Source organism: Aedes aegypti, chromosome 2, assembly GCF_002204515.2.
Source record: "Aedes aegypti strain LVP_AGWG chromosome 2, AaegL5.0 Primary Assembly, whole genome shotgun sequence".
NCBI lineage: Eukaryota > Metazoa > Arthropoda > Insecta > Diptera > Culicidae > Aedes > Aedes aegypti.
Window position 1 is genome coordinate 464,480,696 of NC_035108.1, and position 288,358 is coordinate 464,769,053.

At 37.5% G+C, this 288,358-nt stretch overlaps 6 protein-coding genes and 1 long non-coding RNA gene across 19 annotated transcripts; 4 read left to right on the forward strand and 3 right to left on the reverse strand.

Annotated features, from left to right (window-relative positions):
• Positions 1-9,875: 9,875 nt before the first annotated feature.
• Positions 9,876-109,429, reverse strand: LOC5579519 (blastoderm-specific protein 25D). Of its 4 annotated transcripts, none has more exons than XM_021848238.1 (8): positions 109,153-109,429; positions 97,928-98,783; positions 47,313-48,482; positions 39,414-39,616; positions 32,161-33,602; positions 19,435-19,857; positions 19,088-19,368; positions 9,876-11,500 (listed from the first exon to the last, which is right to left on the reverse strand). In XM_021848238.1, exons 2-8 carry the CDS (start codon positions 98,250-98,252, stop codon positions 11,229-11,231), a joined length of 4,116 nt encoding a protein of 1,371 aa, XP_021703930.1. In that variant the 5' UTR covers positions 98,253-98,783; positions 109,153-109,429; the 3' UTR covers positions 9,876-11,228. The 4 variants fall into 4 exon arrangements, with proteins under 4 accessions (XP_021703930.1, XP_021703931.1, XP_021703932.1 ...); XM_021848239.1 differs by having other exon boundaries at positions 108,933-109,429; XM_021848240.1 differs by lacking the exon at positions 109,153-109,429 and adding an exon at positions 108,838-108,857.
• A 380-nt stretch (positions 109,430-109,809) lies between these two features.
• On the reverse strand, positions 109,810-115,601 carry LOC5564527 (coiled-coil domain-containing protein 130 homolog). The gene is made up of 4 exons (XM_001648820.2): positions 115,494-115,601; positions 110,727-110,967; positions 110,322-110,664; positions 109,810-110,263 (listed from the first exon to the last, which is right to left on the reverse strand). The coding sequence occupies exons 2-4, from the start codon at positions 110,954-110,956 to the stop codon at positions 109,844-109,846; spliced, it is 993 nt and encodes a 330-aa protein (XP_001648870.2). The 5' UTR covers positions 110,957-110,967; positions 115,494-115,601; the 3' UTR covers positions 109,810-109,843.
• A 122-nt stretch (positions 115,602-115,723) lies between these two features.
• LOC5565077 (methionine--tRNA ligase, cytoplasmic) lies at positions 115,724-139,889 on the forward strand. Its single transcript, XM_001649368.2, has 2 exons — positions 115,724-115,982; positions 136,835-139,889. The coding sequence occupies exons 1-2, from the start codon at positions 115,880-115,882 to the stop codon at positions 139,630-139,632; spliced, it is 2,901 nt and encodes a 966-aa protein (XP_001649418.2). The 5' UTR covers positions 115,724-115,879; the 3' UTR covers positions 139,633-139,889.
• Positions 139,890-146,151: 6,262 nt separating this feature from the next.
• LOC5564524 (paired amphipathic helix protein Sin3a) lies at positions 146,152-216,380 on the forward strand. 8 transcript variants are annotated; one of them, XR_002501035.1, is made up of 12 exons: positions 163,288-163,521; positions 184,562-185,030; positions 194,975-197,457; positions 202,906-203,064; positions 203,129-203,369; positions 206,064-206,590; positions 207,045-207,374; positions 207,448-207,654; positions 207,728-207,946; positions 213,300-213,752; positions 215,065-215,466; positions 215,561-216,380. XR_002501035.1 is itself a non-coding variant. In XM_021848243.1 (11 exons), exons 2-11 carry the CDS (start codon positions 184,718-184,720, stop codon positions 215,293-215,295), a joined length of 5,163 nt encoding a protein of 1,720 aa, XP_021703935.1. In that variant the 5' UTR covers positions 146,152-146,520; positions 184,562-184,717; the 3' UTR covers positions 215,296-216,380. The 8 variants fall into 8 exon arrangements, 7 of the variants coding, with proteins under 7 accessions (XP_021703935.1, XP_021703934.1, XP_021703939.1 ...); XM_021848243.1 differs by lacking the exon at positions 163,288-163,521 and adding an exon at positions 146,152-146,520 and having other exon boundaries at positions 215,065-216,380; XM_021848242.1 differs by having other exon boundaries at positions 215,065-216,380.
• Positions 216,381-233,839: 17,459 nt separating this feature from the next.
• LOC5564525 (cytochrome c oxidase protein 20 homolog) lies at positions 233,840-234,592 on the forward strand. 3 transcript variants are annotated; one of them, XM_021848250.1, is made up of 4 exons: positions 233,840-233,918; positions 233,998-234,091; positions 234,157-234,344; positions 234,413-234,592. In XM_021848250.1, the coding sequence occupies exons 2-4, from the start codon at positions 234,026-234,028 to the stop codon at positions 234,531-234,533; spliced, it is 375 nt and encodes a 124-aa protein (XP_021703942.1). In that variant the 5' UTR covers positions 233,840-233,918; positions 233,998-234,025; the 3' UTR covers positions 234,534-234,592. The 3 variants fall into 3 exon arrangements, with proteins under 3 accessions (XP_021703942.1, XP_021703941.1, XP_001648865.1); XM_021848249.1 differs by having other exon boundaries at positions 233,853-233,946; XM_001648815.2 differs by having other exon boundaries at positions 233,859-234,091.
• Positions 234,593-235,509: 917 nt separating this feature from the next.
• Positions 235,510-243,293, reverse strand: LOC5564522. Its single transcript, XM_001648814.2, has 3 exons — positions 242,640-243,293; positions 241,151-242,500; positions 235,510-235,987 (listed from the first exon to the last, which is right to left on the reverse strand). Exons 1-3 carry the CDS (start codon positions 243,170-243,172, stop codon positions 235,567-235,569), a joined length of 2,304 nt encoding a protein of 767 aa, XP_001648864.1. The 5' UTR covers positions 243,173-243,293; the 3' UTR covers positions 235,510-235,566.
• Positions 243,294-249,833: 6,540 nt separating this feature from the next.
• On the forward strand, positions 249,834-250,201 carry LOC110676116. The gene is made up of 2 exons (XR_002500083.1): positions 249,834-250,013; positions 250,073-250,201. It is a non-coding gene; the product is annotated as an uncharacterized LOC110676116 (long non-coding RNA).
• The last annotated feature ends 38,157 nt before the right edge of the window (positions 250,202-288,358 follow it).

Sequence of the window (288,358 nt, forward strand, 5' to 3'; positions counted from 1 at the left end):
GCTACCTATGTTGTCAGGTGATGAAATGCTGATGCTAGACTACTGTTTCCGTTCTACTAGCTGGGCTATCGTCGTCGGTGTGGTGGACGTCGTCGTTGTTGGTGTTGTTGCCGGGAATGATGAAAATGATGATACACCAATAAAGCGATTGGTGTATGGATGATTGTTGAGGATCGGTAAGGGTTCGATCTTAACTTATTTACAGCAAATGAATTTTTGGAATCGATTCCAGCCAGACTAGAGGGTCTTGTCCCGGGAATCCCGGGACAAAAATCCCGGGAAATCCTGGGATCCAAAATATCCCGAATCCCGGGATATTTTCCAAATCCCGGGATTACCCAAAATTGCAGGTTGAACTAGAAAATACTGTTGTATTATTTTCTAATGATAGCACAAAACAAGCTGCATGTTTTTATGGTGACTGTTGATACAAGAATGTATTTTAGCTATTGTATTTAGCTTACTCAATAAGCGTTTTTATTGAGGTTTAAGGCCACGTATGCTTATACTTTTTTCTGGTATGCTAGTAACATTATTTCCAATAAACTATAGCAGGTTTATCTAAGGTTTTTTTTTACCGTTTTTCAAAAAATGCTTTGGTGGTTGAATTTTTCATCATCTTAAAATTTTATAATTTAATTACTGAATAAAATCTAAGATAGCATTGTTTTTGTCTATTTTAATATGACTTAACCTTAAAAAGGCTCGATTATAATGAAACTGCTCTATAAAACTAAATGTTACTTCAATACCCGCTCCGGCCATTCTATAGTCCACGCTTTGTCTAAATCAGCAGATTATGCAAATCAAATGTAGGGTAGGTGTACCAATTATGGATGCAATATGTCAACAGTAGTGATAAAAATCAAGTTTTCACCGCGTTTCTAAAACGTAAGCATGACTTGTTGGTGTCAATTACTAGTTTAAAACCTTGCGAATCTGTTGATTTAAACAGTTTTAGTACTAAATTGACTTTGAGCTGCTAAAAATTGATTTTAAAAAAGCGTTGTCTTTGTACCAATTATGGCAATAGCGTTCCTAGCATTCGACATAAAAGTGTACCAATTTTGGACTATCGAATATTTGCACGAAATAGGCCTTTTCATGTGACAGATCCGTCTATGCATTTGTTTACATCGGTGGAGGACCGGTGCTAACACGGGCCTGTCAGTTTCATAGAAGAAATGTCAAAGTGCTTCCTGATCAGCTGATTTGAGACGTCATTTGAATAGGCCTATGAATTCAAACGCCATCCAGAGCGAATGATAATGCAACGCTAATATGTAATGAAGTGATTGCTCATAAAACTTTCCAAAAATTTTGTGTTAAATAGATTTTAAATCAATTTATTGCAATGGGTTCATGGGAGAAAATTAATTTTCGAAAAGGAGTCGAAATGTAGTGTAAATGCAAATTATGATACAAAACAGCATTAATGATCTCACATTACCTTTCCAGTGCCTAATTTTAACGAAAAAAAGAGGAAAAATTCAAAAATCGAGTGTCGCTGAAAACCCTTCTATACCATGAAATTAGCATCTTCCGCTTGCGAACGTTTTCGAACGTGTGATTGAAAAATCTTAGTAATTGGGTACAAAACACGCAGATAATGCCTTACCAAACCGTCCCGTCGTGGAAGTAACCCGTGAAATAGCTTTACTTTTTTTATTTCACTGATCAAAAAATGTAAACAAACCGCCTCCAGAGTATTGCCATAATTGGGCTCTCATACACTCTTTGTACCATTTATCGACATAGTGGAAATAACACGATTTCCAACTTAAACCAGAAGATTTGTTTGCACACCAGCTACATTTATTCATCTGTTCTCACTAGGCATCATACATTCATCGGTTGAAGCAGTTTTTCCGGATGAAAACATACATTTCGTAACGGGTGTCCCTTAGCAAACTGCTAAATGTGAGGTAAAATTTTCAAATGTTCATTTTTCGAAGCTTATTGCACGAATGTTCTTTTCAAGGTTTAGTTACCATCAAAAACAAATAGTTTTATCATTTCTGTGAATATTAGCCGTTATATTATATTGAAACATTAATAAAAATCTCTTTTTGTTCCCACTATTGCCATGATTGGTGCTATAGCCATAATTGGTACTTCTACCCTGCCTCGGATTTTTTTCCGCTAGAGTTCAGTATTTGGGTTATATTTTCATAATCGGAAGGATTTAACACTTCAGTCCGCGCGACGACTGGAAGGTTAAAATATTCCATCGGCGAAATTTTGATTTTTTCCACTCGGATTGTTATTTTTATAAAAATATAAATAAAGACTATGAAAATCAATGAAAATCACGTTTTCCTACACATTTCAGCCCATACAAGATGTATGGGGAAAATTTCACCGATCGAATATTTTGAAACCTCGTTTTGGAAGCATTTGATTTTTGTCCCGGGAATTTTTGAAGGAATCCCTGGGAGGTGTAGTGACTGGATGAGACCATAGAAAAAAATCTAAAAAACTTCCTGAAAAAATATCAATAGGAATATCCAAAGAATTTCTTTAAAATAATTGAAAGAGTACCTAGAGAACAACATGTAGGAATTTCTGGTGCAATCCCTAAAGGAATCTCAAGAAAAGTTTTTGAAAAAAAAACTGTAGACCAACTTGCTGTAGAGGGGGCAACGTGGCGTAGTTGGCTACACGTTCGCTTTATAAGCGGATGGTCATGGGTTTGATTCCCTCTCAACCTCTGAAATTAATACTACACGGGAAAATTTGTGTGGTAAAAATAACTATTCTAGCTGACTAGGATAATTTTTAAATCGAAAATAGAATTTTAAATAAAATTACTATGTTTGTAGTACATACGAAACGGATAGGAATCAGAATCGAAAAACAAGATTATGACTCATGATATCATGATTCCAGAGTGATTTCAGTGCACCCCGTTTAGTGTTGTCCGTCTGGATGTTACGCTTATGAGGAATCATGATTATGACTCCAGGAACCATAATTTGTGGTCCTGATATCATGACCCAACCAAATTATGATTTTCATGACTTGTAAATCAATGTTTTTGCGTGTAGAGAAATGCCTGTGGTAAGCTTTGTGAAATATTTTAAAATCTCGCGATAGGGCAAATGTACCATTAGTGGTGCACCTAAGGGAAAACTGCTAAAACATGGTGATAAAATCATGTAATGAAATGATGATTTTAACATATCAGTCGATAGATTTCAAACCATTCTATCATTCAAACCATTCTATCATTAAAAAAAACACGTTTTATTTGAAATTTCCCTGCAAAAAGTCTTGCAACAATAATAGGAACACTGTTCCTTTAGTGGAGGTATGTTTTAAGAAAAAAAATACTGATGCACCACTATAGGTGCAAAGGAGCAAAATTTTTAAGCAAAGTAATTGTTTCAACTAGTTTTATGATCACATTCAATGGGTATAATTTTTTGCATCGTGCATCCTAGAAACATATCATATAGTCATTTTTATGTGCCAAACATGTCAAAACATACTACCTCCACTAAGAGAGCGTTTGCCCTATAAACCTATATAAGAGTCCCTTGATGAGTTCCTGGTGAAATATCTGGAGCAATTTCTGGATGAATTCTTTCAGTAAAATTATGAAGTGAAATATTGTTTGTAGGATTGACGCGGTTGATGTTCTAATCGCTACTGCTTCATAAGCAGAAGGTCATGGGTTCAATCAAAGTACTTTTTAGTTGTATCTTCCACATGCCTTTATTTTCCACTCTTAATCTATCACATTAATATCATCCGTTCATAGCAATTGCTAGAATCAGAGAAGGGACAAGAAACAGTTTCCCTAAGCTTTCTGCTAACCAAAAAGCAAGCCTCTCTGCCATAAAAAATACCTTACCCCTATGTGTTCCCGTATGAACTGGCGTAGATGAAGGGGTACCGTTTACTGTGGGCCAGTTTTAAGGTGATTATAGAACGAAGCCACACCTCAAATTTTCAAGAGCACAAGTCTTGAGAACCAAACAGCGCTCCGCTTTTTTATATGTTGGTAGCCGTACAGTGAATACCGTCCGAAGCTCTAAACTAGACAACAATTTAGAATCTAGGGTGACTTGGCCAGATGGGTAACAATCACCTCTTTTCCCTGGGCCGACTCTTAACTTTTTCACTGATCAGGGAACAAAGTAACACAATGACACTGTTAACTTTTATACAGATTTATTACCTTCTTTTTGTGACGTGTGTGAGGTGTAGTGTATGCTGACCAGCTATGACGGGATCGTCGGGGCGATACGGATTGGTGGGCGGTTCGGCGTGGGATGATGCTGTCGCGTGGTCTCCAGACCAAGATGGCGGGTTGGTCGGTTATGCCTATTGTCTAACCGGCGGCTATGCCGATCTACTTGGTGGCTTTTTGTTGTAGAACTTTTAGCCGGGAATCAATGGGTCCTAATGGGGCACGGAGGAGGAATATCTGAGGATTAGGTCTCTCTACTAAAGGTAGTTCGGAGATCATACCTGTCTCAACTTTTCTTAATGCACAAGATTCACTATTTCTCACTTGGCTTATTGGCAATTGACTTAACTTGTTTCTTTACGATGTGATCACTTTGGAAGTTCAAGATGAAAAGACCGATCTTGTGCTCTGAACATATTTGCTGACCACTTCTCCGAGCCCTCACTGTTCAACAAACCCTTTCCCCATATCTTTTTCTTAATTTCAACGCCCACATAATCCTTATGTCATCCCGCTGTTAGTGTTGTCATGTAAAATGTTGAATATGTTGGGTGTACTAATAATTGACTTACTGGAAGTGGCTTACCTATATATTTGAATTTTATAACTTTTATACACTGCCGTTATACGCATAATTGTCCCATGTTACTTTTTGTGCATTTTGACTTTTTGTCATCAAACAGTTTATTTTTAAGTATAGTTAAGAAAACACTTATCAAAAATTAACTTTGTTCGGAAAATCAATGAAAGGCAAGCCAAGTCAATTTGTCCCATTGTTGAATTTCCACGCATATTATATTGTATAGTTATAACTGTCCCTCTACTGTATTTCTACGCATAACTGTCACACTATACAATTCGCTGCGCTAATCTTGAACAAAATATTCAGTTGTGAGTTTTGAATTAGCTTCTTCTTCTTCTTTCTGGCGTTACGTCCCCACTGGGACAGAGCCTGCTTCTCAGCTTAGTGTTCTTATGAGCACTTCCACAGTTATCAACTGAGAGCTTACTATGCCAATGACGATTTTTGCATGTGTATATCGTGTGGCAGGTACGAAGATACTCTATGCCCTGGGAAGTCGAGAAAATTTCCAACCCGAAAAGATCCTCGACCGGTGGGATTCGAACCCACGACCCTCAGCTTGGTCTTGCTGAATAGCTGCGCGTTTACCGCTACGGCTATCTGGGCCCCGAATTAAATTTTGAATTAGCTGGTGTTTGTAAAAATCGTTACGTTGACTTTACATCCCATGTGGAACACATTCTTCTTACGTTGACTTTACATCCCATGTGGAACACAACCCGTTTTATGTGTTTGTATTATCGGGATCCATTCGTCATTCATGCGAATCTGAAGTCTAATTTGATTGAAATTTTTAATTTAATAATATTATTTCCCATCGGTTTTTCAATGAATTTCAGTTGAATTTTCAGGGTCAATCACAATTTTTTTCAATTATTTTGAACCGCCGTCATCGATTAGAAATTCACCGTAATTTTGGATTCATCACGAGGAATAATTTAGCAAACCAAGTCCAAATAAAAATAGTTCGACCATTTTTGGATGACTTGGCCATATGCTGGGTTGTTCCGAATACCGGTTCACTGGTGGAAGTGGCCATTATATTGGCGAATCTGAGACCTGGCTCACGACATTTCAATTTTCATGAATTTGCAAATTAGGTCTACAGGTGGTTCAAATGTATTTGAATGACTTGACCACATGTCGGATTGTTCTGAATTCCCGGTTTCCTGGGGGAAATGGCCTCTAAACTGTCGGTTCTGAAACCTAGCTGGCAACATCAAACTTCATAAATTCACAAATTAAGGCTAAAAAAGGGTAATTCAAAGGTTCCTGGATGACTTGATAACATGCCAGGTTGTTTTGGATACCCTGTTCCCCAGAGGAAGTAGCCATTATATTGGCGGTCTTGAGACCTATCTTGCGACATATCAAACTTGATGAAGTCATAGTCAAGTCAAAAAAAGAATAGGATGACCTGGCCACATACTGGGTTATTCCGCATAGTTGGCTCTTCGGTGCAAGTTGCAAAGATGTTGGTGGTTCTAAAACTTAATTTGCGATGTATCAAAAATATCATGATATGTATTGGAAACAAAGTCCAAAGAAATGTCAAATCGTGTGAAGATTTGTGTCGTGAATTTTGAGTTAAATATTTACTCGGCAGATTTACCTTGAATTCGCAGATGAGTTTCTGTCAAGCCTGCAGCTGGAAGAGTCGATTTAAGAATTTATTACATCTTATAAACTCTCTTACTTACTCATCCACTCTTTCTTTCACTAACTCATACATTTTCTCACTATCACACATACAGAAAACTTTGCTTTCCATCCCAAATTTGGAAACTATAAAATCGTTTTTTTTTTCACTTCTCCACACGTGGCTCCGTATGGCACATGTCACTTGAGCCTTCATTAGGTGCCTTAACATAGTCTTGAGGATATACGTCCTCTACATTCGGTACAATCTATACGTAAGAACGGTCATCCACAGCAGTATGTTTAGCACATAATTGGTCACTACTCTCAGTGGGACTGTTATGTGTAGAAATTCACCAAAAACCCCGTATTTCTAGGCATAACAGTCCCACTTTGAATTTCGTAGCTAAATTTACTTTATTCCCATAATACAAACTCTTGACTCTAATAAACACGCTATTCTTTATACTATTGTGAAGATTTCAATTCAATTTACCACACACCTGGTCAATACGAGGCCTATATGTGTTAAAATCTTTAAACGCGTTTTTCTCGATTGCATATTTTGGAACATGGGACAATTATGCGTATAACGGCAGTACATATGTTTCCTATATCTGATTCATTGCGAATTCTAGTATGGCAAAACAAATATTTTCTCTCCTACTGTTTCTCTAGCTCAGGATTAATGTTATAGGGTAAACGTACCAGAATGGTAACAAGATAGGGAAGAGGACGTAATCACATGTTTAAAACATAATGTCAAAACTTGTCGAGTCGAGTCTAGTACTGAAGACGGCCTTACAGTTGAGGTCGAAATACGCGTATCTGTCAAAGGATACAAACTCTAGTGGAATTAAATGGTATAGTACTAAATTCGGGTTTTTCATCTACTTATAGGTATTCTACTAAACAGCTCGAAGATTTATTTTCATCAAAGTGTTTAAGTTTGAAACACTTCTGACTCCCATCACCAATAGCACCACTAGTGTGCATCTTTCTCTTCAGAGTAAAGATACATTTAAGCCCCAGGACCTGACAGCAATCAAGCTGATCACAAGGTTGTGCCTATGTCCAAGGAGAACCAAACAGCGTTGGAAATTTATCCCATTGGTCACCACCAGCAAGCAAGCAATTTGATCGATTTTCAACGCGAACTGTTGTTAGATTCTCTAGTCTTGTGCACTTGAAAATTAAAAGTTTGGCTTCGTTTTATAATCACCTTAAATGCACCATCAATTGGTCTGCATTCTGACCTTCTGTGCCTATGTTCCCTGCGCCATTCAAGTGTTCATCGTAGTGCTGCATCCACCTTTCAATCACCTCGCGTCCGTCCGTCAAGATGCTCCCATCCTTATCCCGGCACATTTCAGCTCGCCTTTGCGGGATGTGTTGAGCTTCTAATAGAACTTCCGCGTTTCTTGAGACCAGCAACTCCATCTCTTGGCATTATACCTCTTCCAGGCGGCGCTTTTTGTCTCGGAATAGGTGAGTACCAAGCAAGCTCGCCCTCATCCGGCAACGCTGCCTCGAGATGTTGCGCGTACGTATTGGCGACATCCGATTGTTTCAGTCACGCTGATGACGGATAGTTTTGGGCGCAGTTTCACCATCACCAGGTAGTGGTGGGAGTCAATGTTAGCGCCACGATAGGTTCTGACGTCGGTTATGTCGGAGGAGTGCCGTCCATCAATCAGAACATGGTTGATTTTTGAATCTGTCTGCTGTGGTGATCTCCAGGTGTATCGGTTGGCTAAGTTGTTGCTCTAGAACAGGCCTGCCCAACCTTTTTGAACCGCGGGCCAAATCGCAGAAACAATTTTGTGTCGTGGGCCACAAAAGTTAGTAAATGAAGTTCACATAATCTGTCAAAAATCAGAGAATAAAGTAAATTTAATTTGAAGAAATCGAAAAAAAAAGATAATTGCTGCAAAGCATTCTGATGAATATTGTGAAAGTCCTTTACACAAATTTTGGAAATCTAATCCAGAATATTGAATCTACCCCAGAAGCATGGTACCTGTGAGAATAACCAGGATTTTATAAAAATCCTAATCCGAATTCTGCTAGAATCCAACCTAGTGTTGTTAGCATGACCCGGGATGGGCTGAAATCCTGATCAAGTTTTCACAATATCTTGGTCAGAAGTCCAGGATTTCACAAGAATCGTGGTTAGGACTCCTTCAAAATCTCACTCAATAGTCATTTTGAAATGCATTCTTGAAATCTTTGAGAATGCTAAAAAAGTATTTCAAAAGAAATTTTTTTCAAAATTTTATTGCAAGTTCATTAAGATTCTGGCAAAATATAACACAGCAAAATATTGTAATCTTGCCCAAAATTTTTGAAAATTATGTTTTGAATGCGATGAAAATTCTGGCGAAAAGTCTACAGACTCTTAAACAAAATTCAGTGAGAATCTTGCCAATTTTATCCATGAAAGTCGTTTGCAGAGTTTCAAACAAATCCCGTTCAAAATTTTGTTAAAAGCATGTTTTTTTTTTATAATCCTGTCAATAATTCGGTGTGAATTACGTGAATTTATTTTCAATAATCTGTGAGAATACTAGCCTTTAATTCAGTGAAATTATGTATCAAAATTTAGCCTTTAGTTTTTAGTCCATAATTTTTGTTCAGGCTGCATGTTTTTGTATGTTGATGGAAGTCATGGTAGAAACATTGTCCAAACACCCAGAGTTTGAGATTTAGAATTTGAATCGTTCATAAAATTAAGTATCTCAAAGATTTAATAAAAAAAAGCAAAGCAGTTTAAATAATTACCATGCTAAATATAAGGCTGAAACTAAATTGAAAATTAAATAGTCTTGGTATGTTCTAACTTTGGATTGGTACAATAGTCAAAGGGCCAAATATGAGAAGAATCTTCGAGCCCTCTGCGGGCCGTACAAAATTAGCCCGCGGGCCGTACGTTGGGCAGCCCTGCTATAGAAGAATATAAAAATCGAGTGTACATCGGATATTTTCTCGCTAGAGATTCAGCTAATATTTTCATAATCATAAGGTTTTAAAATACTCTGCCGAGGAAATTTCGATTTTTCACCACTTTTTAGCTATTTTCAATACTAAAATCCATAGAAATTCCGTTTTGTGACCCATTTTGGAGCATATAAGATGAATGTACAAAATTTCGCGGATAGAACATTTTGAAACCATCCGATTATGAAAATATAGGTCGAATACTGATCTTTTGCAAGAAAAAAATCGATGTACATTCGAGTTTTATAATCTTCTGTTTCAGACATAGCGTGCGATACCTTCCTAACTCGATGGTCCGTTCAATATCGAGTTATGGAGAGTTGACTGTTTAAAATGTATGAACAAATATACATCATACAGAAATGGCCTTCAATCTCGCTGAAAATCTCTTGGAACCCAATCTATAACAAGCAAGAACGAAACGAATAACGAAAAGTTCTCATTCGAATAAAACTTCTCTGATTTTCAGATCATTTAAAGGCAATATTTTATTAAATGACATATTTCCTTCTTTTTACAATTATACCTAATTTACAAACCTACATAGATTGCGAACAAAAATGTCTTCTATCTCTTGGTAGATCTCTCGGTAAGTTCACACACACTGTGAACCTTATCTTCTGACACGAATGTTCTGCCGATTGAGGAGTGTTTTCCGAGTTTCAAACTGTGAAACGACGCAAATAAGTCCTGTTCTCTGTATTTTTTTTTTCTTCTGCATGCTATTCTACGTAATATTGTAAATAATCATATCATTTCTGTTCATAAACCAATCCTGTTCTGTTTCTTAGTGCGCGTTGTTTTCTTGTTTAGGATTCATTCCGCAGATAGGTCGTTTCTCTGTTCGAGTGTAAGTTTGTTTTAGGAATGGTGTTAGGAACCGTGTTAGTTGGAGGAAAGGTGTAAGACAATAGTTAACGCGTTTCACAGTTAAGGCCAGTGCTCTTCTAATCATCGAGTTTCTATATTTACTTCTTGGACAACAGCGATATACTCTACACATCTAAAAGTGATATTTTGCTGCAACTATACCTATGTCTTTTAATATCGATCATGTATTTCTACACTGAAAAGCGCTCCGATTTGCGATGCGGGTATCGAAAGATTGTAAAAAATATCAACCACATATCAATTCGCAATGATAAGTAAAAACAAATGTCTTTTTTCGGTTCTATTTTCAGACTAATAGAAAATAGTTTCAGTCCATGTTGCACACGTTAGTAGGTACAGAAGGCAAAAGTTGGTTTGATTCGAACGAAAGAGGAGAAAATACGCTCGGAAAAGTGCTTGGTCAGCTTCGAAAGGTCTATTGATACCTAAGTGGTGCAATAACAAAAAAAGTGCAGCACTAGATGAGTTTAAGACGAAGCCTACGATCAGATTTATAAGAAATCGAGTATAAATGTGACGAGTGTTTGCTTTTCTAGAGACCTACGTTGCTTTTGCTTGGCATTTAGGTTTTTCCTAATATAGTTTGAATAGCTGGAATTGATTCTATCTAATCAGGTAAAATAAATATTTGCGAATATATTATTACAATACGAATTGCTGAATTGTTGTACAATTCGGACCAGACTCGTTTCATTCCCACGAAGAAACAATCCGTCTCATCGATAAATAAATTTCTAAGTTATCATAATCAATCAAACTATACTCTCCTCCTCTGGTTTTGGTTTCTGGTGCGTAATGTTGCATGCTTTCCCTCTACAGATCAACAGGTAAATTGTGGTTCACGCTCGTTAGTAAAAAAAACGCAATCGATTATGACACATTAAAACACTCTCGCCCTACGCCAATGATGGGCAACCGCTGGCGCTAGGGCATCCCAGGTACGAATCCGCTCAGCTGGCCCGCATGGCAGTGGCCACCGGCGGAAGTGGCCTGCGAAAGCTGCAGCATGGTAGCCCGGGCCTTTTGCTGTTCCAGGCGTTGGACCTGCGCCACTAGTCGGCCATTTTCCACGTACAGTTCCCGCACCAGCTGGTCGTTGTTGGCCAGTCGGGACGCTTGGTCGGCGATTATCATGTTCTGGGCGTCGAGTTGATTGCGCAGCTCGGCGATCTCGCTGCGCTGTTGGATCCAGATTCCTGTAGAGCAAAAAAGAAGGAAAGTAATTGTTGAATGGAGGGTATATTTCTTTTAATGCGTTAATGAACAAGGGTTCTGATTTGATTTTTTTATATAGTTAACCAGGGCCATATATCTTTGATGAAAAAAAAAAATCTGCTCCACTTTACCAAGGGATGAAAACTTTCTACAAAAGCATGAGCATGAGCATGAGCATGATTGACGACCGCCCGCAGTTGCTACTCCTGTAAGCCAGTATAAGTCTAAATGAGGCCTGTAGAGACTATATTCTGGTTGTAGTAATTATTTTGCACATCCCTAGACTGGCTAATCGAGTCTGTAGTCTGTGTGTTAAGTCATCGCTCAGTCTACTACCACTCTTGGATAAAATACGGGGCAGTTAGTCGTTATTCGGTTGCCTGTCATTCAAGTCGTGGTTGGAAAAGGCTGGGGCTCGATTAGTTTGGTTTGTCATGGTTAGAGGTTCACATTTCAGAAGTGGGATTCGATTCGCACGATCATTTTGCGAATTACATAGGAAAGTGTAATTGTAAGTATGATATATGTTGCAGAAGTGGAAGGTTTATGACTAGATCGAGTTTACACGCTACATATTGGATTACAATCGGCACGCCATTCATTATGGGATTGTATTGTATGGGTAAGAAAAATGTGCAAATAATTGCGCATGTGTTGACTTCCGGTGAATCTGATAAGAGAAAATTCATAAACTATCACATGTGTTCATCGTGTTTTAATTGTCATTTATTTGTTTGTTGAAAAGTATGTGTGTTTGTGTATGTGGCGGCCGCCCATGGATGTAATGAGACTATGGAGGAATGTGTGTGATGCAAAAACGTTAAGCGATGATGTATTGGTGAAATTTATCGAGTACGTTAGTTCGAAAATGCAAAAAGACGCCATTGCTAAAATATTTCGTCAGTCGATCGGACGCTTCGCGATTACTGTGCAAAATTAAATTGATAAAAAGTAGAGCTAGCAAAGAATACTCTTGTGTAGTGAACAAGATTTCTTCCGAAGAAAATTATTGTAAGTGTTTTATGAATTCGCCTCAGAACAAATCGCTTAAAGATAAATTCACTTCGATTGTTTTAGCCTGTCATCGGCCATTGTTAGCCAAAGCTTCTTGTTTTCTACGTATACGACAAATCAGTTACAGCTACTGGTAAGTCCTGAAAAATGATTTTGCTTGGTTACCGTTAATAATCAATTATTTAAATAGTCAACATGAACCGTGTGCGTGTTGATTATGATCGTCATCCGAGACGAGTTAACCATCGAGACGAACAAGATGGAGGCCTCGCGATGCGCTCAAACGAGGTGGAGGCGATCATATCCGAATTTGATCCAGACACGAATCGTGGTCAATCCGCAGAAGAGTGGCTCAACGAAGTAGATTCCATGGCAGAGATCTTCGGATGGGACCCGAGACGGACACTATTGTATGCCTGCATGCGCCTCAAAGGGCCAGCAAAGTTTTGTTTTGATGGCTGTAAGCAAGAGCTTCGCACTTGGGAGCTCTTCAGAATGAGGTTATTGTAAAATTTCCCCACTGTCGTTGACACGGCTGGAATTCACAAAAAACTTCTCAGTTTGAAACGAAAGCCAGACCAATCAGTGGAATCTTATTTTCACGAAACAGTCGCCTTGGGTCGGAAGATAAGACTGTCGGATGATTTGATCAAACACTATTTGATTAAAGGCCTTCCGTATGCTTCGACTCGTGCCGTCATGGCGCAGGATCCAGCCGTTACTCTGCCGCAGTTCCTGAATGCATTGATCCGGGTAGAACGAGCGACGAAGGATGGAGAAAGGCGAGATGCTGCTAACGCTGGACGATTTGGGATGAACAAGACAATCGGTCGAAAATCAATGGACGCCAGAATGCGGATAACAGTCGTGTTGACACTGTTAACCAAAACAAGACTCCAGCCAGCACTGATCCGCAGCCAGGTTCGTCGAGGAAGCTGACACAAACTCCGACAAGTCAGAAAAGACAGTGCTTTATTTGCCGATCTGAGGACCATCTCGCGCGCAAATGCCCTCAACGCAAGGATTTTCGTTCCGAGGTGGTACAGAACCGCGCCACCATGTAAACAATGTGGTTTACACAAAAAATCGCTATCATCAAAGGATTTCAGCTTACTGCCTTCATTGACTTAGGTAGTGAGAGAACGCTTATGAAAGTACATATTGCGAGGACACTGGCGATTAATGTTGAATATGAGAGGTCACTGCTCAAAGGATTTGCTGGTGGTGTGTGCGTAACAGTTGGAGCTGTAACGGAAAATATCGAAATAGATGGAATCGTGAATGAACTGAGGATTCTAGTTGTTCCAGATGATGTAATGCAGTATGACATCCTAGTAGGGGATGATTTCTTCCGTAAAGCAGGCGTAAGTGTGTTGAAGACAGCAGATACACTGACCATCCAATGTGAGAAATCATCGATCGTTGAGAAAGTGAAATCCGGGAATACTGTTCGACCACCACTGGCAATCGACGATCTGAATGTTGAACCGGCTTCACCCGAAAACGTAAAGTTACAACTGGTTGAACTGGTTAATCGTTATCGTAATTGTTTCGCATTGGACCTCAAGGAAATCGGTTACACGGATATCGAAACAATGCGCATCTCACTCAAGGAAGATAAGGTGGTAAGACATGTTCCCTATAGGGTTGCATACGGTCAGCGCAAATACTTGCAGAACGAAATAAAAGACCTTCTCGAGAACGACATTATAGAGGAGTCAACGTCTGAGTTTGCCAGCCCAGTAGTAATCGTACCAAAACGCACTGGTGGATATCGGATGTGCGTGGATTACCGTATGCTTAATGCCATCATCGTAAAGGAATATTTTCCCAGCAATCTCGTAGAAGAAGAGATCAACAATTTGAGCGGCAAACGTGTGTTCACATTGTTGGATATGATGAATGGTTACCTTCAAATCGGCGTTGCTGAGGACTCCCGCAAATACACCGCCTTCGTTACACCGGATGGTCAATATCAATTCAAGCGTGTGCCATTTGGTCTTTCCAACTCCGTCAGTGTATTTTGCCGAACGATGAGCAAAATCATTGAGCCATTGAAAGAAGAGGGTATTTCATTCTATTTCGACGACGTCCTGATTGCCACCAAGACGGAGGAAGAAAATTTGGCACTACTTGAACGCTTTCTTATCGAGGTTTCAAAATCAGGTATGACGCTTAAGGTGAGTAAATGCGAATTCTTCAAAACATCGTTAGAATATCTGGGACATGTCGTCACGGAGGGATGTGTATGTCCTGGAGAAACTAAAACTGAAGCCGTTGAGAAGTTTCCTGTTCCTGTTGATCCAAGAGGCGTTAGACAGTTTTTGGGTCTCACAGGATATTTTCGTCGCTTCGTACAAAATTACGGTCAAATAGCAGCTCTGCTCACAAGGCTTACTGGTAAGGTTCCCTTTGTTTGGGGTGAAGTGGAGGAGAATGCATTCCAGAATCTGAAATTTGCATTAACTAGGCGGCCGGTTCTGGCTTTGTACAATCCCAGTCTTGAACATGAAGTTCATTGCGACGCGAGTAGCTTTGGGTTAGCAGGAATTCTCATACAGGTCAATGAGAAACACGAAGCTCAACCAGTAATGTATTTCAGTAGAGCTACAACCGATCCAGAATCCCGATATCACAGCTATGAATTAGAAGTTTTGGCCGTAGTTGAAAGTTTGAAAAAATGTCGTTACTACTTGCTTAACAAACACTTCACCGTTTACACAGACTGCCAGTCGCTAGCTTTAACGCGAGCTAAGAAAGAACTCAATCCTCGTATAGCTCGATGGTGGTTAACAATTCAAGAGTTCTCTTTTGATTTGAAATTTCGATCTGGACGGCAAATGAACCATGTTGATAGTCTCAGCCGAAATGTAGTAGGGTCAGGCGGGGCAAGATGAGCACCCTAAGGATAAGTGCGATTTAAGTCTATTTAAACGTTCTTATTTTGGTAAAATTGGCAGCCATCCTTACCTTTTACATTATTACTTTGACCTCCAACCATAAAAAGTTCTAAAAAGTGATAAATAGTTTTGCAAATAACACTTTAAAAAATAGCTTTTTTATCATCGGTCAAAAAAACTCCGGGGCAAGATGGGCACCCCCATAAAAAGATTAAATTTACTAAAGAAAACTATTATTTATCAATGCTTGCAATATCCGAGGATGTTATCTTCAATTTCTGATGGTATTTATCTTTAACTAGCTTATTTTTTTAAGCTTTTATCAGAAAATAAATAATTTTTAATAAATTGCCAAGATTTTACTTAAAAATCGATTAAACTATTTGTTAGTTAACATATTTTTTTTAGAAAAATAGTTTTGACAAAGCGGATACCATAAGTCAAGCCCACAGCTACATGTGGTTCTATAATTTCACACTTTTACTTTATTTTGAACATGGTGCTCATCTTGCCCCTAAGGGTGCAAACTTATTAATATAATCAAAACAATTGAAATATGTTTTTAAATTTGATAAAAATCTGCTCCAGATTATCTACAGAAGATTGTTCTATAACTATACGGCAAAAACGTCTGAATGAATTTGTTTACGCAACAAAAATATAACTATTAAATGATCAAATCTTATATGAAGAGGTAAATGTTTGGACTACTATGTATTTTTGAAAATATTTACGTTGTGTTGTTGATTTTTTAGTTGAAATTTATGGTCAGCATATCAATTTGATGATATTGATCAGGACCCCTAATAATTTGTTGAAAAATTTTGGTTAGAATGGCACAAACAAGGGGTGCTCATCTTGCCCCGGGTGCTCATCTTGCCCCACGTTCCCCTACGACCTACTGAAGAAACTGAACGAGTCATGGCGATAAATGTGGATAGCTTCGATTGGGTTGCTGCACTTCAACTACAAGATGGAAAAATCTGCAAGGTAAAAAAAATGTTAGAGGGATTGTTGATACCCGAGAAGGATATCGTCAAGAACTATGAAGAGGTTAACGGTCGCATTTTTCGTATAACTCCAAATGGATTGAAATTTGTTGTGCCAACGAAAGTACGCTTCCATGTTGTGAAGTCGTTGCACGATGATATGGGGCATCCGGGTATAGAGAAAACGACCGAGTTGGTGAATCAGGACTTCTGGTTCGAAAATATGAATGCTTTCATAAGACAGTACGTAAAATGTTGCATTGAGTGCGCAGCGAACAAGCGGGGACTTGACGAAACGCGGATTACTATTCATACTCACCTGAAGCAACCTATTCCTTTCTGGGTAATCCATGCTGACTATTGTGGCCCTTTTCCTAAAAGTAAACGACAGAATACTCAGGTCCTCGGTATCATCGATGCCTTCACAAGATTCATTATTTTGCGCCCCACTAAAACTTGCAATACAACTGGAGTGATTTCAGTACTGAAGGAAATTTCACAGTATTTTGGCACACCCAAGATTCTTGTGACGGACAGAGGAGTCGCATTCATGGCAAAGACGTTCGCCGAATTCTGTGAGGAACGAGATATTAAACATTCACCAGTAGCAGCGAAAACACCTAGAGGGAATGGACAAATAGAGAGGTGTTTCCAGTACGTAACTAATGCGTTGAAATGCTTTTCTACGGACACGGACGAACGTGATTGGGATTTGAATCTACCTGCTGTTCAATGGGCTATGAATACTATGAAAAATCGAACCACGGAGAGAGTCCGCAAGTCTTACTGCTTGGTTACCGTCCACGAAATATATTCAGCAATAAGCTGCTTAATGCATTACGGGATGAATCCGATATCGTTGAGGATAACGAGCTGCTTCCAGAAATAAGACAAAAGGCTCTTGAAAGAATGACTCGCAACTCTAAACAACAAGCTGAACGGTATAACGCTTCTCACAAAGCTCCTCAGTCGTATAAAGAAGGTGATTTGGTTCTTCTGCGTTATGAGCCTCCAGCTGACGGTGGATCTCGGAAATTGATGCCACGATACCGTGGCCCTTACGTGATCGATAAAGTTCTTGATGCCGACCGATATGTAGTCAAGGATACTCCTGCTACACAAGTAACGCAGAAACCATTTGAATCGGTGTATGCAGCGGACAAGATCAAGTTGTGGGGTCATCCGCCAGAAGATGATTTTCCAGAAGTCTGTGAGGAAGACAACAGCGAAATCAACGGGGATTGAACCAGGTACAAACCTGCAGATAGTCAAAAGTATATGATTATTAATTATTATTTGATAAACTTTATTCACAGCCACGAAGTAACAAGGATGCTAAAAGGTGTTGGAGAGTTCAACATAATTAAACGATTAATTTGTTATCGATCTGTTTTGAATTTAATAAAAAAAACTGTTTTTGTTCAAACGTTGGTTGCTTAGATTGAAAAAAAAATAATGCGGAAAGAACACGCTTGCTATACACAGGAGTGGTATCTTGAGTTATGTGAAGAGTAGTTTTAGTTGGTGATGTCTTACCACGTGACATTTTGGAGGCCAAAGGCAACGGCTGATCAGTAACGGTTCTTTGTGAGTTGCTGTTAATTGGCTGTACTTCTATAAAATTATACATAGTAACGGATCTTGTGAGTTACTAAGCATTGACAATGGAACGTGAAGAATTGTCAATACGATACAGAACAACTTTTAGGCAATAATCCGTAGAGCGTATCTCCGAGACGGAGATAAGCAGGATGGCCGAATGTAAGCCAGTATAAGTCTAAATGAGGCCTGTAGAGACTATATTCTGGTTGTAGTAATTATTTTGCACATCCCTAGACTGGCTAATCGAGTCTGTAGTCTATGTGTTAAGTCATCGCTCAGTCTACTACCACTCTTGGATAAAATACGGGGCAGTTAGTCGTTATTCGGTTGCCTGTCATTCAAGTCGTGGTTGGAAAAGGCTGGGGCTCGATTAGTTTGGTTTGTCATGGTTAGAGGTTCACACTCCGTTATTGCAAGAACAGCTGTACTTACACAAGGAACCAACAGACGCTACTCGGGATGAGTAGCATCCTCAATGTGTGAGTACTGGTGCTCTCATTATAATAAACAATAACGGCGCCGGCTGCGTCCGAATGCAGGTCAATTTGGGGATGGGAGGGAAATGTTGACGTGTTACTTGCTTTATGGAAGCCGAGGAGTCCTCTGCACTTCCACAAGTAAACACTGGGAGTTTGGATATGGGAGAGGGCTTCGTTATGGTAAACGATAAATATATAATTTGAAATGAATGCGCTTAACCGGATTCGCGATATTACTCGATAAACGCATTGAACGCCGATCAAGTGTTCGTCACTCGCCCCATAGGAGCAAGCGACAAGATCAAAGGATCAAACACTACTAACGCGTTCTGCGACCCGCGACACTATTCCTTCTTGCCACGCGAGCGGCGTGCAACACGATTGATCCTACCCTCATCACTCGCCCCCGTAGGAGCAAGCGTCAAGGTCGAAGGATCAAACAGAACTGGCGGACCGATTCACTTTTTCACTTTTTTCCGACCGACGCGCGACATGTTCGATCCTGCCCTCGTAGGAGCAAGCGTCAAGGTCGAAGGATCAAACAGAACAAGGGATGAAAACTTTCTACAAAAAAAAGTACTCACGTTCCAGAATCTGCTCCGAGTGGTGCTGCTGTTGTTTCATCATCGCATGCAGCTGCCGGTTCTTCTGCTCCAGGTGCTGAACCTTCTGCGTGAGGTTTGGATGAGCCGCCGTTTTGGAGTAGCTCCGCGCCAATATCGGCTTCACTTCGTTCAACTGCTGGAACTCCATCTTCAGACAGTCTCGCTGGTGGGTCAGCTCTTTGATCTCGTCCTGCAGCTCCAGCAGTTTCAACTGCTCCTGGTTGATCGAGGCGACGTCCGTTTGTGAAACGGATTTGTGACTAAACATGGGGAGAAAAACGTGAAACATTAGATTTTCATTGTGTTTAAGATATCTCAGAACTTACATGCTATGCGTGGAGGCTAAACTGTGAGTGCTTCGAGCTGATTTTACCGAGCACACGTCGGAACAATCCACCAGTTCTTGACTTTCAGCTGCTGCTGCTGTTGCAACACAAGGCGTAGATGTGGCCATAAGTTCTTTCGAGATAGGTTTCTGAATTGGGGATATCGTACGATCGAATGCGGAGTCGTCGGCATCGCCTTTCAGTTCTTCAGCCATTTTGGATTGAGGTAACGATTCGTTCACATCGTTATTAACAAGATTCGTTTCAAGCGGAATACTGCTCGCTTTCAGTGGCTTGCACCAGTTCGGATTCTGGTAGTCCCGTGTGGCTGGAGCTTGGATGGTGCTCTGATTCCATAGATAGCTGATTGGTGAACTGGCGGGGCTCTCCATTTCAGGCGTATCAACACGTGGTGGCGTAGCTCTGGAAACATGTTGAAACGTTAAACATTCAGTTATAACTAGCGGAACATTTGAAAGGGGCCTAACTGCCGGGCAGGTAGCGTCTGAGTGTCTTGAAAATAGAGACCTCTTGTCTGAATAAAGAGACCAAACAGTAACCGAGAAGAGACAAAACAAGAACCAAAAACAGATCGTCAGTAAACACCAAACAGGAATCGAGAAAACAAAACCCAATACGAACCAGCAGATAAAAGTTTGATTCCTAAAAGAATAAAGTCAGACAATTTTCTACAGAAATTTCAACAGAAATGTTTACCAAAGTTTCAGATATTACTCCGAAGATTTAAAGAGTTCATTGAATGATTATATCCCATGGAATTCTTAAAAAAAAATGTTTGGATGTCTGTAAAATATAAGCTGAACTTTTTCAAGGATAGGTACATTGAGATGTCAGTGCTTGCTTTTCCCATTGTAACTCCCATACAAACTTTGTAAGGGCTGTGCATTCTCAGTTTTCGTCCAAATGAGCTCAAATTTTGGGAGGATACTTAGAATCGAATGAGCGGGTCCACAATGATTTTTTGAACCACCCTCTTAGTGATGCACCCTTCTTTCAATCTTATCATATTGACGATATAGACTTGTTCCGTAGGGAGACCATATTGCAAGAAGTCAAGCAAGCAGTATGTAAGGGTTGCCATTTTCATTCAACGCAGTAGGGATTGTAGCACTTGTGCTTAACATTGAAGAAGCACTTTCAAGGACCGTATGCTTCCGTTAGGTTATTGTACTAGGCGAACATAACTACATGAAAGTACTCCTAGCAAGCGCATGTGACGAGCCTCACGAGATGTCTCTCGAGACTCGCTCCTAGTTACTTATTTTACCTATATCCTAGTTATATTTTGTACGTACCATCAGTGTACCAGTATCCGCTCATGCCCCTATTTCCGCTCACTAGTGTAAACACTGATTTTTCGTGTCAAAACCAACATTTTTCGCTCGGATATATTCTAGCAATATTAACAACTTTTAAATGAAGTCGTCTGACATTATTTTCATTTGATAATATAATTCTTTCACAAGATCTCGTGAGCGGTTATTGGACCACTAGGTATTTTTGTGTGTTCCAATAACCGCTCATGCAAAAAATTAAACAAATTTTCAAAGAAATGTCGATTTTAGTATACAGCCTTCTTTATTTTTTAGTAGTAGCTATGGTTTGACCATAAAACATATCAGGATAAATAACGAAATTCGAAATAATGTATTTTTTAGTAAGTTCGTCCCGAAACCTGTTTACCGTGAGCGGAAATAGGAACACTTAGATGCAGTAACAAATGCAATTTAATATTTTTTTTTATGAAAGTTTTTCAAATTCTTTTTATTTTGCCGCTGATTACCAATACTTGGAGCTACATTATGACATGAAAAATGTTTTGATCGACACAATAGTTATTTTATAATAAACATTTGGACACATAACTTCCCTTAAATGAGCGTATTCTGGTGCACTGATGGTATCTGCTTCTCGAACCTCAAATTATCTGTGGGATACGATATGAGATTCTACTCCATTACCCCGGATCCCATTGCCCCGAATGCCATCAACCCGAACGCCGTTACCCCGAATTCCAAAACCCCGAACGACCCATCACCCCGAATGACATTACCCAGAATTCCAAAATCGTAAGGAAATGTCATCAATATCATCATGTCAAGATAATTGTAAATTCGGGGAAGTTGCATTCGGAGTGATGGAATTCGGGGTAATGGTACATTCGGGGTAATGGAATTCGGGGTGATGGCATTTTGGAAATGGCATTCGGGGTAATGGGGTAGAATCCGATATGAAATATCGCATGGCACACTAGCTCATTTAGATATACCGTAAAACGGGGTGAATAGAAGAAGTGGGGCGAATAGAATCAAAGTGACCTTCAGTTAAAAATGCGACTATTGTGTAAGGATAAACTTTAAAAACCTACTGAAATATATTTTTTTTCCATTAGTTCAATAACAACAGAGTATCGCTAGACTATTTTCAAATTAAAAATTTTGCTACATATTTCATCAAAAAAATAAGTAGAAAATATTGAAATCTCAATCATTTTTGATAGCATGAAACATCCGCCATTTTGGGTGATTTCAAAAATGATCGAAAATTTAACTTGGTTTTAAAAAAAATGATTTTTTTTTTCTTCACTAAGTAAATACATGTTGATATTTCTTCAAGATGCACTTGAAAATGTGTTAATTTTTCCATTAAATGGAAAAAGTGTTGATATTTACTGAACAGTGTTTCCATTCGCCCCATTGCGGGGTGAGTAGAAACATATAACATTTTCATAAATCTTTGTACGATATAATTTTTATTTTTAACAGTAATTTAGGTCTTAGCAAAGGAAGACGCTTAAGGCTTATAAAATTAGTTTTTATCTACACGGTTTAAGTTGTACACATTCAAACATGTCAAAAAAGTGTTTCTTTTCGCCCCATTTTACGGTACATGAGATATACGACACTCTGATTCTCACTATACATAATTACATCACATTTTTCAGAATAGATTATTTTTTTATTGGTACCCAAGTAACCAGATAGCACTTTAATTCGCCCTCTAAGCTCATAAAGGGCTATTATAGAGCTTACAAGCTTTATATTAGCCGTATAACAACTCTATAAGGCCAAAAAGCGAATTATTTATTTATTTATTTATTTATTCAGTATTATTCATGTAACATAAGGCTACGGCCTTTTTTATCGTTACACCCAGTGATTCAATTGCTTTAATTATGCTTTCATATTTATTGAGCTATCCCACAATTTTACCAATTTATAATGTCAAATACTGCATGAGGTCTCTTTTAAAGCTAGATATGGACAAACTAGATTTAATACTAAGGGGTAATTGGTTCCAATACGCAACGCCTCGTGCAAACAGCGATTGGCTATAATAGGCAGACTGATGTTGAGGTATAAGAAAATTTCTATTTCTGTCACTTCGCATTGGTTGTAACTTAACAACTAAATAATCTGGTTTTTTTCCAACTTCATTAATTTGAACAGTGTAATGTATGATTTATACCTATAAAAATTAGAAAAATTACAACCAATTAATTCTTTATGTAAATGAGATACTCTGCAAAATCTTGTTAGGTTAAAAATATACCGAACGCATGCGTTCAAAGCAAGTCGCAACTTATCGACTGAAGACCATGAAGCATTTGAATAAATAAAATTACCATAGATAAAATGAGGAAAGATTAAAGCCTTAAATAGTTTCAGTTTGGTCGATTTATGGAAATGTTTGGTTGTCAAAGACAATGTTTTCAAACTACCATAAATTTTTCTACATTGAGCACATATTTGATCATCCCAATTTAAATTCGAATTGAATATTATGCCCAGATTATTCACACTTTCAACATAACTTAATTTTTCACCATTAAGATATAAATCAGGCATAGTATTCAAGCTTCTTCCCCTGCTTATCAAAATGGCTTTCGTTTTCGATGAATTTATAGGCAGCAGATTCCGTGTGGACCAATGATAAAGATTGTGAAGATCATGATTTATTTTATTGGCTAAATTGCAGAAATTCGAACTGTCGCGTTCGCATAAATAGATTTGGACATCATCTGCGAACAGATGTATGGAGCAATATTTCAATGTCGACGGCAAGTCATTTATAAATAATGAGAACAAAAGGGGCCCTAGAATTGACCCTTGGGGCATACCAGATATTCGCTTAGCTTCAGCAAAAGCCTTCGATGAGATACGCGGTCAAATGCTTTCGCGAAATCTATAAGCAATAGAATTGCTATGCCCCTTTTGTCTATCACTGAAGAAATGTCGTCATGAACTTTAAGAAGTGCAGTATTTGTACCATGATTCTGATGAAATCCTGATTGCAAGGGATGAAGGAAATTCATGGTATCAATAAAAGAAGATATTTGAACTTTTAACAATTTTTCTAATACTTTGAAAAGCGCACACAGAATACTGATAGGTCTGAGGTTATTAATTTTGTCATTATTAGCTTTTTTCGGATAGGAATTATTTTAACCGTTTTCCATCCACGAGGAAATTTTGATGAAGAAATTATAATATTAAATAAATGCTTAATATATGGTAAAATAAGGGGCAACATAATCTTAATGAATATATTCATTTTCATTTTGCAGCGTTTGGTGGGGCAATGAGAGCGCAAGTCAGTCCAAAGCCGGGGTAAGGGATAGGTAATGGCCGTAATAGTCTATGCGGACCACTTGAACACCATCGGAAAGGATAAGAAGGGTTGGGGTAGGGTATAGGGAATGGAGAAGACTTGACGCAGTAATGCGATTAATGCTGCAAAATGTAAATGTGCTGAAAGCAATTTAATTTGAGTTTTGAAGTTTGATTTGACTTATTAAAATTCCAAATAGATCGGCCATTGTACAAGTAAGAAGGAATATGCTGATCGCTTTCTAGAAATTTTATAAACAACAAAATAACAACAATATGAGAGTGATGCTAAGGGCTGCTGATGGCACAATGCGACGCTTTAGGAGATTTTGATACTGAATGAACATTACTATACAGAGCGCAATTTAATCGATGGTGATAACTTTACAAACTTTATCTGTTTTTACACTGATTGACGATGCTGATTTATATAAAAAAAATTTAAAAAATATTTGATATTAGTTCATTTGTTTGTGTGATCTAGGTGTTAATAATGGAAAAATTTTACATACCCTTGATGAAATACTTCCCTGACCAGAAATATTATATTTTGAGCGCCCTTTTCGAAGCTATTCTATCCAGGTATCCATGTACTGCTTTCAATCCTGAAATTATTCTTATTGTGCATGCTCATGCATTATATTAGTGACGCTCATAATCATGCAACAGATAAGAAGGAGAGAAAAAGAGAATATATGAACAGTGATTAGTAATGAGTTAATTATGTAGTTTTGTTAGAATTATAAACAATTAAACAGCAGTAATGAATAACTTATAAAATTACTTTGCAGCATAGCTGAGCCTTTCGAAACGTAAGACCGATGTATAAAAATAATTTGTTTCGAAATTGTCCGCGTGGTCTTCTAGTGCCCCTATTAGATCAGAATCAGTCATAGACATACATATCGAATGCTCGCCATGACCCTATGACCAACATTTGTATATGTATAGACTTAGCTGATGTGGCTTTTCTAATAGGTAGTTCTTTCACTCATTGATTGTCTTCAAAACCTTGTCAAGTATAGAAAATTGATTTTATTTCATTTATTACTACATTAAAGCTACATTGTACTTATTAAGTATTAGGTATTATTTTATGTTTTTATCACTATTGATATTATCAAGGCCAGAATTCCCAGTGAGTGAAGAATTTTATAGTACTAGAACACCATAGAAGATCGCTTAACATTACCTAATCATGGAACGGCTTTTTGCTCTATTATTTTAGGTAGATGCTATTGATCTCCCTTTGCTCCTATCCGCAACCCGGTGCACGCGCCCTGTTGGTTTTCGAAAACCTCGTAGAAGATTACAAACCGTCAATGGCATTCCCAATTACTACCCCACATTGCACATTCAAGGGTCTGATTGTGCTCCTATCCCACCCTCAGTCTGTAATCTTCTCGCCAGTTTGAAATTATATTTTCCCGAAGTGAAAGTAATTTTGATGAGTGATAGCGTAGTGCAGCCCAACTGCATAGTACAGTAGTTTAACCAGAATCTTTAGGTCAGAAGATAAAATCTAAATTTTGTAATAAAAAGGTTGCCATTGCTTTGAAATTTACCCAACATCTAATCAAAACTACTAACAACAGCGATCAATTATCAAAATTCATCGCTCCCTGGAAAATATAATCCCAAACCCAGGGCAACATAATCTTAATGAATATAATAGGAATATCATCTAAACCGGTAGCATTCGACTTGATCTCATGTACAGCATTAATAATTTCAAATTCTTCAACCGGACGGAAAGAAAACCCATGTGATCTAGTCTGATAGTGAATAAAAGGTCTAGGAGCATCATCGACTGTGAAATTTTCAGAAAAATATTTGTTGATATCATTCTCATTGTAGCCCAAACTACAATCGAATGAACGAGGCTTGGAAATTCCTAGTTTTTTATATTGGCCCAGAGATGCTTACTAGGTAAGTTTGAATTAGCGGGCTAGTGGTTACTTGGGTAACCCACTTACCCCATCATGGTGGGGCAAATAGATAATTACGTGCAAATTTTCAAGTCCCTCATACTCAATTCATAACAATCAGAAATATCGAAACAAATAACGTTTTGAAGTAGTTAGTCTCTCATTTGTTCATTTGTTATCCACAGCAAAAAAATAGAATTACATTATTCACGTTCGCTGAACATAAAGATGAAGTATATTATTATTATAAAGGTGTGCGCCGAAACATATTTTACGGCAGCGGCTTTTGCAATCGTTTTAGCTGGCGGCGTTGATTCCTTAAATATGTTTGAAAACCACAAATTTGTCTTCCGATTAGTTTTGTTTTGCTGTATTGGACTTTTAGTCATGAATACCATATTATTTAAACGCGATATCTTTGGCGTTTTGTGAAAGAGAACAACGGGAAATTTACGTGTAGGTGATTTGCAGCAACAAGTTACTTGAAGTCTTCTTGACGATATTTTTGAAGATTATTATTGTGCTCGTTGAAATTTTCTTGGTAAGGATCCATAGTAAGTTCTATGACAATGTCAAAGATTTACCCAGCAGTTCGTCAATATTCTTTCAATATATCCAACAACGATTTGAAAAGGAACAATTTATAAATATTTGCTAAGAAGTCAAGTGAATGCCTGGCAAAAATCTGTGACTGTAGAATAACTTGTCAGTTTTGCAAGATAAACTCAGAGCCAATATCTAAGAAAGCATATACATACAGTCTCAACACACATGAGTTAGCAGATTACCATAGCAATATGCTTTGGATCTCGGAAGAATTAATCATCAAATTTGGCTCTCAAAGCATTCCCTTAAAATTGTTAGTGTAAACTGTCAATAAATATTCTTACCTACGGCTAATGATTTCTTCAAAGTTGATTGTTTATAAATAGATAAGAATTAGCTTATAATTTCTGGAGAAATTATCAACTAACTTACCACGAATACGTCATGGAGTTGACTAGAAATTTATCAAAAAATATCCCATAAGATTCCTATATCTGATATCTGAGGATCTGAGAATTCTGAGAAGATCTGAAGGAGCTGAGGAATCTGCTTAAGATTTAGCATTCGATTCAGGACTTGGCATAATCGAAAAACATTCCCCATAAAAAAAACTTTCCCGGCTGAGGCGGAAAACGAACCTTCCCTACATTGCGGATAAATACCCAGTGACCTTAGGCGTAGCCAGAACTAACGAAAAGCATCGTATAAGGGAACGTTCATAAATTACCTATCCCACACAGAAAGTTTCTGCATAAGGGAACGTCCATATATTGCGCCAAGTAAAATGTTGCCATTGAACCCCCTTCTTCCTATAACACACTTTTTGTATAAATTTTATACTGCGATGGATTGTATGGATTATCACGTTTCCATGGAATCCTTCGCCTCCCGATAAGTGATGCGATTTGATTTATTGATGACCCCTTAGATAAACAGAGCTGGTAAAGTGTAAGTAATTTTTTAACTGTACCTAACATGGTTATTTTTTATGCGGGTCAACATTTTTTCTCTCTCAAAACCCCTTTTCTCCTTAGAAACAACTTCTGGCTACGTTACTGCATAATACAAGTAGAATAACTTAAAAACATGAGTTTTGAGTTCTTTTATTACAAATTTCATTTTTTTTTTCCTAGTCGCTGAAAAAAATCGATGCTCGATAATCGAGTCCGATCAGTACTTCTCAAGGAATTCTGCAAATATTTCCAGGCATTTCCCCAGGAGTTTTCCATGCATGTCTCCAGGAAAATTTCAATGAAACTTGTATAAGCTCTAAGGCCACTTTTGCTGTATAAGGATTTGAAAGAACTCATGATAGTGCTAGTAGTTTTCTTAGATAAATTGCTAAAGAATTGGGTAGAAAAATAAGCAAAGTGATAAAAGATTGCTTTAGTGTGGTAAGTGGTGAAAGATTGCTGTAGTGTTAACTGGTGTGCATCCTTGAATAGAGTTTTGAAGATTTCACGGGAGAAATGTTGATGATGATGATAATAAATCATAGGCTCTATTTTTCTAAGAATTTTTGTGAAACTTCTTAAAAGATATTCTCGAATAATTCCTCGAGGAATTCTTGGAGCAATTATTGGGAGTAACCGTAGATGAAATGGCATAGGAATTCTTGTAGGACTTCTTCGAAAAAAAATCCTTTGCGGATTTTCTTGGAAGAATTGCTGTAAGAATCTTTGGAAGTTCTTCTAAAGTAACAACTGGAAAATTCAGTTGAACGATTAGTGGAACAATCTTCTTCTTATTGTTGGCATTGACGTCAATGAGCACTTCCACAGTTATTTACTGAGAGCTTTCTTTGCCAAAGTTGCCATTTTCGCATTCGTATATCGTGTGGCAGGTACGATGGTACTCTATGCCCAGGGAAGTCAAGGAAATTTCCATTACGAAAAGATCCTGGACCGACCGGGAATCGAACCTAGACACCTTCAGCATGGCATTGCAAAGTATGTAATACCTGAGCTATTTACTGGAGCCAAATTCAGGGGAAATTCCTGTAAGTATCCAGAAGATCTTCTGGAATCATTTGTAGAGGAAGCTCTAGAACATTTACTGAAGTCCATGAAAGAATTCCAATTGAAATATCTGGAGAAATCATTAGGCAAATTTCTGAAGCTTTTCTTCGAGGATTCTGGGAAGAAAGTCTTGAAGAAACAGTTGAAAAGTCACTTAATAAAAGACGTACTACCAGCCCTGTAAATACAATACGTAAACAAAATCTTTCATATCAATATCAACGTGAATTGCCCGTACATACTCTCTCTAACAAAAAAAACGCTTTTTAAGGTTTGTTTTAGTTAAAATTTTAAAAGGGTTTGATAATGGGACAGCTGAAAGGGCCATATTGCAAATTTCCATCAAAATCAGATTGGCCTTTTTGTGCTTTTTTATTTCTTTTCGGAATTTTGTCATTTTGTTTTTTTCTCATAATTGTTTGGTATTGTCCAATAACCAATACAATTAAAAACAAAAATGCTAAACGGCATAACTGGAACTATGTTCATCCAAAGTGCCAAACTGGAGGGTCTTAACTGAAGCCATGTTTGAACTCTTGAATTTGATTTAATAAAAAAGTTATTATGTTATTTGAGATTCATATTACTGTGGCCTATGGGCAACACAAAAGGCAAAAATCGTCATATAATGTTCTACGGTATTTCTTATATTGAAAATAAAAACGAAGCATAAATTTAATTCTTCAGTTGATTTATCTGTTTAATCTGTTTAGACTGTTTACTGTTCACCATTTTGGATATAATTTGTATCTGTCACTTTCCCTTTGAAGAGAAGAATTTGGAAGCATATCTTCTGACAATAAATCTTCAAGCTGTTTAGTGGAATACCTATAAGTATTTTTTTATTTTTATTTGTGTGAATTTAGTCTATAAGTCAATGAAAAAACCGTATTTAGTACAATATCAATTAATTCTACTAGAGTTTGTATCCTTTGACAGATACGCATATTTCGACCTCAACTGTAAGGACGTCTTCAGTGGTGTGTACTAGATTCGACTTAGTCGGGACTCGAGTCTAGTACACAACACTGAAGACAGCCTTACAGTTGGTTTTACGATATTTCACTAAACAGCTCGAAGATTTATTAGCATTTGTGATGAAAGCCTAGGATAGATTCTTCACTGGCATTGTCTGGATCATTCGCTCATGTCAAATATTAGAAGGAATCTAGTTAAGAACTGCGATTGAGGTATTATATAAGTATGATATGCGACTGTGTCTTGCTGAAAAACTATGAGCCGATGTTCTTCCTCGAAAAATTCGTTTTATTGTCTATTAATCTTTGATGAATAATGAAAGCAAATCAAATATTCATTATTACACCCTAAGGGATGCGGACTCGAACATTTAGGTTGTTCAAATTGAACACGAACTTTTCCACAAGTGCTAACCGTTGTTTGTTTGGTTGTCTCGCAGGAAACCACAGTAAAATTGCAAGCTTGAAATACTTTACACAAATCTTCAACATTTCGGTGTAGGCAATTAACCCAATAAATATACCAAATCAGAAACCTGCTAGCCGTATGTTAGTTAGAAACATATTTTAGAAAAGTTGTAAAATATTCATGCATAATTTAGAGCAAGTACAACTTTTCCTAACAGTTGGTGGTCTTCGTGTTATATAAATTATATAACATTTTTTAACGTAGCGAAATCATGACCGTACATTTCTAGGCACGAAACCGTACATTTCTAGTTTTACGAAAATTTAAAATTGACAGCAGCCTGGCTGCTTGTTGATTTCCAATTACACCAACTATTAAATGGGGGATTACACCAACTATTAAATGCGAATTTTGAAGTCCTTACGCCCGGTTAGAATGGGAAAAGAATCATATTGTTTAAAAATTGTTGCTTCTAAAGACTGCATCTCCACAATCACCATCGGAAGGGTGTTCATTAGTGAGAAAAGAAAGAAATCTGGAAATCACCTTTGGTCGGTGATGCGATGCCTGGGATAAGGAGGAATAATACGACTACTACTTTAAACTAGTTTTACTTTTTTGTCACACGGTGAAAGAAATTAAAAAAATAACATTTATAACATTTATAATGTCGAACTATCCAAAGGTTATTTTTAGTATTGACCAAACATTTAAAGGTATAAGTATATTAAAACTGTCTAAAACAGGAATAATGGTTTTATGTGGTGCACACTTGTAGTGATCAGCAATCCAAAGTTTATTTGAAAATTACATAAATGTAACATTGTCACGAAAAAAATTTATTATCATAAGCATGAAACGAGTTCATCAGTTGGTAATCCATCCCAAACTGTCATTGAAGCAGAAGACAACAAACAACAGAACAAGCGCTCTCATAATACATTGTCTTAACTTTTGTAGATTGAGGTAGGGTTTTGTTCTTCTTCGTCGTAAGCGCTACTATTCGTCGTATCAAACTTTAAATGTTCCACTACGGCGGATATTCAAACTTACCTGCAACATAGATTCAATATCCAAGTGTAATTTTGTGAAAGCTGTTATGGTTTGTACACTTGTACACCAAAAATGCAATAAAACTACTGTATTTTGGTAAATAACTTCAGTTCAATCATCCACTTTGCACTTTTTCACCGAAATCGCATGGACGAACACGATTTGAGAGAAATGCTTAGCGATCGACTGAGCCACACCACTTTCCAACACAAGTTTCTTCCCGCCCCCGTGGGTGACTTACTTCGCCGGGCACTTATTTTCACTATGGAAAACCTTCGTACTTCTTCACTGAAGGATTTCATTCCAATCACACGCCGTAAAACTTCAATAAATCACCAAATTTTACGAAATTTCCTCAACCGCCGCGTATAATTGAGAATGTAAACAAAGTTCAATCCGTCGTACTGAGAAAAAAAAGCTTGTGCGCATCAATGTGTGCGCGACGCTCGATGTAAAAATACGATTCCTTTGATTGTGTTGTTTTCGCTGTACTGTGAGCAAATGCCATAATTGTACGGTCAAAAGGAATTGTGTTCATATGTTCGGGCTGAATTTTGATGACGAACAATTAATTTTAAAGGAAATTAGTATATTCCATCATGCTGAAGGAATGGAGGGAGATGCCCGTAGATCTATATATTCTAGTAAAACATTTTATTATAGCGTTGATATGTTGTGTTTTAACCACTCAATACACACAGTGAGCCGTAAGTTGTGAGACGAATCTGGAAACTGATTGCGATGGAGTTGAAAACGATACGACGGATTGAGAATACGGTAAGATGCATTTTCTTTGCATTATTTCCAAAAAGAGATCAAGATTTATCAAAACGTTATTGTACAATGCTAAAGCTGTTTTGAGAAAGAATTGTTTGGCATCGGTTTGTATCAACATCATTAACTGCAATACTGGGAAAATTGCAATTCTCACTGATCGATCCTTAATACGATGGATACTAGCACATCACCCTACAATCTCAAGAAAAAAAAATGATTTGTGAGTGTCAAACACAACAAGGTATAAAACTTGTGAGAAAGTGATTGGATCTGAAATAGGACCAATCAATATGGTGCTGAATCTAAGATCGAGAATTTCTCAAGTTTACGTTTTGCAGATACGCCCTTTTCAAATGTTACGATAGATAAAACTTTACTGATACTTACAATAACGCCTCCGATGGATATTTGACGAGTTGTTCTAGCTCCAGGATCCTGCCCCGCAGCTTTTCCAGTTCATGCGTCTTTTCTTGCAGCATAGTCTGCACCTGTTGGAATTCCACCTCCAAATCCAGATACTGCTGCTCCAGGACATCTTTCTCCTCGATAGGTGATAGTCGGCCATCATCATTTTTATTACCACCTTGGCCGGCAAACTGCTCCTCGTATTCGGCCACCTTTTTACACAGCTCGTTCAGTTTTTCGTCGGCAATTCGCTGTTCCTCTTCATACAGCAATCTTTCTTCGTTCACCTTACTCTGCCAGTAGTCTTCACAAGCTTCGTATTCTTTGCTCAATTGTTCTAAACTTGCTTCCAACTCCTCGCAACGTGCCTTCACTTTCGCCATTTCGGACTGTGTTGTATCACTACCATCGGACACTTTCTCCAAATCACTCTTTTCAAAACCAGTACTCTCTTCCTCTTTCTTCTTATTCAACTCCTCTAGTTCAGCAACTTTCGCCTTTAGTTGCTGTATTTCTTCTGCCTGTGTTTTTTCTACACTAATACCTGAGGTAGCTTCCACTTTCAGTGCAAGCTCGGAATGCAGAGCCATCCAATCCCCACTCGAATCGGACTCATTCTCCACATCGTTGCTGCACTTCCTGAATTTTCCCAACCGGGGACTTTCATCTGAGAGTCTCGCCTTGCTTGGGGAATCTCCTTGACGCTTTCTAGCAGCACTTGTATTCTCTTCGCACCCAGTCGATTCGACCATCACCGGCGACACATCCAACGAGCTTGTCCTGCTAACACCACTTCGCTTCAATTTGAACTTCGCCAGCTCGGCATTCAACATTTCAATCTCCACACTCAACTCATCATTCTTATCTTTCAGTTCTTTATTTTTATCTTGCAACAGAGAATTCTTCTCGATCAACTCCAAAACTTCCAGGTCGTTCTTCCCGGCATATTCATCATCGAAGTCGTTGCGATTGTTTTCCTCCAGCTCGGCAATATCTTTATTGAGCTTGATATTCTTCTCTAGAATATCCGTCAGCTCCTTGGTGAGGTTCTCCTGCTCAGCCCTCAAACCCTCGTTCTCCTCCAGCAGCGAGTTCATCTCCGCTTTCACCTTGCTCTCGTCCTGTTCCAGGCTTTGGATCCGTTTCTCCAAGGTGGCATTCGCACAGGACAATTGCTCCCTCTCAAACGCCAGTTGCGACGTCAGCTCTTTCACCGTTTCATGGTGACGCTGCTCCAGGAGACGGATTTTGTCCCGGGTGGCACTTTCCAACGAGTTGTGCCGCTCGTCCACCTCCTGAAGCAGCAGTTGGGCGCGTTGATTGGCTTCTTTGTTGTCGGAGTAGAGTTTCTTGTTTTCTTCCATCAGCTGAAGGAACGCCTGTCGCAGGGCACTGACTTCCGCCTTGTGAAGCGCCAGCGATGCCTGGTTGTAGGGATAGAAGAGACGGAAAAGAGGTCATTGATGCAAGATTATATCGTTATACTAATAAATATCCCAATTGTTGCTACGAGATTTAATCGGAAACTTCCGCACGGATTGCCTAATCCCTTTAGAAATTGTATAAATGATCTCTGGAGCAATTCATGTAAGAATTCGGATAGGAAGAATTCAGAAAGAAATCTTAAAATCAAGGTTGGCGAAGTTCAAGGTCGATTCCTAGAGGGTCTCATAAATGAATCTTTAGAGCAAATATTAGAGAAATCTCTTCAAGAATTCACAGATGAAATCTTTAAAGGGAGAAATTAAAATAAAACAATATCTAACGAATCCTTTCAAAAATTTACTAGGGATTTTTTCCAAGAAATCGTTAATAATTATTTTTAGAAACTATTTCATTAATTTCTAGGTAATCCAGGTATTTTAAAAGAAATCCTAAGGTAATCTCGGATGAAAGTTCTAAAGAGATTTTCAATGAACTCCTGCAAGGATCTCTGACAGAACTTTTGTTTTTCTGAATAAGTTTTATTTTATATTTTATATACAAATTCCTGCAGGATTTTCTGATGGAATTCCGTGCAAAAAGGACGGAATAAAAATGGATATGGGAATGATTGAATTCTTGGAATAATTACTGAATGGGATGTGATTGGTATGTGAAAAAATACGTGGATCATTCCGCATTCTTTTCGCCTCCTATTCACCTGACTAAGGTGATAATTACCAGAGCATATATGAACACTAGATGGAGACCAATCACATTTACGTGAAAATCACGTGGGTACTTAAATTCATTTGGTCATCGCGTTCATTCTCTGTTGAGCTCAAATATCAAAATGGTGGCCGATATTTTTTCAAGAAGCAACTGCTGCTGGACTACAACATATTTTTAGGAACAATTTCAAGGTAAATATTTGTTAAAATCTGTAGAATCCCAAATTAATTAACACTTTATACCTTATTTCATATCAATTTACAGAACGTTGATTGTTTTGAACGGAAATGGCACTGGACAAATTTGCGAAGAACGAGCGTCCTGGACCATTCGGACCAAGGATACCACGATGGTGATCATTCAGTGTTTTGAAACCTTTAATAAAGCATAAAAATTAATCCTTTAGTTATCCTTCATTCAAATTGAAAATAAAAAGAAAGCTTATGCAAAACATGATTGATTTCTATGAACTAATTCCGATAACTTTTAATGAAAGTTTCCCTGTGTTCTATTGAAACGCTTCGTAAATGCTACGTGAAAATTCATGTAGCTGTTACGTGAAACTTCGATGGAACTGGTGAGGTTCATTAGTTCATGCGTTCATTCGGTGATACCTATGATCCACGTAAGCGCTACGTGAAAAGTGCGATGGAAAAAAACACGTATGTTTTCACGTAACAACGACGTGTGGATTGTTTTGAGTGTAAGAAATTTTTGTAAGGTGCTCTGAAAAATCCCGAAACGAATTTCTACAAAAAACTGTAAAAAAAGGTGCTGCTTTTTAACGAATGTCGTTTTCCCTAATGCCAGTTCCTCGGAAAGTGATGCAGTTCGAAAATATACAAGAATATATTCAGTGTTATGGTGGCAAACTAGAAAGAACGTTAAACAATCAAAAGAAGGAGATATTTGGTCATTCTCTACTAAACACGTATTGCCAAAGTAACCGAGGACGGTGAAACTCGAAATAATCGCCAAAAAAATTAGCAAAGGATAATCGATTCATTAATTATCTGATTCATCATTATCTGATTGTTTCAGTAATTATTTTATAAACGTTGGCAAAATGTGTGCACCTCAGAGAACTTCATATGCATTCCATTCTTTTATGCCCCAAGCAGTTGAGTATACATTCAATTTCGTTAGAGTTGAAGAGAATAGTATCATAAAAGTAGTTGAATCTCTCAATTCCAGTGCTGCTAGTGGACTCGATAGAATTTCCGTAAAGCTTATACAAAAGTGCAGAGGTTATCTAATCGGCAAAATAACAGAGCTAGTAAATGAAGCGATTCATACTTGCGTATTTGATGACACCTTAAAAATAGCAAAAATTATCCCTGTATATAAAACAGGCAGTAAATATGATAAAACTAATTACCGTCCTATCTCTGTTTTACCTACGCTGTCGAAAATAGTGGAAAAGGTTCTGACTCAACAACTTTCCAATTACATATTTCAAAATAATCTAGTCCACACTAATCAGTTTGGTTTTGTACCGAAATCAAGCACTGAATCAGCAACTCTAGAACTTATAAACTTTGTAGTGAAAGGACTAGACGATGGTCAATTTGTGGCGTGCATATTTATAGACCTAAAAAAGCGTTTGATTGCATTCCTCATGAAATCTTGCTAGAAAAATTGAAATATTATGGTTTGAGTGTTTCAGCTATTCAACTTATGACATCATACTTCTCGAATCGTCAACAAATATGCTGTGTGCATGGAATATTAAGTGATGCCAAAGTCATTTGTACTGGAGTGCCCCAAGGCTCAGTTATGGGACCTTTACTATTCAACCTTTTTATTAATGATTTACTGCAGTTACCATTGAAAGGCTTACTTCAATGTTACGCTGATGATGCTGTTAGTAAATATAGAGCAAATAATTTGAATTTACTCCAAGAAATGATGCAACACGATTTGGAGTTAATGCACCAATGGTTTTCTGCCAACAAAATGTCTATGAACACAGAAAAGACCAATTTCATATTATTTACAACATCCTTTTATACTCCCAGTTTAACCCTTTCTATAAATAATGAGCCACTGCGACAAGTACAGGAAACAAATTATCTTGGATTGATTATTGACAATCGCCTGAAATGGAATAATCACATTAACAAGGTAAAGAAAAAAATTGTGCCCTACATTTTTGCTATGGAAAAAGTTCGTAAATGTCTTGGAGTACAAATTTGTTGGCAAATATACAGTTCTTATATCCTTTCTCAATTGACATATTTGGTTTGCATATGGGGTTCCGCAGCAAGCACACATCTGAATGTATTGAAAGTTCTTCAAAATCGAGCCATAAAATCTATAAGAAGGTTACCCACACTATTTCCCACTATTGCACTTTATACCTATAAATATTTATCTTTGAGTGATCTGTACAGATTTAGTTTGATTTTCACTATTTATAAGATCAAAAATGGAATTATTAAAAGCAATATTGAAATCATACCAACAACTAATATACATTCACATGCTACCAGGAATCGGGATAGGTTTTATACCAATAGATCTCGTACTGAATTAGCTTCAAGACACATTTTTTATGCAGGAATAGTGAATTACAACTTATTACCCAACAACATTAGAAATGAAACAATTGCACTGAATTTCAAAAGAAAACTAATATTGTTGAAAACATGTAAATAAAATTCATTGATGAATAGAATTAAGATATTAGAGTAAGTTAAATTATAAGATGCTCACATCGCCTAATTATATTTCCCAGCTAAGTAGCTGCGCACAGTTTGTACAAACTTTTCAGCTATGTATTGAAATAAAGCAAAAAAAAATACCCTAAAGTGGATGAGGTTATAACAATTATGAATGCTAAAAACTTTTCAAGGAACCGGCGTTCGGGGAAACGACATTCGGAGAAAAGTAGCATAATAACCATATAGAAACCAAAAATATATAATCAGAAATCAGGATCTTAGAGTTTCCATAAGATTTTTTTCAGAGACTTTGTCAAAATGTTCTTCAGTAATTTCATCAGGTATTTGCCCGAACTTTCCTTCAGGTATTACTCCGAAGATTTCTACAGGAAATCATTTATTAATTCTTTTCTTCTCAAGGAATTTCTCCATACATTCAGTTCAAGATGTTTTCAGAAATTCAAACCCCAAACACTGAATTACTTAAAGAATTTCTCAAATAATGTGTTTCTTAGAATTTCCTCTAGAACTGTCATACAGTTTTTCTTCAAGATTTCAACCAAGAATTGTTTTCTCAAATTACTCCAGTGATTCCTCGAATGACTTTTTCAGAAAGACCTCCAAAAAAATTTATAAGAAGTTTTCAAAGAAAATTTTCAAAAAAATTGTCCAAAAATGTCTCCAGAGAATTTACCTACAATGATTTTTTTTGTAATTATTAAAATATAACCCTGAAAATGCCCTGGAAGAATTTTGATGCAAGACATGGTGGGTAAATCTCTGAAAAAAAAGCTTTCAATAGTATTTTGTAAAAAAAAAAATGCAGGATGAATAATTAGGTCACATGACGCTTCGGCAATCAAATCATAATTCATTGCAAGAAGAAGGAAAATAGAGACCTCCTAGACAACCAGAATGTACATATAACGAAATCACCTTCTGCGTTATGCGATGATTATATGTTCAAAAAATCCTTATAAGATGTCGTCAAAAGGCCTTATGCGTACAAAAGTGGAGGCAATATATGTGCATAATTTTTATTATGAATATTGACATGCAATGCGAGTGGACAGATTTTATTACGAATTAATTTGTAACCTTATACGACTTAGTTTATGAAAACAAAGTTGATTTGGCAGCTGCTACGGATTGATTCGACTTCCTTTGACATTTATACGGAACGAAACAAAATGCACTGACGAAATCAGAAAATAACGTTCTACGCAAGGAAATTTATCAACAAAACGATTACATTCACAATTTTGTCCGGGTGTGATGTAATTCGTACAGGTAAACAATTTTTTACGTAAATTTCTATGCGACTTCTGGTTGTCATTCGGGTTAAAAAAGAGGTATCCAAAGTCTAAAATCTTCAATTAAAAATAGAGACTTTATAAAGACTTGCATTAAAATAGAGACCAAGTCTCAAAAGACAGACTTGCTATCAGCCCTGTATAAGAGACCTACCATTGAAAATACAGACTTGCGTTTAAAAAGAAACCTGCAACCAGTTCAGCAACAATGAAGAAAAAAATGGTCTTTGTGTTTGAGTTAATTTACCAATTTTTATTCAAATTTCCAATTTCTTTCTTGGCAAAAGTTAGTAACCAAAAGCTGCTTATCCATACAAAATGCCCATGTTTGGGGCTCTATATCTCAACTTCTAATAGGCGAATTCGGCTGAAATTTGAATGACGAACTACAAAATAACGTGAAGTTTTGTCTGTAGTGTATTCATTATATTGCAGTCATTTCCTAAAGAGTTTCTGAGGGTCGTTCAAAGACAGATTATATAATTCAATTCAAAAACGATAAGTGTTGGGTGATAGGTGTTTTCTGCCAATTTGCGTAGCTTTTGAAAGAGAATAAGTTTGCCAAACAAACCACCCATCTAAAGCTTACCGTTTTTAAATGAAATATAAACGTCTCTTGATTACTTACTTATGTTTTTAAACAACCCTCTAAAACTCTTTGGATAATGTCTGCAATATAATAAATTCACTACAGACATAACTTCGAGTTATTTGTAGTTCGTCATTCAAATTTCAGCCAAATCCCTCTACTAGAAGTTGAGATACAGAACCTCAACCTAGGGCATTTTAAATAGAAAAACAGCATTTGGTTACTAACTTTTGTCACAGACTGTATATATCTCAAACAAGTTCAGTACAAATCTAAAAGTAACGAAAAGATCTCCGCTTGCGATCACATCAGCTTGCAAACTGTACCAAATTGGCTTGATTGATTTAGTAGAAATCTACCCGATAAATGTCCAAATTCCAACACAACTCTCGACCGCCTCGATGTCAGTAAATCGTCATTACCAATGCAAATTTTGCACGTCTCGTCGAGCATGTGGGCAATCCGCTACCCAGCCCCCCAAAAGCACACCAAACCAAGAAAACAAATCCAACTCACCCTCACCACCACAGAGGTGTCGTTGCCATCGCCGAGCCGTTGCTGTTCGTCCTCCAGTGCTGCGATTAGCTCCGTTACCTGCACCTCCAGCCCGTAGAAGCCGAGATCCTGCAGCAAAGCTCGCGGCTCGCTGATTCCGGCCGACTCCCACATGTCGATGATGATGGCCGTCGAGAGTGATCCGATCTCGGTTGTCCACTCGGCTGTAATCGATTTAATATTTAAATATACAGTAAGCGAAATTAAAATAGCACCACTCTGTCCGTTTTTCCGCTGCTACGAAAAAACTATTTGTCAAATAATGTTGTTTTCCACTATGAAATGAGCACACCTACCTACCTAAATGAGCACACATTATGCCCTATACTATAACTAGAACAATATTGGATTGATTTGTAAAGACTATCTACATTTCAGTATGCAATAAAAAAAAATGTTATATTTTGAAATTCAATTTAAAATTTAGTTCGATATTATACTTTAACCATTTATTATTTACTCTCTTGTGAGTGTTCGTGTTGAGGTGAACAATAGAAGGCTTTAGGGTTAAATAAGAAAAAAAATTTTTTTTTCAATTATGACATTTTTTCCTAAACCAATAAAATCAAAATAGTGTCAAATTTCGTGATTCAAACTAAATTTAAACCAATAATAGTCAATCATTTATAACATCAAAGTAGTCCACATTGAGTGTTGGACAGAGGTGCGTCGGCGTCCACGTTCTAATCCATGGGTAGGACAAACGTTGGCCAATATTTTGTACAGAGTGAAGCTAAGAAAAACTTTAACCCTATGGAATTCTAGACTGGAAATTGAAGGTTACTGTATTTGAAGGGTTCATATGCAAAGGGGTGTACGTAAAATTTTGATCGGCATTGAGTGGAGTTGAGTTGAGGGAGTTTTACTGTTTTCAAGCGTTCTAACGATATTTCCAGGGGATTTTTCCGCTCATCAAAACAAATAACATAATTCTTAGAAGAATAGAATGAAAAATTTATGAAAGAACTTCAAAGTATATTAACTCTAACAAACCAAGAAAGCAAAACGAAACCTAATAGGAGCCAGGAGATAAGAGTTTGATTCTTTATAGCAACAAAGCAGACAATTGTCTAAAATCTAAGCTTTTTTTGAGAATTCCTCATGACATTACGACAAGTATTATTGAATGTGTTTTTTTTTAATAATTTTCTCTATAAACTTACTCGAGTATTCGCTCAAATTTACAGATATTCCTCCGAAAACTTCTAAAGGAATTCATTTAGTGATTATTTCCCAAGGAATTTCTCCACGAATTTTACTAGGGAATTTTTCTAAGAATTTAAAGCCTGTCCACGATAAATTTCGGACACTAATGGCGGGTGTACCACAGAAAGTTCGAGAATTTTACAGAAAGAAGGATTAACATCCTTGTCAACTGTTTATTTTGTAGATATAACTCTTTTATTCTGAAATAAACAATTGTTTTTGTTGAATTATGAGTAACTTTTTTTTGCTGCCATTATTTGGGTGTCCGAAATTTAACGTGGACAGGCTTTAGTATCCCTCAAGAATTCAACCTGGATAAAAAAATCCTAAGAAAACCTCTGATGAAACTCGTGTAAGTTTTAAAGTCACGCTTAATGAACTCTGAAAAAACTCAAGGACTATTGAGGAAGTATAAAAAGATTTTGTAGATCATATGCTAAGATAATCGAGAAAAAATCAATCGAATCTCGGGATAGTATTCCACAGGATGTACTGAAGAAATTTTTCGAAAAAAATTGGACAAAATCTCTACAGAAATTTATGTAGGAATGATCGGAGAGATTGTTGAAAAAAAAAAATGCTGTCATATATCCTGATGTGAGAACTCAAATGAACTTTTGACGATTGCATGGAATTTTACGAGAAGCTTTTTAAAAAATGTTTGGAAAAACTGTAAGAGTAGTATTTGGATGAAATGCTGTAGAAATTTTTTGAAAACATAATAGATTTGCTTGACGAACCCCTCAAGGAATTTTGGATTTCTGGGAGGAAACGTGAATGAACTCTTATCGGAGTCCACATTAACTGGAGGAGGAAAAGGAATAGGAATTCTTGCAGGGTTTCTTGAAAAAAAGCCCTTCAGCATGATCCTTTGTGTATTTCCTTGGAAAAAAATTGTCCTCGTAGACTTACTGTACTGTACTGTTGTTACTGTAACAACTGAAGAATTCGGTTGAAGCATAAGTGAAACAATATCTGGAGGAAATTCTAGGATAGTACAGAAAAAAAAACAAAGTAATATCGAAGGAAATTACTGGAGGTAGTAGCTTTGGAGTTTCAAGGGTTTTCTGGAGCAAATTATGGATAATTCTAAGCATCCTTTGAAACCCGCTGGAAAAAAAAAATGTGGAGGACTTGGTAGAGGCCCTGAAAGTACTCTGAATAAAATCACTACGATAATTCCTGAAGCTTTTTTTGGAGGGATCGGAGACGCAATTCTTGAAGAATCTATTGTCCCTAAAGGTTTCTTTGGAGCCTGTACACTTTAGCATCAGGATTCAATGCAAGCAGAATAAAGAAAAAAGAGACTTTAGATGCAATATATACTTTAGAGAACTTCCATTTAAAATAGAGATGATCTAGAGACTTACATTAAAATAGAGACCATGTCATTTGATCATTTTGTGTTATCATTCATGTTAAAAAATATGACTGTCCTTTACATTTATATCTTTTCAAATCACTATTAATCATCACTACCACTTATTCAACAAATTTAACAAAAATACACTAAACTGCTTGTTCTTACAACCAAGGAGGTGGTAATCCATCATCTATTTCTAGATAACAAATAGATGAGCACCATGGTCTCAAAGTTTTCAGGAGAAATTGAAGATACATGAAAAATGTTACAACGCGCAGAAACTCCATCAAATATTTCGCTGGAATTTCTTCAACAATTCTGCAAAAAAAATCTTTCAGATAATCGTCATAATCTGCTCTAAATATTTTTGAATGATGCCACAAAATATCAGTAGGAATTTGATTAAATCATTTTTGAGGAATTAACTAAGAGCTACTTCCAGAAATGTCTACGGCAATTCTCAATCAGCCAAGAACTTGTAGAGAGTGTGCTGTGGTAGTTCTATAGGAATTGCTCTGAAAATCGTCAAGAAAATCATACCAAGAGTGATCGCATGTTCATAAATCGCTAGCACCATCATACTCGTGCTGTGCTGTATCACGCTGTACTAGTTTAATTTATTTTTCAAGCTTTCTACTAATCTTGTTTATTTTTTTTTGAATTTTGGGTAGGACAATCCTTCGACTGTCCTACCCAGGTGTTTATGTGCGTAGTACATGTCCTACCTGTCCTCCCCTTTTCCCGCGCCACTGTTGTTGGATAACACTCATAATTTACCTTTAAATTTCCTCTACACTTTTTAATTTTTAATGGATTATTAGAGCATGTTTAAGAAAACCACCAATTGAACTAGTAACTTTTGGATGTATCCACATGTCAAACGCTATCATACAATTTAACATCAATATTTCAAATATTTTCTGAGATATCTCAATTTTTGTTTTGATTCATTCTCAATCCTTTCACCCATTGTCACCCCCATCGACGGTAGCATTATTTAGGATGCGGACCATTTGTCACAACCATAATTATATCCCTTCTTTCAAAATATGGCTTTTATTATGAGAAAATGTTATACTAAATGACCAGTGCTTTGCTTGATTTAAGTTATTTTACAAAATGGGGTAAGATGAGCATCCCTTATGGAAAACAGATTTTCTTTTTCGAAATCATTCAAACACGCTTAGCAAATACTTGTACTACATGCTTCTGTTGGTTAGCTTGTATTTATGAAAATATACAGTCGTTTCTCATCGTTTCCTACCATTTCAAGCAAAATAAAATAGGTAATCCATTAAAATCTTCAAATTGTGAAATGATTTAAGAATATGCTGCTTAAAGAAAATTTGAAGTTTATAGCTTGATGCAAAATACACAATACGTATCAATGTGGAACCATTAATAATTTAAAAAAGTGTAATTAAGGGACTGCCCTTCTTGCCCCGCGTATTTAAGCCAACTGAAAAAGATCTCTCTTATTTAGTCATTTTTGTTCAATGAAATTTTTATTTTTTTTTTTGAACATGCTATGTTTATGGTTGAAAGAAAACATGTCGTGTAAACGGTTCCATGTTATTTTTAATTTAAATATCACATTCAGTAAAATTCGGTCTATCCTTAGAGTGCTCATCGTACCCCGCCCTAAGTGCAAAGGACTTCTTCTACAAGTGGTATTCAATGCAGAAAGAAATTTGTATTCATTTTAAAACAGCAATTTCAAAAATTTGTGGTGTTATGGCCACCTGTGAAATGGAATTTTTATCAATCAATATGGTTTGAAATAAACATCTAATTCGTCTTTATTTGGTCTAAATTCATTCTAGCATTTCATTTTTTTTTTTCAAAACTCAAGATTTACTCTAAATACTTTTTAATCTATTCTCAATTTATTTTCAAAAACTCACAACTTATTCTGAAAACTACTATAGAGTTTGTCTCTTTCTGATTTAATTTCGAATCACTCTTAATTTTCTTCGACTGATTTATTCTGATCTTAGTCGGGATCCACCTTTCACTAACTTATTTTCGATGAAATTTGACACAGAGAAAATATATTCTGTATCATTATAACAATACATCTGTATTACCTTGCGGCTTATAATTGCCTTTCAATGTTTCAATAGCAACTCTGAAGCTCACCGTAAATTATACTTAAATTTCAATTAATTTATTTTTGACCAACGAAACCTAATTTCGATAAATTTTTAACTTTGCACACTATGCACATCTTTGATTTCTTTATGATACTCCGCTAGCTCAGCGTTGAAACTTCTTTGGAAAACTTAGTACACGTGTAGAATCAAGATTATGCAGAAACAGAGATGCATTCTTTGTTGCGTTGGGGTTGTATTGCCAAGAACAAAAACAGTTCATCAGAACTGCAGTTAATTTTTGTCTAGTAGTTAACAACTTTCAGCCAAAAATTAAAATGCCGTTCTTTACTATTTCTTTAAAACTAGAGGCAACTCGTAATCATACTTTTTACCTACATACGACACATAAGACACTAGAAAATGATATTTTGGCTCTTCAAGAGTCTCTTCAAGATCTTTAAAACAATTGGAAATGACTGCTCTATCTTCATTTATATATAATGTGATAATGCTGATTAAGACTAGTATACATTTACATAGTTCTCACTTATCAATCAGTGTGAAAAGGAACTTGAAGTGTAGATATGTTATTATCAGTGCATTATCAGTATGAAGTACGTCATGCATATTGGTAAAATTTGTGGAAAAGTTGAGACAATTCCTGAATTTATGTTGACAGAATCTGTTGGAAGAATTCCAAAAGATGTGGAATGGATCGTCAATCTTTTTTGTTTTAATTTTAAAAACATCCAGAAATTAAAAAAAAAATGCTAGATGCCGTCGGATTTGTACAGAATTTAAGCAGGATTGTTAGGTATTATTGGACGGTATTCCCAAGAAATCTCGTACTGATTTTTCGATGAATCTCATCCAAAATGTTGAAGATCCTGAACGCAGCTATCTCGAACAGGATTCTCATAGCATTTCATTTCTTTGAAATGAGAACATTAATGAAATTTAATGAAATTAGTTATTATCTATAACAATACAGCAATACTTGTTTGTTTCTCCAAAGAGGCCTGCCCGACCTTTTTGGCTCTTTTTCGACATAAATTGTTGGTGCGTTCGCAAGAAAGACCGATATGAACAAAATAAGTCTTAAATAAAAGCTTTGTAATATATATATATATATATAAATTTGTGGTGTTATATATATATAATCCATACTGAAAATTTTAAATTTATATCAAACTTTTCGCTAGCGATGCAAGCAGAGGTAAAAATCAATCCAAGGTATAATCACCTTAACTGCACCGGTAACAACCGGGTAGAAGCACCGGTTTTGGCCATACACCAGTTGTAGTTCATTATCCTTATAATTTTTATTCTCATACACTTAATTTGGCCAGGGTACTCCTAATTTGGTCACTCTCATAAGAAATCAATGTGATTGGCCAATTAAGGAATAGAAGTCAAGTCTGTGACCAAAACTGGTTCTGGTGGCCTATATTGACCAACGTTATTTTCGAAGCGAAACGATGGTTTTAGCTCAGATTCGATATTTACACACATAATATGGATTGAATGCTTACATTCGACATATTTGTAGTAGAAATACGGCTTCCCATATAATTTTTATTGACATTTTCCCTTAGACTGCCCAAAACTGGCGCTTTTACCCTAGTACTAAGCTTTCATTTGAGACTTTGTTCATATCGGTTAATTCTTGTGAACGCACCAACAATTTATGTCGAAAAACAGCCAAAAAGGTTGGGCAGGCCTGCTCTAAAAGAATGTTCTAAACTAACTCCTTTTTCAATGTTACACTATGTTGTATTTAAAAAAAATACATACTTTAATCCAAACTTTCTCAATTTGTTTAATGGTATTATTTAACCATTTATTGCATGCGTGCAAGTTCTCCACAATAGATTCTCTTTGAAGTTATTTAAGCTGTTGGATAACTTAAGATTTCTTGACAGTTTGTTCCAAAGCGGAATGCCTCTCATCAAATTTTAATTATCGTAGTATGTTTTTGAATTAGAAGGAAGGATTGTTCCTTGAAAATCCGTGCAGAATTTTTCGTAACATTACAAAAAGGTTGATTATTTATTGTTATATTATTTAATTCTATGCTATTGTTTTCAATGAAGCTTATAGGGGGTATCATGGGTAATTTTCGTCCCGGAAAATAGAACTGTTTCTACACAAATTCTTTTGGCTACAAACATTTCTGAAACTCTTGTGTTATTTGGTACAAAAATATGCCAAAAAATCTTATTTATTGAAGGAATTGCTAAAAAAAACTCTTAAAAGATATTGAGTCTAAATTTCATTGGAGAGATTAACTGAAATCTTTTTTTGAAATAATCGACAAATGTATTGAAAAGCTATGCAAAAATAAATGCTTCACCAGCTACTTCAATTATTCTTTCAAGCATTGACATTTCACTAAAGTTTTAATACAGGTTCTGGTATAGAAATCCAGTAGTTTTTTTTGCGAATTTACCTCTGGTCATATAAGCATAAACTGTGTATTTTTTATGAAATATCTTCAAGAAAGGCTCCGGGCTATTAGACAGTTTACTTTAAAAGGAGATTTGGAATATTTTATGTACTTTTTGCAGAAATCTTGCCTGTATTTAAATGTGCTTATAATTGAGCATTATCATGACACTTTTTAAGAAATTGGATGGGTAATTTATACAAAAGTTACCTAGGATTTTCAAAGAAAAATTGTTGATATTTTTCTGGAATGATCAAAGTAAACTTGTACAACGAAAATAAAAAAGCTGAACAATGAATAAAGAACAATCAAATATTGGTTCGCCAAGGGCACCATAGGGACACGCTACGGATCTGGTTATTATATGCTATTTTGTCCAGAAAATGTGATAACCCTGCAGCTGTGCAGTTTAACAACACTAACGCATACAGTAAAGCATAATATATTTGATGAATTGTATCGATTTCAATCAATTCTTGAAATGAAACTCGAGTAGAAGTATTTTTATTTTGCACCCTTTTTCTTCATGAATCTGTGCCGAAACGTACATGGTTCTCAAAATACAACACAACTATGCTCTAATCTAGCAAACATACAAAAATATGCGCTCATTTCACAGCAGACATCAGAAAGATAAGTGAAACAGTTTTTTGCAAAACTTCAGAAAAGCAGGGGTGGCACTATTTTAAATTCGCCGAGTGTTATAAAACAAGCTTCACGCGGAGACATTTCGATCAAACTGCGACACTTACCTGGCATTCGCACGGTGAAGCCAACCGTTTCCTCCACGCTGTCGCGATCCAGTTCCTGAACCTTGAAGCTGTCGCTCTCGTCGAACAATCGCAATCGCTGAACGCCATTATCACCGCCACCTGTCGGGTCCTTTTCGCCGCCGCCGCCGCCGCCAATGGCAAGAATATCCGAATCGCTTTGCAGCAGCGAAATAAAATCATCGTAGCTGATTCCCTCGATCGATTGGAGAGACAATTTCGCGAAAACTTCCCGAGCGGCCAGCTTGGCGGGTAGTTTTTGTAGACCTACTCGTTCACAGACGACCTCCAGCTGTGATTGATTAAGTAGATCTCCGTGGCCGCTTCCCACTAGAGTATCCCAAATGTCCCGCAAATTCTCCGAAAGTTTCATGAAGTTGATCTTCTTGTCGATGATCTTATCATCCATGTTGAGCTTATCGCGTACGTTCTTCGAGTTCAGTTTGCCTAGATCCGGTCGCTGTCGATGCGTAGGTAGCGATGCGCAACGCTTAAGCCTGCTTCCGCTCATAGGCCGCCGTCGCTTTGAGCCATGAATGTCACTCTGCGAGGCGGATCGTTGCACTTTGGAGGAGGAGTTTTTACTTGAGGAGTTGTCTGCTTCCGCTGAGGAGGGTGGAACCGTTTGCTGAAGCTGACGTTGTTGTTGGGGGACCGATTCGTTGTCCGAGTTGCTGAAATCCGATGAAGTGTCCAGTCCGTTGCAGTCCTCGCGGGGACGTGACCGACGACCGTACTTTTTCGATCCGACTACAAACTTGGGCGACACTTCCCGATCGGATGACTCATTTTCGTTATCATACAATGTGGTGGTAGGGGTTGCAGGGCCGGTCGTTGTCTGTACGAGATCGTCCTCACTCTCACCCGATGGCACTTGGCGGCTGGTATTGTTATTGCTACTGCTGCAGCCGATTATCTTGACGACTGATGGCTGCAGAGATGTGATGTCTTCGCTCTCGCCCGCAATTGACTGGTCGTTTTCTCGGCGGTAGGTAAATTTGTGAGGACGTTTCGATGTGTTGGACATTATGCTACCCGAGGGTGTCGTCGTCTCTTGCGATGGCGACCCGACTCTGCTGGTGTTGGAGACTGCACTCGGAGATGCAACTGTAGGTAAACCTGTAGCCACATCATTCTGTCCCTCGGATGAATCTGTTGGAACGTGATAGAGAAAGAACAAATGGGCGGTATATTAGCTAATTGGAAAGCGATAACGTGCGGCGGTGGCTTACAAAGAATGATTATCATTATGATGACGAAACACCTGCGAGTGGCCTTTAGAGTCGGGCCAAGAAGCGCTGAATGCAACTTCGTCTATTCGTGACTGCTCTCTCAAACGATTCGTTCGAACAAAATACCTAATCTAGCGGTACATCTAGGTATCAGGTAGGTGCAAAAAATAAAGCGCACATCACATTGTGCTACCGACCAATCGGCCAACCACCGACTAAACTACATGTGCTAGACTAGACTAGGTATTATTGGTCGGTGGCAATGAGCACAAAAATGTAACGAAAACTAACTGAAACAACAAACGGAGAGCAAACAACGAGCAGCGCAAAACTCAGTCACGTACATTAAATCAGAGCACACTCGAACTAAAAGGAAGGTGCGTTTTCGCGCCTCCAACGCGAACTTAAACTATGCAGGGCTGGTAGCGACTAAGTGCCTTCAAAACAAAGGCGCAATCACATTCAAAACCATGGGTACACTGAGGCAAACAAACTTAATAATTTCTTAAGGAATTATTATGATCTGGCGCCACAACGATTATTGTTCAAATGTTTAAGTTTTACTTATGATTTTGGTGAAGAATTTCATTACTAAATTTAATAAGTCAATCAATGAAAATCAGTAACAAACTCAATGGAAAGTTCTTAAATAAATTTATCAAATATTAATAATGTTTGCCTTTCATTTCAGACGTGCTCAAAAATTGACATGTTTTGATAACATGTGACCTACTTTGGATTACCCAACATCGAGAGCGGGGCAGTTCTTCTAGTGATTGCTAGAAAAAATATTTCAAGTGATGGCCTTTAAATAATTCAAAACTCTCACTTCTGAAACTTATGATCCCATTTTCAAATCATAATTTAGCTGGTGCTTAAGTCATGATTTATGGAAAACCTAAGTATTTTGCCTCAGTGTAGGACAAACGGTTTAAAAACATTCAAAATTTTGTTTTGAATGTTTCGAAAAGACTAGTTTCTTTGATTCTTTCGAAATATATTTCAATATTTCACACATTCACTAAAGAGTTTAACTACTTAGGTACGCTAAATGGTCTAATTAAGTTCATATTCTACCCACACATTTTGACGATTTCGTTGTTTAACATACAAATTTCCTATTTCAATGATTACATGATTAGCGTCCCTTTACATTACAAAGATTACCATGACTGCTCACGGAAAATCTTAACAAAATACTCCGTAGAATCTATGGAGCACTTCCTTAACCCCTCTACCAGAAACCTCCATAGTTTACCATACAAAAAAAAAGTATAAAATTATTATAACTTTTTTATTTATTAATATGTTTGCACCATGTTTTCACAAGGTCACAAAACACTCTTCTATTTTCAGAATCAGCGTCAATATTGATTATTGGTCATCTGATTTTGAAGATATTCCGATGTTCCTTGGGGGGACTGACATTCTTCATATAAAATGTCTTTCACCACCATATTTTTCCTAGTCAATTTATCATAAAACATAAAATATTTGTTATACAATGTTAGGTAAAAAGGAGCACCTCTGAAAAAAATCATACGACAACTCAGCCGTGTCGCCAAGAAATCTTAAAATTACAATATGATATTTTTTCGAGATTTCAAGATCTTCCTACGGCCAGAGTGGTACCATAAACATAAATGCACAAATCTCAAAAACGGTTGCACCAAATCGCTTCCTTTTTGCACAACAGATTCTCATAAACATATTGTTTCAAAAAAACGAACACGAGAAAAAAATCTCTAGCGTAAGATATTAACCTTTGCGTTCTTAAGCCATTTTTACAAATAAATTTTCATGATTTTTTGGGCCTAGTTTCCATAATTTTCAACCGTTTTCAATAAAATGTTGACACAACACTATCCAATTTTCTCGACCCAGTCGGACGATTAGTTTCAAATTTATTAGGATGTTCCGTGGAATTGAAAAAACAGTGTTTATTACTGAATCATAAACCATTAGTATATTCCGACTCCTTCGACTCATTTGGAATAATTCTGGCCGGTTCCGGATTCCTTGGAACTGATTCCTGGGACATCAGAATATCATAACATCCCAGAAGTACTTATAAATGTCAAAATTTCATTGGGATCGGCTAAAAATTATGGAAATTAGCGCCAAAAATCACGTAAATTTGGTTGAAAACATAGGTCAGAGACGCAAAGGTTCAAGTGGATTATGGTCCCAAAGGAATTTCGAAATATTTTCGAATCCAGACGACCACTGAATAAAATCGGTATAGATTCTAAAAGTAAAAGAGTTTCATGAGAACTTTAAAAAAAATGGTGCAAAAATATTGAAAAAAAAATTCTACTAGTAGAAGATGGAATATTTTTTTTCTCTAAAGATTTGTTACCGTTGGAGCATAAGATCTTTATTAAGTTTTCCAAGAATAAACGTATTAAAATAGTCCGTAAAAATTGTAACGTTCTAGAGTGTTATTTGTTATTAAAATACTATGTACAAAACATTTACCTAAACATTATTAAAATAATTAGCTAGGAATAAAATATGAGCATGCACACAGAATAAATTAAATAAAACCCAATTTCTTCAAAATGTAATATTAAGAACAAAGTTTGTAAAACACAATTAGTACACAACACAGAACATATTAAAAGCTGCTGGATGGTTGCGTTAGGAGGTATTGTCGCGAGTTTCATAAAGGACGGCTAAAAGGGGATGGAAAAAGGGAATATCACACAAAAGTGTAGGCTACTGGGTACATTGGACAGAAGACTCGCTCTCTTTCATACAGTGACCGCCAAAGAAGGAAGTTAGCTCTTAGCGCAAAAATCCAGAGATCCACTTCGTATATACTAGTTCGCCCATTAAGTCTCGGTGAAGTTAAAAAGTTTTAGTGGCGGTTTGTCCATTCAAATAAGCCGTTAAGTTTGCGAATCAGGTATGATGTTTAATGTCCATGTACATGTGCCCTATCATGTTTGCCCAGTAGCACCCGTAAATCTAACCTCCAAATGATGTCCCTTTGTGTGACCTTAAAGCCTGGTCCGTGGACCGCAACCTACTCTGGTCCAGAGCAGGGCTGTAAAGCGGGAAAGTCTACCAGATTGAACATCGGATCCCCTTCCAACGTCGGACGAGGTTATTCCCGACAGGAACCTCAGCCTATAGCCCAGATTCAGGCCTTGTACCTCCACGCTGGATAGAACCCTAATGGATTACGGTTTACAAGCCCATTAGCACGTCCTCAAGCACCGAATTTGCCATCCTGACCAGTAGCAGCCGTATAGAAGCCGGCCGGCCAAACACCTGTACCCACACAAATCCGCAGAAATATAGTGAGTAATTCTAATAAAGCTGTGTAAAACTAGTTTAGAGTGTTTTGCCATTTATTGAGCCTTGATTAGCCTCTCGTATAAAGCCGACCCTGCGAGCGAAAAGCTCATACTCTAGCTTACGGGTATTCGAACGCTATAAAGGGGTTATCCGACTCCCAAGTAACAGATTTGTATGAATATTTATACAATATTTAAGCAAATTGTTGGAAGATCAATTCTGGTGTCACTCATCAATTTGTACGGGAAAAGGATCCCTTGGAAATTAGTTACAATTTCTAAAGGGATGCCTCAGGATCGAAGTCCACGACTCCGTTCCGTTCCAACTAAAGCGCAGATAATCCGTAAAGAACAGCCAAAATGGCGGCAATTTGATTTTTTTTTCATTCACTAGAACTGTCCGCTTCTTAGGATCCTTATTTATTTTCAATTATGAATTTTCAATTTATTCGCCAAAAAATATTTTATATTTTAAATATTCTGCTTCAAAATAACCCAATAGAATAAAATATTGGAGAAATGATACCCACAGCTCTATTTTGTTATATTTTTAAACAAAATACTTGTTATGACAACTACATCTGCTGCAAAAATTAATTCGTTTAGTATATAAATTGAAATGCACCATTGTTCAACAAATATTTTAACAACTTTTGTTTAGTTCCTTCGGTCCTTTGATCGTCCTAGCCAGGTAATTTTGTGTGTCATACCTGTCCTTCCCACTCATCGCACCACTGCTTTAAAATATGAACTTTAGATACATTGTGCTTGAAAAATAGAGGCTAAAATAGACCGAAAATTAAAATAAATTAAAGAGAGAATGCACGAGAACCAAAAGGAGACTATACACGAACTAATAATCCAGAAAACACTCCTGAGACACCACCATGAATATCCTCAGAGATTATCCAAATATTCTTTCACAAAATTTCTAAAAAAAAACCTGGATCTCATCCAGTGATTGTTCAATCGATTTCGCTAGGATTTCTCGTAGGATACTTTCAAGAGCCCAAGCAATAATTCCTTAAATCCTCCATTGTTGATGTAGAATTGTCCTAGATTTGAACTAAGAATTCCTCTAAGGATACCTTTAGACATTTCTCCAGAGATGCCTCCTATGATTTCCTCAGAAAGTCCAGTAGAAATTCTTTGAGAAATTTTCCAAGCAATTTCTCAAATAATTTATTTGGGCTTTTTCCAGGGATAATTTTTAATATACTCCGAAAAATCTGCTAACAAAAAAATATCTGATCAATAAATGCTAACAAAAAGAATATCAACGATCAAAAAAACGATCAACGATCAACTGATGGAACATACACTTCGTAGTTGCTACTCCGTGATCAATCAGGATAGTGATATTGCACAGAGAACTACACAGATGAAGCTTGGGTTTTAGCTGTTTTTACCATCTTAAATGTACAATCACACTACCCTGGACATTTCTAGATTGATAACGGCGCCGGCCACGCCCTTATGTCCATCGGGGAGAGGAAGGATTGTTAATTAGATAGCCGCTGTTACTAGAAAACCGGAAAATCTTCTGCATTTCCCACAGCTACCTTGGGAGTAGGAGTGTTCTGTTAGTGATGGATGAGGTATTCGACCGTATGGATACCACTGTGGTAAGCGGTTAAGTCGATAAATTCAATTCTAGCGATAGATAGAACTGATGATGTTTGCGTCATAATGACGCAGAGATAGAGAAAGACAGCTATTAGGAATAATGTTACAAATATGTGAAAGGGACGGGGCTGGGATTAAACCCACGACCTCCTGCTTGCAAAGCAGAAGCGATAGCCATTAGACCACCAGCCCCGTAAAAAAATATCTGATGAAATATTTGTAGAAATTCCTAGTTTACTCTAGCAAGGATCTCTGAAAACTCACTAACTTCTGAGGAAGTATTGGATCATTTTGCAGCGTTTGGTTGGGCAATAAGAACGCAAGTCAGTTCAGAGCCGAGACCTATGTGAGGCAATATTTTGTGGAGGGATTCCTGCAAAAGCTTTGAACAGAATCCCCGAAGAAACTTGTGTGAAGAAATGGTGGAAATAATAGGGTCCTGAAGTCCTGTCCTATTTTTTTATCAAACACATAGGGGAAGTGGTGGTAAAATGAACAGGGGTGGTAAAATGAACACCGTGCCTTTTACCGAGAAAAAACAAATTTCGATGAATTTTCATCACGCACGGACGATTTAGAGCATAAATCTGAGTGTTCGAGTTGATACGTAGGTCAATTGAAGTAAAAATTTCAACGAAAACTAGGATTTTAGAAAACCACGTTTGAAAATTAGAACTGACGTAACTTTTAGCTCGGAAGACTTGAGATTTTTCAGTGAGGTGAATATCGTTATGATATGATGTCAAATCTGATACCTTTATAATTATTTTTGAATGGGTTACAATTATTGATGGATGTATTTTCGGTGGGGCAATGAAAATTTTCAGAAATATTTGTTTTGCTCACGTTTTTTGCATGGTGTTCGTTTTATCACCAATCGCTGTTCATTTTACCCACATAGTGCAGGTAAAATGAACATTTGCATCGCTTTCTGATAGCGATGAAAATATGTGAAAATTTAGCTATTTTAGTCTGAATCCATGTCGCTGCTATAGATTACATCTCTATTGTTGATGTTATGCGATAGAACTATACAAATTTCTTGTTTTTCTATCAGAAACAAGATGATTTCCTTAAGGTGTTCATTTTACCACCCCTTCCCCTAAGTTCAAACGCATTTTTTCGGTTTTCAGGTTTTTTCACACCGTTCGGAGTGATTTATTTTTTCCTTGTTCCTTCTGTAATGCTAGATAGAAACAACTCCAGTGTTAAAAAGCAAAACCACTTGGCCGTTTTTTCGATGAAGTGAGCGTCAAACATGATCAAAAGTGTCAAGGTTGGAATTTCGACCAATTTTTAAAACTAAAGTTTAAATATGATAAGGCCGTTATTTGGGCGGACAAATTTGACAAAATAGTAGCAAGAACAAGCTGTATCGAACGATTTAAATGAAAAAAGATTTTGGTAAAAACTATATAGACCTCTATTGTTGTAGTATTTGCTGGTGTGAAACCTCTAATGAAATTTTACTTAAAAAATGACTGGAAAATTGTTTGGAAGAACTATAGGAGTAATATGTGGATGGAATGCTGGATACATTTCTGAATAATTTCTGGGGGAATTGGTCGAATTTATTGAGGAATCCCCCGAACAGATCTCTGAATTAATTTTAGAGCAATTTCTGAGATATGAATTCACAAAGGAATCAATGTACAAATTGCTGGATATATAACTGAAAAAGTCGGCGACAATTCTTGTTCAAAAAACTACAAAATAAACTCTTAAATTTTTATAAGAACTTTTGGTTGAATCTAGGTCTGCTAAAGTAACTACTGGAAAAATAGATTGAAAACTGAAGTTGGAGAAGGAAAACAGAGATTAGAGATAAAAAAAGATAATAAATCTTCGAGCTATTTAGTAGAATACCTATGAGTAGATGAAAAAACCGATACAAACTCTAGTGGAATTAAATGGTATAATAAAAAAAGGCTTTAGAGACCTTCCATTACATATACAGACTTTTCAGAGACTTGCATTAAAATAGCAACCAAGTCTCTAAAAAGAGACCTGCTACCAGCCCTGGGCATGCCGACAGTTTTGTTCGGTGGTGCAGCACTCGCGTAGTCACATTGCATGGTGCTGCTGATACTAGGCTGGGAAAATTCTCAACCGTTGGGCGTCGAATGATTGTATGAGTGATACCATCATCGTGCGCTCGGTGAAATGGAAAGTCTGACAGGTCACGTGCCATGGCTGTATGTTGGCAAAGACCAATAGACGGATAACTAGCACGAACGATGTTCATGTGAATGTTGGGGGAGGTCACTTATATCGCGACGATCAATATATTCTCGATTTCGATGAAATTCGTAGAAAAGATAGTTTTGTTTTACATTGAGTTCAACATATATGGTATGGTATGGTAGTAATCGCTGTACTTATGTCATTCTTTTTTGTTCAAAATTTATGGTTATATCTCAGCACCAACACCACTTAGGCTTCCTTCTATCTCCACATGCAACCATGTATAGTAGAGGGGTTCGTTTCTAGCTCGAATTCTGAGTGTCCAAAAAAAAGCTCTTTTGGATTAAACCTCAGTCTGTACAAGCCGTTCAAAGTTTTCATGGGAATTACTATGGGAAAAGCAAGCAAATGACTCATTTTGTAATGTTGTTTTAAAAACCAATAATTGAAAAATAAAATTAAAATAATGGGTTCCAATTTTGGTACGGTTCTCACTGTATTTAGCTTAATATGGGATTATAGACCTGCAAAGATGTACAAAAACACCGAACAAAATTAGCTCAAAATGGATCTGTTTTTTAGCATTAAGGTTTACAGAATGAGTTTTAAATATGGGATGATAAGTTTCTACTTACATTGTAGTACTAGCGTGATTGGAACATTTCTGACCAGCCTGGTTTTCGTCTACAAAGAACTTCTCGAGCGGTCTCTGTCTGTGAAACAGGACTGACAAAAGCATTTTGTACACTCAGGCAAATGGACTATCGATAAACATAGGAACCCCTTATGAAAATTCGCCACAAGGAATCGGGTTGAAATTCATAACTTTGCCTTATGAAACCGAAATTTGAAAACAAAAATAGTTTTCGCGGCAACCTGGAATCGAACCAAGGACCTTGCTATCGATAGACTCGTACGTACACCCCGCGCCTATCGACGCCTTGGTGTGGATTGATGCTAAAACGATACATAAAGCGTTCGTATTGCGATAATCGTTCCATCTTTCATAAGGCAAAAAGTATGAATTTCGATAGTCCAGTTCGCTGCGTGTACGCCGAATACGGCAAGCTAACCCCTCCCAGCAGCCTTATAGTTTATGGATCCACAGTTCTTCTTCTTTCTTGGCATTACGTTCCCACTGGGACAGACTCTGCTTCTCAGCTTAGTGTTCAATAAACACTTTCACAGTTATGAACTGAGAGCTTTCTTTGCCAAAGTTGCCATTTTCGCATTCGATTTTCGCAGGTACGATGATACTTTGTGCCCAGGGAAGTCAAGCAAATTTCCATTACGAAAAGATCCTGGACCGACAAGGAATCGAACCCTTCAGTATGGCTTTGCTTTGTAGTCGCGGACTCTAACCACTCGGCTAAGGAAGGCCCCGTGGATCCAAAGTTATATATTTTAATCCCTGACAATTTTCAAGACATTTTTAAAAAAGATATCATAGTAAGACAAAACTTTCAGTGGGGTTTTTGGTGGATTCGCAGATTTGTCTTGATATTCTTAGCAGATTCATCCCGAAGTCTTCGTCTCGATCTGGAAAGAATGCAAATTGGCGCGTATTGGTATAAATATCGCCAAATTATGTATTAGATATAGCCTATGTATAATTTGATCAACACTTCAAAATAATTTCCCGACCTAAACAAACAAACAGTTTGAAATACACCTTCTAATTGCTCGCCTCTTCACAACTTCATTATGGCCAAGCAGCCGAGCAGCGCTTGTACTTGCAATCGAGCAATTTTACACAAAGTAGGCGTCATAAGTTCACCGCGCTGCCAGCCCAGCCATAAAACTTAACAGCACACTGCAGCAGTTTTGATTTATTATGAACACAAACAACAACGCGAGCCTACTACGACCAATTTAAAACTTCTAATCAAAAATTCATACAACCCACGGCTGTTTACTACTTGTGCGGCTTGACACCAGACGATTAGCGAGATGACACCATGCTCCGATAGAAGAGGTACGATGAGACCCTCGCCTACTTATTATCGAATTATGTACACACGAAACCGACCTGTCCAAATTGAAGTGAAGTGCGTCGAGAAAAACCTACAAATCTTGTAAAGTCCATCAAAGAAGACCGGATAACGCGAGATCACTGTTGAAAGCCACACTCCGAATTGGGTGCGATGGCGATGATGGAGATAATTATGATCACCTCTAACCGAAAAACAGCGTGAAAATTTATCGATTTTTTACTTTGGACAATCATAAATTGAGAAATGGGCTCACAGTTTTTTTTTCTAGGGGGCAATTGTTTGATAGACTGTAATAGCTGTAAAATGAAGTTATGCCACTGGTAGTGTGCGCATAACGTGTAACATTGGGCTCCAATTACTGGTTGCTTTATCCTATAATGATCACTGTGTAACTTGGGATGCACACATTTCTCGATTAGGGTAATTCGCTAATTGTTGAACTGCTTAAAATCTCAACAATCGTCAAACGCCCCGTAAAGAAAAGGCAGACCGTTCAACAATTGGCAAGATTTTAGACCGCCCAACAGTTGGCAAATTACCCTAGGCTTTTTTTTCTATATTGATTATTAGGTTGTCCATCCACTCTCTCATATATGCTGATTGTTTATTATGATGTTAAATTTTGGTTTGATTGCACAGCTTAATCTGCGTATACACCCAAAATAAGACCTCATACAAAATCTTTATACACTAAAGTTTTTTTACACGGATTTTTTGCACGTTTTTTTACATGGCTTATTTTGCACGCCTTTCGGAATTTACACGGTACTTTTTGTGCATGGTTTTTACACTTTTTTTTACTTATTTACACGGATTTCAGAATTAACACGGTTTATTGTCACACGGATTCCGGAATCAGCACGGTTTTTTTGCGCGGAATTTTTTTGCACGGCACGGCGGACCGTGTAAAAATAAAACCTTAGTGTACAGGTAGTCCGCAAATTATCCATACAAACTTTGAAGACATAGCTCTATACAATCAAGCATAATAAATGCAATATTCTAGCATGGTTTTAAACATTGGCTTATTATATTCTTAAGAAGTAAGTTTAACACATTTCCGATTTCAAATAATTGCTAAACCAACCCAAATGTATTGAGGTGTCTTAATGGGAGCTGTTTTCCGAGCTTTATGACGGAAGAGAAATGTCCATAGAACTCACTGGATTTGAACCGTACAATTTTCTATTTCCAGTCTAACTTGAAGCCACTAACTTGTAGATTACTTCAAATAATTTAGATTCGTCTCTTTTAGGTTTTAGGGATAACACATCTCCAGTATGACTAGCGGCCCTCAGGAAAAACGTCTTCTAAAAATTTCAATTTGCTTATCTCAACAATCATTTCGAATTTTTTTAAAGTTGTATTTTGTGTTAACATATAGATGTATTATAAAAGGAACAAGAACATTGATTTTTCAGTGTTTTCAATGCGAGATCATCTTTCCAATATTTTGATGTTAGGATAATTTGCGGACACCCTGTATAGGGCTAGGTCATTAGATCAAAGTATGCGTGGCCGAAGTATGAATCGTTGAGCCGGATGAGTTAATAAAAAAGAAAGAAGAAACGTAGAAAGAAGAGCCCTCAACAGAAGAAGTAAATATTAAGTCGAGTCTAGTACACGACACTGAAGACGGCCTTACAGTTGAGGTCGAAATACGCGTATCTGTCAAAGGATACAAACTCTAGTGGAATTAAATGGTATAGTACTAAATTCGGGTTTTCATCTACTTACAAATACTACTAGTTTCTGCTAAGTTTTGAAAGTTTCGACCTTACGAACTCTATCCTACAAACCCATTCAACCTAACGTACATCGGCCCAACGTACTACGTCCCAATGACCTGACGTCCTTTATTAGGAGCCTAGATAACCGTAGCGGTAAATGCGCAGCTATTCAGACCAAGCTGAGGGTTGTGGATTCAAGTCGCAACGGTCGAGGATCTCTACGTAATGGATTTTATTTTCTACTCCCCAGGGCATCATAGTAGAGTATATTCTTGCTTGCCACACGATATGTACGAATGCAAAAAATGATTGATAGGCAAAAACAAGTCTCAGTTAACAACAACTATGGAAGTGCCGATAACAACATAAGACTAGTCATGCTGCATGCTCTGTCCAATTTGTGACGTATGGTTGTAATGCGTTTTCAGTTGAGCTGTCGATGAGTGCACACGTCTTTTTCGGTCGCTGCTGTGTGTTGGGCCCTTTTTGTCCGTATTGTCTTTTTAAGCAATCGCGTGTGTTTTCTCATCTTGTTCTATGCCGAGCACTACAAGAAATCAGTCGAAAAAACGAGTGGATATTAGCCCAACTGAAGGTGATAAGAGCAAGGAATAAACGTCATCTGAGAATCCAGCGAAGCGTCATTGGAAGAACCATAACGTCACCATGAGTAAGGACATGACTCTTATGGACTTATACAAGTTGCTCAAAAGTGAAATACAATCTTCCAAGGAAGAGATTCAGAGCAGCATAATGGATATGAAAGGGGAAATCAGGAAACTTAGTTCAGAAGTTGATGAAGTTAGGCAATCCCAAAGCTTCATTAACGCGGAGTTTGAACATTTCAAGAACGGTCTGAGTAAAATCACGGACGAAATGAAAAAGACCACCTCTGATGTCGCGCTTCTGAAAAGCGGGCATGCGGAGCTCTCATCACAGCTGGCTACAATGGAACATGACCTCAATTTTGTTCAGCAAGGTCAATTATCAAACAACCTGCTGATTTCCAACGTAATAAAAACCGCCGACGAAGATCTCTGTGCAATCTTATGCAAAATCTGTGAGGTTCTCGAGGTTGAATTGTTCGAGCGCGAAGTTCTGGTCATCACCCGATTAGCAACGAGGAACACAAAGCAAATTGAACCGATTCTGGTGCAGTTTGCCAACAGATTTGTAAAGGATAGGATCATTTCAGCAGCAAAAAATACCACACTATCATGCCAAAATATCGGGTTCACAATCGACCAACGCATCTACTTCAACCATCACTTGACACCACATATCCAAGCATTGCTCCAGATGGCGAGAGCCTACAAAAGGAAGCACGGCTATAGGTTCGCGTGGTTCAGTAAGGGTCACATCTACATCAAGCGGGACGAAAACTCTACGGCTGTTCGTATTACTTCAAGTGCTGATTTACCTTCGGAAATTGATGAGTGATGCCACCTCCGTAGCTCCACCTCTACAAACATACCAATATCGATTTCGTGATGGAGCACCTGAGTGACCATTTGACGAGTATGGACATCGAACATCGTTTAAATTCGGTATCGGTCTCTTCATCTACATTAAACTTTCTTCATCTCAACACGAGGAGCTGCCGAGGCAAAATGAATGACTTGGTTCAACTGATCGATCAGTTGCGACACGTGCATGTAGTAGTGTTTAGTGAAACGTGGCTTTATCAGAACGAAATTTGTAATATGATTAACTACGATGTGTACCACTCATGTAGACCAACTAGAGGCGGTGGAGTTTCAATGTTCATTCTTTCGTCATTCAAACATCGCAAGATATACGAACTTGTAGATGATATGAACAATATTCTGATAATTGAATTGATGGAATATAATTTGAAAGTTTTTGGTGTATATACTCCGGGGAGGAATGTAGATTATTTCCTTCAAAAGTTTGAAGAGACTCTTAGTAATTTCAAAAGAATGGTCGTAATGGGAGATATGAACATTAATCTGTTAGATGATAGTAACCCTATTGTGAATAATTACATATGTAGCCTAAATGCAAATGGTTTTGTTGTATTGAACAAAATGAATAGTGCACATGCCACTAGAACATCGAATACCATATCAACGATCATTGATCATGTAATTACGGATATTCTGGATCGAAAAATGGTTCTGGTAATCAATGACACCGAAGCCCATGTTTCCGATCACAAAACGTTGGTATTTTCAATACAACATAATATACAATCTAAAAGAAGGATATATGAGAAACATGTAATTCATTATGAAAACATATTACATGAAAATTTTAGGGCTGAATTAGATGAAGTTCAAAATTACGATGAATTTGAAAGCCTCTGCAATCATAAGATAAACACGAACAGATCCATATACACAGTAGTTGATGACAGAAAACCATTGCAACCTTACATTGATAGAAATTTATACGCAGAAATAAGAAAGAAACACAAATTATTCAAACTTTCGAAAGCGAATCCAAATAATGATGCATTGAAGAGAAACTATCTGTTACTTAGAAATTTCATTAGAAATAAAACAAAATTAGCAAAATCAAGGTACTATAACGCAAAATTTGAAAATTGTGTTGGTGATCCTAAAAAGATGTGGGCCACGATAAATGAAGCAAGATAATCAGATCAATTTAGTAGAAAATGGAAAGAAAATATTGTGTCCAAACGAAAATGTACAAATATTCAATGAATATTTTCTTAGTATAGGCTCTCAAAATACGTCAAATACGAATGCGAATCTCGAGCAGAATGATAATCCGGAATTATTCGATTTTTTACAAGTAACAGGAAGAGATGTTGAACAAACGATAAAAAAAAATTAAACCGCACTGCGGCAGTAGGTAAAGATGGAATATCTGTTAAGTTTCTGAATCGTACAAAAAGTTTTATAACACCTAAATTAACTGATTTGATCAATGATGTAATTGCAACAGGTAGTTTTCCAGATAAGTTGAAGATGTCGAAAGTGATCCCATTGTTCAAATCTGGGGATTGTACCTTAAAAACATGTTTTCACCCAATATCAATACTTCCAGCTACATCTAAGGTTTTTGAATCAGTTCTAGAAAACCAAATGAGGTCGTATCTGCTTAATAATAATATTATAAATAGAAATCAGTATGGATTCCAAAAAAAGTCAAATACAGTGGCGGCGTCCGCTGATATGATGAATTACATATATCGCGCCAAAGACAGAGGTTTAAAAGTTATTTGTGTATTTTTAGATTTAAGCAAAGCGTTTGATTGTATCTCACACACAAGACTATTAGGCAAAGTTCAAAAGTATGGATTTTCAGAACACGCTGTCAAGCTTCTTAGATCGTATTTGGATAACCGACTGCAATACACTTTCGTCAATAATTGTTATAGCGCCCCAGGAATTGTAAAGTCAGGTATTCCACAAGGGTCAATACTAGGACCCCTTTTGTTTATAATATATGTGAACGATATGTGGAATTTACCCTTAAGAGGACGCTTTCAGCTATATGCAGACGACGCCTGCCTTGTATACGAAGCTAGTACAACGGAAGAATTGGAATTTGATATTCAACATGATATGAATCTGTTGTTGAGGTGGTTATCAGAAAATGGTTTAAAGCTAAACGTTGAAAAGTCCTCCTACATAGCACTGAATAACAACTTATCAGTTGATATACATGTAGACTGATACATCTAGTTTTCTTGGTCAAATATTAGATACTAATTTGTCGTGGAAGGCTCATATTGAAAAAGTAATCCAAAAAGTTACCCCTTATGTTTTTGCCATGAGAAAAGCTAGGAAATTCATCTCAATGGATACATGTTGGAAGCTGTATAATTCATTTATCTTGCCTCACTTTACATACATGAGCTGCTTGTGGGAATGTGCAGCTAGTACATATTTGAAACCCCTAGAAATAATTCAGAACAAAGTAGTTAAAATTATAAGAAATCTACCTATACGCTTTCCTTCAGTCGATCTTTACAACGAATCTACTTTGTCTATACGATCACTCTGCAAATATAACATGATGATTCATATTTATAAGGTCCGTAACAATTTGATAAAAACAAATGTCGTACTGTTTAATGTATCAGATGTACACTCACATAATACAAGACAGCAAAATTCGATCTTTGTAAACTGTCCTAGGACCCAATATGGATGGAAAAATCTTTTTTATCAGGGAATTATAATGTATAACTCGCTGCCAAATGAAATGAAATCTCTTAATCTTAGGTTGTTTAAGCGTAGTTTAAAACAATATTTAAGTAACAAGTAATTTATAGTTAGAACAGCCAACTGAATAAGTAGAATCGCTATTAGAGTAGCTGATAACAGTTTGTTATAAACTTTTAGCTACAAATTATATTAATAAATTAAAAAAAAAAATAAGGTTTGAATACAAAAACTGTAGAGCCTTAGAGTTCTGATACTTGTGAAGACATTTATAAGATTTTCATGTAGAATGGCCTTCCTTAGCCGAGTGGTTAGAGTCCGCGGCTACAAAGCGAAGCCATGCTGAAGGTGCCTGGGTTCGATTCCCGGTCGGTCCAGGATCTTTTCGTAATGGAAATTTCCTTGACTTCTCTGGGCATATCATTGTACCTGCCACACGATATACGAATGCGAAAGTGGCAACAATTGGCAAAGCAAGCTCTCAGTTAATAACTAAGGAAGTGCTCATAAGAACACTAAGCTGAAAATCAGGCTCTGTCCCAGTGAGGACGTAATACCAAGAAGAAGAAGAATGTAGAATTGCATTCAAATGACATATTCGCTAGTTTAGGATACATATTGATTCCTTTCTATCTTGTTTTGTTTTCCTCTTTAATACAGTTTTTATTCAGTATACATGGGGGTGGGACATTTCGCCATAAATACGTTTCGTATAAGGACGTTTGGCATAATGAGATTTATATGCCTACTTTTAAATGCTACCTGTTCTTGAATGGAACTGCTTTATGCGTAACGTGCATTATGCCAAACGTCCGTATGCGAAAATTTTCTATTTTTTTTAATAAGGTCAAGTATTTCTTACTGCTAGTATGCATTTTTGAATTTTCCAGAAGTCTCATCAGAAAGTAATTCAAGAATTTTCCCCAAGTTTCGTTCACTACTGTAAACATTGCTTCATTCTTCTTCTTCTTGGCATTCACGTCCTCACTGGGACAAAGCCTGCTTCTCAGCTTAGTGTTCTAATGAGCACTTCCACAGTTAATTACTGAGAGCTTGCTTTGCCAAAGTTGCAATTTTCGCATTCGTATATCGTGTGGCAGGTACGATTATATCCTATGCCCAGGGAAGTCAAGGAAATTTCCATTACGAAAAGTTCTTGAATCGACCGGGAATCGAACCCAGACACCTTCAGCATGGCTTTGCTTAGTAGCCGTGGACCATCTGTGCTGAAACTGATAATTGGAATTTCTGAGAGCTCTTTCATTCTGAAAGCAATAGAATTCTGTGAAAATGCACCAAATATGATAGCTTGTGTCAGTGTTGCATTTGAACGCGTTCAGTTCGCGTTCCAGTTCAAATTTTTGAACGAAAGATCAAGTAGGCTTGAACATTGAGCAGTTCAAAAGTTTGAACGCAAAAGAGCAGAAAAATGAACGCGAAAGGAAAATTGTTTTCATGGCAGATTAAAACAAATTTAACAACAGAAATATTTACTAGAGATGTCAAGGAACATGAAAGGTTCCATACATTGTACGGGATACGAACTCAGTGCAGTTCAAAGTAGTACTTTTTAAGTTTTGTGCTTCAGTGTGCATTTTAAAGTGAACGGGCCGTTCGTGAGCAGCGTCAGAAACTTGCACGAGAGTTCAATGTTTACTGCGTTCACGTGCAAAATTAGAACGCGTTCAGTTCATTTTTGGCTCGCGTTCAGTTTAAAATGCATCACTGGCTTGTGTTTTAATACGAGTCCAAATGAGTCTCTTAACAATACCACAATCGTCAAACATCGACTGAAGATGAAGATGTTGGGATACGGAATGAAACGCATTTCAAACATTCTTTGTGGCCGAAGTTCATTTCTAAACAATAAAATTCAACATGAATTTCGGGATTTATTAGGGTAGCTTTTTCTTATTCGAAATATCATTGAAAACAATGAAGATCGTGCTCGACAGTCTTCGATTTTAGGGGCCCAGATAGCCGTAGCGGTAAACGCACAGCTATTCAGCATGACCATGCTGAGGGTCGTGGGTTAGAATCCCGCTGGTCGAGGATCTTTTCGTAATGGAAATTTTCTCGATTCCCAGGGCATAGAGTATCTTCGTATCTGCCACACGATATACACATGCAAAAATGGTCAATCGAAGAATAAAGAAGAAGAAGTCTTCGATTTTAATCAAATTGTGCACATATTTTTTGTATGATACAATAAGTCTTTTCCATAAAAAAATCTATCATTTGACTCGAGAATAACTTTTGAAAATGGCCAATAAATGTTTGCATGCAACTTATTTGAAAAATTCTAACTCCGAAACTGTTGATTTAAGAGAAAAAATTTCTACGAAGAAGTTGTAGTGAACTGTATGGCCTACAAGAAAAAAGTACACACTAAAAAAATATTTTATGGTTTTTTCATGAAAAATTCAAAAATTAAACTTTAATTTTAAATTACACAAAATCAGAAATTTAATATTTTTTTAATTTTTGCCATAGAATCTTGATAGTAAACTGATGTTTGGGACAAAATTTTATGATGGAGAAATTTTTAATAAAAAAAGTTTTTCTAAGAGCAACTTTTGGAGTATTTTCAAAATTTTGTTTTTTTTTTGTCAAAATAAATACGCTCTAATGATACAATAAGAATCTTGAAATTATTCTGAACCATAACGATTATATGGATAATTTCTCTAGATGTAGCCATTTTCAAATTATAACGAGTTTAATGCAAAAAATATCATTTTAATATTAAAATAAGCCATTTTTATTAGTTATTCGCGATTCTCCATCAAGAAAAACAAGTAAGTGGAAATAAATATGGTCTTCATTCTCAAAAATATATTATTATTTTATTTTATTTATTTATTTCTTTTATATTTATTTATTTTATAGAATTTTTCAAATGAGATGCATGCAAAAATTTTAGGCCATTTTCAAAAGTTATTTTCGAGTCAAAATGATAGATTTTTTTTATGGAAAAGGTTTATTGTATCATACAAAAATATGTGCAAAATTTACTGCAAATCAAAGATGGTCGAGTTCTGTGACTGATCGATTTGACATGGAATTCGTCAGGACAAATCTTAAAATTGGAAAAGTAAATCAGGACGCCTCAAAAGAATCTCAAAATCAGGACATTTTCTGCTAAATCAGGACGGACCCGAATGCCATGACCTCGAATTTCATTACACTGAATGCGCAATCACCCTGAATGTTATTATTCAGGATTGTGGAATTTGGGATAAAGATAGATTCGGTGTAATGTGACAGAATCTTCCGGGAATAATCCTTGAGAAATTCCTGAAACAAACTGCAAAGGAGTATATATGAAAATGTTTGGAAGAACAACTTGAAACATCGGTGTATTGCGAAATTCTTTTACAGTATGAAGGAAAAATCTCTTAACGAATTTCTTCAAAAATGGTGTAATAAAACTTTGAGGATTTCCTACAAGGAATCTTTGGAAGATCTGCTAGAACAGTGGAAGAATTTGTGGGAAAAATTATGAAGCAAATCAAGAAATAGTACGCGGGATACTTTTCAGCATTACCCCAGCGGAAATTTTTTTGAGGAAGTTTCATTGGATTTCCTGTAGCAAATTTAGGAGAAATTTCGTTAAACACGTATTGTAAAATCTTTGGAAGATTTTTTGGATAAACTCCTGGGAGAATTTGTGGGAAATATTTATACAATTATATTTCTTGAGCGTCCCTAAAAGTATTCCAGAAGAAATCTGTGGAGAAATCACTAAAAGTTTTACTAAAGCTATTTTTCAAGGAATTTGAGAAGAAATTCCTGGAGAATAATCGCGTTTTAGTCTCTGAATGATTCACTTCAAGGAAAAAAGGAACTATTTTGTTCCAGAATACGTAAACTCTACAGGGTGTCCGCAAATTATTCGTACAAACTTTGAAAGCATGGCTCTATGCAATTGAGCGGAACATACTCAGCATGGTTTAATGTCTTGACCTATTATATACTTAAGCAATAAGTTTGACACATTTCCGATTTCAAATATTTGTGAAACCAATCTAAATGTGCTGAGCGGTCTCAGCAAACGCTGTTTTTTTAGTTCTATGACGGAAGATAAATGTCCGTCGAACTCACTGGTTTTAAACTACATAATTTTCTATTTCCAGCCTATCTTCAAGCCAATAAATTTAATTACTTCAAATAATAATAGGAAATTTAGATTCTAGAGTGAAAACATCTCCAGATTGTCTAGCGGACCTCCGATAAATCGTCTCTGAGAGATTTTAATTTTCCTATCTCAATACAAAGCAATCATTTAGAAATGATTGAACATTGAATTATGTGTCAAAATAAAGATGCATTGAAAAAAGGTACATGGGCATTGACTTTTTTATTGTTTTCAATGTGCGATAATCTTTCCCATATTTTGCTGTTCGGACGTAGAGACCTTTTAGGTACTTGTATTGAAAATATGTTCAGAAAAAAGACCTGCCTGATAATGTTATGTTTCTAACTATCATTGGTGTAATGAAAGGTGAAATGTCACACAACTGTGAACGAATAAAGTTGCGTTGAGCTGTTTGGTCAAATTACAGTTGAAAAACAAACACAAGAAGAATAACACTGTGAAAGAGCTGAATATCTCCAGGAAATTCAAAACGCAAAAACACCTACCAGTTCGTAACATCCGTTTCATGCATAAGAATAATATTCAATATTGATCACTGACAACGAGCTTTCCGCTTCACTGACGTTTCCTCAGTACGGTTCTTGGTCCGCTTTGTGCAGCACCTTCGATCAACTCATTAGAATCTGACTCAACAAGTGTAAAACAAGTCAGTTGGATAGTTTTCCCCCTTTAATTCTACAGCAGTTTCAGTACATGCAATTGAAATTATCTGCCTTTTTTTACGGCGGAGTAAAGCTCGAACGCAGACACAGTGACGACCTACCGAACCGAAAGTCGTCTTCGTCGTCGTATGCAATTGCATTGCACATTGGGCCAGATCGCAAAATTAGGAGGAAAAAAATAGTTTGACTATAAATATGTTTTTCTTTTTTTGCCGACAACTAGAGCAAATTTGCAACAACTAGAGTTGAATTTCAACAACTTTGCCGAAGACACCAATTTTCTAAGTTTTTTTTAACTTTTGCTTTCATTGAAATGTGTATTTTTCTATATGATTTTATTTCAATTTCTAAGTTAAGTATTTTAATTGATACGCGTATTTTTGCGAAAAAGTAAAGTGAATTCGTCGATTATTTTTTAAGACATGACCATGTCTCTTAAAAAATACTTTATATATGACAATATCTTAGAAAGACGGGAAATGGAGATGCGAAATACGCAGGATCTGAAAGGTGCCACTTAGAGGATTTTATGGCATATTGTACTTCTGAGGGGTGGTATGTATTTACTCTATCATATATCTATGAAACAAGCATTTGCTGAAAATTTGTGAAAACCCCACTATTTTTCAGAAATACAATATACCATAAAACTACCGTTTATTTGCACGATGCCTCATCCAAACCAGTGCACTGAAAACATTCTACAAGCTCAATCAATGTGTTTCACACGTGAATTTTCACTAATTGTAAAACACATCAATCGATGGTGTAAAACCAGTCGCTATCGGCAATCCGAATTCACATGTAAAACACGTTAATTTACAAGTTTTCCAAAAGTTGGCTGAAGAATTTATTAGGGATTTCTTGATTTTCTGATACCAGGCACCCATTACGGGCGCACGGTTTCCCAAAAAAATAAACATGCCAATAAACATTTTACGCGTGGATGGCAAATGTAAGTCCTTGTCATGTTTGGCAAACTAGTTCTACTAGTGATTGATATCGCAATTGTAAAACACGTTGAAATTGTATGTAAAAGCCTTTGCTATCGAACCAAAGTCAAACATGCAGGATTACAAGTTTTACACGTTATTTCACCTTGCCATTTGACACGACAGATCCACGTTGAAAATAATATGGATCGAACGTGTGGATTATTTTCAGTGTGGGGTTCATTTTTATTTTGAGCTTCTAGTTACCCTGCCAACAGCAGAAAATTCTATTCTATTTTTGAATATTTGAATATTTCTGAATTTCTAAATTTATGAATTCTTTGGCTGTTTTGGCTTTTCTGAATCAACAATAGACTAAGGTGTCTTTGGCAAAGTTGTTCAAAATTAAACCAACAACTACATTCTATAATGTGCCGAATAACTCTAAAGTCACAAATATGTTGTCCCCCTAATTTTGCAATCTGACCCTATGTGCATCGGTATAGCGAACCCTTTTCGACGATTGTAGATATACCTAGATAAACTTGCCGAGTGCGGCATCGCATTTCAAATATACTGCATAGGACTGCTGAATGATGGCGTGTTCCGCCGCCTCGTCAGAAAGTTATTGAATTGTTTTGTTTGGACATGGCAGCAGTACTTGGTTGGGTATTGAATTATTACGGCTGGGAAAACGCAATTGTTTTTTTTTTTTTTTGCTTTTGGCAGATACAGTTCTAGTCGTTTCAGTTCAAGCTGAGCGATTGATTACCTCATTTGGTAGTACGATTACCTCTTGACTGCATTTTGCTGGAATAAATCGATAACGATGACCTTGAGAATGATATTGAAATGGAACCCAAAATGCTCGCCTATTGTTGAAAAGTCGAGATTTCAAGCCGTTCATTTTTTTGCTGTAAATTGTATTCGACCATTTTTTTCGTTTGTTCAATTACGTAACTACATCAATTGAGTTGATTCAATTTTTGATTGTATCTGTTCAACCATAAAATTGGAGCTGAATCCTATTCTTCTTTACTTCTACCGCAATGTTAATACATTTCGTAATGTAGGTATCCCTCCAGAGCTACAACCGCATTAGGAAAAGGAGATCAACTCTCCCCTAATGCTAACTTTATTACACCGTTTGTTAACCAGGACTGTCAACATTAACTTCGAGCTGTTTAGTAGAATACCTATAAATAATCGAAAAACCGAATTTAATACTATACCATTTAATTCCGCTAGAGTTTGTATCCTTTGATAGATAAGCGTATTTCGACATCAACTGTAAGACCGTCTTCAGTGTCGGGTACTAGACTCGATGCTTGCATAGTACTAAATTCGGTTTTTTGTTTAGGTTAAGGTGAAGATTAATCGAAGCCAAACCTAAAATATACAAGAAAACAAATCTAGAGAACCAGACTGAAGCTGAAAACTTCATCAAATGGTCACTTGCTGAGTTTTGGCTTCTATTAATCTTCATCTTAAATTGATAAAATATCCTGAACAGTAAACATTCACAAAAGGTTGTCAAATTTGGTTCGTATATAAAAAGGTTTGTAGGGTGAAGGCGACCACTTTTTTGAACATTGAACATTCGGTTGAAAAAAACAACGATTAACAGAGGCGACTCAAAAGCAGTAAAAACTACTACGGCTATTATTCTTTATGGTACTTCACCGAGCACTATATGATTGCATTTTACCCACAAGCAAATGAATAATGGTGAGTGAGCGACGTTCTGGGTGCGACACCATCGCGTGAGTTTCCACAGCTTTCAATAAACACCTTCTGCAGCTACATTTAGTTCTGACTGAGGGTGGCATCCATTGAACACGTAACTTGAAGTTAAGCATTTGCTCTCCACTTTAAATTTAATTTTGTGGTGCGAAACAATGAACCTTTGTCAACAATGAACGTCGTTTTTGGGCGAAACAAAAGCTTGGGCGATTGCTGACTGACTGACTGACGAATTGCGATTGGGAAATGACCATCAGTCGCAAACGACGACGACGGCTATTGACTGTAAACACGGAAAGCCACGTTTGATTCTTATCGCACTTAAGTTTCCACTGTTTCCCTCCCTACCTAATTCTGCTTTCCATTCGGTTGATTGTTGATATCTATAAAGGCGAGGGACGATTGCCTCGGTCGGATCGGACAAACAGAAAAAAAAGAGTTTTGAATGGCTGAAATCGATCGAAACAGGTGCACAACGAAGCATTCAATTTGATGACCCATTTTCGGCATTTTCGGAACACGAGCAAGCTACTGGGAAGCTGATTTTGAGCAATGTTATGTATTCGGCACGGTTGCGTAGTCAGGAAATCGTTATGCAGATAGATGAAGGGTTTTATTTATCACAGTTACATCAACATGATTTGATGAGTTCTTACTTTGGATTAGCTCTACAGTCTCTAGAACTATGCTTTGAAGCAGGGATTGAATCCTGAGAAAATTGAGAGAATCTCTCACGTATCGCTCTCTGTAACCATCATAACATGCAGCACATTTTGAGAGACTGTTTATCATATAGTGCTACAACTTTGATCAGATCGGGGGATAGCAGTGCATGATAAAACCCCTCTAAACAAGCTCCAAACCAGGGGAACAATATTGCTATCGGAAGTTCGGGAATTGTTTATCGTACCAGTAAAGTAAAACATCTACCCCCAACAGTAAACAAGTGAGAAAAATGGATTTATCATCAAGTAGATGAAAAAACCGAATTTAGTACTATACCATTTAATTCCACTAGAGTTTGTATCCTTTGACAGATACGCGTATTTCGACCTCAACTATAAGGCCGTCTTCAGTGTCGTGTACTAGACTCTTACTTATAGGTATTCTACTAAACAGCTCGAAGATTTATTATGGATTTATCATCGCTCTCTCTTATCAGACTAGGGTAGGTGTACCAGTTATGGCCATAGTGGTTCCCTATTTCGCCACTGGTACACTTTCCCTATTTATCAGACTTGTTACAACTTGCGATACTTTGTCGATCATAAACCGAACATACGGGATGTTTTCCTTCGCTTGCTTTGATAGTGCTTCAAAATCAAATGAGAGCGAGTTCTGCAATGCCTGATTTGAAGTAAAATTCGTTAATTTTGAACATCATATCTCTTTTGTGAAAATAATCATTAACAGCTCGTTGTAGAATGAACATCATAAGCAATTTTCATGTTTTCTTGCTTAGGGAGCTGTCAGATTATTCCTAAATTGCTCAGAATTGAAGAAGGATGTGTAGACAATGCAACAAGATGAAATATTGTGATGGAAATACAATTTTATCAACATTATTATTATATTGAAAATTTCGTTCCACAGAGTTAATGTTTCAAACATGTGGGTCAAATAAATATGTAACGATGGTAATATGAACATACACTCGGGAGTAAGTTTAATATAATGGGGTAATAATGGGGGTAATATTAACATATACGAGGTGTAAAATGAACAGATGCTGGGGGTAAAATGAACATGAAGTGTGGGTAGAATGGTAAAATGAGCACCATTGAAATTGAACGGGTTGTGGTATGATTTTCGGAATCTATTAAATGCTAAATGAAGAATTAGCTGCGGCCATTTGGATGGCTACCATGGTTTCAGTCATAAAAACCTTAAATTCCACGAGTGAAAATTTACATCATATGAGAAGACCTTTTTTCAGGTGAAACAATAATGTTTAATGAAGTGCAGTTTTCGCTATGATCGATAGGATGAGCTAGACTTCCTGTAAATGGGATTTTCCAAGCGGAAGTTCATGTCTGGACATGTATTTCAACCGAAAATGAGTATTACATTTTTTACAACTTTGGCAATGAAACAAACCAATATTTAACAATAGGTTCTGGCCATTGGGAAAACCAATTTTGGCCATTGATTGGCAATTGCGTCAAGGAATCATCTCAGACACCCAATGCAAGACTGCCTTAGACATCAACTTATCCCAATTATTCATGGCAAAAAAGATCGTAAATGTTTATTTCAAAAAAATATTTTACTGCAATGATAGATTTTTATGAACATCACTTCTATTTTTAGCGAACGAATTGATTTAAAAGTCAGAGACTAAATGTGCAAAAGTCCATTGAAATTCTTCAGTTATACAGTTGACTTTATACATCTCGATATCGAAGGGACCATCGAGATAGGGAGAGATCGAGGCATAGAACAAATTTTTGATGTATACTAGATTGAAAATCACTCCGTTACCTGGAAAATTGAAAACAAACAGACGTCATTTCGCCTGCGCAAATTGTTTTGAATCGCTAAAATCTAGTCTAGTAACCTTTGATAATGAACATATCGACATACAGAGAGAAAATCGGAAATGAAAATCACATCGAGATAGGAAGATATCGAGATAAGGAGGATATCGAGATATGGAGAGTGAAAATGTATGCAGAATGAAGGGACCGACTAAAACATCGACATACGGAGATATATCGAGATGTAGAACATCCGGATGTGGAAAGTTGACAGTATGAAGTTATGAGGAAGCAAAATCATGTTCGTAATCGACTTGACCCCATCCCTTATTCCATGTCCCTTTAATCGATCCATTCACAAAAATAAACAAATTTGGAATTTATCTGCAATTTAGTACAGAAATGTTAGCGATTTGTTTAGGCAGGGGTTGAAAGGATCAATAACTATTAAAAGCGAGTCTAGTACACGACACTGAAGACGGCCTTACAGTTGAGGTCGAAATACGCGTATCTGTCAAAGGATACAAACTCTAGTGGAATTAAATGGTATAGTACTAAATTCGGTTATTTCATCTACTTAAAAATATTATCAATAAGTTTTTGTGTAGTTGACATATACACCATGTAGCCACCAAATATCCATTTTGGTTTTTATTTGACCGCCTCAAACGCAAAATAGTGACTCTTTGGACGATTTTTCAGTTGTGTATATATACAAACGTTTGTATGTATACAAACGAAATATATTTCAAGGTTTTAACGGTATTTTAAGGTGATTTTTCGTCCAATATAAAACAAATAATATTATTCGTAGAAGATTGGCTTGTTTTATTGGCTGTCATGCAATGAAAGAGGAATGAAAAATAGCTGAAAAAACTTAAAAAAAACGATTATCTCTAAACAAGGTTTTAGTCACTTACAGTATTGGGCAAAACATTTGTAACTTTTTCGATTTTCCATACAAAATGTTCAACTTTGGTAGGCTAGATCTCAGTTGTTTATAGACTGATTTGAATAATAACATATTTTTTTATACATATTTCTGAACGATTTTACCAATAACGAGTTCAAAACCAGTAACGGTCTGTTTAAAGTAATTTTTTTTTACATATTTTGATAATTTACGTAACTCAAAAAGTTGAAGGAACAGCTTTATATTATCTGCAACAAAATTGTTTATTTAGACGATATGAATAAGTTTGCCGATGATAGTTTTTGTGTGGGGCTTTCCTATTTTCAGATAAATTGTTTACAATTTTTCATCAAAAAATTCACTTTAGTCAAATCGTTATTGCTTATGAACTCGTGATTGGAAAAATCGCTCGAAAATATATGTTAAAATTCAAGTTATATCTGAAGTGATGTGAAAATTTAATTCAAATAGGTCTATAAACAACTGAGTTGACCATTTTGTATGGAAAATCGAAAAAGTTGCAAATGTTTTGTCGAATACTATACATCCCTTTGCTTCAAACCCCCTTAATTGTGCCAAAGCGACGATTTATATTCATGACACTTTTGACTCACCTATATTTATCAACAACTTTGTGTTGCCCAGAAGGCCGTAGAGGCTTTGAAAAAAAAATCACGAAGTTTATGTCAAATTTGCATGTCCCGTTTCCTCAAAGATTTTCAAAAATATGATTCCACTCAAACACGTCGGAGCCTTTGAGGAAAACAAAAGTGAAAGAATTGTTCAGATCGGTCGTCCTGTTTTCAAGCCAACTCGTGACATACAAACACCATTCCATTTTCATGTATATAGATATGCCCAGTGGCGACTTGTAACCTCACTTTCTACCTGTTCTACGACTCTAAAAATGACTATTTCGGCAAATTCAGATTATAAATCAAAAAGATAATTATTGAATTTCTAACAAATCTCTATTCATTACATGCCAATTTGTTGCTGAAATTCAAGAATTTCTATTCGTGGAACAGGTAGATTTGAGGTTAGGGAATCGCCACTGGCTATGCCATTTACTACCCTATTTGAAAGTATATCAACTCTCACTCTTTCGATTTTTTTTTCATCATATACAGTATTGAACAAACATTTGCAACTTTTTCGATTTTTCATACAAAATGACCAACTTTGGTGAGCTAGATCTCAGTTATTTATGGACCGATTCGAATGAAACTTTCACAGAACATCAGATATAACTTGATTTTTAACATATATTTTCGAATATTTTTTCCAATCACAAGTTAATAAAGAATAACGGTTTGACTACAGTGTAATTTTCGACGAAAAATTCAAAACTTTTTATCTCAAAATCTGATAGCCCTACACAGAAACTGTCTTCAGCAAACTTATTCATCTCGCCAAAATCTACAACTTTGCTGAAGATATCATTAAGCTATTCCTTCAATATGTTTAGTCAGAGGCGTCGCGTGGCCTAATTATCAACCTGTGCACTTTTAATTTATGTCGAATTCGTTTTTGAACCTAGGTTGGAACTGGCGCAACTTGTTCTGAACCACAGTTTCAACCCCAACCCGATTCAAGTTCGACCGAACTACAATTTGCTTGACGTTGGTTTATTTATGTGCTGATAACCGATCCAGTTCCTAAAAACGGAAACAACATTAGTGCCATTTTATATATGTCATTATTAGGTACACCTTGGATTCAAACCATTTTTTTCTAAGGTAATAAAATTTATAATCAATCTTTACTAACCTTCGTTTTCAAATATAATTTTTTTCTAGTCTTTCAGTTGATTAAAAATATTTATGATTGCAGATGCTGATCGGGTTGTTTAGTTTTATTGTTTCACTTTTTCAATTTTAACGATTACTCATCATTATGGGGAAATTGTAAAATTGCATATGAAAATAATTCAAATTATGCGGGTCATCAGTTTCGATTTATAAAGCACTGGATTCTAACTAATGATTCTACCCCATTACCCCGAATCCCATTACCCCGAATGCCATTAACCCGAACGCCATTACCCCGAATTCCAAAACCCCGAACGACCCATCACCCCGAATGACAGTACCCCGAATTTCAAAATCATTGGGAAATGTCATCAATATCATCATGTGAAGATAATTGTGAATTCGGGGAAATAGCATTCGGGGTGATGGAATTCGGGGTAATAATGCATTCGGGGTAATGGAATTTGGGGTGATGGGATTCGGGGAAATGGCATTCGGGGTAATGGGGTAGAATCCTGTACGCTGGAAGCGAGGTTCTCAACCAGTATTGTACAAAAAAAAACGCGCGGGCCCTGAGTCTCAAACTTACAGAAACTTCTTACCGTCAGCCGTCTAAAAAATCACGACAGTACTCCACACCACAAGCGTGGTGATGTTGAAAGCGTGAAGGAAAAAAGAGAGCAAGCAAAATGGATCTCTCTCGTGGATTGATTTGTCTCTTGTCTCCTCACCGCACGCTCACACAGATTGATGTGGCAAGACTGTGCACCGCACTATGGGCCAGAAATAAAAATTTCGCGACAAAAGTCCAAAAACCTTTTTTCAATAAAATGAATTATTGAGATGAATTTCTCATTAATGAGAACATGTGTGATTGTTTACCAACTGTCTTATTTGATTAATTACATTATTTTATTGCACTTTATGAGGCTCAATATTGTCTAAACTGTAAAACTTGAATTTCACCCTATCTTAAGAAAATATGGTTTGAGGGGAAAAATGGCTAGAAAAATTATTGTGAGCACATTTTTGGAAAGCAAATAAAGTGCATTTTACATGTCTGGTATAAAAATAAAGTTCATTTTAAATTTTAGCACTGATTTTACAATGAACCAGTAATATTCACTATATTTTTACTATTTCACCTTAAAAGTTAAGGTATTCCACCGTATTCGGCTTACAACCAGTATGAGGTGGAAGCCTAGACTCCAGTCTTTCATGTGCTACCAAAAGTTTTTGCATATATTTGCGGATGGCCGAGATACATCGGTTTAAGTACATGCGATAATTTAGTCAATTTTTTAACCCCATATTTTTAACTTCGATGCTGTTCATACAATCACAAATTAAATAAGTTTGGTTGGTATAAAATAACTAAAGCAATCATAATCCACTACTTTTGAGCAAGTTTCCGTTCATAAGCTAGGTGACATCCAGAAATCTGGGTTGAGTCGGTTGAAAAATTACAAAATTTAATAATTTTGCTAATTTTCTCTGAGGCTATGATTTGTACGATATGATAAGACCACAACTGAGGAATCTGTTTGAGGATCGCGATATAGGGACTAATGCTTAGTTTCTGGACAACATCCATGTAAAAATAACAGCTCGAAGATTTATTAAAAAAAAAAAACAGATTTTTGAAGAAATATGGAACGGCTGAGATTGTTATGTGTCTATGTTTTTTTTGTTCAAATCGAAGTGGCTTCAATATAATATAGACATTTAGTGGAAATTTTCTGAAAAATATCAAACTCTGTTGGTTATTTTTCAACCAGGATTAAATCATTGGTATAATATTTTACAAAATTTATAAAAAATATAAGTAGAAACATCGAAAATTTGCCCGTTTCTAAGTTTGATGGTTCACATAGAGTGAATTGATTTTCCCTTATAGATTATAAAATAATTAGGCAACCTCCTGTACTATCTTCCTAAACTACGTTGAAATATCAAAAAAAAAACAGTATAAACGATTGAAAAAAAATAAAAATAAAAAAGACAGCACCATATAGCCAGGTCAATGGCCATCAACGAAGAACGTCAAACAAATCGTTTGAATCCTTTTAAATTCCTGCCAGAAATTTAAGCGACTATTTAAGCGTAATGTTGTCGGGAGAATGTTACTAGTTTAATCAGATGAACTTTTCATTTGTACATGAAACAATCATCTTATTCCGGCGAAAAGAAATGAAGATTTTTAATTCTACTTGATTTATTTCAATTTAAAATCAATTTAATACGAGATCTGGACAACAATTCACGTTTCTTATATAAGAAATTGCTCCACGTAATCATACAATGGATTTCATAAGCTTGGGTTAACCAGATGTTCTGATGTTTTAACATATCAAGTTAGGCCTCCATTACAGCAAAAATATTTCTGACAATAATGTTTCTAAAGTGATTTTGATTGAAACGCTTCAAACAATTTGAAGTATCACATTTTAAAACAGCATATCATATACAAATATGTGATTCATATTATCTTGTTAAATTTTGGACCATATCTATATAACTTTCTGATGATTGTAAGGCTTTTCCATAGGTAATGCACAGTAACAATATAGCGTTATAAAACTTTAATAGTGTATTACATACAAATGTACGGTGAAAGACCAATAAATACATCAAATAAACAGTTGCCAATGCATTCCAAACAACTATGATAACTATGATCACATTTTGCATACAATTTTAACATTTATGAGAAACTTAACAGTGTATCTTCAAAATACTTTGAAATGTTTGAAACATATCTTTGAAAATGTACTATATATTTTGTTAAATGATGTATGAGCGAATTTGAATTAATAATGCCTTAATTAACATATTTTCCCAAATACTCTCAATCCTCATAAATATTCTCAATTCAATTCAAAATGCATCTAAGTCATCTCAAACATGACATTTTCATGCTTCCTCAAGTTTGTATTACTCTTAGGTTCATTTTTGTCCATTTTGTAGGTGTTTGGAATTTGGTCGCGAAATTTTGTTTTCTGGCCCATAGTGCACCGGCCAGAGTTGACGCTTTGGCTAGTTACACACTGGCATTTGTAGTGCAAAAAACATTCTACCACATATACAGGATTGTGTGTACGACGAAAGGCAACGCGTCTCCCGATGAGAGTGCACACGTTGGGTTTCATCGTCACAGCAGCAACGTGTAGCGTGGAACTAAGTGTTGCGTAGCATGCATCGCACTGAGCGCGTAGGGAAAATTAGGGCACAGATCTCGCGCCGCACCAAACAGCTTTTGCATTTAAATTGAATAGCAAAAATATAACAACAAATATTTTGAAAGGTGAAAATTGCGATAATCAATGATAAAGATAATTGAAATAGGCTAAACTTTATTGAGAGAATTAAAGAATCGTACTTCAATAATAGTAGAAATTGTAGGTTGTTATGATGAACGATTTGCCACCTGTGCAGTGCACATGTTGCACATGTGGACGCGACGCCTCTGTGTTTAGTTATGTCAATTATAAAAAATCGGCAAAAAATTCACTTTAGTTAAACCGTTACTGCTTTTCAACTTGTGATTGGAAAAATCACTCAAAAATATATGTTCAAATTCAAGTTATGTCTGATATTCTGTGAAAATTTCATTCAAATCGGTCCATAAATAACTGAGATATAGTTTATCAAAGGAGGTCATTTTGTATGGAAAATCGAAATGTTTTGTCCAATACTGTAAATGAAGATTTCACGTAAACAAATAAGTTTGAGGTATGAATGAAACAAAGCCACCATGTTGAAGCATGGATCTCACCTTACTTATTATATTTCTAGTCGATTTAATAACTAAGGATACAATAGAAGCTCTCATAAATAAAGCATTGTTATCAAGCATATTTGGGTTTTTTTATTTATTGTTCATAACCTAAAGAAAATTATGAATCCAATATGTTTGAGTGCTTAAACTTTCTGCAACAAATTTTTAAACTCTGATTCAAAACTTTGAGTCTGATTCTTCTTCTTTCTGGCGTTACGTCCCTACTGGGATAGAGCCTGCTTCTCAGCTTAGTGTTCTTATGAGCACTTCCACAGTTATTAACTGAGAGCTTACTATGCCAATGACCATTTTTGCATGCGTATATCGTGTGGCGGGTACGAAGATACTCTATGCCCTGGGAAGTCGAGAAAATTTCCAACCCGAAAAGATCCTCGACCGGTGGGATTCGAACCCACGACCCTCAGCTTGGTCTTGCTGAATAGCTGCGCGTTTACCGCTACGGCTATCTGGGCCCCATCGTCTGATAAGTTAGAGAAAAATTCAAGTCCTGGTAGTGATGGAAAAAAAAAATATTTCGAAACAATGCCAACTAATGAGAAAAGTGAAACATTTCTAAGAAGTATAGTGTAGCAAAGTAGACTATTCCTTCAAGAAGTTAAATCATTAATGTTAAAGTGCTATTTGCCCAAGATTAAAAAATGCTTGATGGCAACATCATTAACTTTATACACATTTTTTTTGGTGGTTTGTCGATTTAGAGCTTAAAGATGTTCGTTCAAAATTATTTTTCCAGTGATCATCTCAAATTCCCGTTTTTTTTTTCATCTTTTTTCCGAGGGATTCAAATTCCCGTCTTTTTGCCGCTCTTCCCGGCCACCCTGCATATAGGGCAAGTGTACCATTATTGGATCACCTATGGAAAAACAGTGTTAATATGCTGATAAATTCATGAAATATGTGATGTTATCATATCAGTAGAAATATTTTGAATCCTTCTATCATTTAAATATTTCAAAATCACAATTATAGAAATTTTCTACGAAAATCCTTGAATCAATAATAGGAACACTGTTTCTCCAGTGGAGGTATGTTTTCAGCATGGTTCCTTTAAAGCCCGTAGCCCGTCATTCATTTTGACAGCCATGATGAAATTGCAGCTCGTAAAGTGTCACTGCATTCATTCACATGCCAAAAATATGTTGATACTTTTTCAGCAATGGCTGTGCAAAATCAACTGATTTATATTATTTTGAAATTGTGGGATGACTAAGCAACGTTCATCAATGTCGCGTACAAAGTTCAATGACGGCCTACTTCACTGATGGAATTCATTAAATTCTTATGGGGCTTTCCACAATGAATACTGAGCTGAATCACTACAATAGGTACAAATAAGCAAAATTTGTAAACAAAATAATTGTTTTGAATAGCTTTACGATCAAATTTCATATTTTTTTAAATTATTTTCGCATGATACATCATACAAAAATATAACACAGTCATTTGTTAGCTCAAAAGAAGGCAGAACCCTCCACCTCTACAAAGGGAGTGTTTACTCTAATGCCATAAAGAAAACGATGACATCGACCATTCGTGAATTAGATCATAAATTTTAGACTTTATCAGCTTCTATCCACTGAAGTTTCTATAGGATAGGATTCTATAGAATTGTGCTTTATCAATCAATCAATATTGATAAAGCACAATTCAAAACAATCGCTCTATTTTCCTGCTCAGGTAAACAATACAGAATTGATATTTATTTCGGGATGTGATAGCAACCAGGTCCCACTGACTCGTGCAACAGTTTTGGGCTACTGTCGGAAATTACTGCACTTTTACCCAACTCAACCGTCAGCTCCAGCCGGCATGACCATTGTTGGTGCTGATTAGATAATGGGCAATTTCCTACGAATGCAAAAAACGACCATTCCAATTCACATTCGAGCCACACCTGGGCTGGGACGTTTTAGCAATTCCATCCTATTCGCAAAACTTTGTTTTTTTTTAGTTCGTTTTCCTATACTTTCTTTAAATTACCTATTGAACAAGAAAACCGATTCGATTTCAGCTCATACGAATGACCTCTAAACTTAGCTGCATCATTATTTTTTGAACAAAGCATCCCGAGCAGACGCAAAAAGCTAAACAAGATCAAAATTTATTGTTCACAAGTTAATTACTGAAAATTATAATCAGCTATTAGTTTGTTGGAGATAAGAGATATAGGTCATGAATAATATCAAAAATGAGAATGGAAAAGTATTCAACAATAACGAAGAATATAAAAACATAGAAACTGTCCTGAGATGTCACATTAAACACGCCAATGTGTTTTGTTTCGGTTCTAAGAACAAATTTAGATCTTGTGTACATAACTTCAGCTGTGAGATTTACCAAACTGTTGAATATTTTTTCAATATCAGATTGAAATGAGATCAAAATTTGTTCGATTCGAGATATTTGTTTTGATATTTTCGTCTGCCCGGGATAGTTAGCTAAATACGTCGAAAATCATCATTCAGTAACCGCTTGGGAAAGCAACTTTGCGAAAAGCTGGACAGCATGGCCGCACAAATCAATCAATTTTTCATGAAAATTATACTTTTCGGGAATCTTATTGACTGAGCAATGATCAGAAAGCATCGGTGGTTAGTGTTTGGCCGTCCAAATTGGCTGTTTGGCTCAGTTAGGGAGCTGCTATTTTCTTCATTTAGGTCTTTAATTATATCGATCATTTTACTCTACTCACTCTCTTGTTTCAGGTTTTTGTTTTTGTGTTGCTTTCACGTTCATCGATACATGTAGGTTTTTGGGTGAAACAATGCGATTGTTTACTGAACATGGTTGGGAGCTTTGTGTTCGCGTATGTAATGACAAAATCGCAAACTATCTGTGAGAGCCATACTGTCTGACTGGTATTGTTCGAAACATAATGGAACGATATAAGTATCTGTCCATAAGCCATTGGAAAATAATTCAATTAGGATTGTCGTCTCAATTATGTGGCTGAGGATAATTATTCTGGTGTGTAGGTAATATCTACAATTGTTTATATCAACTAGTGTTCATATTGACATAAAATAGAAGCATTTTACTCGCTCCCAACTAAAGTTGGTCAAAAAAATAGAAATATTTATTGTTCAAATTGTTTAAACAATTAATTGCCCAGACAACCAGAAATCGCATAAAAGTTCACGTAATAACTCGTTTATTCATACAAATTATTACATGGATAAAATCGTCAGATTCATGAGTTTCCTCGCATAAAATGCTTTTTTTCTGAGTTTATTAGTACATTATGTTTCGTTCCGTACACTCGTACAAAGTAAGTCGAATCAATCCGAGGCAGCTGTCAGATCAACATTTGTTATCATAAGTCAAGTCGCATAAGATCACAGGTTAGTTTGGTAGAAAATTTATACACTCGCATTGTATGCTATTATTCATCACATAATATAAGCACAATGCACGTATATCGCCTCCACTTTTGTACGTAGAAGGCGACATCTTATAAGTGAAATGTTGCACATGCAAAGCCTCCAGGCGATTTCGTTATACGTACATTTTGGTTGTCTGGGTGATTCAGTATGATTTTTAAGGGTTGTTCTATATAAATTGACAATTTCGATATATTGCAGAATCGGTTCAGGAATGCATATTTCGATTAGTTTATAAAAGAATGTTAACATCAAATTTTATTGAAAGGTAATTTTACACTTTCTCCAAAAGTTTGGGCTTACCTCCTAAAAAACATACAACATAGGTATTTTGACAAAAACATTTTTTGAATTTTTCTTACTAAATTTTACCTTGAATATGTAACATTTTTCAGAAATACCGTCAGACGGGGCTACTTTGGACACTCACGTTTTGAATGTATTTGCAGCATAAATATTAATCTGAGCAATTTTGTATATTCAACACTTTTGCTAATCAATGTATGCTCTACCACTAGGCATGGATTTTTTTTCGGAACAACATCAACAATAACAAGATACACAAGAAAACGTTTCAAAAAAGACCGAAAAATTATTCACAAGATATAAATAATTAGCTATGCAAACATTGTTTGAATTTTTCCTAAGTCGTGGAAAGTTATTGGGAACATCACAAAACTATCGAATCGTCATGTTTCATAAAAATGTTTGATGGTGTTTTGCCTAAAATTGATGTTTTATTAAAATTATTGACAAAAGCTATTATTTTTACGATTTTTATTTTATTACAATGTTTAAGTTTTTATATTTTACAACATTGGATAATTAAAATTAATATTTGGAAGGCAAGTTCACAATATAATCTCTAAAAAAATATGTTACGTCATATTTTACATGAATTTGCAGTACAAAACAATTGCATCCTTTAATTGCCAAAATAAACTAGTCTTAAATCAGCTCTAAACTGCTAAGAAACTAAAAGCATGTTACAAAAGCAAACTTTTACTTCCTTACGATCCTGCAAAACTGTACTTCATAGATTGCGTTTTAAATGAAAATTACTTTTAAGTTACAGATATTAATGTGAACCTTCTATATATCGTTTATATAACAGTTAGGATAGAAAAGACAGTTTTTGTACATAACTCTTTAATCATCGCAGTATCTAGTAGTTACATCGTTCGTTTGTGTCAACTTAAAAATCAAGCATTTGATTGATTCGATGATAGTTCCATATAAGAGGAAGTTGAAAGTTTATGTTTCTAACTGCAAACTGAAAATAGAGAATAGCATGTTTCCCTGAAATTTGTTTATATGTGTAATTGTTTCGAGTTTTGCAATTTTCTAAATTATGTTTATCAATGAAAAAAACGTACGAAATCATCACAATAGACGATAACTATAGAATCAGTTTGAAATTTATAAGAAAAAAAAGCATTTTATTATCAAATTGTGAAAATTCCTGAAAATGTCCGAAGTAGCCCCTTTTTTGTGTTGAAGGACACACTTTTTTCGCTATTCCAGTTTTTCTTTTTTTTTTTTAATGGGTTTGCCTCATATTTTGCACATTTGCTACGAACATTATTTTATTTATTTAGTTGGTATTACATCAATTAATTTGATAAAACCTCGTTAACGATGTTACGCCAATTTACTCGGTCCAAGGCTGTGTCTCTCCAACCTCGATTTTGGCCCACGTTCTCCTGATCTTGTTGCACCTGATCAAGCCACCTCGCTCGCTGTGCTCCCCGCCTTCTTGTGCCAACCGGATGCGACGCGAACACCATCTTTGCAGGATTGTTGTCCGGTAGTCTTGCAACATGCCCTGCCCAGCGCACCCTTTCGGCTTTTGCAACCTTCTGGATACTTGGTTCGCCGTAGAGCCTAGCGAGCTCGTGGTTCATTCTCCGCCGCCACACACCGTTCTCCTGCACTCCGCCAAAGATCGTCCTAAGCACCCTTCGTTCGAACACTCCAAGTGCTTGCAGGTCCTCTTCCAGCATGGTGCATGCTTCATGTCCATAGAGGACCACCGGTCTTATAAGCGTTTTGTACATGGTACATTTGGTGCGGGGGTGAATCTTTCTCGACCGCAGCTTCTTCTGGAGCCCATAGTAGGCGCGACTTCCACTGATGATGCGTCTCCGTATTTCACGACTAACGTTGTTATCAGCCGTTAACAAGGATCCGAGGTAGACGAACTCATCAACCACCTCAAAAGTATCCCCGTCTATCGTAACACTGCTTCCCAGGCGGGCTCTGTCGCGCTCGGTTCCGCCTATCAGCATGTACTTTGTTTTTGACGCATTCACCACCAGGCCGACTTTTGTTGCTTCACGTTTCAGGCGGGTGTAGAGGTCTGCCACCGTTCCAAATGTTCTGCCGACAATATCCATATCATCCGCGAAGCAAACAAATTGGCTGGATCTTGTGAAAATCGTACCTCGGTTATTGAACCCGGCTCTCCGCATGATACCTTCTAGCGCGATGTTGAACAGCAGGCACGAAAGTCCATCACCCTGTCGAAGACCCCGGCGGGATTCGAACGAACTGGAATGTTCGCCCGAAATCTTCACGCTATTCTGCACACCGTCCATCGTTGCTCTTATTAGTCTTGTGAGCTTCCCGGGAAAGCTGTACTCGTCCATGATTTTCCATAGCTCTTCGCGGTCGATGCTATCATAAGCCGCTTTGAAATCGATGAACAGGTGATGCGTTGGGACTTGGTATTCACGGCATTTCTGGAGGATTTGCCGTACAGTGAAGATTTGGTCCATTGTCGAGCGGCCGTTGATGAAACCAGCTTGATAACTTCCCACAAACTCATTTGTTATTGGTGATAGACGACGGAAAATAATCTGGGATAGCACTTTGTAGGCGGCATTCAGGATAGTGATCGCACGATAGTTTTCACATTCCAGTTTGTCGCCCTTCTTGTAGATGGGGCATATGACCCCTTGCTTCCACTCCTCCGGCAGCTGTTCGGTTTCCCAGATTCTGACAATCAGCCGGTGCAGACAGGCGGCCAACCTCTCCGGGCCCATTTTGATGAGTTCAGCTCCAATACCATCTTTACCAGCGGCCTTATTATTCTTGAGCTGGCTGATGGCATCCTTAACTTCCCTCAATGTGGGGGCAGGTTGGTTTCCTTCATCCGCCGTGCTGACGTAGTCACTTCCTCCGCTGTCATGACCCTCGTCGCCTGTGTTCTCCGTGCCATTCAGGTGTTCATCGTAGTGCTGCTTCCACCTTTCAATCACCTCACGTCCGTCCGTCAAGATGCTTCCGTCCTTATCCCTACACATTTCGGCTCGCGGCACGAAGCCTTTTCGGGATGCGTTGAGCTTCTCGTAGAACTTTCGCGTTTCTTGAGAACGATGCAGCTGTTCCATTTCTTCACATTCCGCTTCTTCCAGGCGGCGCTTTTTGTCCCGGAATAGGCGGGTTTGCTGCTTCCGTTTTCTTTTATATCGCTCCACGTTTTGTCGCGTTCCTTGCTGCAGCATTGCAGCCCGCGCTGCATCCTTCTCCTCTAAAACCTGCCTGCATTCTTCGTCGAACCAATCGTTACATGTCCTCCTTTCCACGTACCCGACGATGCTCTCGGTTGCGTTGTTGATGGCTGCTTTTATGTTGCTCCAGCAGTCCTCAAGAGGGGCTTCGTCAAGCTCGCCCTCTTCCGGCAACGCTACCTCAAGATGCTGCGCGTATGCGGCAGCGACGTTCGGTTGGGCCAGTCGCGCTAGGTTATACCGAGGCGGGCGTCGATACCGTACATTGTTGATGACGGATAGTTTTTGGCGCAGTTTCACCATCACTAGATAGTGATCAGAGTCGATGTTAGCGCCACGATAGGTTCTGACGTCGTTAATATCGGAGAAGTGCCGTCCATCGATCAAAACGTGGTCGATTTGTGATTCCGTCTGCAGTGGTGATCTCCAGGTGTATCGATACGGGAGGCTGTGCTGGAAGTAGGTGCTGCGAATGGCCATGTTCTTGGAGGCGGCAAAATCTATCAGTCGTAGGCCGTTCTCGTTCGTCAGCCGGTGGGCGCTGAACCTTCCAATCGTCGGTCTGAACTCCTCCTCCTGGCCAACCTGAGCGTTCAAATCACCTATGATGATCTTGACGTCGTGGCTTGGGCAGCGATCGTACTCGCGTTCGAGCTGCGCGTAAAATGCGTCCTTGTCATCATCAGTGCTTCCGGAGTGAGGGCTATGCACGTTTATGATGCTGAAGTTGAAGAACCGGCCTTTGAGCCTCAACTTGCACATTCTTTCGTTGATCGGCCACCACCCGATCACACGCCTTTGCATATCACCCATCACTATAAAAGCTGTTCCCAGCTCACGTGTGTTGCCGCAGCTCTGGTAGATGGTATGATTACCTCTAAACGTTCGCACCATCGAACCTGTCCAGCACACCTCCTGCAGCGCTACGATGTCGAAACCGCGGATCTTCAGTACATCGGAGAGTATGCGTGTGCTTCCGATGAAGTTGAGAGATTTGCAGTTCCACGTACCGAGTTTCCAATCGCTAGTCCATTTCCGTCGCTGTGGTCTTTGCCGATTGTTCCGGTCCGTATTCTCTCGTTGACGTTCCTGTGCTGATGTGTTTTTACGGCTGGCTTGCAGGGCCTGACACCAACCCCCTAGATTTCCGGAGGACCATTCCCCCTAAATGTTCGGAGGACCATAGTGCACAGTTTAGCTTAGAGTCCTTCTCTGGCACTCGGACGATGATCAGCCGCCCCTGACATGGGGAACAGACGCTGTTGTGAGCCGCTCCTAACATGGAGTACAGACGCTCAAGGTTTGCAGAAGCAAAAGCAAAAGCAACTGTTACGAACATATACAACTTAAATATATGCAAGAATTATCAATATCTATCCATAATTATAAAACTTACGAATCCTCAAAGTTGAAGAATGTGGAAATAATGTCAAAAGAAGCCCGGTTTGACGGTAACACAAATTTTGGCAGAAAAAACTGAAAACTATTCAAAATTATCCAAGTCATCGTGCAGTAGTTTGGATTCACAAGAACTTACTTAACCTTAGTAAGGACCCTGGGTCTTTTTCGACCCATTTTAAAATTCAAATCAATGTAACTTTTGTTTGGATTAGCCTAGAAATTAAAACAATTTTTTTTGTGGGAAATTTTATTTTTGCGTAAACAAATGTTTTGAATGACCACTTCCATAAAAAAGTTACAAATTGTGACTTAGGATCGTTTTCGACCCAAAAATACAAACAGCTCGAAAAAAAAACGAATTTAGTTGTTGGGATTTAAATAAAAGGCACACATGTCTAGTTACAGAAACCCTCCCGGAGATCCGGATTTGGTCACTGTGGCCACCAGGAACCAGTGTTGATAGACTCACACTCAAAATCTCAATCAATACGCTCTCCCGTGAGAGCAAACTCATTAGAGATCTGCTTCGCAAATCTCACGCTTGAGATTTTGACGCAAAATCAACTCAATCAACTCAAACCGTAAAAAATGATTCAGTCGCAAAACCCGGCAAAAACTCGTGAAACCCGAATGTTGTTGTTTACGTTAGAAAGGATTAACATAATTTTACCAGACTAACAAGAAATTATTGCCGTATGTGAGTAAACTGTGGAAATACGAGACAATGAGTTAAAAAGGTGAGCCAACTCATCCAGGATTTTTTGACTGCTGAGTTGCATGATTGACAACTCACGCATGAAAAATCTCAAGCGTGAGTTGTGAGAAATTGAGTTTTTCACAACACTGCCAGGAACCTACTAAATCTGAAAAATGTCCCTTTGGAGATCCTTACTTTGACAACCTGTAGTTTTTCAACCAAACATGTAATCTGAATCGTTCATGTATGGTTGAATAGGTATTCACGTGGACTGTGAGTAGAGATTCTCAAATCACTTAGTTATTCCTTGTTCCAGAAACCCGGAACATCCGAAAAGTAAGTTTCCATCGCAGTATTGTATATATAATTCACATCGCTACTATTCGGTTAATGGATGAAAAATTCGGTGTAGTATGGTCCATGCGGAACCGATTCCTGGAGTCCCGGAAGGTGGTCAATCTGTACAGTTCGATGAAATGACACGGATTTATGCCCCAAAACCAATAGAATAGTGTTCAATTCTTTCCGATGTTCGGATGCATTTTGACAAAAGAATGCATGGTTATTCTGGTCATTTTAGAGCACCGAGAAACCTGTAATATGGGACCACTAAGTTTTAGCCCAAAAGCCCGGATCCAGGTGCACGTTTTACGTCAATTTGAATTCTCTTACCCTGAACACAGCAGTACACCAGGAATGAACACTTAAGAAACCCGCATTGTAAAACATTTCCGTTTTCGAACCAAAACTAAGCATTCGACAGCTCAATCCCCCTGTTTTTTGAGCATTATGTCAAAGACTAAAAAATCATGGAGATTGAGCCATCGTTTGTCTCGTTTTGGAACTAAGACGAAAATGTCCCTCAAAACGTGCGAGTTTCTGCGGTGGTCATTCCTGGGTTATTTCAGAGGCCACAAAGAAACAGGCTGGTCATCCACTCTTTATTGCGTGAGATGTGTCACATGCTCAATAAACCTTGAAGATGGAGCCATTGAATGCCTCGTCTTGAAACAAAAACTGAAATGTCCCTTAACCCCTCTACCGGCAGCTTCATTTTTGACCGCAAGAAAAAAAAACAAATCGCTATAACTTTTTTGTTTCTCGGTATTTTTACACAATTTTTTCACAACGTCTCAAAAAACTCTTCTAGTATTAGAATCTATGCCAACATTGATCATTGGTTATCTGGATCCAGAGATATTCCAAAATTCCTTGGGGGACCGACGCGTAACCACAACCCACGTATACATCTTAGGCTACAGAATTTTTGTCGTATTCCGATATTCACTATACATAAATGAGAGCATGTTGTGAAAAAATGAAGCAATTTGGTGCAGCCGTCTTTGAGTAATGAGTATTTACGTTGTTGGTACCACGCTGGATAAATAAAGAGATCTGTCTGATCTTTCGACCTTGACGCTTGCTCCTACGGGGGCCAGCGACGAGGGCAGGATCAAACATGTCGCGCGTCGGTCTAGTAAGTGAAAAAGTGGCGTGATCGGTTAGTTCTTTTTGATCCTTTGACCTTGACGCTTGCTGCTGGGCAGTGCGTCAAGAAAGCCAAGTTTTTTTTTCCTTTTCGGGTCGCGCGCCTTTTTTTTCTGAGTGCTTTTATATAGCCGAGCAAACGAGTGAGGCTGAGAGTGGATTGTGGCTGCACAGTGAAGGATAAAGGATCAATTGGTGAGCTCGTTTCATGCTACTATTTCTAATCTATAAAATATGTATGACTGCACATTTATTCGTTACAATTGTGGGACGTAAATATGAATTTTCAACAAACTATGAATTGTTCGTCACTGTGAGTGTCGACACAAACTCTGATTCATGAATTATTTATGTTTCACTTTTTTTTTTTATTTTCAGAACACCCCTTTTTACCTTTATTTTTGTGATAAAAAAAAAAACTTTGAATGGTTCGACACTACAAGTGTAGACTTGCGAAAAATTCACTTTATTCAACAAACTTTGGATGGTTCGCCACTGTAAGTGTCGGCATAAGAATAAGAGTGTTCTATGATGTTCCAACCAATCAAGTTTTTTTGTTTCTTTTCAAATAAGTAAAATATAATAACACATGCTTTCGTCCCTCCCCTAAATTTAATATAAAAAAGTGTAACGAAAATTCTGTTAAAATGTGTACCAATTAAACGCCAAATTAATTAGTTTTTAATAAATCATAGACTATTGAACTCGCAGGGTTAACGAAAGTTATTTGAATGCGTCTCAGGTGATCCCAGACGGTTATACGGTTGCCATGGACTGATCCTATCCGACTGTAACCTGGTGCACCTGACTGCGTTGGCTAGCAGGAGGGTTCTTTTGCAACGGCCTTTCGTTTTCGATATTTTAAAACACAATATTGCTCTATGCTATTGTACAAAGTTAATTTTGATGTTCCAATCAGAATAACGAGACACATAGAATTTCTACGTTTACCTGTTCACCGTACGCTTTATGGTCAGAATAACCCGTTTGATGTTTGTTGTCGTCGTTTTAATGAAGTGTTTGTAAATTTTGATTTTAATGTGTCGAAATCCATGTTAAGAAGTAGAATTAGATATTAAGCAGGTCCGTCCCACTCGGGCTCAGATTGGGTACCACTTCTAGTACTGCATTTGGTCCCTCGGTAGTGCAAAAGGTACCCAAGTTTGACAGATCACAGTACACTTCTAGATTACCTTATGAGCCATAAAATTTTGGGCAACAGCAAGGGACATGGGGGTCTTTAATTTGTCTTTGTATTAAGTGTATCTGTCCGTACGGTTAAAATTGAAGACAAATAAATAAATAAATAAAATACTTAGGTGTCGGACTTGTCTAAAGCAAAAAGTCACACAACCAAACAAACCTTATATTTCTTCTTTATTAGATACAGAACTTAAGGTGAAAAGGAATCGAAGTCAAACCTCAAATTTTCAAGAGCACGGATCTGGAGAACCAAACACATCATTTGATCACCACCAGCAAGTGACCAGTCGATTAAGTTTTCAGCTTAAACGGATGTTTACTTCTCCAGATCCGTGCTCTTGAAAATTTGAGGTTTGGATCGATTTATCTTCACCTTAAATTAGGGGCAACCTTATAAACAATATTTTATTTTACTCTTATAATCCAACGATTTTGGATCTGTGGTTTTCGAAGACATGAGTGATTCATTTAATAAGATCATTCTTTGATTTTTTCCTAAGAATTGTATTTTTCGATAAGGATCTCTGATATTGTTTAATGACTTGTTTTCCACTCAAGCCCTTATTTATTACTCTATGACATTGTTGAAAAGATGCAATGATTTTGTGCCTCTTTGAAAAAGATATCCATAAGAAATCGCCCAAAATAATGTTTCCCTTTTCCAAATTTTAATTTGGTTAATTTGGTTGTCAATTTTGCTTATTGTATCCCTATAATAAGTAATTGTAATATATTCGTAAGTTATGTGTAAAAATATTTATTCAAATAGCCAAAAAGTATTTTTTAACTGAATATGCAGAACGAGGTGACGATAAAGAGATTTTCTAGAAAACTAAACTTTCTAGATTTTCTAGAAAACTAAACTAAAAATACTGTTTCATATCCGATTCTAAAATCTTGAAAAATGTACATATCAAACATCTTAAAACATTTTCAAATACCTAATTGAAAATTCACAAAATGATGAAAACTTATCTAACTCAACATTGAGTTTCAGGCAACATTCTTTATCCTTAGTCAAATATAAAATAGCTAAAGAGATTCTAACGAATAAGTAATTAGAAAACTGATAGATGTGAAATTTAGTACTCCATCGATTTGAAAAAGGAAAAAATTTACAGCCCAATGGAGGACGGGAGGACAAATCATCAAACCGGAGGACATGTCCTCCCAAAGGATACCATCTGGTAAGCCTAAGTGGAATTATATGGTGGTATAGTACTTAATTCGGTTTTTCATTTACTTATAAGTACTCCACTAAACAGCTCGAAGATTTATTATCATATTTTAAAGGACAAGCAACTGTCTCTATAAATTTTCCACAGCGAACCTTCAGAAGGGAAACTCAAAAATAGAGACACGAAACCCCCTCATCCAATCAACTAAAATAGTCGACCTAATTTACGCCATCACGTCTCGTTTGAATGAAAGTGAGAGTAGGGGGACATGGGGCAAGAAGGACACCCGGGGCAAAAGTGCCACCTCTAATTTCACGTAGTTCAAATCAATTATTTGATGTTTAACGCAGAATGAGAATAAATTGAGTACTAATTGAGGGTTGTGTAAATATTCCAGTTAAAAATATTTAGTACAAAAAATTAAAAAAAATGTATTTAACTCACTAACGCAAAAAATGCGGAATATTATAAGAATGTAAGACTGGAAAACAAGGTTTGACTCCCAATAAATACAAAACATATTTATTTTTTCCGCACAGTATTGATGATTTTCAATTGTTGAATATAGCTGTGAGAATTTTTTTTCGAAAAAGTTCTTTTAACATTAAGTTTTACATATATAAAAACAGTATGTCTTATGGGGCAAGAGGGACACCGCAATTTTCTCATATAAAATCAAATGAACTTTTATTTTTCTTGTTTAATATTGCCATTAATCAATGTTTCCTACTAAATAAAATCAAAATAAACCATCTTATACATTTAAAACGGTTTCCGAAATTTTTTACTATTATTGTTACAGTCAAATAAGATGAGAACTAAATTAAGTTCGTAAAATTACTTCTTAACTATAAGTCAATTTTTAGCCCTCAGTTTTTATCTTTACTTACTCTAGAATTTATTGTTTAGGCGGGGAAATAATAATATACAAAATTTGTGCCATTTTGCTCTGGTGGTCTTCTTGCCCCATACGAGTGGCACTTTTGCCCCGTGCCTCGTTTGAAAACCTCATAGGAAGGGACATTTTCAAAAATCTCAAATCATCATATAATTCTTATATTTTTGAAATCTATCGATAACATCATTTAGAACAAGAGGTGAGCTTGCCCCTACACTGGAATAATCTTCAAAAATTGTGCTAATCAACCATGCTTTGAACCAATATATCTTAAGGTGTCCTTCTTGCCCCCAGCCCCCCTACCAACGATGAAATCTTTCTTCGAAGAGGGCAACCCGAACCGCTGAGCATAGGACCGGGTGTTTGCTCTGCGGTATGCATTTTTTTCGTCACATACATACAATCACGAAATTACCATCGCCGCCACAGAAGCAGAAGAAGCAATAGGCAGCGTTTGAGAAAACATCAAATTCAGCTCTATAATTAACGTTTGACTCAGTGCAGGAACCAGCTAGCAGTCATTGAACTTGCATCTGTTTGCCTCACGCTGTGGTCGTGCGATGTTGAGATCTTTCAAGAGAAAATTTGTTGAAATCAATTTTTTGCTAACTTTTCACTGTGTAGGAAGTTGTCAATTCCATCATTTTTTTTTATTTTCAACACATTGGGGCCAAATTTTTAATCAATAATCAGATATTTTTGTATAACGTTCATATCATATGCCTAGAGGTATGCAACCCTTCATTTACTTCATGTAATCCATTCAATTTCGTTCGAAATATATAAATTTCTATTCCAAAACCTATTGATTCATACTGGAATCAACGCCGAAACATAAGATTCCATCGATAGTTATTCAGAAACATAATTTTCTCCAGACGCTTATACATATAATGTTTACTCTAACTAGTAGAAGTTCTGCAGGCTATTTTTTATTTAAATTTTATTTAACAAGCATGAGCATTGATGATCGGACAAGTCGTAGTTTCTACTCCGTGATTGTCCATCATAATCAAAATTGCACAAGGAACCAACAGACGGAGCTAGGGAGTAGCATACCATGTTCAGTGTATAATTTCGAGAGTTCAAAATAATAAAGTCAATAACGGCACCGGCCAAGTCCTTACGGTAATTGAGGAAGGGAATGCATGCTAGTGTGATATTCATTTTTTCTTGGGACCGAGTATGCCTCTGCATCTTCATGGTTGCCACGAGTAAAGAGTTTTAGTTAGTAAGAAGGATTCAGAAGATACACAATCTGGACTCACTTTGGCAAGACATCCAAAGACGAAATAAAGATATAGTAGTCGGGCTCAGAAGGGGTACCACTTCTAGTACTACGTTTCGTCCCTTGGTACTACAACAGATACCCAAGTTTGACACATCGCAGTACGCTTTCCATGACATTTTAGATTAATTAACAGATATCCTTGACAGACATACCTACCTAAGGTCAAAAGCTGGCTAAAGTATGTAACTGAGAATATGCCAAGAATTTCCTGTTGAAGAATGATATTGCATGTATTTTATCAGACTTTGCTTCGAATATTCGAACAATTCCTCCAAGGACCATCGGTTTGGCAAAACCTGAGCTAAAAAACATTCTCAAGAGCTGTTCTTGTTTTTTTTGTCAATTTTCTATTTCGAAGAAGTGCGCTGTTGTCAAAAATTTAAGTTTTGCATTCAATATGCGAATTGTTGCTCATTAAAGCTTATTCTTACGTTGAAAACAAAAAAACAGATCGATCTTTTTAAAAATAAATAAGTGACGTCATTATTGTTATAGCATTTATCGGCCATCTTTAAATTCCAACATGTTTCACCTTGAGCAAAGAGCAAATTTAGATAATTAAGCATACAGAAAATAATTGGAATACTCCTCTCTAACAAACCTCTACTCATTATTGGTGCTGAAATTTTGAGGTTAGGGAATCGCCACTGGTTTCGGTGTAATTTGTTGTCTCGTATTTTGTACACTGTGGTTATATTCTCATAATTTCTATATATTCTCATACACTTTTTCTTTTCTTTAGTATAATTTTACTGAATGTAGTATAATTTTGTTTTCTGATATTTCATTATATTCTGATAGTATAATACTAACGTAGAATAGCTCATTTGATGAAGTAGAAAAAAAAATGTTGCTTATGATACCGTCGTTGGGGGTGAGAATGGGTAAAAAAGGCATTCGTACGATTTGTTTATTGAATAACTATCGCAATTTAGCTCCAATAAACTTCAAATTTGGTGTGTATGTACTTTGATGGTACATTAACAACTGTTTAAAAAAATGTTGAAAAATATTTATTCACAGCGGCTCTACAACTGAATGAAAAATGACCCAATCTCACCCCATAGAGGGGGTGACATTTGGTCACTATTATTGAAATAACTTATTTTTGGGAATATGATTGCAAAACCATTCACAGCCGAAAAATATTGAAGACATATGATGCAAACAAGACGAAAAGATATCTAAGATGTTTCACAAGTATGATAAACCCACTTAAAAGAACGATTATACCAAAAATTTGAAGAGCTATGAGAAAATATATGAGACCGAACATTTATCGTCAAGTTTACATAAATTTTCTTGTTTGTTTCCCTCAAATTATCTTCAAAATCTCATCCCCATTGCCATGAAGCCTATTCAGTTTTCCCAGAGGTGTACTGAAACAGTGATTATTTTAAACCTTCGCAAATAGTTATATTTCGGTGCGACATTCCTCGATCAATACATTTCAGGCAAATGTTGGCGTCATAATCCCGGTATTTCAGCGATCCAACTCATTCGTACTTTCGTGAGATGTTTCTATAATATGAAAACACTGATAAATAATTAAATTTAAAAAAATCCATTTGATGAAATTTTACGATGTTGCTGCGCACGAAACACAGTTGCTGGTTTGAGAACTTGTCAAAATGCGTTGCATTGTTATTCAATGAACGGAATCCTCAAGTTGACTTGTTTGATGTTTCAGAGATGCTGTATTTAGAAAGAATAAACACATCTTAATGAGGAAAGAGAACACCCGGCACCGTAAAATGTCAAAAAAGTGGTCTTGCAATTTCATTTACTATCGATCTTGCTTGACCCAATCTCACCCCCATTTTCAATGTTTTAGACACCGTACTGTAAAAAATATTTTTTTTTTTTGTGAAAAAATCAATTAGATTCCGGAAAATACTTGTGAAGTGTAATGAGAAGACCTTCAACCTTCTACAAATACAACGATAGAGATTTAAGTAAATGCGTTATACTTTGCACAGGAGAAATTTAATGTTGTAAATTTTATCTAGTTTCAACATACAATTTCATTGCTATAGTGAACAAAAACTACTAATTATAAAAATGTAAATTGTGACGGATTATGTGTAATAATATTTCCCTAACATATGAATGATTATTTCTCTTAATATCAGCGTTATTAGCTGTAATATTTCATAAATGATAATTTTCCATTTTGACCCAATCTCACCCCCTAGACCCATTGTCACCCCCATCGACGGTATGTAATGAAATGTCTATTAATGTCATATTTAGCACTTAAAATAATTTTTGAACTTATCGGTCTTGTTTACGGTGTAAACATCAAAACATTAACAAAAATAAATCAGGAACTTTGATTTATGTTTTATATTTGCGTCTTAAGAAGACAAAAATAATGATGCAATCTGAAGAGCAGATGTGCGATAACAGCTGATAGAAATTAGCTCTGCCTATCAACGTGTCGTTCAAGCCTTAAGCTAATGAAATAGGTTCATATTTGAAATAATTCCAAAATGTTTTCTGTAGTAAATCAGCATTATTTAAAACTGTTGTAACTGAATTTGTATGCGAATAAACTGGACACGATATAATACGCCGTCGTAACGAGAAATGATTGAAAGCTGGAAGAAATACTACGTTGAACACGCGAAGGTGAGGTACCAAAACAAGAACAATTTGTCAATATTAAAGCGAAATTTATGAGCATGCGACTTAACAGAGTCTTTGGTTGTACGATGGAAAAGTTTGAGTATTTGTTTGTCTTAGTCCTCCCTATTTATGTAATTATAATTGCTTCTGATGTGAACTTTTAAATTGAAATTGCCTAACAATTTAAAAGCTCGCATCAGATAACATCCAATACAGTTCCGTTTAGTTCCCACCAAACCCAAACCAACCAGCCAACTAACCTTTCTGACCCGGCACCGTTCGTGGCGGGTCATGCTGCTGTTGCTGCTGGCCCGGTGCCCCGGTTGCCGTCGACGATGACATCGATTCCTCCGGCTCCTCGCCGCTCAGTATGAACAGCAATCCTTCACGGAATTCCCCGAACGAAACCTGACTGGTGCTGCCGTCACGTAGCAGCCGTTTCAGCAACTCGGTCGGTTTCGCCAACTCCAACGTCTTGCACAGCTTCAACAGCGCTTCCCGGCCCAGCTTTCCCCGCGAATGGACATCGTGTTCCTGGAACAAGCTGTACAGCTTCTGCTCGTACGGATCCGTCGAAAGGGCCATCTTTCGCACTTCGATGAACTACTTTAAATACGTTCGTGGCTCAGCTGAGGCTAGACAAGGCTAGGCCAAAACCAGCCGAATCGAATCTCGCGCCGCACTCCGATTTCCAACACTGAGCGCGCGGTCCGAATTTCTTCTTCTTTTTCTCTTCTTCTTGCGCTTCACTTCACTATTACCAAACATACGACAAGATATTTATGTTGTTTATTTTCCTTCGCGTTTTTCCTCACTTTTCGGTTCGTTTTTCCTTTCTTCTAAATAGCGGCCATCATCGAGGGGGGCAGTCACAAAATGAACATAACACAATACCACTATTTTCTCAGACAACGATATTTTCTAGGGCATGCACATCAGAAGCACTCTTTGCTCTTCCGCTCTTCTTTTCTTCGCTTCAGCCGACTAACGTTTTATTGGCCAAACTTTTTTTTTTGGGAGCCTCAATACAATGGCCTTTGGGACATTCCTTCTCGGTTGCTCCACTCAATGGCACTCGCGGCACGCAAGCTCCACCTTGGGGGATCTTCCACCTTACTGTTGGGGACAAAATTATTATCTATCTGGCTGTTCCAAAGTTTGCTTTACGAATTTAGCTATTTTAATAGATAGTCCAAAGGTTTTCAACTGATGTTTGATCGTGACCCACTGGTTTAGGCGTGTAGACTAAATACCATCGGTGAACACTGAACACAGCATTTCATGAATTCCACCTGCAATATCTCTAAGGATCAAGAGATTTTTTTACTCCAGAGAATCGCGCAGAAATCTATCAAGAAATTTCGATGTACATTAATGCATGAATTTGCTCTGGTATTTCTCATAGTTCATTCAGTAGTATATTCCATGCCTAGTTTATAATTTGAAAATTCTTAAATATAAAAACCTAGAATTTCTGTAAGAATACCTCTATTGATTATTCCAGCGATTTCTCTAAGGTTTTCTCCAGTATATCTATTTATCTTAGTTTATCCAAGAATTCTTCCATGTTTATCTTCTTCAGGGAATTGTGGAAGAATGTCTTTAGATATAATTAGTTAAATTCCTGAAAAATTGATAAGCCTCGAGAAATTCAAAGGTAATCTTAAATAGAACTCCGTGAAAATACCTTCTTAGATATGTGTTGTAGTATGTATTTGCTAAATAAATTGCTGGAATAATTGTTGAGAAAATAACTAATTCTGAATTATCCTGTAAGATTTATTAGAGGAAGAAAATATTCCTAGGCTACTTCATGAGGACGAATTTATTTAAATACCCGGTGAAATTGTAAGTACTTGGAAGCAGGGTTGGGAATGGTAATAGTAGTAGCAAAGACAAACAGACGTAACACTGACGAAATTCCCATCGACCACACATTTAACGATCATTTCAAATTCGCTATGTTACAAATCTCACAACCAGAGGCGCACGCATCGTTTTTCTTCGCGTTTGACGTTTCACACTACCGCCATCTGCCGGTCTTGTTGCACGAAACACCTTTTCGTGCAACATGCTCACCAGATGATGATGGTGTAAACTGGGCGATGGATTTTAAAGAAATTTGTTCTAAGTGTTACGTCTGTTTGTCTGTGTTAATAGGCTTGAATTTCGCGAAAATCACGAGGTTCTCTCACTACAGTAGTTTAAAATCGCGAATCTCATCAAGTAGCCTATGTTGGTTACATGAATTTCTCTAAATCACTAGTGTCATTGAAGGCTGTAAATGTGGGAAATGCCGCGGGAAATAGAACATTTTTCTACAGTAGTTTTGGGTTGCCCTTAGCAACGAGTATTTTGCTATTTTCAAGGCATTTTGCATACAGTAGCGATAGCAGTGAGTTTCACGGCTTTGCTGACTGTGATTTGTTACGCTTGCCTACTGTAGCGTCAATCTCATAACTTTTCCCAACCCTGCTTGGAAGTATCGATGGAAAAATGCCTGGACGAATTGCTTGAGAATGACAAGAAATAATCCTTGGAGCCGGCCTGGATTTGCTTGGGATGCGCAACTCAAGAAACCACACAAAAATTTACGAGCATTGTTGAAAACAATACGATTGAGATAAAAGCAATTATTGAAGCCAAATTAAATATGATATAACTCATTAGGGTGCCCCACAAATTAGTCGGGTGCACAAATGCTGAAGTCAACCAAGTCCCAGATAAATTTCTGGACAATTGCATTTCGAAAAACTATAGCAGTGTTTCCCAACCGGGGGACCGCGAAGCTGTTGCAACAAAGATTGGTAATTCTGATGAAAATTGAATAATGGTAACGAATGAACGACTGAATAATCCTTAAACGTTTCGGGGGTGTTGGCTCGACAGTCTAATATAAAAAATCAAGCGAATCATATTATCCTCGCTCCAACGTATCGGACCTGGATAGGGAACTTCCTTAGAGAGCGATCATTTCTTTATCCCTGAGAAAGGTCCAAACCCAGGACCGAAATGTCGGAGCGATGATAATTTGGTTCGCTTGATTTTTTAAACGAGACTGCCGAGACAACACATCTGACACTTTAGAAAATTTATTAGTTTATAACGTGCACCCCCGCTAGTTTGAACGGTACTTCATGCAAACCATCGGGGTTCATTTTTATTTTGAACATCTAGTCACCCTAGAAACGTGTTTCTGGTTACCTTTTTCACTGTTTTGTTTTGATTCGGCGTTCCGACCAAACCAACGGGGGTACCCGGTATCTATCAACAAAAATCTCTGTTTATCCATTGAATCATAAGTTACTATAGCTTGATTATTTACATGATTTTTGGAGTGACTTTTACGATTTCATCACGATCGTTTGACACTAACATGTTGATACGATTTACTGTAGGACGTTGTCCCAATACGGATGGCTGATTAACGTACAAGATGTTTAATACCATGTTTTTTAGAACTTTTCGACAACATTTTGATAACATCTTCAAACATCCATTAAATTCCTATAAAAATCAATGTTAAAATATAAAAGTTTTTGTTTGTCACTATTATCTAATAATAATTGAATTATTATGAATAACCATTTTATTAAAAACACTCTTCAAGATTAATTTTCTAGGGGCGAATCGTTTATAAGACATAAGAGGGGACCGCAACTCTGAAAAGGGTTGAGAGCCACTGAACTATTGAAAAAGGCTTGAAGTTTTACTGGAAAAGCGACATAGAAACTTTTAGAAAAAAATATTTCATTCTTGGAATAATCTTTTAAACAATCGTCTTCAAAAACGCTGAAATAAGCCCATAAAAGGTTACCTGATGAAAACCTGGATATTTCAGGAATAAATTCTGCGGTAACATCTTAAGAAACCATTGGCTGAATTGTGAGAATGACCAGAAAAATCTATAAAGTAACCCCTTAAGGAATTTCAACATCGTAGATGTTGGGCGAATCTACGGACTGATTTCTGCGAGAAAAGCTAACGAAATTTTCAAAATAAAGAAAAAACGTTCGATAGATTCCCCGAAAAGTTCCTGAATGTATTCATGTCGGAAGCACTGGAATAAATTCCTGAAACTCATCCTCGAGGAATATGTGAAGCTGAGACTAGACTCGCGAAGACGGTCTCCTTTTTCTGTAATTGCTGAGTTTGTTCTTATTCCACTCTGTGTTTACATCAATCATGCGCAAGCCATTCAAACCCTCGCATGCACATCTTAGCAAAATATTATTGCGTTTGCATCACACCGAAGCATAATTAGCCTTTTGAATAAAATTTCATGAGTTTTTTTTTTCATAGAAATAACTAGTGTTGTGTTTAGATTTATCAGCATCTTGGAAAAAATTGCTCCGCTGCCTGAAGTTCCTTAATAACAGTTTATCCTGAATACAATACCTGTCACTTCTTCAGCCACAAAAACGACTGGATGCATTTGACGTTTCGTGACAGCGGAATCTGGGCTGCCTATGACGTTGTTATTTTTCCTCTTCGCGAGTCTCTCTCAGATGTGAAGATATCATATAGATTTTATTAGAAATCCAACCATTTTATCAACAAGAAAAATCGTGCAGATGTTACTTCGTGAACTCTCCTTACAATATTTGCAAAGACTACTTGCGATGCAACATCTTTCCGCAAACTCTACAACGAAAAAATGGTAAAATCTATGTAGAGTTCCTTGTAGAAAATCCAAAGGCGTGATATGCTTGAATAATCACATTCTATACCTAACGAAAGTTACTCGAAAGCTGGAGATCGTTCATAGATTCCATGGCAAAATTTCAAGATCAATCTTCAATGAGATCGTGACATAATCCTGGGAACAATTTTAAAGCAATTTTTTAATTTGTCTTGAAATACTCTAGAATGAACCCTTGCACGTTCAAGAAGAACTGAATTAGATACTTAATTAATATGAATTTCAACTTTCTCGATAAGCTCGTCACTTTTTCCTGGAATTGATTCTCTAGAAATTTTTGATTCAACAGTAACAACTAAAGAAACCGTTGGAACAATTACCGGAAACATCTATGAAGGAAATTCCCTGAAAAATATTTTTGTGAAGAAAAAGTTTTAGATGAATTTACGGAGCAATCTCTGTGAAAAACGGAAAAAAGACGCACTGGAAGAGTCCATGTATGCATTCCTGTATGAATCTCTATAGAAATCAATGTATTTTAAGATTTACACCACCATTATTACTCTATTTCTTTCAGAAAACATATCTTGTTTACTCAATTGTTTACTTCTTCAATTATATTACCAAAATTTCTACATTGAGATTATTCAAGAATGTCTTGAAAAATGTCTACAAAATAGTAACTTTAAGTAAGTAGACTCTCCATAACTCGATATTCAAGGGAGCATCGACTTATAAAATTATCGAGTTATAGAATATACCGACACAAAAAATCACAAAATCGGAGGAACACTTTTTTCGAAATGCTCGAAAAATCACGTTATGTTCACTATATGTTTTTTTTTTTCAATTTACGTGTTTCTCAACTTTTACTAGCACTTGCTTGAGCTTGATTGGCTGCCCGTGGTTGCTACTCCAGTATCGTCAGATCAGCTGCACTTACCCAAGGAACCTACCGAATGACTGCTTGAGACTAACAGACACCCTCAGTGCATAAGTGCTGATGATGTCTATTTTTAGGATTTTTAGGCAACAATGGCGCCTGCCACGTCAGAATGAAGACCAATGAGGAAGGGGGAGGAAATGATGTTTCACTTATACTGGCCCACTGTAGACCGTGGAGTCCGACTGCATCTACGCCAGTTCATGCGGGAGTGTATGGATTGGGGGAAAAGCATGGCAGAGATGTTTGCTTTTGTGGTTAGCAGACTGCCTATGTATCAGGCGTAAGGAACATCGGCTCCAAAAAGGGCTTGCCAAATATTTTGGACCTTCGTTGTATATGTGCACTGCATGTTTCACTACAGAAACGGCAATTTGGGTTTTGGATGGCTCCGATCTTTTGTAAATGGTATCTGCTGGGGAAGTGTCCAGTTATTAGACCGGTGTAGGTGCTGAGGTCCCTTTTGTTGAGACCAATGAGTTTTTGTGTTTGTTTCGAATTAGTTGTGAAGAATCTTTTGGACTGATTCGCATTGGAATCTGTTTTCCAATTGGATATAATTTGACTGGACAACCAGCTGTTCAGTTCAATATTTAGTGAGCAGTTTGATATGCCAAAGAATGGCTCATGACCAATGAATGTATTGGCCGATCAATTCCTGGCTAGTTCATCGGCAATTTCTTTACCCTCTAGACCCGTATGCCCCGGGATCCAATATAGTTTAACTCGATTGCGGATGGCTAGGGTTTTTAGAGCAAGAACACATTCCCACACTAATTTTGAGTTGAAAGTGTAAGCTTTAAGAGCATGAAGAGCTGCTTGGCTGTCGGAGAAAATACAGATTGTGTCATTTCTGTAATTCCTCTTTACGCTGAGCTGCGCAAATTCAATGATAGCATACACTTCAGCCTGAAAAACTGTAGGCCACTGTCCGAGAGTGACAGAGATTTTAGTTCTTGGTCCGTGCACTCCAGATCCAGAACGATTGCTCATTCTCGATCCATCAGTGTAGAATTTGATTGAGCCTGGAGGAATACTCGGTCCACCTTCTTGCCACTCTTGGTGAGAGGGAATGAACACCGTATATGGTATGTCATAATTCACAACCATTTCCATCCAGTCACTGCATTTTTCTACAATTGGATTTATAGAAAATTCGTTTAGTATGCTTAGGTGACCGGTTAAATCACCTGGCAGAAGGTTTATTGATCGTTTTAGCCTCAGAGCGCTTTTCTCAGCATCCAGCTTTATGAATTGATCTAGCCGGGGCAGATTAAGCTTTGTATCTAGGGCGAATGAAGGGGCGCTGCGAACTGCACCAGTAATGGTGACGCACGCAGCGCGTTGAATTTTGTTCAGCTTGGCTCTAGCCGTAACCTCGCTTGTTTTTGGCCACCGAACAAGGGAAGCGTACGCTATTCTAGGCCGAACGATTGTTTTATATATCCACATGATCATATTAGGTTTTAGGCCCACTTCTTTCCACAGGTCTTTGAGCAGACTCACAGGGATTTGAGACCTTTATTTACCATGTTTTGAAGATGTGTGTTCCAATTGAGTTTAGCATCAAGCGTAATGCCAAGGTATTTGACTTCATTTGAGTAAACCAATTGTGTTTGGTTAAGGAAAAGAGGTTTCAGCTGTACCTTTCTGCGCTTTGTGAAAGGAACAATCGTAGTTTTTGAAGGATTTATCCCCAGTTTCTCTTCCAGACACCAGGAGAGCGTGTAATCGAGAGCTGATTGCATTCTTGCAAGGAAAACGCTTTCAAATATGCCGCGTACAATGATGACAACATCATCAGCGTAGCCAACAATCTCGAATCCTCTTTTTTTCAGGCTATTATCCACCACTAGAGACCATAGCAAATGTGAAAGTACCCCTCCTTGAGGACACCCCTTTATGGTCATGACAGTGGCGCACGATCCGCTCAGCTCGGATGAGATTCGGCGATTTGCTAGCATATGTACCCAGGTAGCAATGCATGGTTTAAATTTCCTTCGATGCATTGCTGACACTGTAGACGAATTGGAAGCGTTATCGAATGCGCCCTCAATGTCAAGAAATGCAACGATGGCGATTTCCTTTACATGAAAAGTTTTCTCGATCTTGTTGACTAGCATGTGTAGTGCTGAGATCGTAGATTTTTCACTTTGGTAAGCGAATTGGTATTTGGAGGCTTTGCTACCACAAATTTTGAATTTATGAAATCTCCTAAGACCTTTTCCATTATTTTAAGCATCACTGACGACAGACTTATCGGTCTGTAAGCTTTGGGATTGGTTTTGTCTTTTTTTCCGTGTTCGGCTTATTAACCTCTCTCGGCCCCCTGAAGCTAAATCCAGACAAGCCCTAAAATTATTTCTAGAACAATTCCTTAAATTGTCTTGAAAAACTCTGGAATAATTCCTTGCAGTTTTTTCTGGAACATTTGTATTAAATACTATACAGTAAAACCTTCATGAGTTGATATCTAAGGACCCAAATAGAAATATCGATTCAAGGAATAGAAATCCTTTGGAAAGCTGTTTCAAGGGACCATCATAGTAATCATGAAATTTTGTTTCTAGTATGGTTCCATGAGTCGATATCGAGTCATGGAACATCGACTCATGGATGTTTAACTGAATTAATTTGAATGTTCAGCTCATCTTACTAAGTCCTTCACTTATTTCTGGAAGCGATTTAAGAAACTGAAGAAACCGGTGAACAGGGTGTCGACTCAATATTGAAAATAAAATTCCCTGACTTTCCCTGACCTTCCAGTCGTTTTCCAGAAAAATTCCAGGCCACTCAATTAATTAATTTGAACCAAAATTAGTAATCCAAGAAAGATACATATCCGGAAATTTGCATGACGTAAAGTTTCACATACACATCATACTAATATTCAGTTTATTCATACTAGGTCTTATGAATAAACTGAAGAAAAGCTATTACTTTACTGAAATATATTTGTCAGATAACATTTTTAGCGTTTATTCAAGTTGATATGATTAAACTGAGCAGTTGATCAAAGATGTACTCGGCTACTGAACTACCTCAAATATAATTTCACAAATTTCAGGCATAAACGACAATTCTGGACCCTTTCCTGATTATACCTTATTACAACTTCTTAATATAAGAAGCAACACTATTACGATCATCCACCATGCTTTTTAAGTGCAAGAAATTTATCATGAAATTTGGCTATTACTTATTCCAGGTAAAATTCTAGCCAATGCCAAAAAAAACTTTTTTTGAGAATGGCTTCAAGAAATTCCACATAGATTTCTCAGAAATTCCTCTTGAAATTCTTAAACATAATTTTACAGATATTACTTCAATACTTTACCATGACGATTTCCCCTAAAAACTCCTTATCTCCAGGGTTTTCTTAAAATTGTTTTGAATTTCTTTAAGAATATAATTTGGATTTTTCAGGATTGTTTCAAGAATACGTCTTCTAATCATTTATTTATTTATTTATTTAACAGTCAATATCAACAGACTTCAAAAGCCCTAATGATAGAATGAACTAAAATTAAAAACATTTTAAGATATTTTATTTTTTTATTTTTCAGGAATCACATAGAGTTTTTCCCAAAATGTATTCATTTTTTTCTTAGAATATTTTTAATATGCTTCACGATGATTAGTAACATGTAATTTATTTTAGGTATGATTTTAGGATTCCGATATGAATAACGCCTAGGTTTTCTCCTCAAGGAGTTTATCTAAGTATTCTTAAGATGAAGATGCAACGAAGCCACACCTAAAATGTTCAAAAGCACAAATCTAGAGAACCAAACAGCTGTTCATGCTCCAAACATGATCGATTGGTCACACGTTGATGATGATCAATCAATCCAATTCTCAGAGCGAACGATTACTTGGTCCATGAGATTTATGCTCTCGAAAATTTGAGATGTGGCTTCGTTGTATCTTCAATTTAAGGTGATTATCAACAAAGCCAAATTTCGAATTTTCAAGCTCACAGATCTAGAGAACCTGACAACCATTCGCGTTGAAAATTTGATGGGTTGGGTTCTCAACAGCTTGTTGAGAAGATTATTTCAAACAATATTCCTGAAATTTCTGCTTTTCAATAATATTTCTGCTTTTCAAAAACAAAATAAATCAAGAAATTTGGAGAGGCATCCTCAGAATTTCTAGAGTATCTCCTGGGTATATCGTAAGAAAAAAAAACTGGTCATATCTATAAGAAAGCTCCTGATAAAAATCCTGAAGAAAGGCGGTACTATCTGAACAAACTATTTTCAGAAATAACTTGGAACAAAACAAAACAAGAAATATCCTGTCCATATCCTAATATTTGAAACATACGTACTTTCGACAATTTTTTTTTTTTATTTTCTCATGCAGAACATTGAACTGAAAAATTGTACCATTATCAGGAACACAAAACTAGAAAACCAAACAGTGTTAGGAGTTGAAAAAACGATCAATTGACCACCACCAGCAAGCAACCATTTTTTTTTTTCAAAAAAATTATTGTTTGATTCATCAGATTTGTGATCCTAAAATTTTGAGATACGGCTTTTATTCATCATCACTTAAATACGAAAATCCTTATTGGTTTTTCTCTATACTTAGTTTCACAAGTTCTACTCGATATTTTGAGCAAACTTGTAAGGATTGATACAATTTGATGTAGTGAACTGCATTTTTTTTTCAAGATTTTGTGCTAAATGCGCCAAACTAGGCAATTAGTAACAACAAACTATTTTTAAAGCAATCCACGCCAATTTAGAAGAAGTTGTTGATGCTTTTCAATTCAGAAAATTTGAATTCTGAGGATAAATATAAGCAGTACAGTTTACTCTATTATGCATAAGAGCATTTCCTCAATGGTTAACTGCAATTTTGAAAGATTCATTACCCTCTTTATTCCATATATCGTATTGCTGACTTAGCCTGACAATATCATTTCAGACAATCAACTCGTTTGATGTTGTAGTATTGATATTTTTTCCCTGACCTCAAGTGAAATTCCCTGACTTTCCAGGTCAAAAATTGAATTCCCTGACATTCCCTGACTTTCCAGGTTTTTCCAGGTAGTCGACACCCTGGGTGAAGCAATTACCGGAAAATCTGTTAAGGAAATTCCCTTAAAAAATATCTTTTTAGAATCATGAAGAAAATATATTGGAGCAATTTAAGAAGCAATCGCTGTGTAAAAACAAAGAAAAATATGCACTGGAAGAGCCCCTGAATGCATTCCTGAAGGAATCTCTGTAAAAATCAATGGATGGATTCCTGAAGCTCTTCCCCCGAAGAATATTATAGAGGTTGCGTAAAAGCTTCTAGGATTTACATCACAATTATTCCACCATTTCTTGAAAAAAATGTATCTGGGGATTTTTTCAGGAATTTTAATGGATTTTTTTTTTCTATTTTACCGAAATTTACTTATGATATTCATTATCAGAAGAAAGAGCAGGCTCTGTTCTGGTTAGAACGTAACGCCAAAAAGAAGAAGCTGAGGTATTAATTGCAAAAAAATGATGTTCTTACCCTATCATATCTAATATTTTTAATCCCATTTACAAATATAAAAAAGAAAACAAGTAAAAAATTACGCTAAGCTTTGTGGGTCACCAATTCATCAGGTTGAGAATCACTGCCGCAGGAGCCACCACCATCATCATCATCATAACATGTCTCCTCGAAAGACCTTGTCACTCCCGATCGAAGCAACCCATGACGGACAGAGTAGTAAGCGACGATTTTTCAAGATGACGATGGCCCCAAACGCAAAATTCGAAAGGCCTCAGCACTCCTTTTCCTGATGCCAGTCCAGCTCTAGGAAATCGATTTTGCTCTGCTATTTTTCCCAATCTGCATTTTCTTCTGGCTCCAAGGCTTCTCCTTCGGGCCGCAAACAGTTACATTACCCAAATTTTTGCACAACACTTCACTCGGGAATCTTTCTTCCTCGGGGCCAATTCTGACCGAGAAACAATGCACCACACAAAAGCACAATAAATTTCCGTCGCGAAACAATAGTACGAGTCTCTGATTATTGTGAAATTTTCCCGTCTTTTACCGAACGACGACCGGACGTACAAAACGATGTCGTGACGAACACTCACTAAATAAAAATATGCACTGAGGAGCTCTTTCGCTGGTTTTCTACAAACGAAGGTGAACGCGTAATCACCTCACAAAGGCACACAAAAAAAACTTCGAGCTGCGATGCGAGTCAGCTTTTGCGCGATCTGTCAAAAAGTTTGTTGTCAGACATGCAACACGGCGCGCAGCTGACTGGGTTCGGCCTTCATGGTCGAAACATCGCATGGATAGTGGGAAGTGAAATAAAATGTTGGTCAAGCTTCGCTTCTTCGAGTGGTTTAGGAACAGCTGATCGCTAATTTATTTGAAAAAAATCAAATTAGGATGAAAGTGACGCCTGGCAAAGTAGCTAGATTATAAGAAAACTATTTAATGGTTGAAATGATACTAATGAAGGAATTAAAAAATATATATCAGCAATGTTATTCAGTAATGGCCAACAATGGATGTCAAAGATTCAAATAAATTTATTACAGCAGTTTTTAGTTAATTATTTATTTCAATTCGTACATATCAATCACTATCGCTAGAACCCGAACCATAGTTACACAGTAACAATTTTGGTTTCTTTGCCGATGGTGCACTTCCTTCCAACGCATTGCTTCCAGTTTTAACATCAGCTAATTGTAACGCCGCCGACGATGCGGTGGTAGGCCTTCTAACTATTCCAAGGTTTTTTACCTCCGGTTTGGCACTGATAACTTTCAGTTTTCCACTTTCGCTTGTCGCAGTAGATGGCAAGGCCGGCCTGGTGATGATGGCCAACTTTCGGTCACGGTCCTTCTCTGCGATGGATTTAGCTGAGTGTAATCGCATCAAAGCGGCCATCCGCCGATCGGCATCACTCTCAGGGAGAAGCGAGATATCAAGACCCGATTTGGCCAACAATGCCTTGTCCTTATCGTCCCGTTGTTTTATTTGCTTTTTGGTACTCTGAAAGAAATTCAAATTATTAAACAGTTCTGTAGTGATACGAAATCAGAATACTCACTCGAAATTCTGCACGAAGTCGACTATTGGCTTCAAAGTCATCCCTCCAGACGCTGCTATTCCTTTCGTACAGTTTCCCCAGCAATGGTTTAGCATCCTCTGCGGTTTGGATGTCTTTGGCGCCATGTTCGAGTTTGTACATCGGGTCATCGAAAAGCTTTTTCTGTACTTCCTTCGTTTCAGGCACAATCTGTTCGTTCTGCGTCGGATCCCACCTATTTTCCTGTCTTCTTGCCCCGGTAACTATCACATAGTCCAAATTCGCCGGGTCCGTTTTGATCTCGAAGTGATTATCACACAGGTGACATTTCATCCGAAATTGGTAAACCGGTGTGGAATAGTACCTGAAAAGTTTCAGTCGCGTGAGATGGGATTTTACAAAATACACTATGATATCAAAACCTACATTCCTATTTTGGTCTTTTCTGCGTTGTATCGAACACCCATGCCAATGTGATTTTTGCAACCATCACACCATATGTTGTAGGGCATCTCGAACCGGATGATGATGATTCCCAGATGGATCTTGCGAGCTCGCTCCCGCAAAGCGTGGGTACCGTGCCATTTGTTCAAACTACCCACCTTCGGATCGTAATCCGGTGGGTAGTAGTGATTCTGCCCCTTGCGTTCACCCATAGTGAATCGTGCTGAAAATGAACGAGTTTAACAAGAATATTTTTATAATGCAATTATCAGATAATTCTACGCGAAACAGGACTTTAAAGGTTTTTTGCTTATGCTTTTAGAGACGCTATCATGACCTGAATTTGGTTCTGCTTTTCTCAAAAACATGAATCTATTTTGTCTCAAAGAAAATCATTATGTTTCCAAAAGGGAAACATAATTGAAACAAAGAACGCTTTACATACATTTTGACGCACATACTGTTAGCAATGGATAACAACAAACGCTTTCATTATTTTTACTTCAAGAACGAGTAGAATTCACTAGGAAAAAAGCAAAAAATAGGTACCCCTTCTTCCTAACCCCTTCTAGAAATCCATATACGATTGACTTGGTCTTAACCGACTCTAGTCATCTTTGTAGCCAATTAGTTACTCATGCTGATTTTGATTCTGATCATGTCCCTGTTACATTTCAAATATCGCATGAAGCGATTCTCAATCCTATCAGCTCCACTTTCAATTATTTACGAGCCGACTGGAATATATATGAAACGTATGTTGACTCTAATCTTGATGTTAACATTTCTTTAGAAACTAAACTTGATATTGACAATGCTCTTGAAACTTTAACAAATTCCATTGTTGAAGCCAGGAACATTGCAATTCCAAAATGTGAAGTAAAATTTGAATCCGTGATTATAGACGATGATCTTAAACTCTTGATCCGTCTTAAAAACGTGAGGAGAAGGCAATTTCAAATCACTCGCGATCCTGCTATGAAAATTATATGGCAGGATTTGCAGAAAGAAATCAAAAAGCGTTTTGCTCAATTGAGAAACAAAAATTTTGAAAATAAAATTTCTCAATTGGACCCTGGCTCTAAGCCCTTTTGGAAATTATCTAAAATCTTGAAAAAACCTCAGAAGCCAATACCGGCATTGAAAGAGGAAAACAAATTATTACTAACTAATTGCGAAAAAGCTCAAAAACTTGCTATGCAGTTTGAAAGTGCGCACAATTTTAATTTAGGACTTACTAGTCCAATTGAAAATCAAGTTACTCAGGAGTTCGAAAATATTCTCAATCAAGAGAACGTTTTCGAAAATGCCTGGGAGACTGATTTGGAAGAAGTGAGAACTATTATTAAAAAAATCAAAAATATGAAAGCACCTGGCGATGATGGAATTTTCTACATCCTCATCAAGAAACTTCCAGAAAGTAGCTTATCATTTTTAGTTGATATATTTAACAAATGTTTTCAATTAGCATATTTTCCTGACAAATGGAAAAATGCTAAGGTTGTTCCAATTTTAAAACCAGACAAAAATCCTGCAGAAGCTTCTAGCTATCGTCCAATCAGTTTGCTTTCCTCCATCAGTAAACTTTTTGAAAAGGTTATTTTGAACAGAATGATGGCCCACATCAACGAAAATTCATTTTTTGCCAATGAACAGTTCGGATTCCGCCATGGACATTCGACCACTCATCAACTTTTACGTGTAACAAATTTGATCCGTTCCAACAAATCTGAAGGCTACTCTACTGGTCTTGCTCTTCTAGACATAGAAAAAGCATTCGACAGTGTTTGGCATGAAGGTTTGATTGTAAAATTGAAAAACTTTTATTTTCCAACATACATTGTTAGAATAATTCAAAGTTATCTGTCAAATCGTACACTTCAGGTTAATTATCAGAACTCCAGATCTGAAAGACTTCCTAAGAGCTGGTGTTCCCCAAGGCAGCATTTTGGGACCAATATTATACAATATTTTCACATCTGACTTACCTGAGTTACCTCAGGGATGTCAAAAATCTTTGTTTGCGGATGACACAGGCCTCTCCGCCAGTGCTGTAAAACGGTGAACAGAGTCTGTTCATGCACACCAGAAAAATGCTACCGCATCGGTGGTTCATTTTGTGCGATTGCGTTCTTGCTTTCTTTGCTCACGATCGCCCGAACACATATACTGTAAAGGGCATCGCATCATTTTATTTTGACATGCAATCACGCGTCCGATTCCCTGTGATATTTCTAAAATAACACCATATATCGTCTCAATACTGTCGTACATTAGTTTGTAATCTCTCTATTATAATCATAATCCATCCAATTATTCACAAAAATAGCTATAAACGGAAAAAAGAACGGCTGTGAGCAGACTCTGCTCATCCAGCAATCACGCTCTTTTTACATTTGTTTTGTTCTGGTTCTCCGATGCAAGAATCTGTGACCAAATCGGTCGCTGTTGGTTCGTGAGCGTGTGAGCGTGGATCCTGCTTGATATTGGTTCATTTTGCGTAAACGGCATGATTCTTTCCACCACTGCTCTCCGCCAAAGGACCAAGCCTGCGTGTCATCTGTAGTCGATTGCAAAAAAGTTTGGATATTTTTTCTCCATACTTGCAAAAATGGAAGATTTCTCCTAATGCTTCCAAAACTCAACTAATAATATTCCCACATAAACCAAAAGCTCTTTATTTGAAACCTTCAAGTAGACATGTTGTCACGATGAGAGGGGTTCCAATAAATTGGTCAGATGAAGTTAAGTATCTAGGGCTCATGCTAGATAAGAATTTAACTTTCAAAAATCACATTGAGAGCATTCAAGCCAAATGTAACAAATATGTAAAATGTCTCTATCCCCTTATTAATAGAAAATCAAAACTTTGTCTTAAGAACAAGCTTTTGATATTCAAACAAATTTTCAGGCCAGCCATATTGTATGCTGTACCAATATGGACTAGCTGTTGTAATACCAGGAAGAAAGCTCTGCAGAGAATTCAAAATAAAATTTTGAAAATGATTCTGAGGCTTCCTCCCTGGTATAGTACCAATGAGTTACATAGAATATCCAATGTTGAAACATTGGAACAAATGTCAAATAAAATAATCAATAATTTCAGGCAAAAATCGTTACAATCTTCTATTGCCACGATTAATGCGTTATATGTTTAGGTTAAGTTAGGTTAAGTATATTCAAAGCGTTTTTTTTTTCTCTTATAAGCAGGTGAAATCAACTCACCTGTAAAAAATCTGAACTACTACGGCAAATGAAATGTAATATGTTGTTAACAAAGTGTTAATAAAATCTTAGATTTGTTTTACCAAATAAGGATGATAGTGTTGTCTAATAACACAGAACACCTAGATATAAGAAATAATGAATGTAATGTTTGGAATGATACTAATAAAGAAATTGAAAAAAAAAGGTGCTGAACCCCTCATGTGATTTTGACAACCGGTTCCGTAATCATTGCGTTTGGGTCCATTATCTAAAAGGAAAATGTCCTCTTTCAGATACTTCGACTGCCAGTATGTAGTTACTAACAATTTATGCGAATAAATTGAGTAGCTCTACTTATCACGTTTTCCTTATCACACCAAGCGCCCTAATAAGAATGATCCTTATAAAATGAACTTAACCTAACAAATGATAAAATAATTGGCTAAGAGCGGCATGTGTGTGACAGTGAATACATGTACATTCACTGTCACATACATGACGGACCTTAGCTCTCAAGTATAGCTACCAATAGGCTCCTGAAGGCCTGTCTCTATTTTAGTACCAAATGCATAAGCTTAATCCAGAAACACATGTCCACAAATGTTTAAATGATTTTCGTTCGTTCACAAATATTTAAATGATTTTTTTCAAATTCAAATTTTGGGTATATTTTATTGTTCGAAATGTCAGATAGGAACAGCCTTCTGGCATTATGGTCGACAAAGTGAACGTCAAACATGATCAAAAATGTCCAGGTTCATATTTGAAACCATTTAAAAAGTTAAAATTTAAATATGTTATAGTCGTTATTTGAGATGGAAAAATTTCTAACGTAGTTGCAGGAACATGCTCTTTTGTATTATTAAATAAAAACAAGAATTCTTTGAATATTTTAGGGCCCAATTAACAGGACCCCGACAATATAGCATAAGACCACAAATCAAAATATCGAGTAGGCTTGGCACAACTTTCAAATCTCACTCCTCCACTAACTTTAGTGTGGAATGCAAAGTATATCCTGGGGCTTCCGCTTGTTAACAATGATTCTGAACTCCACAATTTGGCAGCAGTTACTCCAGCTAAATTGCGATCTCTCCAGCAGTATGCAACATTCGAACTAATGATGGAGCTTCGTAGTTGTTCAATTGTCGTAGACTGCGGTCCAACCACAAATAGCCTCGAACGAAAAACAAAGTTGAAAATCGCAGATAAAATGTCTCCTCAATGGGGGATAATTTCCATATATGCGGTACATGAATTAGCGTATTACACATATACAATTACATTTTTTTAGAAGTTAGCAAAATGTTTGCAATTTCGACCGCATGATCTGCCATAGTGTACGAACGGAACATTGAACATGTTCTTCATTCTATGTTTTTCACTTTCGGCCAACAAGCACTGAACCCACTAGCAAATGTGTTTTCAATTTTCATCCGAGCTTAAAATTTAGTTATTTTACCTTTTTGCTTAAGTGAAGCAATTACATCAAATAATTTTTGGTTTTATAATAACTGTAGTCTATCATCAAGCTAAACATACCTTATCTCGTCGAGAAAAATGCAGAAATCACTTGGAAATTCACTTTTCTTCCTTATTTACGTTTTCCACCGTACGTTTTGGATTTGTTTTGATTCAGGACTGACAGCTACTGAAAGTCATCGCAAATCAGTCGGAGCAAGAGCGAGATAGCGATATCTCGCCGAGATGTGTATGATAGAGCGAGATGGGAAAAAAATCCGCGCCTGCGCCACCAGCAAATCGATTTGACAACTCGCGAAAAACTCCACGCGAGCTCGCAAAACCATCAGCGGCTTTCCCCATTCAGCGAAGAAAACACGCGACAAAAGTTCCCCGCGATTCGAATTGTTGGAAAAAGTCGGCAGATTTCATCATTCTAGTTCTAGTTCTGGATAGTGCGGAGAAACATGATCATCTACACGAACGCCGGAAATCCGTTCGGATTGAAGTTGCTGGTTTGTGCCAAAATCGCCAAGAAGGAAGTGCAGGTCAAAACTATTTCTTTAAATGGTAAGATTGGGATTTCTTGCGGGTTTTGGCGTTAAGGTCATACCACAGGTCATGCTTCCTGAGCCCTGAACTTGTGATCGGAAATGGTTAGAGCCCGAAAAGTTGACTTCGGAAGTGTTTTCAGATAAGTTTTTTGCGATGTAGAAACCCTTCTTAAGAAAGTATCATTTCTGTGATAAATCCCCCTAACAGTGAGATAAATTTCCAGATGCTTACTGAAGGGATATATGGCATATTATGTACACCATTCAGGGCTGGCAGCAAGTCATATTTTAGTGACTTGGTCCATTTTTTGAAGCAAGTCTTCATAAAATCTGTTTTGAAGGCATTTCAACTAGTCACTTTTTTCGACAACAATTCACTATTTTCAAATGTTTTTAAGGGGACACGGGAGACCGTGTTATTTTCCCTATCTTTTGTCTCACTCTAACAATTATCATCAAAACTTTGCCGAAGCAAATGTCGAGTTGTAGTGAACCGATGAAGCTGAAAATTTAATCGATTGTGCACCACATATATAGAATATAGTGATAAATTTTTCACATCCATATATGGAGTGGTACTTGAGATCTGCTTCTTCAAATGGATAGGATGATTATAATGACGTCCCGTGCGGCCTTAATAGTACCATGCCCACACAGTTACGGATCACCCACAGTGACGGATCACTTTGGCGTTCAACATCGGATAACTCGCTCAAAACATAAACGTTGACGTGAAACATATTTTTCCCATCTAATACTATTTGTCTTCTACCATTTGTAATGTTAAGCACAACATTCAACCGCTAAATAACGGTGTATTTGACAAATGTTTAGTTGGTACCACACAGCTACCATTATATGGTCGTTTTCTGTAAGAAGTGCCGTCAGCATTCATAAGCTCCCACAGGTGGTAAAATTCAAATGTTATAGCATAAAACATGCTCGTTCGCTTCGATTTAGTATGAATTCATCTTTGGAAAACATTTCTCGATTGTTGATTCTAAATACCGTATATTGGCACTTCTAACTAGTGATCCATAATATAGACCAGGAAATGATTGTTTATCACGGTTATGGATCACTTCCAAAGAATGTAGATTTCTACCATTTTAAGCATTGGATTCGACATTTTCAGACAATAGCACTAACAATAAAACTCATAAAACATCAAGGTTTGTAAATTTCATTTTTTAGCAGACAAAAATGGGTGGAAAACTTGATGTGGAGCGAAAACAGTTCATGTCTCAGTAACTACAATGCAGTATCACACAAAAAAGGGAATTTCACCCTTGTTTCCAGCTCTAACACTGCTATTTTTTGCAGTAATATGTGACACATTGTTAAGGCCGCACGGGACGTCATCATAATCACCCTATCCATTTCAAGAAGCAAATCCCAAGAATCACTCCATATAACGATGCGAAAATGTATCACTATGATTCTATATATGTAGTGTACAACCCAATAAATTTTCAGCTTTATCGGTTCACTAAAACTCGAGATTTGCTTCCACAAAGTTTTGATGATAATTGTTAGAGTGAGAAAAAAGATAGGGAAAATAACACGGTCTCCCGTGTCACCTTAACTTTCTCCAAATCATGCAACACAGATGCATTGAGTTGAAAATCTCTTGATTTTGCGCACTGATCCGTAATATGTCACAATTTGATCCATAATATGAAAATTGATCCATAATATGGTTTTCAGAAACCGATACAGTTTTTAATTTTTATGCAATCCTATGTAAATATTACACTCAAAACAGTTTACTAATCGAAGTTACAATTTAAAACGATTCAATTCATGCTTTTAAATTAAAATTTTACGTTTTCCATGTCGTTTTATTGAATTTTATATGTTGGACACCACACTATTTGATCCATAACTGTAGACTATGGTATGTATGTGTATGGTATGTGTCGCCAGCCCCATGACGTGATATCGAAATACTGTTCTTGAAGAAAGTTAATAGGTATTTCACGAGGCAATGGAACATTCCAAATCGAAGAATAATAATATTCTTTATTTATGATATACGTTAAATTAATTACGATTAAAGATTCTAGTTTAAAGCATAACTGCTCTAAATAACCAAACCAAAGCATTGAATCATAAATTATTAAATAGCCATACTTCTTAGGAAAGCCTTTACTTGCAAATCTCATGTAAATCTTCAAAATTTGCAAGATTATCCTAAAATATGTTTTTATTTCTCCAATGAATGTATTTAAGCATGTTTCGAAGATTTCTTTCTTTAAATATTTTTTTTTTTTTTTAAATCTTCTCTATAACTCCATATTTTTGTTATAGACATATCAAAATCGATTGTAGCGGTAGTTGTTCAAACTATATTTTTTCCAACTTTTTTGCTTTTCAATTTTGCAATTAGAAGTTTTCTAGAAAATTGTTCTTTGCTTAACTTTTCCGAAGACACCAACTTTGATTCTTTCCAGCTCTTGTTATGGAGGTTTACTTGAATCACAGTAGGGTGATTATTTCTCCATAACTTTTTGGTTTCGAGTTACATACTAAAGTTACGTTATCTACAAAGTTTAACAACTACCATCGATGGGTGTGAGAATGGATTTGTTGACAATCTTAATGGTGCTTTCTTTCCAGATGTCAAAAAATCTACTATCAAAAAATAGATTTCTGGGACAGATAGTTAAATTCAAATAAAACGTCGAAAAAACCTGTAAAATAACGCCTTTTTAAATTGCCGTAAAATGGGGTGTTAACGACACAAGGTATTGAACTTCTATATAACGTTTAACATGTTACAGGAACTCGATATATCAGTCATCAGAAATCCTTGATTTTTTCGGAGGATTGCGAGCCGTATCGTGTGATAATTGTTTATCAATATAAATTATTATTTATCTTTATTTAAGTGGCTTTTCGCCCAAAGCGAGTTCACCACTCATTATCAATATCAATATCAGTATTGTGGTTTATAGATATTGAAAATATTTCAAAATATTTTTGTTAACATTTTATGAGCTCAAAACATTAATTTACAAATCCAGAGAACAATGTTGAGAAAAAATATGTGAGTCAAGTTGCAGATAAGTCAATTTGTCATCAAGTCATAACGTAAACAAAAACTTTTGAAAGTACTGTCTATCTATGTTTTGATTTATGACTATTTCAAGGAATAGTTTAACGAATCACCCATTCTACTTCTAAGTTACTAATCTCATCCGGTCTATGCCACTATATATTTCAATTACCTTTTTGCTTAGTCCGTAATCAGGTATCAGAAGGCCGGCTCCAAAAGCACGTTCCCCACCAGTTGGGAGATTTGTGCCATCGCCATATTTGAGCCTATTTCATCATCTACCCGATGGGAGAGGAAAGGGAAGGGAAAGATGGGAGGAAATAGGAGTGGGGTCCCTTGAAGAGGGAAGATCGCATAAGCGAAATGAGAGCATGTAGCTCCATACCACAATGGGTTCGAACAGCGCGCTAAAAAGGGCACTGCAAAACGCATGAGCGTAAAGAGAGCCTATAGCTCATTACCACAGCGGGTTAAGAATAACAGAATGTCCTGAAGATTCAGGCTTCTGAATTCAGTTTCACTTAATAAGTGTTTATCAAGTAATTGGAATCGCATTTGCGCAAAAACTGGACAGTTACATATCAGGTGATACGAAGTTCCATAATCGGAGTCACAACTATCACACACAAATGAGTCAGCACGCTGAATATTTGCCATGTGATAGTTGAGTCGGCAGTGGCCTGTCAACGCTCTGACCAAGAGACTGCAATTCTGCTTTGACAGATTTGTTAAATACTTCGCCACCCTTGGAGATGGCTCAGTAATGTACAATTTTGTTTGACGACATGACTCCAAACTATTCCAATATTGCTTGTGCTGAGTTGCCGCCCAAGAATTTATCTGAAGCTTCACCCAGCACTTCGAAATTGGAATAGCCGGCTCAGGGCCAATGAAGTCATGCGATGCTCCATCGCGAGCTAGCTCATCAGCCAATTCATTTCCAACGATGGAAGAATGGCCAGGTACCCATACAAGAGTTACAGAGTTGACTGAATTCAGTTCCTCAATTTGAGTTCGATATGCGATAACAAGCTTCGACCTTGAGTTGGCCGAAGCGAGAGCTTTTATAGCAGCTTGACTATCGGAACAGAAGTATATGACTTTACCCATTACGCGCTGTTGAAGTGCTGATTGCACTCCACACATAAGGGCAAATGTTTCCGCCTGAAAAACGGTGCAGTTTCTACCAAGTGAGTAAAACTGATTCAGCCTTAGCTCACGAGAATATACTCCTGCACCAGCTCTACCTTCAAGAAGGGAGCCATCAGTGTAACATACTATATTGTTTGATATACTTCTTTCCAAATAGCCAGACGTCCACTCTTCCCGTGAAGGGAATTGTGTGATAAATGTCCTGTAAGGAAAGTGACAAGCAATTGTGAGATCACTTGGAGCAAGGACAATTTTGTCCCAATTCACCAAAAGTGGAAACAACGAAGTGTGTGTAGATCTACGATTCACTGGATTTTTCTCCAGTAGATCCAGTACCCATAAACGGTAAGAGCAAGAAAGTGCTTCTTGTTTAAGATATATGTGTAGTGGCGCAACGTCGAAAAGGGCCTCGAGCGCTGCTGTGGGAGTTGTAGAGAACGCACCAGACATCGCCATCAAGCACATCCTTTGGAGATGACCCAATTTTGATTGGATTGTCTCACTTCGCCCTTTTGCCACCACACAAGACATCCATATGCCAATATTGGTCGAACAACTGTTGTGTAAATCCATTGGATATATTTGGGTTTGAGGCCCCAAGTTTTACCAAAGGTTCGCCGGCATTGACCGAAGGCCATGCAAGCTTTTTTGACTCTGAAATCAATGTGAGGTGTCCATGAAAGTTTGGAATCTAAAATGACTCCGACATACTTTACTTGATCAGTCACATTAATCTCAGTGCCAAAAAGACGTAAAGGTCGAGTTCCATCGCGGTTTCGTCTTTCCGTAAAAAGAACAATAGATGTTTTATTCGGGTTAACCGAAAGGCCATATTGGCGACACCAACTCTCGACTACCTGTAGAGCACTTTGCATCAGGTCGAATAAGGTGCTTATGCACATACCAACTATCAGAGCTAGATAGTCGTCGGCAAATCCATATGTTGGAAAACCGCTATTATTGAGTTGCCTCAATAGCATATCTGCTACGAGATTCCACAAAAGTGGTGACAAGACTCCCCCTTGGGGGCATCCGCAAACACTCAATTTTCGAATCGCTGCTTGACGCAATGTCGAGAAGAGATGTCGGTTTTTGAGCATTTGATGAATCCAATTAGTAATCATTGTAGGTAGCCCATGGTTTCGTGCTGCTTCCAATATAGCATCGAAAGACACGTTATCAAAGGCACCCATTGGCGTAGGAACAGGGGGGGCCAGGGGGGCCTGGCCCCCTCCAGAATCTTCCAGGCCCCCCCCAGAATTTTTTATGACAATAAAAAAAAAAAAATAACAATTTTACATGGAGCAGAATCTTCTGAATCAATTTACATAACATTTGTTATTGATAAAAATCTCTTCAGTAGTTACGTTATTTTATGTTAGAGAGAAAATCTCGCTTGAGTTACACCGCATCAGCGTGGCGGTTCTGAGTTCGTTGAATCATCCCATCCCCGACATAGTCACTTATGACGTAAAAAGTTATAGTGACGACTTCCTTCGGAAGGGAAGTAAAGCCGTTGGTCCCGAGATGAACTAGCCCAGGGCTAAAAATCTCGTTAATAAAGTCAAATCAATCAGTTCGTTGAATCGCGCGACAACCTTAAGCTTAACCGTCCGGCTGTCGTTCAATTGACTGCTGTTAGAACTAGCTTCTCGTTGTATGCGTTAAGCGCAATTTTTCGACATCTCAGTTGCAAAAAAAAATACCTTGGTGTAAAAAAGCGTCAATATCCTGGAAATTTGATTTCTAAAATTTCTTTTTTTTTTCTTAATAACACTGTGGAACACGTTTTTGCCTCAAGCATCTAAATACCACTATTTACTTAATTAAGGGTTGCCGAATCCATTGCCGTTTTCAAAAATATCACAGTGCGTCTAGTTTTTGAGATATTGGCTGTTGAAAATGCAAAATTTGACTATTTCAGCCAACTTGCATGCAAGTTTCCCAGCTTGTATGGCAATTTCTTTGAATAATTTGCCACTGAATTCAAACTTTATGTGTATAACAACACTTATCAGTAAAGTTCATAATACTATCCATGTTCAGAAGTTTGTTTTTGGTGTTTTAGAAAAGTATTATATTTTTTCATATAAGAGAAACAAAAAAAAAATTGTATGGAGACTGCAAGCATGTAGAAAAAATCGATTAATAAAAATTTTATCATACAATTTCAACCAAATTATGTGTAAAATGAAAGTTGAAATCCTATTTTGCATGCTTGCTGGATTGGAGCAAAAAAAAGTTTGTTAAATCATACTTTAAATCTCATGTAAACATCAATTTAACCAGTGTTTTATACAACTTTGATGACCTGTAGCTAAAAATTGTGACGTGCAGGAACATTTCTGAGAACGGCATAAGATTCAGCGCCCCAAATCTACTAGAGACACATAATATAATCCTTGAGACACGCAAAAATGTAATTTTTGTTACGCTGTGTAATCCAAATAATTCTGTTTCAGTATAAAGCAAGTGAATATGCACTGTTTTTGTTTTTTTTTAGGATACCCTGTTCGAGGTGTCCGGTGATTTCTTTTATCCTCATAAATTTCGGCATAGCCAAGTTTTCTTCAGATAAATGAAAGAAATTTAACCTGGTGTGAAATGTAACAAAATCGACCATATTGTTTTATTCCAGCAATAAATTCTCTCTTTGATTTTGATTTATTTTTTCAAGAAATCTTATAATTTCTAGCAAATATTTAAAAAAAAACTCTTAGATGTTCTTTATACAATTTTAGTGGCTTCAGAAATTTTGCAAATATCTTGGAAATTAGTCAAATAATATTGTGGGACTTGTTCATCCTTTCAAAACAAGTCTTCCTATTGGACATCCATTCCTGCCCTGTCCATGTCTACTTTTTATTAGCAAATTGATTCCGAAATATGTTCTCAGATTTACCTAAAATATGTTACCCAATCTTTCAAAAGTTCAGTTTTCCCTCACAATTTCTCCAAAAAATAATTGATTCTGTCAAATCTAATACTGAGGTATTTCGCTGAAAATTCTACTAGAAATTCTTCTGCGAATTTTTGTAGTTTTCACAAAATTGTTATTACAATTTTTTTCGCGAAGTTCATCAAAGTCCTTAAGAAATGTTTCCAAAATCTGTCACAAATTACGTCAAAAATTCTTCTATGTTTTTTTTTCTTGAAATGTTGATTCAAATCCCCAGATTGGAAAAAAAAACATTGATTTTAAAAATGTCTCTTGCCTTCGAATCTTCAGAGGAAATTTGTTGAAAAACCCTAGACAAACTTAAGCTTTCGAAACTAGCATAGCGGTAAAAGAATTTGTAGAGAAACATGTAGCAAAATAACTGAGAATGGGGAAAGCATTTTTTAAGATATTCATGAAGAAATTTGTATTGATCTTCCTTAACACACTTCTCTAAAAATAATGTATTTGATAGTGTGTCAGAGTCCATTTTTTGTTCCACCCTCGAACTTCTAGATGTTTTCTGGCAGAATTCTAGAAAATCAGAAGTCAAGAAAGAATAGATTTCAAGGATAATATCTAATGAAGATCCGAAGGAACTTCTTGATAAGTTTTGTGTTTTATTTTTAAATTCATTAGAAAGGTTTAAATTATCATGTAATTGCACCTCTAGAGAAAAGATTATAAATTATCTCTCAATGTATCATTGCCCATCTACTGTTGCACCAGCTTCAATATTTTGTTTTTATCCTTCCTTCACATGATGCTTTGAGAAACTTCGTACAGAAATCTTTCCATACTCCAAAAAACAACATTTTGAAGAATCTTAAAACGGTAAATTGTAAGCGTTTTGAAAAAATACAAAATTCTTATACATATACGTATACGTTCCTGATTTCTGAGAGTCGATCAGGAATTACTCAACAAATTTTCAAAGTAATGTTAAAGTTTCCCCTAAGATTTAAATTCATTAAATTCTTACATTATGAATTTTACCACATTACACCTTTGGTAATGTTTTAAAAATATACGGGCAATATTTCGCGTTAAACTTTTACAGTACTACTTTCAATAAAAAGTCCATCTGTTTCAACAACAATCATTTTCTATTAAAAAAGACTAAGAAAAATTAACAAGATTGTTTGTAGTAAATTCGACAAGGACTACCTAAGCTTTTCTGTGAGGTTACATTGTCAACAAGTTTCAGAATTCTTAAATTCTTGCATTTTACGGCAGGAATAAGGTATTTTTTTCCGAATTATATTTAAGCTACAATTATTAAAAAATACCAACAAAGTTTTTTCAAACCTTTTTTTTTTGTAAGTGTTTCCTTAGGAATCTAAGGAATTTGTATAGCAATCTCTAAAGATATGGATATATTTTTGGAGTAATTTTTGAACCAAAACATTATTTATAACAGAAGCCTGAGATTACAATTCGGAAAAAATGGTGTTATTTCTAAAACCCAAAAAATAGTTGTTGTAGAAGTTTTTTGTGAAGTTCAAGAAGGAATTGCAAAATCTTAGTAAATCTGATGAAAATTTCTTCAAAAAATTCCCCAAAAAAATCGTTAGTGCAGTTTAACGAAAAAAGTTTTCGGAAAATACTTAGATAAATCTCTGTTATTTTTTTCGGAAGAATCTTACGGAAACAATAATATAATTCTGTAAGAATAAATTACGTGCCTATTCTCTGAGTATTTTCACGGAAGAGTTTTTGAAAGAACAGTTGAACGTATTCCGCTAGGAATTTTATAAATTGTTAGAATAATTCAAACATTTCGTAATTTATGAACAAAAAAAATCGAGACAGTTTTTTACGGAATATTGCTCATTGATTTTAGAGAATTCCAAAAAAATAATTATCTGTGAAAAAATGCAGACAGATCTGCGGAAAACTTCTTTAAGAAATCATGATTAACATTTTTCCAATTGAATTATTTTTAATTGCTAATGGAATTCTTGTGGAATATTACGAGGACTACTTAGAGTAACACGTGGAAGAATTTATGCAGGAAGTCTGGAAAATTTTTGCTGAGATTTTTTCAAACAATCCTGCAGAGGAGATTTTGGAAGTTTATAAAAGCAAAATTATAAAAACTGTAGGCGAACTCTTTGAAAAATTCGTGGAATGAATCCTTGCTTTGTACTATTTTCTGGGAGAAATCTTCAGTAATTCCTGAAAATCCTTAACAAGTTGCTAATGAACAACTGCAGGATATTTTAAACTAACAATTGGTATTTATACGTAATAAGTGCGTAGAGAACCTTACAGGAGAAATTATTAACATAATTTCTAAAACATACTCTGGCGGAATTCCCAATGAGTTTTTTAAACAATTCGAAAGAGTTTCTTCGTGAAATATTTTAGTGAGATTAGAAAGTCTCAGAACGCTTTTCCGTGGGAATCCCAGGACAAACTCAATGAAAACTGGTTAAGGAGTTCTTGAAGAAAGCGCTGAAGAGTACGAAAATAATTCATGAAGAAATTTCCGTAGGAATTCTCTGAGGAATCTCTTCAAAGGACATGGTTAAACACCTGAAAAACGTGGAAGAATCACAAAGGACATTCCTTGTGATATTTTTTTTTGCTAGAATTAAAGGAATTTTGACCGGATTGTAAAAAAAAATGTTTTCCGTAGCGAAAATTGAAATTTACAAACATCACCCATGTGCCACGAAATGAGACAAAATAACAAATAAATAAAATCAATACAAATCTGTTAAAACTAAGAAATTTGTGGGAACCATAATTATTGGGACCGGCATTACTTCTGTAAAAGAAGTATTTGCTAGGCCCCCCCTAGGCCCCCTCCAGAAAAAAATTCTAGCTACGCCAATGAAGGCACCCTCAATATCCAAGAAAACACCCAAGCAGGATTGCTTCTGAGCGAATGCTTTCTCGATATCGTATACAACTTTGTGTAAAAGAGTCACCGTGGACTTTCCAGATTGGTTAGCATGTTGATTCACATGAAGAGGCATGTTTGCCAAATAAACATCACGGATGTGATGATCGATAATGCATTCTAGACATTTCAGAAGAAAAGAGGTCAGACTGATTGGTCTAAAACTCTTCGCTTCTTCATACGACGCACGGCCTCCTTTCGGGATAAACTTTACAGTAATATCACGCCAGGATCTGGGAATATACCCGGTAGCAAAACTGCTTACAAGTAGCTTTTTCAAAACATGTTTGATAAACTCAAACCCCTTTTGGAGCAGAACAGGATAAATCCCATCCGCTCCTGGAGATTTGAAAGGAGCAAAACTATTAAGTGCCCATTGAATCGATTCAGTAGTTACGATAACTTTCAAAAATCACATTGAGGGCATTCAAGCCAAATGTAACAAATATGTAAAATGTCTCTATCCCCTTATTAATAGAAAATCAAAACTTTGTCTTAAGAACAAGCTTTTGATATTCAAACAAATTTTCAGGCCAGCCATGTTGTATGCTGTACCAATATGGACTAGCTGTTGTAATACCAGGAAGAAAGCTCTGCAGAGAATTCAAAATAAAATTTTGAAAATGATTCTGAGGCTTCCTCCCTGGTATAGTACCAATGAGTTACATAGGATATCCAATGTTGAAACATTGGAACAAATGTCAAATAAAATAATCAATAATTTCAGGCAAAAATCGTTACAATCTTCTATTGCCACGATTAATGCGTTATATGATTAGGTTAAGTTAGGTTAAGTATATTAAAAACTTTTTTTTTTCTCTTATAAGCAGGTGAAATCAACTCACCTGTAAAAAATCTGAACTGCTACGGCAAATGAAATGTAATATGTTGTTAACAAAATGTTAATAAAATCTTAGATTTGTTTTACCAAATTAGGATGATAGTGTTGTCTAATAACACAGAACACCTAGATATAAGAAATAATGAATGTAATGTTTGGAATGATACTAATAAAGAAATTAAAAAAAAAAAAAAAAAAAAAAAAAAAAAAAAAAAAAAAAAAAAAAAAAAAAAAAAAAAAAAAAGTAGTTACGATACTGCGAGCCGAGGCCAGAGACTCGTAACTACATGAAAAGACATTTGGTTCATCCGTAGATGCTATGTCCACACCAGTGCCGTAAAAATTCAGCCGAATGATACCTGATCAGTGCGAAAACGAACAAAAACAAACTCCGCTAGCAAGAAGCCAATCTGACTTCGAGTGCGAATGCGACGAGAAAGAGAGTGGGTGCAACACACGCACACTTTCAGTTTCACCCACTGTTGGTGTCATTTCAAAATTCAGTTTCACCTAGAGGCACTGAAATTGAAAATTGAATATAAAAAATTACAAATGAATTTTATATTACCGGTGTAAGAAAACGGCAATGTGATGCCTCCAGTTGATGAATCATGATTGTCTTTTAATAAAAAAATACAACTTTTGCAATTTGCGGATGTTTTGTGGGGTATTCTGACGGAAATGATTTTTTTCACTAGTGAAATTGAATTTGAATGTCAGTAGTAAATGAGAATTAGTGTCGCAAAAGTAATTGAAAAACTGAATGCACGTTCTACCAGATTCGTGCATGTATTGTCAAACAAACATTCACACAAAGAAGAATTCAACGATGACGGAGCCTACTGAGGATCGGCGTTGTTGACTGTAGATTGAAATATGCAGACACTGGTCCACACATCCGGGGAAGTGTGTATTGAATAGACATTCTAAAACTTCTTCATCGGAAGAAGTAAAGTCACCATTAGGTAAGCGAATTTCGTTCACTTGAAAATCCTTAGATTTTGCAAGGATTTTGTTCAGCCGACTAACTTCACTCAAACTGGAAACATTTGTACAAAGGTTTTTCCAGCCGGATCGTTCAGCAGAACGAAGAGCCTTCTTGTAAGCCTTGCGAGCCGACTTGAACGACTCTGATCCAGCTGAACGGCGTCTGTTCCAACTCCTTCTACATTGTTTCCTGAGTCTAGTCAGATCGGAATTCCACCATGGGTCCCTCTTGTAGTCTTTACAGACCGCAGAGGACATGCTTCTTCAAAAGCTTCCATAATGTAGGATGTTGTAGTATCAACGGCATCATCCATATCACTTGGATTTTCAATGGACGGAGAATATCCATGAAATTTGGTCGCAACCAATTCAATATAGAGTTCCCAGTTTGTTAATCGGGGATTCCTAAAACGCAAAGTCTGCGCAGTTACATTTGAATGTTCAAAGAAGATGTAGCGATGATCAGATAATGATTCCTCATCTGATACATGCCAATTCGTCAACTCGTGACTGATTCTATTCGAGCAGAGCGCTATGTCTAACACTTCTTCTCTATTAGAAACCATGAAGGTTGGGCGATTGCCTATGTTAAGTAATCCAATGTCTGTACTACTTAAGTATTCCATCAGACTGGAGCCTCTCAAATTGATATCTGAGCTGCCCCAGATGATGTGATGAGCATTGGCATCACTGCCTACAATCAGCGGAAGGCCTTTTGTTACGCAGTGTACGACAACTCGTTTGAAGTCATCCGTTGGGGATGGTTCATCATGTGGTAAATATACCGAACAACTCGCCCAAAGCGAGTTCACCACTCATTATCAATATCAATATCAGTATTGTGGTTTATAAATATTGAAAATATTTCAAAATATTTTTGTTAACATTTTATGAGCTCAAAACATTAATTTACAAATCCAGAGAACAATGTTGAGAAAAAATATGTGAGTCAAGTTGCAGATAAGTCAATTTGTCATCAAGTCATAACGTAAACAAAAACTTTTGAAAGTACTGTCTATCTATGTTTTGATTTATGACTATTTCAAGGAATAGTTTAACGAATCACCCATTCTACTTCTAAGTTACTAATCTCATCCGGGCTATGCCACTATATATTTCAATTACCTTTTTGCTTAGTCCGTAAAGTATAGATGCAAAAAAAGGAGGGTCTATTATGCTTGAAATATGCAGAATATGTATGAATATATGTAGAAAAATCTAGATGAAATCGTATTAATGAGAATTTACATTGATAGTGTTTTTAAAAAGCGTTCAATCACATTGGTACATGTTTGTAAATAGGAAAGATTATCTTCTCCTGGAACGTTTTGGAGTTATTCATCTTTTCAGGCATGCATGATTTTTATGCTTCGTGGCCATGTGTTGTCAGAAATTAAGAGCATTGTGCTATGAGGTGTGTGTTCGATTTTTGCTTTATACTGTAAATTTTTTTGTTAATAGTTTTTTTCTGTTGCAGCAAGTATGTGGTTTAGTGAGGTGCGTCACAAGGAAAATTAGTCACTTCAACTATTCAAACTAAAAGCTCTTTGAAATTCCCTTTACATATGATAGGTAATTCACAATGTTGCACTGCATAGCTTTTCGTACATACAATTTGAAAACTGCAGATTATCATCCTATTTCATATCAGTGCAAAAATCATTTCAAGGTAATTGTTAATAATAATTAAACTGATAGCTTGCTTTCAAATATAATGAGCGTTATATTTTTCGTTCTTCATGAAAAAAAAATAAATCAAACGGTTTACTTTTCAACCAATTTCAATAAGAATTATTGAAGTATGATCAGCTTTAGATTCATAAAAAATACAGCGTAACAAAAATGCCATTTTTGCATGTCTCAAGGGTCAAATTATGTGTCTAGTAGATTTGGGGTTGCTAAAGCTGATGCCGTTCTCAGAAATGTTCCAGCACGTCACAATATTAAGCTACAGGTCGCCAAAGTTGTATAAAACACAATTTTCATTTATGTTTACATGGAATTTTTAAAGTATAAACTGTTTTGTGATCTAATCCACCAAGCATGCAATATACGCCTTTAAGTTTCATTTCAGATGTAATTTGGTTAAAATCAATTTAACCAACAAGCTAGCTGTCTCCATACAAAATTATGTGTAAAAAAACAATACTTTACGAAACCATAAAAAAATTACTTTTGAGCATCGTAAGTATTATGAACTTTGTTTATAATAATTGCTATACACATTAAGTTTAAATTATGTGTATTGGCCAGGAAGATAATTTTTTGCTGTTAGCAAAATGAGCCAGATCCTTTTCTTGGCACTTTAGATTCACTTCGGCAGTGGGTTTTTTTGAAAACTACTGAGCTCATATTTGGCTACAATGTGTGTCGTATCGAATGCATTTCGAAGATTCAGACAATTCAGCCGAGAAAAACCCCTCATGCCAAAGTGAATCATGGAAGTGCCCAAGTAGCTCGGCACCCTAATTTCATTCACATAACTTAGATACCTTAACACCCCATTTTGAATTTCTGGCAAAAATCGCACATTTTCATGATTATCTCAGAAAACTGTCATGGGATCTTTATCGCTGTAATCGGCTTTTGATGTACAGTCGAAACGCGTTATAACGACATCGCAAGGGACCGTCGCAATAGAGAAAAATAGGCATGGAGAATAGTTATGACATCGAAATGTTTTTCATGGGACCGAAAAATGTCGCTATAGAGAGTTTTTGTCTTTATAAAAGATGTCATTGTAATGAGCTTCGACTGTAGAAGCCGGGTAGGACTGTATATTGTTTTTTTCAGGCCCATGGCACGGGACGATTTTTAGCGTAGTCAACATCTCCATGTGTTTACTCATTTTCGGGTAATTTGAATCGAGAGTGCAATCAGAATGCGAAGTTTTGTTTAATGTTTATGATCCATAATCGAGCAAGAGTCGCAATAAAATCACTGATTGCTTGCTTGGAGGCTAGCAGGATGTCTTTAAATGTTTGCTCTCCTTCCAAAACCATCGAAATATTGAATGTGCTTCAACTTTTTGGCACATTATTAGCTGATTTAACAATATCAAAAATTGATAATCAAACCATAGCAAACAATTAAACAAAAAATGGTCTTTAATTTCACAGTTCTTACAACCTGAGAGAGAGGAGACAGCTGGCTTAGATTGCGAGTTCACAAAAGTCAAGGGAACCTGTCATCAACTGTCAGTGGAAAACCGTACATTCGAAGGGCAGAGCGTGAAAACCCGTCAAAATTTGGTCAAACTGAAACTGGATATGATTGAAAATTCAGGTTGTTTTCCTGTGCTCTAACATATAAAATCGTTCATTATTTAAATACTAGCTTACCCAGCGTGGCTAGCCACGCTCTATCAAAATTTGAAAGCGGATAGCTATGCATTATCTTTCAAAGATGGATAATGTTTATGTTTAACTGCCAAATAACAATATGAACTAATAAATTTCTCTGTTCATAACTGTGAAAGTGCTCTATAAATAATAAGCTGAGAAACACACTCCGTCCCAGTGGAGCTGTAACGTTAGAAGTAGAGGATAATGGTTATAATTTTACTAACATGACCCAACATTGACATGCATGATATTAATGACCGCCAAATCACCTAAATTTATGCTCTGACCATATTCTATTGAGCACGTGAACTTGAAGCTGTTTTAATGTTCTAATTTGGAATAATTACAGCACTAATGCTGTTGTAGTGTTTCTTCAACTGTGAAACATTTCGAAAATTCCAGAACATTCTATGAATTAGAGAGAATAACATTCTTGAATATTCTACTGAATAACTGTTGCAGAGTTTTATAATTTATTGTTGTCATTCAAAATCACAGTTGTAGTCACTGTAAAAACTCGATTTGGCGAACAATAATCTGATTCATGTGTATATTGCTTTTCCACATGTCAAACTCGTATTTATAAGTTAGAACTGTTGAAACCCTTTCTGCATCACACATTTAACCCCAGCCCAAATTCAAGTTCAACCGAATTACAATTTGCTTAGAGGTGGTTAATTTTCGATTTGATCACCGAACAACACATTTAATCGAAGGTTCACAAAACTGAGAACGATTTAAGCAAAATCGAGCGTTTCAACCAACGCATCATGTGTGTAATATCAACACATTCTGACAAACTGCACTTATGTTGATTTTTTTCGCTTTACAATATGAATTTTTTGAAAAATAAGCATATAGGGAGCCGGACCTTTTCTTGGCACTTTTGATTCACTTCAGCAGTGGGATTTTTTGAAAGCTACAGAGTTTATATTTGGCCACAACATGCGTCGTACTGATGTGCTTCTTACTGCAAAGTTTCAGACAATTCGGCCGAGAAAAACCCCCCATGTCATAGTGAATCATGGAAGTGCCCAAGTGGTTCTGCACTCTATTGATTATGATAGCACAAAATTGATCTTGCAGCATCAGTGAAAATTACACATCGATATAATAATCCAGAAGAGCTCGATTTCGTTTAAATATTTTTTAAAAGAAAAGTTCGCAAAAATAAAACCAACAACGATGAAAAATTCTAGAACATTCTACGATTGAGGAAGAAGTGATCCATTGAACTCTAGAATTTTCTGTCAAACAACTGTTGTAGTGTTCTACGATTTGAAATTGTAATGTTCTAGCAATGAAATTTATTGTTGTACTGCTCTAAAATTGATGTTGTAGCGCTCAGTGAAACTTTCCGGTGAAATATTTCAAAGCGTTACTGACAGACAGACAACTCTGGGATTTTATATATATGATTGTCGATTGGACTTGAATAGCTATTGAATTTTTGAAATTTGTCGATCTTTTTGATAACAAATGGAATGGAAAAAGCGTTTTGACCCACTTTGTGCTCTCCGAACCATTGTGCACAACCCAAACATGAGAAGAAGAAATCAAAGAAGCCAAGAAAACAAGCCAGTTGTCAGCGAGCTGTCTCCTCTCTCTCAGCTTACAACTGACAGTGGGCGATATTCACTTATCGCCCGGGACATCCTGGCTACGAAGAACACTGTGTATCGATATACACTGAGGCAAAAATACTTAGGTTTTCCATAAATCAAGACTTATGAACCAGCCAAATTATGGTTTCATTGCACGCTTAAACATTTCGAAAATGGGATCATAAGTTTCATAAGTGAGAGCTTTGAATTCTTTAACAACGATTACTTGAAATAATGATCATAGCAATCGCTAGAAGAACTACTCCGCTTTCGATGTTGGCTACAAGTTAATCGAATACAGATCACATGTTACCAAAACATGTCAATTTTTGTGCACGCCCAAAATAAAAGGCGAACAACATTATCGATTGATAATACGATTTGAGTTAACACCATTGCGTTTATTACCGAATTTCATTGATTGACTTATGAAATTCATTACTGAAATTCTTCACCAAAATTATAAGTTAAACTTACACATTTCAACAATAATCGTTGTGGCGCCAAATCATAATTATTCCTTAAGAAATTATTAAGTTTTTTGCCTCAGTGTATGGTTGTCATGGGCCTGGTGGGGAACGTTTCCATGTAGCGGTATTATCTACACTGAGGCAAAAATACTTACACGCAGAGAAAACAATTTTAAATATAAATGAATTCTGTATGATTTCAATAAAAAATATGTATTGTTTGCCGGCCTATAATTGGTTTATATTGTTTCAACAACACTGCGAATTTGGTTCAAAAATTTTTTTTGTTGATTTTGACAACCGCGTACAAAACAGTTTGAAAAATATATTTTTTGCTTAAAAAAATATAATTTTTGTTTCAAAAAATATAATTTTTGTTTTAAAAAAGTATGATTTTTGTTTTAAAAAATATGTTTTTATAACAACAAATTTTTCTATTTGAAATAAAAATTTTGTTTTTGAAAAAACGTTATGTTATTTTTTGAATCAAAGATTATTTTATCCGTTGAAATAATAAATCCATTAGCATTATTTGACATTTCTATTTGTTTGATGCTTCGAAAATTTTTATTATTTTTCTAAAAAAACATTTCAAAGAAAAAAAAGTTATTCAATGACATATTTCTGCATGTCTAACATTTCAAAGTGATTAGCTTCAATTGGCTTATTTAGCGTTCAGATTTTGCTGATGACTACACCTGAAACAAATATGTGTTTCATTATTTATATGGCTTAATGTAATATTAATAGACGGAATTACCTTCGCAATCCTTCAAACTTCAGTTCTGCAAATTTGTTTCCATTCACATTGTTTGGGGGTGGACTACCGTGAGGGCCCCTAACTCTGCGCAGCTCCTAACTCTGCGCGCTTTTACCAAAATCCACCAAAATCTGGTAAAATACTTAAATTTTTGTTTACATTTTTTTTCATATATTGCTACAATAGTAATGAAAAAGTACGCGAAGAACTTTATTGACAAATTTACGTTTGTTATTTAAATAAAAAATAATATAGCTTTAAAAATATTGAAAAACGTCCAAATTGACTGCCCGTTAGCAAAAATGCTAAGGGAGTACCTCATCACTTAAGTCATTTGAAGCAAATTAAAGATAATATATTTCAGATTTTTAGTACATAGGCACTGGTTTATTTATCGAGCAATCATCACTGGTAAAGTGCAACTTTTTTTTATTCAATTTCTTATTCTTCTTAAGTGCGCATAGTAAGGAACCATTTTTCAACTATGTTCCTTACTATGCGCAGCAGTTATAAAACGTTATTTTCAACAAACAATCAACCCTCCAGAGGTCGACATTGAAGGGAACCATCGACTTGTCGACACCATCGTGATATGGAATAGAAATGCATTGGAAAATGGTTTGAGGGGACCATCATAGTAAGGGAAGATTAAAAAATGATCCATCATATTTTAAGGATTTCTACATTCCGTCCCCTCAATCCCTGTCGCGATTTTTTTACAGTACCTAATGCATGCATTGTCATATTTTCATAGACTCTTCCTCCCCTCAATGATGGACGTAATTTTTGAATGGTCCCTAACCATGCAATAAAAATTTTAATTAATTAATAATTTAGATTTTTTGTATAGTTTCATGAGTCAATATCGAGTAATGGAACATCGACGTTTAATCGTATTTGCTATATAGAAACGCCCATAAAGTACTGTTATTGATCTGCAATAGGAATCGTTCATTAATCGGACCCGAACCGAACCAAAGAAAATTTGGTTTTTATATTTTCTAGTGAGAATACATAAACAGTCCATGCTAACTTTCCTTTACACCCCTTTTACTAGGGTGAACGAAAAAAAGACGTAGTTTGTACCCTTTTTGTATGTTGGTTTAGATTTTAGAAAACTAAGTTAATTACATGTTTTGGAAATCATATACACCCCCATTCTTGTTTACGTTCGAATGCGCTTTTGATCGAAAATTTCGCATTCTCGTTTACGCTAGCAAAATCAAATGGGCCATGGATTCGATCGAAAGTTGGATCCACCGTAAACAAGAATAAGGGTGATAATGATTTCGATTATTTTGAGAGTTGCACTTAATGGCATTCATTAACAGTAATTATCATGGATTGAATTATAGATAAAATTCACTTAATGCTAGAAACATTCCACGCTCCACTAGGGACGTAATGCCGGATAAAGTAAGAAAATGAATATTAATTCAGAGTTCAACTGCTAGTAATGCTTTTAGTAAAATACTTTAACTGTTATAAAGAATTTATCGAGTGCGCAGAGTTAGGAACCTAAATGCGCAGAATAAGGAGCATTGCAAAAATGAGTGCGCAGAGTTAGGAACACGGACACCCTTAAGAAAAAAATAAAAATTTGCAATAAAAATCATTACTTAGTGAAGCTTTTATATTTTTTCCTTATACATAAGATCAATAAGTATTTGCTCCCAAAATTTCAGACTATTGTGTTTAGTTTTCAATTAATTACAGCTGTTTGAAATTTGAAAAGCCTTAACTGCGCAGAGTATGGAGCCTTCACGGTATAACTAAGAAAGATTTTTATTAAAAATGGAAACAAAAACGAGAAACAAAGAAAAAACTTACTTGTATACACCCGGTATGTTAGTCTCACAGTTATTTAACACGTTTTCACTTCACAATAGAAAAAAAAACATGGCGTTTCACATGTTCAATATTTGACATTAAGCAAAACTAAACATTAGGAACAACAAGAATTATCATTGACATGAATGCATGTTACATTCAAGGTGATGTAGATTATTGTTGATTCAAAAAAATTAAAATTATTTCAACTCAGTACATCCAGTTGTATTGAATTGCGTATCTTTTTTGAAACAACAAACAATATTATTATTTTGAATAGCTGATAATTCTTTGCGTGTAGGTTTTCCATAAATAAAGACTTATGAACCAGCCAAATTATGGTTTCATTGCACGCATAAACATTTCGAAATGGGATCATAAGTTTCATAAGTGAGAGCTTTGAATTCTTTAAAAACAATTACTTGAAATAATTATCATAGCAATCGCTAAAAGAACTACAGTGACCCCACGCAGTTGAATCACACACAATTTATGAATCAGCTGATTTCAAAAGACAAAATTATTATCAAACTTGTCACAAAACATCACAGAATTATTTTTACACAAATTTTCTTTTTCAAATTTCAACAATAATCGTTGTGGCGCCAAATCATAATTTTTCCTTAAGAAATTATTAAGTTTTTTTGCCTCAGTGTGCAACTTTGTTGAACACACTAATGCTGTAATTTCAAAAAGTATGAGAATTTATCGCACTGCTAGGTAGATTTATCACAAAAATAATATACTTTCTTAACCAAAGACCGGTCGATCAAGCTAGGTGGTGCTGGATATGACTGATCGTCTTGAGTTAGAGGTCTCTACAACCCGAAAAACTTCTCTGAATACATTACAAATACTTCTGAAACCAACTCTGAATGCTCTGGCGCAATACATTTTCGATCACGTATTTAGGGCTCAGGAAGCACTGTGTATGGGAGTCGACGTGTGGTCTAACTGGGAATTTGTTCCATTTCAGATGCCGAGTTGAAGGAGATGAAACATCTGCCGATCCTGCAGCTGGAAAGCGGCGTGCAGCTCTTTTCCACGGATGTGGCGGTCAAATATCTGCTGCAGGGAGAGACGCCCGTAATTCAGCGCGATGAATGGCTGGAGTGGTCCACGACTCGGTTGGCCCCGGCTCTGACCCACAACATGGCCGTGGGAAACCGACAGGATCCGAACGCGAAACCGATCCTGAACTCGCTGGTGAAGTTTTTGGACGATTGCCTGAGTAAGAATACGTTTTTGACGGGGGAGAAGCTGACCTCGGCGGACATTGCCGTCTGGAGTCTGCTGGCCCCGGATGGCACTCTGAAGGGGGCGCAGAATATCGATAATCTGTTGAGATGGTACAGGGCGATCAACGCCATGCCGGAAGTGAAGGCCGCTCTGGAGCAGCTTCCGCTGAAGGAACTGAGCTTTGCCTCGTTGAAGCATTCCAATCGGTTTGAAGGACTGCATCATATCGTTCTGGATCCGGAGATTATCGACTTCGAAGGGCAGGTTCTGGTGGATACTTCGGACAACATTGCGGCCACCGTTCAGAAGGAGGAAATCCAGGCGGCCAAGGATTCGTTCGTGGTCGCTCAGGAGCGAGCCGTTCCGGAAGAGAAGGTTGTTTTGCCAAAGGTCGGTCAGAAGAACAATTTGATCACTTCGGCCTTACCGTACGTGAACAATGTCCCTCATCTGGGGAACATTATCGGATGCGTGCTCTCTGCGGACGTATTTGCCCGGTATTCACGCCTCTGTGGTTACAATACGCTGTACATCTGCGGTACGGATGAGTACGGAACGGCCACGGAGACCAAAGCCTTGGCCGAGAATCTTACGCCGAAGCAGATTTGTGATAAGTACTTCGAGATCCACAACTCGATCTACCGTTGGTTCGGTATTGGGTTTGACTACTTCGGCAGGACGACCACCGCGGAGCAGACCCAGATTGTGCAGGATATGTTTAAGGATCTGTACGCCGGAGGGTTCATCGAGACCCGTGCCGTTGATCAGCTTTTGTGTCAGAAGTGCGATCGCTATCTGGCGGATCGTTTCGTCGAGGGAACTTGCCCCTATCCGGGATGTGGCTATGAAGATGCCCGAGGCGATCAGTGCGATGCTTGCGGTAAGCTGATCAATGCTATTGAGCTTGTTCGTCCGCGTTGTAAGGTTTGCAACACCTCTCCGATCATTCGCCAATCGAGTCAGTTCTTCCTGGATCTCCCGAAGATCGAACCGAAACTGCGCGAATGGGTTGACAAGGCTGAACACGGTTGGACCCACAATGCTCGGGTTATTACCCGGGCTTGGTTGAAGGAGGGTCTGAAGTCACGTTGCATCACCCGAGATCTGAAATGGGGCATTCCGGTTCCCTTGGAGGGATACGAAGATAAGGTGTTCTACGTGTGGTTCGACGCCCCGATCGGTTACATTTCAATGACCAGTCGCTACAGCAAGGAATGGAAGCAGTGGTGGCAACCTAGCGCTGAAACCAAGGTCGATCTGTACCAATTCATGGCCAAGGATAACGTCCCATTCCATTCGGTTATGTTCCCAGCTAGTTTGATCGGTATTGACAAAGGTTACACGTTGGTTTCGCACATCATGGCCACGGAATATCTCAACTACGAAGATGGCAAGTTCAGCAAGAGTCGTGGCGTTGGAGTTTTCGGTAACGACGCTCACGACACCGGAATTCCGGCCGACGTGTGGCGTTTCTATCTTTGTTCCTCCCGTCCGGAAGGCCAGGATTCTAGCTTCAGCTGGAATGATCTCGCTGCCCGCAACAACAACGAACTGCTTAAGAACCTTGGCAATTTCGTCAATCGTGCTCTGGTATTCTGCGAAAAGTACTTCGATTCGATCATTCCTCCGATGGTGCTGAATGAGGAAGACTTCACTCTATTGGCCTTGATCAATCGCGATCTCAAGGGCTATGTCCACCAAATGGAAAAGGCCCGTTTACGGGATGGCATCCGTCACTTGCTGGGCATCTCCCGCTATGGCAACCAACTGATGCAAGCCGAAGAACCGTGGGTCCTAGTCAAGGGAACGGACGACCAGAAGACCCGTGCCGGAACTGTCATCGGATTGTGCTGCAATCTGGCCTGTGTCCTGGCCACCCTCATTTTCCCATTCATGCCATCCACGGCTCGCAATCTCTACGCCCAGCTCAACGTTTCGTCTGGTCAAATCGAATCGGAGAAACCCCAGATGCGCATCTTCTTGCCAAGTGGCCACAAGATCGGTAAGCCCGCAGTCCTGTTCAACAAGATCGATCAAGCCAAGATCGACGAGCTGAAGAAGAAATACGCTGGAGCCCAGCAGCAAGCACCCAAGGCAACCCCCGCTAAACCCGCCTCGAACAAGCTGTTCACCTCGTTGGTCGAAGCCCAGAAGGCCGTAGACGAGCAGGCCGCCAAGGTGCGCAAAATTAAATCCACCGGCGCGGACAAGAGCGTCTGGCAACCGGAAGTCAACATTCTGCTCGAGCTCAAAAAGCAGCTGCAAACGCTGAGTCAGCCCAGAACCTCCGAAAGCACTGCCCAACCATCCCAGGCCGCACCCAGTGATCCAGAGCCGGAAACGGTCCAATCGCTGGAGGCCGAAATTGCCAAACAGGGCGAGAAGGTTCGCACCCTCAAGGGAAATGGCTCGGAAAAATCCGTTTGGCAGCCGGAGGTCAGTGTGTTACTTGCGCTGAAAGAGAAGCTCGCCAAACTGACCGGGGTGGTCGCTCCGGCTCCCGGCGGCGGTGGTAAGAAGAAGAACAAGAAGTAGGAATTTTTTGGATTGCTCTAAGTACTGGCTGCCCATTGGAGAATAATTATTTAACCGAATAATCGAAGTAAGAAAGTAATTGAAAAGGATAAAATATGGATTTTTTGCTTTGTATCGCTTCTTCCGTCTTTCCGATTAGCATGTTTTGCACAAGATCTAGAATATTTGGCGGGAATAGATATACAATGTGAAGAAACCGTAAATTTATTGTTAATTGATTTTGCAAATTGAATAAAAGAACTATGATGGATACAATATTTGTTTGATATTAAAATTATTAGTCTAACATTTTCCATATAAACTAAATAGACATTTAAATGTATACATTTTTGGATATCGATATTCGTTACCTTCCTCTTTACAGTAATCTGACAAAAAAATCACTGCGCACTGCGCCATGATAATTCTCCATCCTATTCAATGGTGTCTACTAGGGCAGGTGACCAGTATTCGACACCCTAAGGAAAATATTTCTATAAATCAATCAAAAGACCTTTGATTACTGTCAATAGTGCTCTTTCCATTCCGGTGTATGCTTCTGTAGAGTGAGCGACGATTTTCGGTTTGCTTGGTTCGAGTGCGAAACGATATTCATGTTAGGTCTAGGATGGATTGCCAACTGGTGAGCTCGTTTCATGCTTATGATAACACAATTTTATCTTGGCAACGTTACTTTTATGTAATATTTGAACAAACTATGGATGGTTGTTCACTACAAGTGTTAGGGTTTATTTATTCTTATTTCATATAGTTTTAATATACACATACCTTCCCTCTTTTGGTAATTACTAAAAATAAACTTTGAATAGTTCGACATTATGAATGTCGACGTATTTTTTCAATATTCTACAAATTTACCTGCATATTTTCACCGCGAGATGAAAATTCAAAACCAGTTTTATGTAAGCGTCGTATTTCCCGTGGACATTGTGAGGATGCAGAGGTTTTCTCGGTCTCTAGAAGCAACAATCACACTCACATTCCTTCCCCTCCCAAACTGTGAGGACTTGGCCGGCGCCGTTATTGATCAATAATATGAGAGTTACTTAAATGTTCACTTCGAGAGTAAGCGGGAAGTCCCATCCCTTTTTAATTTGGATCGAAGTGCAATTCTTACCAGTTCCAATCAATCACGGAGTAGCAACTATTGACATATACAGTCAGTTTATGCTATGCTATGCTGAAATAGCAATCGTTTTTTGTACATCGTTCAACTAATATTGTAAAATGTTGTGATAAGAAAATAGCCTCAAAAAAATTGCATTTCACACGATTAAGGATCAATGTTTAGAACGGTAAAGAGGAAAATATCTATTATGGTTGTTCAAATTTTCAAAACCATTTTTTTTGCTCAAAAGTGGAGAAACGTTCAGGAAAATCTATCATTGCATTGCACGTGCCATCTGTAATACGATGATAGATTTTTTTAAGGATTTGTTGAAATTTGAGCGAATAAACTGGTTTTTAATTTATGATGATTACTGCTGATTGACTGATGGATTCTTGAGCCTTAATGTTGATCAATGATTATTAAAAAAGAGCCGAAGAAATTGACGAATATTTATATTTTTAAAAAGGACTTCTCCTTTAAAGTATCATCAATAAGAAGCCTCTTAAAAATATTAGGGTCTTGTTAAGGCAACAAATTTTTTAGATATCATGTAAACAAAGGGTGAACCCAGTATCACGAAAGTCGCCAAAGCCGGAAGGGTACGATGGGCGGGACACGTTGTGAGAATGCCGGACAACAATCCCGCAAAAATGGTGTTCAACTCAAATCCGGCCGGTACAAGACGAAGGGGAGCGCAACGAGCTAGGTGATTTGACCAAGTGGAGCAGGATCTTGGAAGTGTGGGGCGATCGAGGAATTGGAGGTTAGCAGCCATGGACAGAGTTAGTTGGCGTAACATTGTGGCGCAGGTCATGTCTTGAAGGACGTAGAGCCAGCAAAAGTAAGTCAGTAAACAAAGGGCACTTAAATGTAGTAGAATGTATAGGTTTAAATTTCGTCCTGGAATAACTAATATAGTATTTACATGAAAAAGAACGCACGTCTTCATATAGTTGCTAATTAGTCAACAGTAGGAGAAAAACTTTACTAATTGCTGTGAATCGGTAAATATGCGTACATGTTTGAAACAGTTTGAGATTTTTTGATAAAACGACTGTATAGTAGTACCATTTTGTACTTCTAAAGGCGATCAAACCTCATGATTTAGCTCTCTATTATACAAATATATTTTCGTAAGTATTCCAAACCAATTTCGAAAACGCTCTTCGCTTTGGGCCCATTCACAAATTTCATAACGCTTTAGGGGGTGGGTGGGTGTCCAAACGTTGTTATGGCTCATACAAAAATAGTAGACTATTAATACAAAAAGCGTCACGAGGAGGTGGGTGGGTGTACAAAATGGCTAATTTATGCGTTATGAAATATATGAAAAAGCCCTTTACTGTTTTGCTGGACGTTATAGAGTGGCAATTCAGAAATTTTTACCATAAATCGATAAATAGAGATTGACATTGTTTCAGATATTGGTGGAATATTATTCAAAATTTTAAAGCTCTACCGTAAGTACGTTGGTAAAGGATACCAACATACATATACAGTCAAACCTCCATGAGTCGATATCTGAAGGGACCATCGGCTCATGGAAGTATCGAGTTATGGAAACAAATGCCTTCGAAAACTGTTTGAGGGGACCATCGCAGTAACCATGAAATTTTGGTTTTAATATGGTTCCATGAGTAGATATCGAGTCATGGAACATCGACTCATAGAGGTATCACTGTATTTTTTTTTTCCATAAAATAAGGATTAGTTTCGCGAAAAGTAATATTTAACTTTGATTAAGAGCTTTTCTTAGTGGTTTACGTAAAAACTATTTAGTTCTTCAACTTAAAGCATTTTTATGAAAGTTGCATTTCGAATAGTAGTTGAACGATGTGCAGAAAACCGTTTGATATTTCATCATTAATTAAAAATATCTGCCATAAACAAGGTGTCCACTTTATAAAATGAACATTCCTTAACCCAGGGTTAAAAATCTCGTTTATTAAATTGTTTATTATTACAAAATGAAGCTTAAATCATTACTGCAATTCTAACAAAATCTTATGCAGCAATCTCAGAAAAATCCAAGACATGATTCTATTAGAATCCTAGGCAGGACATTCATGGACAGGTGGGATTTTGACAGAATTCTGAGTAGAACCCTTGGTCTCCATTCTTATATACTTATAAGCAAGATTCATATAAAAACTTATAGGGTTCATTCACAAATTTCATGACGTTGAAAATGGTCGTTTACGACAGCCACCCACCCCCTCGTAACGGTTTTTGTATGAATGATTCATAAATTTTGTATGAACCGTAACATCACAAAGACACCCACCCACCCCTGAGAGAGACTCGCGAAGAGGAAAAATATCAATAGGCCTATTCAAATGACATCTCAAATCAGCTGATCGGGAAGCACTTTGACATTTCTTCTATGAGAATGACAGGCCCGTGTTAGCACCGGTCCTCCACCGATGTAAATAAATGCATAGACGGATCTGTCACATGAAAAGGCCTATGTCATATGCAGCCCAGATTCCGCTGTCACAAAACGTCAAATGCAGCCCGTCGTTTTTATGGCTGCAAAAGTAAAAAGTATTGTATTCAAAATAAACTGTTTATTAAAAACCTCAGTCGGCGAAGCAGTTTTAAGTTGCTGATAAATCTAAGCACAAGATTATTTATTTAGAATGTCTGCTACGTTTGCTGGCATGAAGTTTTACTCAAAAGGTTGTCACCTCCCCATAAGAAGGCCGCATGAGACGGAGACAAAGCGGTTGAAAGAAGTAGCAGAGGAACTGATCTCCCACATATCAACTCTGCCAACTAACAACCAGGTTCGATTTAGTGGAACCAAAAAAAAGAAGCTACACGGTGAGACCCGGAGAAATCAAAAGCAGAGATTTTACATGCTTAATAATTAGTAAATGGTTTATTACTTACATGTTAGTTTATACTTAATCCTAGTGTGGAGTGGGCGTCAGTGTAATGGTGTATCCCTCGGCGGCTGCACAAAACGGGTCTGCCCGGACAGACAAGGGTTAACCACCGGCGCCAAGCCGGCATCTCCATCGCTGACCACGCCATGCACAGAAGCGAAGGTCCAACACTGAGCCACCGTATCCATGGGTTTTGGAGTGAAAAGAAAGGCCTAGATGGACACATATTGAGGGCACTTTAGATCACTCGCAGGATAAATTAATTTTTGGGATGAATTTTTAGAAATTGCGATCCTCTCTGATCTTACCGATCTCTAGTAATCTCTACCACACTACTCCATCATTTTTCCCGTTCGCACAAACTAAATTATTCCACTGGGAGGATACTTTGAACTGCGGAAAAGAATCCAGTTAAACATTCTGCACTATCTCACCACTAGTCAGCTTAATACCCAGAATGAAGCACATCTATTTTCACATCCACTCTTAAAATGCCACAAAATAGCTACTTGGCTACCGTCAGTCAGGCTTTCTACGCTTCAAAACGAGGATTCTACCTCTTGCCTGCTTAACACTAAGTCTTAACTGACCACTGATAGATACATCTTTTTGCAACGACTCTATGACCCAGCTCAGTCCATGTCCGTCTACCACATCTCATCGGTGGGTGGCGATAACGAGAGACGAATGATCTAATCGAGAGATGGGATGCTGCGAGACTGTATCGGCATGTGGTGAGGGTTACTGATAGGGTTTTTATGGGTAGTTTATCAGTACAGATACCGCTGGATTCTCTTAGAGATATGATTGTAACGATCGGCCCTATGTGCTCACCATCTGTGTTCTATATTTTTGCTGGAGAGGCATGGAGAATTGGCTCTTTTGTAACTGTGGTCAGCTATTGAACTCGGCTGACCAGATGATGTGTTCTGTTGTGTATGTTGTAAGTGTAGTGATTTACATATGGTAAGGGATCTATACTTCCATTTCATATGGTAGACTTTGTGGCATCATTTAGAACCACATGCGAGGACGGTAGTAGTGGGTACGCAGGTTACAAGGTTTTTTATGATTCGGTGTGATGCAAACGCATTAATTTTCTGCTGAGAGGTTCATGTGATATTGTCGCACCGCCACCAAACCGGATCGCGCCAGTGAGACTCGCGACGCGCCTCAACTCGCGCGATTTTGAAATCAGTTTTTTAGTGTGGCGCTGCATTCTTACGATTTTTATGAACACAGCGCACTATTCACATATTAGCTGCGACGCACGGGGCCCGAGAAAACAATAATTATAAATAAATGTTGGTCTTGATTTCTACCGGATACATAATAGTTTGAACGGCTTGCGCACGATTGGTATAAACACAAAGTGGAATAAGAAAAAAAAAACTCAGCAAACACAGAAAAAGAAGACCGTCTTCGCGAGTCTCGTCTCAGGCCCACCTCCTTCAGCATTATGAAATTTGTGAATGAGCCCTAAGGGATAGTTACCATATTTAGTTATTATGTATCCGGTAGAAATCAAGACCAACATTTATTTATAATTATTGTTTTCTCGGGCCCCGTGCGTCGCAGCTAATATGTGAATAGTGCGCTGTGTTCATAAAAATCGTAAGAATGCAGCGCCACACTAAAAAACTGATTTCAAAATCGCGCGAGTTGAGGCGCGTCGCGAGTCTCACTGGCGCGATCCGGTTTGGTGGCGGTGCGACAATATAAATTCAAAATATTGGCCATGACTTCCAATTGACCATTTTACCCCTTATGCCCCAATTTAATCTGGCGGTCATGATAGAGATGTGAACAGATCTGTCAAGCAATGCTCCTTCTCTGTTGCACTACGTGCAATATCATCTGTCTCGTATCTTCCCGCGCTAAAAATGAAACGAAGAAAACTTTGACTGCAAAACTAGAGATGTCCATGTAGTCGATTAATGCCAATGAAATAAATAATAAAATAGGTGATGATGATGAATTCTCGCATAATATACTGCTTCGAGACTAAAAATGGATGAACCAACGTGCGAAGTTCGATTTTTGACCAACTTTGCCGCGTTGCGAGTCACTTCGCTATAGTGCGCATCTATGCCCGTCACCGTGTGCATTATGCGCACTATTGAGAATCGAGTTGCGACGCGGCGAAGTTGGTCAAAAATCAAACTTCGCACGTTGGTTAACCCATTTTCTAACGCGAAACAATATACATACGCATAATTATTAATAAATACATAATTATTAATAATAACATAATAAATACATGGAGCCAAAAATCAAACCAACTTTGACTTCTTGCCTGAGTGTACAGATTATTTTATCGAAATTATTGAGAGCTTTAAGAATGCAGCTGAGAACACAAAAACGCTTTTTTCCCCGCAAAGATATAGTGCTGTTGGTTACGTCGACCATGCAAATATGGGCAGTTAAGCTATGTCCGACGAATGCGATTATTCACACAATCCAAGATCAACACCACTCGATTGGCCATAAATTTGCACACCCCTAAAACAAGTCACAGTCCCTCGCTCATCATCAGATGCAAATCCATTCGCGGAGTGTGTTGTCCAGTTTAGGCTGTGCTCAGTTGAAAAATCGTGCAAATTCGGAAGTTTTTCTGTGAAGGCTTTTGAAACCAGTGAAAAACTTATCAGAACAGTGCCCCCGAGTGTGCTATTTACCCGTTTGTGGGTGAAAATTTTGTGCAATTAGTGACAAAAAGTGCCGCCTTTCTTCTTTTCGTCGGCCCAGCTGAAAGTCTCCTCTGTTGTGGAGTCGAGTGACTATTGAAGGTTAGGTGTGATGAAAGGAAAAATCCTGATTTTGGTCAGATAAAGTGCGGAAAAACCCGTTCTGATACGTTAGAAAACAGCTTCAGTGTTGTCGGAACAGGTAAGTGTTTGCATTTAGTGTTCCTATATTGAAGAAGATTGCGAAAATCAGGTTCGCATTTTCATAACATTTTTCACCTCGGCAAAGTGTCATTCTCATTCATGAGTTTTGACCAAAGCAAAGCATCACTGCTGAAAACGGGTTGTTGTTGGGTTGAAGGGGTTGGGCGGCAGGGAGGAGAGAGAGAGCGAGACGAACCAGAGCCGATTTTTGCTTTCAAGCTTCCGCGCCATTTTGTTTTTCCTCGTTCGCGGTCGGTGGCAAGGTAAATAATCTTTAGATCGGGAAGTCATGATTCGTTTGTTTGTGTGGGTTGTACGTCATTAATGACGGCGGGTGATGTTTTGCAAGGTGGATACGGTGTTGTTTCAATCCGAATCCGATTCAGGTTTAATCGTTTCAAAATTCGCCCAATGTTAAATAATTTGATTACGGTTATTTCGCAGATCGACATTCAAAACTACGTTTAGGTTGTGAACCGTTTTACCGTTTGGTTTAACTTTTAGTTAAAATTTGACAGCACGATAGTTATTTCCCCTCCGGTTAGAAATAGATCGTTGCACGCCTGACATAACCTCGAAACTCCATATAAGAAATGTCAACAATTCCAGCAGTGAATGTCAACTCCAAATAAAAAAAATCTAAACAATTCCAGCGATTCCAGCACCCAGGTAACCATAAGCCGTATATCGGGCCCTTTCAGCCATATACGGCTAATATAGTGCTATTTAACGGCTTATTGGCATTATATCAGCCGTAAATCAACATTTTGGCCCAATATACGGCTTATTGGTTACCTCAGCAGTGAATGTCAAAGAGCAGAACAGTCAATTGAGCGTGATGAAAGAGGGACAGAGAAGGAGAATTTTTCGTGACGTCACCATGCACTCTTCTACACGCTTACTGGGGGTAGTACCCATTAATGGGTAAAAAGTACCAATTTTCAAGTAAAGTGGCTTAACTCATTAAAAGAGTAAAGTCGACTTACCCATTAAAGAGTATTCTCTTCGAACTTCAATTAATGGGTATTTTTCAACCTTGATCTTTGGTTCAAACGTGGGTAATAAAACCCCATTATTTTATGAATGCTACTGGGGTTTGAGGTTAGGAATTCTTAAAATATACAGAAAAGAATGTTTCATCGATTTAAATCAACGCAAATACATTTATTCCTCGTATTTCACACCGTACTATAAATAATTTAAAATTACTCGTGTATCTTGGTATGCTTTGGTCTACATTGCAAGAGCTCCCGGATTTCAGTCCTTATCCAAATGCAATTTTTCTCGAGCTGCTCTAAACGCTCTGGAATCCTCTACGAAAGGTACCATCTTGAGGACTACGCCAGACATTCTGGAGATCACTACAGTGGTCTGTATACGAAAGCCATGAGCTAGTCATTCAAATATCTGAAACAAGAAAGAAGATTTTGAAGATTTATTTACCGTGAAAAAAGCGTATTCGATATTTTTCGGTCATAGTTTGGATTTGATCTTATTCTCGCGGTAAAACCATCTATTTTCACTTGTAAATTTTATTTTGTCCGTGATATTCACTCACTAACCGGCCGGAACAAACCAAATCTGAAAATGACGGTATTGTTGTTTATCCGCGCTTCGGAAGTATCATGTGTAATATTTACCCATTATTTTAACCGGTAATGATACTTCATAATGGGGTTAAGGTGAAGCGGCGTGTAAGTCAAAGAATCATTAGAATCATCATTAATGTAATAGTAGTAGTGTCGCCTTTCCATGTATATTTTCAAAACAAACAAACAAAAAATATAACATTTGTGATAAGCATATTTTTATGTAAACACATGGGAAATTTAGTAGATTGGCGAGTATTGGAAATCAAAATCAGCTCTTCAATCGTACATATCAAAAGAAAACATTACAATTTAATGAAGGGCAACGAAATTTCTCAGTTTTTAATTGGATTTATCTCATATTTTTGTTATGCATCGGTACGGTTTATGTTTGCAAGGGATGACGGTGTTGCCAGGTGATTGGTGACAGATTTTTCTAGCAATTTTTATATGCTTGTTTTCGGAACATTTGCTGCATATCATAAAAACTTATCATTTTGCAAATAGTTTTCCATCACAAGATCACTGATTTAATGAAATTTTAGTGATTTTTGTGATCTATTCACATTAAATGCTATGATTCTACAGATAGCAACTCTGACATCACTGCGCTCAACGATCGCGATGATTGTGCACACACGATAAACGCGTTCCGACGCATCCCGACGCATCGCACTATGGAGCTTTTCAATTATTTTGGGTGGTTCAAATTGATAAACACTTGGTATGATTTTATGCTTCGTAGAGATGGTTTTTGTAATTTGAGAGAATCGAAAAACAAACAACGTATGAATTTCAAGTTTCTATGCTTTGCCCAACCTATCCGCACTGAAAATTAATACAACAGAAAAAAAAGTTGGATATTTTAGACTATAAACACAAGCATGTCTCAGTGTGCGGTGGCGGCGTCGATTCGCAGCAAGTGAAAACCACCGCCATAATAGTTTTGAGTGTTGCGGTTGATAAAACTTTATAAATATTTGATTCCCGTTTGAAATGTGTTCCTTTAAGGGAAGTAAATGAAAGATTTGTTTAGTGGAAGTGTAGTGAACGCAATATGAAATCCAAAACACAAATGTTTGCTGCAGAAATACAATGGAAAAGGTAAGCACCTTCTATTTACAAGTGTAGTTGTGTGAGGCAATGAAATGCGGCATAAAATCGGAGATTTTTTTGAGAATATAAATCTCATGTATATTGTCGCTAAATTGATAATGCTGTACCTGAAAGTGTTGATTAAATATTGAAATACCACCTGAAGCATTTTTCTTCGCATAAATTATCCATTAAATCAGGTGATAAGCAGTTATATTTCATCGATGTTGCAAATACCAATACTATCATAACAATATGTTAATGATTTTGGAAGAAGCCATTTTGTGATGACGCACCAAAAGGCCTTAAAGTACCCTTCTTTAGAGCATCTTTAAGGGGGGCGACTATTCCGGTGAGTAAAATGATCACCCACAGAGCTGTCATTTTAGTTTGGTCACTCATTCTCACACCGGTCGCTACTATATTTAGTAACTCGTTTCCGTACCGGTCGTTGCCTTTTGGGTCAACATATTGGGTTGTGAAAATAATGGTGATTATTTCAGGTTGGCAATTTTTTTGGAACTCTACTGGAATATCTATTACATTGTGGTGCGGGATTCCGACTGGAATTCTTGGGATTCCAACCAGAATTCTTGGTATTCCACCTGGAATCTTTAGGATTCCAACCAGATTCCAACTGGAATCCTCGGGATTCCGACTGGAACCCTCGGAATTCCGACCGGAATCCTTGGGATTCCGACTGGAATCCTTGGGATTCCGACTGGAATCCTTGGGATTCCGACTGGAATCCTTGGGATTCCGACTGGAATCCTTGGGATTCCGACTGGAATCCTTGGGATTCCGACTGGAATCCTTGGGATTCCGACTGGAATCCTTGGGGTTCCGACTGGAATCCTTGGGATTCCGACTGGAATCCTTGGGATTCCGACGTGAATCCTTCGGATTCCGACGTGAATCCGTGGGATTTTTTGAATCCTTTTCTTGGAATTCCAGTCAGAGTCCCGGGGATTCCAACCAGAATTCTTGGGATTCCGACGTGAATCCTTGGGATTTTTTGAATCCTTTTCTTGGAATTCCAGTCAGAGTCCCGGGGATTCCAACCGGAATTCTTGGGATTCCGATGTGAATCCTTGGGATTTTTTGAATCCTTTTCTTGGAAATCCAGTCAGAGTCCCAAGGATTCCAGTCGGAATCCCAAGGATTCCAGTCGGAATCCCAAGGATTCCGGTCGGAATCCCAAGGATTCCGGTCGGAATCCCGAGGATTCCAGTTGGAATCTGGTTGGAATCCTAAAGATTCCAGGTGGAATACCAAGAATTCCGGTTGGAATCCCAATAATTCCGGTTGGAATCTCAAGGATTCCAGTTGGAATCTCAAGGTTTCCGGTTGGAATCCCAAAGATTCCAGTCGGAATCCCAAGGATTCCAGTCGGAATCCCAAGGATTCCAGTCGGAATCCCAAGGATTCCAGTCGGAATCCCAAGGATTCCAGTCGGAATCTGGTTGGAATACCAAGAATTCTGGTTGGAATCCCAAGAATTCCGGTTGGAATCTCAAGGTTTCCGGTTGGAATCCAAAAGATTCGAGGTGAAATCCTGAAAGATAAATTCTTGCGATGCATCGAATAATTCAAAAATTTCTCCCGGATTTGCAATAATCACATCAGATTCCTAGTATTCTTAAAAAACCTTGAAATTTTACCCGAATTCCCAAAATTTCATAATTTCCACTTTATGCACATCAAATTTTCAAAATTCCCACCAGAATCTCAGAACTCTCACTGTATGCTTAAATTAAAATCGAATAGCAGCGCTACTATCGCGCAACTAAATTTGCTCACCCGATGCTTCCCGAAAGCAGCGCTGTCTTTTTGCTACCCCGGTTAGCAGCGCCCGGTACGGATCAGCGTAATGATGCTGCGCAATGTAATTTAGTTTAGTCGCGCACCGTTAAAGTTGCTCTTATGTCATTGAGAAATACCCTTTTTCTGACAACTTCATACTGATCATAAAAATGGGTACAACAAACCCATTTAATGGGTACTTTCAAGTTAGCGTGTATAAGCCTGGAGCATAGTTAAACCAAAGACAAATTAAAGACCTCCATGTCCCTTGTAGTTGCCCAAAATTTTATGGCCCACAAGGTAATCTAGAATGCCGTGAAAAGTGTATGGCGATCTGTCAAACTTGGGTACCTTTTGCACTACCGAGGGACCAAATGCAGTAGGGGAAGTGGTGGTAAAATGAACAGGGGTGGTAAAATGAACACCGTGCCTTTTACCGAGAAAAAAACAAATTTCAATGAATTTTTATCACACACGGACGATTTAGAGCATATATCTGAGTGTTCGGATTGATACGGAGTTCGATTGAAGTGAAAATATCAACGAAAACTCAGATTTTAGAAAACATCGTTTGAAAATTGGAGCTGACGTAACTTTTGGCTCGGAGGTCGTGAGGTTTTTCAGTGATCTGAATATCGTTGTGATGTTATGTCAAATCTGAAACTTTTACATTTCTTTTTGAATGGGTCACAATCATTTATAGATATATTTTAGGGAATGCAGCGAAAATTGTTAAAAAATATTAGTTTTGCTCACGTTTTTTGTTTGATGTTCATTTTACCACCAACAGCTGTTCATTTTACCCACATAGTGCAGGTAAAATGAACATTTCAATTGTTTTTTGCTAGCGAAAAAATAAGTGAAAATTTAGCTATTTTGGTCTGAATTCGTGTTCCTGCTTTAGCTAACATCCCTGTTTTTGATCTTGAGCGATAACATTATACATATTCCTCGTTTTTCTACCAGAAACAAGATGATATCCTTAAGGTGTTCATTTTACCACCCCTTCCCCTACTAGAAGTGGTACCCAATCTGAGCCCGAGTGGGACGGACCTGGTTAAACTTGACAGTTCGAAAGTTATTTTCTACTCCCGTGAATTTGAGAATAACTAATCATCTGTCAACTTTGTTTTGAAATACTACTAACTACTCGACTATCAAAGCTCAAATGGGTCGACCGCGAAGATCAAGATCCTGCCCCCTTAAGGTGAAGATAAATCGAAGCCAAACCTCAAATTTTCAAGAGCACAAATCTGGAGAACCGAACACCCGTTTGAGCTGAAAACTTAATCGATTGGTCACCACCAACGAGTGACCAATCGATTAAGTTTTCAGCACAGATGGATGTTTGGTTCTCCAGATCCGTGCTCTTGAAAATTTGAGGTTTGACTTCGATTTGTCTTCACCTCAAGGCTAAGTAGCCCGTCATTCGTTTTGGCAACAATGATGACTTTCCAGCTTGCATTTCAAAGTGATAAAATCCAGTCTTGATAGTTTATATTAACTTGAAAAAGTATCACTGTACGCGCTAATATACATAAAGTAGGGTGATCAAAATATTTTGGACAGACCGTTACGCGTATATAATTTGGCCATTTACGGCAAAATCAAACGGAAGTGACCAAATTATATACGCGTAACGGTCTGTCCAAAATACTTTGATCACCCTATGCTGATACTTTTTCAGCTGTGTCAGTGTAAAACCAACTGATTTTCTTTGATTAGAAATCGTGATATGGTTTAGCAACAATCATCAACAACGCGTACAAATTTCAACGACGGCTTACTTTGCCTTAGGAAATGATCCTCATAAATCTCCTATTCACGCATCGATTTAATCAAGATATCTTAAGAATTCCCTAAAATATTTCATACACTAATAAGCTCTGATAGATCTATGGCGAATATTGTATGGGAATTTCGACAAAGTACTGGGTAATTTCTTGATATTCCTTCAAACATTTCCGAGAAAATCTTTGGTGAAGTATGTCAGATTCGTGGTAAAGTATTGTAGATTCTTCCTGAAATCTTTTGAAGAGAGTAGTGTTTGGTCAGTTGAATTTGTTGCTTGCTCCTTTGTGGGCGAGCGACGGAATCCGGATCAATTTGTATCCGGTTCACGTTGCGCGGGTGAAGAAAAAAAAACTAAGTGTGCGGGAGAAAACAATTAAAATTCAAAAAGGGGTTGATTCATCTTAGGGAGGTTCTGTTGTAAAAAAGGCTTACAGAAATTTTTTGAATCTGGACGCTTATATTTCAAGTTTCAGGAGGAGTTCTTCAGAAAATTATACTGTCTTCGATGAAGATTTGCATGTGGGCAAGGGCGACTATGTTACACATTGATTTGTTGGGAATTTCACCGCATGATGGCCCTTGCTTAAAAAACATGATTTTCTAATTCCCAAATTGCTCATTAGTCTAAATCTTAAGGCTATACACTACATGTTTGCTAAGTTCAATATTCTTGAAGGTGCTCTAAACCGGGGTGTTGGAGAAAATCCTAGGGAAATCAAACGATAAATTTCTAGAGAACTTGGTGAAAACGATCTTTGAAGGGATTCTTTTCGATCTTTGAAGGGATTCTTAGAAAAAATGTAGATTTAATTCATAAAGGTATCTAAAACAAAATTCTTGGAAAAATTACTTAGAAGGTTCGTGAAAAACCACAAATTAAAATCCTGAAGAGATTTTCAAGACCAACAATAGAAAATATATCAAGACCAAAACGTAAACAAATCAGTTTTCTGCTGATTTTCGTAATTAAGAGTAGGCATATTAGACGAAAATTTTGTAAAAGAGGACATTTTGCCTAACTGACTTTGAAGGGCTTCGTAGCCGTGCGGTTAGCGGCGTCAGTCGTTTAGGCGTATTGTGCTACGGAGTGTGGGTTCGATTCCCGCCCCAGTTGGAGAAAACTTTTCGTCAAACGAAAAATTCTTCACTGGTCCACTGGCCGTTCCGTGTGTCCGTTGTCTAATGTTAGTTATGATCAGTCTGTGCAGCCTATGGCTGAAGACGGTGTAAATTGTCTTGAACATAATTTTAACTAAAACTGTTTGGGAATTCTCGACTCTCTACAACTCGATGGATGATCCTGATTTTATTCCACAGCTGTCGGTGCACAGTAACCACCCGACACTTACTTTGTGGCTTGCGATCTTTCAAAATAGTTACTTCTTACTTTTTCAGTACGAGCCACACAATACTTATTGAAAAACCTAACACTTTTGCTATTTCTATTCCTGATAAAAACAGGTTTTTAAAATTTTTGAGCGCAATTATTTTCCTTCTCTCTTCTTCCATGTTGAATTTCTCAGAAGCGCGTTCGAACTAAGCTACAAAAAAAAATCATGTGATGTTATTATTGTTATAGAGAACACATGGACGGTTCAGCTTCTAAATTGGACGATTAGAGTCGTTGTAAGAACCAAACATATTTGTTCCAATTCTAAGTGGGCACCACCTTAGATTATCATCGTTTCTGCCACACAAAATACGAATGCAAAAATGGCAACTTTAGCGAAGAAAGCTCTCAGTTAATTACTGAGAAAGTGCTCATTGAACAATAAGCTGAGAAGCAGGCTCTGTTCCTGTGAGGACGTTAATTCCAAGAAGAAGATTTAAACATGATTAACGATATTAGAATGCCTCTCTATTCAAAATTAGTGCTTCCGGTAGTAACGCCTTACAAACGGCGTAACTTTAAATTTGATCGATTTTGTTATTCAAAGCCCATAGGTTGCAAGTCATTAGAGTCTAATGATTAGACAACCCGATAGTAAACTAAATTTTGATGGTCTTTTTTCCATTGATAATAACGGTAAACGAAAGACGGTTTAAATATCGCTGATTTACTTTAAATTTATGGACTTATTACTTCAAGTGAACGCAATTTCAAAACGGGACCTACGATATTTTTTTTTAAATTTTGTCCAGACATGCAGCTTCGTCATACAAAACGGTGAGCAATTAATCAAATTGTTATCGAAGTATACGCAAAACAAACAACACAATAAGCGCGCTCACAATTATTTGTCCTAATTCTTTGCCACTTGGGATACAATGGATCATTGAAGGTAGTTTTTGTCAGTGCTCGCTGCATCAAACACACAAGGCTACAGTGGCGCTATCTGTGCTCTCCATAGCGGCCGTTTTTGGTTATTTTAATGATCCATTATAAGATAAATTGGCCTGACAAATACAAGGGGCAACAATGCTGCAACCTTTTCTATTTCAAAAACAAATTCAAATTTATTTAACGGTTGTCTTTCGATAATGTGGCAATGTTTACCAGTACGGATTCTCAGCCTCGGCCGTCAGCTAGCGACTGACACACCTGACCCTCTTAAGATGTGTACACATCAAACGATCTCCCAAACCGGCAAAACGACCAACGCTTCTCACAATGGAACACTCTCTGGATGAACTTCGTTGGTGACTGTGACATGACAGCAGCAGCAGAAATGGCGCCTTTACGTCGATAAAGTAGAAGTAGTCAGTTGATACAGCAATAAAAATAGATACCAAACTCTGTACAGTTGGAACAGTAGTTGCAAGTGTGCTCGGCTCGTGTAGTGCCCATAGGGACGGAGGAGCCTGACAAATAAATAAATAAAAAAAAAAAATAGACAGATATAATTTCATAAGAAACTCTATCTGGTTATCAAACGCATGATCATTGGCTTTCATAAGACAATCTAGGAGTACGATTTTCTTAACAAATTTCATACGAAAATCTTATGAATTACAACAAAACATTCACGATTGAGATTCATAAGCGCGCGTATGACAATGACTAGTAACACTTGTGAAAAACAGTTGAATTCTTATCAAAAACCACATAAGAATTTCATACGAAATTCTTTTGGAATAAAGACATAAGAAGCATCTAATGGCACTCATAAGAAAAACTTGTGAACTTCCATCGACCATTGCGTTCATAATATAAATAGACCATTTCCAGGCATTGCAGAATTCGCTCTCATTTGAGAATGAAGCACGATCAAAGCAAGCAAAGAAAAACATCCGATCTGTTGCAATCCACGATCGTCTTTGTATCGCAAGGTGTAACATGTCTGATAAATGGAAGCAGCGAGCGAGAGCCCCAAAGAGAGAGCGATGATAAAATCCATTTTTCTCGCTTGTTTACCGTTGGGGATAGGTGTTTTTTTTTACTGGCACGATAAACAATCCACGAACTTCCAATAGCAATAGTGTTCCCCAGGCTTGGAGCATGTTTAGAGGGGTTTTATCATGCACTACTATCCCCCCAATCTGATCAAAGTTGTAGCAGTATACGATAAACAGTCTCTCATAATGTGCAGCATGTTATGATAGTTACAGAGAGCGATACGTGAGAGATTCTCTCAATTTTCTCAGGATTCAATCCCTGACCATTTCCGTCAGACCTTACCCCCAATTTTTATATTTTTCTTCGAAAGGCGATTATTTTTGATGATTATTGACGCTTTTAGATATTTTTTATATGCACTCTTGATCTTCTTACAATTTTTTGAAAATTTGGGAATTTGAGGTGAATTTTGTCGTGCGGCACAGTTGTTTCAACCCATAGAAAGTGGAGATTTTTCCAAAACTTATAACATCCCTGCATTGAATGTTTCTAGACGCAACAAATGTCTAATCCAGCAACAAAATAGAGGTAATAAATTATAGAGGAAGAATGTCGCTGGCGTCGCTGTCGGAACATCTCTTGCTGGTGGAGATAGGCGGGGCTATGAATGTCAACGCGGAAATGTATGCAGTTTGACAGTTATGTACCCGACATGTTTCTGAGCGAGAACAAAGGGAACTCCAGCGACATTCGTCTTCTATAGTTTTCTATCTCTATTAGTGGGGTCTATTTTGTAAATCGAGCCGATTCATGTGACTCATCTGTTGTCACTGTCGATCAAAGTAAGCATGCATATTTCAGATGTCACCCGTCGACTCCCATAATAACCCAGTCACATAAAGTGACAACTGTCGAAAAACTCGAGTGACAGGGCCGTGTCGAGTGAAATTTTTGGTCGACAGTGACTCCAGTCGAGTCATTTTGATCGACTCGACTTATAAAATAGACCCCAGTATCAACAAAATTGACTCGCTCGTTGGTTTGTTGCTTATCAACCTCACGTCAAACTTGTTCCACTCAAAGATGAGTACCGGGTGCACAAAATCGGCCTCTTCTCATGGAGCACGTCTCCTATACAAATAGGTTGTATTCATTATTGAGCAAGGGCTAACAAAATTTACAAAAATTAAAAAATAAATTACGCGCAGCGAAAGAACGCTCGAAATGCAGAATTTGCATCCACTTTTCTCTTGGTTAAAAAAAACAAGACAATGTTTAAGTTTTTTAGATTTTTGCTTTCAATTTAAATAGCTAAAGCTGAAGCAAATGAGGAAACAAATTTCGCATTTGCGGCCATCTTTAAGCATTTCGATGGAAAAAATCCCGGAAAACTTCCCATTTTACCAACGGTCAACTGTTTGCTTCCACGCGGAAGATGACTAACAGTTCCATTTACAGCGATCTGCATATAGTCAATGGCCAACACGTATATGTATGGAATGAGTGCGTATTGCACAGATTTTTCACTTATTCAGACATTTTTGCATTCGTTGCTTTATTTTGTGTAGATCGAACACATGCGATGCGTGAATTTAGTTTAGCGTGCTGCTTCTATGCCATCAAACAGTCGCACCGAAATCACAAGAACTCCACGAAAAATGGCCGTCGTTGTAGCTGGACAAATTCATCTTTGAAATCCTTCCTGACCACAACAAATGACCCATTCATCTCATGGCCTGAAGCTGCTATGGTGCACCGGATGATCCGCGATAGGTTCCTGCTCTCTTGTGGTTTTGTGGCCGGCGGCAAACTGGCAACGAAGATTTCACTGCGCGGAAGCGTATCATTTTTGTTTCCGGATATCCAAATAATATATTATTCGAACAGCTTTTACAACCTTAAGAGCGGAAATGTTCCGGATTTAAAATTGGGATCAAATAGCTTAAAAGACGATATGCTGCCATACAGTGAAATTTTTCGTTGTCAATTTTCCACTGGCCGCAAAACCAGGAGTGGGACACTTTTCGAAAATTATTTAGCTGGAGCACCACAGCAACTTCTCTCTTCCTGATGGTTTTTCCACTTGTTTGGGGTCTTGAAAATAAAACGGGGAAATATGTTATTAACATCAAGGTTCCGATGTTGGAACCTGTTATGATAGATATTTGAACAGCCAGCACCAGCACCAAGGTCGTCTCCGGGACGGATGTGGGAATTGCAGTCATCACAATTACCAAAAAAAGAACAAATAGGCATCCAAACCCGAAGATCGACAAAGTTGAGACCAATGTTCTGAATTTACTTAGGTGGCGCAAATCATTGATACATGCCACTATTTCTTTCTTTTATTTTCCGGCTGACGTCACTATTTGCTCTGCATAAGAATAGCGAAAGAAGAAAAGAGATGGCTAGTATCACGCATCAATGATCTGCCCCACCTGAGTAAATCTTAATCATTCACTCAGGCAAATGGACTATCGATAAACATAGGAACCCCTTATGAAAATTCGCCACAAGGAATCGGGTTGAAATTCATAAATTTGCCTAATGAAACCGAAATTTGAAAACAAAAATAGTTTTTGCGGCAACCTGGAATCGAACCAAGAATCTTGCGATCGATAGGCTCGTGCGTACACCCCGCGCCTATCGACGCCTTGAAGTGGAGTGATGCTAAAACGATACATAAAGAGTTCGTATTGCGATAATTGTTCCATCTTTCATAAGGCAAAATGTATGAATTTCGATAGTCCAGTTCGCTGCGTGTTGGAGTAAATCCAGAAGCTTGAGTGGAGACCGCAGAGGAACAGCTGATCAAAATTCACCACAACGTGGAGATAAAATCATAGGGGAAAAAGGGGCCTGATAAAAATCGGAGAGAAATAAAATGTAGAGGACCGTGGGTCGAACTTTCGTGCCGCCAGTTTTTCATTGTTTTTCAATAGTTATAGGCTTCAAACCATATGGGTTCCTTAGGGAAGTTTGTTCAGAAAGAAAGCTCATGAGCAAATAAAATTTTTTGACGGAAATGGTCTATTGGTATAATATTATAAGATACTCTTATGAAGGATTATAGACATCAATTCTCGAAAACTTATTCATACAGACTCAAGTCAAAAAAGTGTGCAAACTTACTTTATCGATCCTACGTGTTTCGCAGACGAAATTCTACACGTTTCGTTCTGAACCAACTCGATTTTTCATTTTTAGAACGTTTAATTTTCGGATTTACAAAACGACGAAAGTAAGATTTTCAACTTTCGCAACCTAACCACTACTTTCGCCGCCCCGCTGTATGGAGAGACAAAAAGACTTAACCACGAATCAAAACAAAACACTACTTGAGTCGATTTTACACTGGTGGAAAAACGTCGCAAGTAACTGAATAAAACGGCTTATCATTTTGTCATAAAATTCTTGTGGGAAATAATAGGAACTCCATAGTTTTTGAACGCGAGCTCATTGTATGCAAAATTTAGGCAATGTACACGGTGAAAAAATGTTAAAAAGATGATTCATTTTGAAACAGTTTTAGAAGACAGGTTGTGATTCTTCTGAATTAATTTTCTCTAAACCGTGTGGAAGTTACTTACGTCGATTTGAAAAAGTAATCGAGAATTATGGAATTCTTTAGGACCATTATGTATTTAGAGAAGCGCTCTTTGAATTTAGAAGATATTCATAAGATCTCCAATGATAACGACAAGAATTTCTTGTGAATATCGGACGTTTTGTGTTTCATAAGAATCTTATGAAAGAGAGAAAACCAGTCAAGAAATCAATTCACAAGCGTTCTCTTATGAAATTCGTACGCAATTTCTGGCTCAGTGTACAGTTAGGTTTCCTCTTAGACGTTAACACCGTCTTTTCTCCCATAACAATACCTCAGCAGTTTTAAATTGTGCATTGTGACAATAACAAATGAATTCAATACCATTAATCTACAATCAAAAACGATAAAGCTACGACGAACCTATAGTTTATGTTAGAAATTCGATATAAACATTCAAAATTGCGTCTATGAGAGGCTTCATCCCATTACCCCGAACGTTTTTACCCCGAACGCCACTACCCCGAATGGGTCATTACCCCGAACGCCACTACCCCGAATGAGCCATTACCCCGAATAGTATGAGATACAATGTAGTTTCTTGTTTTGCGGACAAAAAATGGTGACCATACTGTTATAAAAGATTGATCATTCATGTATGTGTCTCTAATGTAAGCTTAATGGTTTTCATTATATATTTTCAATTCTTTCATATGTGAGCTATTCTTTCGAAATATTCTGTTGGCAACTATTTTCTTTTTATTTTTTTTCAGGTACAGAACCTATTTCTTAGCTTAGTGAGCACTTACCCAATTCAAGGGTCCATTCACAATATTCATAAAACCAAAAATGGCCAGTTCCGACACCCACCCACTGTGGAAATTCAACAAATTTTGTATGAGCTGTAATATTTTGAAAACAACCCCCTTGATCGTTATGAAATTTGTGAATGGGCTTTTAATAAAACAAGCCTTTTATTTACTGAGATCAATCCTTGTCAATTTACCATTCTTGTACATGTGGGGCCAAGGGAGTCAAGGAAATGGTCAATGAAATAAATTTCCTCCGCACCAGAGGAATTCGAACCCAGAACATATAATCTTGCTGAACAGCTGCGTGCTCACCGGTGTTTGGAGTCATGGAGGTGTTCATAATTCAATTATGTTTTAAAACAGAGATTTCCCTTTCTTATGAATACAGATTGTAGCATAGAATCACGTTGTTAAAGTCATAGCTGTAAGCATTTACTAGAAATTTACCCTTCTTTCTTTAGAAGGCTGTTCTTTCAAGTTTTCGTTGGATAATCTAGTCTCTAATATTTTCGTATGGAACAGCTAAGTTTATGAAAAGCAGGATATCCTTGAGGCCCAAGTAAAAATGGTGCAATAGTCATATATGCAAGAGCAGTTTTCTCTTTTTAAATAGATAAATCGAAGAAAATAAAAACACACAGTTCTTTTATTTGCCAAATAAAACAGCTGTGTGTTTTTATTTTGTTCGATTTGTCCATTTAAAAGGAAAAAACTGCTTTTTCAGTTTTGACTTTTGCGTCATTTTTACTTGGGCCTTAAGGCATTCAAGTTAATCATGCCTTAATTTAATACAAGAAGATAAGAGAAAGGATATTCCAGAGAATTTCCTTGTCTTGAATCAAATACAACTAATTTTTGTGATTGTCTTATCGAAATTAGCTGAATGACCATCAAACCAACAAAAGTTTTTACTGTAGCAGGCCATCAGAGGCCACCGTTTTTCTAATATGTACAAGCATATGAGCGTTTCTATGTCACAGCGGAACATTTGTCTATCAGGTTGGTCTTTAAGCGGGTTCCATAGAACAACACTTGCAGCGATAATATCAGGGTGATCTTCAATTGCCACAAAATGTTTTGGAAGATTCCAATGCTAGTAGACTGACATCTAAGTTAATATTAGTGAAGGAAGTGGGTAGCAGGAGCAGCGTGCAAAAATAGACTTTACTACATCCTAATTATTATTATTATTATTATCTTTATTAGAGAGATTTTCAGCCCAGGGCTGGTTCATCTCCAACACATCCTAATTGTTTGCATATTATAACTATCCTTTTCATAATAAGTTCATCCTTCTTTTTAAAGTAGGCTGTTCTTCAGAACATTGCAGTGTGGCTTTGTAAATCTCACCAAAAATAGAGGACAAATCCAAATGAAACTTTGTAAGCAAAAATTATTTGCTGAAGCTAGCTCCATTTTTACCCTTCTTACAACCATAAGAAGGGTATAAAGATTGCTTGAAAAACCGACTTTTGATCCGAGGCCCGGAGGGCCAAGTCTCATATATCAATCGATAGAGCTCGACGAACTGAGCACATGTCCGTGTGTGTGTATGTGTGTGTGTGTGTTACAAAAAATGTCACTCAATTATCTCAGCCGTTTGTCAACCGATTTAAACACTTTCAGCTCTAAAAGCGGATCGGACATTTCGTTATAGAGTTATGATTCAAACAGTATCGTGAAGTACTAGAAAAAGCATATTCTAATATTTTCAACTGTCTGCATTTTGATCGATATCTCAGCCATTTTTGAACCGATTTAAGTTCTTTTATCGGCTAATGAAAGCTCTGACATTCAATCATAAGCCGGATTACTAGTTTCAGAGATATCATTGGAAGAATTTTCTAAAGTACTGGAAAAAAAATTTCTCTGAAATATTCAATTTTTTACATTTTGATCAATTTCTCAGCTATTTTTAATCCAATTTTTTCGTCGATTGAAAGCTCGGATATCATTCACAACCATATTGCAATCGAATTATAAATTACAGAGATAAAAATCATTATTTTCAAAAATCTCTAAAATTCCCCTTTTTTAATTTAAACTTGCACATAAATCTTAAAAAAAATCGCTAGCAAAATCATTTTAGGACATCAATTTTTCATTTTTCGATATTATTTTACAGGATGGCAACATGGGTTTATAGACCCTCTTAAAATATGATAATAAGCGTATGAAAACTAATAAAGTTCGATATCCGCCTTTTGACGTGCAGTTTCCTGGACTTTTTCGCAAACCATTAAACTATTAGGGCAGATAGAACATAGTCACAACATCCTAAAGTTTAGTTATACTGGTACAAGGTTCCAAATGAATGATGAATAATAATTATCTCATACCTGTATGGAAATGTAAGAAGGGTTCAGTCTCACCATCGGTGGATTAAGTCAGGTTTTATCTCATAATATTTGAAAAATACATTGTAAAGCTAAAATCGTTTAATACTCCGTACAGTTATCTCCCCACCTTCAAATCAAAATTAGTCTCAAAATGTTATGTATTCGGGGTAATGGCGTTCGGGGTAATGGCTTTCGGGGTAATGGCGTTCGTGGTAATGACATTCGGGGTAGTGGCGTTCGGGGTAGTGTCATAGAGTCCCATGAGAACATCTCAAATTATGATTACTTTGAAACAAGAAATTGTTTTCTATTTTTGTCAATATTAAAAATTTGACTATGCTTTTACATGTTAAAAATGCATCGTTAACAATTTGACGTCATTCTCACACTCAGCGACGTCATCGAACGCAAACAGGCCAACAGCCAGTCTGCGAATCACCTCGCCGTGCAGTATCTACGCTCTTCTCGGCCGTCTCTGTTCGCTCCACAGGGGTATCGCTGAACGTTCGGCTGATTCGGTCAGTCTCCATCCGGTAGTGCGTAAAGTGAGTTGCATACTGTGCCGTAGTGCGTTCTCTACCAGGGTTGTCCTTCTAATAAACTTTTTTTCCCAATCTGGGGGCATCCCAGTTCGAAGGCAATTTAGACTTAGCCCCTAGGGCATAAAGTAACTTGAACCTAGTGAGGGTTGTTACCCGAATCGTGACACAAGTTATTTCGATATTTTCGGTGGAAGTGTTCAGGTGAGTATTGTGAAAAAAGAGCTGATAAATTTGATGACGACTATCGTCTGGCACCGTGTGAAAAGACGCATTGATCTGTGTAGGGGCAAATGGTTAAGCTTGGGCAAGGTGAAAATTGTGAGGGCTGGGTCCCATTTGGGCAAGTTTTCCGAAAGTAAGAATGTGACACAAGTGTGGTGCAGCTGATTTTGATAAGATTTTGAAGCCTTTTTTAGAAATTGATGCAATTTGATTTGTTAACTTATTTTTCTTCACCTCCAAATCTTTCGTACATGACACAACTACAGTGTTGAGGCGTTTAGTAAGTAAGTAGCCAGCCGCTGGTGTTGATGGTGTTTGTGTGTCCGCAAGTGATGGTATTATTTATAAATAAATGGGAACAAGTATTGCGATCGTTTGGAAGGGATCGTACTCATACTACGGGGTACAGCTGGCCGCGGTCAAAATCTCATTCGCGAGTTTGGGTGAGTTGGTGTGATTGCGCGATATCTCCCAGATTATGCCCCGTTGTCGGAGAGAAAATGTACGCGCGAGCGGAGAGTATTGAAAAATGTAAACGTAAATAAAAAGTATAGCAAAATAGGACCTGTCTCATAACTTTGTATAGTGGAAATGATGAAAATTGGGTCTCGTGGGGACGTGGCTTCAGTGTGCAATTATGAAAAGGTTAGAATATCGACAGTGCAGGGTGGCACAAACGTTTCTCAATTATCTGATTTTCACCTTGAACTTAATGATCGAACCTTCATTGCCACTGCGCGTTTTATTCAGAAAATCTAGATAGAACGGTCTCACCTAAGATTCTAGTTGGGTGAAAAAGAAGAAAAAAAGCTAATCAGGTTCTAGCTCATCTCGCTGGGTGGTGTTTTTTTTTTGTGAAGGACGCAGGGGCAGCATGTGGGCGGGTATAGATTAGAAGTGGGAGGGATGGGTTGGAATGGATTCATCCAAAAGGAGGGGGAATTGCGATTCAGAGAAAACGTTTGGTTTGTAAGGATAGAAAGAACATGTAAATTTCAAGCCTGTTTGAGCTATTTTTAAGATAATACCAATACCGTTGCAAAGGCGACAGCCTAAATGCACCGGTGTGGGTGCAATTTTACACGGGGCTCCACCAATCCATTCAAAGCGTTTGCCAGTGTTGGTCAGTGGTAGATACTGTCTGATCGAATGTTACTACGTCAATACTCCGTATACGGATACTCTCGTGACTCCAACCATTCATGGTGTAGTTTTGAGATAGCTTTAGACCGAGTGCGATGTGTACGTTTTCCGTCCGTGGTTTCTGAAGGTGTGAGGTCAGGAAAAAATCTTCACTTTTTCCTCAATGCAGCCGAGATACGCAACAAAGCCGATAGGAAAAGTGGGAAATTCGCGACCATTTCGTCGAAATTCCACGCGAAAAGTGTCCAAAAGTACATTGTGCAGTGTATTCTGTGCTTATCGCACGTTTTGTGACTCAAGTGAATGCAGATTGATCCCGTTCTGCCCGGAAAGATTGAGTAAGTGAATGTGGCTTGTGAATTCCGTCGAATTTTTGTGCGTTTGATTGGGCACTGCAAAGTGACGGTGGCATCGATTTTCTTCAAAAACTTTTTATCGGAGCTGCGTTTTTCGGGAGCGACTGCAGAAAATCGCGATATTCTGCCCATTTCGCGAATGGTGGTGTGTCATGTGAATACAGGTTCATACATGGTTTAGATCCAGAAAAGCGAGTCCCCTCTCTTTTCAAGCCTTAATTTGAGGTAAAAGCCGTGTCTGGCAGTGACGGGGAGGTCAAAGAAGAGCGCTCGCTGAGTGAAAAAAAAAATCGGTGGAAAAAACCTTTCAGTTATGCTTTGATTGGGTGGGGCGTCATCATTTCAATAGTAATTTTACTTGTTTATTTTCGGAGGTTGGTTGGTTGGCAAAGTCGTTTCGGGGATTGAATTTGGAGCGGAGAAAATGGAATGCATTTCCGGTTCTCTGGGTTCCGTGTGTCTGCTTCATAGCTTCATACATCAGCAGGTATCGAGCTTCTTTCGATCGTTCGAATGTTGGCGTTGGTTGGCTAGCTTGTAGGTAATGATCCATCGATCGAAGCTAAGTCGAAAGTGTTGCGTGTGCAATTAGTCTTACAGAACTCCACTATCGAGTCATTAAATCAATATGATCATTCTTGGGTGTACATTTGAATGCTATCATCAGCAAGCCGCGAAAAACGTAAAACCACGATAGATGGCGGCATTGCGTGAATGCGATAGGAAAGAATGTGGTCAGTCAGGCAGCCGTAATGATTCGTGTAGGAGGCCTTTCTTAGCTTTGCGGTGATGTGAGCGGATATAAAGCAAGACCATACTGAAAGTGTTATTCTAATTTGCTGTTCATGTTGGTATTTCGAAGGGCATTGAAGTATACGCAATACAATATGTAAACTTTTTCAACAAAATTTAATGTTGGTGCTCATACAACGATAAACTTAGAATCTGGTACTATCCCAGAGAAAAAAGTTATTGTGTATGAAAATTTGAGATTTTTTGATACTACCTGGGAAGGAGTCATACACAAATTACGCTCCAAGAGGGAGTCCATGGGAAGTTTGACTAGTTTTACAAAATGTGTAGACGCCTTCATACAAAAAACGTGACAAGCCCCTTCCTTTGATCGAGAATTACAAAAAATAACTTGACATAAATTGTGTATCATCTCAAAGAAGTCAGAATTCTTAAATAAAGATCAAAAGCATTGAAATAATTTATTTTGCTGTATTGAAACGACGTAACAGTTATCGATTTTCAGTCATGATTCGTCATCCTCCTTAACAAATGTAAAATTCATTATTGGATCCGTATAGCTATAGCACTAAATGACACTCAACAAGACTGCAGGTCTTTGAATCCCGCTCCTGTCGAGGACCTTCAAGGGTTGGACATTTTCTGGGATTTCCAGGGCATATAAGATTGTTGTGCTTGCCATAAAATAAACAAATGCAAAAATTATTGAAATTGGAGGACAATTTCACTACAGCACACTAAAGAAAAATTCATGAAAGTTTGTGAAAATCATCTTTTAGACTTTTAATAACTCTATAATATCTATTTGTCCAAAAATCTTTCAACATTGAAAACGTTTTTAAATCACAGTATTTTGAGTTTCCTTAGGTTTTTTTTTATAATGTACTTGATACAGTCCTAAAAATTTGAACATTCATATAACAAAACAATAAAATTGCAAATGTGTAATTAGTTCTGTATTACTTAATATATGATTTCCAAAAGCAAGTAGCTGGAGAATTTACAAAATCCTTCTAACAGTTAGTGCTGTTAGAATGTAACTGCAATGGTCTTGCTAATATTTTTTAACAATTGGCAATTTATAGCATAAAAAGGAAATTATGTTCTGAAGTTATCAAACTATTTTGAGTGTTCGATCGGCGAAAAAAAAATGTGTATTTGAAAACTATTCTAATATTCATAGTTTGAAAAGAAAAAAAGATATATTTTAGAAGTCAAATTAAATATTAAAACTTTCATTTAACCCGTATAGGCCTGAGTGATAGCAAAAATACTGAAACCCTCACCGCTCAGATAATTCTTAACGGATTCAAATGATTTTTTGTCAGTTCACTGGCCCACATATCTAGTTTCTAGAAGTGGCCAGAAGAACTCGTAAATATTCCTGTTGCCGGAGTTATTCCGGTGGGTCACTGGGTCAAGTCGGGTAAAAAATAACTGTTTTTTTTTTTTGGGACATTCCAAGTTACCTTTATTTATTTGCAATGACAATCATTTTTATTTGCATAAATCATTAAGATCTGATCTTCAACATTATAAATAAAGAGTATTGCATCGTTTAAAATATACCGTAAGTTTGAGGCGTCCCGGGACCCGGAAATGGTCATTTGTAGGATTAATCAAAAGCAAAACTCATAGTTATCCCATTCAATCGTTTCTCATTACGTTTACACCAGAGGCGCGTCCACGTTCGTAACCATGGGTAGGACAAACGTTGGCAAATAAAAATTAAAGCTAAGGAAAATTTAAACCCTATGGAATCCTAGACCGAAAATTTAAAGTTACTATATTTGAGGGGCTCAAACGCAAAGGGGTGTAAGTGACATTTTCGGCGGTTTTGAGTTGAAGAAATTCTACTTTTTCCAAGCATTTTAGCGGAATTTTCAGGTGATTTTTCCATTCAACAGAAGAAATAACATAATTCTTAGAAAACTGGCATGTTTTTGACAATCATACAATTTTAATAGTATGTAATTGCTAAAAAAGCAACAGAACAAACATTTCAAGATCTAAGGCCTTTTACTATTTGATTACTTGATGCTATATCTCTAGACATTTCATCTGAAATTTATTCAGATATCACTCCGGAAATTTCTTATGAAATTTGAAAAATTGTCTCAGGGAATTTCTCCAATTATTTTGCCTAAAGAATTCATCCTGGATTTACTCAAGGATAACCACAGAAATGTAATTTCTCCAAAGATTGTTCCAGGAATCATCAGAATTGCTCAAAAAAATCATTGTGAAATTTTTCAAGAAAGTTCGTACTCCTCTAAGATTTTATCCAGTGATTAATCCATTGATTTCCCTGGGACATACTGCAAGATATCCGGTCAAAACATCTTCTAAAATTCAGTAAATAATTTCTCCAGAAATGCCGCATAAAATTTAAGAATTTCCTATGAAAGAGTCTTTGACAATTTATATTAGATTTCAACTAGAGATTTAGATAAAAATACTTTTAGCAGATTGTGCTACTTTTCCCCGAATGTCGTTTCCCCGAATGTCGTTTCCCCGAATGTCAGTTCCCCGAATGACCCGTTTCCCCGAATGCCATTTCCCCGAATGACCCGTTTCCCCGAAAAGTGGAGCAGTTCAAATAGGTGGAATAGTTTTCAGTAGCAAGGTGGTGAATAGAAAGAACGATAAGCAATCAAAAGAAGGAGGTATTTGGTCATTTTAGGGGCTATACACATGTTGCCAAAAATGCTGAGGACGGTAAAACTCGTAAGAACCGCCAACAAAATAAAGAAGGGTGCATATTAGATGACCAGTACGTTCACCACCCTGAAATGTATAAATATATGACAATTATGAGTTCCAAAAACTTTTCGGGGAAGTGGGTTATTCGGGGAAACGGGATATTCGGGGAACTGGCGTTCGGGGAAACGACATTCGGGGAAAAGTAGCACAACCCTTTTAGCAATTGCTCCTCTAAGTTTTCGGCAAAAAATCCTCCTGTAATATTTGAGATTTTCTCATGTAAGTGTTGAAAGTCTTTAGGCAAATACCAACTAATTTTTCTGAAAAATGATTCCATGGAGCACTTCTAAAGAAAATCCTGAAGCAATCTCATATGAAACTAGTGGAAGTTTTCAAGTCACTCTTAAATAACAATGATTTCGGGAATAACGTCTTGACTATTGAGGAAGTTTAAGCAGATTTCCTAGATAATTTGATAAGATAATCTAAAAAAAAAACAATCAAATCCCGGGATAGTATTTCGCACGGTTTTCTAAAGGCTCTATTCAAAACAGAAAATTATTTGACTGAATCTCTATAGAAGTTTGTGTATGAATGCTCAGAGAAATTATTGGAAAAATTGTTGTTGTATTAGCTTTTGCGATAACTTCAATTAACTCTTAAAGATTTCATGGGAATTTTTGAGAAAATTTAAAAAAATGTTTGAAAAGAGTGCTTCATGAAGCCCAAGCAGGACAGTTCGTTTTTGCGTCGTCCGATAGAATTAGCTCACGGTTTCGCGCGTGTTTTCGTCGCTGGAGATTTTTTTTTCTGTTTTGGAGCGTCTTGCTGGGTAGTGCTTCGTGAAGCCCAAGTAGGACAGTTTTTACATTCAGAAATGGAATAGTGAAAAATGAAAAATGAAAAAGTGATTTGTTTGATTTGTGTCCTCAGTACTGTTGGTTTTTGACTGCCCTAAGTTCACCGAACCATCCGGAAGTGACAGGCAGCACATAAATTTAGAGAATCAATCCGGTGAGTTTGTTCCAGTATGATACTTTTTCGTTTGTGAGCCTTCCGGATCGTTTTTGTCCGCGTCGTGGAACTTCTGATCGTTTCTTGAACGGAAAATGTTATTTTCGGAGTTTGATAATTATGTTCAGATTGCGCATTCTGTCCGGGCGAGTGTTACCCAACTAACAATCGGTTGTGGATGCTTTTTAACCGTTCGATGACCCTGGAGGGATCGATTCTGCTTTTCGTATAATTTTGAGCAGAAAAACCGACTGTGTTATCCTAGGGTGTTTAGTTCGAACGCGCTTCCTTTCGTTTTTCGATTATCTAAAAATACAGTACCACCCAGTACAGTTTTTCAATGGGCACAGTACAGTTTTTCAATAGGCGTGATTTTTTTTTTACGCGTATCGTTATTTTATACAATCCGATGACCCTGGAGGGATCGGTTTTGCTTTTTACTGGTTATTGAGCAAAAATATTACTGCACAATCGACAAGCATTTCGCGAAATACTATTTATACTATAAATAAGCTATTGTTTTCTGTTTTGATTGCCGGCATTCAAAAGATTAATTTGAAAACACTTAAACAACAAATATTTATGGTCTATCGCCAGCTTTCTAGGCGAATCCTGACAATATACATTCCCCACCCCCAACTCCGTAGCACTTATGAGGGTGTCGCTGAGTCGGTGGCCTCTCATTAAGTAAGTGCTACATCAACATTTCCTTCCCCTATCCCAAGTTACGGTAAAGATGGGCGTGGCCGGGAATAGCGATATTCATGCTTTTAGTATTCTTGTTTATGATTTGAACAAGGTATACTCCCCTGCCTTGTTCTTGAAAGTAGTCAGGATGAGATTATTAAAAAGAAACATGAATGCTGCTAGTATCCAATCTACGAAGTATACCGTAACTACGAAAATACTGCAGGATAAAATGCTGGCAAAATTCCTAGAAATAAAATAGATTTTTTTCGAAAAGCCAACTAGGAAGCCCCTTAAGGAATTTTGGATTTCTGAGAGGAATCGTGGATGAATTATCAATGGAATCTACATGATCAGGCAGAGGAATTCTTGCAGGGTTGCTTGAAAGACCCCTCAGCTATTTTTTTTCAAAATCTCTGAAATAAATTTTCAAGGAACTCCCTAGGTAAAATTCTGTAGAAATCTTAGGAAGATCTTCTAGAGTAACAACTAGAGAATTCAGTTAAAGGATGGTGGAAATTGTAGGTTAGTTTTGGAAAACAAAATCAAGGTATACCTGAGGGAATTACTGGAGGTAGTAGCTTTAGAGTTCTGATGGATATCCTGAAGTAAATTCAGGAGAAATTCTTCTAAGCATCATTTGAAAAACCTGTCAGAGAGAATTGGTAGAGAAATCTCTAGAAAAAAAAACCCTGAACAAAATTTTAATAATTCCTGAAGCTTTTCCTTATGGAATCTTGAAAAGCCTGTTGGATCCGTTATAGTTTCTGGAAGTTTCTCTGGAGCCTGTGGAACTTTGCATCAGGTTTCAATGCAAGCAGAATTAGGAAAAAGAGACTTTAGAGATCATTTTGGTTAAAACTTGGACTTGAGAGACTTCCTATTAAAAAAGAGAATTAAAATTGGGGCCAAGTCTCTAAAAAGCAACCTACTATCAGCCCTGTCTTTAGGATCATTTAATGGATCAACTTGTGTTATCATTCTTATTAAAATATATGAATGTCTTTTATATTTAAATCTTTTTTAAATCAATTTTACTAAGCAAACCGCTTGTTTTACAACCTACTTAATATCCTAGATAACAAATTGATGAACAGCCAAAATTATTTTAAATTGTGTAGTATATCTTTTTTTACGCTAATAGAAAAAGTTTACAAAAGAAACTGAAGATACTTGAAAAATATTTTATCGCTAGATACTCTTTCAAATACTTCACTGAAACAACTTCAACCATACTGCAAAAAAAAACTTTAAGAAAATCGTCATAATCTGTTCTAAATATTATTGAGATACCTATATTTAAATCCGTTACTTCATCCAATGATTCTTGAAGAGATTACTATGAAAGTTTAAGAAACTTCTCAAGAATTACTTCCAGAAACGCTCATGGCAATTTGTCCTAGAATATTTGAAGAGTTAGCTATAGATATTTTTAAGTATCTCATTGATACATTCAGAAATGCAATAGAAAATTGCTCCGCTTGTGTTTCTTATTGTTAAAGAAGTTTCTTGTATGTATAATGAACAGATAATAAATAGTTTAATTTATTTTTCAAGCTTTCCGCATATCTTATACTTTTGCTTTTTGTTGAAACATGGGTAGGACAATCCTTCGACTGTCCTACCCATGTGTTTTTGTGCGTAGTACATGTCCTACCTGTCCTACCCACTTCCCGCGCCACTGGTTTACACTGATGCAATTTTCTTAAAATTCCGTCATGTAGTAGCCACATTATAACCGATTACGGAAATTATCTGTGACTTGAAATTTGCCTACCTCCAGAGACACAAACGCACAGTCCCCTTCTCACCCGACCTGACCCAGTGATCCACCCGAATAACTCGGACCACAGGAATATGTCCGCGTTCCTTTGTCCACTTATAGAATCTAGATATGTGTGCCAGTACACTGACAAAAAAAATCATTTGAAACCATTAAAAATTCGCTGAGCGGTGAGGGTTTTAGAATTTTGGCTTTCACTCAGGCCTAAACGGGTTAAAAATATGAAGTCGCGGAGCCATGATATCATCCAATTTTAAACATCCGGGAAAAATCCTGAAATTGGAAAACTGATTTGGAATGCGCACCAAGGTGGTTCAAAACTCGTTTTTGCTCCACGCCGCTCATTCGATTCTTAATCAAGTTCTGAGTGTCCTCCCAAAATGAGCTCATTTGGATGAAACCTGAGACTGCACAAGTACTTCAAAGTTTGTTTGGGAATTGCTATGGGAAAACAAGCAATTCATTCAATCGGCCATAGTGTTTGCCCATGTGCTCTTGAGAGTTAGAGCTACTCTGATGCTCTTAGATATATTCGTAAGCTACAAATTTGCTGGAGATCGTATCCAAACGACTCAGTGATTAGTTATGATTTATATCCAAATTGAAATTTATTTTCTGGAAAATGGAAATTTATCTTCTGGTCCGGCAACATTGCTGCATCTGACGCAAAAGATTTTCAATTCATTCAAAAAATCAATAACTAATCACTGAGACGTTTAATTAAAAAAATATCAAGAGCACATGGGCAAACACTATAGTCGTTTGAATGAGTTCTCGCGAAACATTACTAAAAGACCTATGTATAAATGAGAGGCTCTCTTTGTTTACTTTCTCTTTGATCAATAACTGAGTCACATTAACCTCTTCTGTTGTGTTTTTTGTATGAAACGCTAGTCATGGAAACTGCCTTTCGATCTGTAGTGAAAAACTTCCCAAAAGCTTTAGTATTGCACTGTTATAATCGAAAGAGAGCGAGAGAGGAGAGAATCTCTCATTTGTACATAGGTCCTTTAGTAATGTTTCGCGAGAATTTCTTGCTTTTCCTATAGTAATTCACATACAGTGAAACCTCCATGAGTCGATATTGAAGGGACCATCGACTCATGGAAATATCGAGTCATGGAACAGCAATCCTTTGGAAAGCTGTTTGAAGGGACCATCATAGTAACCATGAAATTTTGCTTCCAGTATGGTTCCATGAGTCGATATCGAGTCATGGAACATCGACTCATGGAGGGATCACTGTACAAAGTGCTTGTGCAGTCTCAGTTTCCATTCAAATATGCTCAAATTTTGAGAGGACACTCAGAATTTTATTTAGAATCAAATAAGTGATGTGGAGCAAAAGCGATATTTGATCCACCCTAACCAACCCTCGTCAGAGAGGAGATGGCAAAGAATCATCTGAATGTATTCATTGGTGGATAGATTACTTCGGGTGTCCCCAAAAGTTCCTTCAAGATCCGCGAAGCTCACACCAAGAAATTGTCCAATGCTAGGTCGGGTATCCACAGAGCATCACATCTGCTAGCTGCTTTGAAAATTTCAAGAAACTGCTGAGTGAGTCTAACGGTCGTTTTGTTAAAAAAAATAGTCGGGAAATCTTTAAAAACATTGTCAGTTATCCGTCAAGAAACTTCAAAATAATAGAATCGTTTACGATAGATATCAGTCGAGAATCTCATGAATAATACTGTTGATAGACTCGAAAAACTTCTGCTAATGTTAGGGTGGAAGCAGTGAAGAATTCAGAGTTTCTTTTCAAAATAAACGTTTCCGCCTGACTTAGAACTTTCACCATCAGAGTACAAGTCTTGTATCTAAAATCGACACCAACTCAGATCTGTTACAGCTTAACAAAAATAACTTTTTACGTTTCTCAAGGATCAAATCGTGTCTCAAGTTCATTGAAAGTTTCTGAGTTTAATGCCGTTTTCAGAAATGTTCCAGCACGTCACAATTTTATGCTACAGGTCGCCCATAGTTGTACAACACACTTAAAACACTGGTTTCATTGATGGTTACATTACATTTAAACTACAGTTAACTCTCCCTTACTCGATATTCCGTATCTCGATATCGAGTTAGAGAACCAAAGTAAAAGTTAGTTTTCATGGCTATCTCGATGGCCCCTTGAATCGCAATAGTTATGTGTTCTGTAACTCGATACCTGCCTAACTCGACGGTCCCTTCAATATCAAGCAGGCAGAACAGGACTTCAATTTCCATTTAAGATTAATTTTGGTTCCAATTGCACGATTAAATTTAGATTAAATCGACTTTTTCAACGTGCTTGGAGTCTCCATACAAACTTCTTCGTTTTTCTTTCAAAAAAATAATTTCTAAGCATCGAAAGTATTGTGATATGTTAATCGAAAAATCGTAACACCACTGTGCTGGAGTCATTTCGCATTTGGGTTTGAAAAAACGAAGATTACTGTTTTGAAGAGCCGTGACATTTTTTTGTTTTGAACGGTCATGGTTTGCTTTGGATTTTGATGGTCGTGTAGAAAAATGTGAATGTCGAGGTGGTAAATGTTTGCGGCTCGGCAGCACATTTCCCATCCCTGCTTGACATTACGCTGGACGAGATAAAATATGGATTGCCAATATAGACATTGTAGTGGTTTAAGTAAGCTGTAAGCTTGTAAGCTGATCCCAATGGATACTTCTATAATGTGAATTTGAACAATGTGGACCATCATGGATATTCAAGAAATCGAAATAAGCTTAATGTGTTCAGTAGTAGCGAACAATGTAGAAAGAGTAACATTAGGCTGGTCCAGATAAACGTTTTAACGTTTCAACTTAAATCATCGTACCTTAGATTAGGTCGATTTGCAATGTATCGTTGACCTACATCGACACTACTCTGACCGGAACAGACATAAAATTACGTTTAAAACCTGATTTTAAAGCAGGTAGTTATTAGGATCAATCAAAACAAAAATGGTTTCAAATGTGTCACGAGCCGGCTAGAAATAGATGTTAACACACTTTGATCGCTTAGATTGCAAAAGTAGCCAACAGACATGTTCATTGAGCATTAAAAATTCAAAAGAAAATCTTCACTTGCAATTTAGATTAAGCTAATTTAACTCATTATTGTGCTAATACTTAACACTTCCACAGTCCAACGATTTTCACCGTCATCTATCGCTTATCTTCAAGACACAGGTATCGAACTCGGTTGTTGATTTCCTTGTTCTTTATCTAGCGTCAGAGACCCCACTCCGTTAATCTTCGCTCTAAGTGCACCATATGATTCGAACTAACCACGATTCGGCTGCTAGTACTTCACAAACCTGAATCACGCGCGAACTTTGCATGTTGTCTCTACTACTCCTTGCATACTTTCGACGACGGAATCTATAAGATACGTAATGCGATGTTACTTTCAAAGCAGCCACTGCTGGCAAATTAACCTCAAATTTTGAAAAGCCAATAAGAAAAAAAAATATTAATTTGTCAAGACTCATACTCATGTTGATCCAGAAGCGTAGGTAACCAATCGACCGTACACCAACACTTGGGCGCCCAACGCAGCACACGGCGATGGAACGACTACACTGAAACAAAACGGTCCCGAGAAACGTGTGTATATGTTGGCATTGGCGGAGCGCGCGCGAGACTACTGCTGGAAAGACCTTTGCCGTAATATGGCATTATTATCTGCAAAGCTTCATCTCTACAAGCACCAAGCAAACCGATGATGCTGGAGACGCATATCGAAACATATATAATTATGTGCATATCGCACGTTTCACCTTAAACCACTATCACATCGAGCACCACCTCAGACCGTCTGTACCGAGAGTTTACCATCATTTCCCTCCTCTGGCCTGAGTAATGCCAATGTTATGTTTTGTATTACGAGAGGAGCCGCAAAAATAGTGCTGTTTCTCCGTCGTTTTCGGTGGCTATGGTGTCGTGCAAGGATCGCTAAGACAACTACGCTCCGTTGTTGGTACGGTTATTAATACACAAGTACAGTTTTCTTTTGCTCTCTGTGTATATATTTTATAATAACTTACATAAAAAGGGGGCCCCCTCAACACCAAGCTAGTTTCACTTCGCGACTGAACTTGTTTTCTTTCATTTTTTTCCCTCACTTCATACGGCGAGTTTTCGATGACTCGAAGTCATCACCGCGCGCGTAGACGACTGTGTTGACTTGTTGTTTCCCATATCGGGAGTTTTCAGTTCTTATATGCGGCGATATTCGCTGCCACACGAATTTGGATTTTTGGAAGTTATTTCGATTGCAGTGCTTAGTAAGAGAGACCCGGAGCGGGTTGATCCGACGGCAGACGCTCAAATCGCCGACCGGTGGCAGGCACGTACGCATCATCTTGCGTGGCCGGACGCGCGAAGTTAGTACGAACTTTTACATACAATCACCATAACTAGACTCTGGATAGTGGGACGAAGTGCTGATGATAATTTAAACTGATTTTTACAAATATGGCTGTGAAATATGGTTTTATGGAAAAGTTTGAACAATTTATACTGTTCTATAAAACAAATTCGTTGATATATGATAGTATGATTCCATTTTAGTGTTCAGAATCTAAAATTTTGCACTCCTGATATTTAGATATTCTGATGGGGTTGATGAAAATCTCTTAGAAATTTTGTGTATCTTTTCACGGAAATCCTTTTGAAATTGCAAGATCTCCAATCCTTCAAAACCTCGACAGTAGCATCAGGCTCATATAAATCTTCGAATCCCCTTCGTAACCTCGGTATCCTTCATCACAGTTTGTCGTTGTTCCTTTGGACTCATGAGAAAATCCGCAGAAGAATTTCTTGGAAATGCTAAGCATTCCTTCCGAATCCCTAAAAACAATTCTTTCTGAATCCTCCACATGTCTTCGGAATCCCGAAAATATCTTCAAAATCTTTCAAGAATCTCCTTTCGTGACTTAGAAGTTTAGGAAAGAATCACTTCTGAATGTCGAACATTGATCGGGATTCTGGATTTCGAAATCAATTTTAAAACATAATCCCTGCAGAACCCCGATAATTAAATCTTTGGAATGGGCATTCTCCATTGAGTAATGCAACTTTTGAGAATTGCAAAAATATTTCTCAAGACATGATGGAAATTTGAACTCCATTCAAATAAAAAAAAAAAAAAATAAATCAATGTATTGGCCTATCATAATGGCACAGATTTGACTTTACACGTAATAAATGTAGGGGAAATCGGGGTAAAACCGACACCCTAAGCTTATTGATAAAATTTGTATACTTCCGCTTGTTAAACAAATCTAAAATTATTGTAGAATTATAAATTGACTAATAATCTATCAAACCTTGAGATCGCTAGATGATATATTAAGGTTTTATAGTGATTTAAATCGAATTGATATTTCATCATATTCAGGTACAATAATTCAGAGTGCGGGTAAGATCGACACCCTGTTGGGGTAAAACCGACACATGCACTTTGAGTAGAATTTATACATTGTAAACATCACCATCACATGGCATATTGAAAAGCTTTCTTTTAACATGGCTTTTGAATTTTATGACCCCTTCTCAAGAGGGTTATACACAAATTACGTAAATTATTGAGTAGAGGATAAAGATCCACTAAATATATGTGAAAATTTCAAATGTTCTATGCTAAGATTATAAATTTCGGGTAAATACACATGGATATGATTTATTTGTGTTCATAGCATGTTTACGAAGATGATTGTAGCAAATCATTAAAAATAAATACAGTATAATTTTAACAAAACAGAAGAGTGTAATAATTTTTAGATAATAAAAAGAGTCATATCTCAAGGTTCGTAAATGAATAATAAGTTTAACATATATGAAAACATGTCAAAATCTATTAGCTATTCAATCTTTAATGCGCAATAGTTTTTTAAGTTTAATTCAATAAGTTTTTACTACGAATTTTTTACTTAGTAACGTAAAAATAAAAAAAAAAAATTATTGACAGCTTGTGTCAAGCCATACAGTGTTATATTTTACATGTTAACAAGTTTACCTTCCGTGAACTTCACTGTAATTCGAAAAACAAGACTTACATTGATTACAGAGAAAGTCTACCAAAAAGAAAGATTACTTGAAGTTAGATTATGAAGCAAAAATAGGTGTCGATTTTACCCCAAATGAAAGTGTCGATTTAACCCCAAGTGGATACATTTTTTTCAATTGCAATTTCAGTTGTCAAAAAAATTTAAACTACATTCTCTTTCCAGTTGTATCTACGAAAAAATAGTAAAAGATGTTGTAGACGCAAAACAAATAATGACATTTTAAAAATTCCACATACAAAATAGTTAAAGCATGACAGCGAAATATTGCAGCTGCCACTTCTTTTGTATTATCCAATATGATTTTGTTGTTTATTTTGACAGTTTATTGGTAGCGTCAGTTGTTATGTCATTCGAAACACAACATTTGACAAGTAAAGATAGAGCGTGGTGGAAACTGCATGAAAATCTGCTCAAAACATGAAAAACCCAAGGGTGTCGGTTTTACCCACAGTGTCGGTTTTACCCTGATTACCCCTATCTGAAAATATGCATACAATTACATACTACCTTGATTGTCCAATGTTCCAAAATAACGTATCAAGGATAGCGAAAAAAGAATAATTCCCAAATTATCGAATCTGGATTAACCTAGAAATCTAGAATACTTATTCAAACAGTCGTAAGGCTGTATAGTATACAAACTTAGGTTATCGATACTACGTTTTTCGAAGACGGAATTCTACACGTTTCATAATAAACCATCTCGATGTTCACTTTTATAGAGTTCTGTTTTCGTAAAACAAAACGACGTTTTCGCTACCTAAACACTGCTTTTACCGTTCTGTAATATGGAGAGACCAGCCCAATGCTAAGAAGCCATGTTTTTGAAGTGTGCATCAAACTCAAGAGGAATTACCGATTTTGGCCCAATCTTTGCAGGGAAATTTTTCCGTTTGTTTCATACTGTTTTCAAAGTTAACCACGTACAAAGTTCCCGTTCAAAGCCAGATAAATATAATAAGGATTTTGCAACAGATTGTCGGTTTAAAATTTCACGAAGTATCAAAAACTACATTTGTACCGTGAAAATTGTTTCGCCATTTTAAATTGTTGGTCCCGAAACAACGATTTGTTTGCAAATATTGAATTGTCTTGGGAAACCAACTCCCAGTGGGAACCAGAGATGGTGGCTCATTTTTCCCATGGGATTGTATTGTAGTGCCAAAAGGCTGGAGAGACTAAGTGACTGAACCACGAATCAAAACAAAACACTACTGGAGTCAAACTTACACTGATACAAAAAGTCCTAAGTAATTGAAGAACACGGTGTATCATATTTTTCATTAAGTTTCTTGGGTGCCTCGATGATTTACTTTAGAATCTAGGGGTTTTGTCTGCCAAAATTCGGCAGTAAGATATGCAATCAATTAAGAAACACATTTTTGCAAAACATGGGTTCAGTAGCTTTGAAAAACCTGTGAAGTGAATGAAATGAACTGGATCCGTTTCCTTATTTTAGCTCAATTAAAAACCGGAAAAAGGCGGGAATTTCAAAATTGAAATTTAGTGACACCCCTGTTGCGCATGTAATGTTTGAAGGATACACGAGAAGAAAAACAAAAATCAAAATGTAGATTTATTTCAAAACAGATTCAGAATATAATTCTTTTCAATTATCAGATTTTCCAAATCTGAATCTTACCTACGTCGATTTAAAAAAAAGTAATCGAGAAATCTTGTTCCTGTAGAATCACTTCGAAATTACCAGGCTTCATTAGGGCTCGCTAGAAATCCTTGCATAATCTGGAATCTATAAAAATGACTTTTGAGTCCCCTGAATTCGAAAACTCGAGCATATTTTCGGAATGCTGAGAATCTCTTCGAGATCCTGACATTCCCTTCAATCACCCTTCGGAAGTCACTTCGGAATCTCCTTTCACAATCTGTATGATATGACAGATTGTTAAATGCTTCATGCATCAGTGTGGTATCCAGTCTTCAAAATTGCCTTTGCTTTACGTTTTTGCTCTACGCTGTTGCTGAGTATCAGTTGGATTTGTTCATGTGTCATAAATAGACGGCAATGTAATCAATTATTACAGCCGTAATCAGTCTTTTCTGAAGAAAATGGCATGATGTTTTATCAAATATGCTGCTCATGGCATTGGCGTTATGCTCAAACAGGAGCATCACCTCCGTAGCGCTGTTGGAAGCATAGATCATTTCACGGAGCCCAAATATTCTTCCCTCGTTTAGAACAAAGATCTATGTAACGGACTCTGATCTCCGACTCATACGGTTATTCAAAACTCCGTAATATTTTATCCTATTTTTTATGGCAATAAAAAATCTCTTGATATGTCTAAAAAGTTGTGTTTGACCAGTAACGTTTTTAACAGATAAATTATACATTTTGAACCAAACTATTGTTTCATAGATATAGCCAATCTTTTAACGATTGATGTTACTAAAAAAATAGTTTTGACTCATGATTATCATAGGTATACAAACTTCTTCTTCTCCTTATAATCTCCTTGGTATTACGTCCTCACTAGAACAGAATCTGCTCATCAGATTAGTATTCTAAGAGCACTTCTACAGTTATGGACTGGAAACGTTCTTTGTCAAAGTTACCATTTTTAGCCTTCGTGTATTGCAGGCACGATTATATTCCCCTATTCTTGTTGACGATCGAATTCACTTCCGATCAAAAATCATTTCCCATTTCAGTTTACGTCAGCAAAATCATATGGGACATGGATTCGAACTAGTATGATTCGATTGAATGCTGGATTCGCTGTAAACAAGAATAAGGGTGGGAGATTCTACGCCCAGGAACGTCAAGGAAATCGACAGGAGGCTCGATCCCAGACATCGTCAGCTGAAAACCGTTGTTGTACACTGCCATTTACTTTCTATGCTTATCGAGGTCTACAGTATGTAGGTAGTTAGCTTTGAAATGATTTGAATATATGATGCATTATTTTTGATCAAGTGAGCACAGGAGCAATTAAATGCGCGAATCCAATGGGGCTCTGCACAATAATCTGTCCCTCTCTTTTACTCCTTCACGAAATTAGTAAACAACAAGGCCAGTAAACGTCAAAATTGCATACAAAATCAAAACAGTGCAGAGCCCCATGGGGCAGTCATTTTTAAGTGTATTCTAATCTAAATTTACAATAAAAACGTAAAAAGTTTGAAAATCGGCGAAATATTTATTTTTTTCATCAAAATCGTTATAGGAGGTTTGACTGTATTGTCCAAACCATTCCATATTCACTCAAAAACTAAATATCAAGTAGTTAAATAACGACATAACAATAAATCTAATATTATCGAATAATTTCATGCCTTTTACACTAATGCACGGTAATAGGAACCATATATACTGAAATGGATCCATTCACCGTGCATTTGGGTTTCCACTGAGACACAATAAAAAATTCTAATTTGCATAAAATCTCATTGCTCATACGATGAAATACATCTTACTATTAGTATCCACACTAAAAATTTGTTGAAATTTTGAAAAATTTCACAATTTAACGTTAAAACGAAAAATGAGAATTTTTGGTGTTTCTACTAAGAGTATTGAAAAATCCCATTATCAAACAGAATTCACATGATTTTGACTGCATAAACTAGGTTTTTCAAAATGCTTTGTGACAAAAACTACTTCATTTCATCAGTTTTATCTTATTTTTCTGACAAAAGAATAATTTGTGAAAATTGTTTGAATATTCTGTAAGAATTTGTATATGTGCACGGTGACTGGTGACTTAACGGTATCTAATTATTGCCTCATTTCACCCCCCTGAGTCGGAATGCCTAGCGGTAGACCCAAACATTTTCGAAATGTCGACAATCTTTCCTAAGAATTACTTCAGAATACCATAAGCCTTTTAAATCCCGTTAACTTCTTCAAAATTCCGAGAACTCTTCTGAAAAAGCTTTTCTTTTGGAAAAGTTCATAAACAGTTGGGAATTTAAATACAGTCAAACCTCCTTGAATCGATATTTGAAGGGACCATCGACTCATGAAAATATCGAGTAATGGTTGCTTCAAAAACCTGTTTGAGGGGACCATCATAGTAACCATGAAATTTTGTTTTTAGTATGGTTCCGTGAGTCGATATCGAGTCATGGAACATCGACTCATGGAGCTTTCACTGTAGATGTAAAAAAGTTACAAAAAATTATACAATCAACCCACTTACTCTAGTTTATCAGCTATTAAACATACAGTCAACTATCCCTTACTCGACATTCCGTATTTCGATATCGAGCTTGAGAACCATTGTAAAAAGTTGGTTTTCATGACTAATTCAAAACTAAACCCCTTGCATCGCAGTTGCATTCGTTTTGTGTTCTGTAACTCGATACCTCCCTAGCTCGATGATCCCTTCAATATCGAGTTATGGAGAGTTGACTATAGTATTATAAGAACTGTTTTGTTTTACCCTATTCCGATAAAGTTTCCCCATTAATTTTCAACTTTAAGTCAGTTTTCTTTGGACTTTCCCTGATCAAACTCTCCCACTGTGCGTACATACCATCCCCCATTATCTCCAGTCAATTCGTGGCCAAGCGCTGGCTGGCTGCTGCTGCGAGTGGAAGAATATTTTGGCATTTTTGGAGGTTTTTCGCGTTTGGTGCTCTCACCGCCTGCCTGCCTGTACATTCTGAAGAAGTTGTTTGTTGCTGTTACACGCACACACCAAGATACGTGTTTTAGCCTTGTTCCGTTTCGGTGGGGGGAGGGAGTTAGAGAACAACGGTAACTGGCCAGGCAATACCAAGCGAAGGGATACATGGCATGGGTGGTGGGGGGAGAAGCACACACAGGGTGGCGACGATTAAAAGGGACGCAATCGCGCATATTGGCACGAAACGGCAATACATATTTCGAATGTGTGTGTGCTTAGTGGTGGGAGGGAGGTTACTAAGATCGTTCTTTTGTGCGCCGCGAATTAATTTTTAGAAGTCAATCCGCTTTCGGTAGTTGAGCCTGCAATATACGTGTTGGTTTGGTTAAAAATTGTCCATAGTTCTAGAACTTTCGTGTAAAAATTGTGCTTCAGTTATAAAACAAAACATTTCGGAGAAAGTTGCTATCTTGGCCTTAGTGCACGCAGAAAGAATGACGAACCCCGTAGAGATAATGGAATTGTGCAACTTTATTTTTAATGCACAAGGTAAAATAATAAACATAAAACCGGACCGAAGAAGAACACGAGTGAAAATACCGGTTCAATAAATAACACTTGTGTGAGCACAGAGCTGGTTTTGCCATCGCTAGATTGCGCGATGCATTGTGTATGGATGGGGAGTTCTCTGCTCCAATCCTCAAACGTATATATCAGAGGAGAGCTCTCCCGTGGCGACGATACGTTATGAACGAAAAACGGACGAGATGACGATGTGTGCTTGTTTTTGTTATTGTAGGACAACGACGCGCCGTTGGTTGTCGTGGAAGGCGCGCGATGTTAAGATTTTCAAAAGGCATTCGAGATTCCGGTAAAGCATTTCTCCTGGTTTGGAAGTGAAATTTTACTCTCCACACTCGCCTTTTGCTCTTCTCCCTGGAGTGGGCTGCAGTAGGCGTTTGCTGCATGGTCGCACTGTGCGTGCACAGTGCTTCCTGTCCATAAAATGTTGGAAAAAATCTTGAAATAGCTTTTGCATGTTTTAATTCTAATTCTTCTCATTAATCATAATATTATTATATTATATTATATTATATTATAAGTTACAAAGAAGCAAAAATACAATCATGTAGGTCACGTACTTGAAAAACACACTAAAAAAATCCTTTTTTATTCAATACTAGTGGTCCCGGCAAACTTCGTCTTGCCATCAAGTAGGCTGTTGTAAAACGCTATGGATCGTCCCATACAAAATGACAGTTCCGTGCACTCTCGTTTCTCCAACTTTCCCGGTGAATATCCTGGGATTTTTATACACACAAACACGTCGGAACCCTTGACGAACAAAACGGAGAAAGAATCATTCAAATGTGTATACCCGTTCGTAAGCCATTTCGTGACATACAAACACCATTCCATTTTTATTTATATAGATTAATGAAATTTAAAAAAGGCTATTTAATTATCGTATAAAAATACAAACATATTTTATGAATGATGAGAAACAAATTCTTTTTTCGACAATTTTCCGCCCTCGCACCACTGTGCAAGTGCGGTGGAAGCATTTTCTTTACCGCTCAAACGATGCAATAGCAAGCCAAGTTCAAAAGTAGGCAAACACCCAATTGCAGCAGACTTATCGAGGTGCCGGAAAAAGAGGTAGAAGGCACCTCACATCGAATGTGTAACCAGCCTATAGACACAAAATGCCACGAAAGCGCGCATGCTCACCTCTTAAAAGCGTTTATCGATCGATGCCATTAAACAGATGTTTTCTCCACCGGAGCCAGCAACACTATCTAGGGGCACGCACACAAACAATTGCACTTTCAGCTACATACTTCCCCTTCATCACAATCTCCTTATCTGAAAATGTAGAACAAAGAACTTTTCATCTAATATCGGTTTTCCTGTATCTCTTCTCATCCACAGTTTATCGGAACTATAGCAATCGGTGAAAAGCCAAAGTGAGTCAGTGCTTTGAAAACTGGAAAGAAGACAAATTAGCAGAACGGAAAAGTTTCTCGAGGGAGTGTTTCGTATAGTGCGTGAAGTGAGTTTCATATTTGCCAGAATGCAGTAGCCACTATGAAGCGTGGTCGTACGGAAGAAATGCAGTTCGGGCAGCCCCCTCGAACGGGTGGGACTGCTCCCCATCAGCGGCTGATTACGACGAGCCAGCCGCACAATCCCGGGCCGACGATTCAGTATCAGATATCGCCGAATGTGATCAAAACGACCGCGCCCGCCGATGTGGTGGCAAATTTAAGCCAATCTCAGCAACAACAGCAAGTGCAGCAACAGCAAACTGTGACCCAGCAAAGTCAGCAGCAATCGCAAGTGTCTCAGCAAGGGCCACCGCCACCGTCTCAGCAACAGCCCAGCGTCCAGTACACTACATGTAAGTGATTTGTTTCTTTCTAATATTTCTATCAACTTTGCAATTGGTATCTGAGACAGGAATACCGCATTGTCATACATTCTGAAAGTGTAGATTCTAAAGGTTTGAATTGCTCTTTTCGAAACTATTCGATGTTTAACACTAGTAATGTAAAAGATATCGATTGTGCTATGAGGAATATGTGTAATGTTCTGAATTTAGACAAATCGGTATAATGGAAGCTCTATGAGTTGATTTTCCATGAATCGATATCGAATGATGATGGAATTACATTACAACATAATGTTGATTGGCGGAAGACAGCAAATTTTTGCTGTTTTTTTATAATTGAAGTTTGCTGAATTTACAATTATATTTGACAGATGGTATGTTCAATTCTTGTCCATATTGATGACTAATCAGCATTTAAATTGATTTTCATTAGTAAGTAATTAATTGCAATCCAAAAATTAAGATAGCCGTAGCGGTAAACGCGCAGCTATTCAGCATGACCATGCTGAGGGTCGTGGGTTCGAATCCCGCTGGTCGAAGATCTTTTCGTAAAGGAAATTTTCTCAATTCCCAGTGCATAGAGTATCTCCGTACCTGCCATACGATATACACATGCAAAAATGGTCAATCGGCAAAGAAAGCTCTCAGTTAATAACTGTGGAAGTGCTCATAAGAACACTAATCTGAGAAGCAGGCTTTGTCCCAGTTGGGACGTAACGCCAGAAAGAAGAAGAAGAGATTCCTTCGGGAAATTTTTTGATTTTCCTCTTGCTTCAGAGTTTCTTTAATATTGCAATTTTTCTACACATAATCTTGAAAGATTTGTTCCATGTTTCATTTAGCAATTCTTAACAGATTCTTCCAAAAATTTCCCGAAGAATTTCTCAAAGACTTCTAAAAAGAAAAAATCGATGGATATTTCTAAACTAAATCTAAAAGATATCACTGATTCTAGTAAAATAGATAAATTCTTACAAGAGAGAAGTCTTTTCATGATTTCTATATTTCTTCTAGACTCTTGAGAAAGTCTTGGATAAGTGTCCCGAAAAACTGATAAAGTTATAACAGGAAGATTTACCCAACGAAACCCATAATTTCAAGCAGGCAGGAAAATCTCTGAAAAATCTCGAGTAGAACTCTTGAATCATTGCTGTAGCATTTTGTGGTGTTAAACTTTTAATAAACTAATAAATTGAGGAATCCATTGACAATTTACTTCGAAAGCTATCCAAGAAATGTATGAAACAACTCGACATTTGTGAAGAGATGTATGAAGCATCCACAGTTGAATTTTTAGTCCAATTTCTAGAAGATTTCCTATCAGATTTTGTGCATGGTAGCTTGGTAGAATTTATAGAATTCCTGAAAGAGTGGTTTTAAAATGAAACAAATTAGTACTAAAAAAAAACAGAGCTTCTGAAGGAATTCTTGTTTGCTTTCTCAACGAAAACACGAAATTTTTCAGAGATTTTCAATTTTGAAGTTGCTCAGCAGCCAACTGTATTTAGGGAGTGTCATTCATGGCCTCTATTAGTTCTGGGCCATCCTGTTGCACTGCAGCGGTCAATGATTGCGGTCGTTACAGTGTCTAGGCTTTTGCCTACACTATTCCGACTTGGTGCCTTTCCCTTCATTTCTTGGCGGAAACCTTGACCTTTTCTTTAGCATGGTAGCTCTAGGTCTTTATTGATTTTCAAGGTACTTGAGACATTTCATGCTCATAGTTTATTCCAATAGCCAAATAATTGCTTCAACAGTATAATTATTGATAAACAATCAATTAGCTTTTAAAAAACAACTAATTTTATGAACTGATTTCGGAACAATATTTGTTCAAATACATTTTGTAAACCCGCTTTATCTATAAAGAAATAGTCGATCGAAGTCGGGAGAGAGAAAGGGTTAAGAATTACTAATGGGCCCAGAATCCTCCTCTTCGCTTTACGCTGTTTGCGGTGTTTCGTCTTATGGGTCATCTCTTATGAGAAATAGTCCTCCTAACAGGTGATATCAGCCGTTGGAATAGTCGCCTTTGTGATATCATGATTATCTATGGAAGCAGGGAAGCCATGCTACGGTTGACATAGTCTTTCATGGGTAACTATGTTCAGAGCAGACTGCGCGCAAGTTAGGCAGTGGCATCTGAGTCTATTCTCGTCCAGTTGACATAACCAGGATTTGGAGCGTTATCTAAGGTCTGCCATAGTTTTACTGGATGCTACAGACTACGCGTGTTATCCAGTACGAAGTTTTTTTTCCGTTCGGATAAGCCACTGCTTCCATTATTTTGATCTACTGTGGAATTATCCGTACCCTTAGCGTATAGTGCATGTCGCATTACTCCATATTCATTGATAGAGAATGAAGTTTCAATTTCTGTACAGTTTGATTCCTCAGAGATTGATGATAAAATCAAATGTGATGAACAAGTCCTGCTATTTAAACCCTTCATAAAGGCTTATATCTCAGATAAAGCGCGCCTCTTAGTAATCAGTATTCACGTGAGTCCTAAGAATTACCAATATTTAACATTCCCGTGGGATGTTACAAATTTTCAACTGGTCCGGAATCATATCAATATGAGTATCGAACTTCAAAATTTTAGAAGATGATGGAAGCATTTTCACGAGCGCAGAGTGGTCATGGCACACTCTATAGTGGATTCCAGGTCCCCGGGAAATGTGTTGCTTCTAATTTGTTTTGAATCCCAAAACTTTGGTCTAGTAACCTTCGATATTGGTCATATCGACATACGGAGGAAAAATTGAGAACGAAAAATCAACAGAATCATATCGAGGGATCTACCCCGTTTGGCATAATGCTGTTTGGCATACAGTCGTTTGGCATAATTGCCATTTGGCATAATAGCCGTTTGGCATAATTGTGAAAAACATGAAATTTGATTAGCTTTATGGACCAAAGAGGTCTGAGCCACAAACCAAGAGAAGTTTGGTCAAATCTCTTCAATTTAGCAAAGGGATGTTGATAAACTGCTCGCGATCGTACATTCCGTTGTCGATTATTGATAAGACATGCTTCTCATATTCATTTTCAAGGAAACCAATATACAATAAAGTTTTTTTTGGAATACATACATCATACATAACCTCCGGGGCCATTGTGTCTGGAATATTATAGCAAATTTTTACAAACATGTATCCAACGCCTAAGATATGCCATGATATCCAAAAAAAGAAGGAACATGATATTTTATGACGCATCTTATGGTCCCGGATATAACTGCACCTTTGCAGTATCTTCTTTTTCAAGTTATGCCAAACGACCACTATGCTAAACGACTATTATGCCAAACAACTGTTATGCCAAACGACTGTATGCCAAATGGCATTATGCCAAACGGGGTAGACCCATATCGAGATATGGAGATATCGAGATAAGGAGGATATCGAGATATAGAGAGTGAAAATGTATGCAGACTGAAGGGACTTATGAAATCATCGACATAGGGAGAGATATCGAGAAGTAGAACATCGAGATGTGGAGAGTCGACTGTAGAAACAAAGCGACCTTCAGTTAAAAATGCAACTATTATGTAATGATAAACTTTGAAAACCTACTGTAATATTATTTTTTTCATTAGTTCAATAACAACAGAGTATCGCTAGACTATTTACAAAATAAAAATTTTACTAAGAAGAACATTAAAAAATTGAGAAGAAAATATTGAAATCTCAATCATTGTTGTTAGCTTGAAACATCCGCCATTTTGGCTGATCGAAAATTGAACTTAGTTTTAAAATTTTATTTTTTTTCCTCACTAAGTAAATACATGTTGATATTTCTTCAAGATGCACTTAAAAATGTGTTTATTTTTCCATTAAAATGTAAAAAGTATTGATATTTACTGAACAGTGTTTCTATTCGCCCCATTGCGGGGTGAATAGAAACATACAACATTTTCATAAATCTTTGTACGATATAATTTCTATTTTTAAACAGCAATTGGGGTCTTAACAAAGGAAGACGCGACCCATATTTAACCCGTATAGGCCTGAGTGAAAGCAAAAATATTGAAACCCTCACCGCTGAGCGAATTCTTAACGAATTCAAATGATTTTTTGGCAGTTCACTGGTCCACATTTATAGTTTCTAGAAGTAGCCAAATGAACTCGGAAATATTCCTGTGGCCGGAGTTACTCCGTTGGATCACTGGGTCAAGTCGGGTAAAAAAGGGCTTTTTTTTGGGACATGCCAAGTTACTTTTATTTATTTGCGATGACAATCATTTTAATTTGAATAAATCACTAAGTTCTGATATTCAACATTAAAAATGAAGAGTTTTGCACTGTTTAAAATATATCGGATGTGGCCATTTGGTCGTAATACCCTGAAGAAACGGCTTTAGATTTGTTGGATACTAAGCCGTTTCAATTCTCGAAAAGTAGAAATCAAACATAATTGTGCACTAAAATGCATTCCCATAAGCTTGGCACGGATGTTCAGATACAAATTGGCCACTTTATCGTAAGTTTGAGGCGTCCCGGAACCCGAAAATGGTCATTTGTAGGATTAATCAAATGCAAAACTCATGGTTATTCCATTCAATCGTTTCTCAAAAGGTTTTTTTTTTCTTTGGATTGTCATGATTATCTATTACTCGTCAGTAACTGACACTGAAGAAGACTGCAAGTGGTAGTCGAAATACGCGTATCTGTCAAAGATAAGCATTTAGGAGCGGAATTAAAAGGTATACGGTACTCCATCTACTTTAAAGTTTCTCTATTGAGATTATGCTCAGAGGATTCGAACATTAATTAAAGAGATGTTTTTTTTTTGTTTATTTTGGCAGTTTATCGGTAGCGTCAGTTGTGATGTCATTCGAAACACTACATTTCACAAGTTAAGGTGATTATAGAACGAAGCCACACCTCAAATTTTCAAGAGCACAAGACTTGAGAACCAAACAGCGCTACGCGTTGAAAATTTATCCCATTGGTCACCACCAGCTAGCAAGCAATTTGATTGATTTCCAACGTGAACTGTTGTCAGATTCTCCAGTCTTGTGCACTTGAAAATTCTAAGTTTGGCTTCGTTTTATAATCACCTTAAGATAGAGCGTGGTGGAAACTGCATGAAAAACTGCTCAAAACATCAAAAATCAAAGGGTGTCGAGCTTACCCACAGTGTCGGTTTTACCCTGATTTCCCCTATATCTCAAAATCCAGATAATATAGAACCTTGGGATCTTTAGTAAAGTTGTTCTGAAGGTGAAGCGCTATCTGATAGTACCTCATTCAATTTGTAATTTGACCGCTAGGTGGCACTAGTAGGCATAGAAGTTTTACTTTTGTTTTGCAGATATTTCAGGATCCTGACCATTGACCATGGCGTCTTCGGCAAAGTTGTTTAGTACAGAGGTTTTCAGCCTTTTCGGCTCGCGGAGCACTTTTTGAAATAAATTTGATGTGCGGAGCACCTGCTCTTCATCACCACTCCGTTTGAAATCCAGATTTTTTATACGCTTGAATCGACAAAAATTCAGAAGTATGAATTTTTTTGTTCACTCATTCATTTCTTTTTTACTTCTAAATTGTGTAATTAGTAACAAACTTTTATTTCTATAGTTGTCCCGGTAAACGTTGTGTTGTCATAAATTAGACAATTTAACGTTCACGCGACACGTCGTCACATTATTGCTGAATTGCTTTGGTTAGGAAATTTTACGAATTATGTTTTAAGGTCGAACAACTGGACGAGTTTCTGTGGCGAAAAAAAAAAATTGTTTTTAAGCTTGTAACTACGCTAACGCTAACGAAAAAAAAAAAAAAATTAAGCTTCTAATGTATTTGAATGGGTTAACCACATGTTCAAAACTCTAACAAATGTTCATAATTTTGATGAAACTCGTGAATTCCTTATCACGTTATCAAAATGTACCTCATATTTTTTTTCGACGAGGATTAGTATCCTGACAAAACTTTCACATATTTTGTCCGGGAAAATTGTATTTCTTCAACATAAAGGATTATCTTCCATACTCACCCGGAAAACCCAATTTGGCACCTAAAACTGTCCCTGTGACCGTGACTGTTACAAAATGTAAGGGAAAATTTTGCCAACAGAATATGTTTAACCTGACAATCACAAAATCTAAACCAAAATTCTGAACGTTTTTTGTAAATATATACGAGGTACACACAAGTTCGATTTTGATCGAGATTCTGATACAATATGCACTTGGAGGCACCCTCCCCTTGGTTATGCGACCTTGCCGCGATGGGAGGGCATAATCCATTAGCCCATATGATGGAAACCAAAGGCGTAACCTGTAGTGGTGGTATCACATTTTGGCATTTTTTGCTTAAAGCCGCGTCATAATTCATATGGCATAGACGCAATAATATCTCGGATGTGATCCAACGGACATTCTGCGTCATTGATAGAATTGATGCCCATTTCAAATAATTAATCTATTCGAAGTGGACATTAATACTATTGGTGACGTTCAGTTTGCCTTTTGCTAACCAGAATGATCCGTAGCCACTCTTACTATTAGCTAGCTAGATACATCGTTATCATATACGACGTAGGGAATACTTAGGAATTCTTAGGAAAATGACTAGTAGATTCACTGAGTAGAAATAAGTGGCGACAATCTTATTTTAATATGGTTTTTACATTGGCATAAAAAGAAATACCTCTTTTGTAACAGCGGTATAAATAATCTAATTCCAGCTTCATTTTCGCAAAATTTACAAGTAGAAAGTAGGCGTTGTGAAGCATTGCATTTGCCACCGAAAAGTGAATCTTGTAGGAGACTGTAATAGAAGCCTAAGGTAACTTTACTCTTCAATATTCACTATAAAAATGACTATGGAAAGTAAGACGCTGAGATCGATCATTAGGATACACTTGCTAGTTTCGAAAAATTGTTGAACAGACAAGGAAAGCGACTTTTTTCTTTAAGGATATATGAACGTAATGACCAATGAATACTTTTAACAACAAAAAATGAAATTAATTAGAACTACTACTGAACAGCCAACACAACAAAATTAGGTTAAGACTTGACGACACTTGACATTTAAGACTCTAATCTTACGTAAAAGACAATAGTAATCAGAATAGCACTTGAATGACAAATTATTCAAAACCATTTCGACTAGACAGTATTAGTAATGCACTACTATTTCAAACAAATTCTAATGGAGCTGCTGATTTTCATAATGCTTCCTTTTCTCAGAAGCAAGGGAATATGGGTACTTTTCAAAAACTACCACGTCACAATACTAATAAAAAACAGTGTTCATGTGGGCGCCATTGCCTAGTCCGTCTGAGTATTGGTCCTGGTAGAGGGGAAACTTGGCAAAAGCCAGACCGAGGGTTCAGCCTTGACAAGTTAAGCTGTCAGGCAGCTCCAACTGAATACCATAAAAAAAAAAAAAAAAAATATGCACTTGGAGGCAATTCACTAATTTCATTGCGCCGAAAATGGTCATTATCGACACTCGTCTCCACCCCATCGCAACGCTTTTTGTAAGACTATCACATTAAATTTGTATGAGCTGTAACTCCCAGACGACACCAGCTCACCCCCATCACAGTTATAAAATTTATGAATGAGCCCTAAGACTCGTTGAAACCGTGTTGTTTCATCCAAAACAATGATTTGAAACCACCTCCTAGAGAACAAAACTGTGGTTTTGAATGAATATTCGATGGATTGGTCGCTCAAATTTTCAGTGAGATCGTTTTTTTTCGGATCGGATCCCTCGATAAAGCCAAGAAATTACAACGACATTGTCCATGCATCAGAATCCTAGTCCTTACTTCTTCTAACTAGAGAACTAAATAAATAAAAGATTAGAAAACAAATTGTTGTATTCGACTCATTTTTTTTCCTTTTCCCAAGATCATTCTCGGCCACTGGGAAACCGAGACTTGTCACTTTCAACAAGGTTTAAAAATGTAACAAGGACTTAAAAAATGTTCCTTTGATTACTATAATATCCTGTTCTCTTCGTTTGAAGCAGTCAAGACTAGGATTCACTGGTAGATCTGTGCCCCATAACGCACCACGAAAAGGTGATCTACCCGCGTTATGGGTCAATGAGATCGGTTATTTGGTTTTCTATTTTAAAGCAAAAAGTTAAAATAATCCAAAGCATTTGCATGAATTTTCAAAACTGTCGCGGAGCACCTGCTAAGGCTTTGCGGAGCACCAAGTGCTCCGCGGAGAACGATATGAAAACCGCTGGTTTAGTAATTTAAGGACTATCATTGTTCGATTTTTTACCACCAGGCGACGGATTCAAAATTTTGCCACCAGGCGGCGCTAGTGAGCATGAAACTTTTGTTTGCAGATATCTCTGGAACCTGGCCACTTAGAAAGATAGTGTCTTCGGCAAAGTAGTTCAGTAGCTCAAGGGCTATTATTATTCGAGCCAGGAAATATGATATTTTACCACCAGGCGGCGTTAATGACCATAAAAATTTTGTGGTGCGGATACTGCAGGTTCTTGACTTTTTAGACAGGCACCTTCGGTAAAGTTGTTCAGAAGCTCAGGGACTATCAAACTCTTTAAGGATTAAACAAAGAAAGAATTTGAGCTACTGAACAACTCTGAAGACACCATCCTTCTAAGTGATCAGGCTCCTGAGATATTTGCGAAACAAATGTTTTATGCGCACTAGCGCCGCCTGGTGGCAAAATTTTGAATCAACTAGCTCATACAATGATAGTCCTTGAGTTACCAAGCAACTTTGCCGAAGACGCCATCTTTCTAAGTGGTCAGGATTCTGAGATCTGCGAAACACAAGTTTCATACTCACTAGCGCCGCCTAGTGGCAAAATCCCGAATTTCTTGGCTAAAATAATGTTAGCCCTTGAGCTACTGAACAATTTTGCTGAAGACATCATCTTTCTAAGCAGTCAGACTCCTGGGATATTCGCATAATCATGGGTGTTGTACAAAGTACAACGCGCGACTACTCGCGTTACAGAAATTCGCGCGACGGCCGAAAGGTTAATGCGTCCTCCGGCCTTCAGTTTTCAATTGGTTCTAGTTTCTTGGCAAAATGTTAACACCAATACAACTTTACACTGCACAAAATTACAAGCGGCAGAAAAAATGTGATTTGGACCTGGCCTTGAAAAATCCGGAAAATATCCGGTGTTCGGTGGTCAATATGTATGGCCAAGCAAGTTAATGAAATTAGACCAAATTTGTCATCGAATGCTTCCAAATGCATACAATGTCAAACATTTTTTTTTTAATTTGGGTAAAATTTTGCCTACCCGTGACCGAAATCCGTACACCTAAAAAATGAATCTAAATCCGTCCACTTCATACAAAACGCCTACTAAGTGTACGGATTTTGAGCCTGTATGGATTTCGGACCCCCACTATACATGATTGAGGCCGCACTGGAGCGTTGGTCCTAATATGCTCGAAGTTCTCCTATTCATAGTTCCATGTCTTGTCCGTTTATGTCTTGACTAGTATGCCATAATTTGATGAGACCCTGGACTTTCGTCCCTGCTGCACCTCTGCGTCTTTTGTGTTCGTCGTAGTGCTGCTTTCACCTTTCGAAAAAACGTTCTCATCCTTATCCCCGCACATTTCGGCTCGCGGCACGTTGCCTCTGCGGGATACATTAAGGTTTTGTTATAACTTTCGCATCGAATTGATTTAAATTTCTATTGAAGTTTTTTTTTTAAATTTTATCAAGCATACTACAGCATACTACTAACAATACGTTCCGTATATAAGAACAGCTGCTTGAGTTTCAGACAAGTTTTCGTACAAAAATGCCCCATGGCAAAGTACATCATGGATGTGCCCAAATAGTGCTGGAAAATACTCCTAATAGATTAAAAGAGACATTCCATAGTTGAAGTGAAATTATGATTGAACGTCATATGTAACAAACTATCAATATCTTATCAGTGATTCTAATGTTTTCCATATGATCTTCTCTCTTCACGACAGCTTACACTACGTCAATCGGTGGTACAAATTTGGTGAAAACAACAAGCCATGGTCAGCCAACGGCACCACAGCCCGCCCAGCAGATCCATGTGGTAAATACAACCAGCCAAGTTCGTGGCCACAAAGGCACAACAAACGCCAACGCCGGGACAAACCAAGTGATAACTACAATGCCAACAAATGTAATCTCGAGTGCGCAACAACAAGCTGTGCCGCCACCCCCGCCACAGGGTCAGGCGCAGTTCCAGCGGTTGAAGGTTGAAGATGCTCTCAGTTATCTCGATCAGGTCAAATTCCGCTTCGGTAATCAGCCGCAGGTCTACAATGATTTCTTGGATATCATGAAGGAGTTCAAATCGCAGAGCATCGATACGCCCGGTGTCATTCAGCGCGTGTCGAATCTATTCAAGGGTCACCCCGAATTGATCGTGGGTTTCAACACCTTTCTTCCGCCTGGTTACAAGATTGAAGTGCAGGCGAACGATCAAGGCTATGCCTTTCAGGTGTCCGTATCAGTGCCATCGACGTCAACCGGGACAACGGTAGCCCCTCAGCCTTCTCCCCACAAGTACAACACCATTTTCCAAGGCGGCGGTCAAATCGTACAAACTGGCAACACTGCTGTCAATCTAGTGACCTACGGGCATTCAACCGGTTCGGTGCATACTACTCTGCAACCAGTGAGTACAACCGGACCGACAACGCAAAATTCCAATGTTACTAGTATTCCACCGATTCCTCAATCTCCGCAAAACTTCTCGAGAGATCGAGAACGAACGATCTCCGGCGGAAGTGGGGGACCTACGTTGCCACCTGGTACTACTCCGGTAGGAAACGTTACGCCCGATCCTTCCGCAATCAGCAGTCAACAGCAACAAAATCTCCATCGAATGATCTCTCAAACAGTGATTCCTCATCAACCCCAACAGCAAGCACCACCACCGGAACCAGCCGCTGGTAACGCGCAACCAAATCAACCGGTAGAATTCAACCATGCCATCACCTATGTCAACAAAATCAAAAACCGTTTCCATTCTCAGCCGGAAAAGTATAAGCGGTTCCTGGAAATCCTGCATACCTATCAGAAGGAACAGAAGATCCACAAGGAAGGAACGCAAGGGGCGTGCAATTCCGGCGCAAAGCAGCTAACCGAAGCCGAAGTGTACACCCAGGTAGCCAAGCTGTTCGATAATCAGGAAGATCTCCTGAGGGAGTTCGGTCAATTCCTACCGGACGCAACCAGCCATGCACCGATGCATGTGAACAAAAACCACTCGATGCATGAACAAGTACAACCTCCTCCACCGCAGCAAACGCACGGCAAGAAGATGTCCGGCAGTGTGATGAATGCGAACGTAAAGCCCTTCAACAGCTCACATCAAGCTGGATTGGCACGTCTGCAGGATCGGGATTATGGCCCTAGCGAGAAAGACTATTCCGCTGGTGGAATGGGAGGAGGACGGGGAGGCAGTATGGGCATCGAGAAGGAACCAAGGAATCACGTAAGCAATCAAAAGTATGCGCATGGTGCGTCCGGGATGCAAGGCAGCGGTCACGGAGGAGGTGGAAATGCAATAAAACGGTCACCGTCCTATTCGCAAGTTCCTCCGCACATGGGACACAATCTGTCGTCGAGGGATCGTGAAGGTCCACCGATCAAGCGACATAAACCGATTTGTAGGGACATCACACTGGCTGAGGCTTCCAAATTTGGGACGTTGAATGATTATGCGTTCTTCGACAAGGTTCGGAAAGCTTTGCGGAGTCCCGATGTTTACGAGAATTTCCTACGATGTCTGACGTTGTTCAATCAGGAAATTGTGTCGAAATCGGAACTACAAACCTTGGTGACACCGTTTCTGAGCAGGTTTCCCGATCTGCTAAAGTGGTTCCAGGACTTCCTGGGTCCTTCGACGGTACCCGAGTGTGTCCCCTTGGCTTCGGCCCAGCGACAAGATCGATCTCAAAGTGAACTTGCCACCGATATTGATTTGTCCACTTGCAAACGTCTCGGTGCTAGTTACTGTGCTCTTCCGAAATCTCATGAGAATGTGAAATGTTCCGGCAGGACGGCGCTCTGTCGGGACGTTCTAAACGATACCTGGGTCTCGTTCCCGACGTGGGCAGAGGATTCCACCTTTGTCACGTCACGGAAAACGCAATACGAGGAATTCATCTACCGGTGCGAGGATGAACGGTTCGAGTTGGATGTTGTGATAGAAACGAACAGTGCAACGATACGAGTGCTGGAGGGCGTCCAGAAGAAGCTGAGTCGGATGTCCCAGGACGAGGTGAGCCGGTTCCGGCTGGACGAGTGTTTGGGCGGTACTTCGGCGACGATACACCAGCGGGCACTGAAGCGCATCTACGGCGACAAGGCGAATGATATTATCCAGGGGTTGAGGAAGAACCCGGTCGTAGCCGTTCCCGTGGTGCTACGGAGGTTGAAAGCCAAGGAAGAGGAGTGGCGCGAAGCGCAAAAGGTATGTTCTGAGTTTTTTTTGTCGGTTCTGTGCGTTAATCCACTTAACAGTGAGATAGAAAAACTATGTTCATAACACTCAGATAGACAAAGTTGTTGAAGTGGCAATTTGGAACAACTTTGTCGAAGACACACTTTTTCTATCATGTACAGTGGTCACACTAGGTCGTTTGGTTTGGCATACAAGATATTGGACATAAAGGTCATTTGGTATAAACAAATTTGGTATAAACAAAACAGGTAAAAAAGAAGGGATATAATTCTAGTTATGTCAAATGACCATTATGCCAAACGGCGTTATGCCAAAACCGCTCCCGTGCTTTGAGAATTCCCAAGCCTAATTATTCGTTTTCGCATCATCGGAGTAATTTTCTGTTCCAGCTTTTGCGTGGTGATGACGAGATTATTTACTGGTGAGCTCGTTTCAAGCTTTTGATAACACAAATTTGTATTATGGCGATGTTGCATTTATTTAATCGTTAATATTAACCTTTGAATGGTACGTCACTTCTTCTTCTTTCTGGCGTTACGTCCCAACTGGGACAAAGCCTGCTTCTCAGATTAGTGTTCTTATGAGCACTTCCACAGTTATTAACTGAGCGCTTTCTTTGCCGATTGACCATTTTTGCATGTGTATATCGTGTGGCAGGTACGAAGATACTTCTATGCCCTAGGAATCGAGAAAACTTCCTTTATGAAAAGATCCTCGACCAGTGGGATTCGAACCCACGACCGGTCGGACATCGTCCCGTAGATGGGCAACATCGAGCCCGAAACCGGTCGACATAAAAAGGTAATTTTTTAATATCCTTTTTATTTGTAAGAACAATAAGTGTTGTGTTCCGTCTCGCGTCGCGTTTTTATGTGATCGTGGTCACTTAAAAGTCACTTTTTCCAACAAAAAGTCACTAAAGTCACTTTTTCCAGGAAAATGGTCACTAAAGTCACTTTTTTGTGATCTGATGATAATGAAATTTAATATTTTGGGCTGGGTTAGCTTTTCAAACACAAACAGATAGAAATATATATATATATTTGTTATCACAAAGACAATTATAGTGTGTATTGGGAATCAAAGCGTCAAGATTCTTGACTCAAGAAAATAATGGACTCCCGGCTAACTTTCTGGAAGTATTCAAGTCAATATTCCGTAGACATTTCCAACGGAAAATGTAAAAATTTCCTGGGAAAAGTTTTGGAGAAGATTCTGGCAAACATTAAAAAGCAACTCTGGGATGAAATATTTTACAAAATTTTGGCAAAAACCAGGACCAATATCTCATCTGAGTAATCTACGGCTTTAGAAGAACTCCTAGACCAGCTTTCTATATGAGCATCATCAAAACTGCTCCGGAAGATAAGCCAGAGACGGCTAGGAATTACATTAAAAAAATCTGACTTTGTCAGAAACTTCTCCAAACTTGTTCAATAGGTAGTACTTATTTTGCTTGAAGTCATTTCAGAAATTACATTCGAAATTCCAAAAAATAAACAATACATTTTCCATTGATTTACTCTTGACACTGATTTTTTACACAGCTTTGTTAAACTATTTCTATACAAAAACACGTTTCTATAATGAATTCTTGAACATTGTTGGAAGATAATAATTATTCAATAGTGAGATCAGTAGCGATTACCTATCGTCAAATCCACCTTTTCATTAATTTCAGCCACAAATATGCGATTTCCATCGGTTACTGTTTGCTTTGTAATCTAAGCATGAAAAATAGTAATTTTCAAGGTCGTAGATCAGATAAAACGTGATGTTACGAGTGATGATTTTTTTCAGTAATTCATTTATTGAAACGTTCAATTGAAATATAGATATTTCAAGTAGGCATGCAATCATATTCTAATTTTTTATGCGGAACATTCATCTAATTGTTTATTTGGGAGAAATGGTTTCATTTTACAGACATTATGCCACACATTTAGCATGAGTTTCTATTTTGGGCCCATTCATAAATTTCATAACGCTGAAGGGGTTGGGTGGGTATCCTAACGATGTTACAAGCGTTACAAGGGAGTGGGTGGGTGTCCAAAATGGCCAATTTCAGCGGTATGAAATAAATGAATGAGACCTTTTCGTTTGGTTTTGAACCTTGAATTCTGTCAAGATTTTTTCAGAATGTTTTAGGATTTTCGCCACAATTTTGTCTGCAACCAAACATTTTTCCTTGATTTATTATCGTTTTGCATCTCTACTTCAAATTAACAGGAATTTTGCTAAAAATTCTATCACGAGTTTGTTTATCAGAATTCATGTATTTGTTTTGTTTTGTTATTTTTTCGACTAAAATCAGAAATATAACCTAGTAACCTATATTTAGCTAATGTTCGTCTCGTAAAAAAAGGATACATGAAAACTCAAATGTACCATCTTTTTGATCATTTAAGCATGACAATCAAGTCTTATCTCGGACAGATAACTCTTGAGAAAGATTTGAGATTAGTGCAGCTTCATTTTTACCATAAAAACATTCAAATCGCTATAACTTTTTTGTTTCTCAATATTTTTGTACCATTTTTAAAAAAAATCTAAAAAAACTCTCCTATTTTCAGATTTGTATGGATTTGAAGATATATCGATGTTCCTTGGGGGACCGACATTCCCCTTATATAATTTTTTTGGCCACCATTTTGTTTTGGTCAATTTATCAAAAAAATAAAATATGAGCTGTACAATGTTAGATAATGAGGAGTTTCTCCGCAAAAAAAATCATACAAATCGGTTGAATCGTCTCCAAGCAATCTTAAAATTAGAATATGGTGTGTTTTGAAGTTTTCAAGATCCTTCTTCGGCCAGAGTGGTATCACAAACAAAAATGCTCGTATCTCAAAATCGGTTGCACCAAATCGTTTCATTTCTTCAGACATCATCCACAGACTAGTATTAAATTGTTTCAACAAATGAACAACCGAACACGAGAAAAAAAATATGTAGCCTAAAATATTACCGTGGGCTATGGCTACGCTTCGGTCCCCCAAGGAATTTGGGAATATCACTGGAGGGGATTTTTTTTTATTATCGTACAAATTGGGCCGAAGGGTCTCAGATTTTCATGAAACTTTTTCCACAGGCAGGGCTCATGGATATATGAATAAAAAAAAATTGAGAAAAATTCAGGGTCGCCTATTTTTCCGGAAAACTCAGGTGGAAATTTTTTGTTTTCCCTTGACACTACTTACTTTGGAAAATCATAACTCATGAACGAAGCATCGTAGAAACAAAGTTTTTATATGAAAATTTAAGCAAATTTTCTCAAAAATCCAAAAAAAATATGAACTGGAAAAAGTTTTCCAAAGAGGCTTTTCGTAAAGAAAAGCCGGAAAAACTATGCCCGAACTCGTGGAAAATTTTCAAAAAAATATTTTCGCTTATATTATAGCTTATATTTATAAGCTTTAATCACTGAAATTTTTGGAATGCACTTTTTTTTCGTTTTTGAGTTATGGCCAATTTTGTGAAAAATGTCCAGATGTGCCATATAAGACTTTTCTTTGAAAAATCATAACTCAAGAACGAAACATTGTAGAAAGAAAGTTTTTGTATGAAAATTTAAGCAAATTTTCTCAGAAATCAAAAAAAAAATATGAACTGGAAAAAGTTTTCTACAAAATTTTCCACCGTTAGGGAAATTCATAAAGAAAGGCTAGAAAATCTATGCCCGAACTCGCGGAAAATTTTTATTAAAATATATTTGAGAAAGAAACTTTATAAACTTCAATTCTAGTAACTTTTAGGATGTACTTTCTGTTTGTTCCTGAGTTATGGTCAATTTTGTGAAAAATGACCATATTAGCCTTTTCTTTGAAAACCCATATTTCAATCGAAGCATCAGAAAAACAAGGTTTTTTATCAAAGCAATTGCAAATTTTTTAAAAGATCTGAGAGAAACGATATGGGATTGGTTTTAATGAAGTATAAGTCGGATTGGATTATCATGGGGATTATCATCCCCAACGGTGGAAAATTTTGTGGAAAACTTTATCCAGTTCATATTTTTTTGGATTTCTGAGAAAATTTGCTTAAATTTTCATATAAAAACTTTCTTTCTACAATGTTTCGTTCTTGAGTTATGATTTTTCAAAGAAAAGTCTTATATGGCACATCTGGACATTTTTGACAAAATTGGCCATAACTCAAAAACGAAAAAAAAGTGCATTCCAAAAATTTCAGTGATTAAAGCTTATAAAATTACCTTCTCGAAAATATTTTTTTGAAAATTTTCCACGAGTTCGGGCATAGTTTTTCCGGCTTTGCTTTACGAATTTTCCCAACGGTGGAAAATTTTGTGGAAAACTTTATCCAGTTCATATTTTTTTGGATTTTTGCTTAAATTTTCATATAAAAAGTTTGTTTCTACAATGCTTCGTTCTTGAGTTATGATTTTTTAAAGTAAGTAGTGTCAAGGGAAAACAAAAAATTTCCACTTGAGTTTTCCGGAAAAATAGGCGACCCTGAATTTTTCTCAATTTTTTTTTTATTCCTATATCCATGAGCCCTGCCTGTGGAAAAAGTTTCATGAAAATCTGAGACCCTTCGGCCCAAACCCGTACGGTAATAAAAAAAAATCCCCTGGATCCAGACGACCAATGAATAAAATCGACACTTATTTCAAAAATAGAAGTGTTAAAAACTTGTAAAAAAATGATGCTCACAAAAAAAAATATATCGCTATATGAATACTTTATTGTTGTAAGAAATTGATGGTGCTAGTAGAGGGGTAAATATACACGCAGAACGTATTTTCATTTCTAGCCATTTTTACGACTAATACTTGTTGTTTTCAAGTCATTTTTTGGTCACTATTTGGTCATTTTGGTCACTAAAGCCACTATTATTTTGCTGTCTGACTGCTACCAGCCCTGTATAATATATAATATTTTTATTCGATATGAGAAATTTGCAAGTAGAAGAAAATAATGTCGACACTTGAAGTGACGAACCATTCAAAGTTTGTTGAACAAATAGCTAAACACGCCATTCCTTCAGCTGTCAGGACGAAAGCATGTGTTATCGTATTCCTATTATTACACATAACAGAGTTATAAGAAAAGGAGTATGTAAAAAAATATGTAAAACATAAATAGTTTATAAATAAAATTTGTATGCGGACACTCATAGTGACGAACCATTCATAATTTGTTGAAAAATCATATTTTCGTCCACCGCTGAACGATTAAGTGTGGAGTCATACAAATTTTATAAATTGATAAAAGCATGAAACGAGCTCACCAATTAATTCCCTTGACTGAGCAGCCACAGTCCACTTTCAGCTTCACTTAACGCAACAATCCGGCGACGCAACGAAAAAACTCATTCTTGCTCGGGCTTTTCATATCGCACTCCTGTGCTATTGAAAAAGCGCACAAAGACGACAAAATAAATCACAATGGAATGATGGGAAAACAAATAGTAATGTTCTTATTTCTTATTCAACAGGGCTTCAACAAGCAGTGGCGAGAGCAGAACGAAAAGTACTATCTGAAGTCTCTGGACCACCAGGGCATTAACTTTAAGCAGAACGACATTAAAGCACTCCGATCGAAAAGTTTGTTCAATGAAATTGAAACTCTTTTTGATGAGGTGAGTTACATGAAGGTAAAATGCAGCTTCCCGCGACGAATCAAAGAATCGTCACTTGATTTTCGATTCCTCTTTGCAGCGCCACGAGCAAACCGAGGACGGCAGCTCGAACCCGCTGACCAGTGGACCGCACCTGGTGTTGCCCTACAAAGATAAGACGATCCTGGACGATGCGGCCAACCTACTGATTCATCACGTGAAGCGGCAAACCGGCATCCAGAAGCAGGAGAAGGCCCGCATCAAGCACATCCTGCGGCAGTTCGTGCCGGATTTGTTCTTCGCCCCTCGTCAGCAGCTGAGCGACGATGAACGGGAGGAGGGTATGTATATGGATGATTAATAGGTCTGGTAGCAGGTCTCTTGTTAGAGCCTTGGTCACTTTATCCCTTCTTCTTTAGAAAATTTTCCTGGAGTCACTTTTTTCTTTTTTTCTTGCCTTAAATCTCGGTTTTTCTTATGGAAAAGCAAGTCTTGTGATTTCTTCTGAAATAGTTTTATATAAGTACTCCTTCAAACATCAGAGATTCTGTTTGAATTTGTCCATGAAGTTGTCCAGAAATTCCTCTACTGATTTCCCAAAATTACTCCATAATTTGCTCCGGGAAATCCTTAAGCACTCTAACGCTATTACTTCCGGTAATTTCCAGAGGAATTACTATGAAAACATTTCCAGAGATTATCCAAGGATTTCCTTCAGAGGTTTTTTCCAGTGATTCTTCCTTCAACGCCTCCTATAGTTACTCTAGGAAATGTTCTAAAGAGTATTACCGGAGTTCTGCCAAGTAGATTCACAAAGGATTGTTCTATTTTTTTTAGAAAAATCGTTGAAGGATTTTTCTAGAAATTTGATGAATTCCTCATGGAGTTCTTACGCCGATTTTGCCAGTTATTCTTCCAGCCATTTTCATAGGGATTCCTTCAAAACATCATCCACGGTTTATTCATGGAATTGTTATTGAAATCTAGACAAATTCGTCAAGGATTCTTTTTAAGTTCTTCCAGAACTTTCGATAGAATTTGCCTAAGCATTTACCAACATATATCGAGTATTGCTCAAGTAAAATCTCAATGATCTCGTAGAGAGTACTTTTAAGGTTTCACACAAGCAAATACTACTGCAATAATTTCAGAAATTCCTCCGTTCATTCCTACACTAATCTATACCTTTTTCAGCTATGTTTTTCAATAGATCCCTTAGGAAATCCTTGCAAGTTTGTCAGGACTAGTTTTCGTTTTGTCAGAGATCACTTTAAACCTATATAATATATGGTTAATATCTTGGTAGCGTGCACCATAGCTGCAATCATTGCTGCCTGTAAGCCCAGTGCGAGCCCAGTGAGTAGTGATTGGACATAAGTCGACACATTACATTAACAAGGTCTCGACTTAAGTCCAACCCCTTGAACCACGGTTTCTTCATTACCTGTGGGAGAATAGAATGTAACTTAGAATGAGACCTTCCCAAGTCTCCACCATCCCATTTTTTGTTGCCAAGTGATCGAGGCGTACTGACGGTCGATTGAGAAAAAATCATTGATTTGTCGGTCATAAATTTCGCCTTCCATAGCGCCCACTGTGGCGAGAAAGTCCGCTCTCTCATTGCCCTGAATCGAGCAATGTGAAGGGAACCAAACCAAGGTGATAGTATATGATCGATTTGATAGAGCAATTAGAGTGGATCGTATTTCGTGGAGGAAATACGGGGAGTGCTTTACCGGCCTCATTGAACGAATAGCTTCTATTGAGCTGAGACTATGAGTAAAAATTAAGTATTTATCAGAGGGAAGAGAGGCAATTCGCTCTAATGCGTAGTGTATAGCCGCTCATTAAAAACACTACTAAATCTAGTAGAATAATTTGTTTTGGATCCGTCGGTGAAAAACTTTCTGTTGCTACTGAAATAAATTTTGTTTGAAGATTTCGTTCAATCAGCTTTTCAAAAATTTTAATTACCGATGGGTTCAATACCTCACAACGGATGAGGATTTAAAGAATTAAAGAACACCTTAGAAACACCTGCGGGACATTTTCAGAAATCTCTCCAATTATATTTTTGAAAAATATCCTTGACAATCCCCTAGAGACATCCTTGAATAAATTCATTGAAGATTTCTCTGGGGAATTCCTGAAGAAATGTCAGCAGGAAACTCAGGTTTAATTCCTGAAGGTATCCTTAGACAAATTCTTGGTTGAAATCTTAAAACAATCGTAAACGAAATTTGTGTAGGAATTTACGAGAAATCCTTAGAGGTATCTCTGGAGAAATCACTGGATAAATTCTTGAAAAAGTCGTCAACGAAAATGTTGGAAGGAAATCCTAGGAAAATCGATGGAAGCATCACTCGATGCAAAATATTTGAATTAAGCTTTAGAGCAATTCTTAACCCTTTCTTTCCCTCAGCTTTGTTCGAAAATTTAACTATCAAAATGGCGTTTCTAAAAAAGCGCTTAAACAAAAGCTGTTCCAAATAAGCTATATTATTCAAAACCACAATAAAAAAATTGATTGTTTTTCAATAGTTTGACCTTTAGGTCACTTATTCAGATGTTAGATAAGACAAATGAGCGTATAAATTTATTCCAATTATCATTGAGCTACTCGTACCAATTCGGTTTAGCCCGCGTTCGTTGAAAATCGGTGGATCACCTTGCTACCATGGGAAAGAGAGGGTTTTAAACAAATCCGTAGTGGAATTTCTAAAGTAATCACTGGGTTCTTAAAAAAAAAATCAGGTTGAATTCTTGAACGAAAATTTTGAAAGAGTCCGTAAATGATTCACTAAATAAACTACTGATGAAATCATCGTAGCAATACGTGAAGGAAATGGTTGGCAAATAGCAATCCTTATGACTCATATCTCCTGGTTCCAGTTAGGTCTCTTTTTGGATTCTGTTTAGTCTCTTTCTTCGGGCATCTGGTCTCCAAAGTTCCTATTTTTAAGATAGTCGCTACTAGCCATGTAATAGCCTGGTCAACAGTTTTCATTCATAATCTATCGTTCTTTCCTCTGCAGATGACAGAGATATGGATGTCGATCAGGAGCACGACGATGAGAACAAGTCCTCTTCGAAGAATGGCAACAAAAACAACGGTAGCAGCAATTTAACATCGAGTACAAGTGCGGGCGGCAATGGGAGCGGCAGTGCCACCGAAAAAGATGCCTTTGCATCTGCCATAAAAGAAGAAACACCGGACAGTACTACAGCCGGTTCGAAACCGATCACATCGGCAACGGCTAGCAGTAGTTCGCCCGAGAACGCAATGACATTACCAGGAACGACAGCGACAAGCAGCGGTACGACGGGTCAACCGACCAGTACGGCATCCGGCGTTGATAGTAGTTCGACGTCGGGAGCCAATCGATCATCCACGGAAGACAGCGGCAAGGAGAACCTGCCGGATAGTGCTATCAAGGTGGAGATCAAACAGGAGCATGATCCCGATCAGCCGACTGGTTCGGCAGGACAGACGACGAGTGGTGCGCAACAGCAGCCATCCACTAATCCACCGCTTCCAGCCCATGCCATAAGCAAGCATTATGTGAGTATTGGGGATGTTTTCTTATATTATATGAGGCAAGTTGGAAGTTTTGTTTTCATTTCCGCGTCTCGGTGAACAGTTTCTTGTTGGGAAGTCGAGGAAAAAATATCAGCTGGTGAGCTCGTTTCATGCTTTTGTTTTAAAATAGTTACATATGATGGTTCACATGGTTAACGAGACAGCAAAGGGCATACTAAGTTAATGTATTTGTTCAGCAAATAGTAAATAGCAGGTTTCTGTCGGAATAAACCTTATTTCTGATTTTGCATAATTTTCAAATGCAACGTTATTGTCAATTTAAAATAATACGAGATATTTGAATCGTTTGACACTACAATTGTCGACTTTCGAGGCTGGTAGATGACTTTTTGGATTGATCATGTGTTGAATTACTAATACATACCTCGAAAACTCATTACAAAACACTGAACACACATTCTCTTTTGCATTACAGGAGGAAGCCTACACGCTGTTCTTCACCAACAACAACTGGTATCTGTTCCTGCGGTTGCATGCAATCCTCTGCGAGCGGCTTCGCACCATCTACGAGCGGGCCCAGATCATTGCCACCGAGGAGCGCATGTACCAGAGCTCGCGGAACAACAGCACGGCCACGGCCCTGCGGTTGAAGCCCAAGAGCGAAATCAAGGTGGAGGATTTCTACTCGACCTTCCTGGACATGCTGAAGAACGTGCTGGACGGTAACATGGAGGCGAGCAACTTCGAGGATTCCCTTCGCGAGATGTTCGGCATCCACGCCTACATTGCATTTACGCTGGATAGGGTAATGAATGCACTGAACAATTATCCTTGTTGGACATGTGAGCTAAGGTTTGTTTGTTTTTTTTTGTCAACAGGTTGTACAAAATGCCGTTCGACAGCTGCAGCACTGTGTGACGGAACGGGGTGCTCTGGAATGTGTAGAACTGTTCCAACTAGAGCAACGCAAGGGCGGTGCTGGCGGACTCTGTCGTACTGCGAATCGTCGCGTTGCACATGAATTGGCATACCAACGAAAAGCGGAAGCAGCACTTCAGGACGAAAACTGCTTCAAGGTTTATATTGTAAGTATCACATTGTTCAAATAGAATTTGTTATTGTAAGCTAATGCAATATCATTCGCCCATCTATTTCCAGTACAAAATCGATTGCAAGGTGACGATTGAACTGTTGGACACCGAGTCGGATGATACGGCGCAAAACTTCAACAATGCCCAAAACTACAGCAACTACGTCGATCGGCTGTCGAATCCGGCGGCCACCGGCACCGGTAGCGAAAGCGGAGCCAGCATAACCGGGGTCACCACCGGAGCGGGCAACGTGGAAATCAAAACTGAGAAACCGGACGACGACTTGGTAAGTAGCGATCCGAGCAGTAGAGACGAGCGTGTTTCTTCATTTCTCTACCATTATTTTTCCTTCCTCTTCGTTTGCACACTACTGACAGTGGAGTGTGTCGCACCAATATATCAATCGATGAGAGTATTGAGACAAACTTTATTTTTTATTGGTTTTTATTGTATCTGTAATCTGTAAATAACGATTTTCGTTTGGCGGTTTTGTTTTTGAAAATTGTTATGTTCCACAGATGACCCGATTTTGTCAGCACCCTTTCCAAAACTTTTTTCGGCTCGGCAAAATGCAAGCAAATTATCATTGTTATTTTTTTCCATGTTATACGTAAATTTGTAAAAAATGATAATTAAGAGGAGAGAACAAAAAGTTCCCCGCGAAAAGGCGCTGCAAAACCGGGTCAGGACTGTATAACTGTGGGAGTACTTCATTCGATATAATGTTCAGCTGGCAAACACCTCGTTTATGCATTTTACACCTCAAAATTGCCATTAAAATTCGTTGGGTAATGAATGAAACAATTATACAAAAACACAATTCGCATACTTGGCGGACACTTCCAGTAATCCATCTTGGATTACTCTCCACCATCTGGTTTGAGTTTGATTGGCAGCTTATGAATAGCCACGTAATTTTCATTCAGAATCTCTAGTTTCGGCTGCTGACTCTTGTTCTCGTAATTCGATTGCCACAGGGTTCCTTTTTCTATGACTTTTCTATAACGTCATAGAAATAAACTGCATATAGTCGAAAGCTGTCACGATATGGCGACCGTGAACAGTACTACAAGTGTGAACAGCGCGGTTGTCTGGTGCGTTCTCTACGCCTTTCACGGCAACGCTCGAGGCTCTTCCCGACGCTGCGCTTCTACACAATAAGCACTTTCTAGCTCTTAAGGTGCAAGAAAAAATGGCTCAAAAGTCAGAACTGAAAAAGCAGTTTTCTCCTTTTGAAACAATAAATTGATGAAAATAAGAACACACAGCCTTTTTATTTGGCAAATAAATGTGCTGTGTGTTTTTATTTCCTTTGGTTTGTCTATTTAAAAAGAGAAAACTGCTTTTTCAGTTTTGACTTTTGCACCATTTTTACTTGGGCCTTAACGTGTATGGGAATTAGATTATTAGGGAATCGTTGACCCACTTTTGGTGAATTGGGACAAAACAGTCCTTGCTCCAAGTGATCTCACAATTGCTTGTCACTTTCCTTACAAGACATTTACCACACAATTTCCTTCACGGGAAGAGTGGCTATTTGGAAAGAAGTACATCGAACAGTTGATGGCTCCCTTTTTGAAGGTAGAACTGGTGCTGGTGTATATTCTCGTGAGCTAAGGCTGAATCAATTTTACTAACTTGGTAGACACTGCACAGTTTTTCAGGCGTAAATATTAGCTCTTATGTCTGGAGTGCAATCAGCACGTAATGAGCAAAGTCAAATACTCCTATTCAGATAATCAGGCTTGTATGAATGCTTTTGCTTCGACCAACTCAAGGTCGAAGCTTGTTATCGCATGTGGAACTCAAAAAGAGGAACTGAATTCAGTCAACTCTGTAAACCTTGTACCTGGCCATTCTTCCATCGCTCATTGGGTAGAAAATTAAATAGGCTCAAATATGGCGATGGTACAAATTTCTCGATTGGCAAGGAACGTGCCACTGGAGGCTCCTTTAAACTTCGACCTCCCTTCTACCGTCACACCGCTCCTAGGCGAACCCTATCGTGATCGGCTCCGCCTATTAGCATTTGCTTAGTGCTTGATGCACTCACCATCATTTCGACTTTTGTAAGCGGGTTTAAAGGTCTATCATCTTTTGAAATGTTCAACCATCAATATCCACATCACCCGCTAAGCAATAAATTGACTGAATTTGTTGAAAAGCGTGTCTCAACTGTTTAACCAAATGACTCAACGCATAACATCTGGCGCAATATTGAACATTACAAACTAACTGGAGTGTCCACCTGCAATCTTTCCATAAATTTGTACACCACCCATTTTCTCTCTTTTCAATATTTTAAGCTTCCCAGGAGAGCTGTTCTTGTCCATGATCTTCCAGAGGTATAAGCGGTCGATACCATTGTATGTCACCTTGAAATAGATGGTAAATGGTGCGTTGGGACCTGGTATGCAAGGAACTTTTGAATGATTTGCAGTACAGTAAATATCTGGATCGGTTGTCTATGAATCCGGTTCGATAATTTCCTCTACTAGAATTCGCTTCTACTGTCACCTGGCCGCATTTAGAATGGTGATCACTTGGAATTCTAAATGGTCGCCTTGAAGATGGGACATATTAGCCCTTCCTTTCAATCCTCTGGTATCTGTTCATTTTCCCAGAATGTGCCTATCAGCCGATGCTGACAAATGACCTGCTTATCCGGGCCCACCTTGATGAGTTCAGCTCAGATACCATACTTACCATCTGCTTTAGTGTTCTTGGGCTGGTGAATGGCGTCCTTACTTTTCTTCAAAGTGTGGGTTGACGTAGACATTTTCTCCGTTGTCCGCTGTTGCAATGAGGGTCAGAGTCAGCCTGCGCTCTCTGTATCGTTCAGATGTTCATCGAAGTACTGATTCCACCTTTCACTCATAGTCTATCCGTTAATATGCTCTTCTGCGCATCTCTGCGTGATATAATTATATTCCTTTCTCTCACAAATAATAAGCCTAAAGAAGGAAAAAATGTATATTGCAGGGCCCTCCATACAAAAGTTCTTTCCGATATGTTTTATTCTGGCGATTCCACCTTATGTCTTTTGATCTGCCTCGGTTCATAGTTTTAGAAAAAAGGTCGTAAACAATCAGTTCGTTAAATCTTTTGACGATCGACAACTAAACAGCTCAAATACATTATCTCCAATGAAATACTCAAATTAATTCTTTTTAGTTCAACTGATTTCTTTCTGTGAATATGGTTTCGATTTCATGTTCCTTTTTGTCTGTCCGTTTCCTCCCGGTTGTTACCTTCCCGAACCAGGAACCGTAATAATCGTAATTTCTTCTTCCGTTAGTATACTCAGAGAACATAATCCACTAATTTAAGCTTTCTCTTCACATCAATCTTTTTTTTTTCTCCGTGCCAGGTCAAACAAGAATGAATGAAAGAATGAATTTCTCTTTCGATTTGTACAAATCAGTTGTAGAGAGGAGCAAGTGTGACACTCACTCACTCGAGTGCTAGTTGAGCTTCATTGATAACTGTGACGTCACGCAAGCGAGAAGCAAATAAGAAGATAACAGTCGTGGAAATAAATCAATATCATTAGAGAAACACACTTTGAAGAGCAATCCCGCGGTAGAAACACTCAGTTCTTGAGACCATTATCGGCTGTTGGTCTCGCTAGGGGTGATTGATTTTGCGATTGGAATATCAATGTCACACATCCACAAACCTGTTACTACACACACATATAGGTACAATGCTATTGATAAAAATTTGATGCACCCTAGGGATCCTCCACACTAGTGCAGTGCGTGATCATAGACAAAGGGAAAAGTGCTTCAATTTCATAAAACGTATTAGGTACTAAGGTATAACTTTTAGCTCATCCAATCTGTAAATATGTACTCGTTTTTACTCTAGATCGATCGGATTCAATGTCAGCGTTCATGTATCCCCTTCCCTTGCTAAGGATTTTTATAAGAGTACTGTAATAGTACTCACGCGTTTGAAGGAAATAGCAGCACCTCTGGTAAAGGGTGTATAGCTCGTTGCTTTTGGGGTATCGAATTTGGATAAGAGCAAGAGTTTGGTCACATGAAACGAGCAATTCGTATCTATTTTCTTTATGGATTTCTATTTGATGCGAACAATATTTTTCTGTATTTTTCAAAATAGGTATGTCTTTGAATGAGATGACTAAAGTACAGTCTATAAGTGACCAAAAGGCGGTTTTGAATATTTTTGTATTGAACTGTCATTTCCTGATTACTTGTACTGGATTTGTTCTACCACACATCCTCAAGTTTTGGTAATAGATCTAAAATACATGAACTTGTCCTTAACTCTCAATGCCTGCTCTACTTAAAAAATAATCAAGACGAGACTACTTCCAAGTAAAGTATAAAGCTTCAAGGTATCATTCGCATTGTTTTACAATGTTAGTGCCGATAAATATTTCTGAATCACTAACAAGTCGTTGTGGATTAGACAGAGCCCCCGATATAGAAAGCTTTGATGTAGACACATTGTAGAAATTCTTTCCCAGTATTGTAAATAAGGCGCTATTCCTGTTTTAATATATGTATATCAATAGTTCAACCGCAGCAGAATTATTTCTCTGTCCCATGTTATCAGTAGCACTTTAAAATATGTAAAAAAGAAGAAATAGCTAACCAGTCAGAAAACTATATTCCTGGAACATAGTATGCTAGAATAATGATGATAGCGCAAACTCGATTTTTGAAAATGAAAAATAAAACGAACCATGAGCTCAATTGAAAACACAAAACAAAAGATTCGCCTTTTTATTTCAATCGACGAGCTATGTTGTTGTTTGACAGAAGACAGGAAACAAAAAAAAATCAGTAGGTATTGCTTAAATTCTTACCTTTCCACCCTTATCTCATTACTGTTTCTTTTATAAGTTTCTTATACTGTAATTGTTTCACCCCTGTCCCGGAAGGGACCGTTTTTGTCAATTCTTCAAGTCTCTTTTTTGTCTTTCCACATAGTTTTGGCTGGCATAACGACGACGGTGTACAGTGGGATTTTTAGATTGTTTGTCTATGTTGAATTCTCTTTTGATTTACGTACGAAGTTTGTATGTGAACCTCCTTTCAGTCCGTTTCCGTAGGCCGATGATAATATCGGTTAAGTGAGGAACTGCGGAACTGATAGGATATTCACATTTAGTGTTCTATGATTATTCTGTTTTCGTAAACGATGTCTTCTATTACTATAAAACTTTAAAGTCTTATAATTTCTACCAACTAAACGTATTTGTCCATGTTATTCTCTATTATTCTAAATAGTCGAAATAATGCCCAAACAAAATAAATCGATTCGTTAAGAATTAGTTTTAAGTTTGACCTGGTACTGATAAAAACCGATTTTTATACTGGATTAAATCGAAATGTACCATGAAGATGCAAAGACTGATAATGCTTAACAGTTTAAGAATAGGCCTCTCGACATTGTTCGATACGCTTTATGTTTTTTATGTTCGCCCTTTTAGGGCAGCATATTTTTATCGCTTTCAAGTAGAAGAAAAAAACTATGGCGAAGGAACCCGCTACCGCATGATTTCACTTGCATGGCCACTTTAAAAGCTATCTAAATGTATTTTACAAACTAACTCCCATTACTATCTAAAAGTAGTAAAATGTGTTGATGTTCCTTTCTCTCTGCAGGCTTACAGCAGCGCTAACCGGAAAGCTCGGTTTCTGCAGCGCAATCTACGTCGCTGTAAGGCGGCCAGTTCACCGCAGACTGAAGAGCTCCAAGCAGATTCCTCACCAAAGGATGAACGCGACAGCAAGTCACCTCTCTCCGGTGGTGGAACAACGACCGGTCAGAAGCTGAACAACATAGCTTCGCAGTCCGCCGAAGGGGGGCCGAACAACAATAACAACAACACTCTCAAGAAAGGCGATGCCGCCACCGAAGTTAGCACCGCGGTTTGGAACCATAAAGGCAAAACGAATCAAGCGCCCGAACGGTTGCCCAGCAGTAATGGCGATCAGAGCTACTACGTGGACGATCGTGAACAGTTCCGGCTGAGCATGAACAACAACAAAATCAGCTTCGTGCTGAACAAACATCACATCTTCTACAAGCGCAAGTCGCTGCTGAGGGCGCGAGAGGTAAGTTTCGTACGGATATCCTGTCGGTTTAGGGCTCATTCACAAATTTCATAACGCTGAAGGGGGTGGGTGGGTGTCCTTGTGATTCATACAAAATTTGTGAATCATTCATACAAAAAGCGTTACAAGGGGGTGGTTGGGTGTAGAAAATGACCATTTTTAGCGTTATGAAATTTGTGAAAGAACCCTTTCCTTAGTTGTTCTTGTGCAACTCTACAGTGTTTTAGCATTTGGTCATCTGAATTTTTCCCAAGGAATCACGTTTACTTATTGCATAGCTGTTTTTCGTGCAAACGAAGGTTCTTTCTGGCAAATTATTCGTTAAAGAATATCCTCGTCATTTTTGGGTTCGTGTCCTTCGTTCCTGGTTCCTAGGAAGATCCTTAGATTCTTGGTAAAATCTCTGACTGACCCCTTGCGGGATTGAACCGACCATAGTCTCCGGAAAGATTATTACATATTTCTTGAGATATTTTTTTTTTTTGGTTAGATTCTCCAGACTTCAGGTGAATTTCATGGTTAGATTCTTATCAAAGTCGTTAATGAATCCCACACAGGATTTAAAGAGGTTTTCAGCGAATCCTTTGAAAGATTTACTTCGAGTAGCTTGGAGAGTGTTGGAACCCTTGATTGCGTCGCTTGCTCCATCGCTGCGGTAGAGAACGATAGAATCAGGATCAAACTTGTTCGGCTTGCAAAACGATGATCGAATAATATCGTGACATCAATTGGGTGTAATTGAATTAAATTTTGAATCGCATCACAACGCACTTCCTAGGCTCTATCCCTCTATCCCAATATTCTAAGCTTGATAATTGTGGAAAGATGCAGAGGTGATTTTGGTATCTAGTAACAGAAGATAACTAACATTCCTTCCCTTCCCCGATGACTTGAGGACGTGGCCGGTGCCCGTTATTGACTTTTAAACTTTTAATTCTCGAACTGTGCCAAACGTGTCAACCATTTTGTCTGCGATCCAACACTGCATTTTGAACCATCCATCTAGCACTGTCTGTATGAGCCAGATTAATTTCGCCGAAAAACCATGTTCATACATTATCTACCAGCCATCAGCGTATGGTTCTTGGCAGCATTCTTCAATGTATGTCACTCTCTGGCACTGTTTATCGAACCAACGGTTCCGTATTCGTTGTCGATCAGTATCAATGACGTCGTTCTGATCATAGCTTCGTAGATATGATTCCATAAGCTACTAACATCTCCAGAAGCATTGATTCTTACCAACTTCTTGTCTAGCTGCTGGATTTTTATGTAAACTACAATGTGTTTCCCCCATTTTCCCTATTTACAGACGCACCCAACCGTCACGAAAACCATGCACCACCGATTTGACGCCTTCGTGCAGCGTTGGCTCGACCAGAACGTGAGCGAAGCGCAGCGGACACAGTGCAACGAGTGGCTCCTCGGCACCCGTCTGGACCTGGTGAAAAACCTAACCGTCGTCCGGCAGAACAACGACATCAGTCGAACGCCCTACATGCCCTATAATCGGTACAAAGTTGAGAAGGTCGACCATTTGTGAACGGCTACCGAGTGAGGACCTGTGTAAAGTAGTGGTACGTAAAGGCTGGACCCGTCAACGTAATACATACCTTACCTAGTACATAGAATGTGACGACCGTACATGGCGACACGCAGCAAGAAGTATTAACACTGAGAGGAATACTTTAGTTGTGTTTGTAATTAGTAGCCGGTAAGTATCCTTCCTTATGTTTTGATTTCTCGATTCAAAGGGGAAATCTCGTTTTACTGTAATTCATATTTTTTTTTATTAAATTGATTACTAGGTAAGCAGAGTTTTTAACTACAGAATAACAAAATACAATGAAAACCTACAAAAACTAAACCTTGAGAATCATGTACAATTGAGAGTAGTTCAATATATATTATAAAAGAAACGCGATCCGAGTTCATTATTAGCCAAAATGGTATAGATTATTTAGACGTTAGGAAAAGAACAGTGCAGCAGCAGCAACAGTTAATTTAAACAATAACATTATTACTAGAATTCTTGCTAAAACAGACCCATAAACGCGTGTGCTACTCACAGCTCTACGAGTGCGTTGAATTGTAATCGTAAGCAACGATTAAAGGTAAAGCGCATTCAATAAATATTTATAGAACGTCAGACATTTTAACTCTAGGTTGTAGACTATTTAAGACAGACCATGGACCTGCAGTGGTTGAAGTGCAAATCTTCCTCTTGTGATGGAACACTTTGCGTAATAGTAATCTTAAAATACTAAAGTAGAACGTTACGAAAATCTCATCAAATCCGATTTGTAACAATCATCATGGAAGCATAGATGGTGAACTCGGTTGAAATTCCGAAACTTGAATAAAAATGCTTTGTTAAGAAGAGCAACAAACTATTTCTGTTCTCCCCTTTCAAACCTAATGGTAAGGTAATTTAATTGAAAGTCCGCAATTACGCTAACAAATAGATTACTGTAGTGTTAGAGAGAGAGAGAGAGCATACGAGGGCAAATATGTTAATTTAAGCTATTTTCCTCTGTGAATATAAGAAATAAGCATTACACTTGAAAAATTGAAATATTTAAAACTACGTCAAACGCGTCAATAAATGTAAAGTTATTTGAAAACTGTTGTGAATGGGTCATAGTAATGAGTTAATCCGAAAGCCCAAATCTATTTCTAAGTGAGCCAGTACACATCGACCGCTGAGGACATAGAATGCTGCCAGCGGAGGGACACAAGACATGTGAGGAACATTATCAGCTTGGACTCAATGGGTATGTGGCAGCAGGAGCTGGACAACTCGTATAAAGAAAGGTAGACCCTCCGGCTCATTCTTAATGTATTGGTTTAGACACCAGTAAACACGGAGAACCTTCTCCTTTGCATAGTTCTTGTCAGACTACGGATCCTTCCGGAAATATCTGCATAGAATCGGACACGCTGAGTCTTCATTTGCCTGGCCAGCCCAAATATTGGGAACACCAGGCTACGATCGGTAATGGGTCGTCGAGGTACCTGGGAACTTCCGCCACCCGGAATCGTAGATTGCGGGCCCTGATTCGCTACTCGCCACATAGTAACGCACGTGCGCTAGTGTCTGCACGAAAAATCCCTGAAAGGTTGGGCGGAAAATATTTGTATGGCGATATACATCTAACAAATTATTTCCCAAAATTGGGCGCTATTTTCGAAAAAATATTTGGCACCGGTTGTGCGTAATGACGATGGCTATCACGCCCATCAAATATTTTTTTCGATAAAAACTTCCATTCACAAGATATTTGAAATTAGATGCCTTTCCCCATACAAAATAAAATGAGAAAACTTCTGCTGATCAACTGTGGCCAATGGTAATCCATTCTCGACTCAAGTGAAGTGGCTCGCCATGTAAACCAAATAGAGAGTATACCCCTTCTAGCACTAAACCGAATAGCGCCTTCCATTTTTTTTTTACTAGTGCTGTCTTCCCTGTACGTTAAATCTAATGTCGGAAGTAGTGCACTGTACATCAGATGATCTATAGCGCTATTCGGTTTAGTGCTAGATGGGGTATAACTTCACTCGAGTCGATTATTTGGGCTTATTCTATGAGTGGCGTGAGGTGACAATTGTCGGTGTCGTACATCGAGGTGACAATACTCGACTCGAGTGAAGTGACTCTCCATTTGATTTGCACGGCGAGTCACTTCGCTAGAATCGAGAATTGTCACCTCGCTAAACGACACCGACAATTGTCACCTCACGCCACTCGTAGAATTAACCCAGCTTCCACTATACCTACGTCGAAGCTTTTTAACGGCTTATATTTCAAGTAATGTTGCTTCATTTCTATTTGTACCGAAGGCTCAAAAATCTTTTTTATCTATTACTAGAGATTCTAAAACTAGGGCGACCAAAAGGGTTCGAGTGCGGAAAAAAGTAGTGTGTGGTCTTTCAAGACCAATCGTGTTCGGTTCGCGTTATTCGAGAGCGGAAAAAGAATCGGAAGGAAGTAGTCATCCCCTCGTCGTGCCCGTTACGAAAATACATATTGCATGGGTTTTCAATGATTTTACCAAACCGGAGACCGCCAACTTGGATTTAAAAATGGCGTGGAACATCGATTTTCGTCATCCCCTCGTCGCGCACGTTCCGAAAATGCCCATATTGCATGGGTTTTCAATGATTTTACTAATCTGGAGGACGCCGTCTTGGATTTCAAAATGGCGTCGGACATCGATTTCGGTCATCCCCTCGTCGCGCCCGTTTCAAAAATACCCATATTGCATGGGTTTTCAACAATTTTCATTGACCAGAGACCGCCATCTTGGATTTCAAAATGGCATTCGTCATATCCTCATCCAAAAATACCCATATTACATGGGTTTCCAACAATTCTTACACTCCTTAAGCCGCCACCTTGGATTGCTAAATATGGGATTTAGTTAATTTTTCTATACCCATCGTACAACAATTTGTATTTTAAAATAATATCAATTGATAAAGATAGAACCTCGAGAGATGTTGTACTGATAGTATCATCAGGGACCGTCCATAAATGACGTTATAACTGCAATGCTGTTCTCAGTGTAGTCTATTTTTCTGCATTGACCCTTTCAACGAGTAGGACATAATGAGTGACGTTTAAATTCTGGCATTGTCAACAAATACGAAAAGTTACCAATACATAACCTAGTTGTTGTACAGTTTTGGATTGCCGAAGAGAAATTGTTGCCGACAATAGTAATTGCATTGCCGATAAAAGAACAAGTGCCTCGTGACTTTGGTGAGGAAAAATAGATGATTTAGAGAACAAAATAGTGTTTTGTGCATAATAATAAATAAACAAAGAGTGCTCAAGTGTAGTTCAGGTGTCTCCTGCTAATTGTTGTGCTTCATTGTTCTGTATAATAGGGTCCTAAAGCCCTGTCCTAATTTTAGTACCAAACGATCAAGTTTAGGCCAGAATCACATGTTAACTCAATTTTTGAATGATTTTCGTTGATAATAAATCTTCGAGCTGTTTAGTAGAATACCTATAAGTAGATGAAAAAACCTAATTTAGTACTATAAGGTACCGTGGGGTAAGTGGATACAGAAAAATCAATAGTTAACTTCATTGTTATGTACAGCTAACGTGAATAGTTTAACTCAAACTTTTTTCTGTGGATAACAAATAAGGGACTATTATACTTCAAATCGTCATTTATTTCGATTTTTCTGATTGTTATGTATTGAGAATGAGAGACTTAAAAATTTGCGCCAAATGATCCACTTGCCGCACCATGGTGGGGTAAGTGGATCACCATTAAAAAAAAAATCTGTTCTCGAAACATATGTAGTATGATTTTGTTTAATAAGAATGATATTACCTTCGCACTTGTTATTAGTGCTAGTAATGTTACATTTTATTACTTTAAAATTAAAAAGTATCTTTATTTAATCATAATATAATAAAAAGTACGTATATATTATTTCATACTAATAAGAACAAAAAAAAACATTGTAACTAGAAAAATTTGGAGAAAATTCATCCATTTATACGCATAAGTTATACAGAAGTATTGTAGGATTATTCCTAACGATATTTTCGAAAAGCACTCTTGGTTTAAAAATATTAGTTACATTTACTTTTGAATAACAAACTGAAATCCTCCTTTTATTAATGAATATATGTGTATCATCTGTCTAGAACAATTTATATGGTCAAATAATGTACGAGACTATGCTTTCGATTGGAAAATTAGTATATTTTGCTCTTTTACAACTCAGTTTAGATAAACCACGAAAAGTTTCGTGTGAATTTTGAAATTATTATTCTTTTTATATTTTTTTTTTTATACCAGAAAGGTTAAAAAAACTTTTAGGTGGATTAATTCAAATTTTCTATGGTCAATTTAACAAATTCAAGCTGGGAATGGAACAAAATAAAGGAAAACAACATTTGCGGGTATTAAAGCTTATTAAAATTCTCCTAAGCAGTCTGCCAATAAATGATAATTATTCTTGATCCACTTACCCCACCCCACTAAAAAGTAGGGGTAAGTGTACCATGTCCAATATATTTGTATTTATTCATACAAATGACATATTTTTCATTGTGATTCATTCAATTAGAACTGAAATGCTCACCATGTATCGAAAAAAATAATAGAATTTGATTTTAGACAGAGATGCAATGGATTTTTGATTGGTGGAAAACAATTTTCAAATTTATATTTTTTGCAGTTAACAAGTTTGTTTGTGTTAGTGTACGTGTAGTACCAGTTTTGCAATAGTATCAGTGTACGCGTAAGAATATAACCTAAAACGAAGCAATGGTGCGAAAACATTCAACATATCCAAGTATTTAGGCTTTATATCGACAAATGATCCACTTACCCCACTGATACACTTCCCCCACTGTACCTTACCATTTAATTCCACTAGAGTTTGTATCCTTTGACAGATACGCGTATTTCGACCTCAACTGTAAGGCCGTCTTCAGACTCGACTTGTCGAGTCTAGTACACGACACTGAAGACGGCCTTACAGTGAGGTGACAATTGTCGGTCTCGTATAGCGAGGTGATAATTCTCGACTCGAGTGAAGTGACTCGCCGTGTAAATCAAATGGAGAGTCACTTCACTCAAGTCGAGAATTGTCACCTTGCCATACGAGATCGACAATTGTCACCTCACGCCAGTCGTAGAATAAACCCAATAATCTGCACTAAAAATTATCAGAAAATCTGTACCTTTCCAGATATCTGTACTTGTGGCGTCACTGGCTTCATGGTGAGTTGATGCCCATTTCAAAAAATTGATCTATTCGAAGTGGACATTAATACTATTGGTGACGATCAGTTTGCCTTTTGCTAACCAGAATGATCCGTAGCCACTCTTACTAGCCTAAGATAAAGATAGGACAACTGGGAATAAAATTGAATCCAGTTTGTGATCCAGTCGCTGATTGGTTGAATTTGATGTCTGCGAGTGTGTAGCTGCGTGTGAAAAGTTACCATCGGATGCGTTTGTTTTGGTTTTGCCCGTGTTGCCGGATTAATATATTGGGTCGTTATTTTTTTGCGGTTATGCATATAGGTTCGTAGCCGACTGATGTAAACCTAACAAAAAAGTGAAACGAAATCAGATCGGAATAAATAAAAAAAATTAAAACTATATGTTGCAAAACTACAAGTAATAGTAACATTTCCAGGAGAAGACGGCACAAGGCGAAGTGACAGAACTTTTGCCTTTGATAGATATGCCTTTTTCTTCTTCTTTTTGGCATTACGTCCTCACTAGGACAGAGCCTACTTCTCAGATTAGTGTTCACCGAACACTTTCACAGTTATTAATTATGAGCTTTCTATGCCAAAGTTGCCATTTTCGCATTCGTATATCGTGTGGCAGATAAGATGATACTCTATGCTCAAGGAAGTCAAGAAAATTTCGATTACGAAAAGATCCTGAACCGACCGGGAAACGAACCCAGAACCCTTCAGCATGGCTTTGTTTTGTAGCCGTGGACTCTAACCACTTGGCTAAGGAAGGCCCTATAACTATTTCTGTCTGCGGCTACACAGCAAAGCCATGTTGAAGGTGTCTGGGTTCGATTCCCGGTCGGTCCAAGATCTTTTCGCAATGGAAATTTCCTTTCCCTGGGCATAAAGTATTATCGCACCTGCCACACGGTATACGTATGCGAAAATGGCCACTTTGGCAATAAAGGCTCTCAGTTAATAACTGTGGAAGTGCTCATTGAACACTAAGCTGAGAAGCAGGCTCTGTCCCAGTGAGGACGTAATGCCAAGAAGAAGAATACACTATGATTCACCTTATCAATACAATTAAGAAATAAATAATAATTAGGAATATTTTTTGTGAAATAGTGTACCATCTTCCATACAAATGGCAACACTGTTTTTACGTAACACGCAAAGATGGAAAATTTACAACTGGGCTCATGGATGAAAAGAAGAACAACTAAAAGAAGCCAGGTGTCCGATCTTATCTTAGTTACTAGCTTGCTAGACACATTGTTATCATACGACGTAGGGAATATTACTCTGAGGAAAATGATTAGTAGATTCACTGAGTACAAATAAGTGGCGACAATCTTATTTTAATATGGTTTTTACATTGCCATAAAAAGATATACCTCTTTTGTAACAACGGTATAAATAATCTAATTCCAGCTTCATTATCACACGACGCGAGACAGGACACAACACTTATGGTTCTTACAAACGTTAAAAGGAACCTTTTTTTTAACGACCGGTTTCGGGCTTGATGCTGCCCATCATCAGGACGATGTCCTGGGTTGGACATCGTCCTGATGATGGGCAGCATCAAGCCCGAAACCGGTCGTTAAAAAAAGAGGTAATTTATATGTCCTTTTAACGTTTGTAAGAACCATAAGTGTTGTGTCCTGTCTCGCGTCGCGTCGTGTGATTGTGATATAGTTCTTATGTTGCACAAAACCCAAAATAATGAGTCCAGCTTCATTTTCGCAAAATTTACAAGTAGAAAGTAGGCGTTGTGGAGCATTGCACTTGCCACCGAAAAGTGAATCTTGTAGGAGACTGTTATAGAAACCTAAAGTAACTTTACTCTTAAATATTCACTATAAAAATAACTGTGGAAAGTAAGACGCTGAGATCGATCATTAGGGTTCACTTGCTAGGATTGAGAAATTGTTGAACAGACAAGGAAAGTGACTTTTTTCTTTAAGGATATATGAACGTAATGACCAATAAATACTTTTAACACTAAAAAATGAAATTAACTAGAACTACTACTAAGCAGCCTAATTTTGTTAAGACTTCACGACAATTGATATTTAGCCTCTATCCTTACGTAAAAGACAGGAGTAATCAGAATAGCACTTAAATGACAGATTATTCAAAACCATTTTGACTAGACAGTATTAGTAATGCCACTACTACACTACTATTTCAAACAAATTCTGATGGAGCTGCTGATTTTCACAATGCTTCCTTTCTCAGTAGCAAGGGAATATGGGTATTTAAAAAAAAAACTATCACGTCACAATACTAATGAAAAAACAGTGTTCATGTGGGCACCATAGCCTACACTGAAATGAATTTTATTGTAAAAACTACTGAATCCATGGTAAAATTAAGAACTGCACCAACGATTTTCAACCGACTACATTAATCTGTCAACTCTACCAAAACATAATCAACATCACTACACTAGAAAATATGTTCGGTTTATTTAACCAGAGTTGTAGTATTAATGACTAGACACATTCTTGATTTGACAAGTTTGGTATTATACTTCTGACCACACAGTGTTGTACGGTGGGTGTCACGGATTGGAATACAATGCTTTGTAGTGTTTTTTTTCTATCTTTATTAACGAGATTTTTAGCCCTTGGCTAGTTCATCTCGGGACCAACGGCTTTACTTCCCTTCTGAAGGAAGTCGTCACTGAAATTTTTAGTGACTATCTCGGGGATGGGATTCGATCCCAGGTCCTCGGCGTGAGAGGCGTGTGTTCTAACCACTACACCAGGTCCGTACCCTGCTTTGTAGTGGATGCTACTATGGACATGGTCACATTTACTGCACTGCTCAGTGATTTTCACCAGATTATAGTAAACTTAACAGATTTTTGTAGTCGGTTGAAAATCGTTGGAGCAGTTCTTAATTCTACCATGAATTCGGTAGATAATACAACAAAATTTGTTTGCTTGTAGTCCGTCTGAGTATTGGTCCTGGTAGAGGGGAAACTTGGCAAAAGCCAGAACGAGGGTTCAGCCTTGACAAGTTAAGCTGTCAGGCAGCTCCAACTAAATACCACACGGGGAAAAATTCGGTGGTAAAAATACTATTTTAGCTGACTACGCCCATTCTTGAAACTACCATGGAATTTCAGACCAATAGGATCCTAAAGGCCTGTCCCAATTTTAGAGCCAAACGCTTACATTCAGGCCATAAACACATGTTTACTCAATTTTTTAATGTTTTTCTTTTGTTTAAGTCAAAAAAATTTTTTTTTTTTATTTTGTCACACTCTTTGGCTTAAACTCAAATTTTGGGTGTATTTTGCTTTCCGTGTCCCTTCCGAAATGTCAGATAGGAACAACCCCAGTGTTTTTTTTTGTATGGTACAGTCGAATTTCGTTCGTTTGCACTATCTTTAGATGGGCTTCGTTTTAATAGGGTCCTAAAGCCATGTCGCAATTTTAGTATCAAACGCTTAAGTTTAGGGCAGAAACACATGTTTACTCAATTTTAAATGATTTTCATTGATTTAAGCACAAAAAGCATTGTTCGATGATTTTTGAGATTTTGTCACGCCCCTTGGTTTAAACTCAAATTTTGGGTATATTTTGTTTTCCGTGTCCCTTTCGAAATGTCAGATAGGAACAACCCCAGTGTTAAAACTATAAGCCCTGTGGCAATTTTGTCGAAATTGGAATTTGGAACTATTTTTAAAATTGAATTTTAAAAAGGTTATAGCCGTTATTTGAGCTAGGACAATTGCTAAAGTAGTTGCAAGAACATGCTCTTTCGTATTATTAAATAAAAATAAGAATTCATTAAACATTTTAGGGCCCAATTGGGCTCCCGTTAGTTGGGCTATAGCCCACCTAAAACGAAGGTAAACGTCGTTTTCTGACACAAAACGCAATTTATCAATGTTGATAGCCCTGATTTTCTTTTGTTCTATGCTATTTGACAGCTAGAAACTTAGCCCGATTAGTGAAAGTCTTTCACTAAATGGGCTACAGGATTAGTGCAACGAACGAAATTTGACTGCATTCAGTTGGAGCTGCCTGACAGCTTAACTTGTCAAGGCTGAACCCTCGGTCTGGCTTTTGCCAAGTTTCCCCTCTACCAGGACCAATACTCAGACGGACTAGGCAATGGCGCCCAAATGAACACTGCTTTTTTATTAGTTTTGTGACTGTGGTAACTGACGCCTGTCTACTCAACTCCGCGAAATAACTTTACGCGAACACAGATGGTATGCGTTCGCCACAAAATCCGTTAACAAACTGAAGTTTGAAATGCCATCCGATCAGAACCCTTCCGCACAACCACTCTTTGGAATCAGTCTCGCATACATATTCATCAGCTATCGATCAATCGTGCTTTCCTTCACACCCATGCATTGAATAGTTCTTCTCCATTCTCCCTCATTCATCTTTCTCTGCGATGCTTGAAGGTGTGTGTGCAAGCGCTCCTTTTTGCCTTGACACAACCGGCATCATAGCTGTGATGTTAAAGTCACCAAAATAGCTTTGGTGAGCGAATTTGACGGATAGCGCCGACAATTTTTGTCGCATAGGATTCATCGAATGTAGCGCGGTTGTTGCACCATGGCCAGATTCATTTCCCGAGCGCGTGCACGGAAAGAAATAACAATTGTGATTTAAAAAAAAAAAAACAGTAGCGGAAAATCAACTGATGATCATTGTCGTTCTACTATTATCAAACATTTTAATAAAAATAAAATGCTTTTAGAAGTGCGCAGCAATGCTAAATCGGTCTGATGTATTCTGCGCAGTTCATATGTATTATCCACACGTTCTCCTATAATTGTTTTTAATCCACTTCGATACCGTCAATCCGCCCCCAAACTGGATGGCGTACACTCAGCTTAAGGTGATTATAAAACGAAGCCAAACAAGGGCACAAGACTGGAGAATCTGACAACAGTTTGCGTTGAAAACCAATCAATCTGCTTGCTTGCTGGTGGTGACTAATGGGATAAATTTTCAACGGTGAGAGCTGTTTGGTTCTCAAGTCTTGTGCTTTTGAAAATTTGAGGTGTGGCTTTGTTCTATAATCACCTTAACGCAATTTATAATTAAGTATTGAGTTGTAAATATTAGTATATATTAGTTGTGTTGCTAGAGGACATCTTGAAAATTCACTGAGATTCTTTCAGAAACCCTTCTGAAATTATTATATGTAGTTATTTCTTTGATCGCTCTGATTTTTCCAATAACCTCCTTGGGACTTCCTATTGGACTATCCCAGAAACCCATCTTGGGTTATTATGGAAATCCTTTCAGGATTCTGCCGTAAAATTCTGGAATTCTGCCGAAAATGATTTAATGATTGCTTTCCAGTGTAATGGAATCTATTTTAAAAATCTGGGTTCGGGGATTCTCACAAAATTTCTCGGGATTTCTTCTGGAAATCCAATCGAAATTATTATTTAAATTCTGATATTTTCCTCGTAATCCTTCAGTATTTCTTCCGTGAAACTCTTTGAAAGTTCTTCAAAAATCCCTCTGATATTCTTTCCGAAAAATGTCTTAGATTATACCTATTATTCTGGAATACTCTCGGAAAGACGCCTGAGACTATAATAAAAAAAAATCTATTATTTCACTTCACTTTCTTCCGTGCAAATTCTTGGGATTCTTTCGGAAATTCCACTGGAATTCTTTTGTAAATCCCAATTTAATTCTCTCAGAAATCCCTGTGGAATACTTCCGAAAATCCTGCTAAGAAGCTTCCAGATGTCGTGGATTTTTTTTTCAAATCTTTATTTATGGAAATCATCCGAAAATTCCTCTGTAATTATTTGGAAATCCTCCTTATATTCTTAAAGAAATCCTTCTTATATTCTTACAGATTTATTGCTATTGATTTTATTGTTTCTGCCTGAGATAATTTTGTATATCCAGAATTTTTCCGAAAATTCCTTCGTGATTCTTTAGAATTTTTTTTCTAAGATTCTTTGAGAAAACAAAACTGTGATTTTTCTGGAAATTCATAAGGAAGTGTTTTTGATTTTTTTTCGTGATTTATCAGTGATTTTCCTTGGAAATTTTCCTAAATCCTTGGCGGAATTTTCTGAAAATCCCTCTTGAGTTTGAGTTCAAATGGAAATCCTCCAAGAAAACTACCGGATAGCCACTGGGACTTTAAAAAAATACCTATGAGATTCTTTGATTACTGATTTCTTTTTCTGAGCATCTTTTGAAAGTAACTTTTAAATGGTTCTGGAAATTCCATTTGAAATTATTTGGTTAATCTTTCTGGAGCTCTTCTGGACATCGTAATTATTCTGGAAAATATTCATGAAATCTTCTGGATGTGACTTTTCTTTGAATCTTTCAGGGATTCTTGCGAAATAACTTCTGGGATTCTTTTGGATATCACTGTAAAAAACATTCAAAATCCATTCGAAATTCTCCTGAGATTGTTTCAGATATTTACGAGAATCCTTAAAATAATTCCTTTAGAAATCTCCCTGATAATATTTTAGTGATTTTTCTATGGTTCTTCTGTAAATCGACCGAATCCCAAATCCGGAAATCCTCCTTTAATTCCAAAGCAATTTCCAGAAGAATTTTCAGAAGGATATTTTTAAGAATCCTGGATATTTTTCCCTAAGAATCTCAATGTCATTTCTGGAAAAATACCAGAACAATTTACGGTTTAATCTCACGAAAACTTCCGGTAGAATTCTTGAAAGCTTATCATTCAAGCAGAATTCCAGTCGTATTTCCGGATGAATTTCGGCAGGTTTTACGGAAGAACCCCAGCAGAATTTCTTGAAAAATTCCAGTAAAATTTCTGGAAGAATCTTTGAAAGATGTTTTGAAGTCCTTCAGCAGGATAACAGAAAGAAATCTGGGGGTATTGTAGAAGAATTTCCGAAAGAATCCTAGAGAGATAGTCGAAATAATAATAGTTTTCTTGAAAAATTCAGGAAACTCCCAGAGTCTAGAGGTAATTCGGGAAGAATTTCTGCAAGAATCCTTAACAGAAGGATTTGAAGGATCCTCAGAAAGATTTTCGAAAGTTTCCCAGAAGGCTTCCCGAAAGAATGCTAGAAAGATATCTGGAAGATTTCCTACAGGACTTTTAGAATAGTCCCAGACAAATTTCAAGAATATGGACGTAAAAATCTCAGTGGCATTTCTAGAATAATTTCAGAAAGATTTTCGGAAGCATCCTCGAAAGTTTTCTAAAGGGATTCCGAAAGCATCTCAGGTGATTTCCGGAAGAATACCAGAGGTATTCTCATAATAATCCCAGAAGTATTTCCGGAAAAAGGCCAGAGTTATTTTCGGAAGAATTCTCGACGAATTTGTAGTAGAGTCGTAGTACATTTTTTGGCAAAATCCTCTAAAAATATCCAGAAGAATTGCATCAGGATTTTTGTTAGAATCTTCCATTGAATTTCCGAAAGAATCTTCGAGAATTTCGATTCGAATTTGATTTCCAGGATTTCAAAAGTAATCCTTAAGGAGATAAACGCAAACTCACATACAGATTTATGCAAATATTCCAATAAGATGTCCAGAAGAATCACAAAGGATATCCGAAAGAATCTCAGATATAGTACCGGAATGCTAACGATGTTTTTTAGATGAGTTCAAAAGCGATATCTGTAAGTATTCTGTGATTTCCAGAAGAACTTAGAGAAAAATCAGAAATAATCTTTAGATTTCCAGAACAATCCCAGAGAGGTTTTGAAGGATTCATAAGTGATTTAAGGAAGAATCCCAGGAGGGAAATTCCATAGAATTCTGGAGTAATTTCTGGACCAATGTCTTTTTATATGCTGTATCAATATTTACAAGTAATTATAATAAACAAGTATTTATGGAACAATAACAATTTTAATTTATCCCCATAATTGAACGACAATTTTAATTAGAATGTGCATCCACCACATCATCCCTCTCAGAAGGATTGTGATTATAATTTTTTTTTGCGGTGATTCGTATGTGGTGTCATTCAATATTTAAAATAAGATTCGTTAAGCCGAACATGTTGATCCTTCGACATGAACCAACGAGCATTGCTTGGAATAATGAGATTTTTTCGATTACTTTGATTACTGATTTCTTTTTCTGAGGATCTTCTAAAAGTTACTTTCAAATGATTCCGAAAATCCCGTTTGAAATTATTCCATGAATCTTTCTGCAGTTCATCTGGACATCGGAATTATTCTGGAAAATATTCATGAAATCTTCTGGATGTCTGTGAATATCCTTTAAATCTTTCAGGGATTCTGGCGAAATAACTTCTGGGATTCTTTTGAATATCACTGTAATTTGGATTTAGAATTCTCATGGGATTATTTCAGATATTAACGATAATCCTTCATACAGAAGTGATGTTTCTGTGAATCGCCTTGGAATTCTTCTGATAATTCTTCTATAATCCCAAAACAATTCTCAGAAAATTTTTCAGAAGGATATTTTTAAGAATCTCAATGGAATTTCTGAAAAATACCAGAACGATTTACGGTTGAATCTCACGAAAACTTCCGGTGGAATTCTTGAATGATATCCGGAAGAATGACAGTCGTATTTTTGGATGAATCTTAGCAGGTTTTACAGCACAATCCCAGCAAAATTTATTGAAAAATTTAGAATAGAAAGATATCCGAAAAAAAAACTCCAACAGGATTTTTGTAAGAGTCCCAGGAGTATTTCAAAGATATTGGCGTAAAAATCTCAGTGGAATTTCTTGAAGAATTTGAGAAAGATTTCCGAAAGCATCTCATGTCATTTTTGGAAGAATACCAGAGGCATTCTCATAAGAATACCAGAAGTATTTCCGGATAAAAATCTAGAGTTATTTTCGGAGGAATTCTCGAAGAATTTCTAGTAGAGTCGTACATTTTTTGATAAAATCCTCTTTAAATATCCAAATGGATTGCATCAGGATTTATGGTAAAATCTTCCATAGTATTTCGAGAACAATTTTCAAGAATTTCAAAGAATTTAATTTCCTGGATTTCAAAAGTAATCCTTAAGGAGATACACGCAAAATCACATACAGAGTTCTGCAAAAAAATCCAAAAAGATGTCCAGAATAATCGCAATGGGATATCCGAAAGAATCTCAGAAGTAATACCGGAATGGTAACGTTTTTTTGAATCCCAAAGCGATATCTGGAAGAAAATTCAGAAATAATCACAAGATTTTCAGCAGAACAATCCCAGAGAGGATTTGAAGGATTTAAGGAAGAATCCCGGGAGACGCTCCCAAAGAATTCTAGAGTACTTTCTGGAACATTTTTTTTCATATGATTTATATATAATAATACTTTGATTCAAATATATTTCTTGTGTAGCATTAAGTTTAACTACAGATATAGTTCGTAACATCAATAATAAATTAAATTTATAAATCTTTTAAACACATCCAAATTAAATAACAGTTCAAAGAGTAAAATACCATTCTCATGAGTTTTTGAGAATCATATGGTCGGTGTTTAGACAGACCAGACTAGATGAATTTTGGAGCTCTAAGGATACGTAAAGAACTCCATCAATTTTAAATCTTCCATGTTATTTTGATACAAATGTATCATCAAATAGATAAGTTCCATTATTACAGTAAATATCTATAATATTTTGATGTTTCACATGTTTGGGGTACATTTTTCTTACTCGATTGAAAAAAAACACTTGGTTCAGTCTGTCTGAACACAGACCATATCTATGTTTGCTATTTGATATTTAAATACTTGAATTGTGCTGTATCAATATTTACAGGTAATTATAATAAGTAAGTATGTATAGAACAATAACAATTTTAATTTATCCCCATAATTGAATGACAATATTAATTAGAATGAGCCTCCCCCACATCATCCCTCTCAGGAGAATTTTGATTCCCAATATTTTTTTTTGCGGTGGTTCAGAATTGAAAATATCAAAAGTCTATTGTAATCACATCCTTTTTGTTCAATTGCATGTAGTGTTATTCGATATTTAAAATAAGATTCGTTAAGCCGAACATGTTGATCCTTCCACAAGAACCAACAACAAGCATTGCTTATGTTAAGAGATTTTATCGTAATGCACAACCAGCCTAAACGTTCTTCCCCTTTTGTATATGTACTAATTATAATTTCAAATTATTTTAATTAAATTAGTTGTGTTGTCTACTATTGTACACGGCAATATGTTTCAAAATAAGTGGAGCTGCTTTTAAAACAAACTTTAACATCGATCAACCAAACCATAGAATATCCAATAGCGAAAAAATAATAATAATAACCGATCATTGCAAATCGAGCCGAACTGGCGCTCTTTCCGTGCGCACGCGCTCTTTCCGTGCGCACGCGCTCTGTCCGTGCGCACGCGCTTTCTGCAGAGCTGTCAAACAGACTTTTGTGCCTTCCTTCTTTCGCTCTCCTTCAACTCAACAACTCAGCACGATCCACCTCGCGGTGGATTGGTGAGCTGTCTGGTTGTTGCAGATGAACACTTATCGTGTAGCGTGACATCATCATTGACAGTAAGCTTGCAACTCACCAGACAAACGATAGGTGTAATTAACAACTGGACTCATATTTGAGCCGATTCGAAGAAATCCGAACATGAGCTTTCGCTAGCCCACACGTCGGTCGTATAGAAAGCTCATCGTGTCAAGAACAAATCAAGAAACACTGAAACAATTAAGACCTTCTTTTTCTTATTTAATTACTTTAGTTTTCATAATGCAGACTCTGTACACCACAGTGACGTGGTAGTTTTTGAAAAGTACCCATATTCCCTTGCTTCTGAGCAAAGGAAGCATTGTGAAAATCAGCAGCTCCATCAGAATTTGTTTGAAATAGTAGTGTAGTAGTGTCATTACTAATACTGTCTAGTCGAAATGGTTTTGAATAATTTGTCATTCAAGTGCTATTCTGATTACTCCTGTCTTTTACGTAAGATTAGAGTCTTAAATGCCAATTGTCGTCAAGTCTTAACAAAATTAGGCTGTTTAGTAAGAGTTCTAGTTAATTTCGTTTTTTGTTGTTAAAAGTATTTATTGGTCATTACATTCATATATCCTTAAAGAAAAAAGTCGCTTTCCTTGTCTGTTCAACAATTTTTCGAAACTAGCAAGTGTACCCTAATGATCGATCTCAGCGTCTTACTTTCCATAGTCATTTTTATAGTGAATATTGAAGAGTAAATTTACCTTAGGCATCTATTACAGTCTCCTACAAGATTCACTTTTCGGTGGCAAATGCAATGCTTCACAACGCCTACTTTCTACTTGTAAATTTTGCGAAAATGAAGCTGGAATTAGATTATTTATACCGCTGTTACAAGAGGTATTTCTTATTATGACAATGTAAAAATCATATTAAAATAAGATTGTCGCCACTTATTTCTACTAAGTGAATCTACCAGTCATTTTCCAAAGAGTTTCTAAGTATTTCCTACGTCGTATATGATAACGATGTATCGAGCTAGCTAATAGTAAGAGTGGCTACGGATCATTCTGGTTAACAAAAGGCAAACTGAACGTCACCAATAGTATTAATGTTTACTTCGAATTATTTGAAATGGGTATCAATTCTATCAATGCCGCAGAATGTCCGTTGGATCACATCCGAGATATTATTGCGTCTATGCCATAGGGCTTGTTCACAAATTTCATAACGCCGAAGGGGGTGGGTGGGTGTTCTGCTGGTGTTACGGCTCATACAAAATTTGTAGAATATTCATACAAAAAGCGTTACGACGGGGTGGGTGGGTGTCAAAAATTGCCATTTTTAGCGTTATGAAATATTTGAATGAACCCTATTGAATTATGACGCGGCTTTAATCAAAAAATGCCAAAATTTGATACCACCACTACAGGTTACGCCTTTGGTTTCCATCATATGGGCTAATAGACCAATCCAGTTGCCTGCGTAGTAGTGCAATGTTGACAAAAATTTCTTTGTTTGCTGTGAGAACTGTCACAACATTGCTTTTGTTTGCTGTGAGAATTCAAATATAAACAGAATTGCTGCAAAACAACCACTTCCTTGTTGGCCTGCAGTTGACCGAAAGTTCAATAACGTCGAACAAACATCGATACGTTTTCATTCTGAGGAAATCGACTTGTGTAAGATTGGTTGTGCGTTAGTGTTCGTGGCAGTTTGCTTGGGGACCTCTATGGATTATGCCCTCCCATCGCGGCAAGGTCGCATAACCAAGGGGAGGGAGATAGGAACAACCCCAGTGTTAAAACTAAAAGCCCTGTGGTGTTTTTGTCGATTAAGCGAACGTCAAACATGAACAAAAATGTCAAGGTTCATTTATGGACCCAATTTTTAAATTAAAGTTTAAATATGATGTAGCCGTTATTTAAGCGGGAAAAATTGCTAAAATAGTTGCAGTAACATGGTCTTTCGTATCATTGAATAAAAACAAGATTTCATTAAACATTTTAGGACCCAATTTAATTTTATACTTTTAATATAATAATAATATAATATAATTTTATACTTTACATTACTGTAAAGTATAATTTTATATTTGTTTTTCTTAAATACACCGACACGTTAATGCTTCCATTGGTCGATTATGTCCTTTGAATGAAGCACCACACCAGACAACAGACTAGCATGCAACGCCCAGTGGCACAGTCAAAATACGTTCCTGACGAAAAGTTTTCCGGACTGAAACGGGAATCGAACCCACACTTCTTGACTCGATGCGATTAAATGCTTGACAACATTAACCGAACGGTCACGTAGCCCACAAATGTATTACAAATGTATAGGGTTCATTCGCATGTTTCATGACGCCGAAATTGACCATTTTTGATACCCACCCACCCTCTCGTAACACTTTTTGTATAGATATTCTACAAATTTTGTATGAGCCGTAACATCGTGAGGACACCCATCCACCCCCTTCAGCGTTATGAAATTTGTGAACAAGCCCATATCTGTTGGGCATACATTATGCCATCAAAGCTTTTGTGGTTACCTAACTCTTTATCTGTAACTGATTTTTTTAAATTATCTTGAAAAATAGTTTTTCCAGAGAAATTTCCACGAAAATAATACGTTGTCTGTGCCTTGTGGTCATATTAAAGCGAAATTCGAACGGATTTTTGTTTTTTTTCTGCAGTTTCACAAATTTGCTGTTTTTAGACCTTTTTACAATAACCCCTCCATGCGATAAACAATATCCTTTTCAATGTTGTTATAATATTTTGATTCGAATTTCTGGTCAAATTTAAATTTAAGTAGCTTTTTTGTAGTTTCCGTGCAAAAGAACGACGTCTCTGCCGGTGTCCATTTATTTTACAGTGGTACTCAAGCAAGAGTATCTGGATTCTGCAAAACTGTCAAATCCTGCGGTCGGCTGTCTGGTTTGTTTACATTTTGATTTTTTTTAGCAAATTATGTTCCTGATTTTGTTTTTCTTCACCTCGCGAGTGTCGTTTTCACAACATTAGGCGTTGGGACCTTAGGTTGGGACGACTGATTGCACAATACAAAGTATTGCAAAATTTGCATTTGATGTAAATACATTTACAATTAATTTAACAGGTTAGTATTCCCTGGAAAATATTTCATCATGGCAAACAAGAAAGTCGATTTTGATTCGCTTGTGCCCATTGAACCCGATTCCGCACCGAATAAGGTAAGTTGCTAGCATATCATCTTGTTATTATTAATGCGTAATGTTTCAATGTTGTGGCGTTGTAGGGAATCGTTCTCTTCGGAAAGGATTTGAGTCAAATTCCGTGCTTTAGAAACAGTTTCCTGTACGGGATCAGCATCGGCATTGGCGTTGGGTTTCTGGCTTTTATGAAAACTTCTCGGCCGCAGCTGTCGTCCCACATAGGATTTGGGACATTCTGCGGAACAGTGTTCTGCTATTGGTTCCCCTGTCGGTAAGTTTGCCCCTGTGTTAGGATCATTGTGGGGACACTGATAATTTGTGCATTTTTGCTTTAATCAGGTATAAGTGGTCAAAGGATGAGAAAGAAGCCGAGGTGCTAAAACGACTGATGCAGCAGCAAGTTATGTACGAAGGAACCGAGAAAGAGCGGGAACTTGACCGCAAAGCAGAGTCCGCCTGATTGTTGTATAAACATAACTAACTTGTTGTAAATAAATCTAACACGTTTTAGAACTGGAATTTCAGTTTGCTTTTTTCAGTAGTTAGAGATAGGGGTGGTCGGGGCGGTTTGGCCAATGGGGTGGAATGAGCACCCCTTGAAAACTGCATAAATTCTTGAAATTTCATCTAACATAACATACAACCCCAAAGCTGACAAGGAAATTAAACAAAATACATGCTACAAGTCAGTGTTCCAAACTCAAAGAAAAAGAAATAAATGAAGTTCGAAAAAACTGCCCATATTGCCCCGAATAGTTCTTTCAAATTTAATCATTTTGGAATGATAAAATTTGACTGTTAGAATGTTTTTAAAAATTTAACATTTTTGCGCTAAGTGTTAATAAATACTGATAACTTTCAAGTGTAGTGAAAACAATAATTAAATTTTTAGATTATATGAGATAATTTTACAACCAAATATAGAGTGCTCATTTCACCCCATCGGTAAAAAATCGACTCAAAAAATGACAAATTTTGAAAAATCTCTCATGCATTCGGGAATGTTATAGGACAACGGAAATCATACAGATCTTGTGTATTGATCTAAGAATTGTTGGAAATCACGCAAAAACCCGAAGTTTCCATAATACTTTCAGCACTCTTATCGACTTTTTCTTAAGGTGGCCAAACTGCCCCACTTTCCCCTACATAGATGGGGCAAGATTGTGTTTTGATGTTCTTACCGAAGTTTTGAAGAAAACATCCATAAACTAGAAAACATTGAATGCCAGTGATGCGAACGAAAGGTTAAGCATTCTTGAGAGGAATTTAATTCGGTCCTGCACTGGTCAAAATCGCCCTGGTCAATTTGCCCCCGGATTGCGGTAACACGTTTTAGAACTGGAAACTTGATTGTTGCTTTGTGAAAATGTATTTTATTAGTACGCGAATGAATTACGATACGCATCAGAAACTAGTTAGGATAAAATAAATACTCATAACGTAATAGATGTATTGCATAGTGCTTGCAAGCTTTCCTACCGGTTTGGTACCTATTGCGGCAGGCCAGAGAATTGGATAGGCAGCATAAGCGCGTCCGTGTCCAGCATTTTCTGAGCCTTTCCAGCAGGCCGGCGACGACGAGGTTTCTTCTGTCCAGGATTTTTTGGCTCCGGTTTAGGGGCATATATCACCTTTATTTCTCTCGTGCGCCGCCAGTAGAACGCAAAACTGCCCGGTTTATCGACACCGAGGGCTGCCTGTCGTTCTACGTACTTATTATACATCTTTTTCGGTGACAAATCAGTGGTCGACAAATCAAACGGCCCGCCTCTCTCCTGCAGTTCTGCACTGAAGTAGGACATTATGTCGTCATCAACGGTATCACGCAGGGTTGTATCTCTGGCAAATTTCCCGCGGTTGTCGCTGATTGCTCTACTTAATTCGACCTGATGAGCCCGGTAGATGAGATTCCTTGAATAAAGTAAATGGCGTAAGCGTTAAATGAAATGAAAAATAAAACCACTAACCGATTCTATAACATTCTCACAAAATTCCAATTTTAAGAGATCTGTACAGTGAATAGCTTTGTGGTGGGGATTGCTCATCAAACCTTCCGGTCCGCCTCATAGTTACGTACTATTTGGTGCTGGGTGTAGTTCTTGTTTTTCCAGCTGTATTGAAAAGCATGAGCCATAGTCTTTGGCATACAATCGGATCTATCTTTAGCAGAAAAGAACCGAAATGTCTATCGACGACCGGTGATTGCTAGCAGATATAGTGGAGAGCTTGTCTTGAAACGTTCATCGCTTCAAGCTAGTTGAAAAACTGAATACACTGATTGCCTGTCGATCAGAGCCGAACTAGGCATAGATCGTATACATACATCTGAATCTACATGTCTCCGATGTATTACATCGTTCCAGGTGGGAGTTATCTGATATGTGAATATGGTACCATAACAGAATTTTCCATCTGAACGAAGTGATAAATCATAATATTCCGCAAACTGTATCACACATCTACAGAATGTATTGCGTGAAGTTAAGACACAGCAGAGTATTGGGTACATAGGACCAAGTCCCTGCCGGGTGGCGCGAAACTGATGAGCGATAGACAATAGAATCAACAACACTGCCATAAGGGATAGTAAGCATGTGACTATTGTCGAAACTATGATTAGGAGGCAAATCAACATCCCAAGATCAAATTTTTGTTACAACCCAATGTAGGTATTATTAAATTAGGCTGTAGAAAATAATAAATATCTGATCACTTAGGAACCTTGCAACAGGTAATAAATGCTCGTAGTCTGTTTTCTTCGAATACACATGTATAAATTGTTAAAATTGCCGAATCATACGCGGAATTTATTAAACGGATCATGAAATTAGGACTGAAATCATAATGATGATAGATTATCAACTTTCCTTTCGTCTTGCTATTTGTTACCGTTAGAATCACCAAACTGATTGGTTTCCCACTACTTACACCAATACAACAGCACGAAAACTGAAGTATTATAATCGCGCGTTGGAACTTTCAATATCCATATATTACATCAATAGTGAATTCTTGTAAGTAGCCAGTATAAATAACAGAATCATCAACTTCTTGAACATTCTTTAACTGAAAACAGAATGCTTGTTTTATCAAACATGCTCAATCTGCACCTAAAATCTCGGATCCAAATAGTTTTCTAAATAAAAATTGTGTCTAAATAAAACGTGTAGGCCAACAAAACATAATTGAGTAGGAGTTTACAAGTTACTTAGCACATGAAAAGCAGTTTAAATTAATCTATTACTAGATCAACACTAATGCTCACATTTTTATATTCTCATTTCATCATGGTCCTCATTGCTCGAGCGGAGACGAACACCCTGGAGATGGAAAAATCGACAGCGCTACGATAAGGAAACGTAACAGATGAGAAACTATCGATACATTTATCAATTATAAAACCCCGTTTTAATGTTAACACTTTGTTTCTGTTTTTTTCGTTTCAGCAATCAAATAACCGAACCAACTCTACTATCTTTTCATTTCTTCTTCGTTATACTTATAGTCCTTCTGGCACTGAACCGAGTGGTGCGCCTTCCGCTTTCTTACTGATGCTGTTTTTCCTGTACATTTGGCATAGTGTCGGAGGTGGTGTACTGTATTTGCTATACAACGCGCTACTTTCGATATCGTGCTTGGCGTGTGGGGAAGCAGTACTAGTGGTGAAGCGGTTGGCGCAATTCGGTTTAGTGCCAGAGGGACTATATCTATTTAATGTATCTGAAGCTTGTGGGACCGCTTTAATTCCGGCGCCTGCTTGTGGAAGATCCCGGTGTGCTAAACGGTATAGGACATGTTAACGGGGGAGGCTTGGTAGGTCCTCACCCAGCCCGTGTCTAGATGGGCGGATAATTGTCTGCCAGGGTGTGGATTGAGCAATTACAATTACAATCTGTACAGTGAATAGCTTTGTAGAACTTGAGAAATATCACAAAATGTAGGGTCAGTGTTCCCTTAGTAGACACAGTCCCCTATAGTCGCACTAGTGGCTTTTTACAGCCGTTTAGCTATAAATCGTTTCAAAATATTTTTGGCATGAAGGTCAGGAGCTATTTATCTAAGTACCATTGATACACAGCTAGATTTTGTTCAAAAAATAATCGAAAAAAATAGTTGTGCCTAAAATTTGAGCTCCTTTGCGCCTATAGTAAACCTATTATTCCTATAGTAGCACTACTGAGAGAAACTATTTTTTGTTATATGAAATTATAGATGAATTAAGAATTTTTTTTTACAACAAACGAAAGCTTTTGATCCATACTTTGAAGGAAAAATATAAAACTTGGAAAAATGCGGTTTTGATTTGTATTTTGCCAACGCCGTGATGCTAGTGCTACTAAAGGAACAGATATTAGAAATAGTCAGTGGTGCGGGAAGTGGGTAGGACAGGTAGGACATGTACTACGCACGAAAACACCTGGGTAGGACAGTCAAAGGATTGTCCTACCTAAGATTCAACAAAAGAAACACGATCAACGTCGTAAGGTTTTTCATTGTATTCTCATGCCTAGTAAAGTATGACATGGTTTGCAGTGCACATGACCTCCAAAAGTTCTGGATCGTGAGAAGAACGATTGAGAATATCTGTAATGAAAATCATCAATCAATCACTAACTGTAATAATTGCTACAAGAAACTTCTTTAACCATTAGAAAACAGATAGAGCAATCTTCTACCGGGTACCCCCGTTAGTTTGACCACATTTAATCTGAACACTTTTTAATTTGTACCCCGCTAATTTGCACATCGTTTAGATTAAAAATGGTTCAAACGTCATTTAGCTCATGGAACGGAGTAAAGTGGAATGGAACGCTGTGGAACGAAATGCAGAATCAAAACAAAACAGTGAAAGAGGTAACCAGAAACACGTTTCTAGGGTGACTAGATGTTCAAAGTAAAAATGAAACCCGATGGTTTGCATGAGGTACCGTTCAAATTAACGGGGGTGTACGGTATGCCATTTCTGAAATAATCAATTAATGGTTTCACAAGTATATCTACAACCAACCCTGTTTAGTATGTTCTGGGACAATTTGCCGTGAAAATTGCTGGAAGTAATTCTTGAGAAGTTTCTAGAGTATCTATTTCAACCAAAATGGTATCTAAAGCCTTTCTTTGTCCTTATTCTGCTTGCATTGAATCCTGATGCAGAATTGTACAGGCTCCAAAAAAACTTTCAGATACTATAACGGGTTCAACAATCTCTTAAAAATTTCGTCTCGGATTTCCCCAGGAAAAGCTTCAGGAAGCATCATTATAATTTTATTTAAAATTCTTTGAAGGTCTTCCCTAGGTTACAGAACCGTGTAGTGTTCGCCGGGTGCGGTCATAACCGGCCGGAAACTTCAGGAGCCGCGAAGGAAGGAGTGAGCGAAACCGCAACGGAGCCCATTATGATGAATGAAAACATAAACAAAAATCATCTGGTCATGCCAGCTGATCGTAAATTCACCACAACGTGGTGGCAAAACCATAAGGGAAAAAGGGGTCTGCATTTTTTCGAGGTGAAACAAATTGTAGGGGACCGAGGGGTGAACTAACGTGCCGCAAGTTTTTCATTGTTTTCTAACAGTTAAAGGCTTCAAAACATATCGGTTCCTTAGAAAAGTTTGTTCAGTAAATTGACAGAAAGCATATAAGCCAATAAAAAAAATTCACGGAAATGGTCTATTGAACTTCGCGGTCGACGCATTTGAGCTTTGACAGTGGAGTAGTTATTTCAGAATAAAGATGATTAGTTATTCTCAAATTCACGGGACCAGAAAATAACTTTCGCACTGTCAAGTTTAACCATGCTCCAGAACAGGGTTATTTCTAATCGGAGGGGAAATAACTATCGAGCTGTCAAATTTTAACTAAAAGTTAAACGAATCGGTGAAACGGTTCACAGCCTTACAGTCATCGTCATTGTTCTCATGCTCCAGCTGATCGTGTTCTCGTGTTGAAACCAGCTGGTAGTGACTGAAATCAAGGATGAAAGGTAGATGGTGTTTTAAAATGTACCATCAGTACATTATGGGCAGCTTCTAAATTTCGTCATGATAGTCTAATTCAGATAATTTCTGCAATATTTTCTAGGGAAATTACATTTCTGTTCCAAAATCCAGATTATGAGAGAAATGTCTTCTCAGATGCTATGAAGAGTCAAACTCTTATCTTCTGGCTCCTATTAGATTCAATTTTGTTTTCTTGGTCTCCTTTCGCTTTGGTCTCTTTTTGATTTTTTTTATATCTTCTTTTGGCAAGAGGTCTTTTATTTCCTATTTTTAAGGCACTCAGTCGCTACCAGCTGACATGAAATTAGGGGATTAGAAGCAAAGGAATGTCTGTGACAAAAACCTAATTTTGTGATAATCTACTTTGATTTTTTTTTCAGAAATTTGTCATTTTATAAAAATTGTGTGAGAGCCAAAGAAAAACAGTCTTCCTAGAATTATGCTTTTCAGCTCAAAAGTCACCTGAAAATATCTTTAGAACGCTTGGAAACAGAAGAATTTCCTCAACTCAACTCAACTGAAATCAAAACGAGCGAAATGTCACTTATACTGCTTTGTGTTTGAGCCCCTCAAATATAGTAACTTTAAATTTTCAGCCCAGGGTTAAAGTTTTCTTAGCTTCACTGCACACATAAAAAATGGCTAAAGTTTGTCCTACCCATGGTTCCGAACTTGGACGCGCCTCTGGAAATAGTGGTACTATAGGCACATGTGTTCCTTTAGTGGCACAAGCGATAATAAATACAAACATAAGAGTTTTCGTAGTTTTCATATTTTTCCTACAAAACCAAGATAAAAAGCTTTGAGATGATGTAAAAATAAAGACGCTAGCGTTATTTTTCGATTTTATACGAATTTTTGTTCTTAGCTATGCGGCTATTGGTACATCGACCCTAATACTTTCTTAAGAATGGTACATCCCGAAAAAGTTCTTTAAAATATCATAGGGGTCGTCATAAACCACGTGGTCATTTATCGGGGAAGCACTGTGGAATGGTACATTCTGAGAATTGGTTTTCCGGGGAATGGTACATATTGGGTGATGATATTTTGGGGAATGTTTTACAATCCTACTTACCCACTGCCGGCACCGTATCCAAGCGTATTGAGATAAAACTGGCAGCACACCTGCTGGTACTGGCCCTGGTCATCTGTCAGCCGATACGAATAGGTGTACCCCTTGCGGACCACAGTTCCGGGTTCGACTTTCGATCGTCTTCGTTTGATGGAATGGCGTTCGGTGTGCTCTAGCATGAACATCCGTTGCTCGGCAAAGGACATTACCCAGTACCGTTTGTTGATTGCTTCCTGCTGCTCGAGCGATATTTTGTCCTTGCAATTTAGATGACAACTGTTGCATCCTTGATCCACCACCGGGTGCAATTGCTGCCGCTTGACTCGATTGCGAATTCGTGCGATATACTTCTTGGTCCTTTTGACCGGTGGATACCCTTCCTGGATGGCCAATTCTATTTTGGGTAAGTCCAACAGTTTCGCTTTCGCTGGCCTAGGCTTTGGTTTTGGAATTTCTGAAGTAACTTTGCTGGGTGGTTCCAAATTATTGACGGGAACAGTGACCTGCTGTTCAGGTTTCACGAAAGGCGAAAAGAACTCTGTAGAAGGTTCTACCTTATCGATGATCTGAATGACTGGTTCGTAGGGTGGCTCGTGGTAGGAGTTCGATTCGGAGTAATCCACTGTCATGTTGGAGTATTCGCCATGATCATGATCGGAGAAGTGTGAGTCTGTTACACTTACTGTTTCAACGTTAATTCCGTAGTTAGGTTCCTGCTTCACATGTACTGCATGGAAAGGAAGAGCAGTAGTTTGATACGATCCTGGGACATACTGTGGCACTATTGGCTTCTGGTCGATTGCGTACGAGTGCATCATTATGGGTTGATGAACCAATGGCATCGCAACGGGTTCTGCAGGTTGATACGTTTGTAGTACAGAGGGATAGGAGCACTCCGCTTGAGAAGTATCAGTTTTCACTGGACTTGATTCCACAACTTCCACGGTTTCCGCAACATCAGGGTACGTAGTCGGTGCCATCGGTTCTGGTGGCGGTGTGCTCGGCGGTTTGGGTTGAACAACTGGAATGGGCTTCCTCTCCGGAATCTCAAAATCATCCATATCAACGAAGTGAATATCGATTTCGCGTAGAACAGCGCAATAGAAACTTGCACTGCATCCCTTTTCAGCGGCAGCTTCTCGTCTAGCTTTGAAGTCCGCATGCATTGCTTTGGCCGTAAGCTTGGTCGGTAAGTACATGGCAGTTGCACTAAATTTTGAACCCTTGTGGTATGTCCTTGGCGAATACGATAGAATATCGTCCCATACTGCATCTCTAAGGGACCTGTCCCTTTCGTACTTTCCGCGCTGGTCCGCAAGACTTTCTCTCGTGTGTGCTCGATATATGTGATTCCTTAAATAAATCAAAGAAACATTATGACCGTTTGACCAAAACTACAAAACTTGAAAAAAGTGTTTCACAGAATATATGACGTTCTTTCTTAAGGCATTTAGTTATACTCTGCCAGATATCTTATCGGAGTTCAACTTACCCACATCCCTTCCGAAAGCCCAACGTGTTCAGGAAAAAGGTACAACAGACCATCATCAGTTCCCCGTTCTCGTCCGGCAGATAGAACGCATAGGAGAATGCTTTCTTCACATCCGGTATGCCGCCGAGTGGATCTGCCGGCACCCTTCGTCGCTTGACCGGTCCCGGGACCGTGTGGCTTTTGACGTACTGGCGCTGCGACGTAGGATCCATTTCCCAGTACTTTCTGTTCAGTGCCTGGCGATGTTCCGGGTTGATCCTCTTGGGACACGATAGGTGGCAGTTGCATTCCACCTGGATAACCTGCCGGGCTTGACGCCGTCGTTCCTGCACTTGGGCTCGATGTTGATCTCGCTTGGTCACTTCGACGCGCTTCTTGCGGCGTAAGATTTTCCTCCCGGTTGGGCTCAATTCGTTTCCATCCGAGCTTTGTTGTTGCGCTGAGGGCGCTTCCGCCGGAACGCACGCTTCTTGTGCTTTCTTCTCGTCCGGTTCATTGTAGTCTCTTAGGAAATCCAACGGCTGTTGGGACATCCTTTTTAACGATCCTATTATCTGGAAATTCACCAAAAAACTGATTTTTCACAGAAAAACAAATGTTTTGCGATAATCTTTTGTTGATGTTTTCGTTTTTGTTGAAGAAACGTTAAACGCTACACGCCTAATAAAAGTTAAGTCAGATGCAGTAGTATTTATCAGCACAGGTAAGAGCGATCAGACCACTAACTGGCAGTTTATTTAAATTTCTATGCACATAAATCATATTTAATACATAATTTACTACGCATATTAACACACGTTGTAGGAAAATGTTGTGGAAAAATATGGTGTTGGAGCAATGTCATAAACAAAAGCATGGCAAAATCAGAATAGGTCTCTTTATATCAACTTTTAACTGCGAAACTTAAACTGAATTGGGTCCTAAAATGTTTAATGAAATCTTGTTTATATTCAATGACACGAAAGAGCATGTTACTGCAACTATTTTAGCAATTTTTCCCGCTCAAATAACGGCTACATCATATTTAAATTTTAATTTAAAAATTGGGTCCATAAATGAACCTTGACACTTTTAATCATGTTTGACGTTCGCCTAATCGACAAAAACCAGGCCCATGGCAAGAGACGACTTCTAGCATAGTCAACATCTTGATGTGTTTACCCATTTTCGGGTAAATTGAATAACTGATTGCATGCTAGGAGCCTTGCAGAATGTATTGAAATGTTTGCTTTCCTTCCAAAGCCATCGTAATATTGAATGTGCTTCAGTTTTTTGACGCCGTATAGGCCTATTCACATGACGTCTCAAATCAGCTGATCGGGAAGCACTTTGACAGTTCTTCTATGAAAATGACAGGCTCGTGTTAGCACCGGTTCTTTACCGATGTAAACAAATGCATAGACGGATCTGTCACATGAAAAGGCCTATTGGTTGATATAACCATATGGGATGGTACACAAATTATGTCACGCTAAATTTCAACTTTTTTGACCCCCTCCCCCCCTTTGTCACACTTTTTGTATGAGTCCTCTGAAAATTTTGTAAGGCTTGTCACGCTTGGCTCGACCCCCTCCCCCCCTTGGAGCGTGACGTAATTTGTGCATGACCCCTATCAAAAATTTATAAACAAATCATAACAAACATTGAACAAAGAAATGGTCTATATTTTCACAGCTGTCACAATGGATTATTGGCTTCGGAAGAAAAATGCAACAGATGGCGTTAGTGAGCAGAAGTTTTGAGCATTTTAATAGTGGTTTCTGCGCTCGTGTACCTACACGTTACATGTCACCAACACTACTTAAAGATTGCTGGTTGAAAATATAAACAAAGATCAGCTGTTCCCAGCAAAATCAAATGACAGTATTTTCAACCAGCAAATTTGCGCACGTGTTCGTGACACCGCTCGACGAGAGCTCAATTGTATGAAGATTTTTATTAAAATTAGATTTTATACTCAACAAACGAATTATCATGAAAAATATTTGGTACAGGTTGTAGGTAATAATGTTGCCGATCTCCAAGACCAAATATTTTTCGCGAAAACTACGAAATTTTTAAAATATTTGGAAAAATATTGAAATCTCCATACATTTTCAATGACCGAAAACTCCTGCTTTGACATTTCATGCTCTTGCATTTTTATATACATGGGAGCCATTTCCTGATGAATATACATGGATTAGCTGTGTTCAATGACTTTGATCGAACTTGCTCGGGGTTGGTTGTACTAGCTCGTATTTGATGAAGTATACAATTTCTGATTAGTGTGTAAGCGATTCTTTTATGCATAGCGCCCAATGCTATTTCCGATGTTTACGCGCCAAAGCGCTGTTTGTGTGTTTGCCTTTCATTAGTATTCTGAACTCAATAAGAGAAAGTCAACAATAAATGTTCGCGGTTTTATTGAAGTTAATTCCGGTGTTTTATTGTCCGAAAGTAGTTCGCCCAATAGGTTATTGGCCCAGGAACGATTCCTGATCGCGATTCGGTCGAATGTAGTGTTTTCGGTCGCAAAAGTGCGTAATTATGGAAAGCCACGATCGGGAGGAGACTCTTCGCGTCGCCATTTTTGATGGCACGAATTTCGCCGCGTGGAAATTCCGGATGCTCACCTTGCTTGAAGAGCATGAGTTGGTGGAGTGCATTGAAACGGAATTGGATGACGTGGCGGAGCTCAAGGTCGAACCTGGTGACACCGCGGAAGTGAGACTCCAGAAAGCGAAGGCTTTGGAAAAGCGTCAGAAGCGAAACCGAAAATGTAAATCGATGTTGGTGGCGCGCATTCACGATGACCAGCTGGAGCACCTTCAAGGACGTGAAACTCCCAAGCAGATGTGGGATGCGTTGGTCAGGATTTTCAAAAGGAAAAGCGTAGCGAAGCGACTTCACTTAAATCGGCAGATGCACGAGCTCAGGTACACGGAGGGCACGTTGCAGGATCATTTCATCCGATTTGATCGATTGATTCGTATGTACCGCAACGCTGGCGGTCAGATGGACGATATCGATGTTGTTTGCCGATTATTGCTGTCGCTGGGATCCGAGTACGATGCGGTGGTGACCTCTATTGAATCGCAGCCGGAAGAGCAGCTAACGATGGACTTTGTCAAGTGCCGGCTGCTCGACGAGGAAATTAAACGGAAGAGTACGTCGACGAGCAGCAGTGGATGTGTGAAAAACGAAGCGGCTTTCTCTGGACGTGCATCACGGAAGCAACCAACGAAGAGGCCCCTGAAATGTTTCGGTTGTCAGAAAGAGGGCCACAAAGTGACGGACTGTCCCGAAAAGAAGAAGGCTCAGAAGAAGTACTCTGGGAAGGCGCAGGTGGCAGAGAAGGACGAAGACGGTGTGATGTTCCTGACGAGTGACAAAATGCCGAATAAGAAAAACAGAATCCAGTGGTTCATCGACTCCGGTGCCACGGAGCACATTTGCAACGACAAGCGATTGTTTTCGAAGCTGATTCCGTTGGAGCAGCCAATGCGTATTGCTGTTGCGAAGAATGGAGAGTGGGTGACTGCAAAGTTTGCTGGTGATGTTCCGGTTCTAGCGGTGGTGAATGGAAAAACCATCGAAGCGACAGTGGCAGGAGCGGTTTTCATTCCGGAGGCCCGCTGCAACTTGTTTTCCATCAGCAAAATCGAAGCTGCAGGTATGAAAGTGGTGTTCGAGAACGGTCGAGTTGAAATCCAACGAGGCTCCAAGGTGGTGGCCACCGGACAACGTCGTGAGAAGCTCTACGAACTCAATTTCTACGCAGCAAAAGGTGAGTGCAGCTCTTTATACTTCTCGGGGAAAATCAGTAAGGCGACTGAGTTGTGGCATCGTCGTTATGGCCATCTCGGAGAGCAAAATTTGTCGTGCCTCATCAAAAATGGAATGGTGAATGGCCTGAAAACAAACGGAGGGGATAAATCTACGATTGTTTGTGAGGCGTGCGTAGCAGCTAAGCAAACGAGAAATCCTTTCACGCTGCAAGAAGAGCGGCGGTCGAGTCGGGTACTGGAGCTCGTACACTCTGACGTCTGCGGGCCAGTGACACCAACGGGATGGAATGGCCACAAATATTTCGTCACTTTCATCGACGATTGGTCGAGGTTTACGGTGGTGTACCTTCTTCACTCAAAGGATGAAGTGGCACAGCGTTTTAAGGAGTATGAAGCACAGATGACTGCCAAGTTTGGAGTAAAAATTTCTCGCTTCCGTTCCGATAACGGCGGGGAGTATACCTGCAAGGAAATGCGCTCCTTTTGTCAACGGAAAGGTATTAAGATGGAGTTTACTGTACCTTATTGTCCAGAGCAGAACGGCACTAGCGAACGGATGAACCGAACACTAGTCGAGAAGGCTCGTTCGATGGTGTTCGATTCCGGGATTGATCGCATCTTCTGGGGTGAAGCGGTGCAGACCGCTGCGTTCTTGGCGAATAGGTGTCCGGCCAGCGCCATAGGTCAGAAGTTGACACCGTACGAGTTGTTCGAAGGAAGAAAACCTGATGTGTCAAAATTGCGAGTGTTTGGATCCGTGGCCTACTGCCACATTCCGAAAGAAAAGCGAAGAAAACTTGATGTGAAAAGTTGGAAGGGAGTCTTCGTGGGATATGGCACGAATGGTTATCGAGTTTGGAAGCCCCAGGAGCGGAAAATCGTGACTGTTCGAGATGTGATTATCGACGAGGATTCGAAAGTGAGTGCAAATAAGAAGAAGATTATGAAAAAAGAAGAAAAGTGGACTGAAAGTGTGGTCGGCCCCCCAATTATTGATGACATTGATGATCAAGGGGATGCCGATAATGAAGAAGAAAACGAACTTGAACCATATGAAGAAGAACAAGAAGTGCCTGAACGGGAAGTGTCCGAGATCTTCGATTCGTGTGATGATACTCTGGAAGATGAAACTGTTGATGAAGCAAGTGGTGGTGAGACGACCGGTGCGACGTCATCGGGTCGAGTTACGAAGCCACCCGTGTGGGCAAAGGACTATGATATGACTTTTGCTGGTGTTGCCCTGAGTGCATTGGATTATGTGGAAAATCTTCCGGACAGTATCGCGGAATTGAAGAAGAGGTCTGATTGGCCGAAGTGGCAAGCGGCAATTCAAGATGAAATGGATTCTTTGCGACGGAACAAAACCTGGACTCTGGAAAAACTACCGAAGGGTCGAGTGCCAGTTTCGTGTAAGTGGGTTTTTCGGGTAAAGCCTGGCGAAAATGGAAGTCCGGATCGGTATAAGGCTCGGCTTGTCGCAAGAGGTTTTAGCCAACGTTTCGGGTTTGATTATACTGAAACCTACTCGCCGGTTGTGAAGTTGGATACGTTGCGCACCATGCTGGCTGTGGCAAATCAGGAAAGGATGTTTGTACACCAGATGGACGTCCGCACGGCTTTTCTCAATGGTGATCTGAGTGAGGAAATCTATATGTCACAACCTGAAGGTTTCGTAAAAGGAGAGGATTTGGTCTGTCGTCTACATAAGTCGCTTTACGGCCTCAAGCAGGCGTCAAAAGCTTGGAACGATCGTTTCCATCGATTCGTTGCCCGGCTAGGATTCCAGAGAAGTAACAGCGATCAGTGTCTGTACTGGAAAGGTGAGAAGGACAAGAGGATCTATCTAATCCTATATGTAGATGATATTCTGGTCATCGGACGCAACTTGAAGGAGATAAAAATTGTCAAGGGATGTCTTTCAAAGGAGTTCGACATGACTGACGTTGGTGAGGTCACAAGCTTTCTTGGCATGCGCATTGAAAGGAATATGGAAAAGCGGATTTTGCGCATTAGCCAGAGAAGATACCTGGAGGGTTTGTTGAACCGTTTCAACATGAACGACTGTAAGCCCAGCAAAGTACCTATGGAGTGTCGGCTGAAACTTCAGAAGGGAGAAGAGTCACAGCGTACATCGAAACCGTACAGAGAGCTAATAGGTTGTTTAATGTACGTAACATTGACTACTCGTCCGGATCTTTGTGCTTCGGTCAACTATTACAGCCAGTTCCAAAGTTGTCCAACTGAGGAACATTGGACACATCTCAAACGACTCCTCAGATACATCAAGGGTACTGTGGACTTAGGACTGGAGTATAGAGGTGATGATAATGCAGAAGTAATAACTGCTTATTGTGATGCGGATTGGGCCAACAGTATCATCGACAGACGTTCTGTGACGGGTTATGTCTTCAGAGTGTTCGGCTGTGTGACAACTTGGCTAACCAGAAAACAACAAACTGTATCATTGTCATCGACGGAAGCCGAATTGGTCGCACTCAGTACAGCAGTTTGTGAAGGTGTATGGCTGATTCGATTGTTGGAGGAAATAGGTTACAAGCTGAATGTTCCCGTAACGTATTTCGAAGATAACCAGTCAACCATAAAAGTTGCAAATGATCCCAAGGACCATGGCAGATTGAAACATGTTGACGTGAAGCTGCAGTACATCAGAAGTTTGATTCAGCAGGGGCGTATTCGACTGGAGTACATTCCATCGGAACAGCAAGTGGCTGACATCATGACAAAGTCTCTACCTGGTGGACCATTTTGTCGACTGCGAGAGGAACTGAACCTCTCAATGATCTGAAATTGAGCAGGGGTGATGAAGTATACAATTTCTGATTAGTGTGTAAGCGATTCTTTTATGCATAGCGCCCAATGCTATTTCCGATGTTTACGCGCCAAAGCGCTGTTTGTGTGTTTGCCTTTCATTAGTATTCTGAACTCAATAAGAGAAAGTCAACAATAAATGTTCGCGGTTTTATTGAAGTTAATTCCGGTGTTTTATTGTCCGAAAGTAGTTCGCCCAATAGTATTTTTTGTCAACAAATAACTGTCAAAGCTACTTCGAGCAACTCCAAGCTGCTTTCTCAATGAACGCTCTTTTTACTCTTTTTACTAATTTACCGGAATTCCACGTGAAAAAAAATTCGCGCACTTAACAATCCGTATCGCTTCGGAATTTTGCTTTTTTTCTCAATGTTTACGTTTTTAAATGTCAAAAACACGAGCTACTGCGAGCTGGTTGAACTAGCTCGGACTCTAGCTTCCAACCTGTTTCGAGCGACTCGGAGTTGGTTGGACTCGGCTCAATGAACACAAACCCGAGCGACTCGAAGTAGGTTGGAGTGGCTCAATGAACACCAAAAGCTGACTCGCAAGTGGTTGCAACCAAGTTCGAGCAGCTCGTTGAACACAGCTATTGTTGTTAGCCCAAGTGTCAGAACACGCGATTGTTTGTTTTTTTTTCGACTGGCTCAGGAATGTTTGTTGTTTCATTCTGAACACTAAGTTCCTCCGAAGTAGTTTTTTCCTCAACGTGCCTGGAAATGCAACCAACCGGATTGACCCGCAGTAAAGACCCGCAGGACGGCGATTGCGAAAGGTTCGTAAATATATTATTTATTCAGGGAGTGCATTTTGTTTACAAAAATTGTGTTACAGATGCCTTCCGGAAGCCTCTTCGGCGCTGCAAAAAGGGACGGTGTACCTGTCGGAACCAGATTGGTACCTGTCTGACCCGCTGGAACCAGAGTATGGAACTAGCGAAAAATAAAAAAAAATAAACTCCCATGGTTCAGAGGCTTTGTAGTCCGGAGGTACATTAATGAGGAGGAATATGTACCTGAAAAGAAGAAAAACCACCCTGTCCTTTGGTTCAGAAAGGGGTACGGGCGCGTTCTGCCAACTCGGTCGAGGCAGATTTCTAGTATGAACAAGTTACAACATGGACGTTCTAAAGTGCCAGAATGAAGTGTTGTGCTTGTGGGGAGCACTTGAAGATGGGATGGAAGGTCATTACTTCGCGTTGGTGCTATACTTCTGCTTATCTATAAAATTATATACAATAACCGACCCTTAGCTTAACTATTTAAATTAAAAGTTGCAATTAAATGTTGCAACTACAAAAATCGTTTTGAGCTTACTAACGTGTCGTCGCGTTAATTTAATCATAATGATATTTTATCTACATCCGTCGAACCATTCTGAATGGCCGTTGTGAGAATATCACTAAAAACTTCTCACATGCAATAAAGCTGGATTGTCCTACATTGAAACATTAAGGTGAAGATGCATCGAAGCCAAACCTCGAATTTTCAAGAGCACAAATCTAGAGAACCTGACAACCGTTCGTGCTGAAAATCTAATCGATTGGTCATCACCAGCGAGTGACCAGTGAGTAGCATTTTCAGCACAAACGGTTGTCTGGTTCTCTAGATTTGTGCTCTTGAAAATTCGAGGTTTGGCTTCGATGTATCTTCACGTTAAGGCTTTTGCTCTTTCGGATTCATTTTTTGTTGTTCGTCATCAGTAGTGTTGAGATGTCCTGAATGCCGCACATGGCGTACAGTGATCATTGCCATGGAGTTTCTCGGAAGCTGCATGGGGATTGTTATCATGGGAATCCAAAGAGCAAATTTTGTATCATTTCATTGTAGGTCAATACAGCAATAAAGTATGTAACAATCACTAACATTTATTTTCTCTTATCCTTGTTTTCATATCTAACCCGCCATTACAACGAGGAAAAAATAATCCGAGAGGAAAGACATGGCAGCGTATTGGCCTAGAAAAGATAAGTATTATGTTTCTGTAAATATTGCAAGGTGAATAAGATCAACTAAATTTTTAACTAATAACAAACTTGTTCCACAGAGCTATTTACAAAAAACCACTGATGACTATGACAGTCGTATATTGAATCTCTTCGAAGCATTTGATACCTATATGTTCTAGGTTTTTAACGTGTATATTTTCTACCTACTAGTTTGGTCGCTAAGATTAAGGTGAAGATGAATCGAAGCCAAACCTCAAATTTTCAAGATCACAAGTCTGGAGAACCAAACGTCCGTTTGTGCTGAAAACTTAATCGCTAGCTGGTGGTCACCAATCGATTAATGTTTCAGCTCAAACGGGTGTTCGGTTCTCTAGATTTGTACTCTAGAAAACTTGAAGTTTGGCTTCGATTCATGTTCACCTTAAAGATACGTTTTTGAATATTTTTTCAGGATTAACCCTCTAGTACTTACCTTTGGCTTTAGACAGGTACCCTTTGGAATGTTGTTATTTTTTCTTAGCTCGGAAATCAAACATTTTTGGCTTAAAGTGAATTAATGAGGACAAATCTAAGCCATACCTCGAACATTGTGCTTCGACGTGTGGTTTTGATTTACATTAAAGCCTTGAGTCATAACACGCACATTAGGAAATTTTTTAATCACTTTTGGGACACTTTGTATTTTTGAAAAAAAAAGTTTATAAAATTGTATAAGTTTATAAATTACAAACGTGTCTGATTTACCGAACAATATAAAAATGTGTACCGTAAGATAGGGTGTTAAGGACATGTGGGTTTTGGAGGGATTGAACTTATCTGTCAAGTTCGACAAGTCACAGAAACGTCGAAAGCTTAATCATCTGAAATGCTTGATTTGTTAGGAGGATTGTGAGCTGCATTATGTGAAGGGGCTGTAGAAATTGAAATCGTTTCAACAATTTAGTTTGAATTTTATAGGCTCAGTACATTCATCTACAAACTATGAATTCAGAAAAAATATGTGAATAACTGAATAACTTAGAAGATAAGTATAATAAATTAAGGTCTAAGCACAGACGAAAAAGTCGAAATTTAGCGTGACATAATTTGTGTACTATCCCCTAGTAAAATTCTTAAAAACATAAATTTAGGGGACCATACATCCGTGCAAACTGAATACAAATTTTCAGGGTGAACAGTTGTCTGGTTCTTTAAATTTGTGCTTTTGAAATTTCGGCTTCGATACATGTTCTTCTTAATCCGTTAACGCCCAGTGTCCTATTTTTTAACTTGAAATAACTTGAAAACGACACAAAATATAATGATATTATTTTTAGAGAACTTGTTAATAGACCTGATATCTTTGACTCAGTGGACATCATTTTCGGAATTCACACATCAGATGGTCGGAAGTCCAACTTTGACAATACATATCTCCGTTGTTTTTGAAGCGATTTTGAAAATTATTTTAGTAATGGAACCATACATCATGTAAGATTAACGTACTCTAAATATATACGTCTGCTCAAAGTAATTAAGCAATAGACACTCCTAGCCTTTATACATAGAAATTTTAGAAAACACTTATTTTTTTAATAATGAATGCAATGGCATGGCACATATTTTTGAGCATGTTTTGGAAAAACAGTAACTTTTGAAAACACTCAAAATTTATTTTACTAACAACGAAAATACTCATTTTTTATAATTGTTTGTTCATAAATCGAGTTGCAAAGCAATGACATGTAGTTTTAAGTAATAATTTTTATTGTACCAGAACAGTGATTTGCGCTTGATTATAAAACTACAACAAACAAAAATTTCCAATAGTTAAAAAATGAGAAAAGCCTTATTGTTTTAAATTATTTGCTAGTAATTCCAAATTTGAAGCAATAACATTCATTTTTTTTTCAACATAAATTTCGTTCCAGAAGTCTAGAAATTCTGTTTGAGCAAAAATTGAAATTTTGGAAAACACTCACAATTTCTTTTAACTGTTCGCCTGTCAATTCAAATTAATGGTAATAACAGGTTTTTTTTTCGACAAATAGCCTGTAAATAAAAATGGAAAGCAATGACATGGTGTTTTTTGATAATAATTTGCTTTTTGATGCCCAGTGAATATATTTGAGCAGAAATAGAAATTTTAGTAAACACTCAAAATTTTTTTTACTTCAGAACTAGGAAACATCCTATTATTTAACCATTTTTTACCGTAAATTAAAATATAAAGTTATTTTTATACCTAAATTTATTTGCATTAGATATTTGGACAAAAATAAACAAATTCACTAGTCATCTCATTGAATTCTTACAGTTATAAAAATACTGCTTTTGTAAAATCTATATGAGTATAATGAAAACTTTTTATTCTAGATCCGGCCGAAATAAAGACAAACATTTTTTTTTCTCAATCTCCAAGCGTCGCGACTAATATTTGAATAGTGTGCTGTGTTAATAAACATTGTAAGAATGCAGCGCCACACTTAAAAACTGCTTTCAAAAGGCAGCGAGTTGAGGTGCGTCGCGAGTGACACTGGCGCGATCCGGTTTGGTGGCGGTTTGACAATATTTCTACCCAGATATCTTCACTGGACTTCTATAAACTGATTAATGTTAAAAAGTTACATGTCTTTGTATTATTCAATTAATTGGATGACATCAACAGACCAAATGTATAACTTATTCTTAACAATTATTACCAGTTACTAACAAAACACAATCCACTATAAAAAATACAAACACAACATCATTACTCGTCAAGAAATAAAAGAAAAACAGCTTTAAACTTTCTCCGGATTGTTTGTAGGAAAATGTGAAAGTCGAAATCATTACTTTTGATTTTTGATTTGTTGGGGCTTGGCGCCGTCCACAAATTTCGTAACGCTCAAGGGGGAGAGGGGAATAGGCTCAAGCGTAACGGCTCATACCAAAATTTAAAAATTATCATGCAAAAAGCGTATCATGCATCATGCAATTTTAGCGTTACGCTAATAGACGCTGCCTTTTCGTAATTTTAAAGTGAAATCAATCTACGTGTTTCTCGTCGGATGTACAAAGTTGAACTGAACACTGTCTCTTTCTCTACACACTGCTCTGCCGTCGCCGTTGGGGTGCGGCAGTCGCCCCAGTGGAAAAGTAATGCACAGGATGTGGTTGACGAGGGGCAAGACACTGCTTATTCTCTTCACTCCTCCTCAATGTTTGACGCTCGGCACACCGCCAACCAATCCAAGCTCGCTCGCGAAGTGATGATGCTTGACTCTTCCCAACGGTTTCGTTAGAACGTCCGCCTTCATGTCCTCCGTCGGGCAATACACCAACGCAACCTCGCCTCGTTCACATAGGTTCTTCACGAAGTGGCGCTTTGTTTCTATGTGCTTTGACCGCTTGCTAGAACGCTCGGACTGAGCAAAGCTGAGGCATCCCTGATTGTCCTCGTGAACAATCGTCGCTGTAGTTTGCTCCTCTCCAAGATCACGAAGCAGTCGTCGCATCCAGACCACCTCTTGGCACGTCTCCGTTAGGGCAACGTACTCTGCTTCTAAAGTCGACAGCGTGACACAGTCTTGCCGGCGACTTGCCCACGAAACGGCTCCTCCTGAATAAAATAGCACGAAGCCGGTAGTTGACTTTCGTGTCCCGGTATCTCCTGCCCAATCGCTGTCCGAAAATGCCACAAGATCTTCGTTATCACCGCCGAGAATCAGCCTCCAATCGCGTGTTCCTTTGAGGTAACGGATTACGCGTTTGGCTGCCGTCCAGTCACTCTCCGAAGGTGCACTGAACTTCCGGCCAAGTATTGCAGCACTGTTCATGATGTCGGGGCGAGCGCACACGGCAATATACATAAGTGCACCCACCGCGCTTCTGTATTTCGTAACGTCTTCTAACGGTTTATCGTTCACTTCATCACCAAGTAAACCCTTGTCCATCGGCGTTTTTGAAACCTTTGCTTCACTGAGTCCCACTCTCGCTACCAACTGGTCTATATAGTTTGTCAGACTCACACTATACACATTGTCTTTCTTCTGTACTTCGAGACCCAGGAAACATTTCACATCGCCGAGGCATTGAATGTCAAAACTCTTCTTCAATTGTTCGAAAACACTGGTGATCACTTGTTCGCTCTCGCATGCCACGAGAAAATCGTCTACATAAACAATCAAGTACACTTTCTTCCCGTTCACAATGCCCACGAACAAACACGCATCAGCATCGCTTGCCTCGAACCCCATCTTCTTCAGCACTTCCGTCAGCCTCTCGTTCCAGCAGCGGGCCGATTGTCGCAGTCCGTATATGCTCCTACGCAGCCGGCATACAAGCTCCTCCTTGCCTTGAGCGACATATCCCGGGGGCTGCTTCATGTAGATTTCCTCGCTTATGTTGCCGTACAGATAAGCGGTTCGGACGTCTAGGTGCTTCACTACGAGATTCTTCTTTCCAGCCAATGCCAAAAGAGTTCGCAGAGTGGCATGGCGAGTCACCGGAGCAAAAACGTCGCCAAAGTCCACACCAGGAGTCTGGGTAAACCCCTGCGCCACAATCCGTGCCTTATAGCGCACGATCTCGTTGCATTCATTCCGCTTGAGTTTGAATACCCATCGGCTTCCAACTAGTTTCTTGTCTTTCGGGAGAGGAACTAGCTCCCACGTACCATTCTTTTTGTGGGACGCCATCTCACTGTCCATAGCCGATTTCCAAGCATCTCGTTCCGGGAAAGACATCGCCTCCTCGAAACTTACCGGTTCCAACTCCGAATGTGCTGCTACACCAACAACGTAATCTGATAGGTGGTTGGGTAGCACACCACGCGTCCGGCGGCCTGATTGCCGAACGCCTGCTCCTTGATTCGATCGCGCTGCTTCTTCACGGTCTTCTTCCTCCGAGTCCTCCTCCTCCTGCTTCACAGCCAGGGGGTCAGCTTCGGCATCCTGATCTTCCAGGTCGAAAAACATACTATCCTCGTCTTGATCTTCAGGCAGTTCCGCAGGAACATCCTCTTCTTCAGCTTGCTGGTCCGAGTTTTCCTTGAGCGGCCATACCACTTCAGTGTTCACGGGCTCCTGACTCGGATCCTTCGCCAGGCTGTGAGAAGATCCATCATCCAACTCCAGGAATCGCGCATCCCGGCTTATGGTGATCTTGTCGGTAGAAGTGTCGACAAACCTGTACCCCTTATGTTCTTCGGAATATCCAATGAAGCGAAGTTTTCGCGCTTTCCCGTCAAACTTACCGCGTTTAACATCTGGGACGTGTACGAACGCATGGCACCCATAGACGCGGAGGTATCCTAACTCTGGTTTGCGTCCGTGCCATTTTTCGAAGGGAGTAGTATCCACAGCACGCGAGGGAAGCCTGTTCTGCAAGAACGCCGCTGCCACCACTGCCTCTCCCCAATAACGCGTGGGAAGACTAGCATCCAGTAACATGGTTCGAGCCATCTCCTGAAGCGACCTATTTTTTCTCTCCGCAACGCCATTTTGTTGCGGAGTATACGCCGTAGAATATTGGGCCTTGATTCCCTCTTCCGCAAAGAATGTGCGCAATTCCTGGTTACAGTATTCGCCGCCGCCATCAGATCGGATGATCTTGGGTTTGCGGCCGAACAAATTTTGGACAAAACGAACATATTCTTTGATCTTACCTGGTGCTTCCGATTTCTTGGCGAGTAGGTAGACCACGGTATAACGACTAAAGTCGTCAATCATCGTCATGATGAATCTCTTACCGCCGGGGGTTGTCGTTTTCATTGGCCCACAGAGATCTGTGTGGACCAAATCCAACGGCGGCGTTGATTTGCGTTCCGCCACTTTCGGGATCGGATTCCGAGCCAGTTTGCCCTCGATGCACGGCTCGCAGGTAAGCCGAATGCCGCAGTCTACGACCTTCATCCCGTTACCTAGCTTCTCATCACTAATCCTGTTTATCACTCCCGGATGCCTGTGGCCAAAACGTCGGTGCCACTGGTGCTGGCACAGCGGATTATGCACCTTTTCTTCCACCTTCCTCGACACTTCACCAAGCTTCAACCGATACAAGCCACCATATCGGTCACCGACAACAACGACCTCACCAGTTTTGTCACGAATTTCACAACCTCTGACTTCAAAAACAGCCGTGAACCCTTTGGAGGTTAGCTTATCAACGGATATCAAGCCGCTGGTTAGCGACGGCACAAGCAAAACGTCGGTTAGCTTCACATCAATGACGTTACCACTTCCACTCACACCACGAAGTGTGCCATAACCACAACCCGCCGTTTTCACAACTTTCCCGTCTGCCAACACAACACTCGGGCCACTTTTCTTAACCAGCTTAGTGAAAAACTGTTCGTCATTTGTCATATGACAGCTGGCACCACTATCGACATACCATTCATTGTTTCTCGCACTGTTGGTAGCCGAAAAGCACACATAACTTTTGTCATCGTTGGCTTTCTTCGCACTCTGCTTAGCTTCGGGCTTCTTCTTTTCATCGTCACCCTGCTTCGCATTCTTCCATGCCCGACAATCACGCCGGAGATGACCGGGCTTCCCACAGTGGTAGCATGTTTTCACCGCACTACTCTTCTCTCGACTCTTCTTTGTCGCACTTTTCATGGCGGTAGCTTCACTGCTCGCCGATCCACTCACTCGCCCAGAACGCTCATTCCGGCGCTCAAATTCTTCAAGCACTTTCACTTTAACTGCCTCCATCGTCGTACCCGCATCCAGCTGGCTTTGCAGCAAAGTTGCCAGCCCCTGATACGATTCAGGCAAACTTCTGAACAACAACACAATCTTGAAGGACTCCGTCAGAACGTGCCCCGCGGCCGCAAGCCGGTCATACACTTCTTCTAACTCGCGAATGTGACACTCAACGTCACCACCTTCCGAAAGATTCATGCTCCACAATTTGTTCAGCAATGCCACTTGTGTCGTGATTGTCGATTTTTCATGGTACGCACATAACTTGTCCCAGTACCCTTTCGCCGAATCAACACTTTTCACTAGGCTATATTGGCTTTCTTCAATGCAAAGCCCAATAGTCGCCCTCGCCTTTTGATCAGCCTTTTTCCACCGGTCGTCCACTGGCTCTGGCTTCGGTTCGGCAATCACATGCCAAACCTCCTCACGGGTGAGCAACATTTCAATGCGGAATTTCCACGTGCTCCAATTTCGATTGTTCAACTTCTCGAAAGCGAGTCCCTTGAAATCCGCCATTTTGCAAATGCACTACCACCGCCGATTAGCCACTCGCGACGCCGCCAAACGAAACGAAAATTTCTCAAAAATTTCCTCCCGCACTTTCCGAAACGCAAACCGGGCTCATAACCTGTGGGAGAGTACGATTTACCGCACAGGGGAATCTGCGTATGTTTCGGATTACCGGAAAAAGGAACGACCACGAGTTTTAGGAAAACTGAATAAAGGAAACTTTTACTCTACGTGTTTCTCGTCGGATGTACAAAGTTGAACTGAACACTGTCTCTTTCTCTACACACTGCTCTGCCGTCGCCGTTGGGGTGCGGCAGTCGCCCCAGTGGAAAAGTAATGCACAGGATGTGGTTGACGAGGGGCAAGACACTGCTTATTCTCTTCAATTTTGAGCTCACTTAAAAATAAAAAAAAACTTAGGACATAGGTACTATCTATTTTAATAACTTTTAAGTGTATATTGATCTTGAAGAGTGTCTGATTCCATTGCTGCAAAAGTTTTGGAAATTGCTTAGAAAACGACGGAGATATGCTTTGTCAAAGTTGGACTTTGAACTTTTTCTGGACCCTGTTTTAGTAAGCGTAAGTTTTCTCCACCCTTGATAGTAAGAGAGCTGAACTTTTCCCACCGAAAATATTTGATAAATATAGTAAAATGCAAAATTGATTCCATCGAGCTATCAGATTTTTTTTTTTGTATTCTCACCATAGACTTTAATTGTTTTCCAAGCTGTGTTTATTTTATGAGAATGTAGCTATTGATAACCATTTCAGGACTCAAGCGCAATTCTGGGCCACCTTGGGAGTTGACGGGTTAATAAAAGCATATGAGTGTGAATATGGGGTTTTTAATGACACTATTTAAAAAATCGATCACATTGGTAAAATGTGTGGAAATAGGAATTTTCAGACAAAAATGAAAAAGGATAGGGATAAAAATGAAAAAGATCAAAATTCATAAATTCGCGATTTAAACTAGATCATTGTCGAAATCATGCGCAGACCGATTTTAAATAGCAAACACTGATATTTAGAGCGAAAATAAAAAAAATAAATATTAGAGATAAAATAGAAATTTTTAAAATTTCAATGAATTTCTTTTTTTTTTATCTTGTTTTAGCATTTACAATATTCAAATTCATTAAATGTATTAACAATTGGAACTTTTCGTGAAAATATCGAATTAGAGAGGTAAACTCACAGATAGCATCGAGTTAGGAGGTATCGACTTTCATAGGTATCAAAGCATGTTAGATTGAAGGGATCGCGCATTCCACCGAGTTAGGGGAAATATCGAGATAAATAATATCGAGTAAGGGAGAGTTGACTGTAGTATATTCTGTTATTGATTAGTTATTAGATGACGTACATGAATAACAGACCAATGACAAATTTGGCTATGATTGTATGTTTTGCTATTGATAAGATATTCAATGTAATATATTGATAACATAAAAATGATTAAACTAGATATGATTGCAACATTTGTGCTTCATTAATTCATTCATTGGTAATTAATTGTTATTATAATAAAACCACGTCAACAATTCCACGCCATAAAACTCGGTTCGCAGCTGCCTTCCTCCATTATCGGCTGCGGCCCACACTCGCCAGATCTTGCAGAACCTGGTCAGCCCACCGTGCCCGCTGCGCTCCTCGCCTTCTTGGACCTGCCGGAACGGAAGCGAACACCATTTTTCAGGGTTTTCCAGCATTCTCACAACATGCCCCGCCCAACGCATTGATCCAGCTTTTGCTACCTTCAGGTGGCGCGTGGCTCGTGGACCATCCTTCGCCGCCACACACCGTTCTCCAACAGACCGCCATATATCGTCCCAAGCACCCGACGTTCGAAGACTTCGAGAAACATCGGAATATCTTCAAAACCAGATGACCAATGATCAATATCGAAGCAGATTCTGAAAATAGAAGAGTTTCCGGAAACTTGTTAAAAAATCATGCTAAAATATATTTAAAAAAAAAAACAACAAAAAAGTTAAAGCGATTTGATATTTTTATGGTAAAAATTTGAAGCTGCTGATAGAGAGACTAAAAGCGTTTTAGTCATTAGAAGTGCTTTCAATCTATTTTTTAAGTCCTTAAATTTGATTATTTCATATTGTAGAAGAAGTCCCTTCAGTCTGCATACATTTTCACTCTCCATATCTCGATATCCTCCTTATCTCGATATCTCAATATCTCGATGTGTTTCTGTTGATTGTATGTTCTCTATTTTCTCTCCGTATGTCGATATGACCAATATCGAAGGTTACTAGACCAAAGTTTTGGGATTCAAAACAAATTAGGAGCGCAAAATGACTTGGCAACGGAGTGTTTTTCGATATAGTATTCATCAAAAATTTGTTCTTTGTCTTGATCTCTCCCTATCTCGATTGTCCCTTCGATATTGAGATGTGGAGAGGCGACTGTACTTAATATTTGACATCCAAGAGCAGGCAGGGTGTCTACTCATTTACTGAAATGAAATTCCCTGATATTTCCAGGTTTTTCCAAGTTCTCAAACATAATTCCAGGTTCGAGAAACTTTTAAACATACATAAATGATTAACGAATAGTTGATTTTAGGTAACTACAAATTTGTTCTCAAAGATAAGCATTTCAAAAGTTCAAGAAAGGCTATGAAAAACTTAAACAAAATAAGTATTTTTCACTTCAACAAAAAAAATGTCTTCTTAAAAAACATAAATTTGATGATTTTTATTCAATTTCCTCAAAAAACAACTATGCTTTTGGAATGATATGAAAGTTCCTTCAATCATCAAATTCAGATATGGCGAAAATAATATATTCGAACCTAAGAGGAAAATAACCATCACTGTTCTACAAATTTTCAAAACCAGTTTTTGTTTCAAAAACGATGCAATGCTCTAGAACAGTGCTTCCCAAACTTTTTCAACTTTCGCCCCCTTGAGACCAATAGTTATCTGAAATTGTCCCCCTGATATGTGAATTCAATTTTTTGATTTAACCCTCTAATACTGTTGTAATTAATATCATCAAGGTAGGCAGTGACTTAGGAAGACATGACTAAATATGTAAAAGGACTGACATTCAATAAATAACCACCAAACTGAAAAGAAGTTGTTTCCTTCAATTCAGAAGTGGGATACCGCCTGAAAATATCGCTTTGCACCCAAGATGTTCTCTAGAAGCCAGGAGTCTTCGGATATCTACGAATCGGAAAATTTCGGAAGACAACTTCCTTTTTCGAATCTACATAATTCAGCCGAATCAAATAATTCTGGATTTCAAGAATCACTCGTTGGTGTTTTGGACAACAATCGCTTTTCGCTTCAAACAAACGTGAATGAAAGTTCAGGAGAATGTATTCAAACTGAAAATGCAAGAATGGCTCAAAAACCAACGGAAGAAAAATCTATTTGGATGTTCAATTTAAATGAAGTATTTGACCTTTTACCAGACTTTTCGGGGAATAGTTATGAAAATTTTGAACATTTTGCGAAGTTGGCACAACAAATCAAACATATTTTCAAGATCAATGATGACATTATGAAGCTTATCGTTTTGAAACATTTGAAAGGGAATGCGCAAATTTGGTCCATGTCACAGACGGATTTAATGAAAATGGATCTCCTAGAATGGTTCAAGAAAATGGAAGAATTTTTTTCGGTGAAGACAAGTTCAATTTAATTATACAAACAGTTGGAATCAAGAAAATGGCGTTTTGGAGAATCCTTTGGTGAATATTGCAGTGAAAAACAGATTTTGGCGTTACCGTTACAGCTCCACGAATCGTCGTTAATTGAGTACCTTATTGAGGGAATTCCTGATCTACAGTTAAGAAATCAGGCAAGAATAAGAAACTTTTCAAAAGTTGCAGATATCAAAAATGCCTTTGCGTTCATCAAAATTCATCAGAGGACCAACTCATCTTCTTCCATCATTTGTTATAATTGTCGTCAACCAGGACATATTGCTGCGAGATGTCGTCAAATTTGTCGTAAAAATCCACGGAAGGAGCAAATACACCATAGTCCCAAGCGGATTGGAGCTGTTGACACAACACCTGACAAATCGACTGAGTTAGACGAACAATATAACGGACTTGTAAATTTGCAAATTAGTAATAGTGACCAACCTTTAAAAGCTTTATTAGGTACAGGAAGTCCTGTTTCTCTGATACATCTTAAACATACAAAACATGAAAAAATTGATGATCACGATAAAACTAAAATCTATAAGGGTATCGGAGGAACACGACTAACCATTTTAGGAAAATTTAATACTAATGTTCATATTCAAAATATTCTTTTTAAGGTAAGCTTTTTGGTCGTTCCTGATTCAACCATGTCGTCGTATGATGCAATTATTGGACGCGATTTAATAATGAAACCTGGGGTTCGAACAATTATTGAGAGAAACCATATAAGTATTTCCAGAACTCCAATCATTGAGAAACTGAATGCTGAACAGCTTGACGAAATGAAACCTATTAATGCGGTCGATGAATCAAAAATTTTAGCAAATGTTGGAAATGTAAGTAACGATCAGTTTGTAAAGTTATTGGATATATTAATATGACACTATTTATTTTCCGAGAAGCCTAAGCAGGCTGAAACTAAATATGATATGAAAATTAATTTGAAAACTGGTACTCAGTTTCATTTTAAGCCTAGAAGATTGTCACATGCCGAAAAAAGTAAAGTAGATAAAAAAATTAAAGAACTTTTGCACGAAAACGTTATTAAAGAGAGTGATTCTCCATTTGCTAGCCCTATAGTTTTAATATCAAAGAAAGACGGTGATATAAGAATGTGCGTTGATTATCGTAAATTAAATAAAGACACTCATAGAGATAATTATTCTTTACCATTAATTGAAGATATTTTGGACAAATTAAGAAACAAACGAATATATTCAGTGCTGGATTTAAAATCTGGATTTCATCAAATCAAAATTGCTCCTGAGTGCACTAAATTTACGTCATTTGTTACTCTATCTGGCCAGTATGAATATTTACGCGTACCTTTTGGTCTTTGTAATGCTCCTGCAGTTTTTCAGAGGTTCATAAACATAATTTTCAAAAACTAGATTGAAGAAGGAAAACTTTCTGTTTATATTGATGATATTATTATATTTTCTGATACTTTTGAAGAACATTTGGAAATATTGCAATCAGTTTTCGAAATTTGAAGTAAAAATCTTCTAGAGTTGAATTTGGAGAAATGCAGATTTTTATTTGAAGAAATTGATTACTTAGGCTATACGATTAATAAATTTGGTAGACGCCCAAATAAATCGCATATTGAGGCTGTGTCTAATTTTCCTGTTCCAAAAAATGTTAAAGATATTCAAAGATTTTTAGGATTAACGAGTTATTTTAGAAAATTTTTAAAAAACTTTGCTGCTATTTCTAGACCGTTATATAATTTATTAAAAAAGGATACAGTATTAAATTTTAGTGATGAACAACTTGATGCTTTTCAAACTTTAAAGAAAAGATTAATATCTGCACCTATACTAAGTATTTTTAATCCAAATGCTGAAACTCAACTGCACTGTGATGCAAGTTCATATGGATTTGGAGCAATATTGATGCAAAAACAAGAAGATAATAATTTCCATCCCGTTAGTTATTTTAGTAAAAATACAGACAATTTTGAGTCGAAATTACATAGTTTTGAGTTAGAAACTCTTGCGGTAGTTTATGCAATAAAACGTTTCCATGTTTATTTATCTGGGATGAATTTCAAAATACTTACCGATTGCAATGCATTAGCACAAACTTTGATAAAGAAAGAAATTAATCCAAAAATTAGTAGGTGGGCTTTGTTTCTTGAAAATTATGACTACACTTTGGAATATAGAGATGAAACGCGGATGAAACATGTCGATGCCTTAAGTAGACAAAATATGACAAAGAATAAAGAAATATTACAAAATATTGATATTAATTTATTAGATACAGTAGATATTGAAAGGAATGTTATTTTGGCTCAAGAGCAAGATGATAAATTGAAAAATATAAAACAGCATCTTGAAAAAAGCACTTTTCCAAATTTTGAATTGAGAAATGGTGTTCTTTTCAGAAAGGTTGATGATAAAATGTTATTAGTAATACCCAAATTAATGATTGATAATATTATTAGAATTTGTCATGATAAAAATGGACATATTGGTATCGATAAAACAATCTTCGAAATAAAAAAGCATTATTGGTTTTCACATATGAGGAAGATTGTTAAGAAATATATTTCAAATTGTTTAAGTTGGATTTTTTATAGTCCAAAGGAAGGTAAGAAAGAAGGATTTTTAAAAACAATTAATAAAGGTAATGAACCATTTAATACAATTCATTTAGATCATTATGGCCCGATCCAACTACAATCTAGTGGAGGGTTTAAGCACATTTTAGTTGTTGTTGATGCATTTACTAAATATGTTAAATTCTATCCTACAAAAACGACATACACAGACGAAGTTATTAGAAATCTATCAAATTACATGAATTATTACAGCAAACCAGCTAGAATTATTACTGATAGAGGATCTTGTTTTTCATAATCAAAATTTAAAACATTCGTAGAAAGTAATTGCATTGAACATGTAAAAACTGCAGCGTACACTCCAGAAGCAAATGGACAAGCAGAACGTGTAAATAGAACACTTACACCTATGCTATCGAAATTAATTATTGATACTGGTCTGAAATGGAATGATCTGTTAAATAGAATGGAGTATATTTTTAACAATACATATAATAGGTCTATAAAAAATTATCCTAGTGTTTTATTATTTGGATCACTTCAAAGAAATTTGGATTTTGTTGATAATAACTTGGAGGCATTTGTAAAGAATTACAATAATAATTATAGAAGAATAGATTTACAATCTGAAAGAAATAAGGCAATGGAGATCATTCAAAAAAATCAAATGTATAGTAAATCGGCAACTGATAGAAAACGCAAAAAAGTAACTGAGTATAAGATAGGTGATTTTATTGTCCTTAAAACAGTTTCACCATCAAAATTGTCAGAAAAATTCAAAGGTCCTTATGTTATCCAAAAAGTTTTACCAAATGATCGCTATGTAGTTACGGATATAGAAGGCTTTCAAGCATCTAGCCTTCCTTTTCAATCTGTATGTTCACCAGGGAATATGAAACTATGGTTATCTCCTAATAATCTAGTAGATCTAAATTCAACAAATAAAACAGCCGATGCGGACATCGGTTAATCAGGATGGCCGAAATGTTGTAATTAATATCATCAAGGTAGGCAGTGACTTAGGAAGACATGACTAAATATGTAAAAGGACTGACATTCAATAAATAACCACCAAACTGAAAAAAAGTTGTTTCCTTCAAATACCCAAATTTTTATTTTCGATTTAAGTTTTGGGCAATTATTTATTTTTATTTGCAAATTTTTAAATTTTGGTTTTTGATTTTTATAATTTTTATTTTTGAACATCCCTAGCTTTTTTCATTTTTTCTTGAAGCCTTTTCTTAGTTGTTGATTTTTGGCAATAATAAAAATTTAAATTTTTACGGTGCTTTTAAAAACATTAAATTTTTAATTTTTTTTTTTCGTAGCGTATTTTATTTTCCGTGTAACTAACGGAAAAACAGGTTTGAAATCATATAAATACCACCAGGCTCTTTTTTTGTGGTAGGTTGATCGTAGAAAAATATAAAAGGTACGATTTTTTATATTACACGTTAAATGAACCCAAGGCATTTGTAGGTTATATAAGAATGCAATTTTTCAAACAGTTTTTAAAAATACAAAAAAGTTTCAAAAGTCATAAAAAACTTTTCTTATATGCGTGTTATAAGTCAAGGTATAAGCCAAAAATAAAATCATTTTGATTTCAGAGCTACGAAAAAATACACAAAATTCCAAAGTGTACCCCGTCTAAAGGCGGGGTTGGGTATTAGAGGGTTAATTTAATTTAGTTAAATATGTACATTTAGAATATGTTATTAAATATCGATAAACCCCAATTATTAGGAATAATTTACTGGACTGCAATTATGATTTCATACTGATTTATCCGCTATTTCGCTTTTTTATGTAATCAAAAATAACTGGAAAGGTGTATGGAAATCCAGAATGTTTTTCAACTCATTTTTCAATTATGAAATGATGGTGTTTTTTGTAACACCAAGAAAAACTCCGATTTTTTTAGACATATTGAAGGTTTAAATCCAACGCATCTGTGATATTTCATCGAATTTATTTTTAAATAGAGTGTTATTCGTCTTCGGCATCAAACGGTTTTATCTTTGGAACCCGATTTTCGTCTGCTAAATTTTTCAAAATTTGTCGCTAATATGATTTGTACCATTAGAAATGATAAGAATTAGTCCAACCGTAACTTCAAAATGAGTACTGTAGATTTTTTTTTCGTGAAAAGCTGGATTTGTAATTGTAATTGCTCAATCCACACCCTGGCAGACAATTATCCGCCCATCTAGACACGGGCTGGGTGAGGACCTACCAAGCCTCCCCCGTTAACATGTCCTATACCGTTTAGCACACCGGGATCTTCCACAAGCAGGCGCCGGAATTAAAGCGGTCCCACAAGCTTCAGATACATTAAATAGATATAGTCCCTCTGGCACTAAACCGAATGGCGCCCTCCGCTTCACCACTAGTACTGCCTCCCCACACGCCAAGCACAATATCGAAAGTAGCGCGTTGTATAGCAAATACAGTACACCACCTCCGACACTATGCCAAATGTACAGGAAAGACAGCACCAGTAATAAAGCGGAAGGCGCACCACTCGGTTCAGTGCCAGAGGGACTATAAGTATAACGAAGAAGAAATGAAAAGATAGTACAGTTGGTTCGGTTTTTGATTGCTGAAACGAAAAAACAGAAAAAAAAACAGAAACAAAGTGTTAACATTAAAACGGGGTTTTATAATTGATAAATGTATCGATAGTTTCTCATCTGTTACGTTTCCTTATCGTAGCGCTGTCGATTTTTCCATCTCCAGGGTGTTCGTCTCCGCTCGAGCAATGAGGACCATGATGAAATGAGAATATAAAAATGTGAGCATTAGTGTTGATCTACTAATAGATTAATTTAAACTGCTTTTCATGTGATAAGTAACTTTTAAACTCCTACTCAATTATGTTTTGTTGGCCTACACGTTTTATTTAGACACAATTTTTATTCAGCAAACTATTTGGATCCGAGATTTTAGGTGCCGATTGAGCATGTTTGATAAAACAAGCATCCTGTTTTCAGTTAAAGAATGTTTAAGAAGTTAATGATATTGTTATTTATACTAGCTATATACAAGAATTCACTATTGATGTAATATATGGATATTTAATAAGTTTCAACGCGCGATTATAATACTTCAGTTTTCGTGCTGTTGTATTGGTGTATGTATGGGAATCCAATCAGTTTGGTGATTCTAACGGTAACAAATAGCACGACGAAAGGAAAGTTGATAATCTATCATCATTATGATTTCAGTCCTAATTTCATGATCCGTTTAATAAATTCCGCGTATGATTCGGCAATTTTAACAATTTATACATGTGTATTCGAAGAAAACAGACTACGAGCATTTATTACCTTGCAACACATTCCTAAGTGATCAGATATTTATCATTTTCTACAGCCTAATTTAATAATACCTACATTGGTTGTAACACAAATTTGATATTGGGATGTTGATTTGCCTCCTAATCATAGTTTCGACAATAGTCACATGCTTACTATCCCTTATGGCAGTGTTGTTGATTCTATTGTCTATCGCTCATCAGTTTCGCGCCACCCGGCAGGGACTTGGTCCTATGTACCCAATACTCTGCTGTGTCTTAACTTCACGCAATACATTCTGTAGATGTGTGATACAGTTTGCGGAATATTATGATTTATCACTTCGTTCAGATGGAAAATTCTGTTATGGTACAGTCAACTTTCGTTCGTTGCACTAAACCCGTGGCCCGATTAGTGAAAGACTTTCACTAATCGGGCTAAGATTTGAGCTGTCAAAACACCGATTACAATAGAAATTCAGGGCTACCAACATTAACAAATTGCGGTTTATGTCAGAAAGTGACACTTGCCTTCGTTTTAGGTGGGCTATAGCCCACTTAACGGGAGCCCAATTAAAACGAAGTGCAATTAAACGTAGTGCAACGAACGAAATTCGACTGTACCATATTCACATATCAGATAACTCCCACCTGGAACGATGTAATACATCGGAGACATGTAGATTCAGATGTATGTATACGATCTATGCCTAGTTCGGCTCTGATCGACAGGCAATCAGTGTATTCAGTTTTTCAATTGAAGCGATGAACGTTTCAAGACAAGCTCTCCACTATATCTGCTAGCAATCACCGGTCGTCGATAGACATTTCGGTTCTTTTCTGCTAAAGAAAGATCCGATTGTATGCCAAAGACTATGGCTCATGCTTTTCAATACAGCTGGAAAAACAAGAACTACACCCAGCACCAAATAGTACGTAACTATGAGGCGGACCGGAAGGTTTGATGAGCAATCCCCACCTTTTTTTTTTTTTTTCGTGAAAAGCTGGATGCCTATAAAATAAATATTAGCTTCCGAACCTCAAAGTTCTTACACAAGAAAATCCCTTGTATAAAATATTGGGCATTTGCATTTGCGTCGGATGACAATTTGCCGCATAGATCCGATACATGGGCTCGGCGTCATGATGAACAAATACAATTCCTTCGTTACGGGTGAATCTTCGTTCGGGAGCATTGAGCCGACTAAAAATATGCATCGTGTCTTCGACTGAATAAGAGCATTTTTTTGAAAAAATAAAATAGAAACAAAACAACAAAAACCCGTCTGGAATTGATCAAACAATCTCTGGATCGTGAACTCCACGCGCTTACCAACAGAGCTATTGTGGAATCATGGGGAGAACGGGTTCATTTGCCAATACAAGCAATTATGTGATGGCATTCGTTGGTTGGTGCGAAGCAAGCGAATATACAGTAAACGCCTTCTTCTTGTGAGCGGAATGAAGAAAAATTTGCTGGTTGACGATTTTGAATCGAAGTTAGTCGTGCATTCTTTCGTCGACGACGAGACGACGACCTGCCAGAGTTATTATACTGACAATGACTTTTTTTTATTGCGTCACCAAAGGTCGTTTCCGTTCCATTTTTTAAGGAAGTATGTATGAATGATCGAAGCATTAATAATTGCTGTAGTATTGACAAGGGTAGAATTTTGAATAAAGTTCTGAAGAACCCATGGAGATTATTGAATTTTATTTGAAAAATTATTAGAGAAATTTTCGAACCACATATTTTGATGAAATACCGTAATCTGGGGGCAAATTGATCACTAGGGCGAATTTGATCAGGTCGGTAACAAGAAACATTTCCTCCCGTGGATTTCGTTGACACCATAGACATTCCTTGTTTTCAAGTTTATAGATGCCTAATGATGATTTTGATCTATTTCATTTTTATTAAAGTCAGTTTTGCATAGAAATATTCACACTTTTTGAAGGTGTAAACAATACAGTTAGAAATGTCGGTGCTAAACGATCCACTGCTACTATGCCTACATGTCAACTTTGAGTGTTTAAAATGTTGTGTAAGGTTAAGTATGAACCACTGAACTCATTTTTAATATCATACAGCATAGCAAGTATAGTGTTTTGCTCATAAAACCATTTATTCTTAAATAATGTGCTTATTTCAAGGGAAATTGCCTACATTTAGGCGTATCATTTTATTGCAAAACTGAACTTTGATAATCTGCCTATTATCAAAGTATAGTTTTGCAATAAATTGATCAAATTCTCGAGTTGTAAGAATTTTGGTATCATATTCAGATTCAGGAGACCTAAATTAAGTAGATAGGGAATTTTTTTTCTTAAACCTGCTTTGTTATATGGCCTGCTTCTCAGCTTAGTGTTCTTATGAGCACTTCCACAGTTATTAACTGAGAGCTTACTATGCCAATGACCATTTTTGCATGCTTATATCGTGTGGCAGGTACGATGATACTTTATGCCCTGGGAAGTCGAGAAAATTTCCAACCCGAAAAGATCCTCGACCGGTGGGATTCGAACCCACGACCCTCAGCTTGACCTTGCTGAATAGCTGCACGTTTACCGCTACGCTATCTGGGCCCCACATGTTGCAATATTCAACCTGAAATGCCTTCATGGATTTCTCAGGATTTCCTACATAATTGTCCTTCAGAATTTCTTTAAGATTTTGACTACGAATATCTCTAAGGATATCTTGAGAAATTACTCCAGAGATAGCTTCTAAGATTTCTTTGGAAATTACAGTAACAAGAAATCCAGGAAATTCTAGTATCAGTAACTCCTCCTGTAAAATCAAGAGATTTCTCAATGAAGTTTTCACAGATTTTGCCCAGCATTCTACCATAAGTTTTTCGTGACGAATTTCCAAAGCAAATATTAGAGTAAACTCTAAAAAAAACTTGTGTAAGTTCTTAAGTGATTCTTGATAAAAAAGGATTTTTAGAAAAACTCTTGACAAAATTTAAGAGTAATTGCTAAAATTATTGAAAAAAAAAAACAGATTAATTTTCAATCTCTGTGATGCAACTCCTTGAAAAACGAAATCGCTGAGAAATTGGTAGGAATGATCGAAGGATTTCTTGGAAAAATAGTTATAGTAGTAACTAAAGTGGAATCTTAGATGAACTTTTGAGAATTCTATGGTATTTTTTTTATTTGATTCATTGAGGAATGTTTGGGACAACTGTAATCCTTGGTTGAAATGCAGAGGAAATTCCAAAAATAAATAATAGAGTCACTGAACCACGAAACACAGGTCGAATTTGAAATGTTTCTAATAGATTTACTGATTAATTACTCGAGGATTTTTTGTAACAATTCTTTGGAGTGAATGTGGACATAATGGCGTAGAAATTCTTAAAAAAAACTGAAAGCTTATGAATCAACCTTTGCGGGCTTCTTGAAAGATATTCTGTGGGAATCTTTGGAAGATCTGATAGAGTTACAGCTGGAAAATTCGGTTGAAGAATTATTGAAAAAATATCTCGAGGAAGTCCTAGAATAGTCTTTGCAAAAAAAATTGAAGTAATCTCTAAGGAAATGCCTGGAGGTAGTAACGTTGAATTGGTCGAGGATGTCCTGAATTAAATTCTGGTGACATTCCCTTAAGCATTCTTTGAAAAATTGCTGGTAGAATTGGTAGAGGAATCTCTTGAAGAATTCCTGGAGAGAATCCTGCATTAGTCCCTGAAAGTATTCCAGATGAAATATCTGGAGAAAACACAAGGAAAATTCTTGGAACGTTTTCTCTAGAAATATGTGAAGAATTTCTAAAAGAATTAGTTGAATAGTCTCGTAACAGGCTTTGAAAGTTTCTCGAGGCCTTATAGAATATTGCATCAGAATTCACTACGAGCAAGATAGGGAAAAAGATCCTTTAGAGACCATATTGGTTAAAATAGGGACCTTTCATCATAAATAGAGACTTATTAGAGATTTGAATAAAAATAGAGACCAAGTATATGAAAAAAAACCCTGCCCCCAGCCCTAGATATGTGTATCCAATACTGATCAAATATACCTGAAGATATTTGATGTTTAGATAAGGCGATAAAGTTCCATATCTGAAAAGATCCTCACTGAATAACTTAAGTAAGGTTATGATAGTGGCGTAGCCGAATTTTTTTTATTGAAGAGAGTATTCTGGAAAGTAATGGTAATCTCTGGATTTTTACGCAAAAATCCTTTGAAGTGAACATATTCTACCATGACTTACTGCCTCAAAATATTTTCCCTGATTGTAATTCAAATTCCCTGAGAATTCCAGGTTTTTTCCAGGTTGAATAAAATTCCCTGATAATTCCAGGTTTTCCAGGTTTTTCCAGGTAGTAGACACCCCGTAAATTACTAAAATCATCGATCATCTGTAGTTCCAGAAAAAAATGTCTGTTTGTTGCAGGTTATGAATCTGCATGATTAAAATTTTCAAAAGTAGCAGTAATATTACACAGCTTAACGAAGATAACATTTTCGCGTGTCGCAAAGATCAAATAAGGTACCTAGTAAATTTTGGGGTGGTGAATTTGAAGCTAATTTGGAAAATGTTCCAGCACATTACAATTTCAAGCTACGGGTCTTCAAAGTTGTATAAAATGCTGTTTATGTTTTAATGTTGAAAGTTAAACTATGATTGGTATATAGTGATCTAACCCATTAATAATTATCAGAATAGGATTATGTAGGATTCAATTTGATTGGAATGCACGAATAAATGTTGAATAAATCGATTTTTCAACATGCCGCCATCGTTACACAAAACTATTCGTTCCAATTATATGGCAAGATATCATACTTTTCTAATACATCAACAGATAATTTTTGAGATTTGAAAGTATTATGAAATTTGTTGAAAAGTATTCTCTAACACATTAACTTTGAATATTTTAGTAAACTAAGAAAATAAATCTTCATATAAGCTGGTTCTTGCATGTAAGTTGACTGTAGTCGTTAATTAATTTTAATTAATTAATTAAAAAATATTTTTGAAAACGGCCATGGTTTCAGTAATTCTAATTTAAGTAAACAGCAGACATTGATAAAATGATTAATGTAAAAGATTGACGCATACACTAGTAAAAAGAATACTTTTTAATCGAACTTTTGAATAGACCATTTTCTTCAGATCAGACTAGCTGTTAAGAGCCCGCTCTCAAAATATTTTTTAAGCATTCCTGTTTGTCGTAGACATTCTGATGAAATACAAAAAAAAAACATTTTATGTCCTACTCAGAGTTGGTAGCAGGTCTGTTTTAAGATACTTGGTGTCTATTTCAATGGAAGTCTTGAAAAAGTTTTTATTTTTTAAGGAAGATCTCTAAAGTCTCTGTTTTGAACAAAATGGTCTCCAAAGTCACTATATTAATTATATTGCTTGCAGTTAATCCTGATGCAAAATTATACACAGTAACATTCAGAGACTATAATTTAATCTGGAATACTTTCAAAGATGTCCTCAAGAACTTTCTATAGAGTTCTCTCTACCAATTATCCTAGAAATTCATCCAGCGACTTTTCGAAGGCTGCTTAGAGGAACTTCTCCAGTTTGTGCTCCCGTAATTTCTTCATTTATTTCTTTGATTTATTTTTTCGAAAAACTTTCCCAAACTATGCACTAATTCTTCAATCGATTCCTCCAGTTGTTGCTCTGAAGAATTATCTAATGATTCATATACAGAAATTTCTTCAAGAAAATTCACAAAGATTTATTCAATAGTTTTGAAGAAATTCGCTTAGAAATTTTACCAAGGAACCCCACAAGAATTCCTACGCTTTTTCATGTGAATTCCTTTAGAGCTCATGGTTACTTCAAGGAATTGCTCCAACAGTTTCGCGAGGGGTTATTTGAGGAAATCTATTAGGAAGGAAGGCTTTTCCAATAAACTCTATCGTCGATTCATAATGCTCCTACAGATTTTTTTTCTATGAATTTCTTCAGCATTTCATCCAAACGTTTTCTATGCATTTCTCGAATAAAAAACCCTTGGAATCTTCTAAAGTTTATTTAAGGTTCCACACCAGTGCAAATTTTCCAGTGATTACTCCGATCATTCTTCACAAACTTCTTTGGGAATTCCTTCCGATGTTATTCAAGGAGTTAGAGTTTAGAAAATCCTACGGGATAAGCTATTCGATTGAGTTTTGTTTTCAATATCTTAACAATTGATCTAGGTAATCTCCTAAAACTTCCTCAAGTGTCTAGATTTTTTTTTTCTATCTTTATTAACGAGATTTTTAGCCCTGGGCTAGTTCATCTCGGGACCAACGGCTTTACTTCCCTTCCGAAGGAAGTCGTCACTGAAATTTTTAGTGACTATCTCGGGGATGGGATTCGATCCCAGGTCCTCGGCGTGAGAGAAGTGTCTAGAAGTTCTTTCAGGAATTCTTGTTCATCAAGAGTTATGTACTTTAAACCTTAAACAAGCTTCATCAGTGTTTACTTTAGGTTTTCTTCTAAAACATTACTCGTCCAGATTTTTACCAAAGATTTATTTAATACTTTCTAAAAAAAAATCCTTAAATTTATCTGGAGATATTCTTTTAAAAATGCCTGAAAAATATTGGAAGGCTTACTTGAGTAAAATCTCAAAGAATTACCGGAGTAATTCCTTAAGAAATCTTAGAAGGAATCTCTAGGGTACATCCAGAAAGCATCAATAGAGAAATTTCAAGTTGAAATGTTAAAGATATCCTGAAAAACAATGGTGTAGGGAATTCTGAGAAAAGCTCAGAGGTGCTTTCTGGAGAAGATACTGTTTTTTAGATGTTCTAAACGGGTATTTATAAGAGTGTCCAAAAGGAAGCGATGGAAGAAACATTGCATAAAACTCTGGAAGACTTAAGACTTAGCTGGAGATTTTTTGGAGGAATTTCTAATGAAATCTTCGAGGTTGTTATATAGTAGTTTTAAGTTATAGGGTTGTAGATCTTTCTCGGTACTGGCAAATGAATAACTGTTTTTAGGTCGGTAGCTGAAATATGAATGACGGCTCTAAGCTTATTTTATTATTTCGAAGCCTTCCAATGAGATGACAATATAAAAGGAGACTATCGATGTCTCTTTCATACAATGTCATTTGACATATATCTCATAGGTGTTATCTGTGGTTCTCCTTTGAAAAATCCACATTGTATTCTTGAGGTTTCTAAAATGAAATTCTTTGGGAAATAATCACTAAAAAAATCTTTTTTCCTATCAAGTGTTTTGAAGCCATTTAAGATTTATACTGTTAGAAATGAATTCAAATTCATTCAAAATTAACAATTCGATAATCATTAGTATTTAAGAGTTTTTCTTGAGCCTGGAATTATTTCTTAAGACCTGGAAAAAAACCTGAATATATCAGGGAATTTCATTTCAGTAAACGAGTAGACACCCTGATTTACCATTAAAATATAATGTTTGAATGTAATAAATTGTTTAAAAAGTAAAGTTAAAATGTTACAATTCGTTATCCGAGGAAACATTGATCATATTTTGATTCTTAAAAAATATCATATTTTGATTCTTAACATTCCAGGATATCAAAGATATCCTGATCATCAATGATAACATGAATCATCCCGAAAAAAAAAAATCAAATCCAATCTCCCTGAGCAACAATTTGAAGGCTATGTGATTCGCGATCCCGAGGCAGATTCAGTGCAAGTTGAGCGAAAATTGCTGCCAACTGATATTTTATTGTCTGACCAAGAATATTATGGATTTGTCTACTTACTAGGATGGGTAGCGCATAAGTTAAAAATATCGCATCCGGAGCTTGGTTCACCGACGATCAAATGTAATCCACAGCATCTGCCACTATACCTAGCGAACTTATCCTATGGTGGATTAACTTCGCCCACTAACGAATTCATCGAAATGGGATACCAACTGGAGCAGGTTTTCATTTCCACAAACGGAAGAGCCGGATTTTAAAATATAGTAGAGAAAACTGTCGATGAAGCTTCACGGCTATTTCCCGGTTGTGATCCTACGATTGCTCAACGATACTTTAAGATCCGGACTATTATAAGAGTACGACATATAAACCGTATACATGGAGAGCAAACTGGAAGCCAACGTGCACATTTAGGGGAATGTGGGGCAAGATGAACACCCGGGGCAAGATGGGCACCCCTAGTTTGTGTCGTTCCTACCTATTTTGTTCAATAAATTATTTGGGGTTCTGATGAATATCATTAAAATGATATGATGATCATAAAAATCAACTAAAAAATCAACAGCACAACGTAAATATTGTCAAATATTGTGATATTTTTGTTGCGTAAACAAATTTATTCATACGTTTTTGGTCGTATAGTTATAGAATAATCTTCTGTAGATAATCAGGAGCAAAACTTTTATCAAATTTAAAAAATATTTCAATTGTTTTGATTATATTAATAAATTTACACCCTTGGGGCAAGATGAGCACCATGTTCAAAATTAAGTAAAAGTGTGAAATTATAGAACCACATTTAGCTGTGGGCTTGTCTTAGGGCTCTTTCATTTATTTCATAACGCTGAAATTGGCCTTTTGGACACCCACCCACCACCTTGTAACGCTTTTTGTATGAATATTATTCAATTTTTGTATGGGCCGTAACATCGTTGGGACACCCACCCACCCCCTCTAACGTTATGAAATTTGTGAATGGGCCCTTACGGTATCTTCTTTGCACAAAACAAATCGCTTAAATCGCGCTTATCCTTAGGGTGCTCATCTTGCCCCGCCTGACCCTACAATAAGACGCTTTATGTAAGACATGTGCCAACAAAACGCAGCTATAAATCAAACAGTGACAAATAGAGTAAAAATTGCAGAAAAAAAATTAGCTCACGATGATTCATTATCAAACGATAAAGATTTCTAAATAAAATTGCAAAACAATTAGTTTATTCATCTTATATTTTCCACAGAAAAACAATGCTAAACCCTTCTTTCTAGTAGTAGGATCCCTTTTTTACCATGAAAATTTATTTTTTATTTTTTTTCGCACAATTTTATACAAGTTTTCAAAAAACACCTTCAGAATGTGTGTCGATGCTGATCTTTCTTTATCTGGATACGGCGATAATCCACAAAATCTTGGGGGATCACCATAAATAATGTGAATGAGCATTTATGTTTCTGGTACCATACCACTCCGTTGAAAAAGATCATAAAAACATAAAAAAAAACATTATATTCTAATTGTTAGATTTTTCGGAGAAAACACAACCGATTTCTATGATTTTTCAGAGAAGTTCCTGATTTTTTACATTGTGTAGCTCACATTTTATTATTATTATTATTTTTTGATAAATTGACTAAAAATAAAATGGCGGTCAAAGAAATTTTATATGGGATATGTCGGTTCCTCAAGGGATATCGAAATATCTACAAAACCAGATGACTGATGGTCAATATCGACACAAATTCTAAAAATTATAAGTTTCTTGAGATATAAGGGGCTGTCTATTTACCACGTAGTCATTTTTTAAGGGATACATTCAAAAATTTAAATATTTGTATGAACCGTGGTCATCGGCCAAACTTCCCCTCTCACCATAAATGCCCACGTGGTTTATGGACGTCCCCTTATGTGAAAAATGGTGCAAAACTAATAAGGAACCAAAAAGTTTTCGCAACTTGAATATTTTTTTGTGGTGAAAAAGTTAAGCTGTCGGTAGAGGGGTTAATAACTAGTTCGCTAGAACCGCAACCTACTTTCCAAGAGACGTTGTATTGATGCTCTCCGATCGGACTGCAATTTTCAGGGCTTTTTCTTGTATATAAAAATAGATATTTCACAAAATTTCAGATTTTTTATTAGAAACAACTAGAGCGAAATATTTCATGTAACAAAACATGCAAATTCATAAAAACTTCTATAATATAGTAAGAATGCACGGATTTAATTGAAATCTGGTATGATTACTCCATTATATAAACGTGGTGTTTGAACTTCAACAGACGATTAATTTACGATAAGTATAACTTTAAAGTATGTCAACTATCTCATGATGATCGATAATTGCGAGATTTTGAGTTTATAAAAAAGTAGTAATCAGAATTCAGAAAAAAACAAATGAGTTATTGGTATAGGTGTTCTTGGATATCTTTTCTAACCTTATAAAAAAAAACTGAATTTTCAAGGCATTTTTGAATAAGAGTTCAATTATAAATTAGCCGTTATTTGAGCAGGGAAATTTACCAAAATAGTTGCAACAACATAATCTACCGTATTATCAAATAAAAAATCAGTGGGGGTTGTGTACAAGACACGACCGCATGACGTTAACTACGCCATTTAATTTGCTGCATTTGTATTATAGTCAAATGTCATGATTGCAACCTTCCTTTAGTTATAATCCAGAATGTAATGGTTTGTGAATTTAGAAAATATATATGTTTAAAATAAAATTTTGCGTTACGTAATATTTGAATCATTCCTTAACAATAGAAAATATATTGCATCCCAACGGCACAGCAGCAGCGTCCTCGGAAACATCCTCAAATTGCCGTATTGTCAATTATTCGTAATAAATCAATTATTGTATGCTGCTTTGAGATGAATTAAGAAATTATAGCAAGTATGTGGTAAACACATTAGGGAATATTACACAATTAACTCTTTAAAACACATTTGTTGGCTCTGAAAAGTGAAATTTGTGAAATTTGCGTAACACGGACACATTTTGACGGCGCACTGGTAGAAATCCTCCTCGCCCGATGAGGTTTGCGGTGGCGGTGACGATGTGCGCTTCAACAAGCGGCTTCAGTCGTGGCGGCGTGTTGTTGTTCCATTCGCGTTCCATTGAAAACTGAGCTGAGAATGCGAAGGGCACTCGAGACTTGCTCGCTGACCATGTTCACAGTCTGACGGCAAAAAGAAGAATGAGCGAAGAAGCAGGAATCGGTCTGCTTTTATAGTGCGAAGCGGAACGCAAAAGAAGCGTGGAAAACTGCTTGCACGTGATTGGTTGCGTAAGAAAGGGGTCGACATTTTCCAAATTTTCAATAGTTTATTGTCGATATTCAATAGTTTTCTCCATTCGAGAAAATTGCTGTATACATTTCCGACCGATTGGTGGGAAAATTTTTAAAATCTATAGATAAATGTCTGAGTTATTAGCGTTCAAAATCTTTCATAATTTCGTGACGGTCGCAAAATTTTAGATTTTCAATTGACACCCAGTATATTGCCGTAAGACGTAGTTAACGTCAAAACAAGATTTAATTAAAAAATGTAGGACTCTATTGTACGACACTATTAAGGTGAAACATCTCGGAATCCAAAAATAGCCGACTTGTGGCCCTACTCACGTTTTCAAAGGCACTAAACTTGAGAAATAGTTGGCAAACGTTTCTGATCTTCTTATTTTAAGCTTTCTGCTAGTGCACGAATTTGAATCAAATGGAATGGAATGAAACCAATACTAATGCAAATGCACGTACATTTCAATAGAGTTAGAAGAGTTCAATAGTTGACATGCCTTAAGGTTGTGCTTACCGTTAAGGTGAAACATCTCAGAATCCAAAGATGGCCGGCACAATGGCCGACTAGTGTCCCTACTCACGATTTCAAAGGCACAAAACTGGAGAAATAGTTGGCAAACGTTTCTGATCTTCTTATTTTAAGCTTTCTGCTAGTGCACAAAGCCAAAATAAAAAGTGCACGGTCGTTGGATGCTTTCTTTGTGAGATTTGTGCCTTTGAAGTTTTAGTGCAATCTTAGAAGTTGATTCAAAACTGTTTCACCTTAATAGATTGTCTATTTAAGTTCCAACCACGAAAAACTAAATCAAAAAAAATCCAAACGCCCTTCCTAGAATACATCTTAAATGAAAGAATTTGATTTACCTTACAATACGTCGTATTTAGTTTTTCGACCTAGTTCGGGTTGGAAAGTCGATTTAAAAATCATAACTTGTTTTATGAAAAACAGTTTTTTTTTCTCGATGTGCAGCATTTTGTTAACCAAAATACTGTGCTCGTTTAGAAGTTTACATAATAGAGAGTGATCATGCCAAATTTCAACTAAACCCGTGCATTATAGTAATATTGTTATAGCATTTTTGGTAGTTTAACATGTTTTGTGACATGCAATCATTAGGGATTATTTTGCCATTAACAATCACACGGTGCTCTACGGTTTGTTTGGTCGTATTTGACAGTGTCACGCTTCTTTTATAACAATAAAAAGGTATCCTTAAGGGTTTTTTTTCAGTATGTGTCATCTTTTCAGGCTTTAAGCCGCTGACGAATAAACGGTATCAATATAAATATCAATTGTTTCTATCTTGTAATGGTTTATTTTTTAATCACCTTTTAAAATTTACATATAAAAAATGTCATAATTGTTGTGTGATGAATAGGTTTATTTTTTCCCAACAAAGATACCATCATGAAACTCTTGAAATAGATGTAAAATTGTATTTTATCATTATTTTATTTCTGTTTGAACGGTGCCCGAGAATCCAGGGTGTAGCTAATTTTATTCAGTAATCATAATCTTAATAACAAGTTCAATCATTGAACAAAATTCAACACATTCTACAACATTGCCTATTTATGCATTAATGAAGGTTAAATGACCACACAATAAACTTTTCATGAGCTTTTCCGCAAATTTTTCCTAAGGTTCATTATGAATTTTGTCAAACTTGAAAGCTGCTTAACTTCTTAACAGCCTTTTCTTTCATTTGCAATTTCGTCTCCACGTGGTACGTGGTAATTCTGACAACTGTTCTCTGTTTGCACCAGAGCGTTAACGTTCAACGATCCATCATCGTAATAATCGTCATGATCGAAAATTCAACTGCAGTTTTTCTGTTGAATAATTCAATCTAAATTTCTGTTCTGATAATTTAATCGAAATCGATGAAACGATTGCGAAGTTACATAACATTGGAACTTTGATGTCGGCACCTAGTACTGTAAAGGTTAATTATAATCATTAAGGTGATTATAAAACGAAACCAAACTTTGAATTTCTAAGTGCACAACAACAGTTTGCGTTGAAAATCAATCAAATTGCTTGCTTGCTGGTGGTGAGCAATGGGATAAATTTTCAACGCGGAGCGCTGTTTGGTTCTCAAGTCTTGTGCTCTTGAAAATGACAGTAGTTAGTAATTGTTGAAAATATGTTTAAAAAAATAAAAGAAAAAAGAGAATAAAAAATAATAAAATAAGAAAAATAAGCTCCTAAAGGAACCCTTCAATGAAAAAGATATGTCTTTAGTTATTTGGTGCATACATTTTTGTTCTAAGTGTGTTAACCACTTAAAGTAATGGGAACAATTTTGGGAGCTTTTTATTTAATTTCTTAAAACATAACAAGTTTGCGTTATAAAGATATTAAAGCGAAAAACATCTGCAAAGTATGAACTAGGTATAGAATGACTTCAGGAATTCCACTAACTTTTCCAATCATATTACTAACACTTCTTGTTGAGAAGCATTGGTGTGAACTAATTACTACAAATTTCGTGTAAAATTTGCCTGCATTATTAATATTTCTGTTGATCAACGTACTTGTACAGAACATTTTTTTATTGATCCAAAATCCTTAATTTTTTTTCTGGAATTCTTAGTAAATCTTCTACATCATACCTTCTAGTGTGAATACGAATTTAACGAAAAATCAACGGCGAAAGCAGAAAGTTTCTCCGGGCGTTTTTTTTTCTCTCGGATTCCCTAAAGGTATCTATAAAAAATACGCTGTTTTTTGTTTAAATTTTTGCCCTATTCTTACAAGGAACATAGTTATGGGGAAAATATTGGAATGATTGGAAAACTCATAAATAAATTAGTACTAAATTTGTTTGATTGAAAAGAGTTTGTGCCACAAAATGAACATATTCTACCCTTACTGCTTCATAACAATTTCCATGTTTGTGGCAGAAATTCCTTGAGAATTCTAGGTTTTTTTTTTTCAGGTGGGATGAAATTCCCAGATATTTTAATCTGCTAATAATTACTACTAATAATTACAGGTGTTCCAGGTAGCGGACACCCTGGAATCGTTGAATTTGTAATCTGCTCAATATCATAGGTTGTATTGTATTTTCAAAAGTTATTATAGGCATCTTACTGCAGGGTTTCATACAAATGACCGAAGCAAAAAGAGTTAAGGGCATTCCAAAATTTGTGGCCCAGATAACCGTAAACTCACAGCTATTCGGTTAGACCAAGCTTGGGGTCATTGGTTTGAATTTCACCGGTCAAGGATCTTTTCGGTTTTGAAATTTACTCGATTTTCAAGGGCATGGAGTATCATCTAAAATGGTCAATCGGCAAAGTAAGCTCTCAGGTAATAGCTGTGGAGAAGCTCATAAGAACACTAAGCTGAGAAGCATACTTTGCCGCAGTTGGTATGTAACGCCATTTCTTATTGGAAGCAGAAGCCAACCTCATGCTTACCTATAGGAAGTAGCAGCTGATTTCTCTTGGATGAGCGTTCCTTTGAGCTTACATGCTTACGAGCTAAAGTATTGTTTTTCGTGGGACCTGTTTTGGTTGTCCGGCTTAAACATCTATTAGGTGATCATCAGTTTGCTATTTCCTGCTCGATGCCGGCTGGAAGGTCCTGTTGCATTAAGAATCCTTGATGGTGTCCGCACTATGTATCGGAAATTCGTTATATAAATTCTAGCTGCGGTCGTCGTGGAACTAGATCGGATGTTGAATTGTATCACCGAATTAATTAAACACTGCTTCACAATCTGTCTGTACTTAGCTATTTGTACGATAATTGCAAAAAACTGAAGGTATTTCAAACTAAAACAAGCTGGATTTGATTCGCGAAGTGAACACAATAATAGCACAACAAATTGACAGCTGAGCCAACACGACGACGACGTTGCAGATGTTTCCTTCGGTTTCGTTTAAGCAAAACAAGGAGAGAAATATTTTTTTGCCTTTTTTCACACACACGGTGACAGTTTCTTACGAGGTTTTCTGTTAGTTAGAGTGCATTGTGAAATCTCTTTTATCTTGTCGCACTGTTGTCATTTTGCGAAATTACCGTACCGTTCCATTCTCAGGAACAAACTTATTTTTTTATTGTTTTTAACATAAGATTTTGACACTATCAATCAAAACCAAGGCTCAAGCCGATATATTTCATTAATGGTCCATTTAAAATAATTTGAACCTTTGTGAACTGTACGCTGAAAACCTTATTTTAATATAATAATTCTTAATATATCATCGGCCCTTATTCGGTACATCCACTGTAGGATTGTTTACTCTACTGAGTCACCATCTATCGGAGTTCAATGGAACGTTCAATACTTTCCATCAGTTTCCGTTAGAGGTGAGAAAAGCCAAAAGCGCCTCTCTCGGCAAAACGTGTCAAACGCCGATGTATTTAATCCATTGACAGTGGGCGATATTCATTTATCGCCCAGGACATCATGGCTACGAAGATCACTGTGTATTGATATATGGTTGTCAGGGGCCTGACAAAAACACCACACGGCTTTTAGTTTTAACACTGGGGTTGTTCCTATCTGACATTTTAGAAGGGACACGGAAAGCAAAATACACCCAAAATTTGAGTTTAAGCCAAGGAGTGTGACAAAATCGAAAAAAAAAAGTTTTTTGGACTTAAACAAAAAAAAAACATTTAAAAAATGAGTAAACATGTGTTTTTAGTCTAAACTTAAGCGTTTGGCATTAAAATTGGGACAGGCCTTTAGGACCCTATTCCGTAAAATAGACAAATTAACAATAAGGATACAGTACATCAAACTGTTTTCACATTCTGGCAAATTGTAAATTGGAAAATCACAGTATGGGAAATAGGCGGTTAAGTTATGTAACCATTTGAAAATGGCGATTTTCCCGAACAAAATTTTTCGTGTACAATTTGCGTAATGGTCTATATATTATCCATTTTTTCTCACATTCACTGTTAAGCAAACTGTTTGAGAATAGTTGAACAATAGAGTTAAAATAAAGCAAGCAATATATGTGTTAATGTTGGTTTACGGTACGTTATTGTATTTTTACCCTTTACTGTACCATTCTGATATGTTTAGAGCTTTATGAAAAAAAAAACGCATATATACATTATTATGTATTTTAATTACATTTTCGCAATAATATAAATCAGCACGTTTTGGGATCAGGTAACTGCAGCGTAAAAAAGCCTAATGTTTGAAGTACGATGGGATGGGGGATTCCTCATTATCCGGATCAAAAGATGCCAGCACTGCCATCGTTACCATGCATCTTGGAATGTTGGCTCCGTAGAAGTACACGGAGAAATATTTTTACCTAATTTTTGAGTTTACTTCACCCAAAATTAAGTATATCGATTAAAGTTTCAACCCAAAATCTCTCGGTTTTCTCTTTCTCCCACACGAATGTTGTCAAAAATAGAGAGAGCTGCATCTACCCAATGGGGGTAATTTGGCCCAATAAGCCAAATTTGAGTAAATGCAACTTTTCTTATGTTTGGGTCGAAAGAACTCAATTTTGCGTTAAATCAACCCAAAATTGAGTATATTTTTTCTAATGGAATTAAAGCCAAACTACCTAGTGGGGACCTTAGAAATTTAGCCGAAATTGAGTTATTGGGTTCAACTACGGAATTGCGTTGAAACAACCCAAAATTGAGTTGAATTCCGTCTTCGTGTAGGTTTGCCTAAGGTTGCTCGTCTGCTCTCGTTTGATGCTGCGGGAAAACTGCAAAATGTTGGCCGATGATACGGAGTCAACTTATGGGCACCGCTTTCAATCTGAAGACAAAATTACAGTGCTGGACGAGGGCAACCAGTTGGACGACTGTATTTTGCACGCCTTTAAGTAGCTGAATGTCGGCCGCCTATCAGAAACTTCGGCAGCTTCCTTCGGTTTTGTACCGGCTGCGGCACTTTATTTTTAGGAATTTTCTAACATTTTTTTCCGCTAGCGTTTTCACAAAATTCTTCTTTCTGGCATTACGTCCCCACTGGGACAGAGGCTGCTTCTCAGCTTAGGGTTCTTATGAGCACTTCCACAGTTCTTAACTGAGAGCTTACTGTGCCAATGACCATTTTGCATGCGTATATCGTGTGGCAGGTACGATGATACTCTATGCCCTGGGAAGTCGAGAAAATTTCCAACCCGAAAAGATCCTCGACCGGTGGGATTCGAACCCACGACCCTCAGCTTGGTCTTGCTGAATAGCTGCGCGTTTACCGCTACGGCTATCTAGGCCCCACAAAATTATAACAAACGAAACAAATTACACGCTAAAAAAATACAACTGTTTCTGTGAAAATTTCACACAGCGATAAAAAATACAAATTTATTCGCTTTTAAATAAATGTTTAAAACTAAAATAAATTAACATTATGTCACTTAAATTACTTTCAAAGCTATTTTTATCAATGTATAAAATATAAAAACATTGTTTTTATCGCTCTGTAAAAATAATACATATTATCTGAGTGCTTTTTTTTAAGTGCATTTCAAAGAAGGTAAGAGCATGGAAATTTTGAAGAATATCGTTTACGAACACCAATACGTAAAATTGTTTGTCAAACTGTTAAGAATAAGTTTTGAATGGTAGAATGCACATGTGTCAGTGTGTTGTGCAAATCGAAACGCATACCATTCGAGAGATGGTTAAGTTAAACTTTCACCATTTTTTAAATTTTCTAATCACTGTATTGTTTGACCTTTTCTGCACACTGTAATATACTGTAACAATTTGGAATGAATTACATAAACCATCTTTAACAGTTTACTGCTCTATGCTTCAAACTGATCAACATAAAAGGCACTGTTTGAGATATTTTAACCGTATAAGTTGGGATTAAAATACTGTTTCGAACATAAGGCAAATTAAATTTTTCTATGCGGGGGGCTATTACCCAATGAGAATATATACTGAGGTGTGGAAGAAGAAGCAAAGGGTATGCATTAGTAAAGAGAAAAAACGTAAACAAAAATAACTACGTCACTAATTCTGGACAAACATTTCAAAAGGGCACATCGACATTGGTAAACATTGGAATTGCAAGCCGCTGTTGAGCCAGGGAGGGTGTACGGCTGTCAACTACAAACAAAGCTTGCCTAACAATCATCTCTCACGCGGGCCGACCCAAACAGCACAGGTCGAAATGCGGGTCATGCCAGGCAGCAAATGCTGATGCATTTCAACACTCAAACAGCGGGATGCCTAGCAGCGTTGTGAGCCAAACGAATACACCCACAAAACATGAACGGTAGGCGCACCTCGTTGCGTATACCCCCCCTGTGTTGAGCCCAATTCAACTCGATCACGCTCACCAATACCACTATCAGGAAGAGCTAACACCAATCTTTCTGATAGTGGTGTTAGTTTGCGTGGGCGGGCTTAAAAGGGCTCAACAGCAACGTTTTTAGAAAAAGGCCCAAGACCTCTTGAGCCCTTTTCAAATGTTTGTCCAGAATTTACATGGTTTCTTATGGGAGCTCGCTCGCTTGTAGTAGTGAAACATTTTGCACCGTACACGGATGTCACGCACACTAAATGTCTTCTTCCTCACCTCGGTATATATTCTCATTGACTATTACCCCTTCCTTCAATTGGGTCCTAAAATGTTTAATGAATTCTTGTTTTTATTTAATAATACGAAAGAGCATGTTATTGCAACTACTTTAGCAAGTTTTCCAGCTCAAATAACGGCTATAACATTTTTAAACTTCAATTTTAAAAATGGTTTCGAATATGAACCTTGACACTTGTGATCTTGTTTGACATTCACTTTTTCGACAAAAATGCCACAGGGCATATAGTTTGAACACTGGGGTTGTTCCTATCTGACATTTCGGAAGGGACACGGAAAACAAAATATACCCAACATTTGAGTTTAAACCAAAAGGTGTGACAAAATCATAAAAAAATGTTTTTTGTACTTAAACCAATGAAAATCAACTAAAAATTGAGTAAACATGTGTTTCTGCCCTAAACTTAAGCGTTTGGTACTAAAATTGAGACAGGGCTTTAGGACCCTATTCCTCCGGTAGCTGTTCTGTTTCCCATATTGTGACTATCAGCCTCTCCGGGCCCATCTTTATGAGTTCAGCTCCGATACCATCCTTACCAGTACATAGCTTTATTGTTCTTGAGCTGGTGAATGGCATCCTTAACCTTCCTCAAAGTGGGGGCTGGTTGGTTTTCATCCTCCGCAGTACCGACGAAGGCATTTCCTCCGTTGTCCTGACCTTCATTGCCTATGCTCTCAGCGCCATTCAGATGTTCGTCGAAGTGCTGCTTCCACCTTTCGATCACCTCACGCTCGTCCGTCAAATTGCTCCCATCCTTTACCCTGCGATATGCGTTGAGCTTCTGATAGAATGAGTATCATTTTTTATTTCCGATTATCAAAAAGCGGTTGAGTAGCAGCAGAGGTTGAAAGGAAACTGACAATCTTGCGCAAGCGCTTTGCCAATTTTTGTTGTGTTGTTAAGGTGAGGATAAAAACAAATAAAAATCAACGAAGATTCCACCCAGCAAGTATCAATGTAGGCGAGGATAGATTGAGTATTTTCGTCCCTGGGTGTAACAATAATCGAATTTTGCAATATAAACAAATTGGGAATGTTACCTTTAAGGTTTGCCGATCTACGGAGTTTAAAGAAGTAATTTAATCAAAGGCACAGTCAACTCTCCATAACTCGAAGTAACCATTGAGTTATAGAACACAAAATCAGTCCAACTGAAGTTCAACGGACCATCGAGTTAGCTATGAAGACCTTCCTTTAAAGCTCTAGTAAAAATGGCACATTTGACAAAATTTTAAAATCAATTTTTATTCGATAATTTTCATTCATAACGAAATATAAGTGTTACGACGCGTTAGTTGGAGGTGGCCGTGATATGGTGGATCATATCAATAAGATAAAAACGCGTTCGTAAGCGAACAAACAATTTTAATTAAGGACTCGACTATACGCATTAAAAGCAAACTATCGAATAAATGGTAAAAGGCACAGTACAATGGAACATGACAACTATGATTAGCGGTATCTGGTTTATGCTTCTGACGTCTATCGTGTGACAGCATGTAGCTGTCACCGATGAGCCCAGCTGGAAAGCGATGGTGAATCTGTGCGCTGAGGGCAGTGTTCCCAGCGCTTCTGTTTCGTTGTCTCAACAATAAGATAGTCCATTCATATTAATTTTTGTTTTGAACGTTTTGATATTTGTAGATTGAATGGGGAATGGTCAACACCATTCGGAAGAAAACAGCTTTTTTCGTTTTTGCAAATGCACGATTTTAAATAGAACCTTATACTACGTTCAGACTAGAGCTGATATTACGTAATATAGGGTATCTTGATATCAAACGTCGTACTTCTTATTTCTATTGAAAACTAGATGCATGGTTTCTAATATCAAGAGAGCCTATATTACGTAATATCAGCTCTAGTCTGAACGTAGTATTAATATAACGAAATATGGAACATCGAGTAATGGAGAGTTGATTGTAAACTTTGGTAC

Excerpts from the sequence above, each read along its gene's own strand:
- LOC5579519 (XM_021848238.1), bottom strand. The coding sequence starts at position 98,252 with ATGGCCCTTTCGACGGATCCGTACGAGCAGAAGCTGTACAGCTTGTTC. Across the intron at positions 33,603-39,413 it reads ACACCTCTGTGGTGGTGAGG|GCATCGCTGGCGCTTCACAA; the intron begins GTGAGTTGGATT and ends CCCTACAACCAG. Across the intron at positions 19,858-32,160 it reads TATCCATCGGAGGCGTTATT|AGCTACGCCACCACGTGTTG; the intron begins GTAAGTATCAGT and ends ACATGTTTCCAG.
- LOC5564527 (XM_001648820.2), bottom strand. The coding sequence starts at position 110,956 with ATGGGTGAACGCAAGGGGCAGAATCACTACTACCCACCGGATTACGAT. Across the intron at positions 110,665-110,726 it reads GAAAAGACCAAAATAGGAAT|GTACTATTCCACACCGGTTT; the intron begins GTAGGTTTTGAT and ends GAAACTTTTCAG. Across the intron at positions 110,264-110,321 it reads GACTTCGTGCAGAATTTCGA|AGTACCAAAAAGCAAATAAA; the intron begins GTGAGTATTCTG and ends AATTTCTTTCAG.
- LOC5565077 (XM_001649368.2), top strand. The coding sequence starts at position 115,880 with ATGATCATCTACACGAACGCCGGAAATCCGTTCGGATTGAAGTTGCTG. Across the intron at positions 115,983-136,834 it reads CAAAACTATTTCTTTAAATG|ATGCCGAGTTGAAGGAGATG; the intron begins GTAAGATTGGGA and ends GTTCCATTTCAG.
- LOC5564524 (XM_021848243.1), top strand. The coding sequence starts at position 184,718 with ATGAAGCGTGGTCGTACGGAAGAAATGCAGTTCGGGCAGCCCCCTCGA. Across the intron at positions 206,591-207,044 it reads ATGCCATAAGCAAGCATTAT|GAGGAAGCCTACACGCTGTT; the intron begins GTGAGTATTGGG and ends TTTGCATTACAG. Across the intron at positions 213,753-215,064 it reads CGCTGCTGAGGGCGCGAGAG|ACGCACCCAACCGTCACGAA; the intron begins GTAAGTTTCGTA and ends CCCTATTTACAG.
- LOC5564525 (XM_021848250.1), top strand. The coding sequence starts at position 234,026 with ATGGCAAACAAGAAAGTCGATTTTGATTCGCTTGTGCCCATTGAACCC. Across the intron at positions 234,092-234,156 it reads CCGATTCCGCACCGAATAAG|GGAATCGTTCTCTTCGGAAA; the intron begins GTAAGTTGCTAG and ends GTGGCGTTGTAG. Across the intron at positions 234,345-234,412 it reads TGCTATTGGTTCCCCTGTCG|GTATAAGTGGTCAAAGGATG; the intron begins GTAAGTTTGCCC and ends TGCTTTAATCAG.
- LOC5564522 (XM_001648814.2), bottom strand. The coding sequence starts at position 243,172 with ATGTCCCAACAGCCGTTGGATTTCCTAAGAGACTACAATGAACCGGAC. Across the intron at positions 242,501-242,639 it reads GGCTTTCGGAAGGGATGTGG|GAATCACATATATCGAGCAC; the intron begins GTAAGTTGAACT and ends GATTTATTTAAG. Across the intron at positions 235,988-241,150 it reads GGATACGGTGCCGGCAGTGG|GAATCTCATCTACCGGGCTC; the intron begins GTAAGTAGGATT and ends ACTTTATTCAAG.